Source organism: Ixodes scapularis, unplaced genomic scaffold (assembly GCF_016920785.2).
Source record: "Ixodes scapularis isolate PalLabHiFi unplaced genomic scaffold, ASM1692078v2 PGA_scaffold2__306_contigs__length_199485367, whole genome shotgun sequence".
Taxonomy (NCBI): Eukaryota; Metazoa; Arthropoda; class Arachnida; order Ixodida; family Ixodidae; genus Ixodes; species Ixodes scapularis.
The window spans coordinates 154,751,392-154,970,945 of NW_024609857.1; the positions used below are offsets into that span (position 1 = coordinate 154,751,392).

General features: G+C 47.2%; 4 protein-coding genes across 5 annotated transcripts in view; all 4 read left to right on the forward strand.

The window, feature by feature from the left end:
• Window positions 1-3,709, forward strand: part of LOC120840788 (4-coumarate--CoA ligase 5-like) — a 58,508-nt gene extending 54,799 nt beyond the window's left edge. The window contains exon 9 of the mRNA XM_040211500.1: window positions 3,585-3,709. Within this exon, the coding sequence (XP_040067434.1) occupies window positions 3,585-3,709 (125 nt within the window). The remainder of the gene's footprint in view (window positions 1-3,584) is intronic.
• A 61,748-nt stretch (window positions 3,710-65,457) lies between these two features.
• On the forward strand, window positions 65,458-104,042 carry LOC8030403. Its single transcript, XM_040211501.1, has 4 exons — window positions 65,458-65,632; window positions 66,554-66,739; window positions 98,534-98,665; window positions 103,902-104,042. Exons 1-4 carry the CDS (start codon window positions 65,458-65,460, stop codon window positions 104,033-104,035), a joined length of 627 nt encoding a protein of 208 aa, XP_040067435.1. The 3' UTR covers window positions 104,036-104,042.
• Window positions 104,043-121,675: 17,633 nt separating this feature from the next.
• On the forward strand, window positions 121,676-140,031 carry LOC120840789. Its single transcript, XM_040211502.1, has 3 exons — window positions 121,676-121,954; window positions 139,134-139,761; window positions 139,904-140,031. The coding sequence occupies exons 1-3, from the start codon at window positions 121,676-121,678 to the stop codon at window positions 140,029-140,031; spliced, it is 1,035 nt and encodes a 344-aa protein (XP_040067436.1).
• A 5,019-nt stretch (window positions 140,032-145,050) lies between these two features.
• On the forward strand, window positions 145,051-197,842 carry LOC8035737 (ras-related protein Rab-39B). Of its 2 annotated transcripts, XM_040211510.3 has the most exons (4): window positions 145,107-145,442; window positions 147,981-148,122; window positions 179,540-179,875; window positions 197,759-197,842. In XM_040211510.3, exons 1-3 carry the CDS (start codon window positions 145,225-145,227, stop codon window positions 179,831-179,833), a joined length of 654 nt encoding a protein of 217 aa, XP_040067444.1. In that variant the 5' UTR covers window positions 145,107-145,224; the 3' UTR covers window positions 179,834-179,875; window positions 197,759-197,842. The 2 variants fall into 2 exon arrangements, with proteins under 2 accessions (XP_002400245.2, XP_040067444.1); XM_002400201.4 differs by lacking the exon at window positions 197,759-197,842 and having other exon boundaries at window positions 145,051-145,442; window positions 179,540-187,094.
• The last annotated feature ends 21,712 nt before the right edge of the window (window positions 197,843-219,554 follow it).

Genomic DNA, 219,554 nt, shown 5'->3' on the forward strand with positions numbered 1-219,554 from the left:
CTGCTCCCTCGACGCTCTTTCGTTACCTATTTTTGTTGGCAGAAGTTCGCCCATTTAACCTTTATTTTCAGTTCAAGTTTCGCCTTCTCGTCGCCTTAATTCGTGACAATATTGATAGATAGATCCGGTAGAGAATGGCAGATGTTTAATTCAACAATCTTTTCTTTGCAGTAGTGCATGTAAAGGTCACAATATAATGTCATAACGGATTAACACGTAGCGCTCCACCGCCCTCCCCCCCCCCCCCCCCCCCCCCCCCCGAGGCCAACATCCCCCCCCCCCTCCCCCCCGGCGAACATAATAAAAAAAGTTCGCTCGTACGTGCTAATAAATAAAAGATATACCAGAACGCTAACGCTACAATTCCACTAAACATCCAATTCCCTCCCCATCCCCAATCTATAAACTACAAGAATAAGTACGCTATCGGCCTCGTATTCCTAGTTTCAACGGAAATTAGACATCGTTTTTTTTTTTTACTGATAGCAAACGACCTTCAGAGTTCGCAAATAAATGTTCCTTGTTCATCGTGTGAATCGGTTTGGTGTAAGATTTAGCTAAATTCCGGGGAAACCCTAGCTATCGGATCATATTACCGGCCCCCCAGCGCAACCCATGAATCACTGTTATCCCTATCTGATGAGCTGTCTTCCATCTCAAGTGATTATCTTGTACTTGGGGGTGACTTTAACCTGCCTGACATAACATGGCACGATAAGCAAATGTTAACTACCGGCTCTTCGATATTATACACGACATTTTCTCACTTTGTCTCAAGCTTTGGGTTGTCTCAATACGTCACTGAACCAACCAGAGTGGACTTCAATAGATCAAGTACACTAGACCTCCTTCTTTGCGATTCCAGAACAGTTGTTTCTGCAGTCACAAACCTTCCGGGCATTAGCGATCACGACATAGTTACAGCAAGTATACAGTGTAAACGTCCGCTATCGGCTCTGCAGTCCCCACGCAGGATTTATTTTTACGACCAGGGCAATTACGCTAGCCTTGCTGACGAACTTGTAGCGTTTTTTTCCATTTTTGAAATGCACAGCTATGAGATGGACGTTGAAACCCTGTGGAACATTTTTAAAACTAAGCTTACTGCCTTAATCGACACTTACATCCCACACAAGCTATTCTCTCCAAGAAAGCAAAAAAACAAACCTTGGATAAATAGAGAGTTACGGCAAATTTTGAGGAAAAAGAAGCGCGCATACTTAACTTTCCGCAGGACTTCTATTGCCGCGTCCCTTAATCGGTTACGCGACCTAAGTAAACTCTACAAAAGAAAACTTAAATTAGCTAAAAATGTTTTTCAGAGCACATTAAGTGACCGTCTTAAAAGGAGCCCTAAAGAATTCTGGAAATTGGTAAAAAGCAACAAGAAGGACCAGGTTGGCATACCACCAATTGAAGAACTTGAACAGACCATACACGATGACCAAGCAAAAGCTACATGCTTTAGTACACACTTCCAATCAGTTTTTTCTCCCCCAATAACTGCGGTGCACTTGGCTCTGCCAAACGCAGTAAATGAATTCCGTGACATGCCGGAAATTGAATTCCACTCTGACGGACTGGTTAAACTTCTGGGGTCACTTAAAACTGATAAGTCTCCAGGTGCTGATGGCATTCCTAACAAGATTCTTAAGGAATGCGCAGGTATACTCGCTATGTTCTTGCACGTCCTGTTTACCAGATCTATATCAGATAGTATTTTGCCTTCTGACTGGAAGAAAGCTCATGTTGTGCCTGTGCATAAAAGCGGCCCCAAAAACAAAGTTGAAAATTACAGGCCCATATCGTTGCTAAGCACGTCTTCTAAACTTATGGAACATGTGATCTACACAAGTATCGCTCAACATTTACAGTCAAATAATTTTTTCACTCCATCCCAGCACGGGTTCCGCCCAGGCTTGTCATGCACTACTCAGCTAGTAGAATTTTACCATGACCTAGCAAATGCATACGATAAAGGCCTTCAAACAGATTGTATTTTTCTTGATTTCCGGAAAGCTTTTGATCTCGTGCCACATAAATTTATTCTGCATAAAATGAAGTCCTTAAAAATAGATGGTAAAGTTCTAGGGTGGTTAGCAGATTACCTAAGTGGCAGGACTCAAGCAGTGTTAATTAATGGCAAGTCATCTGATTTTATTTCCGTCACTTCTGGTGTACCCCAGGGTTCGGTGTTGGGGCCGCTTTTATTTTTAATATTTATCAATGACATTGTTGTAGACGTTTTTTCTAGTATAAGCCTGTATGCTGACGATTGTATAATTTATCGAGCAGTAAGTTCGGTCAACGATTGTATCACTCTGCAGGCCGACCTTGACCGCATAGCAAACTGGTGCAGTACTTGGGGAATGGATTTGAACGTTAACAAATGTCACTTTGTCCGTGTAACTAGAAAGTGTAACCCTATCACCACCATGTACCAGATTAACGACATTCCCATCAACATGTCACCACAAGTAAAATATTTAGGCGTTTACTTTTCCCACGATTTGTCATGGCGCTTTCACATTGAGTATATGACTGCTAAAGCTAATCGGATGCTAGGCTTCATCAAACGTAATTTCAAAAATTCACCTAAAGAGGTCAAAAACACCCTGTATCTCACAAATATTCGGCCCATTCTAGAGTACGCTTCAGAAGTTTGGGATCCCCACCAGCAGTACCTGATAAATAGTATAGAACTGATACAAAACAGAGCCGCCAGATTTGTCCTTAATGCATACTCGCGTGGTCAAAGTGTAACTGCCATGAAACGCGATCTTAACTGGCAGCCTCTACTGAATCGTCGTAAATGCTTCCGCCTGAAACTCCTTCACAGCATATATTACGATCAGTGTGGAATTGACAAAATGCGTTATTTACTTCCACCTCACTTTATCTCTCGGCGCCTGGATCATAGCAGAAAAATTAGGCCTTTTTCCAGCAGAACAGACATTTACAAATACTCATTTTTTCCTTGTACAATACTCAACTGGAACAATTTACCTGAAGAGATCGTCTCAACAAGCGTAAGCTATCAATTTTATCAGGCATTGTCAGATTCTTAAAACCTGTTATTTCTACAAACTTCAGCTTTTTCTATATATATTCACGAGTGCAGTGTCTAGTTTTACGCTGGTTTGGGTTTACGTTTGTCTTTATTTTCATGTTGATTTCTCCTGGTAAGTCACATTTTGAGTTTTGACTGTTTAGGCAATTTAAGAGTTCTTTGGCGTCATGTTCATTTTGTATTTGCCCCTCCCCCGCTATAATGCCCTCACGGGCGCTGTGGGGTTATTTCAATAAACAATAAACAAATAAACAATCGTCCCTTACTTTAGCGGTGCCTAGAAGGGCGGCAAAGTTCACTCAAGATTTGACCCCGTTGAGAGGAGCCTCTTTTATAGGGGTCAATTTTATTTTTGTATAGCATGAGAAGTACGAGTAAAATACTCTGAGACAAACGATGTGCGGAAAGAGGAGTTATTGAATAACACTTTCCACCCGTTTGGTAGCTGCAGATATTTTCAGCCGAACGCTCTTTCAGTATTCTTTTTGGTGAAATGTTACTGTGTTGTTTGCAGGTCAAACAGCGACCTTCAAGTATCTCTACGGCGGCGTGGTTTTTATGAAATCTCTACCAAAGTCAGAAAACGGGAAGATTCTGAGGCAGGAGCTGAAGTCAAGGATATTGTCCGGAAATGTCTAGTAGTACTGGCCGAAAAGCAAGCCCGTTGTTCATCAAAGTTTGACATAATATCCTAGAGAAAATAAAGGAAAATAAAATATTTTTCGTCTCGAGCACAGTCAACTTCACGAACAATGTTTAAAATCTCTAAAAGAACAAGGCAGATTTTCTTATATGATTAGCATTATTGAGTTCCTATTTCGGCCTCATTTTCACGCGGACCCACGGGCTGGAATTCGAACAGACACCGTCCACTTCACAGTCAGCCGTGACAAAGAGACCGTGTTGGCGCCGAAACATCGGGATTTTTGTTTCTATATGTTATGTGAAGAATACCTGAAAATAATAAAATAAGTGATCAAACAACAAAATACAAAATAGTTTGTATCTTGACTGCATTATTACGATCCGACACATAGCAGTGCTTAGAAGGTTCCTTACAAAGCTACTTCAAAATAGACTGTACAATAGACATGCATAATTTCCAGGATATTGTCACCAAGAGAAATAATTCAATTCAGTTGATACACAACAAATGAATGCAACCAAGAATGGCGAATGAAGATACCTGTGTAACATTTTAAACTTACTTACATTACATCCTACGATAAAATTAAATTACGTCCTACAATAGGGAAAAAAACGTACACCTACAAAAGGCTGACCTCGAAGGCAAAGCAAATAAACATTAATGTTTAGAAAGCATGAAGAACGTCGTACCGTGAGGTACGGCAATATTACTTTATGCTGCAAATTTTAAATTGTTTCCATGCGCCACAGTACTGACACATAAAAGAAGTAGTCAGATATGGGTGGAAATTAAACCGAGGATATCTAGGTTCTATAGCCCGAACTTTCGCTCCACATGCTGCGACTTCCGCTGCTCTAACACGATTGGCCCCATCGATCCTCCAAAGAACCTCATTTATGATGTGTATAATTCACTACGTCATTGTTTTGTAAAATTTTAGCCAAGTATAACATGAGGTGATGCTATTATTGCGAGCAATGAGGCGCTATATAAAAAGAAACTCAAGAGAATTTCAATTAAATTCATGTAACTTGCATTTAGTAGGTGGCTTGACTGTCTTGAGATCTCCAGAGCTGGAACCGCCGTCCGATGAGCGACCGGTGGTGTTGAACAGCCTCCTCTTTGGATAGCTTCGCACCAGACCTGCCGCTCAGTCTTCGCTACTGCGTGGGATGGCCATCATGTAATGCACCAAATCACAGCGTCCTCGGTTTTAGAGCGCAGCTCTTAGGGGCCCGTATCCAGCCTGAGCGGCGTCGGCGTCGGCGTAACCGGGGGGGGGGGGGGGGTCACGTGACTCCCCCAAGGTCACGTGACCCCCCTCGAGGTCACGTGACTCCCCCCGAGGTCCCCCCTCCGGAGGTCACGTGACCCCCCCTCCAAGGTCACGTGACCCCCCCCCCCCCCCCCCGAGATCACGTGACCCCCCCCGGGGTCACGTGACTACCCGCAGGTGACGTGACCCCCTCAGTACCCTTCCCTACTCCTCCTCAAGAGCTTCACTCCAATTCGGCGTTACAGGGATTTGTACACGGCTTTCATTTTTTTTCTTTTTTTTAATATACTGGAAAACAAATGTATTGTATATATATATATATATATATATATATATATATTAACAGCGACGTTTTTCGAGCATATTTGCTGGTTTCAGATTCACTAACGTGTGAAATTTGTCTCACTGCATGTCACCATCTCGTTGGCAGGAGTCACTCTCCAGTGTTCTTCTGCCTTCGAACATTGCTTGCGAAACTTTGAATTATCATCCTTATTTAGCATGAGCCTTCTATAGGCAATATGGCATTAATGCGGCGGTGTAATATAAATACTGTAACAAAGATGTCATTTAGGTCCTGCGATCATGCATAACTCCTTTCTGTAGGCGGATTCCAGAAGTGACAAAAATTAGGCCACTGTGTTTACGGTAATTACATTTGCTGTTCACTCAGCGTTCCAACACTTCCTCCTACAAAACTTGATCGCCTTTGAAGCGAAGTAGATGAGGTGATCATAAAAATGCTCCAGCCCGAAGTTCTACTCCAATTGGTGAAGGAAAAGGGAAGTCCTCCAAGAAGTCATGTGACATTAGGATGATCTCAACCTTTTAGAGTGTATCTGTGCAGAAATACGATGCAATCTCTCTTTAACACAAAAATTTCAATAGGGTATTAAAAAAGCACGCCTCTCTCAAGTCAGAGACGACAACTGATGTCGTCATTGGCACAGATCGGTTGGTGGGAGTTGGGCTGCTGGCGGATACTGATATTGTGCCGTATCAGGGACTTCCATTTGGTCAGTTAAACCTGATCATGGCCATTGCTTTGGGATGCTTAAGAGAACTGATCCACATAAGGCTGGTTAGAAAATGCAAAAAATACAAATGGGAAGAAAAATTAACAGAATGACATAGGATACGCCTCACTCTATGCTGAGCTTGAGACGTAGTCCTCTGTCATTCTTCTACTATGGATTTCTTTGGTCTCCACCCAGTCCTTTGTTGGCTGTGTGTTATAGTCTGGTTCAATCACAAAAAGCTATAAAGCTTCACTGTGTAGCAAGCATTTTTACCGCGTAGCTCTATGGCATCTTACTAGCCGCTACAACACAAACTGGAAAACAATCTTAGGAAAGCTATTTTCTTGGTCGTTTCACAAAGTGGGTTAATCGCCGTTTCCTCATGACTTCCTACAAAGAATATTTTTACTCAACATGTATGAGGTAAAATAAATTGAGCTTTAAATGCCACATCCAAGAAATGCCAGATCCACGCATTTCTTGAATGTGGCATAAAAATTTGTCGGGTGCCAAGTCACGTTGGGATTCCAGGGAATGAGGAAGCAGATTGATTGGCTGCAGCTTCCAAAAAATCACTGTATGCGGTGACTGCTTAAGAGTACAGGAAAAGCTCGTCCTACCTTATTCCACTTTAGCAGAGCGAATTCTGGAGAGGACGCGACCTCCTTTCCAGCGCTCGATTTGCTAAAGTGAAAAGGGGTTGGAGGGATTTCATTTTAGTCTTAACCTGACACAGACTATAATAACAACGCGTGGTTTATCCCACTAAGATGTGAAACCACTTTTAAATAAATCACTTTTTATGCCATGGCAATTAGGGTAGGACACGCAATGTGACAACGAACTCTTGTTAGTAAGCTAACGTTGCCAATCTGGGAGGGCACTTTTTACAAGGAACACAGTGCGGAGTTTCTGCTGTGCCGCTTGAGGATAGGACATACACACTGTGGGACCGAGAGATTAAAGAGAATCCAGTGTCACGCCAGACTGGCCCGTGCTCGTGAGAGCAAGGCGAGCACGAGTAGTCGAACTTGGACCGAAAATGACCGACATCGTTCTTTCTCAAAAATTGCCAACCGGGGAGCGGTACCCTAGTGCCCTGCAAATAGGCTCCGGCATTTCCTCTGCGGAAATGTCGGCCATTTTTGTCGGGACTGTACTCGACAAGCCCAAAGTGGCAACTCTGGAAACAACGTAAGCCAGCGACAGCATTGACGTATCTTTCGGTGGATTTTGTTCCTTACAGGTCCCCGGTTACCACAACGTTCCGGTTATCTACCGGCCCTGAGCCAGTTTCCCGAGCAGCCCCACCTTAGGCCTCTGGGGATGGCCCCTAGTGATGCAGCACCTGGATTGGCACGCGCTCGAGCGGCCGATGATGCTCCCGCTCATAGTTTACGCGGTGACGCGCTCGCGGATGTTTTGACTCTTATTGCAAATTCGCGTGGTTCTTTTTTCGCGCTCTCGAGCGCTCTTTCCAGAGTGCGCGAGATCGGGGGGTTGAATGAAAGTGCTATGGCCTGATCGTCTGGTTCATTCACAGGGCGCCTCTCCCTCTCAGAGCGCTCTCTGGCACTCCGTCTGTAGCCGTCGGAGTGCGGAGCGGTGCAGGTGTCACGTGGTACTTGGACGGGGATCACGTGGTTTTGTTGGCAATGGCCAGCAGTGGTCTGTGGCGGTGTAAGGGGTCCAGCGAGACGGCGATTGATATGTGATTCTACAAAGTGCTTGTGCATTCGACGGTGCGAGGATTACAACGGACGGGACGACATTTGCTTCGGACCGTAACAGGAAAAGTGGACGTGTGAAGTATTCCAAGTGCTTTAACGAGATCATAAATCCCGCGGTGGTGATTCCGCTAAGCCTAACCGACGGAGAAACAGCTGGCCGAACTCGCCGCTGTTTTAACGGGTTTTGTGGTCGCTTCAAGAAATTATCAGGTTTGGTAGAAGTGCGTTCAAAGGTTTGTGTTGTAAAATAAAGGGAAAACCGAATAAAATGCACAGTCATTTGTGTCACATGGCGATATATGTTGTTTCCTACTTGCACGATATTTCGCCGTGGGAAAAATACGGTTTGTTAATCATTTTATATATGCCTGCTCTGCGGTACGCATGACCGCTATCGCAACGTGTTCACTGTCGAAAACGCGATGAGTTGGCAACTCTTCCCAAGCATTGGCTTTGGTTCTGTTCTGCAAAAATCCACTGGCATACTGCTGTTTTTTTCTGTTTTTTTTTACATGCCGATGCGTAAAACAATTTACGTCACAACCGCCATTTTATCACGTTGCGAGCGTAAATTTTGCTCAATCGTCCACACTACACTGTATTTTTTTCCTTTTTAGAGCGCAGCTCTTAGGGGCCCGTTCCCGGCTTGAGCGGCGTCGGCGTCGGCGTCGGCGTCGGCGTAACCGCGACCCTCGTAACCCTCGTGAGGGTTACGAGGGTTACGAGGGTTAATCTCATGAGGGTTGCCCTCACGAGGATCACGAGGGTTACTTGCCCTCGTAACCCTCACGAGGGTTAGGGTTACGAGGGTTAGTTACCCTCAAAAGGGTTACCTTCACGAGGGTTACCCTCACGAGGGTTACTTACCCTCGTAACCCTCACGAGGGTTACTTACCCTCGTAACCCTCACGAGGGTTACGAGGGTCAGTTACCCTCAAAAGGGTTACCTTCACGAGGGTTACCCTCACGAGGGTTACTTACCCTCGTAACCCTCACGAGGGTTACGAGGGTTAGTTACCCTCAAAATGGTAACCTTCACGAGGGCCACGAGGGTTATGACAGTTACCCTCACGAGGGTCACGAGAGTAACCCTCACGAGGGTCACGAGAGTTACCCTCACGAGGGTCACGAGAGTTGCCCTCACAAGGGTTACTAGGGTTACCCTCACGAGGGTCACGATGGTTACCCAGGTCACGTGACCCCGGGGGGGTCACGTGACCTGGGGATACCCCCCGAGGTCACGTGACCCCCCGTTGACGTCATAGCCACTGATGACGTCATCAGTGACGTCACTGATGACGTCACCGGCATCCGCATCGTCATCGTCATCATCACTGATGACGTCATCAGTGACGTCACTGGTGACGTCACCGGCATCCGCATCGTCATCATCATCATCACTGATGTGATGACGTCATCGGCATCGTCACGTGGCCCCAGGTCACGTGACCCCCCCGACGTCACGTGACGCCCCAAGGTCACGTGACTCCCACAAGGTCACGTGACCCCCAAGGTCACGTGACCCCCCCGCCCCCGAGGTCAGTTGACCCACCCCCCAGTAACCTTCCCTCCTTCTCCTCAAGAGCTGCGCTCTAATTCGGCGTTACAGGAAGTTGTAAACGGCTTTCATTTTTTTTAATGGATTATTAAAATTAAGAAGTTTTACTTTAATTACTGCATGGTCTGGGATCCTGAAAAGCTACTAGGGATCCTGAAAAGGATCCCGAGTAGCTCTGGTGGCGAGGAGGGGGTGCTCTGCTGAATCAAGGTTAAAAGGGAGAGGTGACCTACCGAATTCACCATAAGAAAAAGATTGGCGAAAGGCGAGAAAATTTCCAAGTTCCTTCTTTGGACCAGCTAGTCATAGAGAAATATAGTACTACGTAAAGAGTGGCCGCTCAAGCCGTTTCGCAGCACAGGAGTTAAGGACTCTACTGGCCGTTTGTAGGCGAAACAGTGCCACTTATTCTGAACATTTGTCAGATATATAATATTAATAGATAGCTTCGTTGTATCGAGTAAACTTTTAAGATTATTACAGACTTTGAAAACATTCAAAAACGACTTCAACGGCTGTGGCTATGGCTGCGACGCGACGGTTGGCTTCGGAGTCGTGGACTCGACGGAGGGCCGATACTTCGGCTGCTTGGTCTGTCTCTTGCCCGCTGTGTGGGTTGAGTTGGTACCGCGGCTTGTTGTCTCGTGCGGGTTTCTAGTCATTCTTCGATTGCGGCCATGGTATACGGTATACTTCAGGGGTATGGTGACTAATTTCTTTGTTGATGGACATTTGCATTCGGTCACTGAATTTAGAAGCCGCTGGGCCAGTCATATATGTGCAAGCGCCTTTCATAGCACTTGTACGGTATTTTTTTAATGCACTCCATCATATTGCATTTGTTGCTGTAAGTCTCGCTGTAATACAGTACTTTTTTTCCAGTGTACAATTGTTGACGCATTATTCATACATTTTGCATGTGTATTCTTATATTTGTAATGTATGAATAACATACATCACTCCTTGTCTTCAGAGTTGATGTTTGTTTTGCTTGTCATAGTTACAAAAATTAAATACTTTTGCGTGTCAAACCCTGGTGTCGCCTCATGTCGTCCCTCCAAGAGAGTTAGCACAGATGTGAAAATACCCTTTTCGGTCTGCGGTCAGTTTGAATTATATGTAGCGCTGGATGACTTTTCTTCCGCAGTACAATTAAGGTATACTTATAAAACAATTCTGTTTTAAACAAAAACCTTGCTACTTACGATACCACTGACTCGCTAAACTAGAGGGTGCATGCTACTGCCCGATACAAAATACCGCAAGAACTCACTTTAAATCCATTCATACACCTGGCAAGCGGTTTCTGCGTGTATCCATCCGCTCAACACTCAACTAGGGACTATACTGGCCGCTGGGTACGCTCGCTTGCGTTGATTTGGGCCGCTGGGGCCTATGGAAGTGTCCGCTTTTTACGTAGTCTCCTTCTCATCGAGTTTACGTGGTGCGCCCTCTATCGGTCATTGGAGAGGGAGGAAATTCGCTCCATCACGTTTCGGTCACACACGGGGCGGCCATAACGGGACAGCCGAGCTAATTGCAGCTTCTGTACTTTCGTCAGGAAATAGATGCATTTCGAACCCGGTTTTCAACTAATCTGCAAACTGAGCAGCGATAATAAATAATCACCGCCTGGCCGGTCGCCGAATCCAAATCCAAATCCAGGAGCGGACCGCAGTTTAGCGTGTTTACGTTCGTCGTGCGCTTTGCTTGTCCGGCGTTTTTCCGGTCCCCGCCGACTGGAAAAGGACATCAAGCTGTCGCAGATAAGTGACGAAGGTCCGTAGGCCTTCTACACGCGAACTCATCTCTGTTACGTCACGCTTCGGTGGTGGCGCGTCGGACGCACTTCCAGTCCGCGGCTGTGGGCGGAAGTGCTCATGTGAGACGTCTATTCCTGCGTTGTTTTGAAAGGAAGCAGACAAAAGCCTGCTTTCTCGTCAAAATGCTGCGACTGGGGCTGTACCAAAAGTGTCGAGAAAGATTTGAAGGTCAGTTTTCAAGTGCTCGGTTCGTCCGAGAACGTGAATATGTGCCGTGAAAAGGGAAAACCAGACGCCGTCCACCACAATTGCTTGGGCGGGAAGCATTTTGGGTTGAATTCACGGATACTTCTGGTCATCAAATTTATTTCTTTTGTTCCAAATTCCAAAATGAGCGCTGGAAAATCGTCAAGTTGTACGGACCACCTGCAGACTACGTTCAGTGTGTCTTCAAGTTCAAATGGCCGCCTAATCGTTCGAACTGTCGTCTGCTCTTTCAAACGCTTCTGCTTGTCGTCTGCTCGTTTAGAGGACACCGGCCCGTAAACCAAACGTGGGCCCGGTACTTGCGATAAGAAGTAAGTGCAGGCCTCAAAAGACTTAAGTTTGAAGGTTGGTAAGCAGGCTGGACGTAATCAGTAGATACAAGGAGATGTTGATCATTGTTACCAGTGGCCATCACCGACTTCTTATGCCTGATTCACTTGGTTACATTCTGCTTCCGATTTTCAGTATCGACGTCGACATCTCAGATACGGTCCACGCTTTTTCAGTCCGAGCGACGTTACTACTGAAAATTGCCAGCTAAATCTCATCATGTGAATCAGGCTTTAGCGTACATTCTGCGGCGTCCATTGGAATGAATCGCCGCATGTCAGATGATTCACGCGAAGCTTTGCGGTGTAACGAGCCTCGGTAATTTCGCTGACGCCGCTCAAGTAGTCAGACATCGTTAGGAGGACGTAGAACCAACAATTTCAACGCCGAAAAGAGCGCGGGGACTCACACCGACGCCGACAACATCGCATTTCAATGGTTTGTATTCGCGACTCCAGCAAAACGGACGCCGCCAAGCGGGAAAACCGGGAACCAGCCGGTCCAGGTCGCTCCGCGCCCCTCCGCGTCTCTGGTGGCTTTCGCGGAGACGTGTTGTCGGCGCGGTGGCGAACAATGTAATTTGACGAAGGTCCGAATATTTCTTAAGTTTGCCTGAGTGATCATTAGTGTGGTGAAGCCTCAGTAGATTGTTTTCTTCTATTACGTGTTTGAAAGCCCGTTTACTCCACAGCACACGGTCACGTGCTTTCGATTTCTTGGATGGGGAGGAATCACGGAAAACCTTTTTGATTTCTTGTCTGTCTCGAATCACATTCAAAGTGACGACTGCTTGGTAACTTATACTGGAGAAAACATCAATGTTGCAGTCAAGTGAATGGGAAGGTTCGATAGCTGCTTTTCTTGAGTTTGGTTGTGTTCGGTTAGCTTCAAGTTTGAGCCACCCACGCCGGTCGGTGCGTTGGCTATTCATCTTGGCTGCTTTTCGCCGAAAAAGCCTCTGGACCACACTGAAGGAGTTGGGCTGATTTCGCAATTACTTGATTCAGGAAAACCTGCTCGCTGCAAATGATGAATGAGGGAAATTATCTGTTTTTAAAAGGTGGAAGACAAGTCTCGCAACGTTAGGTACTGTCACGGCATTTTGACCTATCACGCCTCCAATATTTAGATTGCGAGGACGTCGAAGCCAGCAGTAATATACGTCTACATTGGTCAGGTTGACCGGCCACAAAAAAGTACTAATTTTCTCCGTTCAGGATTCGAAGCAAAGTTCAATGCAGAGAGGTTCTGCGTGGATCTTCAATGAAGACCCTCTTCAGTTTGTCTCCGTGCTGCCGGCTATAGAACCATTTGGCTAAGTTTAAATAGTATGTCTCCGTCTGTCAAATATACTTTTATTCAGCAGCTCACCTAATAGCTAGTCAACTGAGCTCATATTTCAACCCGAAGGATATACTAATATCGCTTTAGTGGGACCCCCCCCCCCCCCCCATAGTACGTAATATAATACATAACCTGCTCGTCAAAATGACTTCTCGATTGCTACTAAAACCTGAATTGAAATACGAGTATCAGCTGCTTAGTGGGGCGCCGGCGGGTTAACAGGGTCCTTGGCTCAAGAAGCGGTTGCTTAGTTTTCGAAATTTTCCTGCAGCCTGTGTTGTTGGCCGAGCAGACGACTGGAGCTGTTTCGTAAACGCGGATACGCACAAAAGCTCGATTTCGCGGACAGATAAGTCGCATGGTCGAGGCATGCGAGTTAGCTGAAAAGTTACTCTCTGTGGAACAATTCTATAATCATCGCCGCTTTCCTTAGATGATCAAAACTGATTAGTATGTTACCGTCTCTCCGGAGCCCATAGTTTCGGTTTTGAACGAAATCTCCGAAACGAAAGTTTGACACGAAAAGAACAAAAAAACACCGGCAAAACAAAACTATGCTTTGCAAGTTTATCTGCACCGGCTACACTTAACCGTCTCAGTTCAAATACCTATAAAATTGGGCATTAAACAAAAGAAAATCTGTGAAATTGAACGCGCCACCTGTTCAGGCGGCCCGGCCGAGCCGCCGCGACCTGGACTCAGCCGCCATGTTTGTTTGGTGGTGGCGCCCCCTATAGGTCGCTGGAGTCGCGAATATGGGCAATGGCGAGCTTGTTGCCCACACCTTCATCGCGCATGCTCGCGCCGGTGGTGTCCGCTAGGGGCACTCCGGGCGCTCCGGTTTGTTTGTAAACATGAGTTGGTGTATACAAGCCGACCAGGCACGGATCGCTCCATGAAACGAGGTTGCGCAAGTTGTTCGCCGGCGCATATGTTCGTGGCACCCACGTCGCTGAGAGAAAACTACTCACAAAAAAGGCAAGTGCTTCTTTTTTTATGCGCGCAATTCCGTCGTTGCCTCTGGCAGCTCTATTTAGATCAATATGAGGAACAATTTTAGTAACGGCAATCGTTTGGTTAGATTGCCTGTGGTGTGGACCCATCGGCCAATCGGGACATTCCCCGGCGTAAGTTTTGCATTTGGCGAAGCTTACAGCGGCCGTAGCTATAATATGTTCGATAACGTCGATACCTACGGTCGGTAACTTTTGCTTTTTGCTTGTACTCTGCCATGGACGCTAGCAGCGTGTTCCCGACACGCTTAAGAGTGCCTCGACATCTTGAATGTTCAGGAAATCGCCTGAAATTCGAAAAGAGTTTTCGGGCCTGTGCCACCGGCTTCTTGCCTTCTGCACGAGAAAAAATAAAATGTTTTTTTCATGTATGACGCGTTTTAAATTCGGTATGCGATAGCGGTTCGCCAAATTCCTCACAAATTTACACCGTGTACTTAATCAAACCACCGTCGCACTGGGATCACTGCCTGTCATCGTAGATGTAAAATATAGCGTGTTTACGTGTCAGGGCCCTCAAGGAAATGGCATGGCAAGGGGTATTTGCAATTTCATTTGCACAGAAAACACCCATATCCTTTGCACACTTGCTGTAGCTGTGACGTGGGCCTGTCTGAGCAATATGCAAATCCTTTTATTTTAGCACATTCAGATCATAAAGCTTTATTATAAAGTGCGTCTGCTACAAAAGGAAATGCAGGCGTTAATAATATCTAAACAATCGGCACGGATAAAATAAGAATTGGGGTCTATATACCCTACTGCACCACAACTTGGCAGTGAACGGTGTTGGCCTCTCAACGCCCTTGCAGCTGGTTTTGACCTTCTGATATTTAGCCGTTGTGCGCCAACTCACTTGGGTGCCAATCCATCCGCATTCAGGCTTGGTGTAACCATAACGACTGCTCAGTTATCGGCAAGTCTAGAAATGAGCAGACTGGGACCAAAGCTAAGGGCCGGTTGCACCAACGTCGCTTAGCGCAAAGCGGAGCTTAGCCGGGAACCTAAGCTTAGTTTCGGTTTTGTTCGGTTGCACCGAACTCGCTTATCGCTAAACCTAGCACTGAACTACGCTTAACTTAAGCGCTCAACATTGGACGCTTTGCTTCTGGTTGTTTCTTAATCCTGGATTAAAAACATGGCGGCCGGTTTGTCACGGTCGACGCGGTGGACGAAATTGGTTGCGCAAAGTGTTTTAGGCTACATCAGCGTGAAAGTTTCGACAAAATGACTTTCGATTGTGACAAGGATGCAAAATATTGTCGCGTGAAGTGTTGATCGACCCCTGTTTTCAAGTTGGCTCTCCACTTTCAGGGCGTGTTAGCCCTAACCGAGAAACGTACGGAGCTGTGGGGCTTACGTCTGTATTCCCGTTGGTTATTCTGTCAACGAGCTTATTCGTATGTACTTACTAATTTTCGCATAGCTGTAACGTATTGTTATTTACCACCTTGTTTATCTACACTTGCAGCGCGTATCCTTCAATCTGATCAGCGCGTTGAATAGTGGCAGTACATGATCTCGGCGATCAGCTGATTGTCGACACCTCTGCCGTTTGCACTAGATTGCGGCGCCTTTAAGTAATAAAACAGCGAAAATTCAATTTCTTTCGTTTTCTGAGTTTTGAGACAATCTTCAGTGAATTTTCCTTATCTCGCGAGTAGAATCTTGGCTTCAGAAAACTGTATTGTTCCATAACTGTAACTTTTTTGGTGATCGCATTTTTTTTTATATACTTTGCTCTATATCTTTCATTCGTTTCCCGAGAACGAGATACTTTTAACGAGATACTGTTGTTTCCGAGTTGTGCTCTGTGATGGTGTTTTCCCTTTACTTTTGTCGTTTGTTGTCATTGTGACGATGGTTGAGACTATATACCGGAACACGTTTTCAATAAAATTCAGTTGAAAGTTGCGCCTTGTTGTGTCCTCCGTAACTTTTTTGGTGATCGCGATTTTTTAGGAATATTTTGCTTTATATCTTTCATTCGTGGCGACGACAAATCGTAACGACTACTATGTTAGATTCGTGCATTGCTGTATCGGGGCAGGCTGCGGCAGGTGATGCGAAGAGACGACCGTTCTTATCGGCACGATGTAATATACTAATGGGAGTCTTTGTTTTTGTTTTTTTTTTCTGAACTCGACAGTGTGAAACTGAAGTCCGCTTGAGGCTGCAGCGGATGTTCAACGACGGTACAGTGCAGTTCTGTCACCTTGCTGATAGCAACGAGTACCGTCGATGCAAGGTCTCGTGACCTGACCTCTCGACGACTTCTATTCGACGATTTCCGGGCATTTTCGCAGCTGCCGTGGCGAGTTCGTCACTGTTTTGAACTTCATCGGTCTCAGGCTTGACTTGGTTTTAGTAGTCATCTTACCTGCCTACTTATATCCATGATGTTTTGTCTTCAGTGATGCAGCGAGCAGAGTGTCCTTCTCGCGTTCGGTGAGATTTGGGGCCCCCGATGGCTCCTTCGCCTCAAAATGTGAGCACGAAAACTACTACCACTGTCAAAATATCCTGTTATCAACCGATATTAAACACACAATCACAGATGTAAAGAGCATTCGTGTTTATTTGAAGCTTTGACTTCTGTTATTGAAAGTTAAACGAAAAAATGATTGAATTTGCAGACCTTTAATTTGTTACTCACCGAAGAAATACAGCGAAAAGCAGACGCCGACGACAACTACTACGGCAGTTTTTTTTTAGTTTTTTTCGGGGTCGTATGCTACGTTTCTTTGTATGAACATTTATTCAATAAATTTTAACTTCTTAACAGATGCCCAGAACATCATTCCTCCGTGGTCTGACATTTGAGCTATAGGGCGAAGGTGATAAGAGGCAATTAGCGCGCGCTCCTAAAGTTGGAATGCAATGCGCACTCCAACCAGCGCGATATTTCAAATCCGCGTTCTCGCGCTGTGAACAGAGAATGGCCTTGTTGCTGATTGTTTATACGTTTCACGTTAGGGACCAGCGAAGTGAAAGCTTGCTACGCTCTGCGCCTCCCTTGCCCGCATGCAAGCTGGTGCTGTGCGGGCACCGTTTTTTTAAGGCTGCGTGCGCGCGCTCGTAGCTTTTGCCTCGTGCACAGGTACGGCGAAATGAAGTACAGTTGTCCAGAAATAGCCTACAGGAGTTATCAGAGCGCTAAAACGTCTGCAGCAACCACCGTCGCGCCCCGTAACGACAACATACAGATTTTATTTTGTACACATGTGCGAGTAGGGTACTGAAGGCTGATGACTTCAGCTTACTATTAATTGCATAATTATACATACCAAAGGGGTTATGAGAATTTTTAGGCATTAGTATTTTCATAAATGGATTCTCCAGTAGACTGGTGAATGATGTGAGCGCAAACCTTGCAGACGGATTTTGATCGTTCACTTGTTAGTGATGGAACTAGTCTCCAATTGGAAGACTGACATTGCTTTATATAAGCTATACGCCTCGCAAGTGGGCTCATTTTCGTCTTCTGCGCATGAGAAAGGAAGTAGCGGTGACGTCAGAACGCCGAGCCCTGATTGGCTGATCGCGACCTCCTATCTGAGCGTCGTCTGCTCCTTTGCAACGTCGTCTGCGTCTGTCTTACCTTTCCTGCGACTTTCGGAAGTGCGGGTCTTTACGAGCGAGCTTTTCGCCTTTCAGAGAGGGCAGACGAAATAAATCGAGTGGTACATTCTTTTTGTCTAACAAGCAGACGTGCATCAAGGATGGAAGTAAAAGGACTCACTGGCGAGGTGTCCCGAGGCGTCGAGGTTTGTTTGCTAAGAACCGAGAGTGATGTGAGCGTGTTAGTGTCCGCAAGTTCCCTCCAAAATACTCTTCCCTCCTTTCGTGTGCGGCAAGACCCCTCACTCTTTAACGGCGTCGGCGGGTTGGCGCAGTTAACGTCGTCTGCTTTACGTTTGCTAGTCAAAGCGATGGCTGCTTTACCTTTCCTGCGTCTGTCGGAGAGTCACCGCTTTTTTACCGGCGAGAGTCACCGTTGCCTCGGAAAACAAGGAGATGACAAGAGGAAGAGATTGACCTCTTAATCTAAAATTGAGGTCAGCGATCAAAGTATAAGACGGGAAGGGTACAGAAGGGTCGCGCGGGCATATTCCATTCAGCACGCCAGCCGGTCGTGGGCAGACGGTCGCCGACTCGGAGTGCTTCCTAGGCCTATCTGCCGAGCTCGCTTGGTCGTTGTCGGTGGAATCGTGGCCGTTGGAGCTTTTCCCGGGTGTTCGTGGATCCAGCGTTTTTGTTCGTCGTGGTCTGCTTCAACTACTTTTTACTTTTTTTCTTGCTCCTTGAAGTCGGGACGCGTGAGAAGCCAACACCACCTAGACAGAAGGCCTCCGCATGGTTTCCTCTTCCTCTATGAAACGTCATCCCAGTCGGATCGCGCTCGGTCGGCTATTGGACCCGAGCCCGACCTTCGACGCGCTGATTGGCCACGAGCCGCAGCCGAACACTGACGCAGCACTCGTGCCCAATCTCTCGCCTCGATCGATCTGACTATGATGACGCGTGTGGAGGCCTTCTGTCTAGGTGGTGTTGGAGAAGCGCGCGTAGAAAAATAAACGTCCGTTGGTCGTCGCGACCGCGACGCTGTCGGCCACGTTGAATTGATCGTAAGAAGTGCGTAAGACAGCTTCGGAGCTGTCGTAGGATTTTGTCGTAACCTGCGCAAAACTTACGAAAATTTCGTTTCGTGAATACGAATTTGTTCTCAAGTTTTGTCTTCCGCATATTTTTGGCGTAAGATCGTTTTGTGAACCTGGCCTCTAGCCTCTGCACTTTCGAAAGTCGCAGGAAAGGTAAGACAGACGCAGATGACGTTGCGAGCAGACGACGTTGCAAAGGAGCAGACGACGCTCAGATAGGGGGTCTCGATCAGCCAATCAGGGCTCGGCGTTCTGACGTCACCGCTACCCCCTGCGCAAGAAGCAGACGAACTTGCCCTCCGCATACATCTAAACAATATAGTGCCCTACTCCACATGCTATGGGGCCAACATTCAAGCAGTTCATCAGATAATTCAATGCACACCACAAGTCATTTACTAGGACTATGCATTTTGATAGAATACGGAACGAGGAAGATGTCTATTATTCAAACAATGTTCTATCACCTTATATGGCTCGCCGCCGCTAGCATACCGACACTTCTGCTCCCATGTTTCTTACTAGGCATGCATGCGAAAAATCGGCCTATGGTTTTCATTCTTTATATTTAAGACACCAGTGTATTTCGGTTAATTGTCTCGTGTGAAAGCTAGAAGTGGCGACAAACGGAGAAAGAAAATAAGAACAGACAGCAATACTCAAAACAGAAAAGATATAGAATTCTACTCATTATGCACGCGCGCATACTCGCGACGTGAAAGCGGCCTTCAAACAAACCTCGCACGTATGATAAAACAGAGTGTAGTATTGGGATATATAGTAGATATTGGAATACATAGTAAGAGCTGCAGCTTACGTCACACAGCCTGGGCGTGGGTTCGAATACGAAATCCTACCTTCGAACTCGCGAGAACCAAATCTTGCTTCTCTTCTTCTTTCGTTCCCCACGTGGAACCCCGAACAGCGTTTTCCCTGTTCCTTGCTTGCTCGTGCGGAGAGGATTTTGAGGAGATTTGGACTTGGGATTTGATGGAGAGAAATTGGGGACGGGGGGTCGAGACTTTAGACGAGGCAGGATGGTCTCCCAAGTTGGGACTTGTAACTAGAGTATAAATAAATGCACATAGTTCTGTACAAGCAGTGAGTCGACCCGTCACTCAGCGACGTTCGTACCACCACGCTCCAGACCATCGGATCGGAACCTGCCTCCCGCACCACCGGGAGGAACAACCAACAACACAACTTTAAAGGTCCGGTTTCTTCACTCGACTTGCAGTGAACTGGTTTGTGAGTGGTGAGCACTTTTCTGCTAATTGTAGGCTTTGAAAAAGGACCCTACTTTGGGGAGTTGTTTCTTCTTTCTCTATAAATTTATGCAACATGTCTTTAATACAAATGGATGCCGAAATAGAGTATAATAGGGTACTCAAATTTTAAAAAAAATTGAAGGTGGTGTTTTTTTTAATTCGCATCGGAATTTGTCTTTCTTTGATTTTTTTCCCAAGTTTGCCTAAATATATCCCATCTATTGTATCACTGAGATACCTCATTTATTTTTTATATAATAGCCATATATTTGTAAAATACTCTCTGCAAATTATATAATAATTATTAAGTTATTTCATGAGATACATACCTCCAAAATTTGCCGTTTGTCGTTCGAACAGGCATGTTTGGCAATTTTTAAAAAATAAATATACTTTAAATAAATGTTGATACTTTATATTACAAGCAAGCTGTACCCATAGTTTGTTTATAAAAAGTATTAAAATTCTCCTAATTTTATTGTTTTAGTTATTCACTTTCAAACGCGCCCCCTCCATCAGTGAGCGTTATTGCAACTGTCCACCTCTCCATGCCTTACGATTTTTCCCGTCACCAAATTTTTTTTCTGGTCAAAACTAAGTGTGGGTTCGTTTATACCAGACACTAGACAATGGCATATAAAAACATCAGTTGATTTAAAATGCCGACCAGGCACCCTTTGGTCGATCTTATCTAAAATCACCCCATTCCAGCTCCGGCAGTTTCGCGTCCCAGTGTTTGTGGCGCTCGGTGTAAGCCCCTTACATCATCTTAAGGTTTTGATTTACCCTTTCTGTAATTTTTGCTTGTGGGTGGTATGGGAAAGTTCTTCTGCGTCTAATTCCCAGCACCGCGTATGCGTCCACGAGCACCTTAAGGTCTGTTCACACGATGCATCTTTTAGGCGCGCAACAGTTTCGCGGCACTCAAGTTTCGCGAAATGTGCTCGTTCACACGTACCACTTCACGTCCAACAACAACACACACCGATGCACCGTTTTGAGTGAGCTCCGAATCAGATCGCTATTTATCTGGGGACCGGCTCTGCGCATTTTATGCACTCAATTCACTTTAATTTTTTTTTTTTTTCTTACATACTGCACTACTTGGAGCGATCTCGCGTGTGCGCTAAGCCGATTGAGGCGGCAACCTGTACGTGCAGGAGATGTGCCGGCGCCGAGCCCGTACGCAGCCAATTCATTGCCAAAGCTCCTATCAATGCACATGGTATTCATAGAAACGCTACGTGCCCAATCTGGTTACTTCTCGGCGCCCATGTCTGCCCCGAGTTTACTGTGCCAACTGTTTCAGAGAGCGCACATGGTTTCACGTTCGCTTGCAAACAAAACAAAGTTGGTTTCAGTTTACTCGAAGGTCTCTTATCCAGCGGTATCGCGCGACAACAACGCTATGAGCACTATTCTAATCTCGCCAACTCCCGCTAATTGTCTTCGTCTATCGCTGGATTTTTTTCCGTTATGTTACTCACTTTTCCTTCAGTGGTGCTTGACGTGCTTGCGGAAGCGCCGGCAGTATCCATCGCTCGTGGTTTCGGGTTTTTTTTTATTTGGCTCCGCTACAACACCGGCAGCGAAGTGGACTTCTCAAACAGCTCGCTCCCCCCTCAAAAGCCACGTGAGAGCGTTTCTGAGCGGCCATTGGCGGCGCCCTCAGAGTGATTGACAGGACTCGGTAAAGTTTCAGCAAAAGCTCGCTCCACAGGCGAGGCGTGCGCCCAACGGTTTTTAGATGCGCGCGTCCTTTTCGGACTCATTCAGACGGCGTAACCATTTTGCGAAACTACATTTCGCGACACTAGATGCGCGAGAAAAATGCATCGTGTGAACGGGCCTTAAAGGAGCTGTGCAACGATATTAAATTGGAATGTTTTTCTCTCTAGACGAGCTTACCGGCACACCTGGGACTCAAGGATACTCAAACGCAACGCCATTGGCCAACAAACTCCTTTGTTGCGGTGTAATTTCAAAGACAAAAGCGATCATTTTCATTCAATCTCTCCTTTGCAAAATTTGATGACGTAACTCGGGGATCGCAGTACACCCAAGTGACGATATTTGAATGCGGTTCATAGATTGGACCCGAGCATTACGTGGGCACTCGACTTGGGCTCGTGACAATTGCTAGCTCGAGGAGCATTCGGGTTGTGACCCGTGTCCAATCGCTGCACCGACGACAACAGCCGAGCCATAACAATGTCTGGAACTCAGCGCGTGTCCTGCGCTTTGCCAACCCCAGCGCGTGGCTATGATCCACACTGGCGGCATATAATCGGCTCCATATCACGTGGCCGCTTCTTCTGGCTGCGAGTTGAGGGGATGAACGCTGCTCGTTTTTCTTAAATTTTTTTCTGGGACTTCTATTGCGTGGGGTGAAAAACGAACGCGTGTTTCATAGGTCATTTACGTTAGGGATCCGTTTTAAGCGGTATTTGTGCACAGTACAAAAAGTGTTGCACAGCTCCTTTAACCGCGAGTGCTGTGCTAGCGTGAGCGGCTGGCCTTGACTAGAGCCACTCTATATGGCAGCGTAGCTGCCAGAGTAGCGACACGACGCAAAATTATCTAGATACACGACGTCAGAAGCGCCTATAGTGATCTCCATTTTGGGCCTGGGAGGTTTCGATGGTAACCCAGAGCCTGTGGTAACCCAGTATAAACGGCTCTGTGGTAACCGTACTGCTAGCGACGCCGGGCGGCAACCTTTATCTAGTTGATATCTCCATTCGTTAATTGAAAAGTTGTAAAAGACCTAAAAGACGCTTTGCATGGCGGTACGGCACGGGCCTCTGGAGGAGCGGTGTCTGTTTCTTCTGTGAAATGAGACGATTTGCAGCGTGCACGGACAAGGCGAGTGGTTTTCCGCGCCGCCGGGATGGCGGCCGCTTCGTGGGACGTACGCACCGTCCTTGTACTTTCGGACTTCGCTCCTGTGTAACAAGATCCGATTACGCCGGCCACGACAGAACGATTGCCTTGGGACATGACTGCTGCTCGACTGCCCCATAGTAAGAGAATCTATGCTTAGCATCATACTTCTTCAAGACCCAATCATCCATTCAAGATGAGATTATCTCACCCACTGGCGAGGAGCGACGTCGACGACGGTATCACTCTCGTTTTGGGTGATGAAGAGTCGACGGGGTTAAACCAAGAAGGACAGCACGGTGGTCTACAGAGGATTGTTAAAGCCATCAAAAGAGACGGACGCCGGATATGAGGTGTTCTTGCCGACAGGCCAAGTGGTCGTCCGGAAGGTTACCGGCATTCAAAATGTCAATCTTTTTATCTGGTGTAGCACGCATACCCGTGTTAAAAGGGCCATGAAATGATTCTGTAACTTCTTTTTCCTTAGCTTTAATCCTCAACTCAAAAGAGAACAGTGGAATCACGCGGTCGTGACATGCTAGGGCACCAGTGCGATGACCCCAAGCTTCCACCGTGCTTTCTTAAGCACACCATAGAACTTGTCATTCGCAAGTGCACTCATGTGCACTCATTGGCCACGAACGCGAATTCAAATATTCATCGACGAATTGATTGTTGACAAGCGCATACGTCCGAGTGACGCAGTTTTCGTGTCAAATGCGTGAGCTGGGGTCGGCGGACGTCATTTTGGCTTTTGTAGGCATTGCAAAGAAGATATTTAGAACCATACACACATGATGATAGCATCATGACACACGGACATTAATTAGTACAAAACGGGCCCAGCTACAGAAAATAAATATTACACTCGTAAAAAATAGTTGTCTGTAACTTCTTAGATACAAAGACGAACACACCTCCGAGCATATAAATTTAATTGTGTGTGTTGATGCATTCTTAAAGAGCAGGTCAATTTATATACGTCATTTGAGCAAACGCCAGATTGTCACTTGAAAAAAAAGAAGAAAAAAAAACCACTGCGATCAACTGCAAGCTATTGCAACGAAAGGACGTTTATCAAAGTCTTCAGAACTGTAAATTCGTAAAATCCTCGATCAGTACAAAAGTTTAAAGGTCGCAGGCGCTTCCTCGCTTAAAGTTGCTGTGATTATTCGGTGACCCAGGGCTGAAACAACTTTCCCTAGGCCCTACACACGACGTATACTTTTCCGGAAAGACGACAGGAAGATCTTCCTGTCGTCTTTGCGCTGTTCAAACACTAAGTATGAACCAACTAGCCCACCGCAGTACCTTATTGCAGTATACTTTTCGTTTCGATTTTCAGAAATTCCAACATTCAAAGGAAGCTAGAAAATTAAAAAATGTTATCCTAAAAACTATATCGTAAGATCGTCGATCAGTACAAGACGTAAAGATCGCAGGAGCTTCCTCGCTAAAAGTTTGTGATTACGCGGTTACCTGGCGCTGAAACAACTTCCCTAAGGTCCAACATGCGACACATACAATTCGCAATGATTCTCAGATATTACAGCGTTCAAACAAGGCTAGGAGTATGCGAAAATTGCATGCAAAACGTCTTATCGATCCTCGAACACATCCAGGAATACGAGCACTGCTACGGCGATATGACTGATGCTGTCGCACAGGATAGCTAGGTTCGACATTGTACATGTACCTTTTTTTAGTACACGGAAGTGACGTCATCACGTCTGATTGGTTGGAAACAAAAGTGACGTAATTTCCCTAGAAAAATGTGGGCGGAGTCGGCAAAACTGGGCGGAGTCGGCTACCGGACGTGACAACAAAATGAGGTTTTGTTTTGTACCGAGTACGTTTCAAAAGGTACTTGCTCGGAACTAGGTGTCATTGGCAGCATGTGTTCGGCGGCGAGGCGTCGCCGTCTCGTCAAATCGTCTTTTTCTTTAATAGAGCTTTTTTTTTCGCCAGAAAGGCTGTATCGGGAACACCGCGATGCATTCGAGCTCCCGGAGGAGATCTTTTGGAAGCAATACCGCCTGCCCAAGGTCGTGGTGCGGTGGTTGTGCGACGAACTTCGCGAGGAACCGGAGGTGGGGAGAGTGCGTACCTCGAGAACGGTCATGACTGTGGAGCTTCAAGTGTTGTGTGCATTGTGCTTCTACGGCACGGGGAGCTTCCAAGGCATGGTGGCGAGCGTGGAACACGTAGCGCGGGACCAAAAGACAGTCAGCGTTGCGGTCCGCGCCGTGTACGTCGCTATCGTGCGTCGTCTCGGGGTCCAGCGTGGCTGGATCCACTTCCCCGAGACGCCGAGCGAGAGGTTCGACGCGGAGAAGGGCTTCAGGCTGTTCGGCAGGATACCCGGCGTCATCAGTTGCGTGGACGGGACCATGGTCTCCATCGTCGGCCCGTCCAAGAACGACCCCACCGTCACGAAGGCGGCGTACTGGTGCCGCAAGTACTTCTACGCCCTCAACGTGATGGTGGTAAGTACACTCATGTTACGTTGTCAAAACGCGCCCCAAATCTGTAGAAAAAAAAACGTATGGCCGATACGGTTTAAGTATGCCGTTTTATGACTGCGGGCTGTGGGGTCTCACGACTGCGCGAGCGTGTGCTCTACGGAGCATGTGAGCCGTGAGACGCTTCTCCCAAAAATAATATTTGTCTGTTAAGACGTGCAAGCTTCCGTAAAAAAAAAAAAAGAAACAAGAAAAAAACATTATTTTTTTTAAGGTAGTTAGTTGTACCTTGCATCCAGGAAGGTGTGTTGACATGCATGTGTCAGACAAAATAACTTAAAAGGTTCTGAAATTGCGACTGCTTTGTGAACCATAAGTATACAGTCTACTACTTGGGGATTCAGGTAATTACATGTCAATATTTCTCTCACTTTCAGGTGTGTGACGCCGACTGCCGGATAATGTGCATCCACCCACGGTATCCCGGGTCGGTGCACGACTCCTTCGTGTGGCAATTTTCCTGGCTCTGAAGCCAACTCGAGCAAGGGCAGGCGCCACGCGACGGCCGGTTCCTGCTTGGTGAGCATACTAAATTCATTCCTTACGCACACGGTGGCTCCCACTGCTTGAAAGCCACAGTACCACACGTACTGTGCTTGTTGTGAGGCACACAGACACAGTTGTTGGAACTCCTTGAAGTGAGACAACACCCAAAGTTTGGCCATTAATCTCTGTTCATGTCCACATAACTCTCACTCTGCAGGCTACGAAAGCCACACTAGACCAATCTCACGACAGGGATAGACTATGCAAGGCATGCAACCGCAGTGCGAGTCGTCGTCCGGTTCGGCCCACTCACTGTTACTGTCTGCCTGTACCCTCTTGCTGGTTGGTTTTTGCATGAAGTTGGAGCTCTTTCGCCGATCCCTGAGGGCTCGCCTGGTCGCTTTGACGGTCGTCAGTTTGGACGGAATGGGATCAATTCCTCCTTGGCCACTTGGGGCTCGCCAAATCTGTCCTCGGGTCGTCTCTGTCCCACACACTGGATTCTTTTCCCTGACCCTTCTTCTTTGGTCTGCCTATATAGCTCCTCCTATTAGACCCTCCGTGTCCCAACAGGACCTGACTCCTTTCCAATCTAACCACCCCCTCTCTTTTCCCCATCTCCAACTCCACCGAGGATTAGGAAAGAGGTTCGTCGAACTGGCGCCTTATCCCCTTGCTTGCCAAAGACAAGGCCAGCGTGTTCTGCTCTGCCCGTGCCTAAGGTCACGGCCACACTCCCAAAAGCAACAGAGCTTTTATCTGTCGGGTGCAAGGGCCTAATAATGCACTTGCATACAACACAGCACCCCTAAGGAATCGTGCACACATCCCATACAACCCACCAGGAAAACACATAGTTACATGAAATAACAGGGAGTTTGCAGGCAAGCTGGTGCTAATTAATCATAATGTAAACTGATACTGTAGTGCAGAAATATTAACACACTTTTAAGTCACACTTAAGTTACATTATAATTGACATAGTTGCACACAGCTGTTTTCTTGCCTTTTATTTTAAAAAGTAAAGAATGTAATATGTTCCATCCTCTACATGTGCAGGTGACAGCGGCTACCCCTTGGAGCCTTGGCTCATCAGCCCTGTCCCCGGGAACCACGCGACCTCCACCGCTTGCGGCCGGTTTAATAAGGCGCATTCCTCGATCAGGTCTGTTGTGGAGCGCTGCATCGGGCTGTTGAAAAACAGATTCCGGTGTCTGCAAAGGCACCGGGCTCTGTATTACCACCCTTCAACAGCCACCGCCATTATTTCGGCATGTGCTGTGCTCCACTACATCTGCCTTGCATCGAGCGAGCCAGAACCGGAGTCAGACTCCGACCCTGAAGAGTCAGAGTTGGAGTCTGAGCCGAGCTCGGACGGTTCTGAGCCGAGCTCGGAGAGGTCAGCGTCGGCTCCCGAGAGGCTGGCTCCTGCCGGCCCTCCTGTCGGCCTTTCGGTTGGCCTCTCGGACAGGGGGAAGGCTCTGACGTAGCGCCTTGTCGCCCGGTTCGGAACCCGCAGCAGACGTGCCCGTGCGGAGCGCCACACGCAAGGGGTCCGCCGCCACGACGGTAGTCCCGACCACCAGGGACTCCGTCGGGAAGCCCCTCAGCGCCCTCGCTGCGTTGGTGCCTAGCACGGACGCCGCCAGCGACAGGGAACCTCTCGCCACCACGACTGAGGTCCTGACCACCAAGGACCCCGTCGCATTCTTGCCCTCAGTGAAGCCCTCCCCGTGGAAGCCGTAAAGTGCACACTTCGCTTCCTGCTCCACAGTCATGGCCGTCCACAAGCTACATACTCTCTTCAGCTCCTACACCTTGTGAAGTTCGTCGCACAGCCAGCGTGCTGCCTCCGGATACGTGTCGAGTGCATCGCGGTGAAATCGATACAGCCTTTTTTTTATTTTTATGAGCAGAAGGCACGAGACGCAGTCGACAGTGACAGAAAAGGTTCGGAGGTTTAGTTGCCAGACCAACAGGTCATCTGGATTGCCCCTGCAAAGAACTCGGAATTAATTTAGGCTACCTCTAGAAAGAAATGCTTGCTTTTGCAGATATTGCTTTCTTAGTTGCTGATTGAACCAGGGATATTGTTGTCATGGACATTGTTTCATTTTACAAATGCTTCAAAGCGTCTTGCCTTCTGCTCCATTTTATTATCTCTTTTATGATACTTCATCAAAGTTAGGTGATTGTGTTATCTCAAGAGAGTGCACATGTAGTTTGTTTTGAAAATTGCTTTATTTCTTAAAGAAAAACCTGTGACTTCATGAATAAAAGTGTGATAACATGGAATGTAATATTTCATTCTTGGAAGTAAAACTGAGCATCGACTGGAACCATGTAAGCAATTGGGCAATCTTAAGTATATATCACAGATATCTTGTTGAACACTCTGGTCTTATTTGAGCACAATAGTTAAATTTCGAAAGGAAAAAAAATATATGTATATATTCTCTGACTAGCATACCACCATATAAACACTGGACCACTTTGAAAGAATTATCACAGATGTTGCGCCAAACATTCTTATTTGAGCACAGCAATAGCAAGTTCTCGAAAGATAAAAAAATTGTTTCTGACTAAAGCAGCCGTCACTCGCGCGCTCCCCGTTGGTTCCGCCGACCCCTCCGCTGCCCCCGGCACACCCGGCTCCTCGTGGTTCGACATTTTGGTTTGAAGAAGGCGCGTAGCGCACATCCCGCATAATATTGGAACAACTTTCTCTCCAATTAATTCTTAAATGTATTGCAAAAGGGTACAAAAAAGCGGTTTGTTTTAACAACGCCCAAAAGGTTTTGATTCTTTTTCAATACTTTTACCTATTCTAGAACAGATGCGACGGCCAGCGACGCACAGGATTGGTTGCCGTTCCTTCGCTAAACGCAGGAACTGCTCCCCGCGTCGTAGTAAATCCTACCCCGTATCCCGCGCGTAGGGACGCCCCAGGGAATGCGTAGCTACTTCCGCTCGTCGGTGGTTGGCTCCGGACGTCGCTGAAACGGGTGACGGGTGTCAAGTTTGGGATGACGTAGCGGCGTCAAAGTGGGCAGAGCCGCCACGTGAGTGTTGCTAGGATACGCTCCTCCTTTGCATTATGTCACTTCCATGTACCTTTTCTCAAATGTCCAACCTAGCGATCCTGGTGCTAATATCCAGAGCGATCTTGCACAGAAAAGGTATAAAGTCACATTCTTTCAGATCTTCACGTTATACCTGCGTCCGAGAGCACGAAGAAGTCCGAATTCGTCGGCAAGCAGCGGCACATTACGACTACCGCGCACCGAACAAACTCGTATCCACCAGCTCTGGGCGCTGCCATCTTAAAGGTGACATCACGGCTCTTGCGAGGTCACGTGACTAGTAGTCACTCGGTTGCTAAGGAAACCTAGCCAGCTCAGCTCGTTGCTATGGTAACGCGTGTGACCAATCACGGTGAGAGGCGGCACAGGGAAAAGCGTGGCGCTACTCTGGCAGCTACGCTGCCATATAGAGTGCCTCTAGACTGCCTTGACTGGAGCACTCGCTGCACGAGCGCTCGTTCAGCCACCGAGGCTTCATTCGAAGCAACTAGCTCACGCTTTTAGCACGCGCGGCTAACAATAGTCCATTCTGGTGGTGGTGGTGGAAAACCTCTTTATTGGTCCTGCGAAAACCCCTACCCCTCCGTCACCCCTTCACCAACACACCTACGCACAGTCTGCCGGTGAAGCAAGCGCCGGGTTCGCTGGACGAAACCCCTTTGTCCCTCCAAGTCCACACACATCACACCATCCTTGAAGTCCTCCGGCCAGTCCTGGGTCCCCGATGCCTCATGCCCCCGTTGTTCACAGTCCCACACAATATGCTGCAGCGTTGCCCGACTGTCCTTACATACCCTGCACAAGTCACTCTCAAAATTCCCAGGGTCCACATGTCTCCCCAACACCGGGGTATACACACACATCACCTGTAACTGCCTATTCTGAGGTGAGACGAAGTATAGAAAGTACGATTGGGACGAGCTACAGGCTCCGCTCATGTTTTCAGTTGCACCTCAAAATGTGGAAAGCGATCAGGTGGAACCAAGCCACTTCGATCGCAGCGCCACCTTCCCTGCGTGCGATTGAGCAACGACACAGGTCAAGGTCTTATGGGCAATATAGCCCCTTGGGGGCTATATTTTTTGTTTTTTAGAGCGCAGCTCTTAGGCGCCGTTCCCGGCTTGAGCGGCGTCGCAGTCGCCGTCGGCGTAACCGCGAGTAGCCCTCGTAACCCTCGTGAGGGTTACGAGGGTTACTCTCACGAGGGTTACCCTCAGGAGGATCATGAGGGCTACGAGGGTTAGTTACTCTCAAAAGGGTTACCCTCACGAGGGTCACGAGGGTTATGAGAGTTACCCTTACGAGGGTCACGAGGGTTACCCTCACGAGGGTCACGAGAGTTACCCTCACGAGGGTCACGAGAGTTACCCCCACGAGGGTCACGAGAGTTACCCTCACAAGGGTTCCTAGGGTTACCCTCACGAGGGTCACGATGGTTACCCAAGTCACGTGACCTCCCCAAGGTCACGTGACCCCCCTCCCGAGGTCAGGTGACCCCCGTTGACGTCATCGCCGCTGATGACGTCATCAGTGGTCACTAATGACGTCACCGCCATCTGCATCGTCATCGTCATCATCACTGATGACGTTATCAGTGACGTCACTGATGACGTCACCGGCATCCGCATCGTCATCATCAATAATGACGTCATCAGCGACGTCACTGATGACGTCACCGGCATCCGCATCGTCATCGTCATCATCACTGATGACGTCACCGGCATCCGCATCGTCATCGTTACTGATGACGTCATCAGTTACGTCGCTGACGACGTCATCAGCATCGTCACGTGACCCCCGATGTCACGTGACACCCCACGGTCACGTGACCCCCACAAGGTCACGTGACCCCCGCCACCCAAGGTCACTTGACCCCCCCCCCCCAGTGCCCTTCCCCCCTCCTCCTCAAGAGCTGCGCTCTACTTCGGCGTTACAGGGAGTTGTAAACGGGTTTAATTTTTTTTACGTCAGAGGTAACGTCAAAGCACCACGACACGACGACGTGACGTTACGACGACGCCACGACATCATCGTCGTGCACGACGTTACGCGACGCCAAGATACTGTCGTAAAGCCGTCGTGACATCCCGTCGCGTCGAGGGCGACGCCGTTTCGCGACATCAATTCCCCGTTGTGACGCGGTCGTGACATTGCGTCGCGTTGAGGACGACGCCGTTACGCGGCATCAAGTAGCCGTTGCAACGCGGTCATGACGCCAAGCGCCGCGTCGAGGACGACGTGGACGTGGTCGTCGATGCCTCCGTTGATATCGACGCCCCACGCAACGTCAAACATCGCTATGACGTCACGTTAACGTCGTCCTGACGTCATTGTTAACGTCAACGTCTCAACGAAGCCTTGATGGCGTGTAACGTCATCGCCTTCGCCAGCATCAACGTCGACGCGCAGTCACGACGAAGTCTTGACGGCATGTAACGTCGTCGACGATGACGCCAAAGTCGACATCTTGAAGTTGTCGGGACGTCTTCGTGACGTCGAGTTACGTCATGTCGACAACGACGTCGACGAACTGACACCAAACGTCCTTACGACATCGGATTAACAAGGAAGCCGTCATTTGACGTCCCGTGACGTTCTCGTCGTCGTCATCAACGTCAACGTTGACATCGTCGTCGTTGTCAACGCAATATGACGTCAGAACACAGTTTTGATGTCGTGTAACGCACGTTGTCAACGTCGATGACGACGTTGACGTCAAGGCGTCGTCCTGATGTCGCATGGCGTTGTTACAACAACTCAGGTCGCGGTGACTTTATATACGTGACGACTGATGTCTGGGTTGTATAAAAAATATAGTCCGGCTAGGGTGACCACCTTCCTGATAGCGAAATGCGGGACACGCGGTGCAGGGGGGGGGGGGGTTGAGGAAATACTGAGGCTCTGTTAACAGATTTAATATCCTGGTGCTGTTTATACACCTGCTAATTGTGTCGCAGCAATTAATTTGCACTCCCAGTGATATATACATTTTTATGCCAAACCCAGGGGCGGAGGCAAAAATTTCCTGGGGGGGGGGTTTAGGTGTTGGTGAGCGTACCATATGTTGAAGAACCCCCTACCCCTCTTCCTCGTTTCCCGCCCTAAATTTTGCACATGCAGAAATCACGAGGGGGTCAGGACATCCCGACCCCCCCCCCCCCCACCTCTAAATCCGCCCCTGCAGCCCTGTTACTAAATGTGTCGAAATCGAAAACATAAAAATCGACTGAAGCAGTACTCAATGCATCAAATGGAGTAAAGAAGCAGCAAACCTTTTCCGGGTTATTGTTTCCTGTCAACGCTTACTATTATCAACATTTTCCTACAGAAATTTTTAACAATATATATGTTATTTTTCGACCGTTGTGAGTGGGAGGCTAGATTCTGCCTTGTGTAACTGTCTTCATGAAAAAAAGAAAAAAAAAAATCCGCGGAAACCGTTTTGCATTGACACAGCGATATGAAAATAATTACAATATTTTATATTTAAACTTTTGGCGAGCAATTTTTCTTACGATATTTTGCCACCAAAGGGAGAGAGACAACGAAGATTGAGCATAGTTGTAAACCCGAGACTGGGAATACAGACAAGGGACAAACACAGATTGACACGGACGAAATGTCGTTCTGTGTTTGTTTCTTGTCCGTATCCCCAGTGTCGGGTTTACAACTATGCCCAATTTACACCAGCTAGCCTGCACCCTCACCTTTGCTTCATAAAAATGAGCACGTCGGTTCTCCTGCAAGAACGACGGTCGCTTCCCGCAATGCTTGGATAGAAAATGGCGTACCATTGCGATTCACACGATTACCAGCGTCCTCCGCGCTTCCCCGTCGTTTGGCAGCACCGCGGGTTGTGGAGAGAATTTTATTACAGTGTGAAATGCGGGACATTTTGTAGATTTGGGACTTTCTCGGGCGGGACGCGGGACACGAGCCCTCAATGCGGGACAGTCCCGCGAGTCGCGGGACGGGTGGTCACCCTAGTCCGGCGTTCTATTGTTTCTTTGACCTTGACCAGTGTGCCGGTCGAGCTTGGGTTTGGATCGAAACGCGTTTTTCATAAAAAAAAAGGCTAATCCAAACTAAAGCCCCTCGATATGTTTTAGTTTGTCTTTGCAAGTAGCGCCAAATGCGCGAGCGCACGTGGCCCAGCTCTCGAACGGCCCTTGGAAGCAAATGGCGGCGCATCACTGAAATGAGCGGCCCTTGGAAGCGAATGGCGGCGGAGCACCCGCTCGTGGCACGTGTCTTGCGCATTTCCACAACAATGGTTGGCGGTACTTGTGAAAACACCTTTATCAAGGGGCTTTAATCCAAACCACTTCGCTCGTAGCGCCCGAGAGGGCGCCACGAACGAAGTGGCTTTAGGGTGCCTACACGTCTGTCTGTCTCAGGGTGAAGACATCCATTGTTGCCCTGAATGTGCCAGCGCGTGACGTTCTCCCGCACTCGGTGCGTGACTTGGGCGGTAAAATGGCGTGTATGCATTAGCCAAAGCTACGCGCTCGAGCTGCGTGACACCGGATTGCGCGCACTTCAAAATGCCTAAAAAAACGATTGGGCGGAAAAATGGCTGAGATGTCACCACTCAAGCAAAAGCGCGCGTGTGTATGAAGGCACTCTAAGGTGCTTGGATTAGCCGGTTTGTTCCACATGCGAAGGTACCTGAATAGCACTCCCGTGGCCCCACTTATCCCTTCTAGCACACTCTACCCTAGCGCGACGGTGCTACTAGTAGCACTGGGTTTCCGAATCGGTGCAGAGCAGGGAGAGGAAGAACAAAAGAACGTTCGGTCGGCGGTAGACGTCACGAAAAGGCGGCTGGAAGTCTGGTGGAGAGAGACACATCGGCAGAGGGAGTGCAACCGACCAACGCAACACCGAGCGGAAGCGGAAGTCGCGGGAGGCGCGACTGACCAGGCTAGATCCAGTATCCATTACTGTTGATCACCCGATACAAAGGGGAGAGCCGCAAACTTCAATCTAATCCAGTAAATACCCCCTGTGGGGAAAGGCAAGAAAACTGACAGAAACAGGCGAACGCTAAAATGAAAACTGTACCATTATTAATAAATATAATGTTCCTGCTTTAATATGTTCGTGTTACTTTCCAAATTTATATTTCTAAAAATGGGAGCTTCTTTTTTTCTTCAAAGCACGCAAACGTTTTTTGATCAAGTAGCAAAGACGACAAAGAAATCAGGGGCAGTGAACAGGGTACCCTATCTGTTCGACACTTTTGGAGTCCCTATCTTCCGTGCCCGTAAAAATTCTGCAAAATCAGGTAACTCATTTTGGACCTCTGTCGCCGGGTTGGGCACGTTTTTAAGTCAATCATGGCGATCTACTTGGGAAATGATGTACCCTTTCTGCAGAACAAAGGAAACGGGCCTGTGGCGAATTGAAAGTCTGGTGCTGAGAAAATTAACGAGATATGCATTGCTTACAGATCTCACTCGAGAGATTGATTTCTTAGAATTACTACCTATAGTCTCGATGTTTCTCGTTAGCAAGACAGCTATAACGAGATATTTTATGTCTGTGAGTTCGGCGCTTTAAAGTGAGCCCAGCTCTAAACCTTTGTTAACAATGCCTACTGATGAAGAGAAAAGTGTGATAAGGAAAATTACCTTCTTTACTACATATGTCGAACGCCACGCAACCATCTTTACTGGCGGTCGTAGCCTCCGCCTAGAGACAGCAAATAAGCTGCGCTATAGAGCATCGGCACTTCTCGTCCCAATGTACTAATGGGTGCCGCCATGTTTGGTGTCTAGTGGAGAGCGGGTGCAGTTGGCGATTGTCATCATTCGATACTATGACTTGCTGAGCTTTAGACACGGTCTGGAGAGGCTCAGATGATATCGTTTAACTCTCTCTTGAACTGTTCTGCCATCCCTTGGAAATCGAAACTTGCCTTTTGCGATTTCATATGAGGCTTCCTATTGGCGACGTGCGCGACCGAAAGCGTCGCTGTGGTCGGCCTTCCACGATTGGCCGAACACTGACTATGACGTCAGAAAATGATTTATCATCGACGGAAATAAGAGGAATGAAAGAACTTTAATTTTGACGGTGTTGGCAGTGTTCCTTTGAGAGCGCAATGATTTCAAGCTTCCACCATGCTATTTGCAAACACAATCGAACTTGTTGTTTGCAAGGTAATGACGTCACAAGGGGGAACCATAGGAGGGCGCCACCAAAACATCTCGCCGCTAATTCGCACATTTCAACGACGGTGGTGCCACGGTGTGAGAATTGCGCTCCATAGATCCTGCGTGATCGGTATCACAATAAGGGTGTATTTTTACACCTTCCTTGCATAAAGAAATAAAGGCTTTTTTACTGCTCATATATAGCAGAACCAGAATTGCTTTCCCCTCGTACTAATGTTTCACGCCCAGCCTCGTACTAATGTTTCACGACGTTCATCTAGGTGTCAACCATTTTGATAGGCACCAGCGCGGTCGCTAAAGGTCGTGAAAGTGGGAATAATTGGCAACAATAATTTTTAGCACTAAGGTTCTTCAGGTGTTTTTACTGTGAAGCGTAGTTCACTTATTGGCTCTGCTTTAGCCATAGCTTGCTAATGTGCTGCCGAGCACGTGCTAACTTCAAGCTTCAAGAACGCTTCCGCAACGCACGTTCCACACGATTATATAGTGGTCACTAATATTAAACAGCGTACAAAACGTCGGCGGGAGAGAAAAGGACAGCAGAACGAAAAAGCGCTGACTCCCAACTGATTTATTTAGAAAGAAGAGAAAAGGAGAAAAAAGAAGCCACGAAAATTGAACCCCACGTGAAGTGAAAACAAAATAAAATTAAAAAAAAAATCATTTTCTCTTCTTTCTAAAAAAATCTGTTGGAAGTCAGCGCTCTTTCGCTCTACTGTCCTTTTGTCTTCCGCCGACGTTTTGTGCGCTGTTTAATATAAGTGATGTACCAACTAGCTCAAATTACGACTTTACTACATATAGTGGTCCCTGGCGGGCGATAAACGACAGAGCATTGTGAGCATGCACTCTGAAAGCGTACTCAAATGTGGCGTTCAATGCACGTCACGTACCGCGATATAATAAAAAAAAACTCCGATCTGGAACCTTTGTGTGTAGTCTACGTCTGCAAAACATTTCAATAATTATCGCAATGTCAAACCAAGCGATAACTCCATATACAATACCTACAAGTAGTACACCGTACTACGACGGTCGATGTAGTGTTAGGCATTGCTGGGATGGTTAGTTAGGTTGTTTCTTTAATGCGTTAGCATAAGTACCCTAGTAAATGTGCTGACCTTGAACTGGTTTGGAGCACACTTGTATGAAGTTTTCGACGTCGCCACGGGATGGCGCCACAGCCCTACTGGCTGTGGAAACTGCCTAGGAAATACCTTCTGCAAGCACCTCCAGATGGCGGCGGGGTGCATATTACAACGATGGCTGTTATGAGCTCTTCCCACCACTGAAAATAATGTCCGTTGTTTATGTTGTAGATAGTTGGTACGTTGTAGTTGGTAATGCAGGGCGTCTGCCGCCAATGTTAAAAAATTCATTTAAAAATCGCCCGCTGGCGTTTCCGGCAGGAATCGCTCCTGTGTTCGAAGCTGTGGCGTTACCACAGAGCTACGCCAGACTTTTATTTATACCTTTATTAAAAAATTTTTTGTACTTTAAACACTATTACAAGCAATGTGGAGAGCATGTCACAGGATACACTTCAATAATTGGGATTTTGTAATACTACACACACAAAAACAAATGAACAGTTAAAAAATCACGGTGCGTAAGACACCGATCCAGCAATGGCAGCCAGTCCACACCGTCAACATGCGCTTTAACTCAGGAATTTTCTAGTACCCGAAGCCAGGCACGTAGCCAGGGGGAGGCCTATGGGACCCGACCCCCCCCCCCCCCCCCCCCCCCACCCCTTCGAAACAAAATCCTGGCTACGTGCCTGCCCGAAGCTATAGAGTCATTATAATGTACGCTAGAGGTTAAACTGGCGCTTCCATCTATGCGACTTCCGTGAGGCAGATTAAAGCAGACAGCAACCAGTCTACTTTTGCGGTGCTCCTGTGCATTCCTATGGGAAAACGCGCGTGCATTTTGTTTCTTCGCCAAGAAATAACATGAATAACTTTTGTTATTTGGGTCCCACCGAATAGTATTTACCTTTATTTTCATTGTATAATTGTAACTGTTTTAGTTACAGCATTTTTCTTTACCACTGAACGAAGTTAAACTTCGCAATATTTCAGGCCCCAACCTTTGTTCCATAGCAGGTACGTAAAATCGAGGAACGATTCTAACCAAAATAACAATCGATAGGCATGTAGAGTGATCTCAAGTTTCGCCAGCCCTTCTATGATGCTTATATATTCATAATATTGTCACGGATGACAAGTGACGAGGCGGCGAATGACCGACTAAACTGAACGTTTAATGGGGCGAACTTGTGCCCGTAAATAAAAAAAAATTAGAAACATAACAACAGAGCGTCGCGGTCGTCGAAGGCGGCGAAGCAGCAAGGTCGAACGCTGAGGCGAAACTGACTCGACAAGGTTGCGGGTGGCCTCTTATCTACAATGAGTCACTATCTCGTAGATTCCGCGGAGAAGGTTCGAGCGCAGCGCGCTCGGGGCGAGAATGAACGCGCACTTTCTAGAACAACAGAAGCAGGGATAAACGATAGAAGGTATGTCCGCAGCAAGAATAAACAAGAATCTACAAGTTCGTGACCCTGCGCGCGGCATTATCCCCCCCTTTAAAAGCTCATCGTCCCGATGCAACACAAACCGAAAACACAAAATCCAGAACAAAAGGTCAGTAGAATCGCGAGACACAGTTCACAGTTTGACGAGAGTCCGAAGTTCTATCGTTCGTAATATGGCTTGAGGCGCACGACGTGGACTACTTCGGGTCGCGGTTGACGTCGTCTTGATGGTCGAGTTCCGTCAGGAAGCACCTCGTAGTTTAAGTCCCCGAGACAGCGAAGCACCTTGCAGGGTCCAAGGTAGCGCTTGAGAAGCTTCTCGCTGAGACCGCGGCGCCGTATTGGTGTCCACACCCATACCCGGTCTCCGGGTTGATAGTGGGCGTCACGCCGGCGAAGATTGTATCGGCCGGCGTCGACATGTTGCTGGTCTTGAATTCGTAGTCTTGCCAGTTAGCGGACGTCTTCTGCCCGTTGAGCAACCACCTGGGCGTCATCGCTTCCGTCGTCGACTGGATCGTGCGGCAACATAGAGTCTAACATAGTCGTCACCTTCCGGCCATACACCAGCTGGAAGGGCGTCACTCTTGTGGTCTCTTGTACGGCCGTATTGTAGGCAAATGTGGCGTATGGCAATACCTCGTCCCATGTTTTGTGCTCCACGTCGACGTACATGGAGATCATGTCGGCGATGGTCTTGTTGAGCCGCTCCGTCAACCCGTTTGTCTGCGGATGATATGCAGTTGTCCGACGGTGGTCCGTCTGGCTTAGACGAAGGATCTCCTGGGTTAACTGCGCCATGAACGATGACCCTCGGTCTGTGATCAGGACTTCGGGGGCGCCATGCAGGAGGACGATGGACTCGATGAAGAACTTCGCGACTTCGACAGCAGTCCCCGACGGAAGGGCTTTCGTCTCGGCGTAACGCGTAAGATAATCTGTGGCGACGATTATCCAGCGGTTTCCCAGGGTCGACGGTGGAAAAGGGCCCAGCAAATCCATTCCAATTTGCTGGAACGGTTTGGTTGGAGGGGGAATCGGCTGAAGGCGACCTGCTGGCTTTGACGGCGGTTTCTTGCGTCGCTGGCACTCATGGCACGACCGCGTGTAGAGATGGACGGTCTTCGGCAGCTTGGGCCAGTAGTATTTTTCACGTATTTGGGCTAGTGTTCGGCTGTAACCGAGGTGTCCTGAAGTTGGGTCGTCGTGGCAGGCTTGAAAAATCTCTTCTCGGAGGCTGGTGGGGACTACCAGAAGCCACGACGAATTACTGGTTCCAAAATTTTTCTTATAAAGTACACCTCTTCGAATAGCGAAGGTTGGCAGGACTCGTGAAAGGCACGAGAGACGGTACTTCCTCGTCCTTCTAGATGCTCAATCAGGGCGCGGAGCTCCGGATCGTCTCGTTGAAGTCCTGCCATGTCGTTGGTGTCTACGGCACCTAGGAAACACTCGTCATCATCCACGTCGGTACAGTATGACGTTTCGACGGGGGCTCTGGACAAGCAGTCGGCGTCGCTATGTTTCCGTCCTGACTTGTAGACTACGGTCATGTCAAATTCTTGCAGTCGAAGACTCCATCGAGCCAGGCGTCCTGAAGGGTCTTTGAGATTTGCAAGCCAACAGAGCGAGTGGTGGTCTGTGACCACCCGGAACGGGTTCCCGTATATGTACGGACGAAACTTTGTGATCGCCCATACAACCGCGAGACATTCTTTTTCCGTCGTGGAGTAATTTTTCTCCGCCTTTGACAGTGTCCGACTTGCGTAGGCAATAACTCGCTTCGTGCCTTCCTGTAGCTGTACCAATACCGCACCAAATCCGGAGTTACTTGCTTCCGTGTGAATTTCGGTTTCGGCGTGTTGGTCGAAATGTCCGAAGATCGGAGGTGTCTGAAGTCTTCGTTTCAGTTCGTCGAACGCCCGTTCTTGTTCTTCTGCCCAGTGAAACTTCACGGCGTCTTTCGTAAGATGTGTGAGGGGCGCCGAAATTTTTGCGAAATCTTGAACGAAGCGTCTGTAGTACGCGCACAGCCCCAGGAATCTGCGGATGGCCTTCTTGTCCGATGGTCGAGGGAATTCGGCTACGGCGGATGTCTTCGCGGGGTCAGGGCGTACTCCTTCGCTACTAACGACATGACCAAGGAACTTAAGTTCGGCGTAGGCGAAGCGGCACTTCGTTGGCTTGAGTGTGAGCCCTGCGGTCTTGATGGCTTGGAGCACGGCCCTAAGCCGTTTCAAGTGCTCGTCGAAGTCGTGCGAAAAAACAACGACGTCATCCAGGTAAACGAGTCCGCTCTGCCACTTCAGTCCCGTTAGTATGGTATCCATGACCCGCTGGAAAGTTGCCGGCGCCGTACAGAGTCCGAAGGGCATCACCTTGAACTCGTAAAGTCCATCGGGCGTGACAAAGGCAGTCTTCTCGCGGTCCCGTTCATCGACCTCAATCTTCCAGTAGCCACTCTTCAAGTCCATCGACGAAAAGTATCGGGTGTGGCGTAAATGGTCGAGGGTGTCATCTATGCGGGGAAGCGGATAGACATCTTTCTTTGTAACAGCGTTCAGCCGCCTGTAGTTCACGCAGAACCTAAGGGTTCCGTCCTTCTTCTTCACCAGCACGACTGGAGAGGCCCACGGACTGCTTGAAGGCTGGATAATATCGTCGTCAAGCATTTCTTGAACTTGTTTCTGGATAGTTTCCCTCTCCTTCACCTAAACTCGGTACGGCGACTGATGAATAGGGGGCACGTCATCGTCAGTAACAATTCGATGCTTCGCAACCGCTGTTTGGCGTAGCCTTGACGATGTGGCGAAGCACTCACTGAACTCAGCGAGTACGTCAGTCAGCTGTCGTCGTTGTGGGCCTGGGAGGGATGGGTCGATGTCGAGCTTTGACGGCGTGGTTCCCTTGTGGTGCGTCGGAGAGGCGTCTTCTGAGATCACGGCGATGGCGGCCGAGTCCTGAATTTCCTCGACGTAGCCAACAGCTGCACCCTTTGTAAGGTGCTGCGACTCTTGCCGGAAGTTGGTGACAAGGGCTACGGTACGCCCGTCCTGGAGCTTGGTTACGCCTCTTGCAATACCAATCCCTCGTCCAAGGAGAAGTTGGACGCTTCCTTCCAACAGCGCTATCCCGCAGGTGGCTTCGTCGGTCTCGACGGGGACAAAGACACTGGACAGCGGCGGCAGGTTTACGTGGCTGGTAAGGACTCGCACTGCAGCTAATGTCGCTTTGGGATCTTCCGCCGAGGGAACAGGTTTCCGAAGCGTCAGCTTGTTCTCCCCAAGGTCGATGATGGCGCCGTATTTACACAAAAAGTCCATTCCGAGAATGACGTCTCTCGAACAGTCTTGCAGAACGACGAACTTGACAGGGCAGGTTTCACCGTGGATCTCAACGCGAGCAGTGCACCTGCCGACAGGCGTGATGAGGTGTCCGCCGGCGGTTCGTATCTGTGGTTCATCCCACGACGTCGTAACTTTTCGAAGGCGACGAGAGAGTCTCCCACTCAAAACGGAGTAATCCGCTCCGGTGTCGACGAGTGCTGTCGCGTCGTGGCCGTCGACGATAACATTGAGGTTATTCGACACAGTTACAGAAACGTCGTTTCGGGGCGTTGCAGCGTTAGAGTGGGAGAGCACCGACGATCTTGGAGGATCTTGGCATCGTTCGTCTTCGGCAACACCACCTCCCGGCTTTGCCGCGCCTAGTTTTCCCGACGGGACGCAATGGGTGACAGGCTGTCTCGGCGAGACCGGCGGAAGGGCGATAGCGAGCGTCGGGGAGATGGCGAACCGAATACTCGGCGGGGAGACGACTCAGGAGATGAAGAGTGGCGGAGGTAGTCCTCGATGTCCCGAGGTCGCTCTCCAAGACGTGGTCGAGGGTCGTTGGGCGCGAACCCTCGTAGGCCCAGCTGGCGGTAGGGGCATTGTCGGTAGATATGGTCGGCTTCCCCGCAGTGGTAGCACAACGGGCGTCGATCAGCCGTCCTCCACACGTCGGTCTTCCTTGGCGCAACTTGTTCTGGACGAACGTGCGCCCGATCTTCCTGGCGTCGGGAATGCTGCGGCTCTGGAAGCACACGTCGGGGAGGCGCCATGTACGGACGCGGTGCTGATGGTGCTCGACGGAGCATTTCGGCGTAGCTCACGGCTGGCTCCTGCTGTGCTGCTGCGGTGACGGCAACCTCGGGATGGAAAGCTCGGTGAACTTCCTCTCGGATGACGTCGGCGAGTGAGAGTGAGGCTGGGCGATCTGCAGCAGGTAGAATCTTCCGGAGCTCTTCCCGGACGATATCCCGGACAATATCCCGAAGGCTGTCGACACCGGTGGTGCTCAGGTCCGGAAAGGTAGCTGCCACGGTTGAAGAAGTAGGCGCGCCGGTGAGTCGGTGGTAGTGGCTTGCTCGGGCCGTCGGTGCGCGCTCGATGTTCGTGGCTTCACTCACAAATGCATCGACGGTCGTCGGGGGATTGCGAACCAGGCCTCCAAAAATTTCTGCCTTGACGCCTCGCATGACAATTCGAAGTTTCTTTTCCTCAGCGGCCTCCGGGTCTGCTCGGGCACTTAGACGCAGAACATCCTCTACAAAGCTGGTCAGGCTTTCATTGGGGCCCTGCACCCTTGTTTGAAGCAGGTCCTCTGCTCGCTGGCGACGATGGTGGTTAATGAATGCTCGTTTAAGTTCGGCGACGCAGGACTCCCATGTGGGGAAGGAGGCCTCGTGGTTTTCAAACCAGTGCCTCGCAGTGCCTTCAAGCGAGAAGTAAAGGTTGTGGAGGCACTGCTTAGTCGTCCATCCGTTGTGGCGGGCTACACGTTCGTAGTGTCGCAGCCAGTCTTCGATGTCTTCGTGGACCTCCCCGTGGAAAGGCGTCAACGTCCGGGGTGCGACGGGCAGGACGACGACGCTGGCGGTGGACGGGTTCTGCGACGACTGGCTGTCCATCGTTGGTCTCGTTGGCTGCTTAGTCTTGGGCGGCAGAGGTCCGAATTCCGGGTGTAGGCCTTGGGTGCGACGACTGAACCGGATCTCGGAAGTGCTTTCGTTGGTTCTTCGCGGGCTAGGCGTCGGACTTGCACTGCGGGCCCTCGGAGGGGTACGCGGCAGGGGCATGCGTTACCCAGCACTTCCACCAAAATGTCACGGATGACAAGTGACGAGGCGGTGAATGACGGAGTAAACTGAGCGTTTAATGGGGCGAACTTGTGCCCGAAAATAAAAGGAAATAGAATGATAACAACAGAGCGTCGCGGGCGTCGAAGGCGGCGAAGCAGCAAGGTCGAGCGCTGAGGCGAAACTGACTCGACAAGGTTGCGGGTGGCCTCTTATCTAGAATGAGTCACTATCTCCTAGATTCGGCGGAGAAGGTTCGAGCGCAGCGCGCTAGGGGCGAGGATGAACGCGCACTTTCTAGAACAACAGAAGCAGGGATAAACGATAGAAGGTATGTCCGCAGCAAGAATAAACAAGAATCTTCTACAAGTTCGTGACCCCGCGCGCGGCAATATGCAACTCCTGTCAGATATATGAAAATGACCCCGTCGTGCACCTTTACGAGCGGTTAAAAACTTTCAAAACGTAAAGATAAAAGTATGTGGGTTATGAAGAGAATGTCTTTCATAGCCCAGATATCAGTGGATATGTGCGAAGATGCCCATAAGCATCTTCGCACATGTTCATCAGCAGCAACAATAAAACTCGACTTGTTTGTTGCAAATCGGGCTATATTATCTGGCCTTCAATTCTTTTTGGTCGTTTGCAAGCACAAGGAGGTAATTATCCAGTGTTACTGATTAGTTCTTGCCATCTCTCTTGGTTTTCCAGATGTTCTTCGTTTGTTTGACACGTATATCCTCCATGCTGGAAAGCGCCGACACCGTGTTCGCGCTAACAGTATCTGACAGTGCACATAAGTAATTGTACGAAGCCGTTTCAGCACCGTTTTTCATGCCATGAATTGGGATGTAAGACGCCGTAACTGACCAATTCTTTCGTCTGCGTGACTGAGAAATGTTCCGATCTACCTAGTGCTTACAAACTATTCGTGATATTTGCTCTAATAATAAAACGCGGGGAGAAGATGCAATCGCTTTTTTTTTCCATAGGAACACATTACCGGACGTCGATTTCCGACTGCTTGCTGTCCGCTTCAATTTGCAACAGAATACTAGCGCAATTTCAACCTCTAGAATACATTATAATAACTCTATGCCGGAAGCCCACTCCACGCGCTTTCTGTGGAAAAGAAATAGCAGATAAATAAATGCCGTTGTAGCACTGTCAATGCCAAGAGCTTGTGCCGGAAGACGTGCTTTCACGCGCTCACGCGCTCCTGAATAAAAAAAAAAAAAAAGCTTTCGGAAAAAAGCAGAGGAACAACTCAATCTCTGGGTTGTGGAGGGGAAAGTTATGTGGCAGCATCGATCGGCACGAGCGAAAAGTGCGTGCCGAACACCGGTCAGCGAATTCCAAACGCCGGCCGGCGCGCACGGAATGAAATAGGGAATGTTAACCAAATATTTACGCTGTCTCGCTGCGTATTCTTTGTCGTCTGATACACGTCAGATTCCGGTGTTTGGTTCTGAACGCTTTTGTTCACGCCGCCCCACGCTTCGTAAACGCTAGGCCGATGCCCAATGATTTCGCCGTTACTCGTCGCGGCTATCGCTGCGACTGTACTGTGGATATTTCGAGACGCTAGGTGCTGGGACGCATAGAAACGAAGGCCACACTGGATTGGCTGGTAATAGCAGTGATTTCCCGACACACCCCCTAGGGGGGTGTACGCCCCTCCCTATTGTTTTTTTCTAAAGGCCTCTTTTGCCAATAGCCCCCCCCCCCCCTACCCGCCGCCCTTCCTAAAAATTTAGACACCCCCTCCTAATTTAAATTCCTGGGGAAACCCCTTGGTTCAGCGCCGTTCACATATATGCAACCAAGTAAGACCGAGAGAAACTAGACCGGGTTTTAAGCCTCTTGCGACGTCTTAGGACCAGCTCCGCTGCAGCGCATCCAATCCTAAGACGTCGCAAGAGGCTTAAAAACCAGTCTTGTCTCTCTGTGGCTACGTTTCCATGGATGCGACCATGGCGCATCGAATCGAGATGTGACCAGTCACGCGCCCGCGATCCTCCTTTCCCTTCCTCGTCTACCCAATCATAGGCGGTTAATCTCGATTCGATTCGCTACGATCGCATCCATGTAAACTCAGCCTCTGTCTTACTCGGTTGCGTATGTGTAAACGGCGCCTCATAGGAAGCGACGCTGTGACGTAACATCTATAGCATCTAGCAATTCCCTCGATAAAATCCACGCTTTCAAGTTCCGCCAATCATTGTTCTGGAAACGCGCAAGACACGTGCCACGAGCGGGTGCTCCGCCGCCATTCGCTTCGAAGGGCCACTTGTTTCAGTGCTACGCCGCCATTCGCTTCCCAGGGCCGCTTGAGACACGGGCCTCGTGCACTGGCGCATTTGACGCAACTTGCAAGAAAAACGCAAAAAGATCAAAAAGCTTTACCTTCACCAATAGACCATTTGCTATATTACCCAAGCATCAAGGAGAATGCAGGGATTGTTGTTCCACGCGCCACACGCGCACGCCTGGCCCGTATAAAAGATTCGAAGTAAATAACCAAAATAAAGCATTGACGAACGCGCGTTCAATGTACAATTTGTTCTAGGTATTTGCTTTAGAAAAGTCACTACTGCTGAGGCCAGTACGTAACCTCAGCAGTAGTAACTTTTCTAAAGCAAATACCTAAAACAAGTTGTACCTTGAACGCGCGTTTGTCAATGCTTTATTTTGGATATTTACTTCAAATTCTTTATACGGGCGAGGCGTGCGCGTCTGGCGCGTGGAACACCAATCCCTGCATTCTCCTTGATGCTTGGGTAATATAGCAAGAAGTCTATTGGCGACGTGCGCGACCGAAAGCGTCGCTGTGGTCGGCCTTCCACGATTGGCCCAAAAGCTGACTATGACGTCGGAAAGGGTATGCCATCGACGGAAATAAGAGGAAGGAAAGAACTTTAATTTTGATGGTGTTGGCAGTGTTGCTTTGAGAGCGCAATGATTTCAGGCTTCCGCCATGCTATTTACAAACACCATCAAACTTGTTGTTCGCAAGGTAATGACGTCACAAAGGGGAACCATAGGAGGGCGCCACCGAAACATCTCGCCGCTAATAGGCCGATCTCACCAGCCAGTTTGACTACGCCACCGCTGCCGCAATGCATCGAGGGAACTTTAGTATTTCTGCACGTGCGACAATCTCGCTGGAGCACTGCGTGTGTAGGCACTAGACGGCACGAGCCCTCTCGTGCACTGTTGTCTGCCCCCTGTGAACTAAAGTTACGGCGGTGTCACGCATGCGCCGAACGCTTAGTGAGATCGGTCTATTTCGACGCCGTCACGTGTGACCCTAGTGATCCTTGTGACGTCACTCATGACCCTTGTGACGTCACACGTGGCGTCACCTTTGGCGTCATAAAAGGAAACATCTCATAATTCAAAGCGCGGTTACGAGTAACGTCACTCGTGACCTTAGTGACCCTTGTGACGTGACTCGTGACGTCACACGTGACGTCACGTGTGACGTAATTATGGGGAATGCCCCATAATGCAACGCACGGTTACGCCGACGGCGACGGCGACGCCGCTAAAGCTGGAAACGGGCGCCTAAGAGCTGCGCTCTAATATCTGTTTTAGACCTGTCAGTGGCCCAACACACCGATAGACAAGGCTGTACTAGTCCCCCAGGTATTGCGTGAAATAAAAACATTTCGCAAAATTATTGAATTTTTGCATTTTCTTCTTATCCTGTTTCTCAACCCGAAAACCCCTACTGGCCACACTGAAGTGTGACTACAGAAATGGTACAAAGTGGGCAGTGAACCACATTCGCGATTTATAACAGGACATTAGATATTCCGAAAATAATGCTTGGAAGCTGATGGACTGATGACAAAAAGCGCTTTACATACTCTGTTAAGGCTACCTATGCGATCTCAAATTATGTACCATTTGTTAGGTCACACCACTGGAGAGCGCGTGGAAATTTGAATGTTGGTTTCCTCCTCATCTTCATTTACGTTTTTTTTTTTGTTTTTTTTTTTATAGCTATTTTGAATTTTGAGACAATAAATAGCTTACCGTGAGGACTTCCGGGTATTCAGAAAATGCTGGTTTTGGGGGTAGCTCAAAGAATGGCCGGAGTATCACTTTAACAGCCAGACAAGCAAGAAATGCACAGTACAAATCAGAGTTGAAAAAGCCAATAACTGAAGTCTTGTAGTTCCCAAAGTAAACCAAAGTAAAGTAATTACGAAGTAAATATTTTGCTTTGGTGAAACAATGGTAATAAATTACTTTTCCTGCATTAGTATTTCTAATATGGAAGAACTAAATTTGCAGGAAAGTTGTTGTAATTGTAAGTAAATTGCATTTATCAGGTCGGTGTCGTGAAAACTAACTGTGCTGCCCGAAGTAAAGGCTCTTTCGCGCATTTATACACTTGGAAGCTGAAATTTAAAGGGGCGATGCAACGATTTTTGTATTTTGCGCAAATACCGCTTAGAACGGATCCCTGACGTTAATGACCTGTGAAATGCCCGCTCGTTTTTCACCACACGCAATCGAAGTCGCAGAAAAAAATTAAGAAAAACGAGCAGAGTTCACACCCTCAACTCACAGCCAGAACAAGCGGCCACGTGATCGGGAGCCGATTATACGGCGCCAATGTTGATCATAGCCTCGCGCTGGGGTTGGCAAAGCACAGGATACGCGCTGAGTTCTAGACATTGTTATGGTTCGGTTGTTGTCGTCATTGCAGCGATTGGACACGGGCCACTACCCGAATGTTTCTCGAGCTATCGATTATAACGAGCCCAAATCGACTGTCCACGCCATGCTCGGGTCTAATCTGTGATCCGCATTCAAATATCGTCACTGGGCGGTACTACTACCGCCGAGCTACGTCATCGGATTTTGTGAAGGAGAGATTGAATGAAAACACCCGGTTTTGTCCTCGAAATTACAGCACAACAAAGAAGTTTCTTGGTCAGTGGCGTTGCGTACGAGTATCCTTGAGCCCCACTACTGCCAGTAAGCTCGTGTAAAGTGAAAAATATTCCAACTGAATATCGCTGCACCGCCCCTTTAAAATTTGACAAACTTCTCAGCATTGAGAGACACAGAGCATTCCGCTTAAAGAATCTGATGAAACCGTTCGCAGGATTTCGGCCCCTCTGGTACAGCGATGCAGGGGTGCCAGGTGACCCGGCTGCTGGTGTCTTTCGGATCGCTTATATTCTTGAGGAGCGTCGCGTCAACTAACCAAAACGCCAGCCAGGAAGAGGGACAGCATCTTCGGAAGGGTACCTTTTCCCTCGGGTGAAGACTTCTTGTTTTCTCATTATGTAATCCGAAGCGAACTTTTAGCTCAAACTTGGGATTCTACGTTTCTTGCCGCCGAGCGATCAAAATATGAAATATTCAGGCGTTTATTTGTCCACACAAACAAGAACGACGGTCATAAGGAAAACCCAGAAATAACTGCTTTTCTATTATCCGCAAGTGCACAATCGCAGTTGGAACACGTTTGTCTTATTTTTATGCAATGCTTCGATGTATCTTGTTAAATCCGTCAACACCAATAAAATAAAGCAAATATCGCAAAACATGCCTGTCACATTTTGTTAAATCTTCAACAGTAAATTTATAGGCACCTATTGTTGAAATTAAGTGCAGCCTGTAGCCGTGTAGAGTGCTTTCATGCACACGCGCAGTAGCCGTGGTAGTTTCCGCGCCGCCTTGGTTCGCTCTTTAGTTTGCGGGCCTCTTCGTTTCAATCGCGGACATGGTTCGGAAGCATCGTGGCTATAAAAGAAACTGCATTACCGTAGCCCGCTTGTTCTATATTCTCAATCAGTCTCTTAGAACATTGAATAATTTTCTTTCGCAAGCCGTATGGTGCGCGGTCAAATTCGAACCCAAGCCACGTAAAGCGCACACCGCCACGAGCGTACCGCAGCGCATTTAGGCGCGAAGACGTCACACCACGTGTGCGTATGAGCAGTATCCCCAAAAATGTAGTCGGTTAAATGTTAAGGCCCCATTATATTTTCCGCCTTAACGGCGAGCTTCTGACTTGGATAAACTTTCGTCGCCTGCACAGCCCAAAAGCCGTAATATGGTAACGAGCTCGTGCTAGAAGCGGAGCATTTACAGGGTTTGTAAACTGACACAAACTATTAGCACCAAGATGTTTTCGTGGCACTCTCGTATGGTTTACATTCGTGACGCCATGACCAGATGTTACCCCGCTATCAAGTGCCGAACCATAATCCTGGCAATTATCATCGGTTGCAAACTACAAAACTGAGGCTGAGCGTAGAAGCCATTATGGAATGTTGCAGTCATTGCATTCTTAAAGAATAACTCAGCTACATTTTCTTGATTTTAGGGTTACGACGGTTTTTAGTACACTTGTACGTAGTACAACTACTCTACTGAAGTTTGTGTAGTTTAACTACTTTTATGGTTGATTGGTTTTGGGGTTTTTTGGCGCAGGACTACTTTTATGGGTGGTTTAGTAACTTTCATTTACATATATATGTCGGTAGTTAGTAGTTTACTTCAATTACTTTTTCCGAGTATCTTCTACTCAAATTATAAATTTCTTTCGAATTTTACTGGCAGGTTTACTTATAAACAAATATTCCTGCAGAAAAATGGATACGATTTTGGAAGACCAGCTGGCTTTTCCTTTTTCAGTGCCGCCGTGCTTTTTTTTTTGTGTGTGTGTGTGTGTGTGTGTGTGTGTTTTAACTCAGACGTTTTCTTGTTTATCAGCAGGAAACTTCCAAATAACGACTTTATTAATCATGGTAAAGGCCGGCCCCAAAATCCTATTAAATTTACGAGAAGCCCATCAGTTCTTTTTTTTTTTTTTAAGCCCGCCACACACAGGACCACGGTGTCCAGCGCAGAGAGGGGAGCTCCTCGAGGACAGCAGGTTGCGGGGAAGGTGGAGATTCTCCAGGGGTAACTACGTCCCTCAGGTTCACGTTCACTAGTCTGCCTGCGCACCTGGTTTAGGACTTTTCTCCCCACTCCTCTGGCGTCGACGGCCTCCCCTCGGAGGCACTCAAGGCGACAATTGGAAGCACATTTCTCATGATCCGTCGTTGAGAATAGCCTACGGGCGTTTTCAATCCCCTCAAAGCAGCCGACTTTTACAATGGGCCTGCAGCGCGTCATGCCACTCAATGATGACGGGCCACAGTGTCGACTGGCCAACGGCAAATGATGGGTGTATCGCTCTATCGCTCCACGGCGACGTGACAAAAAGCGAGCTGCAGTTGCGATCGCGGGGTCTCCTCTGTTCTGATGTAGTGTCGGTAGTGAAAAAAGGCTTGTATCTTTTGGTTCAACGTCTCTCGAGCGCCTGCCTAATGCAGCGAAGATGACTGTAAAAAAAAAAATAATAATAAACTCGCTCATATCGGAGAATACAAAAAAGAAAACTCATTCTTCCGTGCCTTCCCCGGTGGAATAATAATCTGTGAGTATACTTCGACTGTACTAGCTGTACACGTTTACCCTTAGCTGAAAATGCATATTGCGGCATTTATCGAAGGAAAAAAGCAGGAACAAAAAAAATTCGCGGGACCACATGCGAAACTGTTTGGTGGTCTGGCAACACTGTGCACGCGGCCATCTTGGTAGCGTCAAGTATCTTGAGTTTCGGTTTCTCAGCTTTTCCAGAACATGGATGCTCTGCCACTCAGTGAAATACGAAAACTTTATTGTTTCTTTTTTTACTTCCGGTAACCTAACGTGAACAAAGGACTAGGCCATCATACCTTTCATCTCTGAGGACACATTTAATTCTTTTTTCGATGCGAATACGCATGAAGTCGTGCTGTTTAGCGGTAGACTGCTCTATGGTATTACATGCCTCAAAGAGTTTTTTTTTACTTTCCTTTAAATGTTACTAGCGATGTTTTACGCGGAAAGTTTTGTGTGTGTGTGTTTTTTTTTTAAGAAACTGTGCCCTGGGCAATATATATCAGTCGTTGAAAAGAGCTCAAATTGGTTTTAGATAGCATTGACCTCAAGCACAGTTGACGGATGTTGCGGTATTAATGAAGATTTGTTCAACCCTGGCAGAATAACTGCATTGACTTTCTCAAAAATACCCCCCCCCCCCTCCCCCCCGAGCTTCCTTGCACTAAACAAAATTTTCACCTCTGCCACGACAAAAAGAAAAAAAAAGGAAAGGGAGAGTGTGAAATTAAGTTTGCACCGCTGGTGTTGCTCCACTTGACGTTCGCAACGTAAGTTTTCGCCGCCGCCGCCATCGGAGTTTTGTCGAAATGGATTTCGACAAAAGACACAGGAAAATACCGTCTCTGGGAATGTTGAGCATTTCAGAAATAAATGGCGCGAAGGCAAGTACTCACTGACAGAACAAGCGCTAAGAATCTTGTCGGCAGGTTGAAATGGCGATGAAATAAATATAATAAGAAACTGAGTCTGGATAGGAAACACACGGAAAGGGGCCCATTACTGAAGGAAGAAGCTGTACTATAATATTAAGGTGGGCTAGTTGGATATGCACTTTAGAAAACTGGCTGTTGAGCAAACAGACACGTCGTCCGTGTCTGTTGTGTTTGTTATTCCACATGACCGCGCTTTAAATATTCAAGTATATTATGTAAAAAACAAACTCTCGTGTCTAGTTTTAGAGATGTTTTATAAACCTCGTTTACCGACGCCAGATCTAGTGTATAGAGATCGCCGCAAAGCAACCCTACCGAAAAATCCGGTATAACTTTTCGCTATCCGGAATATGGAACCGGAAATTTGTTTCTGGAAACCCGGAATCCAGATTGCGGACAAAGGAATAATTTCTGAAAACCTAAATTCCAGATAGAACCCGGATAGAATCCAGATAGGTAGGGAATGAGATTGTTTTCTGGCTTTCCGAAGTATTTTTTTTTTTAATATATGACATTGAAATGTGGGCTCTTTGGTGCTTTCAGCTTTTGTTCTTTACTGTTAACCATACGCACCTTGAAATATTGTTGGTGGCATTAAAACTGAAATGTTTTCGCCTCGCTTATCAGCCTTGGTCACGTCCGCATACACTGAGCTGCTGGCGCAACAAGAAAAACGCAGGCCGACACTACTACGGACATAGAAGAAAAAAAAAGCTCAGAAACAATTTTGGTACAACGTCGGGAAAAGATTAGGGCCCAAATCAACAGCTGTAAACGGCTTCACGCCGCGCGATAACATCCACATGTTTCTTCGCGTTGACACCCATTGTTTTTGTCAAAAGTCTCAAGTAACAAATAAAAATAAGTAAAATATGTGAACTCTGTTCATGTTTGTGTTTACGTCACGCACGAATCGATGGTTTATTGCTGCATCCGCAGCGAAACGCAGCAACGCGTTGGCGTTGCATCCCTCGCATGAAGCGCGGTCGCTTGTTTACATGGGTCTTTGAAGGTCGGGTCGCTGGTTTCGTTTTCACGCCGCTACCAAGATGGCGGACGTAGTTCTCGGAGCGCTACTAGATGGCGCTGTACATTTCGCATATGGTCTATTACGCCAGGAAATGAACGTGATCGATTAATGAATTCAGTAATTCATTAAAGGGTGCCGATTGATCGGATTAAAAGTTTTCATCGATATCCAGCCCTAACACAACCTTGGTAAACCGATATGGTAAATTACATATATGTTTAAAGAACAAATCGTGAGGATCGCGGATTTAGAACATCTATTGACGCCGGATAAACGGGAACGAAACAAATGACGTGGAGGCACAAAAAGTAGAATTCCATATTTGTTTAGGACGCTCTATGTGTGGCTTCCCTGATGTCTCACGTGACTGTTTTAATGTGATTCATAAAACTTGTTACTGGACGATAATGGTCGAGTCATAACGTTTGCCTTTCCATAATAGATATTTAAGCGTTTTTACGGAATAAAATTGCCATGGTGTCTGAGCACGCAAATGCGACCTTTATTTCCACCTCGCTTCTGGTTGTTGCGCCCGACTGGGTAATCACTCGGTTAAACAGCGCTATACTCCGTTTCATACTTAGCGTGCAACGCAGTCAAAGCTAGCGCACCGCTTTGCACTGCCGACCGCCTACGTTCGCCCCATAAAATAGTGCTGCCCCTGCAACAAAAAAAAAAAGTCGTAAAATGTGCATTTTTGGAGCTAGTAACTGATAGTGGCGTTATGATTTCGACGGAACACCATTTTTTTTTCAACAAAGAGGGAAAGATAATGTAAACTGCTCCAAAGTCCAAATTGTTTTCCGGTTTCGTCCGTGCGGCAGTCGCTTCGGGTTTTCGGGTTGTGCGGCTTCCCCTGCCTCGTCGGTTTTGAGAAGATGGCGTCTTACGCAGGAAGCTTCCCGCTCCTCCTCGGATATCTTCGGAGATTCGTTGTGTGAAGATCTCGAAAAAGTGCAAGCAGGTGATCGCCAACGTGTACGCGAGTTCAAGAACGCGTTTCCCGGAGACGTCGGTCCGTGAAGTCCTGGAGACGGTCAGTAACGACACCGGAGTGTCTGGCAAGGTGGCGTCCCCGAAGCGAGGACCTCGTAACGTGAAAGTTCCGAGCACGCGGACCGTGTTGTGAACTGCCTTCTGTTATTTCTGGTGTTAAAATTGGTCTTGTGGCTTCAAAGTGAAACAAGCCTCAAGAAGGAACCGTGTCGGTGATGAATCGTGCCAACGGCTTCGTCTTGGTCGGCTAAGCGGACGATGCCCGTGGCTGCATTCCGAAGCGTCTGGGTTTGTTTGCCTGCGGGACCGTAACCTCGGTCGGCTCCGTCTGCCTGAGGCACCTAAACCTTGGTCGGCTAAGTGGATGACGTACATGCCCGTGCCTGTATTCCGAGGCCCCTGCTTTCCTCGAAAAAGGAAACAACACTCGATCCTGATCTCGAGTGCCGTGTGTTCTGTACGCGTCTATTGTGAATCACTCCCGGTTCATGGGGGCGCCGGCACCAGAGCAGCGAGATACTGCCGTCTGGATGGCTTCCATACACCGGCGAGTATTTGGACTCTGAAGGAAACTTCCATGAAGTCACATCACACGAGGGAATGCCAAGCCGTCTGACCAATGGCAGTGCGGTCCCCTAATCCCAGTATTCGTTGTATAAAGGACCGTCCACCGCACTCTCAAGGTACTCTGATTTTCACGCTACCATGTAAATAAACGGCTTTAAATAGAGACGCCCTGGATCTCGACCGTTCTTCCGTTTTGACGAGGCCGGCGCGGGGTTCAAACGGAACACCACCCCCTAGTCTACCCCCTTATAAATAAAAAAGCAACAAGAAGATAGGAATTGAAATATACACTTCCTCAATGCGCACAATCTTGCACTAAAAAATACGTCGAAAAAAAAAAATTTTGCGCCCGAAGTGGATTTGAATCAACGCCACCGAGACGTCGGTATCGCCAAAGCAGCGCCTTGTACCGCTCGTCCACGAAACGCGCGGAGTAACACATTTGTTTGTGTTTTTCCATGGGGACTACTTCAGCACCTTTCCCTGCGTTGCACGCTATGTTTGAAACGGAGAGTAGAGTCCGTTGCAACCTAAGAACGAAGGGCGAGGGTAAGACGGGCCGGGGAGGAGGAGGCAGACGGAACGCTAAGGAGAGAAGGAGGTTTCTGCCTCTCTTCTCCATCGTTCCGTCTGCTTCCTCCTCCCCGGCCCGTCTTACCCTCGCCCTTTGTTCTTAGGCTGCAACGGACTATAGTTAGTCGAATCTGGCGAATGCAGCTGAATGTTTAGAAGGGGAAGATTGTCATCGGCTGCTGATGCTGCCCTTTAATTATTGAGGTATTCCAATGTGGAATTTGAAGCGTTTCTGAACTGTTTTGCTATAAATGCTTTGGTCTCTCTGCGTATGCATACGTAGGCCACTGTTTGCCACTCAAAACGTGCGAGCGTGAAGCGCTTCTGGATCGCTCCAAGTCCAGCAGCTATAACCCCCATAAATTATTCCATATAATTTATAATATAAATTGTGGGTCTACCACACCAGGTTTTTGTCGCGAAAGGAGAAACCCGAGATGCGTAAGGTTTGGAGGTACGTTAAGGCTGCGGTACCACGGCGGCCATCTTGAACAAAACATTAGTTGAACCACCAGGGCGGCGTTGGCTGTCCGTATGAGCAAATGCTGCAAAACCTGCGCGCCAATTTCGAAACCCTTTTTCCCGTCGCTTGCGACCTTGAGTTTCCTTCTCCACTCTTACGCCCCTCCTTTCACGTGTTCACCCTCTGGCGCGTCGCGCCCACGTTCATTGTTGGGAGGACAATGTACCGGATAATCCCCAACTTGAGGCCCCCTGCCAAAATTGTCCGGCTGCCAAGTGATTTGAGCGAGATGGGGTTTTGAAGCGGTCGATGGAAAAGTGGGACCGTCAATTTTGAACTATGCCTTTTCGATACTGCATTAGTTGTGTACGGGGCTGGCCAAGGCACGGGCGCGAGGACGTAACTGTATACAATGCTTGGGTTGCAGGAGCACTCGTGCGTAGAAATGGTAGGACGCGCTTTCTGAAATCACACGCCTACATTCCGCAGCGTTGCAATCCTACGAGTAAAACAGAGTACATCTTCGGACAGTGCGTGAGTTGATGCCGGCCGTACGAAAGACACACCTCGCGCTTCCTGTCACTACTGCCTCTGCTTGCACGCGCTGCCGATTGGCGGTCCTTTCTTTATTTTGTTTCGTCGCTCTTTTGAAAATACTGAAACTAATATTTTCTCAGACCCTGCTCATCGTACCTCTGCACTACAGTTGTGTAAACACGTTGTGATGTAATTTGAGATATGGGACGGAGTGTCTACATTCTTATTTCGTGTGTAATGCCGGCATAATATTCCTTTGCTGCCAGAGGGTCAAAATAATGGTAGGGTCGGCAGCAAAAACTATTTCAATGACCGAATTATGATCAAACACCAGTAAGAACATAAAAAAGAAATCACATGGGGACAATAAAAATATTGCTACAAGAGGATGGTGCGTGGGGCACAAAAAATATTCGGAGTGACGTTGAGGGCACGCGACAAGCCAGATCTTTCCTGATGGCAGCCGTAAAAGTTGATCTGGTGCCTCGTTTTGATCGGCTTTGCACGGAAACTCGTAAACTACCAACTATCTTGTCAGTGGTGAACATAGTGAGCATGAACTGGATGATTTTTTTGTTGTTGTTTTTGTTTCTGTAGTGAGAGTATGGAAATATGAGACGTCCGCTGACGCTTGCGTCGGCTAGCGGAACCTCAATCGCCGATCGCGGCCGATGTCATGGGCGTATACAAATACATCAAGTCGTCTGGGCGGGAGCAGTTGAAGCGCCGCACTTTTTTGGCCGGTCAGTAGAGACTCCGCGAATTCTGACTCGAGGCTACTCTGTGCGGAGGGAGCCGCTACTGAGCGCGACCAATCGGAAACCAAGGATGGCTGAAATTTCCTAATTGCCATGAGATTTGCAAATTCGTTCTTCCCGCCGTAGTAAATTCGTCCGAATCGCTATTCGATTTCCTAATCGATTATTTGGATGAAAAGATATATTTCAAAATTCGTACGTGGCTCACCAAATGGCAATAAAATTGGTATAGGATTTCAAACCTATATAGTGTCGCCCTAATTTACAAACTTGTTTCACTTGAAATTAGAGTACACGCGCAAGCGAGCTGGTGGAAGCCTATACTAAAAAGGCCAGAAACAAGAGAAACAAAAAATAAATAAATAAGAGCGGGATAAGCGCAACAGTCTCAAATCACAGCTGAAAATGGTTACTTGGTAAGTGTAAATGTCCAGACATTGTATTAGTAAAATGTATATATATATATATATATATATATATATATATATATATATATATATATATATATATATATATATATATATATATATATATATAAAAAGTCACAAATGCGTACTGTCGGAGTTATTAATTCGAAGTTCATTCCGACGTTTCGAGCGGGGACCGTTCTTCATTAGGTGATGAAGAGTCGTCCCCGCTCGAACCGTCGTAGTAAAGTTCGAATTAGTAACTCTGACAGTACGCATTTTTGCCTTTGTATATATATATATATATATATATATATATATATATATAGAGAGAGAGAGAGAGAGAGAGAGATAGATAGATAGATATTTTTCACTATTTGCTGACGGCCGAAACTAACTATGCAACACAACAAGTAAAACCACAGAGCTGCCCCGCCTCATATCACCCTCAGTTGGAGCTCGACTGACACATTGCGCCGATCAAGCATCACCAACAGCTCAACACCTAAACGCCACGGCGTTCACTATCTTTGTTTGGGTGATTCCACCCACTAATGTAACAACTCATACAATGCGCCGTGATAAAGTGCTTTTTGTCTTTGTGTATGTGTTTTTGTGACATCTAACCTCTGTTTGCGCTCTGACTAAGAATGAAACCATGTATACTAAAACGGGATACGGTCCATTCGTCACATGCGCACTCGTCACAGGACGATTGGTCACAGGACGATTCGTCACACAGGAACATTCGTCATAGGATGACTCGTCACGCGGCCAACCGGTCCTACAATAGTTCGTCCCCCCAAAATGTGTCGTTCAATTTGGTTCCAGCGGACGAAGTGGCTCACCTCATATTTTAGTATGTCTGTGGCTTCTGAAAGGCAAAGAATTTGTAACAAACGTTTTATCTTCTGGTTCGGTCCCGAACATTGAATGTTGGTTTGGCCTGACAAAGTGGGTCACCTCTTATCTTAGCATATGTCTTTCACTTCTCAAGGTCAAAGAATTTGTAGCAGACGTTTAGCTTCTGGGTCCGTCCCGAACGGTGAATGCGGAGGTCATATAAGAGCGACTATTTTTGAACTCGGACTACATTCAAAAGGATGGAGGTGATCGCAAAAGAGAGAGGTGGAGCCATGCAGGTGCACGAGGGGTGCTCGTACATATGCAGCAGAAAGAATTCCGATACTTACTGGTTTTCTCGAAGAGGTGTATGCAAGGCAAAGTAAAAACTGATTTGGCTGCCAGTCGGATTATTGCTCGTGCCAGCAACTTAGATCAGCCTGCTGAAAAGTCGCAATATTATGAAAGGAAAAGCGGATGAGTATTGTAAGATTAGTTTTTCTAACCACTAGTTTATGTCACATTGGGAAGTCGTGAAACTCCTCATCGGAGAATGTGGGCAGTTGTTCAAATTTACAATTTTCTATCGTCCCCTGCCCGATCGATGTGACCAGTTGCCCGCATTACGAGTCATCCTGTGACGAATGTTCCTATGTGACGAATCGTCCTATGACAAATCGTCCTGCGACGAGTGCGCATGTGACGAATCGTCCTCATCCTTACTAAAACATCGGTAGTGGTCTCTATTTTTAGCGACGCTCGCACACGTCTTGCCTTTGACGCAGTGGCATTCTCATCTCCCATACACGGACATTTGGACAAAATAGGTTGGTCGGCCTTCACTCATTAGCTGCGGAACGTTTTGACCGTGACGTATGTATAATTCAAAGAAGCACCGACAGGCGGGTGCCCCTTTGAAAACAAATCATGTTCGCGTAGAGATATTTAGCGGCTATAGTATAGCCCGTGGGTATTTATTTCTAGGCCAACTCGTCGGCGTCAGTCGGTACGGTAACCGGACAAAAGCTCACCGGACAAAAGCTCACCGGACAGAAGCTCACCGGACAAAAGCTCACCGGACAAAAGCTCACCCGTTTTTTGACAGACCCGGACAAAAGCTCACCCATTTTTTGACAGACCCGGGCAAAAGCTCACCTCGATTTTTTTTCCTACCCGGGCGAAACACGGGCTGAAATAAAGTGCGGACGCAATGGACATTTGACCATTTTTAGGATTTTTTAAAAAATACTTTGAAAGAACGGGAGTTCGGCCTTTTGGAAAAGTACAAGACAGATGACCAATTTAAAAAATTGTGCGGGATTTTAGATAGGCTCGGGTTCCTTCTACCACAGCTTGCTCCACAAGAACTAACCACCAGAAAAGTTTACCGGTGACATGGGCTACCTGCTGGACTATTTTGATTGCACGTATTTCAACGGCCGCTTCCGTCATGCTTCTGTTCCATCTGCGGCGGCACTCAGAGCGAATTCTTCCCTTCGCCTGACTCTGCGCCGACGGCGACCGGAGTTTCCCCCGGTACGGTGGAATATGTACGACACCAATCTTCAAGATAAAAACCGGATGAACACCTGCGAAAGATAGAGTACCGGGTTCCAGAAGCTCGTCGGCCACGCCCATCCAAGAGTCTTGAGGCTGATTGAATGCCTGCAGCAAAATCAGGCGCTCGTTGCCACGGCATTGACAAAAGCCCGGAGAGGTGAGCCCACCGTAAAGCGGGTGCGAAAAATTACTCTGCACCTGCAGAATCGTCTTAGAAATATTTGCGAGGGCTTGCATGTACATCGAGATCTACCAAGACTGCTGGAGCTAGTGGGGGACTGCATTCGCTTCTAACCAATCGATAAATAAACTTGTTTCTACTAAAATCAACAAACCATGCGCCTGTCAGATTTAATTTATCGTTGCTTTTTTGTGTCGCACGCATGCACCTAAGTTGTCCGCACTCCTGTGAAGACCAACATAAAATTTTCTCGTGGTGAGCTTTTGTCCGGGTCTGTGAAAATATGGGTGAGCTTTTGTCCGGGTCTGTGAAAAAATGGGTGAGCTTTTGTCCGGTGAGCTTTTGTCCGGTGAGCTTCTGTCCGGTGAGCTTTCGTCCGGTGAGCTTTTGTCCGGGATTCAGTCGGTACAGGCGCTGGAGGCGTGATGAAAATGCTGGCAGATGTCGGCTTGACGAGCCCCACACTCTCCCCTTACAGCAGATGGCAAATAAACCAACAACAATATTTGTCGACGGGCAATTGATTGAAGAGGCCAATCGGTAGTAGGATGACTCGACAAAGGGTAATTCATCAAAAATTCCAACTCGTTGACAATTGTTTGTGAGGCCATTCAGTTTCCACATTGCACTCATCTTCTGTATTAGAACACATACACATGTTAGACATTTTAATATAAGCAAGTTTCGGGCACCGGATATTTTTTTGAAAAGCTGTTTCACCGAATTTCGCATCTCCCGGTTCGTCGAATTTTGATATGAAATCATAATATAACTATTATACTTGTCACTTCTTCAATTAGAAATGGTTACAGATAATTATAAAATAAAAGTAGGCTTTCGCAAAAATTATGTCGATTATAGGCTATGCCAACGTAGCCGAACAGTAAAAAAAAATGTTATGAGGGTGTTTTTGTTAGGGTTCAAAAAAGACAAAGGCGATTCTTCAAATGAGCACTGGTCACACAGGCCGACTGGTAACATAATTAAAATAAAAGCACCGAGTTCACAGAACAGGAAAAAACAATTTCACTAGACGTTTCGCCTCCATGAATAAACGCCTCCATGAATAAACGCCTCCATGAATCATGAATAACCAACTCGCCCAAGCTGAAGTTCTGACCAGTTTCGCCTCCCTTGCGGGAGGCATCTTCAGTAGTCACACAACAATGCCTGTGTAAGCTTCGTGGAGAGGGCCGCGTTTTTTGTTACACACGGATGTGTGTGTCCCTGCGAACAAACCACGATTCTAGGATTTTCGGGACCCCCATCTGTCCTCCCTCGCCAAGGTCGTCGCGGCCGGGAAGTCAAAATAATGCCCTATTGTCTACACATAGTACACCAGTTCAGACTTCAGTCGGGTCGCGTGGGATGCGCACGTGACGTCACGCTTGTGTTTACAAAGCAAATGAAAAGTTCAACCTCAAGTCAACGCTATTTATCAAATATGTCCGTACTTCGTGGAGAGGGCCGCGGTTTTTCTTACACACGGATGTGTCTCTGAGAACAAACACGATTTTAGGAGATTTTCGGGACCCCCATCTTTGCCATAGGGTGACTCGTTTATCGGACTGTTCGTCGCAGCGAGACTACAGGGAAGGATAATAATTCATACCCTATATCGTGCAGAAGAGAAGAATATAAAAAAAAAGAAAACGAAGCGAAAATTTCGATTTCCTTTCTTGTGGACAGGGCATTGTAGGTGAACGTGGCTTCCTTGTTTGATTCGCCAAAGTAGCAACAAAGCGACATTTTACGATCGAGCGAGCACCGTCGGAAACACTGCCCAAAATAATTTTATAGGGAGTTTCACGGCTTTCCACTGCGACATAAGCACGTGGATAGAAAAACAAATATTGACAACAATAATTGTCGAATATTTTTGGCACGCTCACACCTGGTTTTTCTTCATAATTTGATGACTCATATGTTGATTTTGTTTGCGGAACCGTACTTCTGACCGGCAATTTTATTGCGTACGCGAAGCTTTTGCGTGCGATCCACTACAGTTAATTATTTTGAGGTGTCCAAGTTGAAGCGGTGCGTGTTATTTTTCGATCTCTGTCCGAATGATACAAAGTTTCACGTTTTCACCCTGTGAGTGAAGCGAGTTGGTCAGTGCTAGCATCGAAGGCTAACTTCGAACTCTAATTTGGAAATAATGTCTCTGTTGCCGCATCGCAGACAAAGATATATATGCTCTTATCACTGTAGCAAAATAACGTGGCAGGATTTGTGCTCTTGTTATGATCGTGTACCATTGTAGTCGACGTCATCCCAGCACGGCGTAATTCGGTTCAGCCCTGCAAACCACACTTGGGAAAAAAATGAAAGTTTGCACCTTGTTTGTTCAATTTTTTTGTTATACTGCAGAAACACATTGCGCCCCGTGTTTTTGAAGGCACGGTAGACGGTGGTGACGGTGAGGTGACCGACCCCCATGTCAGCCGGCGTCTCGCTCGACCTCCTCGGAGGACAGGTCGTTTTTACTGGTGACTGGTGCATACGTGGAGCAACTCCGCGCGCATTGCGTTCTTCATCTCAGAGAACGCAATACATGACTCAGCTCTATCTCGTCATCGCTCCAAAATGACAAGTGGAATTCGCAACTGTAGTCGGTGACAGGTCAAGAACGAAGTGGGAGCTCCTCCCACCCTGTTCCACTTCAGCGGAGCGAACGGGGGAGAGGAGGTCGCCCCCTCTCCAGCGTTCGCAAATGGCAAATATTAGTTTATTAGGCCACTAACTGTCAATTTACGCTCGTTCCTTTACGTCCGCCGCAGCCGATAATGTTATCCCCGGGAATACCAAAAGTATAATTTCTTTCAGCAAAAAAAAAAAACAAAACAAAACAAAACAGAATAATAAAACGCCCGGTATATCACAGCTTTGACAACGCTTCACGTGTGTGAGGTTCGATGACCGACAGAGAACCACCGCTGGCCGTGCTCCCGAAGCGGGGAAGTGCAATCTATGGAGACCGATCATATTATCAGAAAGGTGCAGACTAGGGAGCCTTCATGTGCGCGAAGCGCACATGGAGGCACTCTAATGCGGACAATCCAGGAAAAGTATTCTTGCAACTATGAGGTTCCAGTTGTACTTACACATGCATTATCGTCAAATTTGACGGAGTTCCTTCCAACACTAAAGAGTTGTCAAGAGTGAAGATTATAAAGGAGAATATCAGCAGGAATCTATTGTCTGTTTACTGAAAACAAAACAAGCATCAGAAAAACGCATTTGGGCGGCCGGGGAGGCCAGAAGCACGGACTGCGCGCACCCAGCGTGGAACCAGCGAATGAGAGGGCACTCCTAGCAATCTGTTTTCAGAGCCACGGTATGCCGGCTGCCGGCCAAATGTCCACTTTAATTCTATTATGGCTTTCGAAACGTAAATACACGCTCGGGAATTTTCAACAATATCACGCGAGCGCCGACCGGCCTGTAGATCAGCGCATCGTCACGGCGTGAAGTAGCGATATCAATGACAGTACGCGCGTGCGCAGAAGAAACGCGCCGAAGTCGGCGTCGGCTGCTAAGCTGTTTCCCCAATCACGACCCACCCCTGGCGCGACGCCCACCGCTTGCTCCACCCCATAAGCAGGGGACCTAGTAATCAAAGCGACACACACGGTACGCAAACACGAACAGCAGCCAGTAGGAAGGACACCGACACGAGCTTAGTCAGCGAACGAAAAGACAGACACAAACTTCACTCTAGGCAAACAGAGCAGGGGTAGTTACAAGGATGAGATGCGTGCGCAGACGGAGGTAAGCAGTGCACAATAAATACGCGAAAACTCGCAGCAACCGAAGAACTGCGCAGCAAACACGTACGTGCACACGCACCAGAAGCACGTGCCTCACGCTGCGTATCTACGCAGAACTGGCGATTTTGGCATTTCGGTAATTTGAAACTTCGATATCGATTCCGTGAACAATTTATTCAGCAAACTGAACCGGTGGAGCCTCGCATAAAAAAAAAATCGTTTAACAATATGAAAGCGACTGAAATTCTTCCTAAAAGCTATATTAGCAGAAAGTACCGTGTTATAAAGGACCTCACGAGTTTCGACCAAGTTTTCCAGCACGTTATTTTGCAAGAAACGGAAGAAGCCAAGTGTACAACCAGTTTCCGAAGCTGGCAACCACAGCTGGAATCAGCGCCATCCTCGGCAGTTTCCTGAACCTCGCGTAGTCACATTTCAGCCACCGCCACATAGAGGGCGCAACCAGACATCCAATTTGTGTTTTCTGTGTGTTTTATGATTCTTTTTAATAAATAGGCTCGATTAGTGAAAATGTGCGCTAATAATCAGGACCTGGAACAGTAATCTCCATTTAATACTAAAAATATCGGCCTAAATGCTCTGCCAAAAGGGGTCAAAATACTCGTTTTTGACTATCAACAAATACGTGATTTCACCTATATTCAAACTTTTTTTATGGAAAATCAAAAGTGAAATTTAGAAAAAGGGCCTCGCTTTGCAAAGCGGAATATGTTTTTCTTTGCGGGCCTACAATTTTATTCATGTGTGCCAATCCCTAAGCGCTGTACCACTGTACTACCAAATGAAGTTTGCCAAAATTAACGGTTTTTGTCACTTTTCACGTGAGCATTCCGAAAAAAGTTTAAGCCATATTACAATGAAATTTAGCGTAACTCTTTCGACCATAATTACAAACTGATGTAAAAAGTTTCAAATAAAATGACCGAGTAGGCGCCCAAAACTTCGCAACTGAAGTGCTTCCGCAAAGTCAATTTTTCTAAAGTAAATATCTGTCAAAATAAAATAAAAAACGAAAAAAGGGCCTCTGTTGACAATGAACGCACTCTTCTTCTATAACATTCTAAAATTAGAAAGAAATTGCTCCAATAGTGCACCCTGTACCACTGTACTACGAAACCATGTTTTGCCGAAAAGGTCAATGTTCGCGGGTGCCCTCTGAATTAGCTTTTTGCACTAGGAAAACAAATCCTACATCAGATAAAAGATAATGTTGTACACTACAAGATGATATATAACACATAATTTTAGCAAGCTTGAACACGCCACGATCGCATTTCGAAAACGTGCTGAAAGCGTCATATGTCATGGCCGCCGTGGGACCGCAGCCTTAAGGGAACATCGACTGTGCGTACAAGCTCTAGACCTCGCCGGTCCCTCGCCACTGCATCCTTTTCTTCTAATCGAGGCGCCTCTATATTGACGACAGATATTTCCCGAAATTAAGCTCTTAATATTTTCCATAAACTATATGACTTTAAAAATTATGATTTTATATCAAGCTACTCTTTAGACCTCTGCTACGTCAAGGCTTCCACCGTCCCTTCAAGGTTACTGGTAAGACTGCCACGACAGTAATTGTACAGGGCGTTCCACTAAATATTTTACGAGGTTTCCTTGTTATTGTTGTTTACCGCCGCATTAAACTACGCATCACCGAAGCTCATTCGCCGGCCAAATGTAACGCTAGTGGTCCGAACAGATGCCAACATTTCAGAATTACCCGCTATCTTATTAAAAGGTTCGAAGTCTTTTACTGAAATCAACGAGGAGAAAGTCGCGGCCTGCGGAATCCCAATATATAAATCTGAATTGCCCCACTTACCAAAAACAAAGACCATTTTCCCCTTGAAATTAAAATATATATATATATATATATATATATTAGAAGTTGTAACGTTTAAATAAGATTCCGGTTACGTCTGAAACCGTGGCACCTTGTTCGAATCTGCTTGCGTCATATTTCCGTAGAGGTTGAGGGTTCGGTGTTGCGTCGTTCATTTTCGCGGTAAAAAAAACTATTTTTTGACACGCTATAGATTATTTTACTACTTATTGGGTGTTCATAAAAATATTCAAAATATTTCCTTCGCAAAGTTTCTAATTATTTCAGAACTTTTTAGACAATATTCGTATGCTCCTATTATATACAGGTTCCTAGGTAAAGTCTTGTGTATGCAACCATTCAACAGAGCTACAATTTCATTAGCTTGATATTCTTAGCAATCTCCCAATACAAATTAAATAATGCTGTTGTACTCCATATCGAGGCCCTTTTGCCGTCGTCGGTTTGGCTGAAACTCGTGAATAAAAAACCAACCCGAAATCTAATGAAAATAAATCGGAAAGAAATTCTGCACCATATCAGTTCCAAAAGAAGCGAAGTATTCACTGAACGCAATCCGCAAATGCGGTTCCGTTAAAAGCACACCTGCAATTTTTATCAATAAATACCTCCTCCGTGTTGTGAGTTTCCGAAATATCGCGCGACATTCGGCATCTTTTTTTCTTCTTTTTTTTTTAAATGGGATTACGCGTTTTATGTTTGTTTACAAACATCTAGTATGCGAGAACAAGAAGTGTGCCTCTTAACGCATTCTGCATGTTTTGTCATCTTGGTAGAAATGAGCCAGCAGAAAGGAGCGTGGGGACCCGGCTGGAGGTACAACTGCTTCGTCGCAAGCCTAAGCAGCAGAAATTCCCTGAATACTACGGTCCGGACGAGGAAGACGGCGTCTTTTACGACAAGGTGTTCCGCAAAAGATCTTACGGAAAACGTACGTATATAGCCAGCGGTTGTTTTGCGTTCGTCACCAATTTAAAACTTTGAAATGAGATTGCGACACGTCAGCAATGTTAATGGGCAGCTGAAGAGGGTCTTGAAAAATACGAGTTCCAGGTGAATTCTAGAGTATTTATATGCCTCGAATCTGAATATCGTGTTCGTTTTTTTCCCGAAGATGTAAGTAAACGCTAGAAAGCACGAAAACCCTACGACCAGTCGTTTCGTCATACGCAAATCTTTCGGCCGCCAAGCGCGTGTCGCTCGTGTGGAGAGCGCGTGCAATTGATTGCTTGCTTGCCAGGTATATTCCATCGCACTGACAGTAGTCGTAACGTCTTTTCCTTACCCTTTTTTTTTTTAAAAATAGCGAGAGTGCGCGTGCATAGCTTTCATAGGCGCTGAAGATGAGCGGGAGCGGAGATTGCTATAAAGTATTGTTGAAGCCCCCCCCCCCCCTTTTCCCTACGGGAAAGGGGGGGGGGGGGGGGGGCTTCAACAATACTTTAAAAATATTTTCTGCAGCCTCATTGCACCACATTGAAAGCCAATCTCGATATTCGGGATCCTAGAGGCGAGATGAAGACGATTTATTTGTTTGCTCCCAAATACAAAACCGCTTCAGTTTCCCTTTAATCAATGGTCTGGACTTCAGCATCAGTGCGAGACGTGTTCATTGTCACATTCTCACCCTCGCTCTCTTGAGTGCCACATGGCCCATTCTGTGATGGCAAGGGAATTATGAAAGGCATTTCCATAATTTCTTGGGTGCTTTTAACGCGGTCTTTCGTGACTTTTGCAAATGGTTCACTCAGAATGTGGTCAGAACGCATTTTGGTCGTTCTAGAGAGACGCTTCAGGGTAACCGCAGGGTTTTTGCTATGAACCGGTCGACGGTAGCCCTTGTTCGCAGCAGTGCCGCGGAGCAACAGGCCGGCCCTCCATCCGGAGAGACACGAGAGGTGTGACGACGACCAGGATTGCCGGCGCTCTCCGAGTCAGATCTGCACCAAGCGGGCCCGGGAGCCTTTCGGCCGCTGCCAGTGCCCATACTACCGCCCCGTCGAGGTGGTCGTGGACGGCGTCGTCCGTTGCGTCCCATGTACGTACCGCACTGCGTCTTTCTGACTGCAGAAGTTGAAGTATACCGAGCTTCGTTCTGCTTTCAGAATAGAAAGAAGATATGCAGATCATCCACCACACAATCCACAATTTGTGTTTCCTTGGCGCGTACAACCACGTATCGTGTAGAGTCAGTAGATTGAAGAACACATTTACGTACGTGGTTTTGCAACAAGTGGCACACTACTGCACTCAGTTGCTTGCCCTCCCGGAAGAAGGTTTCACTCACGGACAAAGGAAAAGACGCAGTTTAATGTGTGGTTTTCTCGATGTTTATTTAGCTGCGCTTGAGACTCTGTGTGTTCCTCCTTTTCGTCATGCCTCCGTCTGGGATTTTTGCTATAATAAACAGTCACAAGATCAAATCAAATCATACCAAGTTTATTTTTGCCAGATTTTGCAGGACAACAGTGACTCGTCCAAAAAGCTGCTAAAAAGCAGCTTGACGAAGGTCCCAGCCCCCGTGCAGTTTGCGACAGTTTTAAACACAGCTTGAGTACAACAAATTTAGGAACTACAACTACACAGTGTAGAGAGACAAGTCCAAACCAATGCAAAAACCTGATTTATACAATACTATACTCCGCGACAACTTTTCTTGGCATTGCAGTGGAAGGTACAGGCCTGCGTTCCCTCTCCCATTTTGAGCACGCGCGGGCTCTCCTCCTCTCCCCGGAAATGGAAAGAGGAGGAGAGCCCGAGCCCGCGCACAGCTTTGCTCCGCTCAAAATGAGAGAGGGAACGCGGGCCTGTACCTTCCACTGCATTGCCAAGAAAAGTTGTCGCGGAGTATAGACAAAAAATGTACAGGCAAGTGAAAGAAAGAAAAACACGACACCTTAAAGCAATAATACAATCGCGTGCTTTAACACAGAATGTGCTTTGTCTGCCGATTTTCGTGGGGTTCTGCAACGTTCGGCTGTAACGGCCGGCTGTAACAACCGGTTGTGACAACCGGCTCTAACAGCCAGCTGTAATAGTCAGCTGTAAGTGAATTGCGACACCGAAAAGCGTTTTGCCCCGAGGAAACGATATAAAGTCATCAGTCCCCCGGCAGGATTTGTAACCTCATGACTGTCAGCCAAGTCTCGTATGAAAAACTTATATCTGGGCCCTATCTCGCCATATCAAACATTATATGATTATATGCGGCCTATATACAGCCTTATCTGGCGTATATACAGATTTATCTGGCGTATATGAAGACTGATATGGCGTTTATACAGCCTTATCTGGCGTATATACAGCTTTATCTGGCGTATCATCATCATCATCATTTATTTTCCTTGAGGGCCCCAGGGGGCATTATACAAGGGAGTGAACACAATAAAAACATCAACAAAAATAGTTAATAAAAAACACGCTGTAACCTATACATGTATTTCAGAAAGAAAGAGGTTAACAGCTGCAGCAAACTTGTTAGTGTCAGTCAGGAATGGGCAAAATACATGCAAATATGTATCGAAATACAAATACAAAATACTTCGTCAAAAATGTATTTAATTACAAATCTAATTACATTTCCAAAAAAGCATTTAAGTACAAGATACAAATACAACCAAATATATTTGGTTTCCTCCAAATACTTTTCCAAATACATTCCTCAAAATTTGTGTCAGCGACTTCAGGGCACCTGCAACGGATTTCTGGGTATCTCATTCTAAATTTGCATTGCACACTCGGGAGTTAGTGTGCGAGGTTCTAGTAACGTAATAGAAATATAATCACAAAAAATGTAATCAGCTTGGACGTAATAGCTGAAAAAAGTACAGAGCTTCAAGCAGCTTTTTTTGTCGATTACATTTTTGTGTGTCCAACAAAGAACCGAGACGACCAAGACGCACAGCACTAGCTAGAGAATGTATATTGTTGCAACTCGCACCAGATACGAAAATCTGGACGACCCGCGCATTTAGAATGTTCCAGGCGAAAATATAGATGTAAATCAGGCTGCAAAGCATCACAAGTTGTCACAGGCACTTATTTAGCCAGTCTGACCGTGAACGTCGATTTCGTCACTACTCTTGCCCTGAACTAGCACCGTATTCACAAAGTCACTAAACGCTTGTGCTTGATTGAGAGACACTACATTCGCTGCAGAACGTAGTTTTCTTCCTGCTCTGAACAGTGACAATAAATTTGAGAGATGTATTTTCGCCCACAAAATTGTATTTAATTACAATTGTATTTGAAATACCCACGTTTAAGTATTTAAATGCACACGTAAAATACATTACCCATTTTGTAATTAAATACAAATGCAAAATACACAAAGTATTTAAAATACGTATTTCAAATACTTGTATCTGAAATACTGCCCATCCCTGGTGTCAGTCATGTTTACAATGAGGTCAGGTAAGGAGTTCAATCGTCAATAGCAGGTGGTAAATTCGACATTTTACAAGAGACAGATGACGAAGTAATTGAGCGCAGTTTACATGAGTGGTCAAAACGAGGGAAAATGCGGTAGGGAGGCGATAGTAGAAAATCTTTTAGATGGTTGCTGTGCTAAAAGATTTTGTGAAGAAGAGTGAGACGTGACACCCTTCGACGTAAAGGAAGTAAGTCAAGATTAACTAATTTGCGTAATCCTGATATGCTAGTGTATGGGGAGTAGTCAGAGTAAATAAAACGAAGACCTCTGTTTTGAACGGATTCAAGGTTGTTAGTTAGATATGATTGCCATGGTGACCATATGGATGAAGCAAATTCAAGTTTAGATCTGATCAAGGTCGTATCAGCTAGTAGTTTTACTGAAGGTGTAGCTAGTCCGAGGTTACGGCGAAGAAATCCGAGAGTACGGTTAGCATCGGCAGTGACAGCGTTTATGAGAGTAGTCCATGACAGATCAGAGGTCAGGTGAACGCCTAGGTATTTATATGAGGAACAGGTAGCTACTGGGATAGTGGAAAGGTGATTAGAAAAGGATGAAACATGTGAACTGCGGGTAAATGATAGAGATTTACATTTATTAAAGTTTAAAGTCATTTGCCATTTGTGGCACCACTGAGTTATAAATGTGAGGTCATTCTGCAAAATTTGATTATCGTGGTTTGAATTAATAGGTCTATAAATTACACAGTCGTCGGCGAACAGACGTATTGAAGAGGAGATGTTGAGGTAGAGATCATTAATGTATATTAAAAATAGAAGGGGGCCAAGAACGGTTCCCTGGGGGACGCCGGAGGTTACAGTGCAGGTGGTAGATTTGGTGTACTTGATAGATGAGTACTGGGTGCGATTTGTGAGGAATTCAGAGATCCATTTGACGACTGAGGGATGGATATTAATATTTCTAAGTTTCAGTAAGAGACGTTAATGAGGGACCCTGTCAAATGCCTTGGAGAAATCAATAAATATGGCGTCAGTTTGCTTATTAGAATCAAAGTTTGAGTAAATGTCAGTAAGAAAAGCTGTTAGTTGCGTTTCGCATAAGTATGACTTGCGAAAGCCGTGCTGATGCTCGAAAAGAAGGTTGTGGGAGTCTAGAAAGTTTATTATGTTAGAATAGAGTATATGCTCTAAGAGTTTAGACGACACAATGGTGAGTGAGATGGGGCGATAGTTGTTGATTAGTTGGCGATCACCTGCTTTGTAAACGGGGATGACGTTAGCGATTTTCCAATCGCATAGAATTTCAGAAAGTTGAAGAGACTGCGAGAAAATGTCGCAGAGGAAAGTTGAAGAGACGTGTTTAGTATTTATTAATATTTTCGAGTTTATTTGGTCGTCGCCAGAGCTAGAAGACACCTTCAGCTGATCAATGGCCTTCAGTACACCAGAGTGGTCGATCATGATAGGATTCATAGGAGGATGAAGGGGTTGGCACAAGTTGGGCATACTTGACAAGTCTTCATTGGTAAAGATCGAGCTAAAAAAGTTGTTAGTTTCAAGAGCACCATGTTCGTCAGAAAGTGGAAGGCCGTACTCGTCAACGAATTGTAATGGAAGATAGAGTGCTGGGTTAATTACTTTCCAAAACTTTTTAGCTTTATTGGTTAAAATGTTGGGGAGGTCATGAGTATAAAATTTGGATTTGGCATCATGAATCGCGGATTTGTAGGCCCTAGCGCATTCGTGATAGACGTTCCAAGATGTGTTAGTGTTATGAGCCTTTGCCCTCGTATAAGTTCTTTTTTTCCTGTTGGAGTGGCAATGAACTGTTTTATCGTACCAAGGGTTAGTGTTATCGGATATAATTCGAGTGAGTGGAACGAAACGTTTTATTAAGGATGTTAGTCTATCTTTGAAAAGAATCCAGTTTTCATTGACCGTCCTTTCTGCGAAGTTAACTGAGAATATGGGATAAAATTCTTCGAGGTTGGTGTTGATAGATGCGTAGTCGGCTCTTGCGTAATCGTGAATAAATTTGCAATAACGTGATTTTTTAGGAGCAGCGATGGAGAATGTTAGCTCAATGACGAGATGGTCGCTAATGCTGGGTAAGTATGTGACGTTGCTGAAGAGGGAAGGTCATTGCTTAAACATAGGTCGAGTACGTTTCTGCAGCGATTGGTAATTCTAGTGGGTTGAGTGATAACATTAGATAGGCTAAAATCTAAACAAAGGTCAATAAACTCCTGAGAAAATGCACAGCCAGAACAAATAGTAGACCAGTCAATATTTCGGTAATCGAAATCACCAAAAAGGGCAACTAAAGCGTTAGGATATTTACATGCGAGTTCAGAAAGGCATTTATACAGCTCAATAACAAAATCTCTTTTATTATCCGGCGGCCTGTAACACACACCCATTATTACGGAAGGCGTTGTGCAAAGATACACCTTAACAACTTCTAGGTCAGTGGTAAGCGGTATTAGCCGAGATGGTATATGGTCTTTTATGGCCAAAAGTACGTCCCCTCCTTTTCTAGTTTTTCTATCAGACCTATACACTCGAAAGTTTAGGTGCGAGGGAAATAGCTCAACGTTAGATATATCAGGGCTTAGCCTCGTCTCTGTAAGTACAACAAAAGCGGCATTATACGTTTCAATTACTGAAATTATTTCGTCTCTCTTTGGTATTAGGCTTCTAATGTTAGTAAATAGGATAGAATGACTTGAAGATGTGTTAGTGATAACATGGTGCTTTGCCGGTCGACTCCTAGAGGGCGACGAGAAGAAGCGCTGGCGTGGCTACGTGTCTTTTTCTTTAACGGCGCCAAGAGCGGCATCGAATACGTAGCACTTATTTATAAAAAGTTTATCATGACGCAGACTGTAGGGGGTGCCTTTTGGCGTTGCAAAATCAAGAAGGTGACGGCGTGCGAGCCGGACAGAAATTGGGAAGTCTTCGCTGATGGCTACGCGAGTTCCTTTAAGCTTGTGGGCTAATGAAAGAACGCTATCTTTATCTTTAAACGAAGAAAACTTTACTATTATTGGGCGACATTTCTGAGGGTCGAATGCTCCTAGGCGATGCGCCCTTTCAATCCTAGATGATTCAACTTGCACGTTTAGTTTTTCGGAGCACAAGCTAGTGACCAAGCACTCTGACTGAGCCCACGTTTCCTTGTCTGCGTCGGTGATGCCAAAAAATAAAAGATTACAGCGACGGGATCTGCCCTCTGCATCATCGCAACGTGTTTTTAGCTGAGATAGTTCGTTTAAGGCTGCAGTAAGCTGGGGTTCAGTAGTCGCGGCGCTACTAGTATCCTTCTGCTTTAATGCGTCGAGTTCACTCGCGATTTTCTTAAGTCGATCTTCAAGTGTTGATAGTAGCGCCGCGACTACTGAACCCCAGCTTACTGCAGCCTTAAACGAACTATCTCAGCTAAAAACACGTTGCGATGATGCAGAGGGCAGATCCCGTCGCTGTAATCTTTTATTTTTTGGCATCACCGACGCAGACAAGGAAACGTGGGCTCAGTCAGAGTGCTTGGTCACTAGCTTGTGCTCCGAAAAACTAAACGTGCAAGTTGAATCATCTAGGATTGAAAGGGCGCATAATGGTTGACTTCCACCAGCTAGCCTGTACTTTGACTCTTTTCTGTTCACTTTGTTTTTGTTTTTCTTTTAGAAGATTTACTTCTTGTTGAAGTATAGCATGACTGTTTTTAAGTTTATCGACTGTTTCTTGTAAGCTAAGTAATTGTTGTTCTTGGGGTTTTGACATGGGACCTGGGTTCCGCTCAACATCACCAGACAACAACACCAGCAGAATTCTAAAAGACTCAATACAAGCTGCGGGGCATGGAAGCATAACAAAGCAAACATTGTCTGATTTAAAACAATGGCAAGGTTTTTGTTTACTAACCTGCGGGAGGACGAAAAACATAAGCAACTTCATGGCTGCAGAGCCTCCATGCCAACTGGCGCGCTGTCGCAAGGGTGCCAGTGGGCATCGACAGCGGCAGAGCTGCCGCTGTCGATGTCCCTGTTGATGACGTGGTGTGAACGAGGTTCTCGATGAACTTGATACCAGGACAGGGCGGTGCTGTCGGCCAGTGATTGGTAGGTCGAAGATTGTCGTCCGGATGCCGGAAGAAAACCGCGCCGTCATCGTGACTCCAGTTAGTTAGGCTCCCACGCGCCGACACGTTCAGGAACTGCGGGAGGACAAAAAACATAAGAAACTTCATGGCTGCAGAGCCTCCAAGCCCACGCGTATATACAGCTTTATCTGGCGACCGGTTTTCAATATATTAAAAAGTTTAAAAAATTCTTTATGAGCAAACTGTGAAGGACTCATTGTTCATGAGCTAAATATTAGCACAAATAATCCCAAAATTCAGCTTTAACAAGCTTAAGTTTGAGATTATTTCTGCTAATTTTTACGGGGATTTCAATGTAGCTTAATTATTTCAAAGTGTTCACATTACGCCCAAATGGACAATTTGCTAAATCCCCCAGGCGCATCGGCCCGTACTCGAGGAATCATGAGGACGGTGTTTCTTCAGCTGCCTAGTGATCGAAATTTTTGCCCAATTCTATGGTTACACAGTTTTGAGTGTAATTGAGAGTCACCCTGAACAAGTTAACTCAAGTACCTGTCATAATACTTTTAAAATGTCCCGCCAATGTCAGTACTGTGCATTCTGTCCAACCTTCAACCTGGATGAGCTGCAGACATATCTCTTTCATTATTATCATTCTCGTACAGCTTCATAGACGCTGATATTATGTTAGAAACAATAAATGCTATAAACAGCTCCGCTGAATCCAAGCTAAGTCCCGGTTTTGGTTGTTGTGATTTCTCGGCTTTTAAGTAATTCCTGCTAAAACAACAATCACGAGAATGATAATATTGTAAGAGATTTCGGCGGCTCAGCCTGGTTGAAGTTTAGACAGAACGCAGAGTATCATAAACGCTGCCATTGACGAGAAATTTTAAAAGTGATCTGACAGGTCCTTCAGCCCTATGGGACACTTCTTCAGGGTGACTACGAATTACACCCGAAACTGTGTAATCATGGAATTGGTCAAAACTAGTGATCACTAGGGAGCTGAAACATCTCGTCGCTGTTCCTGAGTTCCTGGTTTCCTGGCTGCATCTCGTCCGGGGCCTGCGTTCTGCGGTCCCTGGCTACGTGTCGTCGAGCGCCCCGGCGAGGGTGCGAACCCCCATGGCGGCCGCGTCGACGGAATCTTCTCCCCCGCCGAAAGCGCACGCTTTCGACGTTGTCGTGCCAGTAGGCACATCGGCGGACGATCTCATTGATGGGATATCCGCCATTGTGGGGCTGCCCGAAATTTTCTCGGCACAGCACCTAGGAGGTACAAACTTCCAAGTCGTCGTCAACACCCGTGCAGCCGCCCTCAAGCTTCGTGAGGCCGGCAGCGTCTCCATCGCCAACCAGTCAGTCCCCATCGTGCCGACGGGTCCGCAAAATGACGAATGTGACTTGCCTCTTCCTGCCGACGTTTGTGCGCAACGACCAGCTCGTCCAAGCCCTGGCCCCGTACGGCAAAGTCATCGACGTCTCCTACGCAACCTACCACCGAACGGCGACTGTGAAAACAGGAACCCGCTTCATCCGCATGGAGATGAAGGAGGCTAACCCCCTGCCCAACTTCCTGCGCGTCGCCGGACATCGTGCTACTTTTGACTACCGCGGCCTGAAGCGCGTATGACGACGCTGCAAGCAGGAGGGCCACGTCCGGGCACAGTGTACGACGGGCTACTGCGACCGCTGCGGTGTCTTCGGGCACCCAACTGAGGGCTGCACTGACAACTGTGGACGCTGCGGTGGAATCCGCGCGACTGTGTACTGCACGGCCAAGAGAAGCTACTCCTCCATGGTCACCGGAAACTACGCCACCGATTTCCCGGTCCTGGACCCAGGAAACGGGACCTGTCCCCCCCGAAGCTCCGGCCGTACCAACCGTCTCCACCGTCGCCCCTCCGTCACCACCTGACGCCGCAGCCGCGGCCGCACCACCGCCTCTTCCGTCGCCGCCCCCACCCGCCCCACCTGAGCCAAGCCCGACCGGCTCGGGGGTGACTTCAGCCGAAGCGACGGACTCTGCCCGAACCGCCGCGGTTGTTGTCGGCGACACCGCCTATGCAACGTGGAGCCAAGCGTCGGGTGATGGCGAGGTGTCCAGCGACAGCGACCACCTCGTCATCGACGAGAACCCCGCTCCAGGTGGCCCCGCAGAGACACCGACCGACAGTATGGATACGACCACAACTGACACACCGGAGTCCAACTCGAGCCGACTACCGCACGAGGACTCCAAGCGTCCCCTCAGGAGCAGCGGTTCCCGCTACACGGACAGTGGGGGCCCACGAGCCACGTGCCCCGAGAAACCGCGAAAGTCCTCCCCCTCGCGTCGGGACCCCTCTCCAGCATCGTCCGACAGCCCCACGTTTTAAGCAACACGCTGGCGTCCCTATCCCCCTTTTTTACTTTATACTGGCCACCCTCCGCTTATTATCCCTGAATGTGCGGGGCTTTCGAAACCCAGCGAAGCAAACTGAAGTGATGCACTTCGCGAGGATGCAGAACTGCGATCTTGTGTGCTTGCAAGACACCAACTTTGCCCGCTTCCGTGACGTTGCGGATTTCGAAGCCCGGTTTTCTGTGACTGCTTTTTTTTCTTACGCGCCGCGCCGCGCGACGGGCGTGGGCGTGGTTGTCTGCAATCGCAGTCTGCTGCGCAATGCCACTTATCTTTTTGATACGGAGGGAAGGACTCTTCGTTTGGATTTTTTCTTCGGTGAACGAAAATTTCGCCTACGCGCCAACTGTATCGACCTTCCAGCACGACTACTTCCGCAGCCTAGACGTGCATCTACTCGACGCGGGCCCGTGCTTTTTGGTCGGCGACTTCAATTGCGTTCTGGACTCTAACGCCGACGTTCGCGTTCCTGGTCAGGGTCGCTCAACCTGGTCCGCCCGTGAACTTCGGCGGCTTGTGAGGCACTTCGACCTCGTAGACGGATGGTCCTTACTGCATGGATCCACCCACCAGTCGACGTGGAACAGAGGGGCTTCGGGAAGTCGCATAGACCGGCTGTACTTGCCTCGCACGCTATCTGCTGCGCTACAGACCTGAACTGCGGTGGACTTCCCGTCGCGCCCAGAAGAGATTTCCGATCACCGTCCGCTACTTATCAAGTTCTGCTTCGACTCTGTCGTCGCACGCTCCACACGTCCGTGGCGTCTGGATTCCAGGATCCTCCACGACGAGACCACGCGCCGCACGCTAGGCAACCTGGTCAAGAAGTCGCTAGTGGGCGTGCGCCCAGAGCCGGCGTCTTGGGACCGCCTAAAAGGTTAATGGCAAAGCTTCAGCACTCTGATGGGACGGCACCTCCGCGAACGGCATCGAGGGCTTCTGCAAGACACTATCCTCCGAATCCGTATCGTCCGCCGAGGGGGCGCCTTGACCCCCTTCATGAGGGCGTACCTCGACCAGCTGCAGAGACGCTACGAACGATACCTTCGGTGGGACTCCACCGCGGCTACTGTCTTGCAGGCTCAGGGGAGCCCGTCGGTCCACCCGGAGGTACTGCGCTACACCCATCGCAAAAGCCTACAAGCCTTTGAAAGACAGCACACGCCCTCCGCGTCGGGGTCGCCCGGCCACCTTGACAATGGTCGCTCCGCAGCCCACTTCCGATCGCTGGCCCAGTCGGACGCGCCGGTTGATCGATATTCGGCGTCCTCGCACCCTCTCCTCAGCGGCCTCCCCAAGATCTCCGCCGAGGATGACGCGGGCCTGCGGCGGCCCCCGTCCGCGACCGAGCTGTGGAACTTTTGAAGCGGATGAAGAACGGCTCCGCGCCAGGACCGGACGGTCTCCCAGCGGAGTTCTACCGCACGTTCTGGCACATTCTCGGGAACTTTTTTACCGCTGTCGTGCGGGTCTACTTTGAAGACCTCCTCCTACCGCCATCCTTTCGGCTGGGACGGATCGTACTCATCCCCAAGGAGGATGGTGACCATGCCGACCCCGGGGCATGGCGCCCGATAACGTTGTTAAACAGTGACTACAAGCTCCTCGCGGCGACCCTAGCCTCGCGTCTGCAAACTTTCCTACCGGAGGTGGTGAACCCCCGACAGACGCGCTCAGTGTCGGGCCGCAGCATACATACTTTGACGACTCTCACACGCGACATCCTGGAGTTTACACGCTCCCGACGGGCAAACGGGCTTCTCGTGTCGTTGGACCAAGCCAAGGCGTTCGACCGCGTCGAGCACCAATACCTGCTCGGTGTTCTCGACGGGTTTGGCTTCTCCTCCGAGAGTGCTCAGCTGTTCGCAGCCTTGTACAGTGACTTGCGGAGTGACTTGTTCCTGAATGGCTCCTTAGTGGCACGCTTTCCGGTAACGCGAGGAGTTCGGCAGGGGTGCCCGCTGTCCCCGGTACTTTTCGTCCTCAGCTTAGAGCCCTTCCTGGTTGGAGTCGACAGGCACCCCAGCATAAGCGGACTTGCTCTACCTGGGTCCGGTGAGCTTCGCGTCTCGGCGTATGCGGACGACGTGACCCCCTACCTGCGCGACGAAGACAGCCTGGTGAAGGCCCTCCGACTCTTCGACGAGTACGCGTGCCTCTCCGGCGCACGGTTGAACCCTGAAAAAAGCAAATCTCTCTGTATCAGGGCTCCCCCCACGTGCCCGCCATCTCTGCCGCGAGCCCAGTCCGTTACCATTCTTGGAATCTCGTACGACGCCTCCGGCGTGGCTCCGGAGACCTAGGCCAACCTGCGTCAAGAGATCATAGAGACGGCCGCTGAGGCTGGCCATTACGACTTCCCCATGGCTGTGCGGCGGTACCTTGTTCAGACGGTTTTCTGCGGAAGGTTGTGGCATGTGGCCCGCGTAGCCCTCCCGCCGCGCCCCTTCATCCTCCAAGTGCGCTCGGCGTTGTTTACCTTCTTCTGGAACAACCGAACAGAACTCGTGAGGCGCTCCCGCTTATGCCTCCCCCGCTGTGAAGGAGGGTGGAGCCTTCCGTGCATTGAGCTGGCAGCGCCCATACTGGCCCTGAAGACAACCCTGGTAATCCTTGACGACCACGACAACCCAGCACGGCCGCTCACGCTCTACTTCCTCGGCGCCAATAACCGTCTTCTGGGAGACTCTCTTCCGAGCCCACCTCGGCCCCGCGCGGAGACGACCCCTGCATTTTACAGGTCTACCGCGGATCTCTTCGACAAGCTCAGCGTCCACGTGTCACGAGAGGTGATACTCGAGGCTCCGGCGTCAAGGCTTGTTGAACGCCTAGTGGTGGCAGACCAACCCCCGCCGCCGCCGGGCGCGGTGCAGCCGTACCCGTGGCTGGCACTGACGTCGTCCACGCTGCCGGACCACGTGCGCGATTTTGAATGGTTAAAGGGTTGGGGTGTCCTCCCAACAAAGACAGGCTTTTCCGCTGGGGAGTGGTACGGGACGCACAGTGCGTCAATTGTGGTGCAATAGAAACAAACGCGCACGTCGTGAGAGAGTGTACCGGCGACGGACCTATGGCGCATAATACAGCGCTCGTTTCGAGGTCTCGGGGTGGACGTATACGTCACACAAGGCGTTGCCCGCGGTGCGCCTTTGCGCTGCTACTAGTGGCAATATGTGAGTGGGTGCTGTGGCGAAACCGTTGTGTCGCGACGGCCCAGCGACAACGACGCCGCGCGTTGTGGCCGCTGTTGTGGGACATCCGAAAAGAACTTACCGCCTACCTGGACGGCCAGCGGTTCTCCCTTGGCGAACAAGAGTTCCTCCGCCGGTGGTCGTGCCGCTACCTTTGTGTGGTGAAGGGTCACGTCATGATCAACTTCTTTACTGTTTAATGGGCCTGAAACTCTAGTTGATACTACAGATCAGTTCCGCGCGAGACCCTTGAATATGTTTGTTGCGTGCAGCGAGCGTGCATTTTTGTGGAATAAAATTTTCTGAACAGCTGAAGGATCACCGTTTCCATACTTCCTCGAGTGCGGGCCGGGGCACTTGGGAAAATTGTAGACAATAAAAAGATATAAAGTGCTGATTTCAGGCTTGTGTTCTTTAGATATGCCTGGCCAAATCTGGAATTTACTTACTTAGCCAGATCTGGGATTTCCATACTTGGCCAGGGGTATCAGGTTATATCTAACATTATGAGGCTATATCTGGCAGATATACCACATCAGGTCATATGTGGCCAATCTTTTATATGGCCATATCTGAAATCTTCAGATATGGCCAGATATAAAATTTTCGTAAGGGGTGCTTGATCGACTGAGCTATCCAGGGCCGGTAATTGAATTACACAAAGACGAGGTCTTCGGCGCGGCATGCCAGTTAGTGGTCGCGCGCTTCGCCCTTTTCTTCTTCCTTGGAAGGGCTATTACAAATTGTGTGCTTGCCAGTCTTAACGGGTAACGTTCTTTGCCTACGTGTTTGGCATTTTGTGAAGCCCAGATAAAAGTGAAGCCTAGATAAAAGTGAAGCCTGGATAAAAGCGTGGCCGCTATGCTCGACACTTATTGGTTGACAGGTGGGAGAGGAGGAGCGAGGCGTTGGACGCTACTAAGCTAGGATCAACTATCAAGTGTACATAGGGTACACGTTAAACTCTCTAATGAAGAGCGCTGTGAACGCAGGCGTCTTGCGTCTGGAAACCCAGAGTATCGCTAAACATGTGTCATGCTACGTTTCACATATGCAAAACAATTGCCTAGCAATTTGCCATAGCTTTTTTTATCCTGATCAGGCGTACTTTTTTACCAAATAGCATATATTTCCATTCTTAATTTGTTTTCATCTAACCAACAGTCGAGGTGATTGCTGGGAACAAGGTCGTGATATCGGACTTTTTACCTGACAAAGTGTGTTACAATATTTGTGTTTAGTAAGCCTAGCTGTCACGAAGCCCGCGCGCCCAGCACTTCGGCTAAAACAGCTTCATGAGATGTTTTTGAAGTGCTATAGCTATAATACGACTAATCTATACATGATATGACTTTCCCACACCCTAAGCACCTCGTCTATATAAACGACTTTAGTCCTTAACGTTGGACGGAAGAACACTAGACAAAATACGTCTCGATTGAACGGAGTATGCTAACAATTACCGCTTAGCGAGTGAAGAGCCACCTAAGTAGAGTTTCTCTCAGTTCATTTATAGAATTTATAATTTTTACAGTGCTCACTAAACTCATCTGGAACTCGAGAACGACGTTTTATCTTATGGGAGCGCTGCGCTGGCACCAGCCAAAAGGCTGCTTCGTAACGTTGCACTCAATAGAGCAAATAGCCCGAGCAGGGGAGGCCACTATAGAGCAAGGCCAAAATCGCTGCCGTGCTCGGGGCAACACAGAATGTTTTCCTGCGATGCGATCAATTATTTTCCCTTTCTTCTGCAAAAGACTAACATACTGGCTGGTTGTATAATCCAATCCCTGACTGTTTGGCAGTCACCTATGCCGTGTTAAAGGGTGTCTGTAATTATTAGGAGGTTCGGGATATTTAGTTAACATTTTCTCGAAACATGACTTTCTTAGTGAATAAAGACGAAGCCGTTTAAACACTCAAAAGAAACTCTCTTGACACAAGAAAATTAGACACGGCATGTACTGCGAGAAATGGGCGACAGAAAGGCGCGTTAGAACAGGTGTGAGCGTTACATATACAACTCCACACAATTCTGTAGGGAACCTTAAAATGAACTTAATGGTGCGCTGAGGCGCTTATGACATCGTTGTTTTGGCGGGTGCTCTTGGTGCTCGAGTGGTGGTGACGACGGAACAAGGAATGTCGTTGGGGTATGGCAGCGCCGGTGTCCGGGGTAAAATGTTCGGAGAAAAGGCGCAGTCATCTATACTATAGAGAGACCCCCGAGAACACGCACACAAACCTTTGGCAGAGTGGCACTTGGATGGAGCTGAAGGCCCAGCAAAGGAAACTAAGGAACAACGTTACTATGCTTCATTTTCTCCTCGGAGAAGTATTCCGATGATACTTTTAGTTACCTCAACTAACTATATATTCGGAATCACTAGTTTTTTACCTTTCGAATATGCTACTTAGTATCGTAAAATTAAGAATTTGTTCTGAAATTGACCATTTAAATTGATGCAAAAACCAACATTCAAACAGCCCCGCGCTTTCCAGTTTCTTGACGTCGGTGGAAGGCAAACTTGCAGGTCGAGCGGCAAGTCTAAAAATAAAATATACCGAGCATTTGTTTCGTGCTGCTGCACGAGCGCTGGAGCGACCATCCAAAGCATTCAATTGACAACAATGGAACTGGTGGTAATCAGTTGAGAGCAAATTTACAGTGTAAAGAGTGAACCCCTGACTTCCGCTGACATCATTTTTTCGTTATTGCCAGTAGAGACTTTCATTTTGGAAAGCACGGTGAAGACAAGAATTGTAAATTCAATAACTTTGCGAATAATCTTTTTTTGTACAATATTTGGATTAGTATTTCAGTGATGATTGCTTGTGTGTTTCATCAATTTTCGGGCAGATCGGGGACTATGAAGAAAACGCCGTAGTACCATTTAAGTACAGGCGGAGCCGACGCTGCCAGGTAATGGGACTAAACACGCAGCCATAAAAGAGCAAGTAACTAGGCCTTTTGTGGTTGTGATTGGTTCAGCGATGCTGGAATACTTACAGAAAAACGACGAACACCATGACGATGCGCTTTTAACGCTGTCTGATTAGTCCCATCCGCTCATAGCGTTGGCTGCACCTGGACTTAAAGGAAACTCCGGTGTATATTCTATATTCTAGGGTAACGAGGGTTTTTAGTGAAGGAATTGACTCTGAATTACGTGGTGTCAGTTTTATCTGCGTTGTTGTTGTTGTTGTTTTTAATTCCTTACCTATTTGTCTAGATATGCTATCTCAAAGTTTTTTTTCGGGCATGTACGGCGTAACGAAAACTACCGGCTCGGGCATGATGGCAACCCTTGTGATCAGCTGCATGGCCATCGTGCGACGAAAATTTTGTTCTGTGGCACCGCAAAGCATACGACTGGCGTAGTGGCAAGAGCAGTTCCGATCAGTCAGGTGAAATTCTAAGGCTTTTTTACTGCTTTGTTTAGCAGATATCAAACATCCGGAGCAAATATTAATACACGTTCATAAAGTTCTGGACGAAAAGCGAGGTTTCCAAGATGAACGCAGGCTCAGAAAGAGCCCTTACTTATCTTCTGATGAGAACCACAATCTTGGTGGTGGCAACGCGCGTTGCAGAAGCGTTGTGCAAGTTAACCGTAAGCTCGCGCTGAGCAGGAATGGAAACAACTATGGTCACCAGTGAATGTCGCTTTCGGCAACACGACGCGGTTGCGCGAGCAAGGTGTCAATACTCTTCGTGCGCTATCGCGAAGAACACTTATAAACTACGGCTGCTACAACACTGGAACGGCTGAAAAGCCACAGAAAAACATGGCAAAAGAATTAGCAGTACCGAAAAGAAACCTCCTTCAAAACAAAAATTACCTCCGTGCACAAGGTTGCTTGACGAAGAGCCAACCCGCTGAAGACCCGCTAAGTAGCCGTTTGCAGCGTTTCTAATATCGGTTTTAGAGTGGATCGTGTTTTCCCATTAGTGCAATATTTTGGCGGTGCTCGTATTTAGTCTCCGTAAATCACTATCAGTCATTTACTTTGGTTCGACATTTGACCGGAGTTACCCTTTAAGGTGAAACGAAGTATTGTCGCAGTTGACAATTGATGAGGCGATGGTAACTTAAGGAACACAACGTTTAATTGGGCGAACTTGTGCCCAAAACAAAAAGGAGACAGAAGAGCGTCGCGGGAGTCGATGGCGGCGTAACAGCAGGATCTTACGCTGAGGCGAGACTGACTCCGCTCGCCATGCGGAGTCCTTTATGTACCCTCGTGGGTTTCTGGAACATTCGGCGTAGAACATTCGGAACTCGATCAGACGAGAATGCTCTCGAACTTCTGAGAACGCAAGTTGAAAGATTAAATAAAAGGGCATTCCACTGGCTGGAGTCGAACTTATACCCCTGTCAGACGGGCTGATTTAGTGCACTTCAATCAAATGCACTTCGCCTTTAGTGTCATTTCTGTAGTGTGTCACGCGGCTTCTTCCTGAGGAACACACTTTGCTTCAAGTGAGTTTGACGAACTCACTTCACTCGATCGAGTGCGTGGCAGCGATAGGACTGTTTCTACAGTAAAACATAACAACACAAAAATCAAAAACGTGGCGTAAATTTTATTTTATAAAGAATAAGAAATTCGTGAAAGAGAGAACATGTAGAAGACTGGCATTGCAAAAACAAAAAAGTAGTGGGGTGGACTTGGAGTTGAGGCTGATCTGAACCAAGATATCGCCGCGGTGAATTGATAAAAGACGACAACAAAGACAGTCATTCCAAGTCTATCTTGGTTAGCAGAGAAGGATAGAGCCTACTTTTGTTTCATCGTGTTACTATTCAAAACAAAACGATGATTATGATCTAGTTAGGCAGTGTCGGGGCCTCTTCGTAGGCTTCCGCGGGACGAAGCGGGACGCCAAAACTAAATAGGCTTTTTCTTTATCTTGGCTTGAGATGATCAATTAGAATCGTCCAATTGGCGTAAAAATCGTTCATTTGTGTAACGTTGTTTTAGACCGCACCTCCTAGGCCCCCGTTTCCGGATTGAGCGGCGTCGGCGTCGGTGGAATCACGCGCTGCATTATGGGATGTTTTCCAAAATGACGTCACACGTGACGTCACGAGGGTAAAATTCTCTCGCTAAATTTAGCGGCAAATTTTTCTGCTAAGTTTGGTGGGAAATATTTCCGCTAAATTTAGCGGGGAAAGTTTACCCTTGTGACGTCACGTGGGACGTCATGTCTAATCACACGTGAAATTTTACGTAACGTTTTATGTGATATCACACGTCAATTTAGTGGGAAAGTTTCCCCGCTAATTTTAGCGGGAAATTTAGCGAAACTTTTCCGCTAAATGGGAAGGGAGCAGGAGGGGAGGACGGGAGGGTGCATAGGGAAAAAGCGGCATACCCCCCCCCCCCTTCGTACCCTCCCTTCCTTCTCCTCAAGAGCTGCACTGCAATTCGGCATTACGGAGAATAGTAAACGTCTACTTTTTTTAACGTGTCTTTATTAAGGGATATTGGTGGCCGAGTGGGCTAGCGCCAACCAGATCGGAGTGCGTGGAGAGAAAGCTCGCGCTGGAGAACCCAGTGATCCTGAGTTCAATTCCCAGCCTTGCCCGAAGAACACACTTCCGATGAAGTGAGTTCGGGAAGCACACTACGCGTGCTCCGGTAGACCGAGTGTGTAATCTCGATAGCAGTGTCCAAGGAGTAAAAATAATAGAAGAAACTAGCTCTGCGTACAATTAGTATTATTTCGAGAGGAGTAATATTAGATGCGCACTTGTTTTCTGTTGGCAAGAAACCAGTGCATTGTAGAAAAACAAGCCGCAAGTCTAGTTTCCAGCCTTTGCCCTTCGCGACGGCCAGCGACGGCCAGGAGGCACCTGCAAGACTCTACCAGGAATCTGAACGTGGCAGGAGAGACGCGAAAGGCTTGCTTGAAATGAAACTCGGCCAAATGGGACAAGGTGTCTTCGAATCACCGTTCGTTCCTCTGGAAAGTCCACAGTTCTCGACTGATCACGAGTAGGCTGTCAGTCATGAGAGCGGCTATAGTGAAGGCATTGGCCTGCAGCTGCTGATCGATGTCACTCGAAATTCTTGCCTGTGCGTCGGTATCCAGCTCCAGCTGCCTCTCATCTAAAAGGCGTTGGGTTCTCATGGAGAAAAGTACTCCACCACGCGCTTCCACTGTCCAACATCACGTATATCGCTCTCCAGCTCGTCCTCCACACGCCGCATGATGTTTCGTTGTGGCCACTGATCTCTATGTTTATTTGCTGGATCGCGTTTGACCAGCTCCACCTATGGACGGGAATGCGGCCACGGTCGACCGTCTTTTTGGTAGAGTAATATTATATCTTGCCATCAAAATAATATGGCGGACAGCGCAATGGCGGCAGGCTGCCATAAAATAGCCGTGGATCTAGTACAGTGTGTAGTAACTGAATGATTTACCTCCGCTAGGAGGGCGTCGCGTGTTTTGGTCTTTTTCTTCTTTGTCTCACAAATAAACACCCCGTGACAGTTGGAACGCGGGTGCGATCGAAGCCGGGTGTCTGTTGTCTGGATCTCGGTCGACGACCACCGAGGCGAAGTTATAACAACTGGCGACGACGATGCGATGAACAGACAGCATGCCGAAGTTCCACGAGTTCCGCCCGGACGAGGAAACGTTCGACGACTACCTGGAACGCTTCCAGATTTTTGTGCAAGTGAATGCTGTGAAACCAGAGGATGCGGCGGCAACGTTTTTGAACTTCCTCGGGACAAATGCATATCGCACTCTTAAAGAATTGCTGGTGCCCGCGCTTCCGATTTCCAAGAGCTTGTCAGAATTGACATGTGCACTCAAGAACCACTTCTCGCCGGCCAAGTCTACCATAGCGGAGCGGACGAAATTCCACCGGGGGCACCAGAAGGACAGCGAAAGCCTGGCAGACTTTGTGATTGCCCTCAAGAAGCTGGCCATGACTTGTGACTTTGGTGAATTCCTCGAGACTGCTCTTCGAGACCGGTTCGTCGCTGGTTGCCTCGATGCCGAGATTCAGCGACCGCTTCTCGAGATGGATGGCAGTTCCAAATTCGGGGACGTCTAAAAGGTGGCACTGGCAAGGGAACTGGCTACAGAGCAGAGTAAAGAGCTGCAGAGACAGAGCGGTCCGGATACCACCGACGTGCATCGGTTGTGGGACAGACAAGACCAGGAACAGCAGCGACAGCCAGGAACTGTCTGCTCTCGAAGTGGTTCATCTGCGCATGAACCTTGTAAGTGTCCCTTCCTTAAAGCGAAGTGCTTCAAGTGCGGAAAAGAAGGACACATCAAAAGAATGTGCAGAGGAGAACAGACCAGGGGTAAGCCAAAGAGCTGGCCTAATGTGGGTCCCGGAGACGTGTGCGTTGTGCATTGTAACGTAGTCGCGGGGGTGCCACCGGTTACGACTACGTTGGAAATAGCAGGTCACGAGGTAGAGTTGGAGATTGATACAAGCTCTGCAGTTACCCTTATGCTAGAAGAGGCATATCAAAAGATTCTGCCTCGAGCAGTGCTAAAACGGTGTGAGCTCAGCTTGCGTACGTACACCGGGGAAAAAGTTAACGTTGTCGGTGTATCCGACGTCGAGGTATCTAGCGGTCATGGGAAACATGTGCTGCCTTTAGTGGTGGTAAGAAGCGGCAATGTGCGGCTACCAACGCTGCTTGGTAGAAACTGGCTGCAGCAAGTAAAGCTGGACTGGAGGTCAGTTTTCGCAGTTACAGCAGAAGAGAAATCTCTTGAAACATTGAAAGTGTTGTTTCCGTCGATGTTCAAGAAAGAATCCGGAGCAATAACAGGATTCACGGCAAGCCTTGTTTTCAAGGATAATGCTCAGCCAGTGTTGTGCAAGCATCGTACCGTTCCCTTTGCGTTTAGGGACGCTGTTCATTGCGAGTTGAGGAGAATGATTGACGATGGGTATCTTGTCTCCTGTGAAGACGAGTGACTGGGCAACTCCGCTAGTCATTGTTCCGAAGCTCGGCGGAAAGATTCGTATCTGTGGCGATTACAGTGTCTCAGTAAATCCGAACTTGCGCACGGAACACTACCCCTTGCCAATGGTGGACGAGTTGTTCGCAACGTTCACGGAGTGCCGCGTGTTCACGGTTCTTGACCTGCGCGCTGCGTATTTGCAACTGAAACTTGAAAGCAACGCAAGGAAAGCGCTGACAGTAATCACTCACCTCGGTCTTTTCGAGTTTTCGCGGTTGCCGTACGGCGTGTCGAGCGCTCCAGCTATTTTTCAGGCTACCATGGATAAGATTTTGCTTGGGTTGCCGAAGGTTGCATGTTACATTGACGATCTGTTGATTGGAGGCAGGAACCATGATGAATGTTTCGACAATGTGAAACGCGTGTTAGAACGACTTGCCAAGCATTGTGTTAGCTTGAACCTGGAAAAGAGCAAGTTTTTTGTGGGCGAAGTGAAGCACCTTGGGTGTATGCTTGACAAACACGGGCTCCGGCCTTGCCCCGACAAGGTGGAAGCGGTCAAAAGCGCTCCGTCTCCTACAAATGTACATGAGCTCTGCAGTTTTCTAGGAATGTTAAACTTCTACGCCAAGTTTCTGCCAGACTTGGCAGCATTGCTGCGGCCTCTGTACGACTTGCTAGAAAAAGGGGCTGAATGGTTGTGGTCAAAAGGATGTGATGAGTGTGTGAGGAAAGCTAAAGAGCTTCTTTGTAGTGCTGATGTCTTCACCTTGCACTGTCGAATTAAGCCTGTTAGGTTGACCTGCGATGCTTTTAATCATGGTGTAGGGGCAGTTTTGGCTCATGAAGTGAGCAAGGAAGTTTACAGACCTGTTGAGTACGCTTCAAGGACATTGACGACGGCCGAACAAAACTACTCGCAAGTAGAAAAGGAATCGCTTGCCATCGTATTCGCTGTCAAGAAGTTTCATAAGTACCTTTTCGGTAGAACATTCACATTGGTCACTGACCACTACCCTCTCACCACACTTTTGAAGCAAGGGCAGAAGTCAACCGGCATGGCAGCTGCACGTATTCAGAGATGGCGACTTCTGTTAGCTGAGTACGACTTTGTGATCGTTTTCACGAACGGTACCAGCATTAGTCACGCCGACGCCCTTTCAAGGCTCCCCCTTCCCGCGAAAGCAGAAGAGCTGTGACCAGGTTAACTACTTTTCGCCGCTCGATCATATTCCGATCACAAGCTGGACAGTGCAGGAGGAGACTAAAAAGGATCCCCGACCACCTCGGATCATCGAACTCACGAAACGAAGATGGCCTACGAAAGTAGACGATCCGGACTTAATTCCCTTTTTCCAGAGAAGAGAAGCGTTGTCTACCGACCAGGAATGCTTGGTATGGGGCACGAGAGTGGTCATCCCAAAAGCATTGCATGACGTCATCATCCGTCTTCTACACGAAGGGCACCCAGGAGCATTTAAAATGAAGATGCTGGCGAGACAGCATGTCTGGTGGAATGGATTAGGCGCTGCCATTGAGAATCTGGTGAGAACGTGCGACGTCTGTCAAGCAACGCAGAACAACTCCCCCCGTGCTCCGGTCCAACATTGGCCGTTGGCTACTAGAATCTTCGAACGCGTGCACTTAGATTTCGCACAGAAAGATCAATCGAACATACTGATCCTAGTTGATGACCACTCAAAATGGCTGGAAGCTATTCTAATGTCGTCTACGACCTCTTGGCACACCATCGAAGAGCTGCAGATGATATTCTCGCAATTCGGGTTGCCAGAGGAAGTGGTCGCAGATAATGGACCACAGCTGGTGTCTGAAGAGTTCAGATCCTTCATGCGTGAAAATGGAATCTTGCACACGACAACTCCTCCCTACCACCCGGCATCCAATGGACTTGCCGAACGCGCAGTTCAGACGGTGAAGAAGTCCCTTCTGAAACAGGTGCTGGAGGACAGGGAGCCGGGTGGAAAAAGAAGCATGCAGCTGAAGCTGTCAAACTTTTTGCTCCGGTACAGAACAACTCCCCACGTGGTAACTGGGAAGACGCCGGCAGAGCTCTTTCTTGGGCGCTTGCCACGGACACATCTTGCCTTGTTGAAACACGGTTCTGCTTCTTTTCGGCGAGAAAAACAAAATGAAGCCAAGAAGACCGTTGACACCCAACAGGCAGGGCCGAGAGAGTTCAATGTCGGAGACAATTTGTGAGTGCGAAACGTGAGAGGGGAGGAAACGGGATGGGTAAGGAGGAAAGGTGACGAAGAAAATTAGTGCTCTTACATACTTGGTGCGAGTCTTTAGTAGGATTCGTTTTGTACACTGTGATGACCTGAGGCCAAGATCCCAAAATGGATTTGATACTGAACGGAGCTCGCCGGTGGACCACGGTGAGCCGGCAGCATCCGCGGATTCAGATGACTCGGACTCGGAGCCTGAGAACCACTTCAATAGTCATGACGATGACGAACCTGGTGTGCCCGCTCCTTCTGTAAGGCACAGCACGCGAATAAGTAGGCAACCCGACAGGCTTACTTATTACCTGGTTGGCAGACCAAGTTGAAGTGTTGCTGTTGTACTGTGTAACGTGTGTTTTGGATTAGTGTCGGGAAATGTAGTAACTGAATGATTTACCTCCGTTAGAAGGGCGTCGCGTGTTTTGGTCTTTTTCTTCTTTGTCTCACAAATAAACGCCCCGTGGCAGTTGGAACGCGGGTGCGATCGAAGCCGGGTGTCTGTTGTCTGGATCTCGGTCGACGACCACCGAGGCGAAGTTATAACACACTGTACCGTGGGTGATATTTCGTGCTTGATTGAAGTTGTTCCATGAAGCAGATTCTTGAAACCCGGCGTGAACGGTAGCCTCATCTTTGAGGACCCGGCGAAACTTCTACGAAAGCGCAGCACCGGGGGAAAGCAGCGCAGCTCGCATCGAAATCAGACTCCGTACCGGCGTCTGCTTTCGATGCTTGTTTAAATGCGAATTTCGATGCGTGCTGTGCTGCTTTTCTTTGGTGTTGCGATTTCGTGAAACCTTCACCGGGTCCTCAAAGATCGGGCTACCGTTCACGCCGGGGTTCAAAAACATGTCTCGTCAAACAATTTCAATCAAGCACGAAATATCACCCACGCTATTTTTATGGCAGCCTGCCACCCCAACTGCCACAACGCTGTCTGTCATGAATGGATGATAGTGGCTGCAGCAGCTGTACCTTGGCTAGGGATAATATACTTCTACCGAAAAGATGGCCGCCAGTGGCCGCATTCGCGGAGCGGGCAAACACGATTTAGCAATTGTCATAGAGATCAGTGGTTGTGGCAAGTGGTGAGTGGCCGAGTGGGCTCGCGCAGACCAGCTCGGAGCACGCGGGGCGAAAGCTCGCGCTGCAGAACCCAGAGATCCTGAGTTCAATCCCCATCCTGCCCGTTTCGATCTGGACGAGCATCGTACCGGCGTCAGGTCGTGTATCACTACTGCGTGGTACACGTTAAAAACCCCAGGTTAGCGGTTGTACTGCACTGGCTAAATTTCTCATCTACAGCTGGGAGACACCTGGGAGACAAGTCGCTCGTTGAGACAAAGTTCTAGGCTGTATAAAGATACACACACCCTTTTTTTTGTTGCGGCAAATAAAAGTGATGTATAGATTTTGGATTTGCCTGACTCGTAATGGCTGATCATAGTCATCAAATTTGATTTAAATTTGGATTAAATGTCGTGACTTAGCGCAACGATCAGTGGTAACGTGTTTTAATAACACGACGAAGTTATTTATGAAAATATGCTCATGCACTTAATGTTTTACGTGCCAATTACTTTACCCATCGACATTGCCATCATTTTGGAATGACATTAAGTTCTCCCGTGTAGCACCAACACACTTGGAGTGACGAAAATAATCCCTGGAGAAGGGGAATAAAGGGACAAAGGTCCTTTGTCCCTTTATTCCCCTTCTCCAGGGATTATTTTCGTCATTCTTGTCCAGCTCGCTTGCCCCTTTGCATTTAATTGCATTATAATTATAACACTTGGAGTGTGTTTCGACGGGTTGAAGTGCACTAGCTTGAAGTGCACTAAACTCGCCCGTCGGACAGGGGTATTAGACCTTCGGCGTCAAGCGCGGCAACAGTCCAACGCGCTAACCATTCGGCTACGCACGCACTCGCGCGGCGACGCGCGTGGCGTTACTCCCCCCTTTTAAAAGCGCATCGTCTTCATGCGACGTGCCGGGAAACAACAATGACCGCATCTCCACGTGGTGAATGATGTTGATTGGGGCGAAGCTCTGGCGGTGCTGATGATAGTGATTTTGTTCATAGGTAGTGCTGATGTTGCTGAATTTTTTTATTGCTCATAGGTAGTGCTGAGTTCCGGGTTGCGTTTCGACTTCATTATTACTGCTTTATGGTCGGTGAAATGCAGAGCCAGTGGTTCTTCTAGCGGATCAGCTTGGATCCGCTAGAAGCCGTGGGATTGCATCTCCACCGCTTAAGTCAACGGTTCATGTCAGAAAGAGAATGTGTGGTATGGAACGTAGTTATATACGCATTTGAGCATTTGACCGCAGCGCCCTCTCGTCTATAAACGTTGAGCCAATGCATGCAAAGTTTAACGTGATTATATACGCATTTGACCGCAGCGCCCTCTCCTGTATAGACGTTGAGCGGCTACATGCAACGTTTCATTCATGACATCCCCAGCTCTTGAGCTACTACCACATCTCAGAGCCCCCTACTCGTCCCGCAGTCGTGGCCGAGTGGTTAATGTGATGGACTTGAAATCCATTGGGGTCTCCCGGCACAGATTCGAATCCTGTCAACTCTGTAAACATATTTTTTTCATTTTTAAGAAGACAGATGGGGATGGCAATCGGTGTGAGCACGGACGCCGGACGGACAAGGCTGGACCCAAAGGAGCTTCGCCCCTAAAACAGCAAAACAAACAAAAATAATGGCAAACTGCGGTGATATGTACAGCATAATCCTATCGAGCGTAGTAGAAAACGCAATTCATAGTCCTATCGATCGTAATACGGCTTGAGGCGCACCACGTGGACGACTTCCGGTCGTTGAGGGCGACGTGATGAAATTCGTGTTCCGTCGGGCATCACCTGGTAGCTCAGATCCCCGAGTCGACGAAGCACTTCGTAGGGTCCGAAGTAGCGCTTCAGGAGTTTCTCGCTGAGACCGCGTCGTCGTATCGGTGTCCACGCCCGCACCCTGTCTCCGGGCTGGAAGTGGACGTCCTGACGGCGAAGGTTGTAGCGGTCACTGTTGATACGTTGTTGGACTTGAATCCAGAGTCTGGCGAGCTGACGGACTTCTTCTGCGCGTTGGGCAACCACCTGGGCGTCGTCGCTTCCGTCTTCAGCCGGTTCCTGGGGTAACATCGCGTCCAGCATTGTCGTTACTTTGCGATCATGGACCAGTTGAAAGGATATCACACCGGTGGTCTCTTGCACGGCCGTGTTGTAGCAAATGTAACCAGGGTTGGGCAGTATCGCGATAAATATGTATCGCGATAGTATTTTAGAAATACATTTCTTAACTGTATTAATGTATCGCGATACATTTCTTTCACCAGTATCTGTATTCCCGCCCATATTTTTATGGCATCAGGAACAAAGCAGCATAATAAGGGTGCCCTTCAAACTACAATAATAATAATTATTAAAAACTGCCGGACCTCCGCTGGAAACTCTGAGGCATGGTGGAGTAGTCGTCACGATAAAAAAATCTAAAGAAACAAAATAAATAGCCTAACGGTCGTCGGCGGCATCATAAGGCCTGCCCGAGTGCGGAGTATAACGGTCTTGCAATGGTATGTATTGTGCATTCGTTATTTTCTTTTCTTTTCTATCACGTCGAATTCCGATGCCAAGACTCTCTACCTCCTCCGTTCCAACGGGTTGTTTGTTATTAAATTAACAAATCAGCTTCAAATAAGGGTCGTGGCACCCTCTAGGATAAAAAGAGGAACATTTTGAGCAGCCAGAGCAGCACGGCCGCTCCTCCTCTCATCAAAAAAGACGCCGTCCGAAAATCCAACGGCTTCTTTCTTATTTTTTTTTTCTTTTTATTCACTTTGTTACTTCATTTTGTTGTTGTGTTCGACTGCTAACTTCTCTGTGGCGATAACGTCTGTGGTCATACGTTTGGCGTTTGTTTTGTCACGCGATGGTGTGGTCCGATCGATCAACAACCAGTGAGTTTTTTTAAGATGGAGTCACGATGTGTAAAATGACGGATCAAATAAAAATAATAAATAAAAGGGAGCGCCCTCGGCGCTTTATTCTTCCAGAGGCGAGCATCGCAGTGCCATGGTGTTTAACCTGGGCCGTCTTCATGACGCCATTAAAGACCCTCTTGAAGCAATTAATTTGCTTCAGCGCAAAAAAATCCGCCTGGTTCGGGTATCGAACCCGGGACCTTTCCATCTCCAGTTGAGCGCTCTACCAACTAAGCTAACCGGGGGTTAGACGTCAGTAGAGCAAACAGGTTTTATTAGCTGCCACCAGTCTAACACCAACAAGGGTGAAAGGCTTGCATTTTAAGTTTTTGATTATAATGCAATTGAATGCAAAGGTGCAAGCGAGCTGGACAAGCATGACGAAAATTATCCCTGGAGAAGGGGAACAAGAGGGGCAAGGGACAAAACTGGTGGCATCTGATAAAACATATTTGCTCTACTGACGTCTAACCTTTGGTTAGCTCAGTTGGTAGAGACTGTAGAAAACACGTCAAGCGACTCCGATGTCTCGGATGGAATGTCTTTAATCACGCGCGCTCGCGACCACCTCAGCGCTTGTGCATGGCGATGGTGCCGCGAGCTAAAAGAGAAAACAAAAAAACAACAAAGTGTCTAGCACGGGGCCCCTACAGGGCTCCCCCCCTAGCAACATGGAGCAAAGTGTCACTCATGGGGCAGAGTCAGATGTTCCATGAGACACGCTTAGTGACGGGTGGCGAACTTGTAGGCGCGTGGGAGTTTCCTTGTTGTATGATCGTAGCCGGAGGTGCAGGATTATCGTCCAGGAAGGCTGGCTTTATGCGGTCCATTGCAACGATCTCTGTGCGACCGTGCAAATCGAGGGTCATAGTTTTTGCCGTACGGTCAATGACTTTGAACGGCCCGCCGTAAGGCGGTGTCAAACTCCTCTTGAGGCCCTCCTTCCGCAGGAAAACGTGCGTGCATGTTGTTAGATCTTGGCTTACAAAAACTCTGCGGGAGCTTGGTAGGCGAGGCGGTGTTGGTTGTAGCCGTTGGAAGATCTCCCTCAAGTTTTCCAAGTATGTCTGAGATGGGAGTGATGCAAATGTCTTTAATCACGCGCGCTCGCGACCACCTCAGCGCTTGTGCATGGCGATGGTGCCGCGAGCTAAAAGAGAAAACAAAAAACAACAAAGTGTCTAGCACGGGGCCCCTACAGAGAGCTCCACTGGAAATGAAGAGGTCCCGGGTTCGATACCCGGACCAGGCGGATTTTTCGGTCGCTTAACAGTCACCTAGATGTGTTTGGAGATTTGTGTTTGTCCTTTGTACCCCTTTTTCTTCTCCTCCAGGGATTATTTTCGTCATTCTTGTCCAGCTCACTTGCATCTTTGCATTTAATGGCATTATAATCATTGATCTTGTTGTCTGTTGAATGAACACCAACCGCATCGATTTTGTGTTTCAGATATGTTACCTCGAAATCGCCGAAAAGGCACTTCTCTCGGTTCTCTCGAAGGTCAGCTGCTTAGAGTTTTGACAGGACCGAGTCCAGACGCTAAGCGTGTTCTGCGGTTGTGGCACAGTTGACAAAGATGTCGTCCATATACACGCTGACTTCTGGCATCCCTGCAAGCGTTGTCTCCATACATATTTGAAAAATGGCTGATGCTGCCGAGGTGCCGAAGGCAGGTCGCTTCACACCATCAACGCCCTTTTATCGTGTTGATGGTGAAAACTTTAGCGGTGTTCTCGGTGAGCAGTAACTGCTGGTATGCTTGAGGCAGGTCGAGCGTGGAAACCATTATCCCTCCCCGCAGCTTTGCAAGCACCTTTGTCACTGTCGGCGGTAGATATGACACCTTGAGCGTCATATCCACCGCCTTGAGCGTCATGGCATGGGCGGCACTGCGGTAGTCACCACAGCGTTTGATGCTACCGTTTTTTAATCTCAGTACTACGACGAGTGTCGCCCAATTTGATTCGTCTGTTCAGTGTTGCCTTGCTGTGTGAGACATTGCAACTTGGCTTCCACCGCTGGTTTTAGCGCAGATGGCAGATTCCGAGCTCGCAGGAACTTGGGTGGCGCGTTGTCTTTCACTTCTAGGCTTACCACTGGCCCGTTCTAGCAGTTTAGATTTCCATCAAAAACCGACCGGAACTTTTCAGTGATGGTTGTCAGGCTGCCATCCAACATAACCTGGTGCACACCACTGAGGTCAATTTCCAGGGCTGCGAAAAAATTTCGGCCAAGAGGGCTACATTCAAGGTGCTTCATCACAAGAAGAGGCAACATTACTTTCAGTTTCTTAAACTGGCCATGACGTGAATTGTTCCTAGGGATCTGATGCCTTCATCAGACCAAGTACGCAGAGCGATGTCGTAGTCTGTGATTTCCGGAGGCTTTCTAGGCCAAACTGCTTTGAACGTTTGTTCGATGATCAAAGAAAACGCAGCTCCAGAATCTACATGAAATTTGAGAGGAACAACTTGATCCAGGCTTATCATAACCTTCTCTGATGGCTCCCTCCGTGGTGTTAGGGCCTGCAGGTTATTCAGAGTGCTTGAGAATGTTGTAACGGGGCTAAGAGTTTCCTGTGGTTTGAGTGCCTGCACGAAGTTCTGAGCGTTTTTTTTTTTCTTTAACCATGCTTTCGCTATGTGTTTCGTCATTTTGCAGTACCGGTACTGGGATATCCGGAACTTACAAGAACTAGGATTGTGTAATTCCTCGCGGCGATAGCAGTGTGTCGACGATGATGTCGTCTTCTCCTGATGACGGTGTGCCGGACGCGTTTTTTCCGTCTTGTTGATTTTAGTAAAATGTGCTTTTATCTGCCGCCGATGTTCCTTGGCGATCTCTGCTTGTACGGCAATGTCAAACGCCTTGAGGAACGTCAGGTCCATCTCCGTAAATAGTCGTTGCTGGAGATTTTTATTTTGAAGACCACAAGCAAAACAATCGCACAACATTATGTCCTTTGGTATACGTCATTGTCCCGTTCGTGGGAACCGTTCTCACCATGCCGCTGGCCACCCCAACAGCTGGCGCTGTGACGGGAGGGATAACTCTGCTTGTTGTCGGAGTAACTTGAACATTCCCAACATTCCAGTTTGCTGGAAGTTTCTTTAGAGCTGCGATGTACGCGGTAACTGACTTTTGGGGCTGTTGTTCTCACCCTTCGAACTTGAAATGACTGAACAGTTCCGCCGGCCGAAGATCAAAATTTGCTCGAAGCAAAGTCACGATCTCCTCGAAAGTAAACTAACTTGGAAATTCGGGAGCCACCAATGCCTCGACCGTTTCAAATGTGGATGAACCTCTGAGAGTAAGCAGAACGGCCCGCTTCTTGGTGCCTTACTTGATACCGTTGGTCTCAAAGTAGTAGATCAGCCTCTCCGTCCACGATGAACAGCCCCCTCCCGAGAACGCTCCCTTGGTGGCGTTAGTCGCCACCTCCTAAAGCAGCAGGTTCGTTTCCATCGCTCGTCGCCAATTGGTAAATGCAACTTTTATTACAAGCTTTACGGTTTGGGCGGTGCCTCCATCATGGTTCTCGGCGAAGGAACAAGTGCCCGAGCTCCGGCTTGCGCGCGATTGTGATTGTTTCCAGGATCGCGGTATCGGGTGCACAGTTTACCTGCTGGCGGAGGCGGCAGATGAGACTGCTGCGTTGCGTTGACTCTTGTAGGACTTTAGCGTGTTTGCCGTTTGGGAATGGTCGGGGTTCTACTAACTATGATGTCATGGGCGAGCCCTGTCTTCAAGATAATATAATATAGGCATTTTCACCCACCGTCGCATAGGCCCTGCCATCTTGAAATAACATGACGCGTCCGACATGTGGTGGCTTCAAATCGTCTCTTCGCGTGCCCTCCAGGCTTTGGCAAATCAATTGTATTCTTGTTTTTTGTCGCACTTCACTGTGATGTTTCCCTTGTTTTGTAAATTGAAGTCCAATTGTTATCTTACTCTCTACCTACATCACATGCCATTCTTAAAAGCGCAACTCCTGCACTTGGATTTATTACTATCGGATACGTCTGTGGATAAGCTAGAGTAGGCACTGGAGCATATTGAGTATGGACAGGACTCTAATGGGGAATTTCCTTTGCAAATTCAAAGAGGTATTGAAACATTTCTTTGATAGTATATTCTCCAAAGTGCAAACGCGTGCTCGCATCTGCGGCACTAAGGTGCTAGCATGGAGTGTTTTTGGATCGCTCCAAGTCCACCAAGGTAATCCCACATAAGACTGTGTGAGGGTTTAGAGCTCACTTACTTATGACAGCGCAGGTTTGCTCAGTGATAGTTGTGGAACATTTGCAATGAGATTCACGAGGGAAATATCATCACGCATTTAAGATTTTAAAGGTGACGAATGTAGTCAACGTAAAAAGGCACTATGTGTGTTTCTTGGAAGCATCGTGCCCTGACTTTCTAACAAATCTAGAACAGTTGCCGTTGATAATATGGGCGAATTGCTTTTACAGCATAAACAGTTGCTTGTAGCCTTGATGGGCTTGTTTATATTTTAAAAGAAACTATACATTGTAATCCGCGCCCCTGTTTGTAGTCACTCAATGTGCTTCATTGCTTTCCCTAAGGTTTTTACTTCAATTATTTTTAAACACAAAGGGTGGGTGAGAAACGTATCACAGACAGTTTGTGAGTGTCGAAAAGAATTAGATTACATTTAAAATTGAGGAGTAGATGACTTAACAAGAGACGTAATTAATACCAGAATTTAAAGGAAAGGGGTGTAAATGCTTTTAGGCTAAGTGGCACATGCTACTGCCCAATACAAGGGGTACAGCCAATACCATTCATCCACTCATTCGTCATGTGATAGAATACATACTCTCACTGGAAATGTTCTGGTCGTCTTTAAAATGCCTCGCAAAAAGAAAGGTCGTCTTCCTAGCAAGAGAACAGCGTTTGGCTAGGGGCAGAAAAGCAAGGTAGGCTCGTTTTGCTATGACCAAGGGTTAAGTGAGCAGACAAGGTTCGTCCTAATATGCCCTTTATAAATGAAACGTCGAAATGCTCTTGCATTCCGATGTAGTATGCAGCAAAGCACGACAAAGCAGCCCCATTTTTCCGGCAGCTGCCAGAATAGCGATTTCATGAGGTAAGACACAGTTTGCGCATTCCGCGTATTTTAGGTGAGCGCCTTGATGGGCGCAGGGAAAGATAAAGACAGGGATCACCTATATTTGTTTTCTTGTTGAAAATGGTGCAATATAAAAACAAATGCCCCAATTATACATATCTCTTCTTAGAGTTGTTTTTTTTTATTATTATTTATGCGCATTATGGCTACACAGTGTAGTAGTTATCAGTTATTAAAATCGAAAGTGCATTCTTGTTTTCCTCGAATGCATAGTCCGATCGAATCCGCCCAAAATATATTAGTTTGGTTAATCAGATGTTAGCTTCGCGCCCTTCCAGTAGGGTTGTAAATATTTGTCAAACACTTTCAACAGAACACACCGCCATGCACTAAACAGCGGATTGATGAGGCTGTTCTTCTGACCCCAATTAATTGCTCGACGCTTTTCTTTCCCGCAGCCAAAGACCTATTCGACGAGTGCAGTATGACGCAAGAGTGCACCGGCAGCAACCCTTACTTGAAGTGTGTCAACCGTTTGTGCGTCTGTATTTCACCCAATATGATCCAGCATGACAACGAATGTGGCCCAGGTTAGCGGATTTAAAGTTAATAATCACAACACATCTGGCGTGATCACCTTTGTTGTACTCTTTCCGGGACACGCTAACTCTTCACAAATAACACCTGGCCCATTACCTCAAATATTTTATTAACGAACCTTCGTATCGCATTCGCTTCTAGTACTTCTCTCAGTCCACTACAAAATTCCAAATGTATTCCACTAGAAAGTGAAATATGCACTATTCGATTCAAAACTACATTCGGACATCCCTCGATATAGCATTTAAGGTCCGTTCACATACTCGCATTTGACAACGACCGATTGAAAGAAGAACGGTTTTTAAAGCATCTTGTAACAATTCACGACCGGCTGCATTGAACAGCCAGCCGTAAGCCGTTGCAAGTGGATTAACACCTGGTCCTGTCTCAGTCGGTCCTAGCCAAATGCAAGCGTGTGAACGGACTCCAAAACGAGTCTACAAAAAAAAGGAAAATTGGGAAGGAAAATGAAAGCGAATCGAGCTCACGCGCCAGCATTACTCTAGGACCGCATAAAAAGTGGTACCAATATAACGATGACTGACAGATTCTGATACTACAGATATTTGTTATTCGATATAGGGCTATGCTTGACTTAGCCGAACTTTAATTTAGGTTTTGCTTTCACGGTATTCTATAGACTACGTCTGTTTCCAAATAATGAGCTGTGTTTTTGTTTTCTAACAAATCTCTTTTTAGACATGAAATGTCACTGATTGTCGCCTATTGGTCTAAGATCTACGAGCTTACAATATACGCTTTTTTTTGCTAAATTCACGAGTGATTTACGCATTTTCACTGACATTACGCTAAAGTGGGGCCTTTAATGATCAATAGAAACTTGTACAGAAGCGTTCAACTATGGGGCGTTAAGTACTAAAAACATTGAAGTATTTTTATTTTACTGATTTTATATTTCTGAGATCGCAAGATTCAAATTCTGCTCATATTTTGAATTTTATTTTTCGAAAGTGTGTATGTCATTACTAAGATTCGCAGTACTATTTCAATATGGAATGCTACACCAAAAGACAGAAATTATTTTGGGTTTATACAGAACACTGTTCCATAATTATAATGCATAATCCTACTTTAAAAAGTTGGGCCCTCTCACGTTCAAAGGATTCTATGAAAGGGTTGTTTGTTTGTTTGTTTGTTTTTTTTTTTTTACTGTCTGAAATAAATAACAACATTTAACAGTATTATTTTCTGTTTCTTATGAAATTTATATTTTATATTTCTTGCTTTTTCAATTTGTAAAATGTAATTCGATATGTTGAGCAATTCTATACATTCAAGTTCGGATTATTTGCACACCTATCAAAAGACCCTGCATTAACTTTTTTTTTCTAAACACGCAGGTGGCTTATTGCTGCGAGCAGAGGAAGTATCCAGCAAACGGCAAAGCTTTCAATACGGTTATACTTGAAACATGTTGTTTTTTGTGTGTTTTTTCAGGCACCGAAAGCAAACAAACCTCATCAATAGACCCCTTTCAAAAGTGTGACAACTCTGTGCGCCTCGGGCAACAGTGTGCGCGCTCTCCATGGTGAAGGAATGTTTTTTTTCTTCGGCCCGCTGGCTCTGCGTGAAAACGTGGCAGGGCAAATGAAGTAACGCGGCTGTTTCCCGCCGCCGGCTGGGAAAATAACCTTGCTAGCTAGCTTGCTAGGTATGAAACCTGAAAAGAAAGATGGTTAGATCATGAGAAATCATGACAGATATGACAAATCATGATGTGCCTGCAAGTCCCCACTAAACTTGCATAAAAAGATGCCCTCAAGGGGAACCCAATGCGGTGCTGTCCCAATTCTGCATGGAAGCATAAAGTAACATGGTGTTAGTGGATGCCCCAATAACATAAAAGAAGATTTTAAAAAAACGCGCCTGCAAGGTAAAGTTTTTTTTTTCGTGTGTTTATTGTTAAAGTGTAGAAAACGTTCGCAGGATATACGGGAATTCGACTGCTTGTTTAGCCTCGCCAATGGTATCTGTCTACCGAGCAACATTAAATAAATGTGCGGTGAAATAACAACGTAATGTATGAAGCAACTGCATGCAAAATAGTGAGGCCGGCCGAAAGGCAACGGGTCCGGCGGGTAAAACCGACGCTCGTTTATCCGCGTGAAACGTATACCAGGCTAACAGAAATAGTGAAGACAACGCAAAGCAGTATAATGCAGAACCAATATATTATCCTCATTAAGCAAATGAATGCGAATTCGTGAGGTTAGCCAAACGGTCGCGGCAGCGGACGGTCCGATAGGCGTATATAAGTACTCCCTTCCGTCCGAATGTGTCAGTGTATTCATATTCCGTGCAGACCGGGGCACAGCACTGTGTTGGCATCTTCACTGATACTCTGGAGCGCGTAAACTGTCCTTAAAACAACACATGAAGCGCCTAAAGCTCGGTTGGCGTACAGCAAGGTTGCGACCTGCTTTCCTTCACCATGTCACGCACCTGCTGACCGCCTCGCTGTTGCCATGGTTACTATGCCGAGAGACACTGTTGCCGGGTTTTCTGCAAGGGGTCTATAGTGACAGATGGGCCAGTTGGTACGTGATTTTTTTTGACAAAATGCCCTGCAAGACAGGGACAGAGTAACGGAGACAACACGAAGATCTTCCTGTTGTCTCCCTTACTCTGTCCTTGACTTGCGGCGCATTTTATCAAAAAAAAAACCTTCTGCTTATTGTGGATCCTTTTTTTTCAGACCTAATTTTACATTGAACATTGTCATCCACTAAGATCCTTTCATTGTTCGCGGGATTTATGCTTTCGGTCTATATTGCCCTTCAGCTCTTGTTATTCTTTTGTTTTATGACTACTAGAATATTGTTCTTTCCTTTTGGAACGCGCAGGCTCGAGCTAGGCTTGTACCTAGACGGGGGGGGGGGGCGTGCGAGTGTTAAAACACCTCTGCGGTTACCCTTAACTTCCACAAGTCCTCCAGTCTCCTTTCGGCGGCTTCTAGAGATGGTATGTGAGGGCCGCTGGAAGTCACCTTCAAATTTGTAGCAGGGCTGTCCGTCCGCTTGCCTCGCCATGTTTCGTCGGGTTGCTGCAGTTATCCTGCTGTTTTAGAAAAACCAAACGCTTCAGCGAGCAGCACGGGGGCTTTAAGGGTGTGAGTGGTTGTCCCGTGAATGGGTTGGGTGGAGACCCTTGCAATCTAGGACGACCTATGCCGCCATTTCCTGATGGGTCTCGAGCCCGACACGATCGTGGATGCAGTGGCGTAAACCCACCGTCCGTAATGAACACGGACATGGGGCCATGGCTGACTCAGGCATCAGCCCCATATGTCGCCGTATAACCGGGTCTCCGAGACAACGTTTCGCTTGTGTTTTACGCCCACATCTAGTATAGACGTGGTTTGGGCGTTTTGAGCTAGTATTGCATCTTTTGGTCAAGCACCTTTTTCCGCACCTTGGACTCCCACTCCGTCGCCGTGGACACTTTTACGGGATCAGTAAGGCGGGTATCTTTGCCATCCGCCTTTCAGTCCGGTGACGTATTGCCAAATACCCATCAATAGGGGTCCTCATGTCGAAATTGTCCGTGGAATTTAATTGTGGTATTCACCTCCACGACCGCAGAGGGAGATCAGACTAGGTCACCCTCCAAGGCTTCCTTTGCTACTGCGTCCAGCGCCTGGCAGACAACCTCCACTTGTCTGTAGGCTTCGCATGGGTTCGGAAATCGCGTGGGGACAAGACCACTGTATTTGTAAATTTTAGCCCTTGTACCACGTACCACCATGTCGTTGCACAATTTCCGCGATAAAATAAACCTACTGGATCTGCAGAGGCTGTGTCGGCTGGCCCTTCAGATGACTGCTTGCCGCAGGTGGCTTCGGGGTACTTTCAAGTGGTCTTTTGCGTTTGTCAGTATGATTCCTGAATACTTTTGTGTCCTGAGCCACGGCTACACTGACTCTACCTTATACAATGTGACGACTTGTGTGTCTTTCTGAATTTCAAGGACCGCCGCTGCTGACTTGACGTTAAATCTCAAGTCAAGCACCAAAGATTCTTTGGCGCATATATGTCCAAAAGTATCTGCCTGTCGTTCACTCATTCTACCATCCCTACCACATCGTCCATTAAGGTCAATCTCGGCAGTACCCAGTTTATTCTAGGTTGGCAAACGAAACATTGAGCCCCATCGAATGATCTTCTTCTCTTGACAACTGGCCATTCTCTCTGGCAACATACTAAGCTCCACCATCTCTCTTCCGCACTCTACACTTCCTGCCTACGTCTATTTCATAATTGTATACACATAATGTTTTCACCGTAGGCTTCAGAGACAGCGTGTAGATCTGATGTCCCAAAAATTTGAAACTCTGCACTCTTAAAGATCGGGAGTGTTTAGGAGCTCTTTCTACTCAGACGTAGCCACTTTGAAAACATGAAATGCTTTTTAATGCTACCTCCCATCGCAAAATCTTGTCCTTCAGTCCGTCCATCCGTCCGTGCATTTTCCGCTAAATATAGGGGAAAACGTGGCGTCACGTGATGTCACGTCACCTATACACCTAGGAAACATTTACGGCACGTGACCTATACGTCAACTAAGTTTTTTCACTAAATTCAGCGTAAAAATTTACGTCTTCTAGCCAAAACAATACTTCAGTTTCCCCGCTAAATTTAGCGGGAAATTGACATCAGGTGACCCATTAAATTCAGCGAAAAAATACACGTCTTGTGACTTAGACACTGATCCAGTTTCCTCGCTCGATTGAGCGGGGGAAATCGACAAGTCGTCACCTGGCATCACGTGACCTATACACTCACTCAGTTTCCCGCTAAATATAGCGGAAAAATATATGTTACGTGACACTCCAATACCCTCACCCCACCCGTCTCCTCTCCGACTTCTCATTTTCACTCCCCACCTCTTCCTTCTTCTAGCAACACCTCGTAGATAACCCTAGGGGATGGTGCTCCCAGGGCGTTTCATAGCATTTCATGCATTAGAGAACATTAAACGTAAAGGTCCCGGTCGATTTTTTTTTATTCGCACGAGAAAGAGCGAATACCACGACAGGTTGACTCTATACAAGCTTATAGCAGCGCAGTAATTTGAGTTCAATCACTAGTTAAGTGGAATATCGGCAGTGAACCTCATTATTATTTTAAGTGTCGCCTATGTTTTCGCCATAACAGAGGTCCGAGACTGGCATCACGTGAATAAATATATTTGCCTTGTTCTTTGCAGGATCATCTCGTAGTATGTTGGGATGGCTGACGTGGATTATCCCTCTAACTGTGGCCTTGGCTGGCGTCTTGTCATCTTCGGTGTGGTTTATCTCAAAGCGGTACGAAAGTTCGCCCAAACAAAAAGTCACTTAATCGTACAACGTCGCATTGTATAAAGTATTTTACCCACCAGCCAATTATAGCATGAAATATAAGAGCGCCAGGCTAATGATGAATCTAAAGGCACCGAATGCATTGTGGCCACCATATATGGCTACAAAACGGTTTTCAGTTTATTAAAATAACGTAAAAACGCATACTAAAAAGTAGCTTTGCTAACGTATTTCAAGTTTCCTTGGGATTCTATGGCAGGCTAATGTAGTCACAATATCTAATATAATAGTAAATGAAATATTAAATATTGCCGCGAGCTTCTCATTATTTTTGCACCAATATAAATGTTAAAAGGATTATAATTTTACATGGCGTACTCATTTTAATTTTATGATAAAAAGTGGACGACAACGTTTTCCGAAGTTTTTGTTTTAAAATGTGTTCTTAAAAATGAAGCATTTTGTGGTACAAACTACTCATTTTTAAAAACTCACTCAGAAACAAACAATTAAATTTCTTGACAGCTTTACTTTAATACTTAGCATGCAATGTAAAACAATTAGACTCCTTATGTTAGAAAAGAAAAATTAAAAACCTATAGCAATATTTTCTACTGGTGTACGAATATTCCAGTTTTGAATTCGAATAAAGCGATAATTACCCGAATAATTCGAATCGGCTTTCGCATTCCTACTAATCGAGGTCCCTAATAATTTGTTACGTAATACTATCTGCACTGCAAGTAAATATTCTGGTTTATCCAGGAACGCTGTTTATACGATGAAAAAGTCCTCACGGGCCTGTGTTAGATCAAACTCAAGCCTGCAATCAAAAGCCTTGAATAACTAATCATTTTGACACAAAGCAGTATGATTTCCTGAATTCTCCGAACGAAGCAGTCATGCTCTCAGCTTCCGGGATGAAGTCGACAAAAATAAGTAGACTACGCACTTCGCCATTTTGAATTCAAATTTCTTAGGTCCCGCAGCCAGCTGTATGCACTACTAACCTATTCTTGATTTTTACGACTATAATATAACAAAAACATTATCAAATACAAATAAGAGTTATAGCTAAACCGTCATCTTCTGCTAATCCCTCCCTCACCTTTGAGTCAACCGAGCTACCAAGAACAGGTGAGTCTAAACGTCACCCGATTTAGACATTTCAAACACATCCGTCCAAAAAACAAATTGGGTTTGTGTATGTTTATACAGTCTAGAACTTGGTCTGCCGCAACGGCCGACGAGTCTCCCATCGGTAGGATGAGAAATTCAGCCAGTGCAGTACAACTGCTAGCCTGGGGTCTTTAACGTGCACCACGCAGTAGCGATGCACGACCGCACGCCGGTACAATGCTTACCCAGATCGAAACGGGCAGGGGTGGGGATTAAACCGGGTAGGGGTAGGGACTGAACCCAGGATCATGGGTTCTGCAGCGCGAGCTTTCGCTCCACGTGCTCCGAGCTGGTGTGCGCTAGCACTCTCGGCCACCGATCCCACTTTGTATCCGTCCAATATCATAGCACTCTGCGCACCAACACGTTGACGGATGGACACATTCATCAGCTGTGCCTTAAGTTTGACGTTTAGGAATGGTCATTAGCACCGTCCATATCCCGGCCGGGATGCCCTTTATTTGATGGAGTCTTATTGCGGAGAAGGCGCCTTTTACCTTCAGTTAGACGCAAAACTATAAACAGGTGGTCGGAATGATCCTTAATCTTCCGCTTGGGCGAGACAGATGTGCTTTTTTAGTTTGGCACACCAAATACCCAAATCTGCTTTTTCATACCGTTTTTGTTTGTGCTAGCTTCCCATTGTTCTCTTTGCCCCACAGGAAAATAAACAGGTGGCGCTGTGCTTCCCAAACTTCGCTGCCCTGTAACCCATGAAAAATACCAAATATCGTTTCGCATCCTCTCCCCCACCAGCTTCTCGCAATGCCACAAGCTTTCCGGGTAAAGTGCATAAAATTAATAAACACAATTGCCCTTTTCTTTTTACACTCAACATAAATAGAGTGGACCACCTGAACATACAATCATCTTAAAACAAGCATGCCGGTCAGCAGAAATGACTGTTTTTAATTATTAAAATTAGCTTATTTGCTACAGCAGTTTTTGAAACCGAGGGTGAAGTTTGGACACATTAACTCTGAGTTTCGGTTTCATTTATAGCTGCGACCTGTACTTTGCGTTTGTTGAGGGAAACCGCAGGGAAGCCAAACTTCTACAATTTATTTCTCGATAGAGAGAGAGAGAAAAAAAACTGTTCATTTTGCCCGTTATTGGATGGAGGGTGCCTTTAGTTGAGAGCCAAAACGCTGTCTGCCACCTTCCTCGCCCTGCCGATCAGTTTCTTCTGGTTGGCGGTCGAGAGTCTGAGCAGAACGGCTTCCTAAGTTTCTAGGGAGGGTTCGGGACGGAGGGTGCTAGTTGTGGTTTGACCTGGCAGAGCCAGGTTGCATGTATTAAGTCCGCGTATTGGTTGCAGTGTGGGCATATGGGTTTATACTTTGAGGGGGAGAATTTATGGAGTACCGCGAAGTTGCGAAAGGTGCCCGTTTGCAACTGTCTCCAAGCTACCGACTCTCCGCGATTTAGTAAATTGTGAGTGGGGGGGGGGGGGGGGGGGGGGGGGGGGGGGGTGCATGCGTACCTTTGTTTGCAATGATATTGTCATGAATGACAGATAATGATGCAGGAGAAAACGGAATTAACTAAAGATTTACACGGGGCGAACGTGTGCCAGAAACGAAACACTACACACGTCGAGAAAACAGCAGCGAGCGTCGACGGCGGCAGCAGCAAGCGACGGAGCGTCGGCCTAACAACTGGTTATCGCGAGAAATATTCAGTGTATGAATCGGCATTACGGAGCTCGGTTCCTTATCTACTATGCTCGTCATCTCGAATATTCGAGCTAGGATGTTGGAGGAAGAGCTAGGGCGAGGCTGACTACACAAGATCATTCTGGCCTCCTTATCGTTTAGGCTCGGGGTAGGGTGTACTCAAATCTTCTAGATGAGCAGAGAAGCGGATCTTCTCGGTCATGCACGCAGCATTACTCCTCCCTTTAAAAGCCCATCGCCCCGATGCAACACAAAAAATAATGACAAATAAAAAAAGTCTTCTGGAAAACAAAACATCCTCAGTGCTACCGAGCGCAGAACGCCTTGAGTCTAACGACGTGAACCAACTCGGGTTGTGATCGGCGTCATGATGATGTTTCCATTCCGTCGGGCACCATTTTGTAGTTGAGCTCCCCGAGACCACGAAGTACGTTGTACAGTGCGAAGTACCGTTTCAACAGTTTTTCGCTGAGGCCGTGGCGACGAATGGGTTTCCAGAGCCACACCCTATCTCAGGTCTAAAAGGAAACGTCCCGACGACGAAGGTTGTAGCGGCCAGCGTCGACACGCTGCTGGTTTTGGATCCGCAGTCGGGCGAGCTGGCCGACTTCTTCGGCCCGTTCAGCAACCACCTGGGCCTCGTCACTCCAATCGCCAGCTGTCTCGTGGGGCATCATTGCGTCCATCATGGTTGTTATTTTCCGACCATATACCAGCTGGAAAGGTGTAACTCCAGTCGTCTCTTGAACTGCAGTGTTGTAGGCAAACGTAACGTAGGGTAAGACCTCGTCCCGCGTCTTCTTTAGCCCTTCCGTCAGCCTGTTCGTCTGCGGACGCTACGCCGTTGTTCGATGATGGCTGGTGTGGCTGAGCCGGAGGAACTCCTCGGTTAACTGTGCCAAAAACGACGACCCTCCGTCTGCAATCAGCACTTCGGGGGGCACCATCCCTGAGGATGATGGTCTCTACGAAGAGCTTGTCTATTCCCACAGTGGCTCCCGAAGGGAGCGCATTTGTCTCGGTGTGCCTTGCGAGGTAGTCGTTAGCGACGATGGTCCACCGGCTTTCTTGCGTCGATGGTGGGAACGGTAAAAGCAAATTTATTTCGATCTGTTGAAATGGCGTAGTGGGGCAAAACTAGAAGACAATGCCTGCTTTCCTTTCCCACCCCTGCGTTACCACCAGTAGTGTCAAAGTTCAACAACAAAAATTGTGTAATTAGTTATGCACATCAACCGCATTTTACATAAAGATTTTTAAGCTTATGCTAATATATATATCTAACTATTAATATATCAATTCAAGAAATATTGCATCTTGATACGTCCACACGGTTATTGACAGTACTAACATCTCAGTCCTTTAATCAATCTATTCAGTAATATATATGCCCAATTTTGTGGGCCATTGTAGTGAGTGAACTTTTTCGGAGACACCGTACTGGCTAACCACTTGTTTTTTTTTTTGTTTTTTTTTTTATAGCAACTTAGAATTTTCACATCAGCATTTCACAAATTTCCTGTTTATTCAAAAACCTGTGGACCATATGTTTAAACGAGATATTTCCCCCAAGCATGTGAGTCTCCAAATGCGAAACGAGATATGCAAAATCGCAGTGTGAAACCTGTGGTTACCACCTCTCTTTGGTGCACAAGTGTATGGTGAAAAATGCACCCAATGAAGCTGGCTAACCAACTAGATTCAACAGGCCATGCATAGTTTCAAAAATGACCAAACTTGAGAGCACAGCAGCCATTTTACAAAAGTAAAATTGAATAGTATCTTGCCGAGAGTAGCAATAAGTTATCTTTATTTTCTCAATCACACCGTGATTGAAGCAGTGTCTGATTAATTGGTTTCTCTATTGATGGGATGAATTAACTTGCGGTGCAATGTAGTCATGAGCAGCATCACAGCAATGTAAGAAAAAATGTCGGCAAGCTTGATCATGCTTACAAAGACTACGAAAGCTCAGAATGTGTTGGGCTCACTAAGACGCATGTAGTGGTGGTCATGGACACTAGATAATGGTCATGTGACCATCTGACTATGAGTGTTTCGGTATTTGTAGCTTAGTCAAGTGACCACACATTCATAACGGTTATGTGATCCCGCGAACAATGTGGTTGCGCTATTCCCAGCATAGTAACAAGCTGGACGGCACCGCCCTAACAATAGTGCACAAAATAAGTGCAAAAGACGAACACAGAAAGGAGGAGACAGGAAAGAGCGCTACTTACAACTATGGTGCCTGGAACGCGTCTCCGACTGGTATGTTTACTGCGGCCAAAAAAGTGGTCCCTCGATTTCCGCCTGATGACGTCATAGAAGTGTCATGCTGTCGCCGGTCGCGACCCTGGCGGCGTTCCAACAGTTGTGGTAGAAATGGCAGACGCCTGTTCTGCTGCAGGTCGCTCCCCACTGTGACAGATCACGGAAGCTAGAGCAGCCGAAAGCTGAAACGCCTGGGACGCCGTGATGACAGCGACACTCGCGTTCGCTCGGGCTTTTCGCCAGCATTTCGATACGGCCAACCGCCAGGATCGCGACAGTCAACAGCATGACACTCCGGCTTATTTGACGTCATTTTTTACCACTTCGGGACCACTTTTGATGTATGGGCGGGATAGGACGCTATATATACCAGTCGGAGACGCGTTCCAGGCACCATATTACAACTGTCGTTTTATGAGACGGTAGAGGAAAAAAAAAAAGATAAAACTGAGACTTAGGTTAGGATTAAGATTTTAATGGCGCAGCGGCAACGGTGGCCATAATGCGCCAAACAAAATGTGTTTTAAAGATCGAATGAAACAGATGGTAGGCTAGAGAGACTTTTTATAACTGGTGAAGATATCCAGTTTTGGTAATAAAATCAAAAACTCGTCCGAGTGGTACTAAGGCAATGTCTCCAAGTAAAAACATAGGATGAAAGGGAAGATGGTTTCTAAAGAGTTCAGGAAAACATGATACGCGCAGTTGATGACAAAACCTACGTTCTGATAGAATGTGTAAAACTGTAAGTAATTCACCACAATGGGCACAAACTGCAACATCTTCGCCACTTAGAAGGTATGTATGTGTCAAACGTGAATGGCCAATTCTCAAGCGGCAAAGCAGAACCTCAAGGTGGCGGTTCTTGTGGGATGAACTTTCCCAGATGCCTATCATGGGTTTTATCACGTGGAGCTTATTATTGGTTTCAGTGTCCCATTCTAGCTGCCAAGTCTTTAAAAGAGATTTTTTTAGAAGTGGTTTAAAGTCCTGGTAGGGCAGGCCAAAAGATACTATTGAGTGTGTGGCAGATGCAGCCAGGCGATCTGCATTCTCATTTCCTGCGATTCCTACGTGACTCGGTACCCAGCAAAATTTGATAGTGCATCCAAGGCGAAGAGCTCTGTTTACTTTAATACGAACATGTTGTTTAAGTATATTCTTTGTAGAAACTCTGGAAGAAATAGCAGATAAGACACTTTGCGAATCAACAAAAATGACTGCGTTCAATACATTGTAGTCCAGAATATGCTCAATGGCTAATAAAATACCATAGAGCTCTGCGGTGAAGATGCTTGCCATTGAGTCAAGCTGCACAGCTCTTCCAAAGTTACTAGAATCAGCTGCACAACCAACGTGACTTAAAGATTTCGACCCGTCGGTATAGTACTCGTTGCAACCTCTAGATATCCTTTCCTGTAAAGATATAAACTCTTTCTGAAGAAACTGTGGAGCAACGGTCTTCTTACTGTATTTGGTGAGAGACCAGTCACAACATACGGGTAGCTCGTTCCAAGGGGCAATTCTCTCTATAGATTTTAGCAAGTTAACACCACTTGTGGAAGGGACAGGGAGGTTGAGAGAGTTACATATACTTTGAACTCGAAAGCCTAGGGGGCGCACAATTGTTGGCTTGTTTTCAAACAAGTTACAGAACTGAGGGGTGTGTAAAATACTATAAGCAGGATTTTTGGGATCCGAGAGGACTTTGTAATAATAACACAGGCTCAAGTACTGTCGCCGTTTTCCAAGAGACATTTGATGTGTGTCCACATACAAGCTTAATACGGGTGATGTTCGAAATGCCCCAGTGGCAAGCCGGAGCCCAAGGTGATGAACCGGATCCAACATCCTTAGTGTGGAAGGTCGTGCTGAACCATAAACGATCGCTCCATAATCCAGGCGTGACCGAACTAAAGCATTGTACAACCGTAGGAGGCATCGCCTGTCAGACCCCCAAGATACATGTGACAGCACCTTAAGGATGTTTGAGGATTGCAAGCACTTCTGCTTTATTTCCTTTAAATGAGACTTAAATGTAAGCTTTTTATCAAAGATCATGCCTAAAAATTTATGTTCGTGCTTCACCGATATTTCTGTGTTATTCAATTGTAAGAATGGATCCAAAGATAGACCTCGTCGTAGGGAGAAGGGCACGCACACTGGTTTTTTTTTTAGGAAAATTTAAAACCATTTTCATTTGCCCACTTGCTCATCCTATTTATCGTGAGCTGCAATTGCCGTTCACAACTAGGGAAGTTGCAAGACGAAAAAGATATTTGCACATCGTCCACGTAAAGAGAGTAAGAAACGGATGACGGTATAACTTGAGCTAGACTGTTTATCTTAACTGCAAATAAAGTGGCACTTAAAACTCCGCCCTGGGGGACATCATTTTCTTGTAAGAAGACACTGGATAAAGTTGAGCCTAATCGAACTTGAAATGTACGTTCACTTAAATAGTTCTGTTAGCAACGGAGCATGCGGCCACGCACTCCTCAGTTGTACAGATCTCGAAGGATACCATACCTCCATGTAGTGTCGTATGCCTTCTCTAAATCAAAAAATACGGACACACAATGCTGCTGGTGAACAAAGGCCTCGCGTATGACGGTCTCAAGTCGGACCAGATGGTCTATAGTCGACAGTCCAGCCCGAAAGCCACACTGGTTAGTATCGAAAAAGTTTTTCTCCTCCAAATAAAACATAAGGCGGCGATTTATAAGCCTTTCATAAGTTTTCCCCAAGCCGCTTGTAAGTGCTATGGGGCGGTAGCTTGTAGCTAGAGAGGGATCTTTTTCAGGCTTCAACAAAGGTATAACGTGGGCACATCTCCAAGTATGTGGAAAAGCAGCAGCTTCCCAAAGGTAATTGAAAAAGGATAGCAGGTGGTACCAGGATTCATGAGAGAGGTGTTTGAGCATCTCGTAGTGAACTCTGTCTGGCCCAGGTGCAGTCTGCTTTTTTAAGCTGAGAGCAACCTCGAGTTCACACATTGTGAATGGTTTGTTGTATGCAACAGAGTTAAAGCCTGACATAGTGAATTTCTGTTTTTCAGCGGTGGACCGGAACTTTGCAAACTCCGTACTGTAATTGGAAGAGCTACAAACACGCTGAAAATGTTCTGCGAGGAAGTCTGCTTGCCCTGTTAAAGATGCTGAGATCGAAGGAAAAAGTGGAATCCTGAAAGCATGGTACTGCCCGCGAACTTTTTTGAGACGATCCCATACTTCTTTAGCCGCGACAAAACTATTTAAGGATGAAACATACTTTGTCCAAGAAGCCCACTTTGCCCGTTTTCGCGTCCATCGAGCTTGTGCTCTTTTTTTCCTAAACTCTATCAAATTAGGGAAAGTTGGATAGCGACGAAAAGTTCCCCACGCCTTGTTCTGGCTTTTCCGAGTGGAAGTACATTCCTCATTCCACCAGGGCTTCCACCTCCGGGGAAGATTTCCTGAAGTCTGTGGAATTGAAGCGGAAGCAGCATTTATAATGCATTCTGTAACGTAAAGCGTCGCATCCTCGGGAGTCATATGAAGAAACAAGGAGGGATCAAGTGCTGCTTCTAAACCAAAAATAGACTAGTCGGCCTTTTCCAACTTCCATCGAGGGAGTCGAGTTGGTATCGATGAAACTGGTAAAACGCTCTCTAAAATTATGGGTAGATGGTCGCTCCCAAAAGGGTTGTCTAAAACGTTCCATGAAAAGCATGGAAGTAGAGATGGTGATGATAGTGATAGGTTGATTGATGTAAAAGTGTTGTGGGCAGCACTAAAAAATGTAGGTTTTTTCTTATTCAGTAAGCAGATTCCAGTTGATAATAAAAGTCGTTCAACAACTCCACCTCGGGAGTCCTGACGAGAGCTTCCCCACAAAGGATGGTGGGCGTTAAAATCACCAAGGATTAAAAAAAGTTTGGGGAGTTGGTTGATGAGTGCTTGGAGTTCGTGAAGATGAAGCGGAACATTAGGTGGCAAGTAGAGTGACACCAGAGTGATGAGGCGGTCAAGGAGGATGCGACCTGCAACTGCCTCAAGTGAAGTTTGTAACTGAACTTTGGCACATGCCACTCCACTCTGAACCACCACTGCTGCACCACCCGAAGGGCTTGAGGAATGGCGGTCCTTTCTAAAAACTTGATGATGACGCAAAACCTTTGTGTGCGAGTCAGTTAGATAAGTCTCCTGTAGGCAAATAGCAACAGGGCGGAGCTCATCAAAAAATAAATTGATGTCATCTATGTTACGTAGAAGGCCGCGACAGTTCCACTGCATAATCCCCATATTTTTAACCATTTGAAACACAATAAATATAACATAAAAATTATATTAAAAAGCTATGTTCCTTAGGGTTTAAAATCTATTTTCACACGCGGTGCACTTTGTTTTTTAGGGGGGTTCTGCTTCCGATTAGAGTCACCGGAGGCAGAAGGGGTGGACTCTGATCTTGAGAGGAGGGCCTCCTCATCATGTCTCGACCCACCCTCGTCCATGGGCTCGTCTGCAGCTGCCGGCAGCTGGACCCTGGAGGTCGACTGCCTTGGCACCTCCCCAGGCTTCCTCTGGGGAGCAGAGGTGTGGGGAGGTAGGCCCCGGCCCCGAGAGGTCGAAGCGGCCGGTTGAGCAGGAGACGTCGTCCCCTGTTCTGGGGTGGATGCTGGCAAGGCAGCATTCACCTTGCGGTTCGGGGGCGGTGCCCCTGGCACCGCTCCCGGGGATTTGGAGGGGGACCGTCATGGGAGATGCAGGTCGTCCGGAGACGTCGGCGTTCCCATCGAAACCACTGGCCGCGCTGGACCCCTGCGCACGGCCTCGGCATAAGAGCCTTTTGAGACAAAGGCAAAACGCTTCTTTGCCTCCACGTAGCTGATGTTTTCAGTAACTTTTAGTTTAAGGACTTCTTTCTCATCTTTCCACATAAGACATGATCGGGAGTATGCCGGGTGGTTGCCACTGCAGTTTGCACAATGAGGCTCATTATCGCACGCATCTGTGGCGTGCTCCTTGCTGGAGCACTTTGCACAGGTGTTCCTTCCTCGACAGTTCCTCGAACCATGCCCGAACCGCTGGCACTTAAAGCACCGCTGAGGGTTCGGCACATAGGGTTGGACTCGGCACTGGAGGTATCCTGCCTTTATGGTCTCTGGTAGTGTGGTGGAATCGAATGTCAAGATAATATGTCTTGTTTTTCGTTCGACACCATCTCGGCGGAGGGTGATGTGGCGTGCACCTACAACCCCTTGGCTGGCGAGGCCCTCAACAAGATCTTCCTCAGATGTTTCGAGCAAGTCGTTCTCAGAGATGACTCCCTGAATGGTGTTCAGCTTGCGGCGTGGTGTCACACTAACCTTGTAATCTGAAACAGAGTTCAAGGCGAGAAGAGCGTCACTTTGTTGTTTTGTGTTTATCTCGACCAGAAGGTCGCCCGACGCCATCTTTTTGGCATTGAAGTTCGTACCAACAACACCTTCAAGGACTTTAGAAACAAGGAAGGGAGAAAGCTTGGCAAGCGGCTTTTCCGCCTCAGAATGGAGGACAAGAAACTTCGGAAATTTAAAAAGCTCAGGGGACTTTGCGGGATGGTAAAGGACTTCGGTGCGGGCCCTCTTCAGGGCCCGATCAGGTTTTTGGTTTTGTTTGGAACCCATAATAAATGGGGAGGCGTTCGGCGTCTGTAGCGCACCACCCACCACGGAGCCCAACATGGGGATAGGTAATGCGCCATAGCAATAAAGGTTTTGCTGACGACATTACGCTATCAGTGCTACCAAGACACTATAACATAGTGTGGGTCTAGACAAGGGGTCTATCGCCACCCAAAGTTAGCCCTTGCCGCCAAAGATGGTGAATATGAAAGAAAGAAGAACAGAGAAAAGAGAAAGATAAGAGGGGATAGTAGAAGATGTGGCGACTGACTGAATCATCCTGGTCGGGCCAAGCTGGGACACCCGTCTACAGGAAGCCGGGGTCAAAGTGGTGTGTTCCCTCGCCCGGGGGGCCCCGAAGGGTCCAAACCTACCCCGGGCTCAGCTCAACCACCAGGATGCCCTTTTGCCTGGACACGGGCTCGCCACGCACAGCCAGACGTGGGTGGGTCTTAGCCACTTTTTACTCAGGGTCTGTGGTGTCGCCAAAGTGGCTGGGGTCCGTGATGACGCTGCTCACCAAGTACCTAGCACCTAAGGTGCAGGCGCCCCCTGCGGAGCTCGGGGTCCGTGGAGACGGCACTCTTCAAACACCTGCTTTCACAGGTGCCCCCTGCGGGGGATAAAACTGAGACGAAAATCACAGAAAGAAAGAAGAAAGCAAAAATTAGAGTAGATGAAAAAAGTCATATTACATAAACAAACTGAGCACAAAAAGATAATGAAAATAATAAGGAAAAGTCTTCAGTGATAACCTGGTGAAAAATAAAAAAAAATGAAAATAAAATTAACATTATGGCGGAGGAGATGCGTCTTTTGCGTTAATTTTCTGTACTATGTTTAACCAACTAGGGCCTCTAGGCCATTAAATTATTTTGGATCAATAGTGACTAGACGTCATGGATCATGGCTCGCCATTTGCAGCTGTCAGTGTGACATGTCAGTCGGTCCAGAGTGTTAGTCACTCGCTTTTGCCATGAAACTTGACTAACAAAACTCTTTGTTGAAACCTGACATTCCCTTTTCACGGGAAAAAATAATTCGTCCGATTTTATCCGAATGCTTCACAGATTATACGCTCACTCGCCAGAATAAATGAAGAACCTGTATTGTGAACTTCCTCGACACATTCCCTCCCAGACAGGTAACAGTTGCAAATGTGTCTTCATTACTTCACAAACTGACCTTTCCAGTAACATGTGTACAACAAAAAAATTCGCTCTCAAATAAGTTGTTTTTTATGATTGTTTTGCTATCAAGCAGAGCTAATGTGGTGAAGGTGCCGATTCACAAGAAGTACTAATAAGGTGTTGAATTGTAGATATTTTTGCCAACAATTAAGTTAAAACACTAATTTTTTTTTAAATCCACCAGTAGCACACAAACCCTTTATATCAAGTGAGTAATTCTCGTAGTTTTCCAAGACAGCGCTCTGTTACAAAACCCTCACACACTCCTCATTAGTGATAATTGTATGCCTGCAACTATCTAACCCTAAGAATTAGACTTACCCTCCTGTGACAGTGAATTCTTACGCTCATTGGATTTTTTCACCTTCTGCTTCTCTTCTCTTCGAAATAGGCCTCATGTCTATTTTTTTTCATTACTTAAAGTAAACACTGTAGCGAATCATACAGCCTCACACATTGCACTCCAGCTCTGCCATTTTCTTGACCAGGTTAAGTACTTTCTTGTTCACTTCTGATTTGGGCTGCTTGGCTCTGGCGCCACAACCAGAGTTCATGCTCAGGAAACCTCTGGAATAAACATCAGTGCCATAAAGAAACCTTTCATCCAAGTTGGTAACCTAAAACGATTGTCAATTTAGTCATATGTGCCACATATGTATACATGATCGAAGGGAGAGAAAACAAAGTCAAATTATGAGTCGATACAATATCAAGAGGGGCGAAACTCTGGCTCGCGAGCCGCGTGCAGCTTTTCGTGCCCCCTAGAGCAGCTCTCTAACCCGAGAACCCTCAATTAAGTACAGGTGGGACTAAAAATTAAGCTTGTATACGGAAACATGACAGTGAGAAGAGGGTGCTGTGGTGTCCTCGGTGGGCCCGGCAGGTCGGGAATGTGTGACCGAACGCTGCGGTGGCCAATACTAGATTGTCTTTATTGTTGAGTGAAGATGACGAGGACGAAGAAAGGAAACTTAGCAGAAAAGACGAGGAAGTACTGATAAAATATTCAGTCAGGATACAGCAGGTGCAAATAAAAATATGCAAATTCGATGGGGTTTTTTCGTTGTCGGTGGGCACTTTTGAATGGCATGTAATGGTCTGAAGAGCCAAATCAGTTGGAATGGTAAGCTCTATTTTTAAATTTGCTTGTTTCTTTCCACTCCACAAGCCAGGTTGAGGCAGAATTAGCTTTGTGCGCAATTTTATTCCTAAAACTGATTTCTGAGCTGCCTGAGCTTTTTTATTACAACGCAGTCCAGCTACCTAATGAAACACCAAGACCACTGGTCTACACGCACACGCAATTTAAATGATTTGATTGACTGCTAGAGCAGATAAAAAGGGTTTTTTCTACCATGTCTCGAGCTCGTAAGTGCAGTTCCTCGCGGCAAAACGCATGCACTCTGTCTGTGGCCTCTTTTCGGGTGCAATTTAAATAACAAAGTGCAGCATTGGTGCAGGATGTAAGGGCTATTGTTCATTTGAACTGGCGGCAGAAATTCGGACAACTTTCCCATCAGTGAGATATGTGCGCTTCTATTTAACAAATGAGAAAGGTAATGTAAGGTACCAATTGCGGCTGCATGTCTTTAATGGCAGTAAATGTGCAAGGTATTTGCTTTATTTCAATAGAAAGAGTAAGCCATGAAATGATATAGATAAAAAGTATGAAGTCTTGAATAGGATAGATAACTGGGCAAGTTGGTAAAAGTTAATGTTGAAGAAACAGCGTAACTAGGACAAGGTCAAAACGACGAAGAGAACACGAGACAAGCGCAGACTGACAACTGGTTTGTTATTAGAACATATAAAAGAAAGAAAAGAAAACATGCAAAAAAAAGTTTCTACATTCAAGTTTACGAGATCGCCTGAGATAAAGAAGTAGGGGACATATTCTGCGAGGCACCCAGCAAGCACGCGAACATTTGACTTCATGTTTTCTTTTCTTTTTTTTCTTGTGTTCTAATAACAAACCAGTTGTTAGTCAGCGCTCGTCTTGCGTTCCCTTCGTCTGTTTTTTGTTGTCCCAGTCACGCTGCTTTTGTTTGTTTTTTTCAATATGAAGTCTTACTGGCCATCCACATATATCTACCAAACGCACAAAACAGAAAATCACCTCTGAAAGAACTCACGGTCGATGCCAGGCCCTCAGCGTAGCAGATGTTAAAGCAATAGTGACTCGCGAAGAATGCAGCACACGCCGTTGGAATGTCTGGTAACTTCTCAACCATGAGGCTGCCATCGATGCTCAGCGCTTATTCGTAGACAGTCCACCAGATCATCCCCTAAACAGATATTAAAAAATGAGAAAATAGTAAAACTTCACATCATAAGTACTGTTCCTGGCAAGGCATTGGAATAATGGGGCTCGGTTGCACCTCCACCGTCGTGGACATTTCAAATAATTCTAAAAATATAGGGGGAAGGGAAGGGGCCGAGCTTCGGTCCCTCCCCCTTACTCTTGGTCTCCCCTCAACATTCCAAACACTTCCGACATTTCTTGTTGCCGATATGATGAGAGATCACTGGCTCCATTTGCCTTGCCTCCACTCTGAGTGAGCTCTCTTGAGTGTAGGTCATAGTCAGAATTCTATTGCAGGAAGGAAGAAAACGGGGCGTGGAAAGCACCTAGCTAAATGTTCCCTGGTTAGTGAAAGGGAGACACTTGTCACCAAAAGTAAACAGGAAGGTTGAAGACCCTCTCCCCTCCCGTTGCATATCACCATCGCATTTGCTTGGATACTCACTGTATTGTTACATCTAGCATATACTTGTATTGGATAGAAGGAAACCAAACGATTTGTCACTTATAGCAATTTCGCAAATGCGTGTTGTCGCTATGAACTATATGTAGTTATTGTCGATTTCATGAATTGTGTGACAGACATGTGAAACACTTCAAATGATTGGTTTTTGATTTAAGCTTTGAAACGTGCTTTATATTTAGATCTCTGTATTTTTCGATTTCTATTGTTTTCGAATTTGACATACAGTTTTTTGGCTTTTATATGGAAAAATAGATTTTGGTTTTATCGTTGAATATTTTAAAGGTGAAAGTTTAGTGGGTTTTCTTGGTGAATATGCATTGACTAGTTCCGTTTTTCAATCAGGTCGGTCCAAAATGTAGTACATTAGAGATATATTTCAATTATATACCCGCGGCAAAACTTGCAGACATGACAAACATAACCTTGGTTAACACTATCGTAGGGACGACGACGAATTCTAAATTGCGAAATTCGCAAGCATAATTATTGGCACTTTTCTGCTCTTCACGTTTATAGGATTATCAAAACTTCTTCCCTCTAACAAGAGAAAAACTTGAGAGGGAGTTAAATCAGCTCCCCTTCCCACAAAAAAAAAACTGGTAAAATCAAGCGGTTTCACAAACAACAAAAAACTACAAATCTGGTCTTTAGAAGACGACTGCCAAATTGACGCATACGGACTGAATCACAATAACAACCCAGATTTCAACCACGACAAACCAAAGTACTCCTTAGAGAGTGTTGTCCTGCACACTCTCCGCCAAAAGAACACTTCACAGTTACATAGATAAGATGGTCCACTACTCGGTCAAATGCGATGAAATATCCCCCCTCCTCTTGGCTTGCCATAGTGGCCTGAAATACTGAGCTTTCTCGGGTAAAACCAAATTTGCAAAAATGAATTTGCCGCTTTTACTGGTACACGGAAGATCGGTGGCCGAGCTGTCTAGCGCACGCCAGCTCGGAGCACGTGGAGCGAAAGCTCGCGCTGTAAAACCCAAGTATCCTGGGTTCGATCCCCACCACTGCCTGTTTTGTTCTGGATGAGCATCGTACCGGCGTGCGGTCGTGTATCACTGCTGCGTGGTGCACGTTAAAGACCCCAGGCTAGCGGTTGTGCAGCACTGCCTAAATTGCTCATCTACAGCTGGGAGACAAGTTGCTCGTTGAGGCAGACTACGTTCGAGGCTGTATAAACATACACACAACCCAATTTTGTTTTTCGGACCGTACAAGGGGCTTCGCCGCCTCGGGGAGCTTAACTACGAAGTGGTGCCCGACGCAATGCAAACATCATCACGACGGGGAGCTCAACTACGAAGTGGTCCGCGACGCAATGGAAACATCATCACGACGGGGAACTCAACCACGAAGTGGTGCCCGACGCAATGCAAACATCATCACAACACCGACCACGACCCGAGGTGGTTCACGTCGTTCGCCTCAAGCCGTTCTGCGCTCGGTAGCACTGAAGACTTTTTTATTTTCAAGAGGACTCTCTTAGCTTACCATTATTTTGTTTTGTTTTGTGTTTTTGATGATGCTACGCGCATCATCAAAGAGATACGCTTCTTCGTTCATCTAGAAGTTTCGCGTACACTCTTACCCCGAGCGTAAAAAGATAAGGAGGTTAAAAAGACTTTTCCCAGCTAGTCTTGCCCTAGCTCGTTCCCGAGCATTCTAGGTGGAATATTCGAGATGACGAGCACAGTAGATAAAGAGCCGACCGCTGTATTCCCAATTCATTCACTGATTCTCTCTCGCAATAGCCAGCTGTTACGCCGACGTACCGTCGCTTGCTGCTGCCGCCGTCGACGCTCGCTGCTGCTTTCTCGACGTCTGTTCTTTTTGTTTAATTTTTGGCACAAGTTTGCCCCCATTAAATTTGTAGTTCATTCCGTTCTTTACTTTATCTTTCTATGTCATTCGTGACAATATGGCTAGAATAATATATCTAGTGTGTTCATCAACACCCCAAAAGTGGTGCTGTAGGAACCTTGTGGTTAGCCCTGAGGCAGTATGATTTTTACTCCGTTAAGAGTAAGGAAATTTTTAGAGTGCATAGCAGAACCTCAGCTCAAGTGAGACATTATGCCATGACAGTCTGCATTATCGTCTTTACTCGCAGGTATAGGCTTTTTTTAAAATTGTTTTGTGGGTTGTTTTTTTGAAGACGGGTATGTTCTGGAGAGATCGATACTCATCTTCTCGGGGCACTCCTTCAACGCACGTCAAGCTCTTAAACCAGGGGACGAAGCACGTCGTGACTTGCACTTAATGTAGAGTGGCGACGTTTTTATATGTTCTGCGATAGAACTGGTCAAAATTTAATTTGAAAATAAATTAATGCTTTATCAAAATCATTTGCGGTACTTTGCTCTACAGGATGCGTCACTAATGACATTACGACAATCCGGGTCATTTACTTGTGTGCCCTCAGCATCTGTGTGGCCTCTACCACCGACTTCATAAGATCAGAAGGCTGTGTCGCCATGTTTTATTTCACATCGGTACTTTGAAAAGATACCTCAAATAAAAATATTGTAGCCCAAATGAGTAATTAGGTTTCGGCAGTGATTAAAATCTTCAAAAGTTTGTTTGACAACGACGAAGGTGCCATCCGCGACAACCTCTAGCCAGTTTCAACATTGTGGGATTATTTGACTAAGAGATTATCACTATGTTGTTATAAATGCAATAAGCAATGGTTTGTGAGGTTAATCAAATGATTTCATAGCCCTATTTGGTTCCCAGCAAACTGCGGTGCCCTTTGGTATGCAGATATCCGCTTTATAATACACTTCAAGGTTTACTGGAGCCGTTTAAACTGTGTTCTTCGTTTATCTTCTCACCAGTGGGAAGTGGCATTCCAACGAGTCCGGCACCGTTATGGAAGAAAGTACCGCAAGCCAGCGTGGCCTCCCGCGTAATGAGCCTACCCCCCAGGCCATGTCAGCGGCGGCCGAGACCAGTGCTGGCAGCGCGTTCCTGCCGCGTCGCGGTATCCTCAAGAGAATTAGGCTCCCGTCCATCGACTACAGCCGCGTCAAAGACTGGGCCCACGCGCCAAACACATTCAAGGCGGAAGGCACCGGAGGAACGAACCAGAAGCCGGATCCCATGCGCATCATGTGGGCGCAGCAGGCCTTCTCCTCCATGGCGTCGCCCATCTACCAGAGCAAGCTCGTCCGCAACCTAGTGACGCCTCTGCAGTCGAAGTTCAGCAAGGTACGCAGTCCCCAGCCGGTCGCTTCTCCCAGGTGCCCAGCGCAGCCAGAGAACCTCCTTCATCGACCCCCTCCGGCGCCCCGTCAATCACCGCTGCCTGAGGAGCTCGAGTTGACGAGTGCGAAGAACTGGTCCGCACCAGCGACTGCTGTTCGTCCAGAGTTATGTATGATGTCCCACTCGATACTGGGCATCACGCACAGCGAGGACGTGTCCTCCTTCAGGTCGTTTACCACAAGGGGCGAGGAATGCGTCAAGATGACCGACCGCAGAGAATGCGACGAGGGAGCTCCGGGGAGTCGTAGGCCCATCCTCCGTGTCCCGTCCGGCGTTGCACAGTACGCCCCTTCGCACAGTCCTTCGCAAATGCCATACCGTTATGAGGCCAGCGACTCCATCGGACTTTATTCCGAGGAAGAGAGGGGTCCGACCGGCCGAAAGGTTAAGTTCGCGTGGCAGTAAGGAGCGTCAGATGGTGCGGTGACCATTCACAATAAACAATCATGTGATGGTTTGTTCCCTCGGAAGTCGCCGTGGCTATACATGATGACGCCCTAGCGTCGCTAGAGGCAAGTTTTGTATTAGGCACGCGACTTTTACCCTCCCATTCTTTATCATGAATCTGTTATGTTTCTTCCATAGCTAAATCAAGAGTTGGTTTGCTGTAAGACCTTCAGCGTGCTTTGTAAGCTCTTTCTTTTCAGTACCACCGGACTCCAAACTGAGTATGAACTGTTTTGTTATATTTGCATAAAACCCTTAGCGGCATCGGAACCCATATGATATTTGGATAAAAACATATTTCATCTTAAGTATAAAAAATAAAACGATGTTCATTAACGTTTTACTTTACCGATGTATTCGCCGTGCCATAAGAATTTATGGGTAAAAGCCCTCTGTTCAAAGAGCATTATTGTAAAGCAAATGTGAGAGCCGGCTAAAGGCTAGCGCATGAATCACTGAGGCGTGTTAGCCTGAGCTGCGAAACCGCCTTTTTTCTTTCCTCCAGTAGACAAGGAAATTTGACGTCAATAAACAGACGCCAATCACAGTGCCGAAGTTTGCTTCACAGAGCACCATTTGCCGAAGGTCAGTTCACAGAGCACCATTTGCTTAACTTACGTTGTGTTCCGGGAGTTCACGCCTGTTTAAAGAATAGAATTTTAAACTGTATTTAAAAAAATGTTTTCTGATATTGTAGGGACCTAGCAATATGATCATCATCATTTATTTCTCCTTGAGGGCCAGGGCCATTATACAAGGAAGCGAACACTTTAAAACAAATATTCAATAACAAAACACTCTGCAATCTATAAAAAAAAAAAAACGGAAATGCCACTCAGAGGAAAATGTAATCCTACGCCGAGAAACGCCAGCCAAACGTTTTCATGACGTAACGATTCCGTGGACCAATCGCGATCCTTTTGAAAATAAAAAAGCTCAACATGGCTGCTGGCCTTAGCAACGCGACGCTAGTTTCTCGTGACAATTATTCTGCTTTTTTGCACCGTTTCTTACGTGCCCGAGGTTACGCCACGAAATCTTAATGGTATCGGCTTGCGTTTGCAGCAGTTTTTGCGCGACAACGTGAGAATCCAGCGACGCTATCGCCAACGAAAATTTCGAAGCGGGCGCGAGGCTTAGCGCTGGAAGACGGTATGTTAGACACTATCTTGGACAGAAAACGAATTGGGAAGACGGTACATTGGACATGACTTTTTTCCTTTACTAAACAGCTAGTTCGTTGACCAAAACGTATTCTAACTTATTTAAATGTCCTGAATGAATTAAATTAATATTGTAGTAGAAATTGAGACGTTGCCTCCTCTTTTACTACCTTCTGTTGTGTTTTCTTTCTGCCCCAGTCTCAGGTTTACAATCATGTTAAACTTATGGGTTAGAAATTAGTTAGAAGTTAGAAGTTAGTTAGAAGTTAGTTATGGGTTAGAAATAAATAGGGTTATGACTGCAGAAACTTTGTTAGTGTCAGTTATAGAACCAGTTGGGTAAGGTAGTGCGTTCCATTCGTCAATTGCCAATGGTAAGGTTGGCAATGAACCTTTTTCCAGTAAGCTTCTGCGCATGCGTACACTCCCGAAGTGGCCATTTTCGCAGGACACCGGGACGCGGTGCCCTGCGAAAATGGCGACAGCAACATTGTCAGCCTATGTTCGCGCGTATTTAATCTATTTTTACGCTTTGTTTTTTCGTATCGGTAGTATGGGGTATAAAAAACACTTAAAACTGATCCAACGGCACGATGCCAATGTGTTTTGACGGACGGAGGCATGTTGGGCTGCTCTTTGATTTGTAGTTCGCAGACCCAGACAACTACCCAGACAACGCTGCTTACTCGAAAAATGTCCATTGATGAGTGACGGTTGACGCAGGACACCGGGACGCGGTGCCCTGCGAGAATAGCGACAGCAACATTGTCAGCATCTATGTTCGCGCGTATTTAGTCTATTTTTACGCTTTGTTTTTTGGTATCGGTAGTATGGGGTATAAAAAACACTGGAAACTGATCCAACGGCACGATGCCAATGTGTTTTGACGGACGGAGGCATGTTGGGCTGCTCTTTGATTTGTAGTTCGCAGACCCAGACAACTACCCAGACAACGCTCCTTACTCGAAAAATGTCCATTGATGAGTGGCGGTTGACGCAGGACACCGGGACGCGGTGCCCTGCGAAAATGGCGACAGCAACATTGTCAGCATCTATGTTCACGCGTATTTAGTCTATTTTGACGCTTTGTTTTTTGGTATCGGTAGTATGTGGTATAAAAAACACTGGAAACTGATCCAACGGCACGATGCCCATGTGTTTTGACGGACGGAGGCATGTTGGGCTGCTCTTTGATTTGTAGTTCGCAGACAACTACCCAGACAACGCTCCTTACTCGAAAAATGTCCATTGATGAGTGACGGTTGACGATGAAATCGGACGGAGTTTACGAGAATGGTCGAAACAAGGAAAAATACGATGAGGTGGCGATAGCAAACATTGTCTGAGATGATTGTTCTGATGGAAGATCCGATGGAGGAGAGAAAGACGAGACACCCTGCGGCGGTGAGAAAGTGTGACAAGGTTAGCTGACTCGCGAAATCCTGATATGCTAGCTTATGGGGAGTAGTCAAAATAAATAAAACGGAGGGCTGTGCTTTGAACGTATTTCAGGCGGTTAGTAAGGTGGGCCTGCCACTTGTCTCATGGAGGGAGCGAATTATATTGTAGCTCTTACCAATGTAGTATAAGCTATTTGTTTTACTGGGGATGTATACTTCTCTGAGGTTATGGCGAAAAAATCCGAGAGTACGGTTAATTAACATCGGCGATGACATGTTATATGAGTGGTTCATGACAGTGTAAAAACTCCACCTCGGTCTAGAAGACGACGAAACAGCGGACAGAACAAGCCAAGGCTCGAGCACCACCGGATAAGCACGAGCAGCGGGGGGAACGAGCCGACCACAACCGTTTTCTGCCTAGCTTCGATGTCCCTTTTCTGACTGTAAATAGTGTACATAAAGTTGCTATCGATTTAAACACCATAACGTCCAGAAGTTCTTCTATAGACAGGTCAGATGTCAGATGAATTCCTCTGTATTTATACAATGAACAAGTAGTTATTGGAACGCTAGAAAGGTGGTAAGAGAAGGATAGACCATGTAAGCTGCGGGAAAACGATATAGATTGTCATTTATTACAGCTTAATGCCATTTCTGACACCACTAAATTATAAGTGAGATCATTCTGCAAACTTAGTTCATCGTGATGTGAAGGAATCGTTCTATATATGTCACAGTCGTAGGCGAACCACCGTGCTGCAGAATAAGTGTCATAATGAAGATCATTACTGTAGATTAAAAAGTGAAGGGGGCCAAGAACTGTTCCCTGTGGGACCCCAGACGTCACTGCACTTCTGGTAGATTTTACTTTGTTAATAGAAGTCTACTGAGTGCGATTAGTGAGGAATTGAGAAATTCATTTGACTGGAGTGGAGTGGCTTAGTTTCAATAAAAGACGTTGATGAGGGACCTTGCCAAATGATTTAAAGAAGTCAATAAAGATGGCGTCAGTTTCAACAATGAAATCGAAATTTGAGTAGAGGCCAGTTAAAAATGCTGTTGTAGAGTTTCGCATGAGTATGACTTACAAAATCCGTGCTGATGCTTAAAAGAAGATCATGACACTCTAGAAAGTTTAATATGTTTCAAAAGAGAATGTGCCTTATGAGTTAACATGAAACACTAGTGAGCGAGATAGGACGATAGCCACTAATCAGTTGGCGGTCGCTGTTTTATGAACGGGTACGACGTTACCAATTTTCCAATCAGATAGAACTCCAGAGTTTAAGAGACTCAGAGAATATGTCGCAGAGGAAAGCTGAATAAATAAGTTTAGTGTGTAATAATACTGTACATTTTATTTGGTCATCTCGGGGAACTGGAGGACACCATCGGATAAATCGCCCAAGGTACTCCAGAGCGGTCGATTAAGATAGGATCCATAAGAGAGTGAAGGGATTGACATGAGACGGGAGGTCTAGCAAGTTTTCGTTAGTAAAGATAGAGCAGAAGAAGTCGTTAAATAAAAAAGCCATGTGTTCATCTTAAACAGGAAACCCGTGGTCATCTACAAACTGCAGTGGAAGCAATAGTGGCTGATTGATTATTTTCCAAAACTTTTTTAGTTGATGGTTGAATGTTGGGAAGGTTGTTACTATAGAAGTTAGAATTGGCTTGACTACTGGCGGATTTGTTAGCCCTTGCGCATTTGTTATAGGCGTTCGGAGAAGCCAGAGCGTCAACAGCCTTAGCCCGCGCATAGTCATTTTTTTTCTGTTGAATTGACTATGAACAGTTTTATAGTACTTTAGGGCGCAACGCACCCACAGATCCATCTTTCTCACCAAAGTAAAAGAGATGGCTCGAGGCGCAGCACACGCGCGCGCCTCGGAGAGCTCGTGAAAGGAATTCTTTGAAGCCACCATCACAGGCAGACACATCGTTCCGTTGTCTCGTTTTATGTCCTCACTTTAAATAACGTGGTAGGACCTCGCGGCCCCCGCATATTGTCACGGATGACAAGTGATAAGGCGACGAAAACTGAAGTAAACTAAACGTTTAATGGGGGCGAACTTGTGCCAAAAATAAAAGGGGTACAAAAGATAATAACAGAGCGTCGCGGGCGTCGAACTCGGCGTAGCAGCAGAGTTGAACGCTGGGGCGAAACTTGACTCCGCGCGCCTTGCGGAATCCCTTATGTACCCTCGTGGGTTTCTGGATCGTTCGGCGTAGAAGGTTCGGCGCGTAGAACATTCTAACCTCGAATCAGCAAGACTGTTCTCGAATTCACCAGAACATCACATTACAGTGTCAACAAAAATGTGTAGCCGCGGCCAGGAATCGAGCCCTGGCCTTCTGCGTGTAAGGCAAGCTCGATAACCGTTAGGCCACGCGCGCGCTGCCTACTTGGCCAGCTGCGCGCGCGGCATTACCCCCCCTCCCCCTTTAAAAAGTGCATCGTCCCGATGCAACCCAAAATCAAAACAAAGCAAATAAAAAGAACGGTAAACTAAAGAGTCATTTGGAATACGTAAGGTCCACTGTCCTATCGAGCGTAGTACGGCTTCATGCGCACGACGTGGACGACTTCTGGTCGTGGAGGGCGGCGTGATGAAGTCCGTGTTCCGTCGGGCATCACCTCGTAGTTCAGATCCCCGAGTCGACGAAGCACTTTGTAGGGTCCAAAGTAGCGCTTCAGGAGTTTCTCGCTGAGACCACGGCGGCGGATCGGTGTCCACACCCACACCCTGTCTCCGGGCTGGAAGTGGACGTCCCGTCGACGAAGGTTGTAGCGGCCAGTGTCGACACGTTGTTGGGCTTTAATCCGGAGTCTGGCGAGCTAACGGACTTCTTCTGCCCGTTGGGTAACCAACTGGGCATCGTCTCTCCCGTCAACAGCCGGTTCGTGGGGTAACATTGCGTCTAGCATTGTCGTTACTTTGCGACCATGAACCAGTTGAAAGGGAGTAACCCCGGTGGTCTCTTGCACGGCCGTGTTGTAGGCAAATGTGACGTACGGCAACACCTCGTCCCATGCCTTGTGCTCCACGTCGACGTATATGGAGATCATGTCGGCGATGGTCTTGTTGAGTCTTTCCGTCAGCCCGTTGGTCTGCAAGTGGTACGCCGTGGTGCGACGATGGCTGGTGTGGCTGAGACGAAGGACTTCCTGTGTCAGCAGGGCCATGAACGAGGATCCACGGTCTGAGATCAAGACTTCGGGGGCGCCGTGCCGGTGGACAATGAACTCGAGGAAAAACTTGGCGACTTCAACAGCCGTTCCTGATGGAAGGGCTTTTGACTCCGCGTACCGTGTGAGATAATCGGTTGCGACGATTATACATCGGTTTCCTTGCGTCGATGGTGGAAATGGCCCAAGCAAGTCCATTCCGATTTGCTGGAATGGAGCAGATGGCTGCGCAATAGGCTGAAGAAGTCCTGCCGGTCTCGTCGGTGTTTTTTTTTTTTTTTTTTGTCGTTGACACTCGTGGCAAAATCGGGTGTAGGGGTGCACTGTCTTCGCGAGCTTAGGCCAGTAGTATTTTTCGCGTATCCTGGCAAGAGTTCTGCTGTAGCCAAGGTGTTCCGCCGTCGGGTCATCATGGCAGGCTTGAAAAATTTCTTCTCGAAGACTGAAACGGACCACCAACAGCCACGCCGTGTCGTTGTCGCTGAAGTTTTCCTTGTAGAGCACACCTCGTCGGAGGGAGAAGGTTGGCAGTGTTCGTACAAAACCGCGAGGAACGGCGCTTCTTTGTCCCTCTAGGTGCTCGATGCGCCGAGGAAGCATTCATCGTCGTCCTCTTTGGTGCAGGCAGGAGCGGCCTCGACTGGGGTCCTTGACAGGCAGTCGGCGTCATTCTGCTTCCGGCCGGACTTGTACACCACGGTCATGTCGAACTCCTGCAGTCGGAGGCTCCACCGGGCGAGGTGTCCGGAGGGGTCCTTCAGATTCGCCAGCCAGCAGAGCGAGTGGTGGTCTGTGACCACGCGAAAAGGACTTCCATACAAATATGGGCGAAACTTTGTTATTGCCCAGGCGACAGCGAGGCACTCGTTTTCAGTAGTTGAATAGTTCCTTTCCGCGTTAGACAGCGTCTGACTTGCGTATGCGATGACTCGCTCTGCGCCGTCCTGCATTTTGACTAGTACCGCACCCAGTCCTGTGTTACTGGAGCCGGTGTGGATCTCGGTTTCAGCAGACTGGTCAAAATGGCCAAGAATGGGGGGGCGTCTGAAGTCTTCGTTTGAGCTCGTCGAATGACCTCTGGTGTTCTTCTGTCCACTGGAACTTTACGGCGTCCTTCGTGAGGTGTGTCAGCGGTGCGGACAGCTTGGCGAAGTCTCGAACAAAGCGCCTGTAGTAGGCACAGAGTCTGAGAAATATCCTCACGGCCTTCTTGTCAGCCGGCGGCGTAAATGCAGCTACGGCGCGGGTCTTCTCGGGGTCAGGTAGAACACCTTTGTTGTTCACGTCGTGGCCAAGGAACTTTAGTTCCCCATAGGCGAACCGACACTTTGTTGGCTTGAGTGACAGGCCGGCGGTCTTGATGGCTTGAAGTACGGCTCGAAGTGGTCTGAGGTGTTCGTCGAAATCTCGTGAGAATACCACGACATCGTCCAGGTAGACGAGGCAGCTCTGCCATTTCAGACCTGCCAGCACGGTGTCTATGACGCGCTGGAATGTGGCTGGTGCTGAACAAAGTCCGAACGGCATCACTCTGAATTCGTACAGTCCGCCGGGAGTGACGAAGGCAGTTTTCTCCCGGTCACGTTCGTCGACTTCAATCTGCCAGTAACCACTCTTCAGGTCCATCGACGAAAAATATCGGGAGTGGCGCAGTCGGTCTAACGTATCGTCGATGCGGGGGAGCGGATAAACGTCCTTCTTCGTCACAGCGTTCAGTCGACGATAGTCCACGCAGAACCGCAGAGTGCTGTCCTTCTTCTTTACAAGAACGACTGGGGACGCCCATGGGCTTCTTGAGGGTTGAATGATGTCGTCGTCGAGCATTTCCTGGACTTGATCTTGAATCACTTTGCTTTCCTTTAAGGAGACTCGATACGGCGACTGGTGGACAGGGAGCGCGTCGTCGTCGGTAATAATGCGATGTTTCGCCACTGGTGTTTGGCGAACTTTCGACGACGTGGCAAAAGAGTCACTGTATTAGGCGAGGAGATCAACCAGTTGCCGGCGCTTAGGAGCTGGGAGCTCGGGGTCGATGTCGATCGGCGGCGGCGGCGCGCTGTTCTGCTGTAACGACGAGGTTTCTTTGGAGGTCGCGGTGACCACGGTTGGCGCCTTAAATTCCTCGATGTGGCCCACGGTGGTACCCTTCGTTAGGTGCTGTGGCTCCTCTTGGAAGTTTGTCATAAGAACAGTTGTACGTCCTTCTTGGAGATCCGATACGCCTCGTACGACGCCAATTCCTTTCTCAAGGAGCAGTTGGACGCTGCCTTCCAGAAGAGCTTCAGCGTGCATGGCTGCGTCGGTTATGACGGTGACAAAAACTCTCGACCGTGGCGGTAAGTTCACATGGTCGGCGATAACTCGGATCGCGGTTGACGTCGTGTTGGTCGCCACGGGCGGTAAAACAGGCTTTCGCGGCGTCAGCTGGTTTGCCCCGAAGTGGATGACGGCGCCATACTCGCAGAGAAAGTCCATTCCGAGGATAACGTCCCTTGAACAGTCTTGCAGAATGACGAACTTCACAGGGCACGTCTCACCCTGGATCTCGACGCGAGCAGTGCATCTCCCGACTGGTGTGATGAGGTGCCCTCCGGCGGTTCGTATTTGAGGTCCATCCCACGGCGTCGTGACTTTTCGAAGGCGGCGGGAGAGCCTCCCACTCAAGACTGAGTAGTCTGCTCCGGTGTCCACGAGTGCCGATGCGTCGAGGCCGTCGATAACAACGTTTAGGTTGTTGGACACCGACGCAGGTGCGTCGTTGTGATGCGTAGCGTCGGGAGAGTGGGAGCGCTCCGTCGTTCTTGGAGGCTCTTTACGTCGGTCGTCCTCGGCAACTCCACCTCCAGGGGTTGCCGCGCCTAGTTTCCCCGGCGAGGAGCGAGGGGCGACAGGCTTTCACGTCGGGGTCGGTGCATCGGCGAAGCTGGACGTCGTGGCGAAGGCGATCGGAACTCTCGGCGGGACGCAGGCTCGGGGGACTGAGGTCGTCGCAGGTACTCGTCGATCTCAGTAGGGCGTTCACCATGACGGGGGCGCGGGTCGTTCGGGTGGAACCCGCGTAGCCCGAGTCGTCGGTATAGGCATCGGCGGTAGGTGTGGTCCGCTTCCCCGCAATACAAGCACAGAGGGCGTCGGTCGGGCGTTCGCCAAACGTCGGTCTTTCGTGGAGCGCGAGGCTCCGGGCAGGCGTACTGGACCTGGTCGTCGTGGCGTCGGTCATGCTGCGGCGCAGGAGACTGACGTCGGAGCGGCGCGACATAGGTGCGACGAGGAGGCGGTGGCCGTCGGGCCACTGCGGCGTAACTCAACGTCGGTGGTTCCGGAGTGGTGCTGACGAGAACCTCAGGCTGCAGCGCTTGCTGGACTTCTTTCCTGACAATGTCGGCGATTGAGGGCGAAGCTGGGCTTGCGGCGGCAGGTAGAAGTTTCTTGATCTCCTCCCGGACGACGTCCTGGATTATCTCGCGGATGTCCGTGGTGTTGTAGCTGGAAGACGAAAAGGAACCGACGCCGGGAAATCGGTGATAGTGGGCGGCTCGTGTTTGAAGGGTATATACGTTCGATGTTGGTGGCCTCCGTCATGAAGCCTTCGACGGTGGTAGGCGGGCTCCGCACAAGACCACCGAAAATGTTTTCCTTCACGCCGCGCATCAAGACTCTGAGCTTCTTTGCTTCGAATGCTTCAGGATCGGCGCGGTTGCTCAGTCGCAGGACATTTTCCACGAAGCTAACGACGCTCTCGTTAGGGCCTTGGATCCTCGCTTGAAGAAGCTCTTCCGCGCGTTCTCTTCGTTGTTGGTTCGTGAATGTTCTTCGCAACTCAGCCTTGAGTTGCTCCCAGGAAGTGATCGATGCTTCGTGGTTCTCGAACCAGTTCCGGGTGGTTGCTTCCAAGGCGAAGTAAGCGTTCCGCAGACACTGTTCCGGTGCCCACCCGTTATGACGGGCCACTCGTTCATACTGTTGGACCCAGTCGTCGATGTCTTCGTGGCTTTCGCCGTGGAAGGGAGCCGGTGTCCGAGGAGCGACGGGTAGGTAGACGACGGCAGGAGCGGCGGGGGTCTGAGACTGGTTGGCCATCGTCGTCTTCTTCGGCTTGGGTTTGTCCAGCAGCAAACCGTACTCAGGATCCTCTCCCTTGGTGCGGCAGCTGGTCCGAGTTTCAGGTTCCGCGCTGTGTGGTCTTTTCACCGAGCTGGGAAATGTACTTGCACTGCGGGCCCTGGGGGTGGAACGCTGCATGGGCATGCGGTACCCGCACCTCCACCAAAATGTCACGGGTGGTGACCGAAAGAACAATAAATAAACAGAAAGAAATAATGTTTAATGTGGCGAACTTTTGCCAAAAATAAACGGGTGCAAAAGATAATAACACAGCGTCGCGGGCGTCGGAGGCGGCGGAGCGGCAGAGTCGAACGCTGGGGCGAAACTCCCCCGCGAAGCCCCTTATGTACACGCGTGGGCTTCTGGAATAATCGGCATAGAAGGTTCGACGCGTAGAGCATTCGGGCCTGGAACAAGCCAACATGATTCTCGAATTTTCCAGAACACTAAATAGCAGGAATAAACAAACGACACGTCGCTACCAGGAATCGAACCCTGACTTTCCGCGTGGGAAACAAGCGCGATAACCATTAGGCCACGCGCGCGCTGCCTGCTTGGCCAGCTGCGCGCGCTGCAATATGTAGACAGCTTGATACACCACCTGGTCAATCTGGGACAGAGGACTTGAGCTGTCGGTTTCTTTGGCCCAAGTATACCAAGCAGTGGTTGATGGTCTGTGATGAACGTCACTTTCCTTCCTGCAATGTACTTGTGGAATTTCTGGGCTGCAAAAACGACCGCAAGGCCCTCTCGGTCCAGCTGAGCATAATTTCTTTCTGCTGGTCCTAGTGTCCTAGAAGCAAAAGCGATCGGTGCCTCTCTGCCTTATAGTCCTCGTGTTGAGAAAGGACAGCTCCCAATCCGTACGGCGAAGAGTCGCAGGAAACAAAGAGCTCCTTCTCGTCGTAGTGAGCTAGTACTGTCTGTTTGAGAATCAGATTCTTCAGCTGCTCAAATGCTTTCTGGTGCTTGTCTTCCCATTTCTATGCACTGACTTTCTGGAGCAGCTCGTATAGACAGCTGGCAATTGTTGCCCTGCTCTCCAGAAGTCTGTCGTAGAAAGCAAGCAGTCCGAGAAACGACTGTAGGGCTTGTTTACAAGTTGGTACTGGAGCGTCCACTATGGCTCGTACCTTCTCTTATGTCGTGTGAACGCCTGAGCCGTCAATTTGGTGTCCCAGAAAGAATACCTCTCGAACTCCGAACCAACACTGTCTTTCCCAAGAAGGATGCTAAACTTCTTCAGTTGCTTCAGGACCGCTTCCAACTGCGAGGCACGTTCTGTGGCGTCCTTTCCGCCGATTATGACATCGTCAAGGTACACAGACGCCTGGGATGCCCGCCAGCATAGATTTCATAAGCGCTGGAATATGGCCGGTGCTGCGGAGATTCCGAAGGGAAATCTCTCGTCTTTGTAAAGTCCTTTCAGCGTGTTGAGGGTCAGGATCTCAGCTGTTTCTGGGGTAACATAAAGTTGCTGGTAAGTTTGGGTAAGGTCGATAGTGCTGAATATATTGCTTCCTCCCAAGTTGTTGAGGACTTCATCTGCTGTTGGAAGTGGATAAGCTACCTTGAACAAAAAGTAAGGGCGCAAACGAGCTGGTGTACATTGCGCATGGTTGAAAAAACCCCGAGACTGCGGGTAAACGACACAACACTAAAAAGTCTCTAATAGAGACTTTTTAGTGTTTTGTCGTTTACCCGCAGTCTCGGGGTTTTTTCAACTATGTGCAAGCTACCTTCTTTGCTGCAAGGTTCGAGGTGCAACGGTAGTCACCACAGATGCGCAGCGTTCCGTTTTTCTTACGTACCAGGACCAAAGGCGTTGCCCAGTCGGAATGCTGAGTCGGTTCAATGATGCCTTGCTCCTGAAGTCTATTCAGTTCAGTCTGTACAGTTGATCGTAGCGCAAAGGGTACCGAGCGTACTTTCAAGAATTTCGGAGTTGCTCAGTCGACAAGTTCTAGTTGTACGACAGGACCAGTCTGTCCTGTGATGTCTTCATTGAACACAGACTGGTACTTGTCTAGTAGTCTGGAGACAAGAGCATCGTCTGAGACATCGTTAATTCCAGCAATGTCTATGCCGAGGTGTGGAGACCAGTTCCGTCCGAGAAGGTTGCAACCGGCTCCCTTGACAACCATGAGTGGAAAACTGCAGGTTTTGTCTTGAAAACGCCGCAGTTCACTGAAAAACCGCGCTAATTCGACGGATTTTTAAGTTTCGGTTTGCTATCGGAGCGCATCTCGGCCCCGACGGCACCGTGCCCCATGAAGAAATAGTGCAACCAGCCTCTGCTGCATCGCCTGATGACAGCGCAGCAGAGGTTTGTTGCACTATTTCTCTACGAGTCGCGGTGCCGTTGGGGCGGAGATTCGCTCCGATAGCAAACCGAAGCTTAAAAACCCGTCGAATTTGTGCGGTTTTTCAGAGAGCCGTAAAATGCTGCGCGTGAATTCTATCGTTCTGCGATTTGTTGATTTAGTGTTTTTTGATAATGCTGAACAATGTTTTAATTAAATCCATGCCCTTAAACAGAACATTAAGAAAGTTAATTGCGCAAAAATAATTAACAATCTAATTATCTTGGACTTTAACAATTTTCCTAAATAGGCCTCTGGCACAGGACCAAAACGATACGAGTCTTTTTTTTTTTTTTTGCGACGCGTAGTTTTTGCAATATCGAATTTGTCCACCTACGCGTCGCAACAAAAAAAGGCTTGTTGTGTTTTGGTTCTGGGCGAGAGGCCTATTTAGGAAAATTATTGAAGTTCGGGATAATTGGATTGTAAATTAGTTTTGCGTAATTAACTTTTTAATATTGTGTATGAGGGCATGGTTTCAATTAGCGAATTGCTCAGAATCATCGAAAAACACTGAATCAACAAATTGCAGAAATATAGAAGGCACGCGCAGCATTTTTCGGCTTTCTGAAACACCGCACAAATTCAACGGGTTTTTGAGTTTCGGTTTGCAATCGGAGCTCATCTCGGCCCCGAAGGCACCGCGCCCTTGGAGAAATAGTGCAACCAACCTCTGCTGCGCTGTCCTCGCGCAACGCAGCAGAGGCTGGTTGCACTATTTAAAGGGCAACTCCGGTCCATACTTTCGATTTTGGGATTATGACAGTTTTTAGTGCAGTCAGCGTCCCTGAATTGCAAGGTGTAATTTTTTTTCTCGTTATTGTGCGTAGTTTTAAAGATATTGCGCCTCAAAGTTTTGTTTGGGGCGCGGCCAACAAAACCGAAACTAGCCGCTCGGGGCCCCGGCCACACTTGAAATCAGCCGCAATGTGAACGTGACGTCAGGATCGTTCTCGTTCAACGAGTACGCAGGCTGAGCGGCACCTAACTCTGCTGCGCTAGCCGTCTAAATATAGGAGGTAAGCTGATTTTATTTTAATTCTGTATACGTGGTAGTTATCCAGCATATGTAGCACGGGTTAGTGCGTATACCGTAAAGCTAGCGACTGGAAAACCCGTGAACTCGCCGCCGCCGTGCGTACGCTATGCCGTACTCGTTGCTTGTATATACCCAGAGGCTAGCGACTGGAAAACGAGTGAATTCGTTCGGTGCCGCACTCGGCGGCTGTCGCCGTGCGTACGGTCTTCCGTACTCGTCGCTAGGCCTAAATTGTCATCGGGGCTCCGTGGATGGAGCGGCGTTGCTCTACGCCGCGCTGCCAGTGACGTACAGTACTGGGGGCCCTCTGGCTTTCGTGCTGCGGGTCAGTCCCAGACACGAAGCTTTGGGGCTCTCCGGCGTGGGCCGCGGCACCCGAACACACGTGTGCTGAGCTTTACACGTCTGTTTTTTCGTTCTTCTTTCCTCGGGCGCGTAAAATCCGAAGTCCCAAGTCCACTCGTCGAACAGCGTTCACCCACACCTCCAATTTCCGGTCCGTTGGAAACTTGTGAAAAAGCACCTCCGGGTTGCGCAGCGGGTTGTGTGAGCAGCCCACAACGCTAGAAGTTGCACTGGGCATCTTTCGAGGAACAGCTGGGCAGTCTTGGGCGCACCGAGTTGCTCGCTGAAACGAGTCTTGGAGGCCTCGCTAGCAAATCAACAAAAGGCTGTACCGAAGCTACACGAGCTACAGATAAAAGCAACGGCTAAACACGCCAATCACAAACCGAAGTAGCGGTGGTAGCGCCTCAAAGAAGCGCACTCCACGCAACGCCCGGACCGGAGGAGAAAAAAGAAGAGAACGATACTGACGTCACGGCCCAATGTTGCTTTAGCGATCGGCAACCCGCTGGCCCCCCGCTAAGGAGCAGCGGCTCGCGGCGGGTCGCATTTTTATTATCGGCATTAGTTGAGAATGCGGCGTCCCCCGGACGTAATATTTTGGCTGGGGTGCTATTTTGTGTCACTACAGCGATGCCAGTAATTTATTTCATTTTTAGTTTTGGCCGGAGTTGCCCTTTAAGGAAACAGGGCTTGAGCTATGGTACGTAAAATTACCAGTTCGAACGAATGGTACTTACTTGAAGTTAGAGCGGGAATTATACGAAGCCTATGGAAACACATACTATCAAGTTCACAACTGCTTTTTCCTTCTATACCGGAACTGACGTCAACGTTTCAAAGCTATTTTGAAAGTAAAAAGTAGGTGGCGCCATAGGTGCTCCTCCTTAGGGAAGTATTCTCCCCTTCCGACTAAATCTTTCCGAGTTAGTGGTTACAGCACAGCTCGCGGCTGCGTTGAGATGGTGGGGCCCCCACCAGAAAGACAGGGTATAGGCCCGTAGCTCTCAAGTTTTGAGCAGCGCTCCAGGCGAGCGAAATAGAATATTTGGCTCGCGTTTCGAACACCACTGATGGGTGTTTCCCTAGAGGGCAACCGTCAAAGTTATGCAAGATCTGAGACAAGGCAGAGCGGTAACATCCTTTAGTGCGATACGCCAGGCCCTCCTTAAAGAGGCTTGCGAGGAAGTTGAGCACCTGTGTTAGAGAGCTCTCTAACACAGGTGCTCAACTTCCTCGCAAGCCTCTAGCCAAATTTCGGAGCAGACTGCACACCTCATTGAGGCATCATGGAGGCGGGGAACACAGCTCACCTACACCTCTTGCTGGCGCAGGTGGGAACGCTGGTGCCATTCAAGGACTGTGGGAACGCTGGTGCCATTCAAGGAAAGGGGTAACAGTCCTTGAATGGCACCAGCGTTCCCACCTGCGCCAGCAAGAGGTGTAGGTGAGCTGTGTTCCCCGCCTCCATGATGCCTCAATGAGGTGTGCAGTCTGCTCCGAAATTTGGCTATGTGTTTGCTGGAGTTGGTCAGTGTCCATGCTGCCAGTGTCCGGCTCCCCGTGCTCAGCATTGATGTACCTGCTGGTCGTGGCTGCGCAGTAGGTCGTGTGACTGGGGAAGAAGACGCGGTTCCTCGTACGAGTGATGCATCAGCGAGGCGTACCATGGCTGAGATGGCCAGACTGGAGCTACTAGAATGAGTGGACCGTTGGAGGTCTGCAACTTGGCAATTCATCTCCTCACAAGGCTGAATGGTGGGAAGGAATAGAGGCCCTGACCCGTCCAGTCCTGGCTGAGAGCATCCATTGCTGCCGCCTGAGGATCCGGCTTCCAACTGTAGTAGTGCCTCACCTGGTGGTTGGAGAAGTCCGCAAGAAGGTTCGTGTGCACGGGGCCCCACAGACAGTTGACCCTGCTGAATGTGAACGGGCACAGTTTCCAACTGCTGGCATCCATCACTCCCCTGGATGCTTGGTCCGCATTCGTGCTCATGTGCCCCGGAATGTGTTGCGCCGTGACTGATATTCCCCTCGCCCAACACCACGACCATAGCTCGTGGGCTATCCTGGTGAGCTGTGGAGAGCAGGGCCTGCCCCTCCTGTTGATGGCCGCTATCTGCTGCTGTGTTGTCTAGCTCGAGGAGGATGGAGCCCCGAGACACATTCTTTGCCAGTGCCTGAAGGGCCAGGAAGGCTGTCATCAGCTCCAGGGGATTGATGTGCCAAGTGGATTGGAGTGGTGTCCAGTGATGCCCGATCGTCCACCACTCCTAGCATGCTCCCCACCCTTTTAACGAGCTGTCCGACTGTATCGTCTGCACTACTGGGGGTGTCTTGATCTGGCCCTTTGGGGTCGTCCTCGGTACACGGATCCACCACGCTAAGTTCTGCTACGTGTCCCTGGATAGTGTAAGAGTGGTCGTGTATGTACGTCTCTGTAGGGCCTGTCTCAAATCCTGATATAAAAGGAACCCTCCGGCAGCACCATTAGGCATGCGTCCAGTTGTCCCACCAAGCTTGCAACCTGGCGGGCCGTGATCCCCGGTTGCTCTAGCCTCTGCTGTAGGTGGTCTAACAGGTTGGCGAGTTTCTCCTCAGGGAGCTCGAGCGTCAATCATCTCGAGTCTATCAATAGTCCCAGAAACAACAAGTCCTGGGCTGGTGTCAGTACTGACTTCTCCAAGATTACGGCGAAACCCGGGTTTCGTGGGAGGTTCACGATTAGACGTACGTCCCTGGTTTGCCAGTAGGGAGGGGGATTGGTCCATGACGAGGATATCATCCAAGAACATGACGATGCGAAGTCCCTTGGACCGGAGATAGGCCGCGACTGGTTTCAGTAGTTTTGTGAAAACTCTTGGTGCCCATCTGAGGCCAAATGGTAGCACGTTCCAACTATAGACCCTGTCGGGCCCCCTCCCGAAAGCCGAACCAGGGGCGGTCCGGACGGCAGATTGGGACAGACAGGTATGCGTCCTTCAGGCAGTTCACATCCAGAACCTATGGTTCTGGTTGTGAACTGCCGTAGCATCATGAATAAAGTTGATGAGCTTGCTTCTTTAATAATGACTTTGAATCCACAGATTGTTATGGGGACCGAATCTTGGTTGGACGATACGGTCTCTGACACTGCGGTTTTTCCGCCGGGATTTACGGTATATCGTAAAGACACACATCGACACGGAGGAGGAGTCTTTTTGCTGGTTTCATCTTGGTGGAGTAGCTGTGCAGTTAAATTTGAGAATGACTCTGAGTCGTTGTGGTGTCGCGTTCGTTTTCCCAAAGGGAACACTGTGGTGTTTGGAACTATTTACCGTCCGCCAGACGGAAATGAAACAAGCATTTCTTTACTCTCAGATATGTTATCAGTGATACCAGACACCGTCTTTCTGGGAGGCGATTTTAATTTGCCAGACTTTTCGTGGTTAACTGGGACGACGGCAAGAAGCAAATCGCGTGTTTATTCTATGTTCACAGAATTGATAGATACATTTGGTCTGATTCAGTATGTCATGGAGCCGATTCGACTGACGGAAGTTTTAGATCCAGTCTTATGCAATGACCCAAATATTGTTTCTAGCGCCCACGTATATCCTGGAATAAGTGATCACAATGTTGTTGTTACCGAGTTGAATGTATCAGGCGTACCTGAACAGAAACAAGAGCCACGCAGAGTACTCATCTATGAAAAGGGTAATTTTGACGCCAGCAATAATGCATTACGTACATATTTTCTAACTTTTTCATGTTTATCTGAGTCTTGTACAACAGAGGAGATTTGGATTTTGTTTCGCAATAAAATATTGGAATTAGTTGAGGCTTTTGTACCTTCAAGAACTTTGCGGCAAAGACGTAAACAAAAACCTTGGTTTAATGCCGAAATACGGAAACTACTGGGGAAAGCAAGGCGGGCTTACAAAAAACGTTGTAAAGATAACTCTGTCCTTAATTTGCAAGGGTTAAAATATATTAATAATCAATTAAAAGTAACAATAAAGTTAGCTAAGCAGTCATTTTTTACCAGGCTAAACTTCGATCTTAAACGAAACCCAAAGGTATTCTGGAAATATGTGAAGACATGCAGGAAATATGATATTTCTATCCCAGTTCTTAATGTTGACGGCCAAATGTTAAAGGAAAATGTGGACAAGGCAGAATGCTTCAATTCCTACTTTAAATCGGTATTTTCTCCGGAACTCTCTGGGTATGTGGTGGAGTCACCGAATAGTTGTTTTACTGGCATGATGGCGGATATTGATATTGATGTTCATGGTATTTCCTCTCTTTTGCGCGGCCTAGATCAGTCAAAGGCTACTGGCCCTGATGGTATATCACCTGTTATTCTCATTAAGTGTTCCGAGATCGTATCACAGTACTTTTCCATTATATTTAAAACGATACTTGAGACAGGGTTGGTCCCAATAGATTGGAAAACGGCGAATGTGATTCCTGTTTTTAAATCCGGAGATAAGAAACTTGTAGAAAATTATAGGCCTATATCACTAACGTCAGTTTGCTCTAAGCTTTTTGAGCATATTTTATATAGCGCAATGTTCAAATATCTTGATAGCTTTAACTTTTTTACTCCATCCCAGCATGGCTTTCGGGCTGGATTTTCATGCAACACGCAGTTAGCAGAGTTCCAGCGTTACCTATTAAAAGCAAATGACAAAAATACGCAAGTAGACTCAGTCTTTCTAGATTTCAGCAAAGCTTTCGACACGGTACCACACAACCTTCCACTGATAAAACTAGCCTCTATAAATATTAATAGCAAGGTACAAATTGTATACGAAGTTACTTAAGTGACCGTGAGCAATGTGTTGTCTTAAATGGAAGTAAATACTCAGTCGTTTCCGTGACTTCAGGGGTCCCCCAGGGTAGTGTACTTGGACCGTTACTGTTTTTAATTTACGTTAACGACATTGTACAAAATATTCAGTCGACAATAAAACTTTTTGCTGATGATTGCGTTATTTACAGGGAAATAAATTCGACGAGAGACATCGAGATCCTACGGAGCGATCCAGATAAGGTAGCATACTGGTGTAACCAATGGAACATGAGCCTAAATATTGGAAAATGTAACCTCGTTAATTTTGCTAGAAACGTCTCTAAATTTTTTACAAGTTATACTATCAAAAACCTGACAATCGGTAATGTCTCTGAATGTAAATATCTTGGCATTTATTTTCACCAATCACTTAAATGGAATAAACATATTGACTACACAATTAATAAGGCCAGTAAAATGTTGGTTTTTATGCGTAGAAATTTCAAACACGCGTCCCGAGACGTAAAAGAAACTCTTTACTTCTTGCACGTAAGGTCAATGCTTGATTATGCGTGCGTTATATGGGATCCCTACCAGCAGTATCTGATCGATAGATTAGAGAAACTTCAAAATCAAGCAGCGCGATTTCTTAGTAACAACTACGATCCGTACGCTAGTATGACAGAGGTTAAAACCATGCTGGGATGGGAGCCCTTGAGTATTCGAAAGCAAAAATTAAGATTTAAGTTTTTCCATCGCATTTATTATAATAATACTGGTATTAATAAGAATGAGTATCTTTTTGGGGCCAACGTATGTTTCAGCTAGGTGTGATAACTCTAGAAAAGTTTTTGAATATTCCTATAAAACAAACAGCTTCTGTCATTCTTTTTTTGTAAAGACAATTAGAGAGTGGAACTTGCTGCCTAATGATGTGGTGAGCACCTTGGACAACAGTGTATTTTTTTCTCGGCTGTATATCTAATCTGTGCGGAAAAGTGATCACTTTGTGTTCTTTATGTATGTGTGTTATTTCCTGCCCCTCCTACAATAATGCCCTCGAGGCGATGTAGGTACCCTGTAAATAAATAAATAAATACGTATCACGGAGTCGCCCTGCTGGATAAGATCCCTCACCGAGTGCCACCCCTCCATCTTGAAGTGGTCGTGTTACACCAACTCGTTTAGTTGTCTAAAGTAGCCGGTGTTAGATTAAAACGTCATTCGTGATCCTCATTCAACAATATTATCCGATACCCGGTTCTTCTATGTTAATATGCGATACCCGGCAAAAAAGTTTAATGACCGATATCATGTGAAGCAAAATAATTCAACTGAAAAAAGTGCATCTCTTTCTTTAACCGCCCATTTTTTAGTTCTTAGTTGCGGGGGAATGGCAGGCGTAGTAAGGATTTGTGAAGCGCATACGTCTCACTTGGCAAAAGTTTACTGCAATCGGCATGGGCGTACGTCAGGGGGGGGAGGCATGTGTTTCCCCTTCCCTCCCCGAAACAGCCGCCACTGGCAACACCGCCTAAAAGACAAGGCCATAGCAGAAGGGTTTGGATTTGGGCTAGTTAACCCCTATACAAGGCCATAGCGCTCTGAGAGGTTACGTCACAAAGGCGGAGGAAGGAAGTCCATGGCGCAACTACGTGAGAATACGCTATCGACGTGAAAAAACTGTTTCTTGACAAGCGGCGCGGTGGTGTTCGTTCATGCGCGTTTATCCGACATTAATACACGTTTTAGAGGCGCAGTCTTGTACAATTTATTATATATATAATATAAACGTAATATACAACGCGCTACCAAGGTTGAGAGTACCAAATTTATATTTATGAGTATCCCCGTAACCGCGGGACTACGTGCAGTTCCGCAGCACCCCACACTTTTCGAAAGGACCGGCTGCGATGCTGCCGATGCCACATGGCTCCGACTCTGGTAAATTTACCAGAATCGGACCGATTCTGGTAAATTTTCGTTGTGTGTGAGCTGCTGACTGTCTGAAAAGGAACGCTGAGACATCTCAGAAGGGAAGGAAACCGAAAAGAAATCCAGTCTTTGTCGCAGGCAGCGCACACCAGCAAGAGATGGGTCGACAACGTTAAGCCTTTCGTCGCCGCTGCTCTCGTGTGTGGTACTTTTGAGACTTGTTTCCCGTCGTATTTCTGTCATCACCGTAGTCTCGGGTAGTTTTTTTTTGTGTGTGTGTTCGCTTGATACTACGGCATTTACGTGGATTCGTGAAACAAGTCCTGCTACGGTTTGAGTGACGTGTGACAACTAGCCAACGAAAACTGGTCGATTAGTCGATAGACCTCTCGACAGAGAGAGGCTTCTTGGAGTTCGTGTTCAAATGTGTTCGTCACGGATATTGTGGGACGTATGGATACGATTGATAGGTGAGAAACAACTTATTTACGGGCTTTCTTGGTCATGTAGGACGCAAGTAAAATGCTGCAATCGTTTTTTTTAATCGCATGATAGATTGCAATTTTGTTCTTCGTCGTTATTCGTATGCAGTTGCGACGACATTTGTAAATATGCGCGGTAATCTAGTTTTCGCTGGAAGGTGAAAAACAAGTTTGTGTGATTATTAAAAGTGCGTTGTTTGTGGTTATTGTATTGCCTTTACCGCGTTTATACTAGAATCTTAACTATTAAGGTAATAGTATTATTATATACAAAATAAGTTATGTTTTGTTCTAAGACAGCTCGAGTCCATAGGGAGAGGTCAATTAGTAGACTAAGTAGTACGTTTAGTACCCCTGCCACACGGAAAAGTTAATATATTTTCATTCAGTGATATAGGATTTAATCAGCTCGCGGTCTTGAGTGATTATACGAGCGCCGCAAGCGGATTTGTCGACCCCATAATGTCATTCGATCGAAATTACATTAATTTTGCCATGTGGCCGGGGTATGATGCAAGAATTCAGTGACTGCACGCGATAACGTCGCTTACATGATCGTGAGAAACACTTGTCTTGCCTTGTCCGCGTTGACTACGTCTACCTGATTTTTAACTGTTCTGTTTTGCTGTTTCCAAATCACTGCGTGTCTCGCCATTATGTCGAAGTATTTCTGTATAAAATATGCATTCCTACAACAATAATTGCATGACTCAATGTTTTCAACTTGAAACAATCACATTTTTTTATAGACTTCTTATACGCATACCTCGTGCCATTTCGTACCGATTATTTAGCGGTGTAATATTTTGCTCGTGTAATAAAATGTTTTCTATACCCGTTGCTATGTGCAGCTTTCATTTTAGCTAATATGACACGCGTATGTGACTAAAAACGCGTTACGACGGTCGATCCACGCGCGTTGCCTTCGCTTCGACGCGCGCCCCCGATGGCCTTCCTTTGCGACGTCACGAGAGGAGCGCTACGGCCTTGTCTTCTAGGAGGTGCTGCCACTGGTCAGGGCAAACACTGGCCGGCGGCGCCCAAGGGATTACAAGGGCACCGCCCCCGGCCCTGGGGGCGGGGGGGTCTGGTTTCCCCCCCCCCCCCCCCCCCCACACACACACACAAAAAAACAAGTTGGTACGCCACTGCCAATCGGCCTAACCAATATCACATGGTAAATATAGAAACGAATCACAAAGTCATAATTGTGGCCATATCAGTTTCTATTTTGTTCTTAGCCCGAGACTGAGGCAGGAAAAGAGGAAAGTTTCGAAGTAGAAGAAAAATGAACAGTCGAGGACACGTCTCTATTACTGTTCATTTTTCTTCTACTTCGACTGTTCATTTTTCTTCTACTTCGAAACTTTCCTCTTTTCCTGCCTCAGTCTCGGGCTAAGAACAAAATGGTTAACATCCACCAGCTCGCCTGCGCAATCACTACATTATCAGTTTCTAGTTTCTTTCCTTCCCATATAGTTTTAAGCTTAAAACAAAAGCGATGAAAGCGCATTAACTCTTTTTTTTCGACATCTTAACTTCAACGCTATGTCTCAAAGGCAACTTGGTTTTTGAGTTTCGCGCCAATCGGACGTTGCCGACGCAGAATGGCCGCACGCCGCCGCCGAAGCCGCCGCCACTGATCAGACACAACCCCGCGCCGCCGCCGCCACCGCTGCCGACCAAAACGACCGCTGCGCCGTCCCCGGTCGCGCTTCGACGGTTCGACGGCGGCGGCTTTACGACTATAATGTTAGGGTCAGTTTCTATCCGGCATTTCCGGAATCCGGAGCCATCCGGATTTGGGCTGCTACACAAAGCCGCAAAGCCATCTGTGTGGTGGGGATTGTTTGGGACGTTCGGGATTGATTGCGATATGGCTGTGTGTTTGCGTTTTATCGCATCGTCGGCGTTTCTGGCGTCGTGAATCGTCCCGTCCTACGTCCGACAGTTCAATGGAGCGCGATGGTGGAACCGATCTTTGATTACCAGTTCCGCCTGATCCTGATCGGAGACAGCACCGTGGGCAAGAGCACGCTGCTCAAGTCGTTCACCGACGGCAAGTTTCACGACATCTGCGACCCAACTGTCGGCGTCGACTTCTTCGCTCGTCTGATCGAAGTGAAGAAAGATGTCAGGGTCAAGCTACAGCTCTGGGACACCGCGGGACAGGAGAGATTTCGGTAACCGCTTTGCCTCCGCCGTTAATCCGTTGGGAAACAGGCCCGATTTCTGGAATGAGAGCTGTAACATTACTCGATGTGCAGCTGCCCTCCTTACATATTTCTTTCTGGGATTCCTCCACGGGAGAACGCGCCTCCTGCGGCTTGCCGTATCCTGCGTAAATATCCCGTGTCACTATCCATTTACGAGGCTTCCTGCGGTGCAACGTGATCTCCAGTACATGCCTCTGTCCGTGTGATTTATTGGACGCTCCTGGCGGAGTTGTTTCCCCCGGCTTGTTTGAACGCTTAAGATCAATTCCTATTAGCTGCCTATCTCGTGATTGGAAAGCTCTCGTGTACATATTCAAACCGTGCTTACGCTTTAAACGTGTGATTATCAATCAGGCTTACTGTTTTCGGTTCTTGGTTCAGTCTTGTCAAGGCAGATTGCATCACGATGGTATTAAGATTGCAATAATTCCTTGGACGAGCGCCTTGGTGCAGCTGTCCCTTTTGGGTCTTTGAAGGTGTTCAGCTGAATCGCGGAGTCTAGTTGGTGACAGGTTAAGAATGCACTGGAAGCTTCACCACCGGCACAAGCTTTCTGCCTAGGATAACACTTCGGTGTACTAAAGGTATGTGCAGCGAATACACCACAGAGGGCGAAGGGTGCATGCTGGAGGTGGAGCTTTTATTGCATTCTTAACCAGTTTGCTGCTGTAGGTGTTTGCAGCGTGTAGACTTCGATTTCTGCTAAAATGCGACTGGTTAGGAGGCACTGTACAGTCTGGGAAAACCATAAGCTGCTTGGTCGTAGCTGGCTGCTGAACAGAAGCAAGTGCAACACCAGACACGCATAGATTTGTTTTGCAGTTCACCGTGCAGTGTGTTGGCCAATGGGAGTCCGGTCAAAGTTGTATGCCTGAGCTGTGAATATTTGTTGAATGAGACATATTTGTCCAGCATGAGTTAATTAATGATACAGATCTGAAAGCCAATGGAAGACAATTATTTAAAGGAACATGACACACTGCTTGTGCCTCAAAGACCAGACCCTCTCTGCTTGGCTCCAAAATTAAGAAAGTATATACAAAAGGAATCATGTTTGTTCATGGTCCTGAGGACTGAAATAACTTGCCTAACGTGACACTGCCTGTGTGGCAATATAAGTTTTGCTGAAGATGGCACCTCCCCACAGGTTGCACACTTCATTCTGACAACTTGTAGTATTGTCAACTTCACTCGAAAGATACAGTACTGTGGGACAGCAACAGTTTGCTGACACTCTTGACACAAATGCATCGCCCTCAAAAAGGCAGTGGCGCCAGCTTCCAAATCTACCTCTCGCTACTCAAAGTCGTAGAAACAAGTACATGGTGTTGGAAAGATGGATGAATATTTGCGGCTACTCTCGCAGCTGTTTACTCTGCATTTCTCTAATCGGCAAGCATCCACCAGATCAAATTGTGCAATGCAGTGTGGACGGTTGATGCTTTATCGCCGTTTCTGTCCTCAGAAGTGTGCTGTCACAGCAACGCTGCTTTGTTTTCACACGCGCAACTTTACTTTTTGACAAATGACATGCAACGAGACAGGTCCGTCTGCTGGAAGGAAAGGTTCAAATGGCAAAGTTGGGCCTAAATGGAAGTGCAATCATGGGCGTTGCTAGCATAACACTGGCCTGATGCAGCTCGCTCCTGCTACTTTTATACATGTTCTGTTAGGCTTGGGAGGTTTAAAAAAGATACATAGTTACTAACAATAATTCGCTGGAATTCTCCAGTCTTCACAGTGCTACCCTGATACTGTTTTAGTTTGCTGTTTGCATTCTATAATAATACTTAATTTATTGCAGTCCTACGATAAAGTCAGTGTAGATGGAATGTGTTTCCGTGGAATTCTTTGGGCTTTGTGGTAAACATTGCAGCTTTATTTTCTTTTCTTTGGCTTATTTTATTCTTCACTTTGTCCTCTTTTATGCGATGGTGGGCACGTCTTATTTCCTTGTTTTTCCCATACACTGTTTGAATGTGAACGCCAAGCGCCGGTGTCCTGCATTTGCCTTTTAACAGTCAGTAGAGACCTACGTGGTAGAGACAAAGCCAGATAATTTTACTTATACCCACTAATTGGCGGAGTGCTAGAATGTCAAGCTCACAATCGTGGGGTCGTAGGTTCGACTTCCGTTGGGGCACATTTAGACTTTTGTTCTTTCTTCTCGATTTACCACTCTCTGGTAAACATTCTCCTCTGAAGTGGGTTGCGCATTTCGTAACAGTTTCCGTGGCATTCTATCACACTTTAATAGGGGATCCCACCCCTTAAACACGTTCTGCATTAAAATTAAAAATCTAAACTAGCAACTTTCATACCCAGCTCATTTCCGTGGGAGCCGTACACGCTGCCAACTCACCACAGACGCAGCATTATCCTTCCGCATTTTATCGTAGCTAAATCTCGGCACTTCCCCATTTTGTGTTCTTGCTTCGTAACCGTGCCACGAGCTACCGGGTTACATGTGCTGTTACCGTGACGGCACTCTGCCCTCCCGTGCAGGTCCATCACGCGGTCATACTACCGTAACTCGGTGGGAGCCCTGCTGCTGTACGACATCACCAAGAGGAGGACCTTCGAGCACCTAGTGGACTGGCTCTTCGAAGTGAGGCGCTACATCGAGCCCCAGAAGGTGGTGTACCAGGTGGGTGGGACACCCGCCGGCTCGGAAGCTGGCGCAGGTTCCAATGTTTTGACGCGGTCCGCCTCTTTCGGAAGAACGGGTGAATCCCGTCGGAGACTTGGTTTCAAAATCTCTCGGTAGAAAACCCGCGGAAAGAAAAAGCGCCAATGGGAAGGCTGTGGGGAGAAGCTTTCTCGTACCAACTGGGGGTTCAAAAGATGAGCCACAACCAGGGGCGGATTTAGAGGGGGGGTCCGGATGTCCTGACCCCCCTCTTGATTTCTACATGTGTAAAATTTGGGGTGTAAAACGAAGGAGAGGGGGAGGGGGTTCCTAAACTTATGGTGCGCTGACCAACACCTGACCCCCCCCTCAAGAAATTCCTGCATCCGCCCCTGGCCACAACGGGCATAAAAGCGACGTTTCGGGAGATTGTCTTAGGTCACCGTATCTCGGCGGTGCCGACGGGATCTGGAATGTTTGCACTCGCCAGGATTTCAGGAAACGCTGGATTCTTCGTTGAGGAGAACATTGAGTTACGGGACAGTTCCATAAACTGCTTCAGGCTGCTGAAATGGTGATCTAGTACTTTGTGATGTGATTGCTGTGCCGATTGCGCCAAACTGCGCCAAGGGGCTAACCCTGCTACATCCTGCTACATTTTGCCCAAATAGGGGTAATCTGCGCCAAGCCTGCGCCAAAACACCAATTTCGGTCGCCTTTCAAAACCGAAACTGAACGGAGCACCGTAATTGAGCATGCGTGAGCTAGGTGACGCAAGCTGCCGCCCAACACACAGTACCCTGCATCAATCGTCCATCTGGTATTGCTTTAACTCCGTCTCGCTTTTCGTGCTCTCGTCGTCTCGTAAATCTCGTCTCGCGCCTTTTTTAATACTTTTTTAACGATAAATGCGGGTGTGTGCGGACTCTTCGACGCGCCAGGTACAAGCAATGACGTCATCCTGTGAAACGAAACCACGTTATTGCACGGCGGGAGTTACTTTATGAGCTGAAGCATTCGCTCCTGAAAGCAACGGCAGTGGGAAAACCATATTTGGTCCCTGCCCGCCAGTCACTGTGGTTGCGCGACGTCGGGCGTAGCTGCCGAGCTGCCAGACGTCGCTGTAGATAAGGCGCTTTCTAAACTAACGCAAGTACCGCCGCGTGTTCAACATTCCTATGATTGTTTAAATCATACGCTATTACAAAAATCCCTTTTTAACTAAAGACGCTTGTGTTGAAGTATTGATTACCTAGGTTTCTCTCAGTGGGCTTTCTTTTGAGAGGGAATACATGAAAAATCTGCCGTGAAAGAAAGTTGGTGAAGAAAAGTGAGCTAAACCAAAGAAGGCAATGTCTGCACGCTGAACCCGCATAGGGCGCTTATTTCTTTAGAGTTCAGTCGTACAAAGCGCTCCAAGAACTTTTTGATTCTGGCTCGTGATATCTTGCATCGATGCGCTCAGGTTCTTTTTTTCTGTGTGTTTAGATTGTACCTCGCCTGCCAGCCTGGCAAGCACGTGCCACTTGACTGTTTTTGTCTTATGCTGGACAGTTACATTTGGCATAAAATTTTGGGAACCAGTTGGCGACGAAACGGAGTGGCATAGTTTCGTTTTCGATCGAACAGCCGTTGTCTACACTTGTACGACGAAGCACGTGCAACTGCAAGTCTGCCAAAGTTGCTCTCACGTGCATGCGAACAGGATTGCACGACAGAGGCACCAGGTGGGGCGCTTGCAGTCCATTGTTTTACGTTTGCTTTCTTCTGACGAAAATCTGGCACGTCAGGAACCAGTAAGACGATGGCAAGCGGGTGTTCGGAATTGCTCGGCAACGCCTATCAGCACTGTACACTTCTGGGATGTCTCAGCAGTAAAAACACAACCAGCGAGTTCCGTCATAACACAAAACAAAGTGCCCTTCGTTCGTTCAGCACTTGAAACAAATATTTTTATTTTTCTAAAAATTTCTGCTCCAAAAGTCCCTTTTGCTGTTCCGAAATACTGTTTTGGCTGCTCTAAAAGTCAGCTTTGCTGCTCCAAAACACTGTTTTGGGTGCTCCAGAGGCCACATTTGCTGCTCCAAAACACTGTTTTGGCTGCTCCAAAAGGTGCTTCAAAATGGCTTAGGCCAATCACATCACTGAGTGCCCACTCACGGCGGTTACTGCCGGCATGGGTATCCTCGTAGGCCTCTCGTATCGCTCACTGTGCCTTTTGGCCAAAGGAGACGTAATGTGGCACCATTTAGGATCTTTTGCACCTCTTCAGACGTGATATGTTTGCCGAGCTTTGCAACCTCGGTCTGCCTCAGCCCGTCGCCGTTTTCGCACCAGTCCTTCCTAAATTGAAGTGATGTTTAATTATGCATCAATTGAGGATTTCCTGGTAAGTTTAGCTCTCCAGCCACGATGGGCAAAAACACAAACTCATGGTCAATGGCCCTATTAATGCTATTGCATTAAAAACAGTGTAATGGTTAAGCAGTGATCCACTGATGCATGGTCTAGTGTCATAAATCTGACTTGTGAAACCGCCACGCATGAAGCAGCATGTTTTCTGGCTTGCCTGCCTGCATCCCAGTGCAGACGCAGATGAATCTAAATTACAGATGTGCATGATTCTGCGATCTGGAAGCTAATATGGTGTGATCCACTTATAACGATAATGCCGAAACCTGAAAATGCAATCGTTATAACCGGTTATCGTTGTATCTGAACTTGATACTCCATACAAAAATGCATGGTCCTCAAGAAACTGGTTGTTTTAAGCGGTGCATTATTATATCTGGTAATGTTATGGGTAAATTGCACCGTTGTTGATTATTTGTGCACATGGCTCTGCTGAATCGTTAGTTGAGCAAGCTTTTTCTTGCCAACAAAATTTCATGCAAAAAATTATAGAAGAGGGAAAACAAGGATTGGCAATCACAAAAAAAAGGTGAGTGCCTTCCAGTTGCGTGGCGTCGGCAAGACAATGTTTTCCCCCATATCCTTCAAATATTTCGCCAGTTTGTTGTGCCACTTGAATGAGCGGTCAAGCGGCTGGGTGAGGTCAGCTGCCCTTATTGCTTGAGCAAACTACTGACATCGGCGCCGTTTCACCATCAAGTATTTGTCTCTTTTTTGCTTTGATGTATATTTATGCTCGTGTTTTATGAGAACAGTCACGATTCCTCGGGTTATAAATGCCTGAATTGCATCCTAAACCCCAGATGCACCAACACAAGCTTATTCAGTTTTGTCCCGCAGATCTTCTGGCATGCTAGATTTCAGCACCAACAGTAGTAAAAGGCATTTCAAACTATATTCACAATAATAATAATAATACTTCTATTTATTGTGTCCAGTAACAGCCGAAGCCGCACTTGTTTGTAGTAAAACAAGAATACAAATAAATAAAGAATAAGAAAGGTAAGAAATGCAAACAACAAAATAGAACAAAATACTCAGCAGTCACTACATGTATACATCAACCACATTCATGGCACCAGCACATTTTAAATCGGCGAAAATCTGGACTGGAGATGTCTATATCGGCTTAGTCTAGATGGTTTAAATAGTTATGAATGCGCCCTGATGGTGGCAGTAAGTTGTGAGGTCAACGTAGAAAGTGACGTGATTTCAAACATTTCTTTCAGGTATATGATAGTGCACAGATGCGATTAATGAGCTAATGTCGAAAAAAGAGTGTATACATCAGGGATTGCACTTCTGCACCAATTGTGCCGCTATGTGCCCAATTACTTTTCGCGCGCCACACTGATACAAAAGTATAAATAAGAATGAAATTGTGCCAAGGTGCACCCAAACTGAAATTATAAACGAGCCCCATCGAAATTAGTCGTCTCACAGTTTCTGTTGGCAACATTGACACCGGAACTTCTGGCCCAAATTGGACACCAGTGAATTTGAATCCGAAAATCTGTATCTAAAGGTTGCTGCTGTCAACGTTAGCCACCGTTGCTGCATGCTCACCGTGCTTTTTTGAGTCCTGTAGTCACTTCACCTGAAGATCTGAATAGTGGAACAAACGTGTGCCACACACCCATGCAGAAACCTTGGGAACAAAGGCAAGCGAGCAGTGAGGTGTAGGGCGGAGTAAGATATGAGCTGCCAGATCGTGATTGCACCGATTGCGCTTTGAAGCGATTTGGCAGTGATGTCAGGAAGTGACTTTGACAGCAGACTTGCTGCAAGCTGTTAAGCCTCATAAAGTTTACACAGAAAGGCTAGTGGTCGAAAAGCAAGACAATGAGAGGCAGAAGGGGAAGAGCAGTAATGCGAGGGAAGCAAGTACAAAGAGAGCTCGTCTTCAGGAAGAAGAGCGACAACTTGAGCAGCGCATCATCTTTTCGCGGACTATGCTTGAGCATGCGGAGTCATTGATTGAGTCGGGTCTCAGTAAAAAAGGAGATGGAGGAGATTGAGCCTGGACAAGTGCTGTTAGCGGAGGTTAATGCGAAATTGGCTCAGAATTTGAAAAAAGTGAAGTGTATCCGTGAGCAATTGATGAAGTCCCAGTAGATTTTTATGTGCATGGACATTTATTATCTTATTCTAGCCACTGAAAAATGAAAGACCATTTTTGTACCTGCATTTTTATTTTTCGGTACACCTTGCTAGTCAATGCTCAGCAATGAAAGCTATTTGTGTCTGTTAAATGTACCTCTTTCCATGTCGGTTTTATCACGTGTCACACTGTCATGTGTAGTTCTGTTTCAGTTGTTTTGTGTAGTTTCCACGTAATTTTGTGAAAAACATTTGCAACTAGAAAGTTTTTGAGCTACCGTTCAATTCATATGGAGTTATCTGCATGCCATATTTTCTTTAGTTTTGAAAACTAGGTGACATTTAGCCTCTATATTGACATTCTTAAAACTCGTATGCTGCTCCCAACTTCCTCCAAGACTTCATCTTCTCTGCTTGCAGCCTGCTCCAAACTGCAGATTTTTCTGCTCCCAAGATTGCTCCAAAGCTGCTTTGGCCAGTTCCATCCTTTATATATTTAAACACAAATACTAGGTTGCACGAACACCCTCTTGTTGCAAGTTCAGATATCTGTAATGACTTCAGTACTTCAAGGTATACGTGCGAGTCATGTGAACATCTAAAATAATAAATTCTAGCAAACCTTTTCTGTATACATTTTAGATTTTATGAAGGAGTCATACTAAGACTGTTACGGATCACTGAACAAAAATCATGTTTTGGGGGAACTATGCTCCGGTAAAGCACTAATTAAAGATACACACTTGAAGAACTTTTGCTAAATCGTGAAATTACACTGAGAAGTCTAAAACAAGAGCTCATAACATGCGACACATTCAAGTTGAAAATAAGTTTGGAGTCAAGCAAAACTCCAAGGTCTTTTACACACAGTACATGGTCAATGGCCAATCTTTCTAAGTTGCACACAAGAGGTAGGATTAGTCTTGCATGTAGAAGATATTGTCACGGGTGGTGACCAAACAAAAAACAGGAAATAAACAGAAAGAAATAAACGTTTAATGTGGCGAACTTGTGCCAAAAAAATAAAGAAGGAAACAGAAGAAAGCAGAGCGTCGCGGGCGTCGAAGTCGGCGTGTCAGCAGAATCGAGCGCTAGGGCGAGACTGACTCGACAAGGTCGCGGGCGGCCTCTTATCTAGAGTGCGCCGCTATCTCGAAGATTCGGCGAAAGCGGTTCGAGCGTCGCGTGATCGGGGCGAGAATGAACACGCACTTTCTAGAAAACAAAAGCAGGGATAAATGATAGAAGTTACGTGCGGTACATGAATAAACGGGAACTTTCTGGAGGACCGTGACCGAGCGTTGCTTTCTCAGCCTTGCGCGCGGCATTACTCCCCCCTTTAAAAGTGCATCGCCCCGATGCAGTGTAAAACAAATCAAAATAAAAAAAGAACGATAAACTAAAGAGTCTTTTGGAGCACAAAAGGTCCACAGTCCTATCGAGCGTAGTACGGCTTCAGGCGCACGACGTGGACGACCTCAGGTCGTGGTGGGCGGCGTGACGATGTTCGTGTTCCGTCGGGCATCACCTCGTAGTTCAGCTCGCCGAGGCGACGAAGTACCTTGTATGGTCCAAAGTACCGTTTCAGCAGTTTCTCACTGAGGCCGCGGCGACGGATGGGCGTCCATACCCACACCCTATCTCCGGGCTGGAAGTGGACGTCCCTGCGACGAAGGTTGTAGCGGCCGGCGTCGACGCGTTGCTGGTCTTGAATCAGGAGTCGGGCGAGCTGGCGAACTTCTTCGGCGCGTTGAGCAACCGCCTGGGCGTCGTCGCTCTCGTTGTCAGATGGCTCATGGGGCAGCATGGCGTCCAGCATGGTCGTTACCTTCCGACCATGTACCAGCTGGAAAGGGGTGAATCCAGTGGTCTCTTGAACCGCCGTATTGTAGGCGAACGTGACGTAGGGCAGCACCTCGTCCCACGTCTTGTGCTCTACGTCGACGTACATAGAGATCATATCGGCGATTGTCTTGTTGAGTCGCTCGGTCAGTCCGTTGGTCTGCGGGTGGTATGCAGTGGTTCGACGATGGCCGGTGCCACTGAGACGAAGGATCTCTTGCGTCAGCTGGGCCATGAACGAAGATCCGCGATCTGTAATCAGAACCTCGGGAGCGCCGTGCCGGAGGACGATGGACTCGATGAAAAACTTGGCGACTTCCACAGCAGTCCCTGAAGGAAGAGCTTTCGTTTCGGCGTACCGCGTGAGATAATCTGTGGCGACGATGATCCAGCGGTTCCCCGACGTCGAAGGCGGAAAAGGACCAAGTAGATCCATTCCGATCTGCTGGAAGGGTGTAGTTGGAGGAGAAATGGGCTGCAGAAGTCCGGTCGGCCTCGTCGGCGGTTTCTTGCGTCGCTGGCACTCGTGGCATGATCGTGTGTATAGGTGGACGGTCTTGGGGAGCTTCGGCCAGTAATACTTTTCACGAATACGGGCCAGTGTCCGGCTGTAACCAAGGTGTCCGGATGTCGGGTCGTCGTGGCAGGCTTGGAAGATCTCCTCTCGAAGGTCACTCGGAATTACCAGCAACCAAGGTGTGTTGTTGTTGCCGAAGTTCTCTTTGTAGAGTACACCTTGTCGGATGGCGAAGGTCGGCAGTACTCGTGAGAAGACACGTGGCACGGTACTCCTGCCCCCTTCCAGGTGCTCGATTAATGCGCGCAGCTCAGGATCGTCCCGTTGACGTCGTGCCATATCGTCGGTGTTCACTGCTCCTAGAAAGCACTCGTCGTCATTGTCGTCGCTGCAGCCGGAAGGGGTTTCGACGGGGGCTCTGGACAGGCAGTCGGCGTCGCTGTGCTTGCGGCCTGACTTATAGACCACTGTCATGTTGAACTCTTGTAGTCGAAGACTCCATCGAGCGAGGCGTCCTGACGGGTCCTTCAACTTCGCAAGCCAGCAGAGCGAGTGGTGGTCCGTGACTACACGGAACGGGCTGCCGTACAAGTACGGACGAAACTTCGTTATTGCCCAGACGACCGCAAGGCATTCTTTCTCAGTTGTGGAGTAATTTTTCTCCGCCTTGGACAATGTCCGACTTGCGTAGGCGATGACTCGCTCGATGCCTTCTTGCACTTGGACTAGTACTGCGCCCAGTCCCGCGTTACTTGCGTCCGTGTGAATTTCTGTTTCCGCATCCTGGTCGAAATGTCCAAGCACAGGAGGAGTCTGGAGTCGTCGTTTCAGTTCGTCGAATGCCTGCTGTTGCTCCTCGGCCCATTCGAACTTCTTGGCGTCCTTCGTGAGATTCGTAAGTGGTGCGGAAATCCTTGCGAAATCCCGAACGAAGCGTCGATAATAGGCACAAAGTCCAAGGAATCTTCGCACGGCCTTCTTATCTGTCGGCGCTGGAAATGCCGCGACGGCGCGAGTCTTCTCGGGGTCTGGGCGGACGCCTTCGTTACTAACCACGTGGCCAAGGAACTTCAGTTCGTCATAGGCGAACCGGCACTTTGACGGCTTGAGTGTGAGTCCGGCGGTCTGAATGGCTTGAAGAACAGCTCGGAGTCGTCTCAAGTGCTCGTCGAAGTCAGCTGAAAATACTACGACGTCGTCAAGGTAGACGAGACAACTCTGCCACTTCAGCCCTGCCAGTACGGTGTCCATGACACGCTGGAAAGTTGCTGGCGCTGTGCATAGTCCGAAGGGCATCACCTTGAACTCGTACAGTCCATCCGGCGTGACGAAGGCTGTCTTCTCTCGGTCCCGTTCGTCGACCTCGATTTGCCAGTAGCCGCTCTTCAGGTCCATCGATGAAAAGTATCGAGAGTGGCGCAGCCGGTCTAGAGTGTCGTCGATGCGGGGGAGTGGGTAGACGTCTTTCTTCGTAACCGTGTTGAGCTGCCGGTAGTCCACGCAGAACCGAAGAGTTCCGTCCTTCTTCTTAACCAGCACGACTGGAGAGGCCCATGGACTGCTTAAAGGTTGGATTATGTCGTCATTCAGCATCTCTTGAACTTGCTGATGGATCACCTCCCTTTCTTTAGCGGAGACTCTGTACGGCGATCGATGCACAGGGCGCGCGTCGTCCTCAGTAACGATGCGGTGCTTGGCAACCGCGGTCTGGCGCACCTTCGACGACGTCGCAAAGCAGTCGCGGTATTCGGCGAGGAGCTTAACCAGCTGACGCCGTTCAGGGTCCGGAAGCTTAGGGTCAATGTCGAGCTGCGCTGGCGACGTACTGTCTTGCTGGGGCGGCGAGGATTCGTCAGTGATCGCAGTGATTTCGGCGGGGTTTCGGAGTTTCTCGACGTGGCCCACGGCTGCACCTTTCGTGAGGTGTTGCGTTTCGTTTCGGAAGTTCGTCACGAGGGCCACAGTCCGCCCATCCTGAAGTTCAGCTACTCCCCTTGCGACGCCTATGCCTCTTCCCAGGAGCAATTGGAGGCTTCCCTCGAGAAGAACTTCGCCACAGGAAGCTTCATCGATCCCGACAAGTACGAAAACACTCGACCGCGGTGGTAGGTTTACGTGGTTTGCGAGGACTCGGACCGTGGGTGACGTCGCTTCGGGTTCCTCCGCTGGTGGAGCAGGTTTTCGTAGCGTCAGCCGGTTTGTTCCGAGGTCGATGACGGCGCCATACTCGCAGAGAAAGTCCATTCCGAGGATAACGTCCCTCGAACAGTCTTGCAGAACGACGAACTTGACAGGGCACGTTTCACCGTGGATCTCGACGCGAGCAGTGCATCTCCCGACTGGTGTGATGAGATGTCCTCCGGCGGTTCGTATTTGGGGTCCTTCCCACGGCGTCATGACTTTTCGAAGGCGGCGGGAGAGCCTCCCACTCAAGACTGAGTAGTCTGCTCCGGTGTCCACGAGTGCCGATGCGTCGTGACCGTCGATGACGACGTTTAGGTTGTTGGACACCGTTGCAGGGGCGTCGTAGCGATGCGTGGCGTCGGGAGAGTGGGAGCGCTCCGGCGTTCTTGGAGGCTCTTTACGTCGGTCGTCTTCGGCAACTCCACCTCCAGGGGTTGCCGCGCCTAGTTTCCCCGGCGAGGAGCGAGGGGCGACAGGCTTTCACGTCGGGGTCGGTGCATCGGCGAAGCTGGACGTCGTGGCGATGGCGACCGGAACTCTCGGCGGGACGCAGGCTCGGGGGACTGGGGTCGTCGCAGGTACTCGTCGATCTCCCGAGGGCGTTCTCCACACCGGGGGCGCGGGTCGTTTGGGTGGAATCCGCGCAGCCCGAGTCGTCGGTATGGGCATCGGCGGTACACATGGTCGGCTTCCCCGCAGTGGTAGCAGAGCGGGCGTCGGTCGGCCGTTCGCCACACGTCGGTCTTCCTCGAGGAGGGTTGCTCCGGGCGAACGTCGTGGACTTGTCCTTCCTGGCGTCGAGGATACTGTGGCATCGGAGGGTCTCGTCGGGGTGGCGCCGTGGTCTGGCGGTTAGCTTGCGGCGATCTTCGGGCCATGGCGGCGTAGCTCAAAGTAGGCTCCTCTGGCGTCGTCGTTTTGATCGGAATCTCAGGTTGGAAGGCTCGGTGGACTTCCTCTCGGACGACCTCGGCGAGCGACAGGGAGGACGAGCGATCCGTAGTGGGGAGCATCTTGCGGATTTCTTCCCGGACGACTTCACGGATGATGTCACGGATGCCTGGGAGGTCGGTACCAAGGTCGTATCCGGATGTCGCCAGAGTAGTCACGCCAGGGTGCCGCTCGTAGTGTCTGGCGCGTGCTAGTAGCGCACGCTCCATATTCGTCGCCTCCGTGACGAACCCGTCGACAGTTGTCGGAGGATTGCGAATGAGACCTCCGAATATCTCGCTTTTGACACCCCTCATCAGGTGTCGCAGCTTCTTCTCCTCTGTAGCCTGAGGATCGGCGCGGGCGCTCAGGCGAAGAACATCCTCAACGAAGCTGGTGATGCTTTCATTCAGACCTTGGGTCCTTGTTCGAAGGATGTCTTCGGCCCTCTCGCGTCGGTGTTGGCTGGTAAACGTCTTCACTAGCTCTTGCTTGCACACCTCCCACGAGGTTAAAGAAGCCTCGTGGTTCTCCAGCCAGTACCTTGCAGTATCTTCCAGCGAGAAGTAAAGGTTCTGCAAGCAGTGCTCAGCTGACCACCCGTTATGTCGGGCCACACGTTCATAATGTTGCAGCCAGTCCTCGATGTCCTCGTGGGTGTCTCCGTGGAAAGGCGTCGGAGTTTTGGGTGCGACGGGCAGGTATACGACGCTGGCGGTGGACGGGTTCTGCGACGACTGGCTGTCCATCGTTGGCCTCGTTGGCTGCTTAGTCTTGGGCAGTAGAGGTCCGAATTCCGGGTGTAGACCTTGGGTGCGACGACTGAACCGGATCTCGGAAGTGCTTTCGTCGGTTCTTCGTGGGCTAGGCGTCGGACTTGCACTGTGGGCCCTCGGAGGGGTACGCGGCAGGGGCATGCGGTACCCCGCACCTCCACCAAATGTCACGGGTGGTGACCAAACAAAAAACAGGAAATAAACAGAAAGAAATAAACGTTTAATGTGGCGAACTTGTGCCAAAAAAATAAAGAAGGAAACAGAAGAAAGCAGAGCGTCGCGGGCGTCGAAGTCGGCGTGTCAGCAGAATCGAGCGCTAGGGCGAGACTGACTCGACAAGGTCGCGGGCGGCCTCTTATCTAGAGTGCGCCGCTATCTCGAAGATTCGGCGAAAGCGGTTCGAGCGTCGCGTGATCGGGGCGAGAATGAACACGCACTTTCTAGAAAACAAAAGCAGGGATAAATGATAGAAGTTACGTGCGGTACATGAATAAACGGGAACTTTCTGGAGGACCGTGACCGAGCGTTGCTTTCTCAGCCTTGCGCGCGGCAATATAACATTGGTTTTCTCAAAGTTGAGTGCAAGACTATTATCCAGACAGCACTGACATATAGCGTTAATATCCTCTTGAAATAGAATACAGTCACTTAATGTCAATATGTTTTTGTAGCTTCCGAGATTGTCTGCAAACTGCAAGAGACGTGAATGATGAATGACGTGTTGGATGTCCTTGACAAATGCACTATGATAGTGATGCAGCACAAGCTTATGCTGGATTGCACGGCTAATTTTAGACATTTGTGAAGTGGCTCCAGCATTGCTCTGGCAACATTTGCCCGTCTGGTTAAAGACGGGAGCAGAACGAGGCAAATCTTGGGCACCAACCTCGGCGGTGTCAAGAGAAAGAGAGCAACGGAAGAGCGGAGAAAAAGACAGACGGGAGGTCAGGCGTGTTCGTTTTGCCGCGGCAAGTTGAAGTTCCTCGAGCACTTGTCAACTTTATTTAGTTTCATACGATGCACGGTTCCGGTGTTTTCCTGCTAAGCATGCTGGAAAAGAACAAGGTATAGACCTTTCATGTGGTGCTTTGCTGCTTCTTTGTGTACATTAAAGGGACAATGAAGACAATCTTATTTAATTTTTTTCAATGGTGTTTTTATGCTTTTTGGGAACATAGCATGCTGCCCAATTTTTTGTAGACATTTGTGACGCGCATTTCTGTGCCTACGAAAGAAGTAAAGAAACCGAAACTGAACAATCTCCATTCTTGTTTCTGGGCCTCCCAAAACGGAGGTGACGTAGGGAGTGACGTCAAGTGTGAATTGTCGGTATCGCTAGTATTTAGAAGATTGAGACTATGGTTACCACGGTGGGTTATAGCAGCGCGGTGGCGCGGTCGTTTCGTCAAATCTGTCAACATGGACGGCAATGCTACTCTCGCGAGCGAGTTCAAGCTTCCGTTCAGTGACCCAACACAAACGGAACGGGAGTATGTGTGCGGCGGCCTCCCCCATCACCCGAGGGAGACCGCCCAGCCGGTAACGAGCGGCCCGCATGTCGAAGTGCCCATAGCTGCTCGTTGGCCGTATCGCGTCCAGCGTAGCAAGGGAAAAAACAATTATGTTGCTTTATTTACGGTTTGGTAATCATTTCCAGTCCGATTTGTACTTTTCATGGCTACTCAAGCAGAAATTAGAACAGTATTTCTAAAAATCGCGAGAAACAAGAAACGTGACCGAGGGCACGTTTCTCGTTTCGACCAATCGCGTGCATCTTGGCCCCGCATCGTTCACGTGAGCTCCGCTACTCCTGGCTTCTCCCGCAACTCTCGGGGCGTCGCCCCAGTCAATCCCGGTACGATTATTACCGCGACTGTTTAATTGATTTGCACGGCACACAAGCACCGGTTTTGGCTGAAATTTGAGCAACGTGGCCCGAGACGTGCCTGGAACCCAGTTCAATCTCCAAAAAGATGTCCGAAATTGCCTTCATTGGCCCTTTAAGGCGTTACAAGTGATATGGGCCCACCGGGACCGTCAACCGGGACCGCCAATGTTCGCGTCTATGCCCAGCCGTTTCTAAGCGGCCTGAATGCATGGGACCTTTCCCTCTAGATTACTATACTAACTCTATGCTCTACGTGCTCAATTTCGCAGAATTCGTGGAGTCAGCTTGTCACGTTCGTATTAACTCCGACTCGGGCAGTTGAAATTCCCCACAACGATGACAGAGTGACAACTGATTGCAATCTGAAACTTTTCCCCGTCCGTTATCAGCCGGTCTGCGGTCTTGGAGGTCAATGACCTACTTTGGGAGACCTTTTGCCCGGTCGGTACGAGTGGTTTTTGCAGGCGGGTTCGTTGCAGACAGGCGTCCTTTCTCATTCTCTTTCCATTGTTATGGGAGGTTCTCACTGCTGCTGTTTGTGCTCCTTCCATGTGCTTGATCAAGCACGGTTTATTTATAGCTGTATTTGGTAGTCTCTTCTTGACTGGTAGGAGAATAATATATGATTTATGCTGCATTGTTCCTATAGCTGTTCTCTCTACACTTTCCAGATGTTCTGTTCATAGTGTATGCGAGCTGATTGCGGCACAGGGGGGGGATGGTCTGTTGTGTTTGAGCAGAGAAGTATGTTCAGGAAAGAATAACTATTGGTATGTGGTCAAAGGAGCACATACACGCGGTTATAGGCATCATTCCATTGATGAGCAGCTTGTGCCAACTGGATGATAGGGAAGGCAGCAAAAGGCATGCGATCATGGAGGCTGCTGCTGACACGAGTAGCCACCGCCCCTAGTTTTGCCTGCAAAGAGGTTGCAGCCTGTAATTGTTCTTAAGCAAGACAGAGGTATTGTTTGCATTGATTGATAAAATAGCCACTGGTGATCTTTTTGAAGCAAAGCGAGAGCACTGTCAAACGCAGGTTTGCCTTGTCTGCAGTATCTCTTTCCATACCTTGCGGTTTTGTGACACTTGGCCCGTCTGTTGAAACTTCATTGCTCATTTTGGGACAACTTTTGGCTCCGTTTATCACCATTTATCTTTTCAGCAGGGGTAGGTTTTGTGTTTTGCTCCCAGCTAAGGTGAGCCTAACAAATATTTGGTTGTTGTGTGGTGCCATTTATGAACATGCTGCAGAAACAGTTTTTCTTCTGTGTAGACTTGCTGAGGTGACTACCTCAGTCTGGGTTTCGAAGTGGTGAACCTGCTGAGATTTTAACTTCTCGTGTTGCTAATGATCTGACACGACAAGGGAAGAATGTGTGTCGGGTTATTCAGACATTGCTTCCTGCTTAAAATGAACTACTCAATGACAATGGGCTCGACTGCAGCATTCCTATTATTCAGATTTGGTCATTGGGTTGTGTAGTTCAGAATTTTTTTACCACAAAGGGACATCTGGCACACTCAAATATTTTTATAATACTTTGTCGCACACAATCTTGTTGACCTAATTGTTGAACAAACAAACCTGTACACAGTCCGACTAGTTCTCGCTTCCTGTATACCACTGTCTGACCAGCCTCATATGAAAGGATGAAAGAACACCAAAGTACCGTATTTACTCGCATAATGAATGCATTTTATTTTCCCGAAAAATTAACACATATTTGAGGGGCGCATTCATTACATGGGGTATAATTTTTGCATTTACACACTTTTTACAAATGTCAATTTAGGTGCCAGTATGACATGGCAGGGTACTGTGGCACATCTCCACTGATGAAGGCGCACCCACGGCTGGTCGTGGACATGCCACAGTAACCATACTCTATAAATTGCAAACCTTTTTAGGGCGCTTTTGGCGTGCCTTTTGCCGAAGAAAAAGTGCCCTACGAAGCTCACTCATCACGGAGAGCGATGCGACCCTTCTTAGGCCTAACCACTTTCACGATATCACTCTCCGAAAGCAGATCACAGACTACAGCGTGTTTGTTGACATCAGTGCATCCGATGGACGAAGCACGTCCGGGGCTGGGCGATTCCTCGACCCCTGCTTCGCTAGGCATGTGCGCTGCTCGGTTTCACTGTTGATCACTTCCGCAGCCGCGCAATTGCAGCCATTACGAGAGCGTCTTGGCTTGGCTTGACTAGGCCTGGCCACTTGGCAGCAAAAGACAATTGGCTTGGTAGGCTTGGTGGCTAGCCGGCTAGCTAGGTTGGACGCACTTCAAGACTCGTGGAGCTGAAAATTAAAACTGCATTCATTACGCAAGAAAGAAAAAAAAGTACAAATATTGATGCCCGTCGTCAGGGGTGCATTTATTATGAGAGTAAATACAGTATAAAGTGTATGCTTGTTTCTGGCAGTTACATTGCTGGCATTGCTAATGCCAGATATGAAGAAGGACATCCTTTCTGAGGACTGGTCTTTAGTTCCTTCTTTGCGTACTCCAGCTGTTTTGAAGCTGACAAACTGCAATTGGTAGCTGCTTATTTTGGGTTTTTTTTTTATTATTTACCCCAAGTAATGAGGAATCGCTATGTGGCAGGTTACACTAAACTTTGCCTGGTACAGTCATGTCTTGTTATTATGGACCCCGTTAATATGGACACCCCACTATATGGACGCCATTTTCGGGGACAAACTGGAAAAATACATGCATTTTTTTTCGTTAATATGGACAACTCGTATTATGGACACTTTCTGGGGGGAACGGAGGCATCCATATTAACGAGACATCACTGTAATTTACATTCTTCTCGCCGACTTTCAAGAATCCCTTATATTGTCCAGGATTCCGAACATGGGCAAAGGTTTGTTTTTGGCTCTTACAATAGAACATTGTTATTATTATTAAAAAGAAAAGTGAAAAAAAAAAAAAAAAAAAAAAAGTATGATCAGGGAAAGCGCAGGATTCGAACTTGACATTTCTAGGCAGTAGGAAAAAAACAAAAGTCGCGAGTGCAGTTGAACGACATTTAATACTGGTCCCTCACTTCCCGAAAATGTCCGTCAGCTTCTACTGGCACATACCTTGACATTTTGCCAGGCAGAGTTCTTTCTGCAGCGTCTGCAGGCCCCCCTCAGCTGCAGGGTTGTGTTTCGTGTCAAAGTAACTCCGCTGCACATCCATTACAGCAATAGCTTGAGCGAAAGTGGCTGCTGGAGGCGTTTTTGACTCATCCTCGTCGTTCTCGTGCTCATACTCGTCTCCCAAAACTTGGCCTTCTTTTAACTCCACCACGATGTCAGCAATGGTTTGGAGGTCACACATTGGGACTTTATTGTCCTCAGCAACGAAATCGTTGAACGCCAGCTTCACAGCGGCGAACCGGAGCTCCTCGTCTATGTCAACGTCTTCGGTCATGCAAGGGTCGGTGTTTATGCTCACACAGGACTCGGACCCCTCCACTTCGTGCAAACGCTGAAACCCGCACTTCCTGAAACAGTTGTTTACTGTTTCGCAGGTCATGCTCTCCCACGATGTGTAGGTAGTGCATAACATCCGGCTATGCAAGCTTGCTGGGGTATTTTTCTCGGGACACTCGAGCCGAGAAGCGTCGCACAATGTACTTTTTGTCGATGTGCGTCACATTCTTGATGATGCCGGCATCCAGAGGCTGCGGGTGACTCGTCATATTTGCCGGCAGGAAGACGACTCAGAGGTTATGCAAAAATAATGTGTCCTTTGGACGAGCCGGACAGTTATCCAAAAAGAGAAGTCCCTCGCGGTCTTTGCTCCCCCTTCATCGTCGAGGTACCGCAAAAACATTTCGGAGAGGCAGCAGGTTGTCCAAGCCTTTGTGTTTTGCTTGTACACGCAAGGAACTCGAGCAAGGTTTTTTGGGCCTGTTGAATTCTTCTATTTCCCTATCATCCACGGCTTGATCATGTTCATGTTATCTTCATTGCAGCAGAGAATCACTATTACTCATTCCTCGCTGACCTTCCCGCCGTGGCATGACTTCCTCTTCAAACTCAGAGACTTCATACATTTTACCTTAAAGCAAAGTTCATTTCGTTGACATTGTAGACGTCGCGTGGGGCGTACCTGTTAAAAATGCCCAGAAGCAACACCACCCAGTTCTCAATGTCCGCCGGGTTCATACTGTCTGCTTCACCATTCACTTGGCGGTAGAAGATGCCATGGCAAACCCGAAACCGGCCCATCCAGTCGTTCGACGCTGTGAAATCCTCGATGCCCATGACGTCCGCAGTCTTTATGGCCTTTTCCCGCAGAATGCTGCTTTTGAAGTTCACTCCAGACACCCGTGCTTGCTTAAATCACTTAAGCAGCACGTTTTCTAACTCTTCATGCTTTGCTCCACGAGCCTGCTCCGTTGCTGCACCGAAGACCAAGGCGTTTCCTTCTACATTCTTTCGTTTTGACATGACCGCGTTGACCGTCGACGCAGGCAGTCTGAGGTCCTTGGCTATGTCAATTGTCTTCCGTTTAGGATCCCGGCCAACAACCACCAGGATGTTCAACTTTTCCTTTGAAGACAAAGGTTTCCGCTTGCGCGACGCCATCGCCAGTTCTCAGATACGTTCCTCAGGAGTTAGTCTTATGAAAGCGTCTGTCATCCCCAGAGTCGTGTGGAGTCAGTTTAAATGATGCCTTTAAGCACTTGGTGGGGTAACCAAGAGTGACTCTTAGTCACTTGCCTATCGTGAAAACGCTCACAACTCAAGAAGCAAACACACTGCTTGTCTGTGCACAGTTTGTACTCAGTGTGAAGACACGAGAAAGTGGGTTATCGCGAGTGCTGACATCGCTAGGACGCGGAGCATGAAAGACTTTTTTTTTATGTGATGCCCTTTGCCGGTAGGTAGCAGACGAGAAAATGACCTCGCAAGTGATATTTGCCAGCCTTTTGCTCTGCGAAATTGCCGTTTGCACTTTTGACTCGCCGGCACTACTTGGCTGGAAATCGCATGAACCGATATCATATCAACGAGGCTCTACTGTATATATCATCTGTAATCCTGAAAGGCAGTCTTACTAGAAATGGTATAGAAGAGAAAGAAAAAAGAGCCCCCTACTTCTAGTCTTTGTCCCTAGTTGCAGTAGATGTTGGTTTTTTGCCCGATGATAGTGGGATGGGGGTTTTGAAAGCCACATTATGAAACAGCAAAGTCTAGATTGTTGATGGCAAGAAGACCCACGGTAGCCTTCTTAATTTTTTCAGTTGGCATTTTGTGGAAGTACTGATTCGAAACCTTTGTTCACATATCTATGCACAGGTAATCAGTGAGATAAATACCAGTTTAATTTTTTTTTTTCTGTAGTATTTGTATGTTTTAGAGATATTTCAAAGTCCTTTTTTTTATTGTTTTTAAACAAAGCTTCCCGATTTGGGGTTACCCAGTTCATGAAATGGGATTCATCAGTGTTCCACTTATGGTGGCAGTGTGAATGCTCTACCAAACAGTATCTTCTCATTAATCTTTCCAAAACGAAGGGAACAGGATTTAGTTCTGCCTTCCATTAATGAACCCACTTAAACATGTGTCATAGATATCTTAAAAGCTGAGATAAGGCCATGGAATGAATTGTGTAGCTTATCTTGGGCAAGAAAGGTACAAGAATATGCGGACAGATATCAGTGCTTAACGTTTGTGAGCAGAAACCTCTAAAGCTGAGACTGCCATGGAATAAAAGTGTAGCTTATCTTTTGACTACATTTATCTTCGGCAAGGATAGTACAAAATTCTGTGAACATTATCGCCACTCGTGATACGAGGTAGGAAAGCTCTACTTAATATGGGCAACATTATCAGTGCTAAATATCACCGAACGTGGGTTGCACCACAAGTTATGTATAGCAGCCTTTGAGATTGCCTTCACACATTTCTTCCTTGTTTCTGAGCGCTTGGCAGCAGCATGCTCTAGCTGCTCACATTCGACTGCACTTATGATTAGGATGTTAACTTAGCGTAAACTGCACATTGTTTCCCGCAGCAACAGTGATTAATGGAAGCTTCATTACCAGTGTGTATTGCATTATTCTAAAAATGATCCCATGTCTCCATTCAGTCTTGTTTGTCAACAGCTACTGTCCATTATTTACTTCAGCTTGCGGTAGAGTGCAGCAGACACTGCAAGCCTTTCCAGCGCTGTTGGTATATCACGTGACTACGCACCCCGTGCATCGCTGCACCCCTTGCAAAGGTCACGCGACACTCACACAGCGTTGTATTGGTTACCATGGCTCGTAACCTGCTCTGTAGTTCATTGTGACGTTAAATGGAGTATAACCCTGTCTCACCTTTGGCCTACATGTTTTTTCTCATTGTTATAGAGTATCACCGTACACAACCTAAAGATCCATGTGCCTGGAAATTATCCGTCAATATTTATCTATTTTACTTATTTTAAACTCGAGATAATATGGAATTGCGTCGGTGCTGACGCAAAAGGCGACGGTAGACGTCGCCTGACGAGGCCGCTGGCGCCATACTGCACTTGCAACATGACGAGCAACTGGTTGACATCTGTTGCAGCCAAAGAGAAGGACAAACAAATCTACGGCGGAACGAAAACTGCAAATGCACCTGTATGTTGCGTAAGCAATGATTACGACGGTGTAGGAGGTATACATTTTTGACTCCTTTCTGAAGGTCAGCAGGGAGGAAGTAGGTATGCTTCATTCCATCACGTTGGTTAGAATTAATGTTTAGGAGCTTTGGGATTTGCAAATTTAATATTGTTTCTTACGGATTATAGACTGCAGGGGGTGAAGCTTGGGTGAAGAATATTTTTTCCATAAGGTTGTCTGCACCTAGTGAGTAGCCTAAACTAATTGTTCACTTTATCCATGTTTTTTTTTTTTCCTGCCATAAGTGGTGTTGTTAGTTCCTAGACAAATAGTGCTCCATTTTAACTAATTAAACAATCAAAATTTAACTTTTCCTTCTTTTCATAGCTCTTATTGTTCTTATTATTCGCTTTGTTTTATTACAAGCAAATATTTGCATAAGCGCTCTTCTTCGGTTCGGAGGCACCGCAATTGTGGTTCCTCATAGACTCCAAGTCGTCACTTTTTGCCTGTAGCACTGCACTCAGTGGGTGTTTATGCTCTCAAGATGAAGTGTAATCCACGTGGTCCCTGTGGGTGCGGCTACTCTTGCCCGTCACCCGCGGGAGCATTGACAGTCCCGACTTTTGTTACCGACTTACGCCTAGCGTGAAAGGAAGAATAGAATATAAACTCCTGTATATGTATAGTCCTGATAATATTGTAGTGGTGTGCCATTGTTACTCCTAAGTTTTATTTTGTAAATCTTTCCTTCTGAAAGCGTACCGTGTATCAGTGCTTGTATAGGTAGAAAAGAACAGTTCACAGTCAGCTTTTAGTTCCGAAAAAATTACCTCAGACGGTTACTGTTTATACGAGGCTTATAGAAACAGCTTGGTTGTAGTCCAGAATTTGCACGTAGGACGATGACGTGATGCGGAAGGCTGTAGTTTCTCAATGGAAGACTGTCTGATGCGGGAATAACTGGGTTCTTCATTTCTTTAAGCTGCGAAGTCTCATCTCGCTGCTCCGAAGCCAAATGCATTCCGGTTTGAGTATTCTGTCGGAATTAGCTGCGAGTCCTGCACAGGAGAGTGTTGTGGTCACGAAATGCGGGTTTCATATGGTGCAAACATTGTATCCCATAATGGCTTGGGAGCACACTAGGGCATTTTGGTTGACTCGAAGCTCTGCAGCAGCTTATTTGGTTGTCACCCAACGTAACCTCACTGGGGTGGAGTGCAGGTTGTAGCAAAGAGCTTGGCCAAAGTATGTTCCTCGATGGAAGCACCAGTTGTGACGAGCACTGGCTTTCCAGCCACAACGGCATGGCGTCTTGAGACCCGATCAAAGAAAACAGCTTGTGACGAAGCACCATTCCTCATACTAGGACGCATTCCAGATAACGTCAGGTGACGTGCCAGGCATCCCACCTTTCACACCAACGTTACAAATTTTGACTTACTGCATGGCATTCATGGCATCTTTCCCGGGGTATAACTCCAGGTCCTGAGTTACTGCTCCACTACATTGGTGCAGTGACATACTATATTTTACAGTGTATAAGTTGCATTTTTTTTTTTTTTTTTTAAAGCTTTCGTCAGTGCATTTGTACGACGGTGCGACTTCTATGCATTCTCTTTCTGTATAAGTGCTGTGGGTACCGATCAGGGGCGGATCCAGACCTCCATTTTAGGGGGGGGGCGGTTCCTCGGTGTAAAACGGCGGGGGGGAGGGGGGGGGGGAAGGGGGGAGTGTTTATATTTTTTGTGGAGTTATCGTTTTTACTAAACTCTGATAACATAATATAGATCTTGAGAGCTTTTGTATCGGTTTACCTGTCGGGGATGAACTCTTTGAATTAAAACCTTTCGGGTGGCCACGCTAGAGGTAAGTATCTCGAAAATTGTGGTGACACTATCCTTTCTGAAACTATGTGATCAGTCGATTTAGGGCAGCTTAAAGACATTGCCTTGGCAGAAATTCTGGTTGGAGCTAGTGCTCAACTGCTGCGGCAACGGGAAGGGTGGCTTAAATCAGCGGAGCGAGTACGTTGCAAACAAGCGACAAAAATGGCCCGGCGGCTTCGACGCTGCTCGCGGCGTCAAAACACTGTTGACGCAGCGAGCGAAACGAACGCTGCCGTGCAAGTTCGTCGGTTGTTCGCCGTATATTTGGAATGTCCAGAGAGCAGCACGTGCGGCATTGCCAGCTTAAACTCGTGTTTTCAAGTGTTCTGGATGCAACTCGAGAGAACGAAAGCGAATAATTGTTGAATATTTTTGAAAGCATGTTACAGTTCGGCAACTATAACTTTTAAACTTAGACAAGACCTTAAACCAGCAATAGATCCTTCCAAATTATATTCAATTGCACTTCGTCTGGATATTTTCTGTATAAAAGGAACACTTGCTTGTTTCTGGGAAGTTAGCTCATTCGTCACGGTCGAGAGGACAGGTGCAGAGATATGATAGGGCAGAGCGGTTGTAAGGTTGGCGAATCTCAACTGGGCTAAAGGCCGATCACGACTGCAGCATGGATGTTTGGGAGTCGGTGTTCACTCGAACGGGCACAGGCACTGTCTTTTTAATTTATGTATAGCCGCATCTTTGAAAGGGCTCGTTTTCCCCAAGTCCGTTCGACACACACATATTCGCTCCCGCAAAGCCGCGCGAAAGCTCTGCCGTCAATCCACAGAAGCCGCGTTTAACTGGAAAAGACGGCGCCAAGGGGAGACAAGGGGTACCGGGCGCCTTTCCTAAAATATGTCCCGCCACCCTAAGTTGAAACGGCATTGTATTCAAATAAATGCCTACGGCGTCGGATTGAAGACCCCGCGTAAGCAGCCTCCAGCCTTTAGAGTGCTCATACCGTATCTTTCTTTTATTAGCTTCCCGCCACGAGAAGTCGTACCGCAGGCAGTATGAAGCCCATTAGAGGAAACATCTTCCCCTTCTGGCGCTCGTCGGCTTCTTTCTGTATTCCGCGCTGCGGCGCTGATCCTCAGTGAGGGATGGAGACGAGGACGAAAGCAGGCTTATGTTTAAGCCAAGGTCGTGAGGAAGTCCGGAGCGTCTTCAGGAGAAGCTCAGACCCAGACTACACTGTACTCAGAGCATTTGCTTCCTCTCTCAGTTGAGAAGAAAAGCAATTGGTCACCTGGTTGTACAAGCTGCATCCCCCCCCCCTCCCCCCTGGAACGTCTCCTCCCGGTACGTCCCCTCCGCACTTCCCTTGGCAATGAGCACACCGTGCCAATAAGATACCTTTACTGAGCCCGTGGGCGACAGCATCTCAAAGCAAGCCAAAAAAGACATGTCAAAAGACAAGCCCAGAACCACGAAGAAACCATCAAACGAAAAGTGATGAAAAGGCGGCCCCTAGAGAGGAAGGATAATCCGCTACCCTTGAGGAAGGCTGCTTGACGTCTGCGTTTGGGAGCTTTCAGGGCACAAATTTTTCGCAGACAACCCCCAAAGAGAGAGAGGGAGACAGAGAGAGAGAAAGAGAGAAAGGGAACTAGATATGTTGAAGGTATTTTCCCCCCTTGCTCGACGTGCTGGCCTTGTTTGGAAGTGTGCCTGCAGTCGAGGACCCTGATATTTGTTGCGCGTCCCCACTGTCTCTCCACTTCAAAACTCCTGGCGCCGTCCCTGTCGGGAAGACGTACTGGGACCTTGACGGAGATAAACCCCACTTTGGAAACGCCCAGCAGGCGCATCCACCCACCGCTGTTTTAATCTTTTGTTTCTCGCGTCGATTGCTTACGTTTTTTCTTCGAGCTGACGAAGAACCCCCGGGGGGGGGGGGTTGCCTGGCGAGGCGTTTGGGGGGGGCGATCGCCTCCACCGCCCCCCCCCCCCCCCCCCCCCCCCCCCTTGGATCCGCCACTGGTACCGATGATCTCAATCGAGGTCCAATCAGGCCACAACCTCATTCGCTCCCCAAGAGGTCGGACAATGCAAAGCATTCCAGAAGATGGCCGGGAAACCTCGGGACTGGTTTCTCAGCCGTCCAACACCCCTCGCCGACCAGGCAACCTTGTCTACATCCTTTAGCAACTCCCGCCCCGAGGTGTAGCAGTGTCGCCATGCTGGACGCCCAGCAGTGAAGCACGGCGTGGAGGGGGACCGAGTGTTCCACACGGTATGTATAGTCATGCGTATACTAAATAGCGCCACGCGAGCGGGCGTTATTTTCTGAGGAGTGCTTGACAGGTGGCTTACATTCGAGCTAGCGGTGACGTCAGGACTCTTCCATGTGAAGTAGGTAGGGGGAGCCCACTAACACGAACTGCCGTTATCATCTGCGCCTGTGTCGCCACGGTCCGATTGAAAGGGGCAGAGGATTATCGAAACGGCAAGCTCGGCGGCTGGCAATTACGCGTTTGAGGGCGAGAAGAGAAAAATGAATCAAAATAACTATAAGCCCTTTTTAATGGGACCGTGTTGACACAGGCGCAGATGATAATGGCAGTTCGCGTTGATGTGCTCTCCCCTATCTGCTCCATATGAACGAGTCCTGACGTCAGCGATAGTTTGAATGTAACCCAGCAGTCAAGTGCTCCTCAGAATAAAACGCCCGCTCGCGTGGAGCTATTTAGTATCTGCATGACTGTACCCTAACTGTCCGAAATGTAGGCCATGAGGTATTTGCAACAAAGAATGCACAGTGGAAGACCCATTAATGCTGTGTCCTCTGGCGGTTCGAAGACGACCCGAAACGTTGCGGCCTACTTGCACGGCTGCAGTGCCTTGCTGACCATGCAAAGAAGTATGACTTATATAAAGATGTGGCTTGTAGACTAACTTTTTGTGGAAATGGCCATTTATGGGAGGGTGCGGCTCACAGACTAGAAAATATGGCATTGGTCTATGTTGTGTGCTTCAGTTGTGTCATAAGCTCACTAGCAGGTGCTGTCATTCTTTTACTGTGCCTGGCTGTCGGCTTGTTGGACACAATTAATGCAGGACTAAAGGAGATGTCTCCCTGCTTTACTGTAAAATCTCTCCATTGTAAAGTCTTTTTCTTTTTTTTCCGGTACAAATATTAATTATATTGTTGTTCTTTTCTTTAAGAACTCTCGAGCCTGGAGGAAAGGCACAAAAATGTGGACTTCTCCGTGTCCTCTTATCTATGTCTTTTGCCAACTATCATGTATGCATAAAGTTTGTACAATGGAGCACTGCACCGACCTAAATTTCTAGGTCCAGCCCGATAGAGATGCGGTACAGCCTGGTGAATTGCTTCTTGTCTGTAATTGTACACTCGGCCAATCCATTTGTGGCAGGGTCGTATGAAGGCGACAATTCAAGAAGAATGCCAAACTCTTTTGTCGTCTGTTTCATCTTGCTGCTGCTTCAAGAGGCGGCTCCTTTATCAGACGAAATAAGTTAGAGGTTCTCGAAGATGTCTCTACTCAATAGGGCAATTACAGCGTTTGCATTCTCCTTGGCAGATTATGCAACCATGTTCTGGATCTGCGCAAATCAAAAAGGCGTACATCTTCTTAACTCACCTTCTTTTCGTCAACTCAGCAAAATCCAGACAATTGACTTTGAACGGCTTCTTTGAGTATTCAGACATCGGCGTCTCACCCGCGGCTTCCATAAACCTTGTGAGTCCAGCTTCAACGACACCATTCTGTGTGCTGTTCAGTATCGATTCTCTTGTTTAGACAAGAGGAACTTTTTGACAGTTGTGAACAGAACGACCAGACTCTGTGAGGGCACCAGCTTCAGGGATAAACAAATATTGTTTATCCCTGAAGTCGGTGTCCCTCGGCAAAAACAACGTCGAAATCAGCACGCGTTTTGTTCAAAAAGATTGTTCAGCCCCTGACGGCCCCTGACGTCAAACAATGAGTGGAAGCGATTAGCTGGTGGGGTGTGTCCAAGGTGGCCAACTGTGCTTTGGGTTTCTTCACCAAAAGTTTAGTATTACGTTCTGGCCTAGGTAATTTGTACTAGCGAGCGTACTTCCCATATAGTGGCGCTGCCGTCGGAGGCCGATGCTGTCACGACATTCCACTGCAGCTTCATAGCCAACATCCAGGTGGTTTAATTCAGTTTAAAATATGTTTTCTTGCGTTTTTAGGCAAAACATTTATGTTTCTGAGGTTCTACTGCCGCCTACGTCATGTTGAAGCATAGAAATGAGTTCCAGAATTTTGTTTTCGTACGCCTTTAATTCCCGCCACCCTTTTGCTTCAAGGCCATTGAGCATCCAGAAGGGAGGAACTCTCCCTCTTCCTCTTTTCCATTCCAGAAAGAGGGAGACCTTCCTGCTTTCTGCGGAGAGTAGCTTAGAGACCCGCTCCTGTGAAGAGAGGTGAAGAGAAGAGTGCAAGAGAGAAGGGAGAGAAGGAAACTTGAAACTGGATTTCTGCCCGGCCGTGGGGATCACCCTGTCTGTTGGGTTCTAAAAAGTACTTGAAGTAAAGTGCAAAGTAAATGAAAGGTTATTTACCTCAATTAAAGTAGTAAGTACGCCGAGCGCAAAGTATTGGAAGTAGAGTACCATAAATACAATGTACTTTCAAAGCAAAGTACAAGTGCTTTTTAAAAACACAATCTTTTATGATGCTCTTAGTTTTATACTGTGTTTCTTTTTTTTTTTTTAAACTGGTATGCATTGTTTTAGGGGTGATGGGAGTGCATCAGTTATCTTTGAAAATGGCGGCAAATATTGATTAAAGTCGAGAGGCCACAGAGTAGTTTTACTTTTTAAACAAACTATCTACACAATCAACCTATAAGGCACTTTTTGTTGACAAAGCAGTATTTTGTAATAAAAACATAGAAATACAAAATTCGAGGAATGTACATTGAAGTAGAGAGTTGTACTTTCCTAATTGTTACAGTTTGTGGTGCTTAATCTTCTCTTTATAAAGGTGGTTTTAGATTTGATATAGGTTGTTTTTTTAGGTTCTCGATGCATCGAGAACTAGTGTGCCCTAGTGTGCCCTTGTGCACACGTCAAGCATGGCAACACACTAAGAAAAGCCTTGTAAAATAAACCAATTCGCTCCTTTTAAACCACTAAGTGCAATGAAAAACAACAATAATGTGTGCGATGCTTCCTTTCTTTTTATAATTAAAAATAGCAAAAATGCCATTCCATGGGGATAACAAACATATCTTAAATTTTTTCATAAATATAAAGAAATATATACATTGTAACTAAACCTAGGTGGTTGCATTCTACATATTCTAAAGTATATGCATGCCAAATTTTGTTGTGAAAGGAACAAATATTCTTGCATACAAACTGTGAGATACCCCAAAATAGCATTTTAAAAAGGACATGTTTGAACGTGACCATAGATGTGTAGCTATAGCCCCGAGAAGTTTGTGTGGCGCCCCCTTTTGGCGAACCGGGGTGACGTCACGGCGAGGACAGAATTTCCCCCTGACTTGCCCGCTCGCCCTGTGGAGGCTGGGACGACGTTAGCTGTCGGCGCGCTCATTTCCATTCAATTTTTTTGTGTGCGTTTATCGTAGGAAGTATAAATTTTCATATGTGGCTTTATTGAGGTATGGGCCATAGCTGCAGGCGAAACTTTAACCAACATTTCAGGCAAGGTTGGCAGGGCAGGCAACGCATGAATCGCAGCTGGTGTATGAGAATAAAGAACTATGGCCACAATTGCAGGAGCATCACTATATATTTATATCTCACACAGTCAATGCTGCTGATGGTCTGGATTAATTGGCAGGTTATGTATACTATTACGGTTTTTTCTTATCTCTGCTTTTTAACAAAAATGCCAAAGCTGCATGCTGCTCGGGTAACATGAGAAATATAGTCTGGGCCATTGAGCGAGAGTCACAAGTGAGACAGTCTAAGTACAGGGGCGAAGTAAAGAAAGAAGGAACATTTATTTATATGCATTGCTCGCATTTGACCTTTGCTGGATTCGAAAAGTATTTCAGTGGATTAAACTGGTGGTATCTGTGGACTTGTTTCTATCCTCCTTCAATTTATATACAACAAACGTAAGCCATGGTGTCTAGCTTGTTATTGGTCCCTTAGTCTCTAAAATGGAGATTTTAGCTAAATCAAATTGTCCTGCTTTTCTCACGCAAACTGTCACCTTTGACAGGTTTCAAATTTTCTACTAGTGCGGCATCTACCACTGGACAGCCGTTCGAATGCTTTCTGTTCCTCCTGTTTTCCTCTGCTGTCAAGGAGTCTAGCTGTAGGGAGTTTGGAGGCTGAGAAAGCTTTTGGGGACTTGCAGCAGTACCTCTTTTAATTGGAAATAACAATTCAAAATAATAGGTGTATTTTCCGAAAACCCAAAGCTGGAATAAAGAAAGCATGTCAGGAAAAAGCATAAACATTCCAAATTACGGTATGCTGCGCATGTTTTGGGCAGTTCAATACATCTCATACAGGCAACTGAGGGCGATTCGGACGGTTTTTCCTGCTACTATATAAACTAATTTCCAGTAATTGTGCATCTTCTAAAAAATAAAGCATGCCTGCGAACCTGTATGAACTATATAATTCATCCACAAAAAAGCTACATTTAGGTAAAACGACACTGTTCCACGAGCACTTCAAAGGCTTTCAGACCCAGAGTCTTTAAAACATCTGCGAACCAGCGCTTGCTGAGTGGCACGCGCAGAGTCGGGGTTGCGAGCTAATTTGCCAATCGCCCAAAGGCCTTTCATATAAATTCCATTTCAAATGCCTGCAAAGCAGGATGTAATATTCTCCTAAATCATGAACATGCAAGTAACAGAATTCCAGCGTCTGAAACACTTCGCCGCCGCTTACTGACCCCTCGCACGATCGCCTTGCGGTGTGTTGACCGACGGGGAGGTTCATCGGTGGAATTGCCTCCCCAATAGCTTTGGGGATTTGTGACAATTATAGAGGTAAATGTGACAAGCATGTTTATAAAAGGTACGGAAGCACGTCGGTATCGGCCTAACCCCGCGTCTTGACACCGGTAAACGAGGTCCTGCTCCTCAAAAGTGCTTGCTACACACAACGGTCAAACCAGAAAACCGGGGCAGGGAAACTAGCCGGATGCGAGACCGCGAAGCGGAGTCCTTCCCCTGACGTCACGGAAAACCTCACCCAATCAGGGCGCGCCGACCGCAGCAACGTTTGTGTTCGCTCTCGGGGTTAATACTCTTTCGCGGTGCAGAAAATAATATTTTGTAAGTAAATTTCCACGAGAAATCGAAGCTACAGAAGACTGCAATGGAGAGGAGACAGCTAGGCCTACTTGTCAACGTAAATGTGATGGCAAAGTGACGTCAAAACTTGAAGAACCACCCAGAGACAAATGGCTCAAATTCATGCTGTTCTGGGTTGCCTGGAGGTCTTAAGATGTGAATTTGACTTATTTCAAGATCATAGCCGGCACTAATTAGTTTCATATATCAACCATAAAAATCCAAAAATAACAAAATCTCAAATCAAATTTTTTTGCACAATATTGCCGTTTATTTCACTTGCATCTAAGGCTTTTTTTTTAAACAGTCTGGTTGGGACACACCTGGTAAGAAATGAATTTTACGCGAAAGAAAAATTTTTTTAGAGCAATATTGACGGTGCGAGATTTATTTTAGTTGTGTCTGAATTATGCGCGCAGAGTCCATGATGTCAAAAAATGGTCATATACTCCTTCCATTTCTTTGAGATTGTCATACACTCTCTCCAGCTCAACGTGATGGCCACAGCTTCTCCACCTCTCCTCCGCGCGCCCAAAATGCCGAGAGAGAAAAAAGTGAAAGGAGGTGACTACCAACTAAATTGTGTCTCGCGCTGTCAATATTGCTCTAATAATTTTTTTTTTGTCATGTAAACTTCATTTCTTGACTCGCGTGCCCCAACCAAACTGTTTAAAAAAACATTTTTTTTCTTTTCATTGGCTTTTTAAAGGGATACTACAACGAAATTTCAATGCGTTTGTTCTTTTGGTCTATCAGTATCACATCGGACACACCAATATCTCGTTAAAAAAGACACGAAAAGGAATTTTAAAATGAATTAAACGATTAGCAAAGAGCACCTAGTGGATGTCGCTAAAGCCTCGTTTGTAATGCCCGTCTAGGAACCTTGACAGGTAGTGACGATGTCTGTCTTGCCTAGAACTATACATGATCTGAACCTGACGTCATCCCAACAGCTCTACGGCCAGCACAAGAGAAGAGGGGAGGGGGGAACTCCCCACTCAATGGGACTCTCTTTTGTGTGACCCAGAGGTCGCTATTCTCCCTCTACAGTAGTGGTTCTCAACCATCGATGTTTCGCGGACCCCTTGTGAATCGGCGGAGCTGATGGAAGACCCCATTCGTGGGGAGAGGAGGGCAAAGGTATAGGTTAAATGTAATAATGATTTAATAAATGGATATAACTAAGCGCTAGTGTGAAGTCGACCTCTTTTATTGACATACACACGAGAAAACTCGCCCGAAAACTGAAACATTTCTTCTCGAACTGAAAAAAGACAACTTCTATTGCCAAACTTGACTGACAAGGCAAGGCTTCGCGGATCCCTAGAATGCCTTCGCAGACCCCAAAGGGTCCACAGACCCCCATTTGAGAACCACTGCTCTACAAGGTTATAGAAGATTAACCTGTCACTCGAAATTCACACAAAATCGGCTTTGCAATTAGTTGCGGTGGCCCGATTGTTGCCGTGCTTCGACGTGGCCGGAACGGCTAGGGCATCCTGACAAAGTCAGCCTCGCTGTGGCTTTGCTCACCCCGAGACAGACTACGTCATGATTGCGCCGGATGTGACGTGCTCTTCTCTGGCTGGTCTCCGAGCGTTCGCCAGAGTGGGCCGTTTATAACGAAAAATACAGCCATCAGGCTCAAAATAGAATTGTGCGATTGTCATTTACAGATATTGTGGGTCATACTCAGCCTATTTCTGAACACGACGGGTATATTTAAAATTTTGTTGAAGCATCCCTTTAAGGGGCCCCTGAAAAGAAAAAACTGTTTTTTTTTTAAACAGTCTGGTTAGGACACGCGTGTCAAAAAATTGATTTTACGCGAAAAAAAATCATTTTTAAGGCAATATTGACGCCGCGAGACTCGATTTAGTCAATAGTCACCTCCTTTCCACTTGTTTTCTCTCTCGGCATTTCGGGCACGTGGAGGAGAGGTGGATTGGCTTCGCCTTCACGCTGAGGTGGAAAGCGCAAATGACCATCTGGTCGAGCGATTGGCCATTCCGCGACGTCATGGACTTTGCACGCAGAATTTCAAATAGATCTCTCGCCGTCAATATTGCTCTAACAAATTTTGCTTTTTCGCATAAAATTTATTTCTCGATATGCTTGTACCAACCAGGTTGTTTAAAAACAAAAAAGTTTTCTTTTCAGGGGCCCTTTAAGTACAATTGCATACTAAGAGAATGTACTTGAAGTAAAGTAGAAGTTTCCTAAACCTACTCAAAGTAGTACTTTAAGTACAATATACCTAAAAAACATTGAAGCTAGAAAAAAACCTTTTTCTTTTCATACTTGGTTAACAGGCATGTTTCAAAATAAATATTTGCTGCAAAAAAAGAAAAAAACATTTTTTGCCCATATTTACGCTACAGTATAAATTTTTCGATTTGCGGGCGAAACCAAAACTGTACTTTCATGGAATGATGTTGATAGCGTTTGTACCCATTTAGTGTGCTCTCGAGGTCCAGCGAACTCAGAGCGCACACAATTGGGTACAAATGCTATCATCATTATCCCAAAGGGGTAGTTTCGGTTTCTTCCACAAATCGAAAAATTTGTATTGTAACGTAAATATTAGGCAAAAAAAAAAGAAATTTCTATTTTTTCGACAAACATTTATTTTGTTTTTTGCCTGTTCTAAACAGGGAGAAAAATTTTTTTTTGTTTTCCTAGGGCCAGTGTTTTTTTTTTGTTTTTTTTAAGTACTTCCCAACATTGCCGGCAGAAGGTGATTCTGCAGTTCGGTCTTTAAACCAGCCAGGGGGTTACTCTTCGGAGTTTACCGGCATATTTCAGAAAGAACTAAACCCCAGTCATATCTCTAATGCTCAGAGCGGACAGCAATCTTCCACGCTTGGAGGGAACCCTTGCCAAAACTATGGTGCCTGGTCCACCTTGTCTATTCCGGCGCTTGGAGTAGTCTGTTCCGGCGCTTGGAGTAGTTCAAGCTTGTTTTCGTTCGGCAATATGGCCCACAAATTTTTGCTCTCGTCGTCCCGTGCAGGTGGTGGGCTGCAAGGCGGACATGGAGGCCTCCCGGGAGGTGAGCACAGAGGAGGGCCAGGCCTTCGCCGAGTTCTACGGGGTCAAGTTCCTCGAGACGTCGGCCAAGACGGGCCTCAACGTGGAGGAGGCCTTCGAGACCATCGCGCGCGACATCTACGCCAAGGTGGAGTCGGGCGAGTTCAAGCTCGAGGACGGCTGGGACGGGATCAAAACGGGCTTCTTCAGGCCCGGCCTGCCCGGCTGCTACATCGACCTGCTCGAAGCCAAGCCCGAATCAACAGGCTGCTGCTAGCCCCAGTTCTTTTCGCTACACTGTGCTGGGATCAAGAAGGGGGTGAGGGGGGTGACGAGGATCCGATCTCGTGCAAGATCTCGTCTGTGGGCAGCAAACACGATTGGCTGTAGATTTGACGAGCACGCTGATCCAATGCCACCCATGCTAACAAAGCCCGCACGCTCGAGTTTCGAGGCCATCATACTATGATGAGCGTGCCTAGGACGCGATTTCGATCGACGCATTGACAAACATGCCCTTACTCGCTGAGTGCGTGCAATCATAGTGGAAGGACATTTCTTAATGCAGGCAGGAAAGTGAGCACGCTTTGGTTACTATAGGGGTCCTTGGTTGAACGGATACAAAGTAGAAAAAGGCAAAGGGAACTATGTATTAAGTTTCATTTTTTTCATGATTCTTTTTTTTTTTAGGACGAGTGAATAGTTTATTGGAACGTGGTTCTGCAGCACGAAGTTAGGTTTTCAATTGTGGAGTGAGTTTGGGTCGACTGTATGTGGCACTATGTTGTTTTAATGGCGCCGATTGAAGCAACATGGCTCTAGTAGCCCTCGAAATCACAGACACAGAAAAGGCAAGTTGAGACTTATGAAGATTTAACAGAAGTTGAGCTGTACTTGACAAATGACATGGCCAAAAGTGCAGACAGTTTAGCTTTAATTTATCGTTCTAATCAGATGCTCACCACTTTGCCAAGAGAAGGGTGAAGCTGTTCTATCTGAAAACTGCCTTTTAAAAAATATGCCCCTCCTGCCTTTAGTCTTTAACGAGGCTAGTCGTAAAAATGAACAACGAACAGTTCCCCATGTTTCTCGTCAAATAATAGCATGAGAATCACAGAGATTGAATTATGATTCCATCGAGAGAAGGGTGTCACCAGTGAGAAGGTGTGTAGCAGATGCAGATGAGCATTTCACTCTATGGGATTTCTGCGACCATCTTTGAGAACAAAGCATCTGTCTGCATTTAGAATATATGGTCTCGTGGGCTGTAGCAATGAATAGGTTAGTTACAAATTGCCACTAGCCTTTTGGCAGACAGTGTTTGATGTAGTAGCATGGTCGCGAGAGTGCCTGTATTCAGAGCGTGTTTTTGGCGTTTGCTACAACAGGAGATATTCAAAAGCAGTCAACTATAAAAAGAAAAACTGCATCATAATGGGGGGAAAAAATTAACCTGGAATGATTTAATAGTTGTTTGTGGCCCATATGTGCGTCGTCATAGGGCGAAAAGAGGTGCTTCGGTGGCTGCTAGCCTTGCCACTCTCCTGAGACATTCAACACCTCTGGCTCTAACTCTGCCATTAGTTGGTTGGCTATTTTGGGCAGCTGCAGTTTTTTTCGTATGGAACTCGGAAGCTGATCTTTTCCCATCATTGAACAATTGCATAGAGTGGGTACTTTCATTCTACCACTTGATTGAGTTTGATTGACACAGTTTGGCTTTCACGCATTCCCTTTCACCGTTTTAGTTGCAAGGTGCACTATGTAGTGCTTGCTGGGCTGCACCGTATTCCAAAGTATTTATGAGAGCGGCGTAAATTCAGATTTTTGCATACCTGCAATGGCTCGTGTTTAGTTAGTTTCAAGATGACTTTGGGAAGGAAGCTGGAAAACTGGCCGCTCATTCCTGTGCGTGCTGGAGTGGATGGTTGCATTCCCTTTGCAAGACTTCTATTCCTAACACCACTAAACATTAGTAAGGGACCAGCTTGTATTGCCATTCATGTTCCAAGTGCCCTTTTGTTCCCAGTATGCCGACACCTTTCTCTATTTGCTGCTACTGTGCACGGTGTCTGAAATGACTTGTTACAAAGATAGTTCAGGCAGGCTTGTAAATATGTTTGCAGTGTTCCACAGTTAGCATTTTGCCTATGTGGTTGCATGGAACGTGTTCAGACTTATATGAAGCAGATGCAACAAGCCTTGTTTTTTTATGTTTCGTCAAGCAAGTTCCTTTCCATCAAACCCTTGTGGTGGCACTCGATAGTGGATATTTGTAAGACCATAGGTTGCTCCAAAGCAGGATTCTTGCACTGGAAAGGTTATTCTAAACTCCTGTATGGTTCCTGCAGACGCACGCATGCAGCAAGGGGAAACAAAGGGTTTCCCTCCAATGTTTGGTTTGTTCTTGCACCTATTTTTTATGACATACATTTGAAGAAGAAAAACGTGAAGGTGGCTCTAGTCATCGCTCCGAAATCTTCGCGGTGCCATGTGAGAAGATCTCAAACTGAAAGATCTGCCACCATCTGAAATGGCAGACAAGATGCTGCATTCTGACGTGCTCAAAGGTGGTTCTGGATCGATCGAGATGTCTTCTGTGGGAGTTTGGTTTCTGTTTGAAACGCATTTGTGACACCTTGCAGGGACAAGAGAATTTGTGCTGCTTGTGTCGAGCTTACCGGAGGTTTATATTTTGTAAAGTTATAAGTGAGTACACATTGTGTCGAATAGTGGTGATGGCGGCTGTGTGTAGTTTCGGTGACGTGGGGTTATGTTTCGTAAGCACGTCTTTCCCAAATACGTTGCTGTCTCGAAGCTGCTTAGGCAAAGGCTCAGGCAAATCATAGCAAAGAAAATATTACTTTATTGCTGTGCTAAAATAAGGCAGCACTTGTTGGTAGGGCAATTAAAAGGGTTTTCAGATCGCAAGCTCAATGCGATAAAAGCAGGCAAAGACATTTGGGTCTGAACACTATTTCTGGCAATGTCCAATGTGGCGACATGTCATAAAATGCATAATTACTCAGTGTTGCAGCAGTTGAATGTGTACCCCAGACTCAGCATGGTATGGATTTCATTGACTAGGATTCAAGTCTGCCTAGCTCATTATTCTAGATTACACCTCAGTTTATGCTGTCTCTAGGCAATGTGCATGAAAGCCAGGTCTCACATTGATGATGAGTCGTGCATTATGCACCTGTGGTATTCCCAAGACCTGTCTGTATGTTATATATTTATCTCAACTTTTGGTTTAACAGCATCTCTCAAAAATGTCCAATTTTAAGGGTGAATGTATGTGTGAAAGCTTGTGCAAAACCCACTTTCTTTTTGTGAAGTGGTGTGTAGAAAGCCACCCACTTTTATGTGCATTTTAAACAACGTTAAATGCAGATTTATGTCATTTATTTTATGTACATTTCTTAGTTTACCTTAGCTTACTTCCGAAAATTGATCAGTCCTTTCATTGAAACAAGAAAAGATTGCCTCTGCCGAGACAATTTGAGAGGTAATTTAGTTGGTCCTTGGTTATTAATGCCTGGGCCCTGTTTTCAGTGAACTAGTTAAAACAGTCTTGATGTGCAACGGGCATTACACCTCGTTCATCTTTAAGCTGACTGGAGAGCAAAGGTACAAGTGCAAGCTAGCTCATGCTCATTGATATCAAATGTGCCTTTGTAGCACAAGTGCTTGTTCTGCAAAAGCCCTTTTAAAAGCTGTACAATCTTGTGTGCATGAGGGTGAAGAAAGAAGTTATTAGCTTAGAAACAAAAAGTAAAAAACTAGACTATTCATACTTGCATTTCTTCCAGAAAATGTTTGATTCCCTATATTTGGCATTTCTGCAAATAACCTTCTGTATACAGTACCTCCAGTACTCTAAGCTATTGCATGAGTGCTAATTTTTTGTTGTTTTTTTATTAACTGAACAGAAATACACCTGCACCCATTGGTACTACCAGAAACATTGAGGATATCAGAAGCATCCATGTTTTGCCTTGTTTCTTGAAAATTTCATAAGCCGTCCACAGAAATATAGTAGGCACTATATCATAATTATAAACCCTTAATCTATTATCAGAATACAGTAGGGGAGAAATTTTGAGACCATGAAATATCTGTGAACCCGTTACTTTAGTAGAATTCGGCATGCTAAAAATGCATGTCGTGTTTTAGAACTTTGGTGCTAAACACAAGCTATTCTCAAGTCACAATCAATTTTCAGGTATGTAAGTTGCACGTCATGCCTTTCTTTATTCTTTCATGCTAAAAGTGCTCTCATTTGTCATACCATCAACTCGCTCCTCATGCCACCCTGCCCATATCTTTAGCTTTATTTAAGATCCCACTCTGCACTGCATACTTGGTTCTTTGAGACAAGCTGGTGAGTTAACAGCAAAAACAAACCAAAGTTTCAAGCAGGCCCTTAAACATCACTAGTTCTGAGAGTGTTGCTTTAGGTTCTAGCCATCCTGCTAGTTTCCTCTTTTTCAGTAACTTAAGGACACACTTTATGGTCCTGCTTGTCATTCAATTTATCAGTCATTTGTGTTGGATGAGATGCACTTTAAACATCTTGTTACACAGGATGTCAAAAATCATGCTCTGAGCTGTGTAAAGAGGGAATCGGTGGCCAAGTGGGCTAACGCGTCTTAGCTTGGAACGTGAAGCGAAAGCTTGCACTGGGAACCTCCTGGGTTCTATCCCCACCGCCCGCGCCCGTTTCGATCTGGACGAGTTTCGTACCGGCACGTGTTCGTGTAATCACTACTGCGTGATGCACAATAAAAAACCCAGGTTAGCGGTTGTACTGCACTGGCTAAATTTCTCAAATACAGCTAAGCGACCGGTCACCCATTGGGGCATACTAACATCAAGGCTGTATAAACATACAAAAGCAAGACAATTTTTTAGCTGTGTAAAACTTTTTTGCTGACCATTCTAATGTGTCTGGGTCAGTCTGCATTTTTGGGATCACTTTTTATTTCACAAACATCTTGCAGAAGGTAGAGAGCACCCTCCATGGACCGTCTAAAAAGTATTCCTTACCGTAAGTCTTGAGACTCTTAAACTTTATAGTCATAAGGAGAATTTAATAAGTGGCTAGATGGCAATCTAGGACCTGGCTTGATTCTAGGTGCTACACTGTTGCTATACCCTGATCTTAACCTTGTTTCTGAGATTATAGCTGTTAACTTTGTGACTGTATTTTGTTTTAAAGTTCCTGTAAGTGATAAAGTTTTCATCACAAAATATTGGTGGTTGACCACATCATTGGTCCTTCAGTCTCTGAAAGCATTTGGTGTCACTAATGGCTAGTTGCTCTCTGGAGGTTTCAAAATTATCTATGAAATGTGTCCACTAAACACCTGGAGCACAGAAATTTCGAAGCTAGTTTTTGTGTGATATCTCAGTGATCTCTTCCTATCTGTAGAGAAAACAAATGACCTAGGGCCCACTGGGCTCAATTCCAATTCTCATTTGATCTAGTTTGCTTAAAATGACAGTGCATTGATTCCAGAAATGATTAAGCTGTCCTAGCAAGGCACATGTCATTTGGATAGGATTTAGTCAGCCCTATCGGTTACCCTTATTGTAAATCTTTTGTCCTTGCTGATATTTAGAATCGAAGATCATGCCACATCGATATAGTTGGATCACAGCTTCTAAAACTATAAGGAAAATGTTTTATTGCTGTTGGTTTTCAGCAACAATCATTGTTTTTGTGACATCCTCTTCCTCTCAAGAATTTGTCAGTTTCTTGTAATCAAAAGCCTCTATTATATTCTTAGTGGGCAGTTCGATTCAGTGTATCTGAATGTCTACCAGTTATCCAATCAGTTTATTTGCTAATCAATAGGATTTGCAACATTAGTTAGCCATGTTATTTCTCAGTTCTTGCTTACATTTTGGCATGATTTGATGAAACTAGCTTTTCTATATTACATTACTAGCTCCAATATTGATCTGTCTATTTTTGTTCAAGTTCCTTGGCGAGATGTTGGGCTGCGTGAATATAACGAGTTAACTCATGTTTAACTCATTCTTTGTGATAAAGATTATCTTAATGTCATAAAAAATTTAAAATGGGGACTTAATTTGGTGACCAGTGTGTCTTTACTTGGCCATACATTGACAGTAAATAATCCGATATTTCATGCTTTATATGCATTTTATATGATTTGTTTATTGCACCATACCACTTTGGATTGTGCAAAGAAGCGGAAAACTACACTCGCTAAGGGGCTGCTTCATACTTGTCTCTCAAAATATGTACATCCATGCAACATTTTGCAAACATAATGTTTGAAGAATTGATGTGTATATCAAACAGCTTAGTCAAAATAACCATTTATTGGCCTTAAACAAGTAGCATATTTTGAATTCCATACTTTTTACACTTCACCACCTGTTTTATTCTTGAGGGGGTGAGGATGGGGAGCTGTGCTGGCTCAAAGGCAGCATTGTTTGGAGCTTGCTTCTTTAGTCACAAGAGCTGAATTAGGGTGTTCACGGCCAATAGAACACTGCTGTTAATGAGCACATGACTCCATGTATGTCGAGAAGGCAAATCAGGCTTGCGCTATCCGAGTACTGCGCGTGAACATTAGACAGCAGCTCTTAATCCTAAAACCTGTAGGCTTTCGTAAGCACCCATTCAGCCCATAGATTTGACACTGTGTTACTCGCCGCTTGTAATGGGGACCTTTAAAAGTGTATACAGTAGTTTACTATTTTCTAAGCAACCACTGGTTAGTTTCTATAGTAAATCAAATCAAAGCTCTCAGGCACCTTGTGGACTTTTGTGTTTAGTTGACTGCTCTGTGCTATGGAGTCTGTATTAATTAGCTGAGATTTACTGCTCCAGTAGAGGTGCTATTTGCTAGAGTCCTTGTCTAGATCCTGCTTTGAGACTACTGTGGACATATGAACCGAAACGATCCTCCATGCTTCCTTGGCGTTCCTGTCGAAGTTTTCAGAGAAGCTTTGGTTCAAACTTGCCGGGGAACGGGATACTTAGGTCTCAATGTTTGAACTCTAATAATTTGGGTGATCATGAAACTTGGAGGAATGGTTGGCGTAGCAAACGCTCAGGTTAGGTGTTTCAGCTCATTGTCGGAGGGGGGGGGGGGGGGGTGTACCTTTACACATTCCACATTTAAGGCGCATCTAAGAAAGTGAGTTCCTGCAGTACTTGCTTTCGTTGGTCTTTCACTCTCTCTTGATTATCGTGCTGTGTGTGCATGTTTCAGTAGGCTGTGTACATACTGTGTATATAAGCAATGCCTTCCTTTTGCCATTAAAATGTCGGTATTTTTTATTTTTATTTTAGGGACCCTTGTTTTGTTTATGCGTGGCCTTCGTTAGATTTGCATATTCTTAAATCACTAGTTTGGTAGTTAGCTTTTTATTGCATGTATGTTATTGATAAATTTCAGTCGTATTTTATTGGAGCCTTGTATATTTTCATTGCACGGCGTGTGTACAACTGGCAGCGAGGTGACTGCGAAACATTAAAGATGTGTGCTCCCGCTGAAGTTTTTGTGCCTCTCTGAACTTGGGGTACATTAGCACGTCGAAGGAAAATATCAAGAATCTGAGCTTTTTTTTTTTTTGCGTGTTTGGCAGCATTTTTTAGAAGTGTGGATAACATGCAGCCGAGTCGGCTGAAACCTGTCTGGAACTAGGTTACATCTGAGACCAGAGGAAATAAAATAAACAAGGCATGGTAACACGGACATGAGCCAAGCTTTACTTAAGTTACTCGTGAGAGCACGACTCCCAGTCACGCACGATTAGATTCCAGGAACAGACTTCGCTTGAAGACGGTTGGCACTTTCGGGGGGTATACGTTACCCATACAAAAATTATCGCCTTATCAGATTGGTTATCTTTCTGCGAGGGAGACCTCTTAGAGACAACTGATAAAAAGGCTCGAATTATAGTGGTGATAGCTGGCGGGATGGCGAGTTAGAGGACAAAGTCCAATCAACGAAGAAAGGGCAAAAGCACAGGCGAGCTGGTAAAGAATTTCCATCGTAAACCAGAGACACGGCAAGATAAAAAGCGGACAAAACACCACTAAGTCTGAAACACAGCTTCTGGAGAAGCTGTGTTTCAGACTTGCTGTTTTGTCCGTTTTTTTATTTTGCTGTGTCTCCGGTTTACGATGGAAAGTCTAATCACTCCTATTTCTGGGCCAAGTTAAAGAGGAATCGCGACCTCTCGCCGGAAATATGTTTAACCAATCTCATGATAAGCTTGGGCTCCGTATATATTTTGCCGGTCATTTTGACCCCCCCCCCCCCCCCCATCTTCGTTTAAAGCTCTTTTATTTTATTTTTTTGGTCGCCGACAAGGCTTTGTAGGGCGAGAGAAAAAAGAAGCATTTCTGCCTGACGGGTTGGAACCTTTCCGCAATTCAGTCTGCCCACTTCCCTTGCTATCGGCATCGGAGTACTGGACATGTCTGGTATCATTATGGTGCCAGAAATAAATAAACTGAAATAAATGATCTGTCACTGCGAAGTACGCCACTGCATGCTCGCAAACCGGCATGGCCTCTTTAGAAGTCGTAAAATCCAGGAATTTTTTAGACGCGTCTGCTTATAATTAGGAGCTATTGTCAGTCTATCCTGCGACGACGATACCGGCTCTCAGTGCAATGTCCGTTGAAAGCGAGACCTTTTTATTTTTTTTTATTTTGGACGTTGACACCCGGAAAAAAAGCGTTAATACTTCTTCTGTTGTCAAACCAAATACTTTTCGTCAAATGCTCGGCTCATTTCATTCTCCCTTCTATATTTTCTGTCCTCCCCCCACCATTTCCTCTCTCTTCACTAGGGATGCCGCAAACTTTTTTCGAACCAAAGGTTCGATGATCGATTCAAGCGGTTCGAAAGATTTCAAATTTTTTAACTTTCCATATCGAAAAATTCGACAGAAGTCGAATTTTCGAACTTATTAAACTAAGAAGGCCGACGCTTTTCGAAATTTCGAACTTATTACGCTGCAAAATCGATGCTTGTCGAACTTTTGAACTTGATAGACTAAAAAATTCGATGATTTTCGAACATCTTGCACTAAAAAGTTCAAACTTTTGTACTTCGTACGCTAAGAATTTCGATAATTTTCGAACTTTCGAGCATATTAATCTAAAGAATATCGAAAATTCTCGAACTTTCGATTCCTAAAAAGTCAAAAGTTCTATAAACTTCGAACTTTTAGGGTAAAAGTTCGAAGTTCGTCGAACTTCGAAAGACCGGCGGGCGGTTTCATTTAAATTCAAGCAGTGAGGTCTGCGGAAAAAAAATTACATTCGTAATTTTTTTTCGCAGTTTTACATGCGGTGCCGCATTCCTTGTGAAAGACAATGCCGTTTATTTCAATCATCTGGCATGCTTGGTTTTAAAGAAATAGATTCCCGAAGGAGCGAGGAAGGACGATGGGTTTTTGACAATTGTCGTTTGTGCCATATTTCAAGCACGCTATAGTCGAAGCTATTTATGGTAGAGATGTTAAACTTTTTTAAGAATGATCTATGTACAGCCAAGGTAAGTGTCGTCTTAAGATATGATTATTGTTGTTCTAGACGAGTTTCGAAGAAATATCCAAACATGTATCTACGGGCAATTATGCCCTACACTTGGTAATTTTTTTTTTGGTCTAAATTGTTTGAGGTATCGCATTTAAATTAACACCACAGACAGCACATATCATTACCATCTGCAGAATAAAAAATAATGCAGTTATTGTTTTTTCATGTTGAGGAATAAATTAACTCATGTGGGAAGATTTCTAAAATTGTTAAAAGTTCAGCACGTCATAAAATTCTGGGACGTGTTTCTTTTAGCATGTACACGTTTTGGTAGGAGAAACTTGTTTCGTAGTTCTGGGCCTCTGAATATGCAAGAATACAACACTTCCGGCGGGTTCTTGATAGTTTTTTTTTTTCTCCAGCTTCTTATTTTTGCATTTATTGTTATGTTTATTTATTTATTATTTTTTACCAATGGCACAGTTATTTAGGTCGAAAAGACATAGCTTTGAACTTCCGAACCACCGAGCATGTGACGAGTAGTGCCTTCTGACAACGAGTTTCGTTGTTTTTTTTTATTGGACACAATGTGCAGCATACAAATGTCATGTCAATATTCATACAAACCGCCCAAAAACTCATGGGCTAACTAAAAGTCCTTCATATTTTTACACAATTCAAACAAGTGTGCCCAGTCAGGCGCTGTGTCAGGAGGCCTGCAGTACACAGACTGGACCTGAGTTACCACATCAATAAAATGAAAACGTGCCTGTTTAACGTGCAGGTCTGCATGACGCAGTTCCATCCGGGTTTTCTATAGACTAAACAGACCCAGGACTATAAACATATCATAGGGGACCCTTTATCGACTGGCAGGAAACAAATTGTTTCGTGCGTTATAACCAAGTCCTTTTTCAACGTTTTCTGTAGTATGTCCCAAAAGAAGACCGCGTCCCAACAATAAATGAAAATGTGCTCTATTGTTTCTGGTGTCTTGCACAGGAGACAATCAATCGACCAAGGAACAAAATGACCCTTTTCCTCCAACCATGGTTTGACAGGCAAAGTACCGCTATGAAGTTTAAAGAAAAAAGATTTGACAACGGGCGGGACAGCCATCTTTTTGACGCGACACAACACATCTTGTCCCGGACAATGGCTATAAACTGAGCGATACAGGGGCGCGGGAAAAAGAATTTCAACTAAATCCCTTGACAACTTCTTTTTCTTGACGCTATTAAGTTATTCCAGAGAAAATCGCGATTGTAAAAATAAAGCAGCATCCTTCACTTCTTTCAAAAATCCGACCAGACTCAGAGGTTTACCACAATCACTGGTAACTAACATGGCGGGCAGGGAATTAGCTAGTTTCATCTGGATAACAGTGCGCAGAAACGGGTGGTTTTGATCACGCAGAAAACAGAAACGTGAAACTAGTTGTCTAACGTACAAGTGCGTGAGTCCCAGTCCCCCGGTCTTGACGCGGCGAAAGAGGTTGTCTCTTCGCATCCTCTCCCAGCTGGATTTCCATATAAAAGTGGCAAAAACTCTGAAACTTTTGGATGCTTATGCGTTTACATGCCAGAACCTGTAAAACGTACCATAGCTTCGCTATGAGGAAGATGTTGCATACCGTGGCACGGGTGAAAATAGATATATCTGGAGTAACCCATGTGGCGGTCTTTGATTTTAAATTCTCCAAAACTTCGGTCCAATAGGGTGTGCTGTCCTTGAAGTGTTGTAACGGCACTCCGAGATAGGTGGTTGGAGTGCTTGTCCAGTCAATTCTTGCAAAAGACAACGGCTTTGAGGTCCAGTTGCCGTGCCAGAACCCGCAACACTTCCCCCAGTTGACCGCGGCTCCTGTGGCATTACAATACTCATTTGTGATCTTCACAGTTTCCTCTATGCTTTCTTTATCACTGCAAAAAACGGCAACATCGTCCGCATATGCTGATACTTTAACTTCCACCGTGTTTAAGGTGAAGCCTCGAATACTTTTGCAGGCTGCAATTTTCAGGCAAAAAGGTTCCAAGTATAGTGAGAAAAGTAGAGGCGACAAAGGACAGCCCCGTCGCACCGATGTCTTGACTTCTATGCGTCTTGGTAAAGAATTGTTTATTACCAGTCTTGTACCACAGTTATCATAAGCCATGGCCACGCCTTCCAAAATTACGTCCCCGACATTTACGTGTGATAAAATCCGCTTCAGCACGTCGTGCCGAACCCTATCGAAAGCTTTTTCAAAATCCAACTGAATCATGGCCACACGGCTACCCCCACTGTTTCTAAAATACTCCTTGCTACGTGTATGTTTGTTTTGTATAGACCTCCCTTGTATGCCACAAGTTTGGTGATCTCCAATAAGGTCAACGATGACTTTCTGAAGGCGGCGCGTGAGGACTTTTGTAAATATTTTATAGTCCGAGTTGCACAACGAAATAGGCCTATATCCTGTTACACTGCGTTTTTTGACTTCGTCGTCCGACTTCGGTATAAAAATTGTATGGGCCTCAGAAAATGAACGTGGCAATTTATGCTTTTTGTAGGCTTCTTGAAATATCGAAAGCAGTAAGGGGCTGACAGATTTTTTGAAACATTGATAAAATTCCGCGCACAGGCCATCGGGCCCCGGCGTTTTCTGTCGCGCTAACGAATCAATAACTAGCTCGATCTCTCCTACGGTTATGTCTCCTTCTAGCCATGTTTTCGCGTCCTCGCTTAGTTGGGGCATGAGAGCAAGAAAGTCATCTAGATTTTGAAAACCTTTAGGAGGCGACCGTTCGCCAAGGAGCTTATTATAATAGTCGACAAAGCCTTGCTGAATGACCTCTTTATCCCTGCTTATTGCCCCATTGACCTCAATTTCACGGATTTCCTTTGACAACGCATATTTCTTTTCATCGGACAAAGCTCGCTTGGTGGGCTGCTCCCCCAATAGGTACTTCTCAGACCGTGAACGTATTACTGCCCCTTTGTACTTTTCTTGGTATATTTTGTCTAGCTCTGCTTTAATGTTTCGTATATCTTCCATGCTTGTTCCTGGTTTTTGGCTCTCTAAGCGGTGAAGTGCTTCCAGGTTCCGTTTTAGTTGTTTTTCGCGCTCTCTGCGTTGAAAAAGAATGTTGCTCGATCTTTCGATCGCTACCAATTTCACTTCCTCTTTTAATACTTCCCACATTTCGCCTAAAGGCCCGCTCACACTCTTGCGACCGAGTACGACCGAGAAAGACTTCTTGGGACCGGATGCGCTGAGCGGAGCTGGTCCTAAGAGATCGCAAGAGGCTTAAAAACCGGTTTGGTCTCTCTCGGTCGTACTCGGTTGCAAGAGTGTGAACGGGCCTTAAGTCGCCGCCCCTTTTGCTAACGTCACGCAGTAGTCCGTCTACAGTATCAATGAACTTTTCGTCCTTAAGTAGTGTTCTGTTGATCTTCCAGAGGCACCAATTGAACTTTGAGGCTGCGCTTTCTTTTTTCCCTATTTTAAAGCTTACGAGGCAATGGTCCGAGAAAAAAACTGGTTGGACGCTATACTCACGCACTTGTTGTAATAGGTCACACGATAAATAAATACGGTAAAGACGAGCGTGGGAAGAAGCTTGAAAATGGGTGTAGCGCAGACTATGCGTTGGTGCGCACGACCCGCCTACGTCATCCAGGCCACAAGAGATTACCATGTCTCTCAAAACGCTCACGCTGCTATCACTTATCGCTGTCTGCGAGGACTTATCGCTCTCATCGAAAACACAGTTAAAATCACCCATCAGAACAACTGTTCTGTCACAGTATACGTAACTGTGTAGAAACTGAAAAAAACGGTTCTCTGTCTCCCGCATTATTCGGTGCGTATACACATATAACTCGCCACTGAACACTTGCCAAATTAAAATCGCATAAAATAAAACGTCCGCGATCATCTGTAGTCACATGTAAGTTCGAAAGATTGATGGATTTTTTCAGAAAAAGGAAACATCCCGCCGAAAAACCAACCGCCTGACTCACGCACACTTCATATTTGAAAAGAAAAGGCTTTAGCGCAATCGCAATGTCATTATCACTTTCCATTTTAGTTTCTTGCACTGCAAGAAAATCCGGATTTGCGTCAGATAACAAGCGTTGCAACTGGTACTGCTTCTTCCTCGAATTTAAATTACGTATATTGAGGGTGGCAAATATAAGGGCTATATTAAAATTTGCGGAGATTAAAGCAAAAACCTTACAACTACACTATCATTCTGACAAAGAAAAAGCCCACTCACGACCCTAGTGTTCTTTTTTCTGGACGCCTCACCGCGGTTCTTCCCGAGGCTTGACCTCTACCGAGGTTCGAGGCCTTCCTCCTTGGTATTTGCCCCTCTTGGACATGACCGTTCTCCACCTTTCGAGCACCGTGTTCTGGAGCCCCGCTCGGTGCTCGTCGTCCGGTGTAGCTGATGGCGGGAGAGGCCGCTTGGCAGAGCCGTCCACGGCCTCCATCTGGACGCCGTCATCCTCGCGGTCCGCCTTTTGGGCGGGGGCTACTGATGCCCGGTGTGCCCGGTGTTCGTCTTCTTTGCCGTCGGGTTCTTGGGGCGGCAGAGGGTGAGTAGGCCCGCTGCCTGCCGTTTCTTGCGTTGGAGTGACGTTCGCTTGGGTTTTCACCTCAGCTGGGGGTACCTGGGGTTGGGCTGAAGAAGTACTTGCGGATGTTCCACCCTGACCCCGAGGTTCCGGGTTGATGGTGGTCCCTCCGGCTTCTGCCGTCGCCGCTTCCGCCTCGACCTGGTCCATGATGTGTTCCGCCAGGTCTTCTTCCGCCCCCGCGTGAGCCACGTCGGCGTATGTCCTGACACACTCGCTTCTAGTGTGCCCGAAGCGTCGACAGCCTTCACAGCGGGGCACACGACACTCCTTCCGGATGTGGCCGGTCTTGCGGCACCGAAGGCAGAGCGGCGCCCGTCCTGGCGCCAGGACCAGCGCAGTGCAGCCAACGAGCCGGAGCTGATGCGGCAGGTGCTCAATGGTGACGCCCTCTTTTAGGGTTAGTCTCACCGTCCTCGTGGTCGACTGGACTCCCTCGAATCCGCCGGCGCGCCAGGTCTCTCGGGAAACTTCCTCGACTTTGCCGAAAGGTTCCAGGGCTCGCTTTACGCAGTCGTCGGGCAGGTAAAACGGAATCCAATGCAACTTGAGGCGCACTGCCGCCCGGTCCGGGTTGAGGATGATGCACTGCCTGCCTTTAACTTCGAAGGCCTTGACGTCAGCCAACTTTTTCTTGGCAGCGGGTGTCTTCAGGGTCGCCAGCCATACGTGGTTCATCTGAAATGAACCAAACGCAGCTATGTCCTTGAGCACTCCTGCGTTCTCCAGCCCGGCCTTGAAATCTTCGATCCGGTACGGCCTTGCTCCGATATCGGCGTGAAAAAGACAGAATTTAGCAGATGCTCGCCCGCCGGGATCGGGGGCATGATAATCCTGTAGTCCTCGCTGCTGCGTTCATCCTTGAAACCACGGCTATCAGCGGCAGTTGATACCGCTCCGACGGAGCTCATATACGTCTGCTCGCCTCGAAAGCCAAACGACCCAACAACGAGTTTCTAACAATGAGCATCTACGCGATCGTTTATGCAGTGAAGAGCGACAGTAGGCTATACATATGCATAACTAATTTCAGATTAAAATAAGCTCGACCATGCCGTCTTTCCCCTATTGTTTTCTTTAACAGTCCGAAATATCGGGGGAGAGAGGAGAAAGAGTGACTGAAGCCCCCCCCCCCCTCCCCCCCCCCCTCCCCCGTTTTTCCTCTTCCGACGCCACTGGTATGGTAGAACGCTCCTCGACCTCAAGTTGTGTCAGCTTCTGTGCTTTTTGCTCGGCGTTTCTTCCCTCCCAGAAAATAACGTCCAAAACAATTACAAACTAAAAAATGGTCAAGGTGCAGGCGAGCTGGTGTATGTTGATCTTGATACAAAATCCTGAGACTGGGAGTGCAATTCGGAAGAAATAATGTAAGAAGAAAGAAAAAAGGGGACAGGACAACGTCTCAAACTCAGCTGAGTTGTGTTTGAGATGTTGTCCTGAGCTGAGTTTTCACCAGAGCTGAGTTTGAGGCGTTGTCCTGTCCCCTTTTTTCTGTTTTACACTTTTTCTTTCAAATTTCATTTCCAGTCTCAGAATTTTGCATCATGTACAAACTAAACTTACTATATGCCAGCATCACTGGGGCGGCGTTCGCTCGGATTACTACCAGCGTGCAAGGGGGTAGGGAGGCAGTTTGCCAGATCGCTTCAAGGTTTTTCTGAGCCTCGACCACCTGCCTGCCCCTGGCCGTTTCGAACTGGATGAGTATCGTTAAATAGTGCGTTCTTGTGACCACTACTTCGTGATGCACGTTAATGACACCCCCCCCCCCCCCCCCGGGGGGTGGCGGTCACAATTGCTGATCTATGGTCACAAGTCACACCGCACTGGCAAATATTCCAGCACATCCGGGACACTTGTCGTCTCATTTAATTGGGAGTGCTCCCTCCGACGCCCGTCGTACGAGTGAGGCCTGTGTGCAAATCACTCCTCCGACGCCGGAAGTGACGTAGACCCGTCGGAGGAGAGACGGCTGTGTGGAAATCACTCCTCCGACACCGGAAGTAACGTATCATCCATGGCCTTGGATGTTGCCTTTGTTATGATACGTGCCCTACCATGTGCGTCTCGCGTCTGGCCCTGCAGGCTGTAGTTCCGGCTGCCCCGTACTACCCGTACTGCACGTACTATTCCTTCCTGCCCGCGCTGCCGTCGGCTCCAGTCACACAAGCTATTTTGACTGATTTCCACACTATTTGAAGCTTTTTGTTTAGCATTTATGCCTCGAGTTTTGGTAGCCGGCGATTCGATGGTGAAATGCTTGCACCGGTGCTTCCCATTGAATAACCGGATGGCTGTTGAGGTTGCGGCGTTTAGTGGCATTAGGATCGAGCAGTTGTTTTCCCAGGCGTCTGAGAGGCGACCCGATTTTTATTTTGTCATCCTGTACGTCGGCACTACTAACCCCAATATTAGTGCAAGCGTGTACATCGACAAATATCGTCGTCTAGCTGCCCAGATCTGTGAACGCAACCCAATGAGCCGATCGCCTTTTTTGCCGTTCTTCCGAGACGGAAAAATAGGTCCTGCTCATTGAAATGGCAGCATAGTCACGCTGCAGCGATCCAGGCTCTGAATAATCGATACCGAGAGGTGAACTCGCTGCTGCGGGAGTCGTGTCGCAGGGAAGGGCTCAGGTTCCTCGGCGGACTGGCTGACGAGTGGCACCAGTGAATCAGCCGCGACAATGTCCACCCAAGCCGGATGGGTGACAAGGTACGAACGTGCATTATGCCGCTGCACTAAAGAGCGCGAATATAGGATGGCAACGATTGCCAGGACGGCCGTAAAAGGGTGACCTGAAAATTGACCCGCGGACGTGGTGAGCTAGAATGTTGGTTGGATCCAACACTGCACAAAATGGAAGGTTGACCATTCTTTATTGTCAAAAACCGAGGATGAAAATAAATAATACGTTCGGTGAAGTCCACGTTTCCGCGTTGAAGAAAGCGTACTGCAGCTCAGTGAGGAACGCTTCAGCAGTGGCATACCAACTTCTTTTTGAGTGGGGGAGCAAATCAGACCCCCCACCCCATGGCGGGGCCCTTGCTATCCCTTGGGCGCCGCCGGCCAGTGTTTGCCCTGCCCAGTGGCTGCTGTTTCAGGAGGGGCAAAACACATGCCTTGCCCCAACCCCCCCCCCCACACACACACACACACACTCTGAAAACTGGGGGCGGGGGGGGGGGGGGGGCAAGCACGCCCTTGCTTCCCCGGTTGGTACGTCCATGCGCTTCAGCTGTCTCGTGAGCCAGTTGCGACGATTTAATTATCCTTTCAAAGCTAACATTTGTGTGAGGTGAAAGATTAGCCGCTGGCGTCTGTCAGTATCAGTAAGTCCTCCGCTTTTCTCCCCCTCGCGTGAAGAAAGGTGCTCACCCATGTTTCCGCGTTGCACAGGTGAAGTCCTGATAGGACGTGGCAGCACTCCCACCCAGCAAGTCACAACAGTCAAACATTTTCGAGGTAGACTTCCCGCATTTTAACTATTGTGCCCTGCGCGGCTGTTTTCTCTTCCGTCTGGTTTTCCCTGGGTGCCCTCCGATCGCTGAAATGCATCTTTCTGTCCTCGAAGTACGTACATACCCCAACTGGGAATGGGAAAACCATTTAAACTCCAACTCGAAACGTCTTACTGGGACCGGTTGGCATCTCAACTTTTTTCAACTGGGCGTGGTGAAATCAGTTGATTCCAGATTGGGAATGGTTCAAGCCATTTTATTTTCAGTTAGTCCCAGTTGGACTCATATTTGTCCCCAGCTGATTCCGACTTTGGACCAGCTAGTACCAATTGAGATGCCAACCGGTCCCAGTTAGACATTTTCGCATGGGTGTCTTGTAGAGTTTAAAGGCACAGCATCTTATCTGTGAAATCTTCCTTAACAATCTGAACGACTGAGGTGGCTCCAGCTGAAAAGGTTTGGCTGACAATCAGCTTTGGTGCTGTTAGCGAGTTTTAGTAGACCATGTTTCCCCCTCCGCTAAGCGGAGCGGCTGCACGAAAACGGTCTACTAAAACTCCCTAATGTCAAGTACTGTGTGCAGGTCCTCGCTGTGTTCATGGGCAAGCAAGTGCGGAACATCCTGGAGGAGATGGCCAGGGCCAGGATCCAGCAGGGCCCCAAGGAGACAATGCCAGGACAAGAGTGCCAGTGACACCATCTTTGTGTCACGGCGCGGGCACGTGGGTCGGAGCTACCGCAGCTGGCTCCACTTACCCGAGCGGAGCCGGCTGCTATAATGCCAATCCACGTGCCAGGCCGCAGGTATGCAAAGGAAAGAGCAGTACAATGACTTCACCGGCTCTCTTGCACAGTGTTTCAGGTTCAGTTTGATGCCGTGTATCAGCGTGCCATTTCTGGAGCCAGTAGCACCTACTAGAAATTTCTTTATAAAAATTTGACTGCACTGCTAGAACATATTGAGGTTAAGCTTCAATGGAGCTTTTTCCAGTAAGCTTCTGCGCATGCGTACACTCCCGCTGTCGGCATTTTCACAGGACACCTGTACGCGGTGCCCTGCAAAATCGACAGCAACATCGTCAGCATCAATCTTTGTGCGTATTTAGTCACTTTTGACGCTTTGTGTTTTAATATCGGTAGTATGGGTATAAAAAACAATGAAAACCGTTACAACGCCACAATGCTAATGCGTTTTGACGGGCGGAAGCATGTTGGGCTGCTCTTGCTCGTTACTTGAAAAAGGTTCATTCCCCAAATGCAATATGTGTCCTCAAGTGAAAAATGAAAAATTTAATTAACTAATTTTAGTTTCTTAGCTAACTAATTACCTCATTTCACCTTTTTTCTAGTGGCCACCATGACCTTGTGATGTTGACTCTAGATGTTTTAATTTTTTTAAATTGAGATGACCATTGTATTGATACCGTGTTAATTGATAAATTTATAGAGCTCTGCAGACATTGAATGGTGAAATATCCATCACGCTCAGTTGGCTAATTAGCTAAAATTTATCAATTAACTTTTTAATTACTAGCTCTACAACTACTTCTCAATTATTGAACGTGACATGACCCTTTGTTCTAAGAGTGTTAACTTTTCACTGTTGATGTAGGATGCTTTTATTCTTCTTTTTTATTTAATTTAGGTCTCTCGGCTAAATTCTTGGCCACCCGAGATTGCGCTAGGGAGCGCATTCTTGGGTGGCGGATAGAGAAATGTTCTGTGCTAGGAAGTTGTGTAGGATGATAATTGGGGGTTAAATGTGCAACAAAAGCTTGGGCCATATTGTGCCAATGAAGTTCTGTAAGTAACTTCCTAACACAGGATAACCGTTCGTGCCCATGGACCACCGCTTTTTCATGTTAGAACAAACTTATTGAAGACTTGTGTGAAGCAGCGAACCAGGTCTACACAAAGGCTAATGATTTGTCGGGTTTGAAGTCTCGAACAGGAGACTGCCTTTTAAGCTTACGATATTGTCACGGGTGGTGACGAATAAACAAGAAATAAACAGAAATAAATAAACGTTTAATGTGGCGAACTTGTGCCAAAAATAAAGAAGGAAACAGAAGAAAGCAGAGCGTCGCGGGCGTCGAAGTCGGCGTGTCAGCAGAGTCGAACGCTGGGGCGAAACTGACTCGACAAGGTCGCGGGCGGCCTCTTATTTAGAGTGCGTCGCTATCTCGAAGATTCGGCGAAAGCGGCTCGAGCGTCGCGTGATCGGGCGAGAATGAACACGCACTTTCTAGAAAACAAAAGCAGGAATAAATGATAGAAGTTACGAGCGGTACATGAATAAACGAGAACTTTCTGGAGGTCCGTGACCGAGCGTTCCTTTCTCAGCCCTGGGCGCGGCATTATCCCCCCCTTTAAAAGTGCATCGTCCCGATGCAGCACCAAAACGGAAAACAAAAGGACAGCAGAATTGCTAGCCGGAGTTCACAGTCCACAGTTCACTCGTCGACGAGAGTGGAGAGTCCTATCGTTCGTAATACGGCTTCAGCCGGACGACATGCACCACCTCGGGTCGCGGCTGACGTCTTGCAGATGGGCGCGTTCCGTCGGGTAGAACTTCGTAGTTCAGCTCGCCGAGGCGTCGGATGATCTTGTAGGGCCCAAAGTAGCGCTTCAGGAGTTTTTCGCTGAGACCGCGACGACGAATCGGCGTCCACACCCAAACTCTGTCTCCGGGCTGGAAGTGGACGTCGCGGCGACGAAGATTATACCGGTGAGCGTCGACATGTTGCTGGTTTTGAATTCGTAGTCTGACTAGCTGGCGGACCTCTTCTGCCCGTTGAGCAACCACCTGGGCGTCATCGCTCCCGTCATTGACTGACTCGTGCGGCAACATTGAGTCTAGCATAGTCGTCACCGCCCGGCCATACACCAGCTGGAAGGGCGTCACTCCTGTGGTCTCTTGCACGGCTGTGTTGTAGGCGAACGTGACGTAGGGCAGCACTTCGTCCCAGGTCTTGTGCTCCACGTCGACGTACATAGAGACCATGTCGGCGATTGTTTTGTTGAGCCGCTCTGTCAACCCTTTGGTCTGCGGATGGTATGCCGTCGTTTTTTCATTCCAATTTGCTGGAAGGGCTTGGTTGGCGGGGTAATCGGCTGAAGGAGACCTGCTGGCTTTGACGGTGGTTTCTTGCGTCGCTGGCACTCATGGCACGATCGTGTGTAGAGATGGACGGTCTTCGGAAGCTTTGGCCAGTAGTACTTGTTACGAATCCGGGCAAGGGTCCTGCTGTAGCCGAGATGTCCGGCCGTTGGGTCGTCGTGGCACGCTTGAAAAATTTCTTCTCGGAGGCTGGCGGGGACAACCAGTAGCCAGGGGGTTTCGCTGGTTCCGAAATTCTTTCTGAAGAGCACGCCTCGCCGCAGGACAAAGCTCGGTAGGTCCCGAGAAAAGACCCGTGGGACAGAGCCTCCTCGACCTTCGAGGCTGTCGATCACGGAGCTAAGTTCCGCGTCGTCGCGTTGCAGTGCCCTCATGTCGGTAGCGTCAAGTGCGCCTAGAAAACGGGAGTCCTCATCGTCGTCCGCGCCGGAGATTGGAGGTTCGACTGGAGCCCTAGACAAACAGTCAGCGTCATTATGCTTGCGGCCGGACTTATGCACAATGGTTACGTCGAATTCCTGCAGTCGAAGGCTCCAGCGGGCGAGGCGTCCGGACGGATCCTTGAGGTTTGCGAGCCAGCAGAGGGCGTGGTGGTCTGCGACCACGCGAAACGATATCCCGTACAAGTACGGGCGGAACTTGGTTATCGCCCAGACGACAGCAAGACATTCTTTGTCGGTCGTTGAATAATTTTGTTCTGCCTTAGACAGCGCCCGGCTTGCGTAAGCGATTACTCTCTCTGCCCCTTCTTGTCGCTGAATGAGTACCGCACCGAGACCAGTATTGCTGGCGTCCGTGTGGATTTCAGTCTCCGCCGACTGGTCAAAATGTCCGAGGATAGGGGGCGACTGGAGCCTTCGCTTGAGTTCGTCGAACGCTTGCTCTTGCTCCTCTCCCCACTGGAACTGCACGTCGTCTTTCGTCAGATGCGTCAGCGGTGCAGAAATTTGCGCAAAGTCACGAACGAAACGTCTGTAATAGGCGCACAGCCCAAGGAATCTTCGAACGGTCTTCTTGTCTGATGGCTTCGGGAACTCGGCGACAGCGGACGTCTTGGCGGGATCAGGGCTTACACCCTGAGCACTCACGACGTGGCCCAAGAATTTGAGCTCACCATAGGCGAACCGACACTTGGAAGGCTTGAGGGTCAGCCCAGCAGCTTTGAAGGCCTGTAGCACGGCTCGCAGTCGTCTCAGGTGCTCGTCGAATTCGCTTGCGAAGACCACAACATCGTCGAGGTAGACGAGACAGCTTTGCCATTTCAAGCCGGCAAGGACGGTGTCCATAACGCGCTGGAAGGTTGCCGGCGCTGTGCACAGCCCGAACGGCATTACTTTAAACTCATGCAGTCCTTCCGGCGTGACGAAGGCCGTCTTCTCACGATCTCGTTCGTCGACCTCAATCTGCCAGTACCCGCTCTTCAAGTCCATCGACGAAAAGTATCGGGCGTGGCGTAGTCGGTCCAGGGTGTCGTCGATGCGTGGCAGTGGGTAGACGTCCTTTTTTGTTACGGCGTTCAGTCGGCGATAGTCCACGCAGAAACGAAGAGTCCCGTCTTTCTTTTTCACCAGGACTACCGGTGAAGCCCACGGACTCCTTGAGGGCTGGATAATGTCGTCGTCAAGCATTTCTTGTACCTGCTGCTGGATGGCTTCCCTTTCTTTCACAGAGACCCTGTACGGCGGCCGATGCACAGGAAGTGCGTCGTCATCAGTAATTATCCGATGTTTCGCAACCGTTGTTTGGCGCACTTTCGACGACGTGGAGAAGCACTCACTGAACTCGGCGAGAAGGTCACGAAGTTGTCGTCGTTGTGGGGCTGGGAGGGATGGGTCGATGTCGAGCTCTGAGGACGTGATTGTCTTGTTCTGCGTCGGAGAGGCGTCTTCTGAGATCACGGCGATCGCGGCCGAGTCTTCAATTTCCTCGACGTAGCCCACAGTTGTACCCTTTGTAAGGTGCTGCGACTCTTGCCGGAAATTGGTGACAAGGGCTACTGTACGCCCGTCCTGGAGCTCAGTTACGCCTCTTGCAATGCCAATCCCTCGTCCGAGGAGAAGTTGGACGCTTCCTTCCAGCAGTGCTACACCGCAGGTGGCTCCTTCGGTCCCGACGGGCACAAAGACACTCGACAGCGGCGGCAGGTTTACGTGGCTGGCGAGGACTCGCACTGCAGCTAACGTCGGTTTGGTATTTTCCACCGATGGGGCAGGCTTCCGAAGCGTCAGCTTGTTCTCCGCAAGGTCGATGATGGCGCCGTATTCACACAGGAAGTCCATTCCGAGAATGACGTCCCTCGAACAGTCTTGCAAAACGACGAACTTCACAGGGCATGTTTCGCCGTGAATCTCGACGCGAGCGGTGCATCTCCCGATTGGTGTAATCAAGTGTCCTCCGGCGGTTCTTATTTGTGGTCCATCCCACGGCGTCATGACTTTTCGAAGGCGGCGAGAGAGCCTCCCACTCAAGACTGAGTAGTCTGCTCCGGTGTCCACGAGTGCAGATGCGTCGTGGCCGTCGATGACGACGTTTAAGTTATTGGACACCACTGCAGCGGCGTCGTTTTGGTCTCTGGTAGCGTTCGAGTGGGGGCCCCCCGACGTTCGTGGAGGATCTTGGCGTCGGTCGTCTTCGGCAACTCCACCTCCAGGGGTTGCCGCGCCTAGTTTCCCCGGCGAGGAGCGAGGGGGGACAGGCTTTCACGTCGCGGTCGGTGCATCGGCGAAGCTGGACGTCGCGGTGACGGCGACCGGAACTCTCGGCGGGACGCAGGCTCGGGGGACTGAGGTCGTCGCAGGTACTCGTCGATCTCGATAGGGCGTTCACCATGACGGGGGCGCGGGTCGTTCGGGTGGAACCCGCGTAGCCCGAGTCGTCGGTATGGGCATCGGCGGTAGGTGTGGTCCGTTTCCCCGCAATGGAAGCACAGAGGGCGTCGGTCGGGCGTTCGCCACACGTCGGTCTTGCGGGGTGCGCGAGGCTCCGGGCAGGCGTACTGGACCTGGTCGTCGTGGCGTCGGTCGTGCTGCGGCGCAGGAGACTGACGTCGGGGCGGCGTGACGTAGGTGCGGCGAGGAGGCGGTGGCCGTCGGGCCACTGCGGCGTAGGTCAGGGCGGGCTCTTCGGGTGGTGCTACGCAGGCAGGAGCCTCCGGTTGAATTGCTCGCTGGACTTCTTCGCGCACCACTTCGGCGATCGACAGCTCAGCCGGCTGGTTGGCAGCAGGCAGAAGCTTGCGGAGCTCCTCCCGGACGATGTCGCGGACGATTTCCCGAAGGCCGTCGATACCGGTGGCGTTCAGGTCTAGTCGGCAAGATGCGGCGGTTCGAGGAGCAGGCACGCCGGCGAGTCGATGGTAATGGCTTGCTCGGGCCGACAGCGCTCGCTCGATGTTAGTGGCTTCAGCCACAAAACCGTCGACGGTTGTCGGGGGATGGCGGACAAGGCCCCCAAAAATTTCAGCCTTCACGCCACGCATGAGGACGCGAAGCTTCTTCTCATCGGCCGCCTCCGGATCGGCTCGGGCACATAGGCGCATGACATCCTCTACGAAGCTGGTCACGCTTTCGTTGGGGCCCTGCACCCTTGTTTGGAGAAGGTCCTCCGCTCGCTGCCGACGGTGGTGGTTGAGGAACGTTCGCTTCAATTCCGCGGCGCAGGACTCCCACGTAGTGAAGGAAGCTTCGTGGTTTTCAAACCAATGCCTCGCAGTTCCTTCAAGCGCGAAGTAGAGATTGTGGAGGCATTGTTCAGTCGTCCATCCGTTGTGGCGGGCTACACGTTCGTAGTGTTGCAGCCAGTCTTCAACGTCCTCGTGGACGTCTCCGTGGAAAGGCGTTGGAGTCCTGGGTGCGATCGGCAGGTACACAACGGCAGAAGCGGCCGGGGTCTGCGCCTGGTTGGCCATCGTCGTCTTCGGCTTGGTCGTGGGTGGCAGAAGTCCGTGTTCCGGGGGTAGACCTCGGATGCGGCGACTTGACCGGGTCTCGATCTGGTCTTCGTCGGGTCCTCCGGAGCTGGGGTTTGGACTTGTACTGCGGGAACTTGGAGGGCTGCGCCGTACGGACATGCGATTACCCCGCACCTCCACCAGAATGTCACGGGTGGTGACGAATAAACAAGAAATAAACAGAAATAAATAAACGTTTAATGTGGCGAACTTGTGCCAAAAATAAAGAAGGAAACAGAAGAAAGCAGAGCGTCGCGGGCGTCGAAGTCGGCGTGTCAGCAGAGTCGAACGCTGGGGCGAAACTGACTCGACAAGGTCGCGGGCGGCCTCTTATCTAGAGTGCGTCGCTATCTCGAAGATTCGGCGAAAGCGGCTCGAGCGTCGCGTGATCGGGCGAGAATGAACACGCACTTTCTAGAAAACAAAAGCAGGAATAAATGATAGAAGTTACGAGCGGTACATGAATAAACGAGAACTTTCTGGAGGTCCGTGACCGAGCGTTGCTTTCTCAGCCCTGGGCGCGGCAATATTGGCTATGATTTATTGTCTCTCTGCTGCATGTGAGCCACCCTGCAGGCTGATTTGCTGCAGTGTTTGCCTATGGGCTATTTCTCAACTTTGTTTGCATATTATTAACGTGTCATTTTTCTGATAGATTCAGCATATATTATGGTGAAATAAAAAAAAAAAACTTATGTGGTTTCCCAATTTTGGCATTCTTGATCCAAAAAACATTATAGCATCATCTTTCCCGTGTCGAACAGGTCACGTTGCTGCATTATCTCAGGGTGCCTACCTAGTTGTCTCTTCAGAATTCTCAGACTTCCAGCAAAGTTTTGTTAACCTGACCACATAGTTATTCTGTAGAGATTGCTTTTATTTTGTGTCAAGGCGACGGCTGGGGAAATTATAGCAAAACGTTTGTGGGCCTCATATCTGGTAACAAGAAGGCTCCAGAAACGAGGCTAGCTTGATGCCTCGAAGACTGAGAAAGTTGCTACTTGTGCGAATCGGCTCCGAAGAAACCAACAACTAAGCAATACTGTACAGTCCGAGGATTCTTTCCAAGTCTGAAGTGAGATGGGGAAATCAGAATTTTGCGTTATACTGTGAATAAATTGTTTCGCATTAAAAATCAATTGTGGTGTCGTTCACTTACATTTGGTGGGGTGCCAATTTGTCTTATACCTTAGTAATAACATTAACACACTGTATCTGATATCATCCTGCCCCAACAATAGCTAGCGCACATGGGACCGTTTTTCTGGTACTCCAGAAAGAATGCCCGGCGCTTCTCTGCGTGCACCGGAGCAATGCAAGAAAGCTAACCGCGAGAGCGCTGGCGTTTCTCCGCGTGCACCGGCGCAGCGCGGGAAAAATTACCAAAAGGGAGCTGGTGCTTTCCGCATGCACCGGTGCAATGTAGGAAGCTTACCGCAAGAGCACAGGCGCTTCTCCGCGTGCACCAGAGCAATGCAAGAGAGCTAACCACGAGAGCACTGGCGTTTCTCTGCGTGCTTGCACAACGCGGGAAAGGTTACCAAAAAAGCACTGTTACTTTCTGCATGCACCGATGCAATGTAGGAAGGCCTACCGCGAGAGCACAGGCGCTTCTCTGCATGCACTGGAGCAATGCAAGAAAGCTAACCACGAGAGCGCTGGCGTTTCTCCGCGTGCACCGGCGCAGCGTGGGAAAAGTTACCAAAAGGAAGCTGGTGCTTTCCACATGCACCGGTGCAATGTAGGAAGGTTTACCGCGAGAGAACATGCACTTCACCGCGTGCACCGGAGCATTGTAAGAAAGCTAACCACAAGAGTGCTGGCCTTTCTCCGCGTACAACGGTGCAACGTGGGAAAGGTTACCAAAAGGGAGCTGGTGCTTTCCGCATGCACCAGTGCAATGTGGGAAGGCTTACCGCGAGAGCCCATGTGCTTCTCCGCGTGCACTGGTGCAATAAGAAAAAGCTTTACACAAATGCCCTGTCGCAAAGTATTAAGCTTGATACTAGCATTGTATTGAGAACATCACTGTTTTGAGAGACCATGGTTGATTACTCCAACAACCTGAAAGTGCATTGTGAAGGCAGGAAAAAGCGCGCTTATGGGATGTTAGGTCTACTGCTTTCCCATCTCCTTGCAAGGGACAAGTACGTTTGCTGGTTTTTCGCTTTCCCGCAAGGAAAACACCTGCAGGGGGAACAGCACTTGCGGGTTACTTGGTGCGCCGCTTTCCCGCCGTACAGCGAATAGGAGGGGGAAGCCCTCGTTCCAGGATTCAAGCTCTTTTCTGAGTTTCAAACTGTCCCACAAGGCACATTCTTGTAGAAAGAACCGCTTTTGCGGGTCTCGCTTTTCTGGATAGCGTGCGTTTGTAATGACAGCGCGCTTGTGGGCTTTTTCCTGCACAGATATCATAGAAAAATGTCCTTCCATGGGCAAGCAGACTTCTGAGTTAATCGTATTTGTGTCTTGAAACCTCTACTTCAGCAATGTTGCTATTGTGATGAAGCACATGTTTTCTCCCAATTATAAGGTTAGTACAAATAAATGGTGTACAAAACACGACTTAGCTTCAGCCAGAACTTTGCACTCAGCATACAATGTGTACGTAAAAGAAAACACATGGTAGTATAGCTTTTTTATTTGATTTATTAAATCAGCATAAAACAGTAACAATCATAAAGCTTTCAGTGGTGAGGAACACTTGAGACGTAATTCTGTTAAGTTGCATAAGCAATGATGTACCAGAATAATGTCTTTTTATACTGCTTGCCTCTTTAATAGTTCCTACACTTAGTTCATTTATTAATTAAGGTATCTCTCCACAATTCTGTACCATCTAACCTCTGAAGCAATAATTACATTCAGGAAGTCATCTCCAGCTATCCCATCACTCATTAGTTCAATCGATCATTCCCTTGCATAGACACAAAGGCTAAACTAGCTCGCATTGAGCTCCAGCTCGACTGATCGACACATAGACTTTGCCCTTTCATACAAATTATTTCTGCAGAATCATACAAAATTTAAGGTCGCTTTAGCAAATGGTGGTCTATGTGTGAATGGTGGTCTATGTGTGAAATGGTGGTCTGTGTGAAATATGATTAATAAATGAAAGATTGTGGAGGGAAGGTAAAAAGAAAGGATCTACCAATATATGGGGGATAGAGGTAAAGGAGATGAAAGAATAAGCAGAGAAATGAAACAAAATATTTAGTGCAGAAATATAAGTGTGTGTAGCTAAGAGGATCATGTAGAGTGAAGAGACGAGGAGTATAGCAAAATAATGTAGTCTAGCCGTGGGTCTCATGATCAGGATCTTGTCAGGAGACCAAAGGTAATGTAAAATATACTAACAGGGTTCAGAGAAAATAATTCATACAAGGTTATTATACCGAATATCACCATATGAGAGTTTTGAGGGGAATGGCCCAACCAATGATTACGCAGGAAATAGAAGTGCACATGACTCTAGGGAATTTCTCTCGATACTCCAGAAAATTTCCCTTGAGGTTTAGTTTCCTTAATGTGTGTAAAGTTCATGCAGGGTTTCCTGCTGATACTATTATTGGAAGCTTCTCAGTTTTGATACAATTAATATGAATTATAGAAATATTCCTCTGCCTCTGTGTGTGAGTCTGTCTTTAAAATGCAATAATCATGGTCAGCATCAAGGTGTTCGGAAAATTTTATCAGGACACTCAGAAACAATCTGAAAATTATGAAAAGCAAGTTAATACTGAGGAAGAACTCAAGAATTTTAGACATGCGCATTAACTGGTGAATCAATGAATGTTTCCACAAAAGGCTGTGCAACAGATGGTCATCCTATAGGCGGTCGGCCTAAATCAGGGGAGGCCAAACTGATATTGCTTGAGAGCCCCAAGCAAAAGTGTAAATTTTTAGGAAGCTGCAAGGCGAGATGGGGGTAATATGGTGGAAATCTCGTCCTTTCCTCATATGCTTTCAAGAAGGCTGCAATGTATACTGATGTAAATATTTACATCAGTATACATCGCAGAGCTGTTTCGTCGGTGTGTTCCTCTCAGGCCTTCTTGCCCGCGTGCCACTTTTTTCTCCCCTGCGCCCAGTTGGCTTGTCCGCTACAGAATCATTAGTACCACTGCTACCATTAAATTACTGGCTTCGTAACATGGGATTTGGATTGCAGCTTGGGAGTCTTAGTGACAGCGATTATACTGAGACTACTTGATTGCTTTGATGCTGGAAGAATATGCACAGTATGAATACAGAAATCGATAATGTGTAACAGTTAGTATTCGTTCAAAACAGGTAGAGGAGGTGTGATTGAGGCATAATTCAGATAAAAATGACATATATCCTAAGCATCTTCAATGGTTCAATTTTTTCCAAACTTTAGAACTTATCAGGTTTGAAAGTCCGGAAATTGGTGAAGTTCAAAAATAATAGAATATCTCAACATAAGAAGTTCAAAATGTTTGGAAAATATCCTAATGTTTTGAAGACCGGGTTTGATCTTTGAACCTCAGGTGAAAAAGAAAAGATTCCAGCATATATTTCTATATGCAACTGAACAGTCGGTTCAGCCTAACTAAATGCAAAAATGTAAAGTGGGGCAGCATGTTAGGATGTCGGGGCAGGAGAGAGTATACGCTGCTATTTAATAGACTTACAGGACGGCGAGGGCAACGTGCTCACTGAATGAGTCGACCATCACCAGCTGTGATTACACTCTGTGCATTCTATTGCAGAGACTAGGGCCAAACAGCATATGTGACCGAATGGCCCGGTGAGCTTATTTAACCGTGAGTGTGTCATACGGTAGGCACACCTTTATCGAATTGCTCGGTGATGGAAGGCGCAAGTGTCAACACCTACAGAAGAATCAGCCTGGGAAGAAAATACTAAATCTGGCTCTTAGGTACCTCGTGTATGCAAGTGCAGTCCACACATAAAAACGAACACAAAAAACAAATGCATAATATGTATAAGATATGCATCATTACAAATTGAGTTAAATTAATCCAAGTTGATTCCCAGTTAGGTCCCCATTGGTTTCCAACTGGGACCGGCATATCCCAGTTGTAGTTTTAGACTCCAAGTGGACCCAGTTAGAAATTTTAACTGTACGTCGTATCCGCAACGACCCCCCCCCCCCCCCCCCCCCCCCGGGTTCCCGGGGGTTCCTCCTTTCCGTTCTACCTTCTTGCAGCTGGGTGATGCGCACTTGCTGCTGTAAGTGAGAAACTTAACGTAAATCGTCTGTTGGCCCGTTGAAAACTACTTATTAGGTGCGATAATCAATCGAACACCCATCTAAGCTCGTGGGCGCACTCGGCTGTCTCTACCGTCGGTCACGCTGGTGAAGGGAGTATAGAGCGTCGTGCTATGTTCCGCTCGCTGGCAGTGTAACGTAGGCGACAGGCCCGAGATCAGCTACGAGGCGTTTTTTTCACAGGACGAGCACCCGGGCTGGAAAAGCGTGCAATGCGAAATGCAAGCATGAGCCCAGTCGGAGCACGCGTACGCACGCGACGCACGCGCTAGGGGCCATGCCAGCCACGCCCACAATAATGCAGTCACGTGACACAAATACTATAAAGATTATTTATATGTATTTGTACTATTTTCATAGCCCATGACTTTTGCTAGGTTGCGTTTAAATAGGTTGTAAATAAACAGATTTTGTGACAAAAATGTTTAGTCACGTGACCTTATACTCTAAAACTGCCTTAAAATCAGACAAGTTTATTTTTACTTTTATTTATTTTGAATGGCCCATTATAATATGTATGTAATAATGATTTATATTACCTATCTATAATTGACAAGGTGACGTCACTTCCGGCGTCGGAGGAGTGATTTGCACATAGAGTTATTACAATAAACGCTAGAGGCTCAGCTGGCGCTAGTGTCTATGGGACTTCCGGTTGCAAATTGAAGCAGACAGCATACAGTCTACTTTTCCAGTCTTCCTGTGTATTCCTATGGGAAAACGCGCGTGAATTTTGTCTTGTCGCCGGAAAATACCATTAATAACTTCTGTTATTTCGGTTGTACCGGGTAGTATGCACCTTTATTAATATTCTGAAAGTGTAATTGCTTTAGTTCCAGCATTTTTCCTTTACCACTGAACGATGTTAAACTTCGCTATATTTCAGGCCCAAACCTCTGTTCCATGGCAGGTATGTAGAAACGAGCGACGATTCTAAGCAAAATAACGCTCGAAAGGAATGTAGAGTGTGTTCATAGTTCGCCAGCATTCCGTTGGTGCTTATATATTGCTAATATGCCTGTCCTCTCACTATATGAAAATGACCCGGTCGTGCATCTCTACGAGCGGTTAAAAAAAACGTTCGAAACGTAAAGAATAAAGTACGTGGGCTACGAAAGGTGTGTTTTCTTATTATTTCCTATGTTGGGCAGTTTTTATCGCGCACCTGTCCTCTGGCTTCCCCCTATTTGCAAAGACTTGGAGCGTGCGGGTAATGATTTGAACACAGAACAAGCATCTTCGCACATATTCATGAGCAGAAAGAATAAAGCAGTATTTATTTATTGCAAATCGGACTATATTACGTGACTTTCAACTTATTTTGATCGTCTGCAAGCACAAGGAGTTACTTAACCAGTGTTACTGCGTAGTTCTTGCCGTCTCTCTTGGTTTTCCACATGTCATTCGTTCGTTTGGCACGTATATCCCCCATGCTGGAAAGCGTCGACGCCGTGTTCGCGCTAACAGTGTCCGACAGTGCACATAAATACACGTACGAAGCGGTTTTAACACCGTTTTTAATGCTGCGAATTTCAAATAAAAATGCTGCAACTGACCAATTATTTCGTCTGCGTGACTGAGAAATGTTCCAATGTACCTAGTACGTACAAATTATTCGTGTTATTTGCTCTTATAATCGAGCGCAGAGAGGAAATGCACTGGCTTTTTTCCATAGAAATGCATTACCGGAAGTCAATTTCTGACTGCATGCTGTCTGCTTCAATTTGCTACAGCACACTAACGCCAGCTGAGCCTCTAGCGTTTATTGTAATAACTCTATGGATTTGCACACAGATCTCACTCGTCCGACGGGCGTCGGAGGAAGTGCGGCCCATTTAATTGCCTGACCAACTTCGCGCAGTCTAAATATCACACGCGAACTTTTCTAAACCTGATTTCGTGAAAACCAGTGAGGCGTGAAAACGTTTTTTGAAACTGAAAGGACTTGAAAAAAGTTCGCAGCCTTCGAAGTTTTTTTTTTTTTTTTTTTTCGATTCTAGCCTTAAAAGAGAATCGCAACCTTCGAACTTTATGTAGAAAGAAAATTCGAAATCTTCGAATTTATCGAACTTCATGTCTATAAAAATCGAAACGTTCGAAATTTTTCGAATTTCAGATCAAAAGAAATTCGAAACAATCGAATCTCTCGATTTTCAAGTTAGTAAAGTTCGAAATCTTCGAATTTCTTGAACCTCAAGTAAAAATATATTCGAAATAATCGACCCCGACCTTTTAGAAACCGTGAAAGCTTCGAACTTTTCGATTTCGAAACTCCACAATTCTTGAAAGTAGCGAATTTTTCGATTTCGAGCCTCCGTACGGTCAGAAATATCGAAACCTTTCGAATTCGAACATCAGTTCTGTTCGAAAATATCGAAACCTTTCGAATTCGAAACTATAGGATGGTTCGCCGCATCCCTATTCTTCGCCCAGGCCGCCGCTCCGGCCGATGCGGTCGGCGGAAGAATTCCTCTTTCTGCCAGTTGCCTAGATGTTTTGTTGTTTTTTTATCCCCGAAAATCGGCGTGTCTAACAACTCCCATGAAGGGTAAAGGAAGAAATGGGTGGGCCCCGTAGTCCATCGAAGTGTAACCGACTATGATTGGCTAGAACAGGAAGTATCGCTGAGTTTTGGACGTATTCCTGTCAACAAGCTCGGAGCTATGCAAGCGTTGGTGCTCTTCTTCCCATAACTGCCTTCTTTCTTATCAAGAGCGAAGTGGAAGCTCCTCCTACCGCTTTCCACTTTAGCAGAGCGAACGGTGGAGAGGAGGTCTCCTCCTCTCCAGCGTTCGCACTACTAAAGTGGAAAAGAAAGAGGTGGGAGGAGCATTCACTTCGGTCTTGATCTGTCACCGACTGTAGTTCTCTACCTTATTTCTCCCTCTCTTCCTTTTTTTTTAATTTTTATTTCTGCATTCTTTCTTGAAAGTTTTTCTCCGGCCCATTTGGGGCGAACTTTTTCTCGAGCATAACTGCTGCTGTGCAAATCCAAGAATTTAGGATGAGTTACATCACCAAGCCGCCTCCTTTAAAGGGGCACTGATACCCCAAAGATCGCTTGGCAAAAAATACCACAACGCAAAACAATTTCCCCACGCAGGCGCGCCCTCCTTTTTTTTTTGCGTTTTTCTCTCCCTTTTTTCACCTCGTCGCTTCTTTTTATTTGTACCGTAATCGATTATGAAATTTAAAAGCTTTGTAAGCATCATTTTTATAATAGTTAGCAACGGCATTCGTAAAACATGCTTTTGTGAACGCAGTACGGCCCTTTCTGAAATGCCGAAAATCCGAGTCCTGACTGATGTCGTCTCCTGGCTTTTTATCTTCCCTCGGAAAACATGGCGCCGCACGGCACGTGCACTGAGGATAATCGGTAAGTTGAGCAAATGGGCGAAATTTTTTTTTTTTTTTTTTTGGTGTTCGACGGCTTTTTAGACTTCGAAAAAGAAAATTGTCCAAACATCTAGGTTTGGTGTCCGTGTACCGTAGTTTCGGTTGCGACTCCGCCGGGCAGCCTTTCACGCAGAACCGGCGAGACGTGGCCCCTCACGTCGCTCACATAAGTTCACTGCGCGTTCTCTTCGACCTCACACCGTTTAGCGAAGTACCAAGTGTCTAGCGTTACGTCCGACGTAACCCAAGTTACGTCCAAATCTTCGCCTTCCCTAGGTTCACGGAGGAGAGAGAGGAGGGCGGGGGGAGGGTTAGGTATTCGCGTTTCAGTGCTCCGTCCGGACGTAACGCTAGCCACAGCGTTCAAAGAATTGAGATCGCTGAAAGGGACCTAAAAAAGAACTTCAAACTCAAAAGTGTGTGTGTGTGAGGGGGGGGGGGGAGGAGGGAGGGGGGCCTCGTCTGTTCACAGCGATAGGCGGCACACACGGAGGAGAGTGGTTGATCGCGGGACGCGGGTGGTGGTGGTGGTGGTCGAACACGACACTTCGGGTCGGGAGGATTCGCAGGCGTAGAGGCTCGTTCACACTCTTGCGACCGAGTACGACAGGGAGAGACAGTACCGGTTTTTAAGCCTTTTGCGACTTCTTAGGACCGGATGCGAGGCAGCGGAGTTGGTCCTAAGAGATGGCAAGAGGCTTAAAAACCGGTTTGGTCGCTCTCAGTCTTACCCGGTCCCAAGAGTGTGAACGGGCCTTTAAGAGAAACTTGAGTTGTAGGACGGCTCAATCTTCGACGTTACTGCACTGGTGCGCGTCGCACGGGAACTTCAAATTCGGCTTTGGGAAATTGTTTTTTTTTTTGACAGCAGAAATACCGAGTTCCCAAGTTTCGAATTTTGAGGGTAATTTCCTGGCATCGTTGTCATTCATTTCAAATAAAAAAAAATTTCGGATGTATGTGTTTTTGAAAAATCAGTCCGCCGGGACGCCGGAAAATCAGCCGCCCTTCAATGTGATTTCTTTTTTTTTTAGGATGCTTAGAGTCCGTAGATTAAGTTATGACAGTATATGAACGATCTCAGAATCCACTTAGTGCCCCTTTAAAAGGATGCTGACCCGAAAATCGAATTTCAGAAAACAACGCAGAATTGATAGGCGGGACGCCACAAATCCCAAAATGTCACTCATAAAGCGGTATCTCCAACGGATCGTCGTATTTTTGTAAAAGGGTAGCGCGCTCGCACAAGGCTGAAAAGACACGTGACTTAGCAATTCTCATTTCCTTTTTTTTTTTTTTTTCGCTTTGACTCTGCGAAGGCGCGGAGAGGAAAGGGAGCGAGACCCATTTCTTTTCCTCCTCAATTCTTCTGCCGATAAGATGGCGCAAACATTTTCCCTCATTCGCTCCTTTATTTTCCAGAAATACGGCCATCCGCTCTAGATATGGCTATATGAGTTATGTTTTGTGGTTTATGGTGCCCTGTTGAACACTTCTGCAAGCTTATTTTGTGAAATTCGAATTTCGGTTCAGCATCCCTTTAAGCGCCAGTCGAATGCGCTGCTTACGTACTTCTGAAAAAAGAGTCAAAATTTGGAATCTACGAACTTTGCACCGACACCGGAATGTGCAACTCCCAGCATTCGCGAACCGGTGATTCAGCAGACGCTATATCGTGTTCAGCAGAGTTATCCGATCAATTCGTCAGTGCCGGGCCTTTTTCAATCCCTGAAGCCACTCATCCGAATGACCTCGGGATCTACGCCGATAAGTGGGACTATTTCGGGATCGTTACCCTTCCGTTGTCCAAACTTGTGGGATGAATTCGTCAGATTATATTACGATGTAGAATTATTTAAGAACAATGTTTTAAACGTTTTCTCGTGCTTCCCTTTGAGCATTTAGATCGATGATTTTATTGATTTTCATGTAATTATATTACTAGAATTTGTTTTTTTAGGACTACCTAAATTACTTTTGCTTCTAGACAGTCAAGTTTTATTCTCATACATCATGGCCATGGGAGGCGCGGCCATACGGCAGTACAGCACCGGGAGGACACCTGGTCGGCTCGCAGCTCGCATTGGGTCGCAGGAGCCGTAGCTCTTGTCGTCTGCGAAGATACGTGGAAAGGATCGTATGCGCCCAACAACTTGGATTCATGAAGACTTACGTTTCGCGAATTTCGCGATTTGAAAATAATCACGAAAATAGATCATGAAAATTTTTGCTGGCGAAATAATCCCAAAACTGCTTGATTTTCGAGTTGCACGTGCAACACGGCGATCTCAATGCAGCACGTCGAAGTTCGTTTAATCGCACGCTATAGCTTGGAAATTAATAAATGAAAAAATTGCATAGCTTTCCTAACCGCAGTTATATTTAGTTATATTAGCTACAGAGAGACTGGTACTGCATTTAAAATACACGATGAGATCATTGAAGAGCCCAAAAAGATTGCAGTCAGTTTTAATGAACATTTTAAATCTGTTTTTACTCGCGATGATGGACGGCTGCCTAATTACACTGTTGATCAGGCTTTGCCAGAGTTTTATGACCTTATTTTAACTGAAGAAGGCATCCTTAAGTTGCTTCTTAACGTCGATCCTAAAAAGTCAATGGGGCCAGGTTTAATTCCAAATGCTTTTCTCGTGCGTTACTCTAAATGGATGGCTAACTACTTCTTGATAATATCCCGAAAATCATTAAAATGGAGTGCTGTTCCTAAAGAATGGAAAATAGCTAAAATTATACCTGTTTCTAATTCGGGCGACAAAAAAAATGTTGCAAACTCTAGGCCCATTTCCATGACGAGTCAGTGTTGTAAACTGTTAGAACATATAATTCATAGGCACATTTTTGATTCCGTTAAAAAGGTAAATATCTTAGCCGCAAGTCAGCTTGGATTTAGAAGAGGCTTGTCTACAGGAACCCAGTTGATAGAAATAATGCATGATCTTCGGAAGTTAATAAATAGCAGAAGTCAGGGAGATATTTTATTCCTGGATCTTTGTAAAGCCTTCGATAAACTTCCTCACAACAAGCTTCTTTTAAAACTGAATACCATACTTCACTCAAATAAATTAATCATACCTAGAAGAAAGAGAACAGTACGTTTATTTTAAAGGCTGTGAATCTGACTCCCTGCCCGTTGACTCCGGCGCGCCCCAGGGCTTGGGGCCCTTAGTTTTCCTATTATATATCAACGATATCACTAAAAACACAGATGTCAACATCAGATTATTCGCAGGCGATTGCGTTTTATACAAAGAAGTTAAGTCCTATCGAGGCCAAATATTACAGTCTTGGTGTCGAGAATGGCAAATGAAGCTGTATACCTCAAAAACTGTTTCAATGTCCATTACGCGAAAAAAAAAAAGTGTCCTCTAATAGTTTTTCTATTGCATTGATGGTCAACCTAGCCAACGCGTCGAAGAATACAAGTACTTGGGGTTATATTTTAGCAGTAAACTATTATGGGACAAACACATTGATTACATTACAACGAAAGCGACCCAGCGGCTTTGGGCCTTGAAACGTCTCTTGAAGCACTCTTCCCCAACACAAAGTTCACAGTCTATAAAACGATATATTAAGGCCAATTTTAGAATATGCAAATGTTGTCTGTGACCTGTTCACTAAAATTAATATTAATAAGCTGGAAGGTTGACAAAGAGAAGCAATACGGTTTGTTTACAACAAATATGAAACACGAAGCTCCTTTCCAGAAATGTTGCAACAAGCCAACCTGCTAACATTAAGCGAAAGAGTACGGACTGATCGATTAAAGATACTATTTTTAATAATTCAGGATAAATTAAATATCGACACTTCCAGATACATTATATTTTCAGGCAGATTAAACACCATATCACATCATGCACATCCAATACTGGACTATCAAGTACGGTTGGACACTTTCAAATACTCGTACCCCTTTTTCCCTAAGACCATCGTTGAATGGAACGAGGCGCCCGCTGATGTTGCCAATTCAAACTATGTTGACTATTTTATCGATGAAGCCACTGTCTTTTTTTTTCTCAAAATAGCCGGAGTATATCGTCCCCGTCTACACGACGTAAAGGAAGCAACCGGAGCGACTTCGCAGACAGATCAGCGTACAACCTGTGAGCGCTAATAGATCCGCCACGGTAGAGGGCCGCACAACGCCAAAATAAATAAATAAATAATAATAATAAAGATACTGCAAAAAAAGGATTGCGATTAAATGAGATTGCCTGTAACTTAATTTATGTGGCAACAGTTTGGAGAATCTTAAAATAAAATTTGGGTATGCTCATGTGATTTACGTCAGGGATGGTGAAGCAAGCCACCTTAAGAACAAATACCAACTACACGAGCTGCAGAGCGACAAGTATAAAAAAAAACAGAAATAATAAACACAATAAGGACAAAAACACAGACGAGTACGGATTGTAAGATCCGCGTACACGTCTGCTTTTTTTTTTCCACTTTGTGTTCCTTCTTCCTGTGTTGTTTACAAGTTCTACCAACACGCTCCTTACGTTTTAACAACAAGTACACGTCAGCGAAGTGGATTTTTTACACAACTGGACATGGCAAGAGTGCCTGCGATGGAATCGGGGGTCGTGTCAAGCACCAGGCAACGTTGTACGACCTCCGACGGCCCATCACGTCGGTGATCAAGTCGGCGTCAGAGATGGTTGCCCAACTGAACACTAAACTGCCGAACGTGAAACTAATCCACCTCCCGAGAACTGACGTCAAAGCGTTCAGGGACATGAAAGCAAAAGAGTGGGACTTTGTTTTGGTGTTGCTTCGAATTCAGTTTTCTCACTTCTGGCAGTCTACGCGGTCCGGCACTTCGCAACTACAGCTGTTTTAGCAAGAACAGTAGACGCAGAAAAGATATATCTTTGAAAGTAAAGTCTCCTATGGCTACGAAAAGCAGATCGAGGTCGGGAGCTTCCGGTGCCAGTGAAAAAAAAAAACAAAAAAAAACAGTCATCACTACAGGCAAAACGTAATAAAAAAAAATCCTTTTTGGAGTACCTGGAGAGCGCCGTCACCGGCTCTGGTCACCGTCCGGCAAAAAACTGCACGCGACAAGCGCCGAATGGGCGCACGGGCTTGTTATCGTCTTCAGCACGCCTTGGCGCATACATTACACTCCTCCTATACTAGACTAGGGCACATAGTCCTCCAGGTAGGCAGGACGGCATGTGAGTCTGCAGGGCCTGGATGACCCCATGGGCTATTCTGATGGCGGATCATTTGGTTGATCCTCGAGTGTAGCATCAGCGTCGACTTCCGGTTCCTCAGGAACTACTCCAGATGGAGGGGCGAAATTTAAGTCTAATAAAAACTTCCCTTCTGGTCCTGCAGTCGACCTTCTGCGCAGCTGGTCGACATGACGACGCCAGGTTCGTCCATCTTCAGTCTCAATGCGGGAGGTCAATGGACCAGTCACAGCTGTGACTACGCCATGGCAACTATTTGGCGCCAGACAAGTAATTTCTTGCGTAGACATCTTCTCCTGCGCAAAATGTGCGCGCCTCCTCCTCTTCCTGAACAAACTTGTCTTCTTGCTTTCATGATGAATGGAACTGTGAATCAGGGTGCAGTGGTCCAATGCAGTCAGTCGTCGATTCATTAGAAGTTCCGCAGGACTCCTGCCCGTCGTAGAATGTGGCAGTGTGTGCTGACGGAAAAGGAAACGTGCCAAATTGACATTTACGTCGCCTGAATCCATGTGAGTGACTGCCTCCTTTGTCTCTCTTACCATCCTTTCCGCCTGGCCATTCGGTGAAGGGTGGTAAGGTGCTACGGCGACGTGTCAGATCTGTTGCGGTTGGCGAATTCAGTATCGTGGTTCCCCAACTTCATAACGATGTCGGAGAAGTCCGTCTCGGATGGAATGTTGGGTTCGCAGAGGGAATGCTGGATTGCATATGTTTCGGCACCGCAGACGCTGCAGAAAACTGCTCGCTTCAGCTTGGGTGTAGCGATTCCATTTGCCTCGAAATAGAATTCCAACCGTTTCAGGTATAACGGCCATGTTTCCAGCTCACCTGCCTTGAAAATTTCGAAATTACGCGGTGTCTTGTCAACCATGCTGAGTGGTCGAAGTATCGCCCCCTGTTGCCGATTTCCTCGTCGCCAAATTTGTTATGTACATTTATATACAGGCTATTTACAGGTTTAGTCCGGAACAGTACATGCTGGAAGACAGCCAGCGGATTCCCCGAATGCCGAGCAGCACGAGTCCGAGCACGAGCACCGATCTGGACCCTTTGCTCTTCGTCGTCTTCAGCACGCCTTGGCCGCATACATTGCAAGGATCTTGACTCATCAAACTCGTTTCAATTGTAACACTTTAAACATGCGTTCTTTCTTATCACTATTTAAACATTTTCGTCAGCAGCCCAGCCTCCCTACGAAGGGTACGCTCCGAAATTCACTGATCCGAGAAATCTGTGTTTAAATTGTTGGCTTGTGCATTTAACTCTCCTGTAATCTTTTGCATGAATTCTTATTTTTCAAGAACTCCTGTCATATTGCTTTCTCTTCACAGACTTCCTACATTTTTTACCACTTTCTTGCCCTTGTTTGAAATTGGCAGCGTCCTATCTTTATATACTCCCGTTACGGCAATTCTGTATATTTAGCGCTCT

What these genes read in the sequence shown, in the direction of transcription:
- LOC120840789 (XM_040211502.1), top strand. Translation starts at nt 121,676, where the DNA reads ATGTCAGCGGCGGCCGAGACCAGTGCTGGCAGCGCGTTCCTGCCGCGT. An exon ending in TGCAGTCGAAGTTCAGCAAG is followed by an intron (nt 121,955 to 139,133) that starts GTACGCAGTCCC and finishes GCTTCTTTAATA; the next exon opens with ATGACTTTGAATCCACAGAT. An exon ending in AGTACTCATCTATGAAAAGG is followed by an intron (nt 139,762 to 139,903) that starts GTAATTTTGACG and finishes TGTACCTTCAAG; the next exon opens with AACTTTGCGGCAAAGACGTA.
- LOC8030403 (XM_040211501.1), top strand. Translation starts at nt 65,458, where the DNA reads ATGTTTTGTCATCTTGGTAGAAATGAGCCAGCAGAAAGGAGCGTGGGG. An exon ending in CAAAAGATCTTACGGAAAAC is followed by an intron (nt 65,633 to 66,553) that starts GTACGTATATAG and finishes TGTTCGCAGCAG; the next exon opens with TGCCGCGGAGCAACAGGCCG. An exon ending in CGTCGTCCGTTGCGTCCCAT is followed by an intron (nt 66,740 to 98,533) that starts GTACGTACCGCA and finishes TCTTTCCCGCAG; the next exon opens with CCAAAGACCTATTCGACGAG.
- LOC8035737 (XM_002400201.4), top strand. Translation starts at nt 145,225, where the DNA reads ATGGTGGAACCGATCTTTGATTACCAGTTCCGCCTGATCCTGATCGGA. An exon ending in GCGGGACAGGAGAGATTTCG is followed by an intron (nt 145,443 to 147,980) that starts GTAACCGCTTTG and finishes CCTCCCGTGCAG; the next exon opens with GTCCATCACGCGGTCATACT. An exon ending in CCCAGAAGGTGGTGTACCAG is followed by an intron (nt 148,123 to 179,539) that starts GTGGGTGGGACA and finishes CGTCCCGTGCAG; the next exon opens with GTGGTGGGCTGCAAGGCGGA.